Source organism: Mobula hypostoma, chromosome 9 (genome assembly GCF_963921235.1).
Source record: "Mobula hypostoma chromosome 9, sMobHyp1.1, whole genome shotgun sequence".
NCBI lineage: Eukaryota > Metazoa > Chordata > Chondrichthyes > Myliobatiformes > Myliobatidae > Mobula > Mobula hypostoma.
The window spans coordinates 85,145,795-85,434,152 of NC_086105.1; the positions used below are offsets into that span (position 1 = coordinate 85,145,795).

The 288,358-nt window shown below is 42.8% G+C and overlaps 1 protein-coding gene across 11 annotated transcripts; it reads left to right on the forward strand.

Moving 5' to 3' along the window:
* Nucleotides 1-29,080: 29,080 nt before the first annotated feature.
* On the forward strand, nucleotides 29,081-212,929 carry LOC134351828 (rho GTPase-activating protein 17-like). Of its 11 annotated transcripts, XM_063058578.1 has the most exons (23): nucleotides 29,082-29,321; nucleotides 96,478-96,517; nucleotides 118,927-119,031; nucleotides 124,432-124,508; nucleotides 126,461-126,572; nucleotides 131,893-131,969; nucleotides 143,144-143,261; nucleotides 149,331-149,399; nucleotides 149,569-149,650; nucleotides 151,482-151,609; nucleotides 160,943-161,054; nucleotides 161,776-161,857; nucleotides 161,994-162,074; nucleotides 177,442-177,555; nucleotides 178,748-178,839; nucleotides 179,023-179,179; nucleotides 181,832-182,062; nucleotides 198,294-198,463; nucleotides 199,718-199,845; nucleotides 200,535-200,631; nucleotides 202,305-202,949; nucleotides 211,433-211,474; nucleotides 212,057-212,194. In XM_063058578.1, the coding sequence occupies exons 1-22, from the start codon at nucleotides 29,269-29,271 to the stop codon at nucleotides 211,438-211,440; spliced, it is 2,778 nt and encodes a 925-aa protein (XP_062914648.1). In that variant the 5' UTR covers nucleotides 29,082-29,268; the 3' UTR covers nucleotides 211,441-211,474; nucleotides 212,057-212,194. The 11 variants fall into 11 exon arrangements, with proteins under 11 accessions (XP_062914653.1, XP_062914648.1, XP_062914650.1 ...); XM_063058580.1 differs by lacking the exons at nucleotides 124,432-124,508; nucleotides 211,433-211,474 and adding an exon at nucleotides 40,295-40,367 and having other exon boundaries at nucleotides 212,057-212,929; XM_063058573.1 differs by lacking the exon at nucleotides 211,433-211,474 and having other exon boundaries at nucleotides 29,085-29,321; nucleotides 212,057-212,929.
* Nucleotides 212,930-288,358: the final 75,429 nt, after the last annotated feature.

Sequence of the window (288,358 nt, forward strand, 5' to 3'; positions counted from 1 at the left end):
TCCGGATATATCTTAGCCTCAACACAAAGAAACAATCACGAAGAGTTGCACTGCTGCCTTAGGAGTTTGAGCGTATTCGGTATGTCACCAAAAATAGTTCCAAATTTCGAAAGATGAACTCCATCACAGGTTGGGCCTGGTACAAAGGCTCCAATGCACAGGATCGAGAGACAATAGACAATAGGTGCAGGAGTAGGCCCTTCGAGCCAGCACCACCATTCACTGTGATCATGGCTGATCTTCCACAATCAGTATCCAGTTCCTGCCTTATCCCCATAACCTTTGATTCCGCTATCTTTAAGAGCTCTATCCATCTCTTTCTTGAAAGCATCCAGAGACTTGGCCTCCACTGCCTTCTGGGCAGAGCATTCCACATATCCACCACTCTCTGAGTGAAAAAGATTTTTCCTCAACTCCGTTCTAAATGACCTACCCCTTATTCTTAAACTGTGGCCTCTGTTTCTGGACTCACCCATCAGCGAGAACATGCTTCCTGCCTCCAGTGCGTCCAATCCCCTAATAATCTTATATGTTTCAATCAGATCCCCTCTCATCCTTCTAAATTCCAGTGTATACAAGCCCAGTTGCTCCAATCTTTCAACATATGACAGTCCCGCCATCCCGGGAATTAACCTTGTGAACCTGCGCTGCACTCCCTCAATAGCAAGAATGTCCTTCCTCAAATTTGGAGACCAAAACTGCACACAGTACTCCAGGTGTGGTCTCAGCAGGGCCCTGTACAGCTGCAGAGGGACCTCTTTGCTCCTATACTCAATTCCCCTTGTTATGAAGGCCAGTATGCCATTAGCTTTCTTCACTGCCTGCTGTACCTGCATGCTTGCTTTCAGTGACTGATGTACAAGAACACCTAGATCTCGTTGTACTTCCCCTTTTCCTAACTTGACTCCAGTCAGATAATAATCTGCCTTCCTGTTCTTACCACCAAAGTGGATAACCTCACATTTATCCACATTAAAGGGCATCTGCCACTGCATCCGCCCACTCACCCAGCCTGTCCAAGTCACACTGCATCTCAAAACATCCTCCTCACATTTCACACCGTCACCCAGCTTTGTGTCATCTGCAAATTTGCTGATGTTACTTTTAATCCCTTCATCTAAATCGGTAATATATATTGTAAACAGCTGCGGTTCCAGCACTGAACCCTGCGGTACCCCACTGGTCACCACCTGCCATTCCGAAAGGGACCCGTTAATCGCTACTCTTTGTTTCCTGTCAGCCAGTCAATTTTCAATCCATGTCAGTACTCTGCCCCCAGTACCATGTGCCCTAATTTTGCCCACTAATCTTCTATGTGGGACCTTATCAAAGGCTTTCCGAAAGTCCAGGTACACTACATCCACTGGCTCTCCCTTGTCCATTTTCATAGTTACATACTCAAAAAATTCCAGAAGATTAGTCAAGCACAATTTCCCCTTCGTAAGTCTATGCTGACTCAGACCTATCCTGTTACTGCTATCAAAATGTGTCGTAATTTCATCTTTTATAATTGACTCCAGCATCTTTCCCACCACTGACGTCAGGCTAACTGGTCTATAATTCCCTGTTTTCTCTCTCCCTCCTTTCTTGAAAAGTGGGACAACATTAGCCATCTCCCTCCTTTCTTGAAAAGTGGGACAACATTAGCCATCTCCCTCCTTTCTTGAAAAGTGGGACAACATTAGCCATCACAGGCCCAACCCTCCCTACCATAGCAGACCACTTCCAGAAGGTGGCATCTATCATTCAAGAACCCTCACAATCTGGAACATGCTGTTTTCTCATTACATACTACTGTTATGGCTGAGGGACTCCCACAACATTTCAGTATCAATACAAGCTTTAGAATACCAAGGAGTAGTATGGTGTAGACCAAGTGTTGGTAAAGGGCATGTCAGCAAATGCACTCAAAAACGTCTATAGTTGTACTGTGGAGAACATTCTGACAGGCTGCATCACTGTCTGGTATAGGGGTGGGGGGGTGCTACTACACAGGACCGAAAGAAGCCGCAGAAGGTTGTAAATCTAGTCGGCTCCATCTTGGGTACTAGCCTACAAAGTACCCAGGACACCTTCAGGGAGTGGTGTCTCGGAAAGGCTTAGTCGGGACCTCCAGCACGCAGGGCATGCCCTTTTCTCACGGTTAACATCAGGTAGGAGATACAGAAGCCTGAAGGCACACACTCAGCAATTCAGGAACAGTAGCTTCCCGTCTGCCATCCGATTCCTAAAAGGACATTGAATCTTTGGACACTATCTCACTTTTTTTTAATGTACAGTATTTTTTGCATGTTTTTTTAATCTATTTAATATACATAATTGCCGGCTGGTGGCGTAGTGGTATCAGTGCCGGACTTCGGAGCAAAGAGTCCCGAGTTCGAATCCAGCCGGCTCCCTTGCACGCTTCCGTCCATGCTGGGTTGAGTATCGAGCTAGCAACTCGGGTCTGCTAAAAAAAACGCCGTCATTACGGCATCCCGTTGACTCCACTCAGAGTTAAGGGCTTTCTTCTTTCTTCAATATACATAATTGATTTACTTGTTTATATATTATTGTTTTCTTATTTCTTATTTATTTTTTTTTCTCTCTGCTCGATTATGTATTGTATTGAACTGCTGCTGCTAAGTTAACAAATTTCATGTCACATGCTGGGGATAATAAACCTGATTCTGATTCTAGTATCAATAGATACAATGTGGGTTTAAGGACTCGTTTCCTTGCTGTCTTGCTTGATGACTTATACACTGTAGTGGGTTTACTTTTGTGATGTGAATGAAGGGCCTGTTTCTGTGCTGTGTTATTCCATGAACCTGTCCACTGGGTTGCCCCTTCTTGCATTAAACAGAATGCTGCAGTAGATTAGTTTTTGTGACTCACTCACTCCATTATGGAAGAGAGGGGAAAGATTTAAAGGAGGCCCAGGAGCAAGTTTTTCACACAGGTGATGGGAATACGGAATGAGCTGTCAGAGGAAGTAGTAGAGGCAGGCACCTTTACAATGTTTAAAAGGCATTCAGTCGGGCACATAGATAGGAATAGTTTAGCAAGATGTGGGCCATTCCAGGCAAATGGGACTAACTCAGGTTGACAACACAGATATGTTGGGCCTCAGCCTGTTTCCACGACATCTATAAGAGTCCACATATCCAAAGGATTTCATTCTCGTTAAAGAATTAATGATATATATCAAAGTAATATACCCCTTTCTTTCTACAAGTGCAGTCTTATTCAACCCAGAGACAGGTAAATATATGCAGGTGTTAGAAATGTGCAGAGAGAAACATATAACTTTTAAGATGGCTGATTTTCATTATACTATTCTCACCGACCTGAAACGTCAACTGGTTTCTCTCCCAAACAACAGGAATTCTGCAGATGCTGGAAATTCAAACAACACACATCAAAGTTGCTGGTAAACACAGCAGGCCAGGCAGCATCTCTAGGAAGAGGTACAGTCGACGTTTCAGGCCGAGACCCTTCGTCAGGACTAACTGAAGTAAGAGTTAGTAAGAGATTTGAAAGTGGGAGGGGGAGGGGGAGATCCAAAATGATAGGAGAAGACAGGAGGGGGAGGGATGGAGCCAAGAGCTGGACAGGTGATTGGCAAAGGGGATATGAGAGGATCATTGGACAAGAGGTCCGGGGAGAAAGACAAGTGGGGGGGGACCCAGAGGATGGGCAAGGGGTATAGTCAGAGGGACAGAGGGAGAAAAAGGAGAGTGAGAGAAAGAATGTGTGTATAAAAATAAATAACGGATGGGGTACGAGGTGGAGGTGGGGCATTAATGGAAGTTAGAGAAGTCAATGTTCATGCCATCAGGTTGGAGGCTACCCAGACGGAATATAAGCTGCTGTTCCTCCAACCTGAGTGTGGCTTCATCTTTACAGTAGAGGAGGCCGTGGATAGACATGTCAGAATGGGAATGGGGTCTGGAATTAAAATGTGTGGCCACTGGGAGATCCTGCTTTCTCTGGCGGACAGAGCGTAGGTGTTCAATAAAGCGGTCTCCCAGTCTGCGTCAGGTCTCACCAATATATAGAAGGCCACATCGGGAGCACCGGACGCTTCACCAGCCGACTCACAGGTGAAGTGTCGCCTCACCTGGAAGGACTGTCTGGGGCCCTGAATGGTGGTAAGGGAGGAAGTGTAAGGGCATGTGTAGCACTTGTTCCGCTTACAAGGATAAGTGCCAGGAGGGAGATCAGTGGGGAGGGATGGGGGGGATGAATGGACCAGGGAGTCGCGTAGGGAGCGATCCCTGCGGAAAGCCGGGGGGGGGGGAAGATGTGCTTAGTGGTGGGATCCCGTTGGAGGTGGCAGAAGTTACGGAGAATAATATATTGGACCCGGAGGCTGGTGGGGTGGCGGGAGGATGGAGTGAGAGCAGATGTGAGTGAAATGGGGGAGATGCGTTCCGACTAGGAATAGGGTTCCCCTGGTCCTCACCTACTACCCCACCAGCCTCCGGGTCCAACATATTATTCTCCGTAACTTCCGCCACCTCCAACGGGATCCCACCACTAAGCACATCAACACATCTTTCCCTCCCCCCGCAACCCCGCTTTCCGCAGGGATCGCTCCCTACGCGACTCCCTGGTCCATTCATCCCCCCCATCCTTCCCCACTGATCTCCCTCCTGGCACTTATCCTTGTAAGCGGAACAAGTGCTACACATGCCCTTACACTTCCTCCCTTACCAGCATTCAGGGCCCCAGACGGTCCTTCCAGGTGAGGCGACACTTCACCTGTGAGTCAGCTGGGGTGATATACTGCATCCGGTGCTCCCAATGTGGCCATCTATATATTGGCAAGACCCGACGCAGACTGGGAGACCGCTTTGCTGAACACCTACGCTCTGTCCGCCAGAGAAAGCAGGATCTCCCAGTGGCCACACATTTTAATTCCAGATCCCATTCCCATTCTGACATGTCTATCCATGGCCTCCTCTACTGTAAAGACGAAGCCACACTCAGGTTGGAGGAACAGCACCTTATATTCCGTCTGGGTAGCCTCCAACCTGATGGCATGAACATTGACTTCTCTAACTTCCGCTAATGCCCCACATCCCCCTCGTACTCCATCCGTTATTTATTTTTATACACACATTCTTTCTCTCACTCTCCTTTTTCTCCCTCTGTCCCTCTGACTATACCCCTTGCCCCTCCTCTGGGTTCCCCCCGCTTGTCTTTCTCCCCGGACCTCTTGTCCAATGATCCTCTCATATCCCCTTTGCCAATCACCTGTCCAACTCTTGGCTCCATCCCTCCCCCTCCTGTCTTCTCCTATTATTTTGGATCTCCCCCTCCCCCTCCCACTTTCAAATCTCTTACTAACTCTTCCTTCAGTTAGTCCTGACGAAGGGTCTTGACCTGAAACGTCGACTGTACCTCTTCCTAAAGATGCTGCCTGCCTTCTGCGTTCACCAGCAACTTTGATGTGTATGGTTTCTCTCCCCGCAGGTCTACCTGACCTGAAATATCAACCTAGGTCTTCCTCCACAGTACCATCTGACCTGAAACATCAGCTTGATTCTCCCCCTGCAGTTCTTTCTGACCTGAAACATCAGTTTGTTTCTCCCTCCATAGTACAATCTGACCTGAATCATCAGCTTGCTTCTCTCCCCACAGAACTCTCCGACCTGAAACATCAGCTTGATTCTCCCCCTGCAGTTCTATCTGACCTGAAACATCAGTTTGTTTCTCCCTCCATAGTACAATCTGACCTTAATCATCAGCTTGCTTCTCTCCCCACAGAACTCTCCGACCTGAAACATCAGCTTGTTTCACTCCTGGCAGTACTACCTCATCTGAGACATCAGCTTGTATCTTCCCCCACAGTACTACCTGACCTGAAAGTTGAGCTTGTTTCTCTGCTTGCAGGTCTATTGGATCTGAAACACCAGCTTGCTTCTCTCTCCCCACAGTAATATCCAATCTGAAACATAAGTTTGTTTCTCTCCCTACTGTAGTACCTGACCCAAAACATCAGCTTGCATCTCTCCCCACAGTATTGCCTGATATAGAACATAGAAATCTACAGCACATTACAGGCCCTTCAGCCCACAATGTTGTGCCAACCATGTAACCTACTCTAGAAACTGCCTAGAATTTCCCTAATGCATAGCCCTCTATTTTTCTAAGCTCTATGTACCTATCTAAGAGGCTCTTTAAACACCCTATTGTATCCACCTCTACCACCCTTGTTGGCAGTGCATTCCACATACCCACTTCTCTCTGTGTGAAAAACTTACCTCTGACATCCCCCTTGTACCTCCTTCCAAGCACCTTAAAATTATGTCCCTTCATGTTAGCCATTTCAGCCCCAAGAAAAAGCCTCTGGCTATCTACATGATCAATGCCTCTCATCATCTTATACACCTCTATCAGGTCACCTCTCATCTTCCGTTGCTCCAAAGAGAAAAGGCCAAGATCACTCAACTTATTCTCATAAGGCACATGTTCCAATTCAGGCAACGTCCTTGTAAATCTCCTCTATACTCTCTCTATTGCATTTACATCCTTCCTGTAGTGAGGTGACCAAAATTGAACACAGTACTCCAACTGGGTTCTAACTAAGGTCTTCTGTTGCTGTAACATTACCTCGTGGCTCTTGAACTCAATCCCAAGGTTGAAGGCCAACACACCATACACCAGAATCTGCCTCCCTATCCTCGATGTCTGTTACTATTGGGGGGGGGTCTATAAAAAACGCCCAGTAGAGTTATTGCCCCATCCTGTTTCTGACTTCCACTCACAATGACTTGGTAGACAATCCCTCCATGACTTCCTCTTCTGCGGCTGTGATACTAGCCCTGATTAGCAATGCCACGTTCCCACCTCTTTTGCCTCCCTCCCTGTTCTTTTTGAAACATCTAGAGCCCGGCACACTCAGCAACTATTCCTACTCCAAGACACCTGTGTATCCTCCCTCACAAACACACTACAAGCTGTCTCTACCACCCCAAACTCTGCCTCTTCACTTTGATTCCCACTCCCCTGCAAATCTAGTTTAAACCCTCCCCAATAGCATTAGCAAACCTTCCTCCCAGGATGTTGGTTCCCCTCCAGTCCAGGTGCAACCCGTCCCACTTGAACTGATCACCCTGTTCCAATGATCCAAGAACTGGAAACCCTGCTCCCTGCACCATCTTCTCAGCCACTCATTCATCTGTGCTATCTTCCCATTAAGACCTACCCTTGCTTGTTACACCTGAAACCTGAAACTTCAGCTTGTTTCTATCCGTATTGCACAACCTGGCCTGGAACTTCATTCTGTTTCTTCCCTTGCAGATCCATCTAAGATGAAATTTCAGCTGGTTTCTCTCACTTCAGTGCTACCTGATCTGAAACATCAAATTGTTTCTCTCCCCGCTTCTCTATCTGAGCTGAAACAGCAGCTTGTTCCTCTCCCCACAGTACAATCTGACCATAAATGTCAGTTTGTTTCTCTCCCTACAGTCACACCTGACCTGAAAGTTTAGCTTGTTTGTTTCTCCACAGGTCTACCTGACCTGAAACTTCAGCATGAGCCTCTCCCCACAGTACTACCTAACATGAAAAATCAGCTTATTTCTCTCCCCACAGTCTTATCCGAACTGTAACAGCAGCTTGCTTTTGTCCCCACTGGTCTAATTGACCTGAACCTTCATCTTGTTTCTCTTCCCACAGGTCTACCTCACCTGAAACATCAGCTTGTTTGTCCCCCAACAATACCATCTGACCTGAAATATCAGCTTGTTCCTCTCCCCACTGTACTATCTGACCTGGAATATCAGCTTGTTTCTCTCCCCACAATACCATCTGACCTGAAACATCAGCTTGATTCTTCCCCTGCTGTTCAATCGGACCTGAAATATCAGCTTATTTCTCTCCCCACAATACATTATGAACTGAGACAACAGCTATTTTCTCTCCCCGCGGTACTACCTGACCTGAAACATCAGCTTGTTTCACACCCATATGTCTCTCTGAGCTGAAACATTAAGCTTTTTCTCTCCCCATAGAACAATCTGACCTGAAATATCTGCTTGCTTCTCTCACCCCAGGTATACCCAACCTGAAACATCAACTTGCTTCTCTCTCCACCATAGTATTTGACCTGAAAATTAGCCTGTTTCTCTCCTTGCAAAAAACCTGTCCTGAAACATCAGCTTGTTTCTCTTGACCTTCTTTTGTATCTCCTTTAGAAATATCGTATGTAGCCCATCTGATCTGTGTGACTTATCCACCTTTAGAACTTCCAGATTCCCAAGCACCTTCTCCTTAGTAATAGCGACAACACTTACTTCTGCCCCCCCCCACACCCCATCCCTGATTCTTCTGAATTTCTGGCATGTTACTGGTGTGTCGCACAGTGAAGACAGAGACAAAATTCTTCACCAGTTTTTCTACTTTTTTTTCGTTCTGGCTTCTCTAGTATTGTTTTCAGCAATCCAGTCTCCACCCTTGCTTCTCTTTTACTCTATGTATCTGAAAACAGCCTTTGGTATTTACTTCATTTGATTTATTTTTTTATCAACAGCCACCCCACCCCTCTGTCCACCTGCCTTTCTTATCAATAGGATGTGTATCCATGGATAGTTAGCTTTTACTGGCTACAACACTGTGCTGCCCACAATGTCATTGTAGTGTTCTCGTGCAGTGTTGAAACTCTGACTAAACACCAAGTTAAACCGGAGCCAATGAAGACAGAGTCGTAGTAAGGTTTACTGTTCACTCTTCCACATTAACATTGTATGGTGAAAACTGTTGATAAAAAGATACAAACATATACAGCGTCTTTCATTCTGGAGACCACGCGCGCTCTCTTCTTTTAGCAAGTGTCTCCAGCCGTCCCGAGTAGTGAGCGAGGAGGGTCCCGTCAAACCGCTGCCGGGCCTGAGCCCACCCCGTGTTTCAAATTGAAAAGTCGACATGCGCATCACCCGAACCGCTGCTTCCTTAACAGAAACTGTGTGAATATTTTTACTTCAAATACATTCATAGGAACTTACGGCGTTGCTTCTATAATGTTTCTTTGTGGGTAGACACGGAGCTCTTCACGATCATACTGCACACATGGCACCCGCCTTTACACCTTCCCAAACCGGAGGTTACACACAAGATGCGGCGAAACTGGAGGTGACGTCATCACATACCGCGATATACCATAGATAATGAATTTACCTTTGTTATACTGTAACTTAATTATCAACCTTTAACTTTAACTAGAAAATAGTTACAAACAAATCATTTAAAGCATAGACCAAATAAATGCCTGAAGGGCAACACAGTCATACCTACCAATTTGTAAATGTGCTGTTAGCTCATCTACCTTGTTTTGTACACTGCTTGCATTCAAATATAACACCTTCACTTCTCTATTCATTGCTCCTCTTCTCAAAATTGTCCCTATGTTGAATAAATTTAAATTTTTATCCCTTTCTAAATGTTCTGTCTTATTTTTTATTCTGGAAACTTCAGTAACTTCAGCTCTTCCCACTGCCCAACAGCCTGAACAGCTCTTCCAGTTGACTAACTAGTTCAGTGACACTATTTCCAATTTAATGTACTGCATTTAGCGTTTATAATGCATTCTTCTCTACATCGGAAGGAGCACAGTTGGGTGACCACATTGTAGTGCACCTCTCTTCAGCCTGCCTGAATAATCGTTGTTTCCAGTTGCCATTTAATTCCACATCCATTTTGACGTTTCTATTTTTGTCTTTCCAAACTTTTCAAATTAATCACAAAGTCAGCTTAAGGGAGAGTACCTCATTTTGCAAACGCCAGCACATAGTATTGTGTTCAGGACTGGTGTAACCTCCACTCTAGGACCTGATGTTTCAATCTTCCTCCATAGTAAGGACTGAGTTGGATTAACTCCCCAGACCGATCTCCCTCTGCAGTAGCGACTAGTCTTCTATGAACTCCAGAGACACAGAAGACTGTATGGAAATGCATGGAGCAAAGTAGGCAGGGGTCAAAAGACTCCACCCTGAACTAACAGGTCCAATCTCCCCTCTCCACTGATGGTTGGTCTTCTATAAACTCCGCAATGCCACCTCATGTTCCACCTGGATAGTGTACAAGTGAATGATGTGAACACTGAATATTTCAATACTAGGTAGCTCCCTGTGTTCCTTTCTCTCTCTGTAGCCAGGTTCTCTTGCCACCCAACTCCAATATCAGGTGTGTATATATGTGTGTGTGTATGTGTATATATATTCTCATTCTGTCTCTCTACCCCCCCCACCCCCACCCCCCCAACTCCAATACCAGGTAGCTCCCTGTGTTCCTTTCTCTCTCTCTAGCCAGGTTCTCTTGCCACCCAACTCCAATACACCCCCATTTCCCAGTTTCGTTCTGCACCCCTACCTGCTGCATCTGCAACCCATCCACGCATTTTCTCTATTGTGTCTATCCCTACCCTCAAGTCATTCCATCTGCCCATCAGATTCAAATTAGTCTAATGCCATATGCACTAGGTTGCATCGAAATACCTTGCTCAAATGAAGCTGACAGATTATAGATTAGCTTTATTTGTTAAATGTACATCGAAACATACAGTGAATTGAATTGCTTGTGTCAACAACCAACACTGTCCGAGGATATGCTGGGGAAGGCCCAAAAGTGTTGCTATGCTTTCACGCCAACATAACATGCTCACAACTTAGCAACCCCAACCAATATGTCATTTGGAATGTGGGAGGAAAGCGGAGCACCCAAGCAAACATGGACATGGGGGGAAAGTACACACTGTGGGAATTAAACCCTGATCTTCAGATTGCTGGCACTGTAAAGTGTTACGCTAACTACTGGACTACTGTGCTGGCCTTGCACTGTTGGGCTGCCAGTATACATACTCATCTTATCCCTTCCCACCATCTAACAGTATAAACAGTCCTTCCAATTGAAGCACACACACAAAATGCTGGATGAACTCTGTAGGCCAGGCAGCACCTATGGAAAAAAGTACAGTCGATGTTTCGGGCCAAAACCCTTCGGCAGGGCTGGAAAATTTAAACTTCTTCAGGGTAGGCATCCATGGAAGAGACTTCACAGAATAGTAATCAAATCACAAACAAGAGAAAATCTACAGATATTCTCTTGTTTGCCTCCCAATTGAAGCACTGGTTCAATCACACTTCTTCCAACTTAATGTGCCCCATTTAGTGTTTGCAATGTGTTCTTTTCTCTATCGAAAACAGCAAACACAGTTGGGCGACCACATTGCAGAGTACCTCTCTTCAGTCTGCATGAGTGGCCTTCATTTCCATTTGCCTGTCACTTTAATTCCAGTTCAATGTTGACTTCTTTACAGTATTTGTCTTTCCAAACTTTTCCAATTAAGCCCAATGTAAGGCTGAGGAATAGCACCTCATTGAGCAACTGGCTGCACTTAGCATTGTGTTCAGGAATGGTGTAAACTCCACTCTGGGACTTAATTTAAAATTTTCCCTCCACAGTGGGGTCTGAGCCGGATTAACCAGTGGTACTGATCTCCCTCCCCAGTATACAGTAAACAGTATATCTGGTAATAATAAATACAGTGATGAGTGCAAATCAACAAAATAGTGCACAAATTATCATACAGTCTGAAGTAAATGCAAAGAAAAATGCTAAAGTGACAATACTAAAGCTGCACTGTTGAGAGTCCTGACTAGCTCCGCCATGGCCCAGTGAGGCAATTCCAACAACAAGCTGCAGAGTAGTAGACACAGCCATTACAGACAGAGCCCCTTACCACCATCGACAGCATCGATAAGATGCACTGCCTCAAAAAGACAGCATTTATCAGCAAGGATCCCCACCAGTCAGACCATGTCCTCTTCTCTTGCTTCTGTCTGGCAGGAGGTTCAGAAGCCTGAAATCCTATGAAGCTAATTTCAGGAACAGCTACTCAGCAAGGAAACATGCTGACCACCTCTTGCACTATTGTGCACCTGCTCTGCTTGTTTTTGTCAGACTTTTTCTCTCTCTCTTTTCACAGGCTTTCCAATTCCTGTTTCTTCTCTCAGGAGGCAGAGGAGGGGTAGAATGGCCTGTGACAGACATCCTGAATGATATTATGAGCTCTTCTGAAGCAATGCCTTGTGAAAATTTACTAAATGGTATGAAGTAATGCGTCAGTGATTGACTGGAAAAATAACACCACATCAGTTTCGAAGTTAAGGTTGCCAATGATATGTGTGCCTCAGAACTTGAAGCTGTTGACAAACTCTACAGCAGCTCCGAAGCTGAGGAAAAGGTTGTGTTCTTCCCCCTGCCCCATCACACCCCACTTCTTAGCCCAATAACCAGCCATTGATGTCTAGCTGATGTTAAAGACTAGTTGTTCTGACACCATGGCACAGGTTCATGTACTCTTTCCTTCATTGTTGTTGATCTGTGGTAAACTTAAAGATCAAGTTGACATTGTACCTGGCCACACAGTAGTGACGTACAGGGAGTAGACCTTGGGACTGAGGATGCAAGTGTCCAGGTGGAGATAAGATTATTACCAATTCTAACCAGATGCCATCTGCTTGTCAGGAAGTGTAGAAGCCAGTTGTGGATGGGGGCTCCAAGTCCAAGGGTTTAGAGATGAGCTTATTGTGCATTATGGTATTGAAAACTGACATTAAATTGATGAATAACATCCTGTTATATGTATTCATATTGTCAAGGAGACCAAGAGCTGAACGTAGTGCAAGAAAGATGGTGTTTTCACTTATCAACTTCCTTACTTATTAGTTTCTAGTATCTGCAACCTCTTTTGTCTCTACCTCCACACTCTCCTCTCCTCAGCTAGCTTTATTTTCCTTATTTGTAGCTGCCTATCCCCTAGCTGCCCATCTTCCAATTCCACCCTTCCCCTACCCCCACCAGGCTCCATCCACTCATCATCACCCCTCTTCACCTGATTCCATGTATCACTTGCCAGTTCCTGCTTCATTAATCCCTCTCACCTCTTTCTCCTCTATCTCCTTTCTGCATTCTCAGTCCTGATGCATTGTCTTTACCATTCCCCTGCCTCCGTGGATGCTGATTCACCTGCTGAGTTCATCCAGCAGGTTTTCACTCCATGTTTAGGATCTGAAGTCTCTTGTGACTCTATTATGCTTTGTAGGTTCTGTGTAGCTTGTTCTAAGCAATAACATTAGTTGCCATTAGATGGCAGGAAAGGCAGAGAACTGTTCAATAAGTGTTCAAACTAGTTTCATGTAGATTTCTCTAATTTACAATCAGATCTTCAGTATAAAAATCAAATTTCTGATATTTATCTGAATATATATTTGAAATTCCATTCTTCTGCTAATAATCAAAATCAAAAATCTGTAGATCATTTTTAATAAACATGCCATGGCATACACCATCTCGCTGGCCCGCCACTCATCTGTGGAACATCTGGACAGTAAAGGCACCCACAATAGACCAGTGTTTATTGATGACAGCTTTGCCTTCAATACTATGTCCAAGCAAACTTATCTTTAAACTCAAACACGAGGAAATCTGCAGATGCTGGAAATTCAAGCAACACACACAAAATGCTAGTGGAACGCAGCAGATGTTTCGGGCCGAGACCCTTCGTCAGGACTAACTGAAAGAAGAGATAGTAAGAGATTTGAAAGTGGGAGCGGGAGGGGGAGATCCAAAATGATAGGAGAAGACAGGAGGGGGAGGGATTGACCTAAGAGCTGGAAAGTTGATTGGCAAAAGGGATACAAGGCTGGAGAAGGGAGAGGATCATGGGATGGGAGGCCTAGGGAGAAAGAAAGGGGGAGGGGAGCACCACAGGAAGATGGAGAGCAGGCAAGGAGTAATTGTGAGAGGGACAGAGAGAGAAAAAAAAGGTCCCTCTCACAATAACTCCTTGCCTGCTCTCCATCTTCCTCTGGTGCTCCCCTCCCCCTTTCTTTCTCCCTAGGTCTTTATTCTTTGGAGCGAAGAAGGTTGAGGGGGGATTTGATAGAGGTGCTGTGTGGAATGAACTTCCAGCAGAAGTGGTTGAGGCAGGTTCTATGTTGTTGTTTAAAGTTAAATTGGATAGATATATGGAAAGGAAAGGAATGGAGGGTTATGGGCTGAGTGCAGGTTGGTGGGACTAGGATAGGGTAAGAGTTTGGCACGGACTAGAAGGGCCAAGATGGCCTGTCTGCATGCTGTAATTGTTATATGGTTATAGGCCTCCCGTCCCAGGATCCTCTCCCTTCTTCAGCCTTGTATCCCTTTTGCCAATCAACTTTTCAGCTCTTAGCTCTATCCCTGCCCCTCCTGTCTTCTCCTATCATTTTGGATCTCCCCCTCCCCCTCCCATTTTCAAATCTCTTACTAACTCTTCTTTCAGTTAGTCCTGACGAAGGGTCTCGGCCAGAAACGTCGACTGTGCTTCTTCCTATGGATGCTGTCTGGCCTGCTGCGTTCCACCAGTACTTTGTGTGTGTTGCTCATCTCCAAACTCCTAGGCTTGGGACTCAATACCTCCCTTTGCAACTGGAACCTTGATTTCCTGATTGAGCTGATAGTAAACTTTAGGAAGGAAGAGGAGGGTGAACATTCACCAATGTACATTGTGGAGAGAGTCAGCAACTTTAAGTTCATGGTGATAACATATTAGCTGACCTCTCCTGTGCTCAGCATATAGATGCAATCATTAGGAAAGCGCACCAGTGTCTTTACTTTCTTAGGAAGTTAAGGAGGTTCAGCTTGTCATCCAACATGAACAAACTTCTACAGACGGACTGTTGAAAGTATCCTGACTGGTTGCATTATGGTATGGTACAGCAATTCGGATGTGGAGAAATGTAAGAATTGCAGGGAGTAGTGTACTCTGCGTAATGCATCGTGGATACCACTCTTGGTAATGTCTACAAGAGGCACTGCCTGAAGAAAGCAACATCTCTCATCAACAATTCCCATCATCTGGACCATGCCATCTTTTTGCAGCTGCCATTGGGCAGGAGGTACAGAAGTCTGAGGCCCATGGCACCAGGTTCAAGAATAGCTATTTCCCTTTAATCATTTGGTTCTTGAACCAAGGATAAAACCTTAATTACTGCAGTTTAGAAACACCATGACAAATTTGTACTACAATGGACTTTGGTTTTATTTGTTCTAATTGTGCTTACTCGAAAAAATCGTGTGAATGCGGCTTATATGATGCATTGTGCCTGTCATGATGCTGCAGGTAAGCATTTCATTGTACCTATGCACTTGTGCATATGACAGTAAACTCAAGTTTGACTTTGAACAGACCGCAATCTGTAAAAATCGGCAGTCATAACCCTGCCACGAATATCTGCCACATCCTTAGCACCATATTCTACACCCAATATACTTGAGGGTTGAAAGCTTCAAATTCCTAGAAATGAACACCATCAACAGTCTGTCCTGGTCCAACCATGTAGACGCCACAGCCAAGAAAGTGCACTAGAGCCTCGACTTCCTCAGGAGGCTAAAGAACTCCCCCATTTTTTATTCAATACACCAGAGGAAGGATCCTATCATGGCTTGGTATGGTAACTGCTCTGGCTGAAACAGCAAACTGCAGAATCCAGCCTCTCTTCAAACAGACAGTGTCTATAAAAGGTATTCACCTCCCTTGAAAGTTTTCATGTTTTATTATTTTACAACATTGAATCACAGTGGATTGGGTTTAGCTTTTTCCACACTGATCAACAGAAAAAGACTCATGTCAAATTGAAAACAGATCCCTACAAAGTAATCTAAATTAATTACAAATCCCATTTCCGGAAAAGTTGGGATATTTTCCAAAATGCAATAAAAACAAAAATCTGTGATATGTTAATTCACGTGAACCCTTATTTAACTGACAAAAGTACAAAGAAAAGATTTTGAATAGTTTTACTGACCAACTTAATTGTATTTTGTAAGTATACACAAATTTAGAATTTGATGGCTGCAACACACTCAACAAAAGTTGGGACGGAGTTAAAATAAGATTGAAAAGTGCACAGAATAATCAAGTAACACCGGTTTGGAAGACTCCACATTAAGCAGGCTAATTGGTAGCAGGTGAGGTATCACGACTGGGTATAAAAATAGCGTCCATCAAAGGCTCAGTCTTTGCAAGCAAGGATGGGTCGTGGCTCACCCCTTTGTGCCAAAATTCGTGAGAGAATTGTTAGTCAGTTCAAAAGGAACATTTCTCAACGCAAGATTGCAGAGAATTTAGGTCTTTCAACATCTACAGTACATAATATTGTGAAAAGATTCAGAGAATTCAGAGACATCTCAGTGCGTAAAGGGCAAGGTCGGAAACCACTGTTGAATGCGTGTGATCTTCGAGCCCTCAGGCAGCACTGCCTAACAAACCATCATGCTACTGTGACAATTATGGCCACCTGGGCTCGGGAGTACTTCGGAAAACCATTGTCACTCAACACAGTCCGTCGCTGCATCCAGAAATGCAACTTGAATCTGTATTACGCAAGGAGGAAGCCATACATCAACTCTATGCAGAAACGCCGGCAAGTTCTCTGGACCCGAGCTCATCTCAGATGGACGGAAAGACTGTGGAACCGTGTGCTGTGGTCAGATGAGTCCACATTTCAGCTAGTTTTCGGAAAAAACGAGCGTCGAGATCTCCGTGCCAAAGATGAAAACGACCATCCAGATTGTTATCAGCGAAAGGTGCAAAAGCCAGCATCTGTGATGGTATGGGGGTGCATCAGTGCCCACGGCATGGGTGAGTTGCATGTATGTGAAGGTACCACTGACTCTGAGGCGTATATTAGGATTTTAGAGAGACATATGTTGCCATCAAGGTGACGTCTCTTCCCAGGATGTCCATGCTTATTTCAGCAGGACAATGCCAGACCACATTCTGCACAGGCTACAACAGCGTGGCTTTGTAGACACAGAGTGCGTGTGCTTGACTGGCCTGCTGCCAGTCCAGATCTATCTCCTATTGAAAATGTATGGCACATCATGAAGAGGAGAATCAGGCAACGGAGACCACGGACTGTTGAGCAGCTGAAGTCTTATATCAAGCAAGAATGGACAAAATTTCCAATTGCAAATCTACTACAATTAGTATCTTCAGGTCTAAAACGATTAAAAAGTGTTATTAAAAGGAAAGGTGATATAACACAATGGTAAACATGCCTCTGTCCCAACTTTTGTTCAGTGTGTTGCAGCCATCAAATTATAAATTTGTGTATGTTTACAAAATACAATTAAGTTGGTCAGTAAAACTATTCAAAATCTTTTCTTTGTACTTCTGACAGTTAAGTAAAGGTTCACGTGAATTAGCATATCACAGATTTTTGTTTTTATTGCATTTTGGAAAATATCCCAACTTTTCTGGAAATGGGGTTTGTACAAATATAAAACACAAAATAATTGATTGCATAAGTATTCACTCCAGCCCCCAACTTTAATATGATATACTAAATCATCACTGGTGCAGTCAATTGGTTTTAGAAATCACATAATTAGTGAAATAGAGAGTTGTTTTTGGAGACCTGTGTGCATTCAAAATGTTTCAATGGATTGTAGTATCTGGAAGGTCCAACTGCTGGTGAATCAGTATCCTGGCAAAAACTACACCATGAGGACAAAAGAACATTCCAAGCAACTCTGCATAAAGGTTATTGAAAAACACAAGTCAGGAGATAGATACAAGAAAATTTCCAGGTCACTGAATATCCTTTGGGGTACAGTTAAGTCCATAAAACCCAAGATATAGGAGCAGAATTAGGCCATTCAGCCCAACAAGTCTGCTCTGCCATTCCATCGTGGCTGATCCTGGATCCCACTCAACCCCATACATCTGCCTTCTTCCATATCCTTTCATGCCCTGACAAATCAGGAGACAATCAATTTTCACCTTAAATATAGCCACGGACTTGGCCTCCACCACAGTCTGTGGCAAAGCATTCTACAGATTCACTACTCTCTGGCTAAAACAAAAAATCCTCCTTAATTCTGTTCTAAAAGGTCACCCCTCAATTTTAAGGCTGTGCCCTCTCGTTCTGGATACCCCTATCATCTCCACATCAACCCTCTCTAGTCTTTTCAATATTCAGTAAGTTTCAATGAGATTCCACTCGCATTCTTCTAAATTCCAGTGAGTACAGTCCCAAAGCTGCCAAACGCTCCTCATATGTTAACCCTTTCGTTCCTGGAATCATCCTTATGAACCTCCTCTGGACTCTCTCCAATGACAACACATCCCTTCTCAGATATGGGGCCCAAAACAGTTGGCAATACTCCCAAGTGCGGACTGACTAGTGTCTTATAAAGGCTCAGCATTATCTCTTTGCTTTCACGGTATATTCTATTCCCCTTGAACTAAGTGCCAACATTGCATTTGCCTTCTTTACCACAGACTTAACCTGTAAACTAACCTTCTGGGCGTCTTGCATTAGGACTCCTAAGAGTCTCTGCACCTCTGACGTTTGAACCTTCTCCCCATTGACATAACAGTCTGCATCATTGTTCCTTTTACCAAAATGCATTGTTATACATTACCAAACACTGTATTCCATCTGCCACTTTTTTGTCCCTTTTTCCAATATGTTTAAGTCCTGCTGCAAATGCTCAGCACTACTTACCCCTTCACCTGTCTTCGTACCATCTGCAAACTTTGGCACAAAGTCATCAATTTTAAATCATTGACAAACAATATGAAAAGTAGCGGTCCCAATATTGTTCCCTGATGAACGCCACTAGTCACTGGCAGCCAACCAGAAAAGACCCTTTTCACTCCCACTCGCTGCCTCCAGCCTGTCAGCTATCCATGCGGTACCTTTCCTGTAACGCCATTGGATTTTATCCTGTTAATCAGCCTTGTGTGGTACCTTATCAAATACCTTCTGAAAATTCAAGTAAATGACATCTACTGCCTCTCCTTTACCACCCTGCTTGTTACCTTCATGAAGAACTCTACCAGATTTGTCAGGTCAGATTTCCCTTGACAGAAACCATGCTGACTTTGACTTATTTTATCATTAGCCTCCAAGTACCCCGAAACCTCAACCTTAATAACAGACTCCAACACTTTCCCAACCACTGAGGTTATGGAACTGGCCCATAATTTTCTTTCTCTTTGCCTTCCTCTGAAATAGTGGAGTGACATTTGCAATCTTCCAGCCCTCTGGACCACGCCAGATTCAAGTGATTCTTGAAATATCATAACCAATGCATCTGTTATCTCTTCAGCAACCTCTCTCAGGACTGGGATGTAGTCCAACTGTTCCAGGTGACTTAAGTCAATCATCAAGAAATGGAAAGAAAATGGCACAGCTGTAAATTTGTCTAGAACAGGCTGTCCTCAAAAACTGAGTGACCGTGCAAGGGGACTAGTGAGGGAGGCCACCAAGAAACTGATGACAACTCTGGAGGAGTTACAAGCTTCGGTGGCTGAGATGGGAGACTGCGCATACAACAACTGTTGCTCAGGTGCTTCACCAGTCACAGCTTTGTGGGAGAGTGGCAAAGAGAATACTACTGTTTAAAAAAAACTCACATGAAATCTCAGCTAGAGTTTGCCAGAAGGAATGTGGGAGACTGAAGTCAGCCGGAAGACGGTTCTATTGTCTGCTGAAAAACTTTGTTTAGCAATGCCATCCTTACAGATGATATCATTACAATAAAACATAAAACCTTTAAAAGGGAAAATACCTTTTGTAGGTACTGTACTCTCTTCTCCCCACCTCCCATCAGGCAGAAGATACAAAAGTCTGCAACAGCACACCACAGGCTCAAGACAGCTTGTATCCTGCTGTCATGAGACTATTGAATGGTTCCTAGTACAATAAGATAGATTAATGATTTTTCAATCTACCTTGTTTTAGCGTTGTTCCTGATTGCCTGCTGTGCTGTGTCAGAATCGTTTATTATCAGTGACAGAACTCATGAAATTTGTTATTTTGCATGAGCAGTCAAGTGCAATACACAAAATAACATACAAATTGCAATAAGAAATATATATGTATAATAAATAAATAGTGCAAAAAGAGAGCAAAGAAGAGTGAGGTACATAGGTTCATTGTCTCTCCAGAAATCTGATGGTGGATGGGAAGAAATTGTTCCTAAAACATTGAGCATATGTTGAGTGCCTGCACTTTCTCTGTAACACGTTATTCTGCATTCTGTTATTGTTTTCCTTTGTATAATTTCAATACACTATTGTAATGAAATCATCTGTAAGGATGGCATTGCAAAACAAGGTTTTTCACTGTATCATAGTACATGTACCAAAAATAAACCAATTTCAATTTACTATTTTAAATAACAAACTTAACTTTGTGGCCATGCTAACATCCTTCTCTTATATTTTCAAGAAATCCAACAAGACGATTGTGAATAATTTTTAAACTTGTCATTTATTGATTTTTATTTTGCTGCTCATGGATTATCTCAATCTCCAGTTATGTGAGGACAGTTCAGTGTGTGTACGTCCATTGCGAGTGATGAGGGCCACTGACATCCACGGGTGGATGAGCTTGTTATTTGTGTGTGACTGCTGAGTCCAATCCAGGCTAGGAAGTACCTCCCACACGTGGGGCAAGCGTGTGAAGGCTCTGTAGTTGAAGTGCCTGCTGCTCGTTCTTCTGCTGTTGTTTCCTTTATGCTTGAGCATTGCGATTCTTTTCGGCTTTGGTGGCACCTTTATTGAGAAGGCTGCGCCAGGATGAGCGAGTCAAGGATGCATGTTCCCCAGAAGTGTGATGATCTCAAGAGCCGTGAGTGCAGTCTTGAATGTGTCCTTGAATTGTTTTTGCTTACCACGACAGCGCTTCACTGTGGACAGTTCCCCAAAGAACAACTGCTTGGGGATGTGATCGTCTGACATCGTGACAACATGGCCTGCCCATCTGATTTGATGTTTCATCAGCAACGTGTGGATGATGGGCACGTCTGCTGCAGATGGCACTTCCATGTCAGGAATTCTGTCTTGCCAATTGATTTCCATGATCTTCCGTCGGCATTATAAGTGGAAGTGGTTCAGTCTACACGCATGTCTCATGTACACTGTCTACGTTTGACACGCGTAGAGGAGGGTGGGTAGGATGACAGCGTGATAGACTTTCAGCTTGGTTTTGCGGAGTAATTCCCCTTCACCCCCTATACAGTGTCACATAGTCTCCCAAAATTGGCTCTAGCCTTGGCGATCCTGCAGCTGACCTCATTGTCAATGTGAGCTGCTCTTGAGAGGGTGCTGCCAAGATACGTGAACTTGTCAACTGCTGAACTTGCTGGATGTTCACAGAGGTGGATGGCTCCACAGAGGGTTGATCTGGGGCTGCTTGGTGCATAACTTCTATCTTCTTGGTGCTGATGGTGAGACCGAAGTTCTCACATGCAGTGGAAAATTTGTCAATGATGTATGTCCTGCACGTCAGATTCATTGCACCGAGAGCACATTTGTCAGCAAATAGGTAGTCTCTCAGCGTCGTCTCTTTGACATTAGTAATGAATTGAAGCCTGCGCAGGTGGAACAGCTTGCCATCCATCCTGTATTTGATGTGGAATCCAGGATTGATACCCCGGAATGCATAAGTCAACATCACACTGAACATCATGCTGAAGAGGGTTGGCGCCAGCAGGCATCCCTGCTTGACCCCATTTGTGACTGAGAAAGCAACAGAACAGTCACCATTGTCGAGCACACGGGCTGACATCCCATCATGAAACCGCTTGACCATGGTGATGAATCAGCCAAGGCAACCAAACTTTGTCATGATCTTCCATAATCCAAACACAAGGAAATCTGCAGATGCTGGAAATTCAAGCAACACACACAAAATGCTGGTGGAACGCAGCAGGCCAAGCAGCATCTATAGGAAAAAGTACAGTTGACGTTTCAGGCCAAGATCCTGTGAATCTTCCTATAGATGCTGCCTGGCCTGCTGTGTTCCACCAGCATTTTGTGTGTGTTGCTTCCATGATCCATCTTCACTCACAGTGTCGAAGATCTTGGTAAGATTGACAAAGATGGTGTAGAGCTGTCTGTTCTGCTCCTGGCATTTCTCTTGGGGTTGTCTTCAGGACAACAGTCCAGTACAGCACATTTGCAACCACCGTCATGGTTCCTGGTTTTCTCCAGTTTAATTTGTTTTTCAAGTAACTGCAAATATTTGCATGCATTGATACTTTTGTAGGTGGAAGTGGGGGGAAAGTGGTGCGTAATTTGGCGAGTGTGTGAGGATGATATGTTGTCTTCAATCCCTTAATGGTCTTTCGGATATTTGTTTTGTGGGTTTCTTGTGGGATCTTGTGCAGCTTTGGGAGAATGCAGTGTCATGCTGGCATCACTGGGCGAGTTTGACTATTGAGGGTAGGTTACTGGACATGCAGAGTGAGTACATAAAGCTGACACATTTGATATAGACTTTTCAGGTATGGCTTCCTGTTAAACATTGTTACCATGTCCAGGTATTGCAGAATACTGTAAAGGATACTTGCAAGCTTTGTTCAGCAGATCGAGGGAAGACAGAATTTGCGACAGTGACATTTTCCTCATGTTCACAGACTATTCCAAAATACAATCACAAACAATAAGTGATATTCATTTATGTAATTTCTTTACTTTTAGACCGAGATGTGCCTAAGAAAAGAAACGTCAATGACTAATCTAACTTTGGTGATTGATTTGTATAGACCAGTGGTTTCCAAACATTTTGGGTGTCTGCCCCCTTGACTTCGAGACCACATCCCTAGCGCCCTTCTCTTGCTTTCTGGCCATTAGATAAAAACTATAAAGAATTTTGATTTGCAATACACAGTGGAAGAAAATAGGGACTGCAAAATCAAAAATGTGACAAATAATTGCAAAAGTTGTTTTACTCTATTTAAAGCTACACATAAAATTATTTATTTAATTGCAGTAAAATAATTTTCATCAACAATTTTAGAGCATGCATTAGTAGTCCAACTATTCACTACTTCACTGCATTTTCACTTTTTAATGAAATGGATGGGTTTGGTGCAGTGACCGTTTTTAACACAAAATACTCTGCAGATGCTGGGGTCAAGGCAACACTCACAACATGCTGGAAGAACTCAGCAGGTCGGGCAGCATCCGTGGAAACGATCAGTCAATGTTTCGGGCTGGAACCCTTCGTCAGGACTGAAGAGGGAAGGGCCAATAAAGAAGGTGGGGGGAGGGTGGGAAGGAGAAGGCTGGGAGGTTCCAGGTGAAAAACCAGTAAGGGGAGATAAAGGGGTGGGGGAGGGGAAGCGACAGGCAGGAAAGGTGAAGAAGGAATAGGGGAAAACACAATGGGTAGTAGAAGGAGGCGGAACCATGAGGGAGGTGATAGGCAGCTGGGGGAGGGGGCAGAGTGAAATAGGGATAGGGGAAGGGAATTACCAGAAGTTGGAGAATTTTATGTTCATACCAAGGGGCTGGAGACTACCCAGATGGTATATGAGGTGTTGCTCCTCCAACCTGAGTTTAACCTCATCATGGCAGTAGGGGAGGCCATGTATGGACATATCCGAATGGGAATGTGAAGCAGAGTTGAAGTGGGTGGCAAGTAGGAGATCCTGTCTGTTGTGGTGGATGGAGTGGAGGTCTCGACGAAGCGGTCCCCCAATCTGCGTCGGGTTTCACCGATGTGGAGGAGGCCGCACCGGGAGCACTGGATGCAATAGATGACCCCAACAGACTCTCAAGTGAAGTGTTGCCTCACCTGGAAGGACTGCTTGGGGCCCTGAATGGTGGCAAGAGAGGAGGTGTAGGGACAGGTGTAGCACTTGCGCTTACAGGGATAAGTGCCGGGTGGGAGATCCGTGGGGAGGGACGTGTGGATCAGGGAGTTGTGGAGGGACTGATCCCTGCGGAAAGCAGAGAAGGGTGGAGAGGGAAAGATGTGCTTAGTGGTGGGGTCCTGTTGAAGGTGGCCATTCCCCATCAAGAAGGCCTCAAAGCCCTCCGCTACTTTCTGGACAATAGACCTCACCAGTTCCCCACCACCATAACCCTACTCCGGTTGGCAGAACTGGTACTCACACTTAATAACTTCTCTCTTGGCTCAGGGATCAGTTCAGGAATGGATTTATTACTCAACCTAGATTGAGAGAAGATCTTGAAATCTCTCTGACATCTCTGTATGCAGTTCACCCAGGTGGGCAGAGTATACTTGAAGATCATCATTTCATATCCTTTCTCTTCCAACTCAGAGAGGCTCAGAAATTGGAAAAGGTTGTGTTGGCCAATTATTACACTTCAATAGGATTAACTTGGACAGAAATGTGGAGACTATTGATTTGACTGATACAATTCACATTGTTTCCTTGCAACTGAAGATCGATTTAATTAAACTTTCAAATACTGTAATTCTGAAAAATAGGCAATATTCTTTATAATCTTGAGTTGATTACTGAATGAAGCATTCGAGTCTTTGAAGAATTTTATCAGTTTCAAGAAGTGTGTAAAAGCATCTCAGGCAGTTTAGTCAGAGAAAAGTACAGCATGAAACAGGTCCTTCAGCTCATCTAGTCCATGCCAAACCATTTAAATCACATACTCCCATTGACTTGCAACAGGAACACAACCCCCCACACCCCTACCATCCATGTACCTATCCAAACTCTAGGCAACCTCTAGTTATAGTCCCACTCAACTTCAGTGGAAAAAGCCTATCATTTACCCTATCTATACACCTCATTATTTTGTATAACTATCAAATCTCCCCTCAATTTTCTACATTCCAAGGAATAAAGTCGTAACCTGTTCAATCTTTCCTTATAACTCAGATCCTCCAGTCCCAGCAACATCCTTGTAAATTTTTTCTGTACTCTTTCAACCTTATCCTGAAATGGGAGGGTAAGCAGACAGAGGTTGTGGTACATATTGGTACCAACGACATAGGTAACAAAAAGGGTGGAGGTCCTGCAAGCAGAATACAGGGAGTAGGAAGGAAGCTGAGAAACAGGACCTCAAAAGTAGTAATCTTGGGATTTCTGCCTGTGCCACGTGACAGTGAGTATAAGAATAGAATGAGGTGGAGGATAAATGTGTGGCTGAAGGATTGGAGCAAGGGTCAGGGATTCAGAGTTTTGGATCATTGGGACTTCTTCTGGGGCAGGTGTGACCTGTACAAAAAGGACGGGTTGCACTTGAATCTGAGAGAGACCAATATCCTGGCAGGGAGGTTTGCTAATGCTATTGGGGAGGGTTTAGACTAGATTTGCAGGGGGCTAGGAACCAGAGTGAAGATGCAGAGAATGGGGCTGTTGATGCACTAGTAGAGACAGCTTGTAGGGAGTTTGTGAAGGAGGATAGACAGATGTTAGAGCGAAGATGTACTCAGCCTGATGGCTTGAAATGTGTCTATTTTAATGCAATGAGTATCATAAACAAGGCGAATGAACAGAGCATGGATCAATACATGGAACTGTGACGTTAGGCCATTACAGAGACTTGGATATCCCAGGCTTTAAATGTTTCAAAAAGAACAGAGAGGGAGGCAAAAGAGGTGGGGGCGTGGCATTGCTAATTATGGATAGTGTCATGGCTGCTGAAAAGGAGGAAGTCAAGGAGGGATAGCCTACTGAGTCAGTGTGGGTGGAAGTCAGAAACAGGAAAGGGGCAATAACTCTACTGGGTGTTTTCTTACAGATCCCCCAAAAGTACCAGGGATATTGAGAAGCAGAAAGGGAGGCAGATTCTAGAATGGTGCAATAATAATAGGGTGGTTGTGATAGGAGATTTTAACTTAATTAATATTGATTGGCATCTCCTTAGCGCAAGGGGTTTAGATGGGGTGGAGTTTGTTAGATGTGTTCAGGAAGGTCTCCTGACACAATATGTAGACAAGCCAACTAGAGGAGAGGCTGTACTTGATCTGGTGTTGGGAAATGAACCTGGTCAGGTGTCAGATCTCTCAGTGGGAGAGCATTTTGGAGGTAGTGACCACAACTCTATCTTCTCCACCATAGCGCTGGAGAGGGATAGGAGCAGACAATTTGGGAAAACATTTAATTGGGGTGGGGAAATGTGATGCTTTTAGGCAGGAACTTGGGAGCAGATATTCTCAGGCAAATGCATGGCAGAAATGTAGCAAATGTTCAGGGAACATGTGCATGGCGTTCTGCATTGGTATGTTCCATTGAGGCAGGGAAATGATGGTAGAACTAAAGAACCATGGTGTACAAAGGATGTAGAAAATCTAGCTAAGAAGAAAAGCTTACGAAAGGTTCAAGAAACTAAGTACTATTGGAGCTCCAGAAAATTACAAGTTTGCTAGGAAGGATTTTAAGATTGGAATTAGGGGAGTGAGAAGGGGCCATGAGAAGGCCTTGGTAGGCAAGATTAAGGGAAACTCCAAGGCATTCTACAGATATGTGAAGAGCAAGAGGATGAGGTGTGTGACAATAGGACCAATCAGGTGCGATAGTGGAAATGAGTGCATGGAGTCCGATGAATGAATACTTAATTAATACTTTGCTTCAGTATTCATCAGGGAAAAAGACCTTGGGTATGACTTACAGCAAGGGAGGAGATTGCTGAGCCTCTGGTGATGATATTTGCATCAGCAACAGGGACAGGAGAAATACCGCAGAATTGGAGGGTTGCAATTGTTGTTCCTTGTTCAAGAAATGGAGTAGAGATAACCCAGGAAATTATAGACCAGTGAGTCTGACTTCAGTGGTGGGCAAGTTGCTGAAGAAGATCCTGAGAGGCATGATATATAAGCATTTGGAGAGACATAATCTGATTAGGGGTAGTCAGCATGGCTTTGTCAAGGGCAGGTCATGCCTTACGAGCCTGATTGAATTCTTTGAGGATGTAACAATACACATTGATGAAGGTAGAGCAGTGGATGCAGTGTTTATGGATTTCAGTAAGACAGATGAGGCTCCCCACTCAAGGCTTATTGAGAAAGTAAGGAGGTATGGGATCCAAGCAGACCTTGCTTTATGGATCCAGAACTGGCTTGCCCACAGAAGGCAAAGGGTGGTTGTAGATGGGTCATATTCTGCATGGAGGTCGGTGACCAGGGTGTGACTCAAGGATCTGTTCTGGGACCCCTTCTCTTTGTTATTTTTATAAGTGATCTGGATGAAGAAGTATAAGGGTAGTTTAGTAAGTTTGCTGATGACACAAAGGTTGGGGGTGTTGTGGATAGTCTGGAGGGTTGTTAGAGGTTACAGCAGGACATTGATAGGATGCAGAACTGGGCTGAAAAGTGGCAGATGGAGTTCAATCCAGATAAGTGTGAAGTGGTTCATTTTGGTAGGTCAAATATGATGGCAGAATATAGTATTAATGGTAAAACTATTGTCAGTGTGGAGGATCTGAGAGATCTTGGGGTCCGTGTCGATAGGACACTCAAAGCTGCTGCGCAGGTTAACAGTGTTGTCAAGAAGGCGTATGGCGTGTTGTCATTCATCAGCCGTGGGACTGAGTTCAAGAGCTGTGAGGTGATGTTACAGCTATATAGGACCTTGGTCAGACACCACTTGGGAGTACTGTGTTCAGTTCTGGTCTCCTCACTACAGGAAGGACGTGGAAACCATAGAAAGGGTGCAGAGGAGATTTACAAGGATGTTGCCTGGATTGGAGGGCATACTTTATGAGAATAGGTTGAGTGAACTTGGCCTTTTCTCCTTGGAGCGACGGAGGATGAGAGGTGACCTGATAGAGGTGTGTAAGATGCTGAGAGGCAACGATCGTGTGGATAGCTGGAGGCTTTTTCCTGAGGCTGACATGGCTAACACGAGGGGGCACAGTTTTAAGGTGCTTGGAAATAGATACCAAGTGGATATCAGGGGTAATATGGGTGTGTGGAATGCACTGCTGGCGATCGTGGTGGAAGCAGATACAGTAGGATTTTTTTTAAGAGCCTCTTAGATAGGTACATGGAGCTTAGAAAAATAGAGGGCTATGCGTTAGGGAAATTCTAGGTAGGCTCTAGAGTAGGTTACATTGTCGGCACAATATTGTGGGCTGAAGGGCCTATAATGTAATGTAAATTTCTATGTTCTTGTTTACATCTTTCCTGCAGGTAGATGACCAAAACTGCACACACTTCTCCAAATTAGGCCTCACCAACATCTTATACAACTTCAACATAACATCGCATCTCCTGAACTCAATACTTTTATTTATGAAGGCCAGTGTTCCAAAAGCTTGCTTTACAACCCTAACTGCGCCACCACTTTCAATGAATTATGAACCTGCAATACCAGATCCCTTTGTTGTATCACACTCCTCAGTGCCCTACTGTTCACTGTATAAGACCTACCCGGTTGGCACTACTGTAATGCCACACCTTGCACTTGCCTGAATTTCATCTGCAATTTTTCAGTCCATTTTTCAAGCTGACCCAGATCCTGCTGCAAGCTTTGATAGTCTTCCTTGCTATCCACTACATTCCCAACCTTGGTGTCATCTGCAAATTTGCTGATCCAGTCCACATTATCATCCAGATCATTGACAAAGACGACAAACAACATACCCAGCACTAATCCATGCAGCAATCCAGTAGCCACAGGCATGACAACAGGTCTACTTCATTAGGGGACTGAGATTTGGTATGTCAGCAAACACTCTGCAAACTTGTACTGCAGCCAGCATTTTGACTGGTTGAATCACAGGCTGGTAAAAAAGACTCCAAAAGCACAGGATTGCTCAAAGCTGCAGTGTTTAAAACACAACCAGTTTCAACCCCGGCGCAACATGCCATCGAAGGCTTCTTTAAGAGGCGGTGCCTCAAGAAGGCGAATTCATCATTAAAGACCCTCACCATTTGGTGCTTTACCCCTTTTGCATTACACCATGGGGGAAGGTCCAAGAACCTGTAGGTCCACACCTAGTGATTCAGGACCAGCTTCTTCCCGCTCCGCAATCAAATTTCTGAATGGTTCATAAACTCATGAACACTATTTGAACTACTTGTTTCTTTTGTAACTGAGTTTTTTAAATCTCTTTGCTGTACACGGATGCTGCAAAACAAATCTCACCACATACGTCAGTGATAACAAACCCGATTCACTACTGGGAAGTGATCATCTTATGGCAGAGCGGAATTGGGGATACCAGCCCCCGTGATTTCTCCTCGCAGCGGCGGGAGAAGGCCGAGATCAGGGTCAGGCGCCGACTTCTCTCATCTACGCCCACGGCTTACCAGGGGCGGAAGTGCAGCGCGGAACTACTTCCGCCGAGCGATGCGCGGCCGATCCCTGTGAGTGCAGGCCCGGTTGGGAGCGGTCGATCTGTGCGCCAAGCGGGGACGGGGGTCCCTGGGCCATGGTGTGTACAGCAGCCCGGGGCCTGAGCGCGGCCACTCTCTGAGCTCGGCTTTGGCGCCGCCACAAGCAGAAAGCATTATGAAGAAGCAGTTCAATCGGATGCGGCAGCTGGCAAACCAGACCGTGGGCAGGTGGGTGTTGGGATTCGGTGGTGCTCAGTGGGTAGCCCCGGAAATTCCTCCACTCCCCGTATTCTCTCCCCAGTGTTCCCCCTCCGCTCCCCGGTGTTCTCCCTCCCCTTCCCTTCCCTTCCCTTCCCTCCCCTCCCCTCCCCTTGCCTTCCCTCTGCCCTCCGGCGTTCCTCCTTCCCTCCCCTCCGTTCCTCCTCCCCTCCGCTCTCCGGTGTTCCCCCTCCCGCTCCCGTTCCCCCCTCCCCCTCCCGTTCCCCCCTCCCCCTCCCCCCTCCCCCTCCCCCTCCCCCCCCTCCCCCTCCCGTTCCCCCCTCCCCCTCCCCCCCTCCCCCTCCCCCCTCCCCCTCCCCCCCCTCCCCCCTGCCCCCTCCCCCTCCCGTTCCCCCTCCCGTTCCCCCTCCCCTTCGCTCCCAGGTGTTCTCTCCATCTCCCCTCGCCCTCCTCTACCCTTGCCTTCCCTGGTGTTCACCATCCTGCCCATCTTTCCCTTGGTGGCGCCCTCTGTCTCAACCATCCTCTCCCCTCCCGTTCTTTCCCCGGTGTTCTTCCCTCCTAACTCCCCTCCCCCTCCTACCCTCCCATCTGTGTTCTGCCCGACTTTATTTTCCTGTCTTCCTGTGACAGCATGGAGAGCTTGTCCAGTTAGGGTATATGTGTAGAAATGAATTGTGGAACTGTATTCTAAGATCCCTCTGTTTACCGCCCTCCTCAATGCCCTGTCGCTGATTGTTTACGACCAACCCTGGTGGATCCTCCCAATGTGCAATACCTCACACTTGTCTACATTAAATTCCATCTGCCATTTTTCCAACTCTGATTCTCTTCCTTGCTGTTCGCTACACCCACAATCTGGTGTTCATTCACCAATTTTCTGATCCACTTTTCCACATTATCATTCAGATCGTTGATACTTTGTACTCTATACTTTATTGTCGCCAAACAAGTGATACTAGAAGGTACAATCATCACAGCGATATTTGATTCTGTGCTTTCCGCTCCCTGGATTACAAATATTAAATATTAAAAATAGTACAATTTAGTAAATATTAAGTTAAATTATAAATCATAAATAGAAAATAGAAAAATGGAAAGTAAGATAGTGCAAAAAAACCGAGGGGCAGGTCTGGATATTTGGAGGGTACGGCCCAGATCCGAGTTAGGATCCATTCAGCAGTCTTATCACAGTTGGAAAGAAGCTGTTCCCAAATCTGGCCGTACGAGTCTTCAAGCTCCTGAGCCTTCTCCCGGAGGGAAGAGGGATGAAAAGTGTGTTGGCTGGGTGGGTTGTGTCCTTGATTATCCTGGCAGCAATGGACTGAGCACCGATACCTTTGGCACACCACTAGTATCGGAGTTGCAGCCATCTACAACAACTCTTGTTTCTTCTGCAAAGCTAATGTTTATGCCAGTTTGCTACCTCATCTTGAATTGCAGCTTTGAGCAATTCAAGATGAGTTAGTTTGAGTCTGATAGTTTTTCGAGGAAGTTACTAGGAAAGTTGATGAAGGAAAGGCAGTGGATCTTGTCTACATGGACTTTAGCAAGGCTTTTGACAGGGTTCAGTCACTTGGCATTCAGGATGAGGTAGTAAATTGGGCTCAACATTGGCTTTGCTCAGTGGTTGTAGATGGTTGCCTCTGACTGGAAGCCTGTGACTAGTGGAGTGCTGCAGGGATCAGTGCTAGGTCCATTGTTGTTTGTCATCTATGTCACTAATTTGGATAATAATGTGGTAAACTGGATCAACGTATTTGCAGATAACACCATGATTGGGGGTGTAGTGGACAGCAAGGAAGGCTATTACGGCTTGCTGTGGGATGTGGGAAAATGGCAGATGGAATTTAATGCAGACAAGTGCAAGGTGTTGCATTTGGCAGAATAAATCAGTGTCGGCCTTGCACAGTGAGGTACTGAGCAGTGCAGTAGAACAAATAGATCTGGGAATACAGATCCAGAATTCCTTGAAGGATAGCTAGGGTTGTAAAGAAAGTTTTGAGACATTGCCCTTCATAAATCAAAGTATTGGGTACAGGAGTTGGGATGTTTTGTTGAAGTTGTATAAGACATTGGTGAAGTTAATTTGGAGTATTGTGTGCAGGTTTGATCACCTATGTACCTATAGGAAATATGTCAATAAGATTGAGAGTATAGAGAAAATTTATAAGGATGTCTCAAGTCTCAGGGGCATGCGTTTTAGAGGAAGGTTCAATAGGTTCGGACTTTATTCCTAGGAGCATGAAGTTGTCAGGGGAGATTTGATAGAGATACAGAACATTATAATGCCTTAGTGATTTCCTTAGCCCTACTCACTGAGGGCTTCTCATGTTATTTTTGCATTTCTCCAAAATCTGCCTCCTGATCTGTTCCTTGGTGTCTGCTGTTGGGGGTTATATAGAATACTATATAGAATTTTAGAATGATTTCTCCCTCCTTGTTTCTAATTTCCACCTACATTGACTCAATAGCCAATCCATCCCTCCATGACATCCTCCATTTTTGCAGCTGTGATAATATCCACTGTTAGCAATACAACTCCTCCACCTCTTTTACCTCCCTCTATGTTCTTTTTGAAGCATCTAAACCATGGAACATCCAGCAGCCATTCATGCCCTTGTGACAGCTGTAATGGCCACAACTTCATATTTGCATGTCCTGACCCATGCTCTAGGTTTATCACCCTTCTTCCTGATATTTTGTGTATTAAAATAGACACACTACCATTGACTGCAGCTTTGCCTTATCAACTGCCTATCCTTTCTCACAGTGTCCTAACATTGCATCTAACCAACTACAGCATCCTCTGACCCATCACTCTGGTTTTCATCCCCAAAATTTAAACCCTCCCCAACAGCTCTAGCATATCTGCCCGCAAGGATATTGAGCCCCCTCACGTTCATGTGTAACCTGTCCTTTAAGGTCATGCCTTCCCCAGATGAGATCCCAATGTGAAATCCCAAGAGACTAATTTGAAATCCTGCCCCACACCAATTCATCCATTTATATGCCACATCATCCTATTCTTGCCCTCACTGGCTTGCAGCACAGGCTGTAATGCAGTACCCTTGAGGTACTGCCTGTGAGCTTCCTACGTATCTCTCTTCTTGACTTCATTCCTTTTCTTACCCACGTCATTGCTACAAGTATGTACCACAACTTCAGGTTGCTCACTGTCCCCCTTTAGAATGCTGTGCACCCAATTGGCGATGTATCTGACTCTGGCATCTGGGAGACAACACACCATTTGGGTATCTCTTTCACATCCACAGAATCTCTTGTCTACTCCCCAACAAACTGTACTCCTCTTCCCCACCCCCCCACCTTCCCCCCCTTCCCTTTTGAGCCACAGAGCCAGAGACCTGATCACACTGCTCAGCCCTGCCCAGTAGTATTGAGAGTGATGAACCTGTCACTGAGGGGATGGTCACAGCTGGATGCTCTTGACACAGATGTAGTTTTCAGGGAGACTGATACATCCCACATCTGACATGAAAAAGACACAACTGACCCTGGATCAAATATTTGCTAATCTCAATTAGGCACTAAAGAAGGAAATTTACCAACAGCTTACTTTAGCTTCCAACTCTTATTGCCAAAGCCTCATGCTCTCCACTCCAACACTGGCCTACTCACACTATGGCTGCTCCACTTTTATAGGCTGATAAAATAGTGATATCTCTAACCTTGTGAAATGCTCCAAAATACCCCACTTATGATTTAAATCTCATGCTCACTCACCCCCAAACAGGCAACGGCTTGTTGAAAGGTGGAAGTGGAACCTCAGGGAGAGCTTCTTCACTGGGGGTAGTGAGAGTGTGGAATGAGCTTGCCAGCAGAAGTGGTGAGTGCAGGTTCGATTGCAACATTTGAGAAGTTTGGATAAGTACTTGGCATGGACTAGAAGGTCCCAAAGCCCTATTCTAAAGTGTTGTGCTCTCTGACTCGACTTGGTAAAATTTTAAAATCTTTTCCCCACTTTTTTTCCCATGTCATCATGTAATTCTCAAAAAGGGATGACTAAAAGTGTGCCCAGTTTTCTAAGTGCACTCTTACCAATGACTTACACAACTGCAACATAATGTCCCAACTCTTACACGCAATGCTTTAACTGAAGGCCAGTGTGCTTAGTGCTCTTTTCATCTCCATGTCTACCTGTGGCGTGACTTTCAATGAACTATCCACTTGTACTCCCCAGTAGCTCTGTTCCATGGCACTCCCCAGTGTCCAACCATTCAATTTATCAGTCCTGCGCAGGTTTGACTTACCAAAATGCATCATCTCGCACTTGTCTGTATTGAAATCCATTTGCTATTCCTTGGCTCACTTTCCTAACTGATCAAGATCGCCAGTAATCTCTGAAAACTTTTTTCACTGGCAACCACATCTCTTAATTTTATGTCATCCACAATCTGATTAAGCTTTGTGCATTTGCGTGGAGGTAACTTAAAGAAATAATCGTAAGACCATAAGACATAGAAGCAAAATTAGGTCATTCAGTCCACTGAGTCTTCATCATGGCTGATCCCAGATCCCACTCAATTCCATACATCTGCCTTTTCGCCATAACCTTTGGTGCCCTGACTGATCAGAAAACTATCAATTTCCATTTTAAATATACCCACAGTCTTGCCCTCCACAGCTTCTGTGGCAGAGCATTCCACAGATTCACTCCTCTGGCTAAAAAAAAGTTCCTCCTTACCTCTGTTCTAAAGGGTCACCCCTTAATTTTGAGGCTGTGCCCTCTAGTTCTGGACACCTCCACCATAGGAAACATCCTCTCCACATCAACTTTATCTAGTCTTTTCAACATTCGGTAGTTTTCAATGCGATCCCCACACAATCTTCTAAATTCCGGTGAGTACAGGCTGCCAAACGCTCCTCATATGTTAACCCTTTCATTCCTGAAAGCATCCTCGTGAAAACTTCTTTAGACTCTCTCCGATTCTTTCTGAGATCTGGGGCCCAAAACTGTTGACAGTACTCCAATTTCAGCCTGACAAGTGTCTTATAAAGCCTCAGCATTATCTCTGTGCTTTTATATTCTATTTCCCTTGAAATGAATGCCAACATTGCATTTGCCTGCTTGACCACAGACTGCACCAGTAAATTAACCTTCTGGGAGTCTTCCATGAGGACTCCTAATTCCCTCTGCACCTCTGATGTTTGACTTTAGATAATCATCTGCTCTTTCATTCTTTTTACCAAAATGCATTATCATACGTTTCCCAACTCTGTATTCCATCTGTCACTCTTTTGCCCATTCTTACAGTTTGTCTAAGTCGTTCTGCAATCACATTGCTTCCTTAGCACCCCTCCACCTACCTTTGTATCATCTGCAAACTTTGCCACAAAGCCATCAATTCTGTTATCTAATTATTGACAAACAATATGAAAAATAGCGGTCCCAATGCTGACCCCTGAGGAACACCACTAGTCACTGGCAGCCAACTGGAAAAGGCCTCCTTTATTCCCACTTACTGCCTCCTGCCTGTCAGCCATTTCTCTATCCATGCCAGTATCTCTCCTGTAATGCCATAGGATTTTATCTTGTTAAGCAGCCTCGTGTGGCACCTTAGCAAATGCCTTCTGAAAATTCAAGTAAATGACATCCACTGCCTCTCCTTTGTCCACCCTGCTTGTTACTTCCTTGAAAATCTCTTAACAGATTTGTCAGACAGGATTTCCCTTTGACTGACTTTGACTTAAATCATTAGTCTCCAAGTACCCAGAAAGCTCATCCCTAATAAAACACTCCAACACTTTCCCAAACACAGGGGTTAGGCTAACTGGCCTATAATTTCCTTCCTTTTGTCTTCCTCCCTTAAAGAGTGGAGTGACATTTGCAATTTTCCAGTCCTCTGGACCATGCAAGAATCAAGTGAATCTTGAAAGATCATGACCAATGATTCTGCTATCCCTTCAGCAACCTCTTTTAGCACTAGGAGGTAGTCCATCTGGTCCAGGTGACTTATCCACCTTAAGACCTTTCAGTTTGCCTGGCACTTTTTCCTTTATAATAGCAATGGCACTCACTCCTGCTCCCTGACACTCATGGACCTCTGACATACTGCTAATGTCTTCCACAATGAAGACTGGTAGAAAGTACTTATTAAGTTCATCTGCCATTTTTTTTGTTCCCCATTACTACCTCACCAGCATCATTTTCCAGTGGTCCAGTATCAACTCTGACCTTCCTTTTACTCTTCATTTAACTGAAAAATCTTTTAGTATCCTGTTTTATATTATTGGCTAGTTTGCCCTCATATTTCATCTTTTCTCTCCTTATGGCTTTTTAGTTGCCTTTTGTTGGAGTTAAAAATTTCCCGATCATCCAACTTCCCAGTCACTTTTGCTACATTGTATGCCCTTTCTTTTGCTTTTATGCAGTCATTAACTTCCCTTGTCAGCCACGGTTGCCTACCCCTGCCATTTGAGAACTTCCTCTGTGGGACATATCTATCCTGAGCCACGTGAACTATTCCCAGAAACTTAAGCTATATCTGCTCTACCATCATCTCCACCAGCATCCCCCTCCAATCCACCTGGGCAAGCTCCTCTCTCATGCTTCTGTAATTCCCTTTATTCCATTGTGACACTAATACATCTGACTCATTCTTCTCCCTCTCAAATTGCAGTATGATCTTTCAGTTTTAATAGATTGGTAGAATAGCTGTGTACACAAAAAACACTGATTTTTTTTTGGATGACAACTTTCTGTGTGGCAAATCAAATTTTAGAATGATCTGGAAGAATCAGAACACGTCACAGATATAAGCTACCAAGACTGTTTTAATGATTACGAGGACACCTCCTGCCCAGTGTGATTTTAGGAGACTGCTTCTGAGTAAATGATAAAGGGTATGTCTTATGGAAGCCCCGAATCATTAATTGATAGGTTTGATTTATATAGCTATTTATATACAATTGTGCAATGTTTGGAAGATAACAAATTGTGTCAGCTGAAAGATGTGGCGAGAAATTTTATGCACTTCTGAAGCCACAGACAGCTTCAGTTTTTCTTATGGTATGACAGATGCTCGAGATTCACAAAGATTTGGGGTTAATAGACAATAGGTGCAGGAGTAGGCCATTCGGCCCTTTGAGCCAGCACTGCCATTTACTGTGATCATGGCTGATCATCCACAATCAGTACCCCGTTCCTGCCTTCTCCCCATATCCCTTGACTTCGCTATCATTAAGAGCTCTATCTAACTCTTTCTTGAAAGCATCCAGAGAATTGGCCTCCACTGCCTTCTGAGGCAGAGCATTCCACAGATCCACAACTCTCTGGGTGAAAAAGTTTTTCCTCAACTCCGTTCTAAATGGCCTACCCCTTATTCTCAAATTGGGGCCTCTGGTTCTGGACTCCCCCAACATCGGGAACATGTTTCCTGCCTCTAGCATGTCCAATCCCTTAATAATCTTATATGTTTTAATCAGATCCCCTCTCATCCTTCTAAATTCCAGTGTATACAAGCCCAGTTGCTCCAATCTTTCAACATATGACAGTCCCGCCATCCCGGGAATTAACCTCGTGAACCTCCGCTGCACTCCCTCAATAGCAAGAATGTCCTTCCTCAAATTTGGAGACCAAAACTGTACACAGTACTCCAGGTGTGGTCTCACCAGGGCCCTGTACAACTGCAGAAGGATCTCTTTGCTCCTATACTCAACTCCCCCTTGTTATGAAGGCCAACATGCCATTAGCTTCATTGCCTGCTGTACCTGCATGCTTACTTTCAGTGACTGATGAGCAAGGACACCCAGATCTCGTTGTACTTCCCCTTTTCCTAACTTGACACCATTCAAATAGTAATCTGCCTTCCTGTTCCTGCCACCAAAGTGGATAACCTCACATTTATCCACATTAAACTGCATCTGCCCACTCACCCAACCTGTCCAGGTCATCCTGCATTATCTCAACATACTCCGGACATTTCACACTGCCACCCAGCTTTGTGTCATCTGCAAATTTGCTAATGTTACTTTTAATCCCTTCATCTAAATCATTAATGTATATTGTAAGTAGCTGCGGTCCCAGCACCGAGCCTTGCGGTACCCCACTAGTCACCGCCTGCCATTCTGAAAGGGACCCGCTAATCCCTACTCTTTGTTTCCTGTCTGCCAACCAATTTTCTATCCATGTCAGTACCCTGCCCCCAATACTATGTGCTCTAATTTTGCCTACTAATGGCATTCTGGTATTATTTCATCAGTGAGCATTTGAAATGGGGAAAAACAGAATTTGCTCCATCAGTGACAAGAGCATTAATAGGATTCTGGTTACTTGGGGACACATCCGGACCAGTACATTTTGGTCCAATTAAGCAGCTGCCCCATTTAGCCCAAGCTTCATGGAAATACTTAAAAAGGTATAAAAAAAGATGAACTGTGTCGCAAGTTATGTATTTCAATGAAATGCAGAATAAATTTGAGCACTACCAAAATCACTAATGCACTATAAAACTGTGTATTCATTCCTAATAGTTATCAACAGAAGAATTCATTCTTTTGATTGACCGTAGATGAACAGTGTAGACACCTAGTGCAGATGGTGGACTGCCTTCTGACAGTGTTTTGGATGATAGCATCCTTCAGATCTGCATTTTATGCGTAACATTGAAGATGACTATTGATACCTTCAAATTCTTTGTGGTGTTCAATTTGTTGAAGTAGTGAAATTGTTTCATTTTCACTCCCAGCCGTTTCTGGCATCTCCAAGCCTGAATGTTTGAAACCGCAGTGAGCAAAACTATTCTGAATTGTTTTACTGTTTATTACTTGCCAACTATCAGTAACAAAAATCACTGCTTTTTAAACACAAGCACGCAAGTGATGCATTTTAAAACCTGCCTGCTCCAAGCATGGTGTACTGTCTAGTGGCTACATGGCGTGCACGCAACTGACGCTAGTAGAAAATATTCAGCAACAGTCGCCTTCCCCAATTAAGCGGCATAGTGTCCCAAATAAACTAAGGGAATTCCGGCTATTTTCTCGGTTTGTTTTTAAACATAGAAACATAGAAAATAGGTGCAGGAGTAGGCCATTCGGCCCTTCGAGCCTGCACCGCCATTTATTATGATCATGGCTGATCATCCAACTCAGAACCCCGCCCCAGCCTTCCCTCCATACCCCCTGACCCCCGTAGCCACAAGGGCCATATCTAACTCCCTCTTAAATATAGCCAATGAACTGGCCTCAACTGTTTCCTGTGGCAGAGAATTCCACAGATTCACCACTCTCTGTGTGAAGAAGTTTTTCCTAATCTCGGTCCTAAAAGGCTTCCCCTTTATCCTCAAACTGTGACCCCTCGTTCTGGACTTCCCAACATCGGGAACAATCTTCCTGCATCTAGCCTGTCCAATCCCTTTACGATCTTATACGTTTCAATCAGATCCCCCCTCAATCTTCTAAATTCCAACGAGTACAAGCCCAGTTCATCCAGTCTTTCTTCATATGAAAGTCCTGCCATCCCAGGAATCAATCTGGTGAACCTTCTTTGTACTCCCTCTAAGGCAAGGATGTCTTTCCTCAGATTAGGGGACCAAAACTGCACACAATACTCCAGGTGTGGTCTCACCAAGGCCTTGTACAACTGCAGTAGTACCTCCCTGCTCCTGTACTCGAATCCTCTCGCTATAAATGCCAGCATACCATTCGCCTTTTTCACCGCCTGCTGTACCTGCATGCCCACTTTCAATGACTGGTGTATAATGACACCCAGGTCTCGTTGCACCTCCCCTTTTCCTAATCGGCCACCATTCAGATAATAATCTGTTTTCCTATTTTTGCCACCAAAGTGGATAACTTCACATTTATCCACATTAAATTGCATCTGGCATGAATTTGCCCACTCACCCAACCTATCCAAGTCACCCTGCATCCTCTTAGCATCCTCCTCACAGCTAACACTGCCACCCAGCTTCGTGTCATCCGCAAACTTGGAGGTGCTGCATTTCATTCCCTCATCCAAGTCATTAATATATATTGTAAACAACTGGGGTCCCAGCACTGAGCCTTGCGGTACCCCACTAGTCACCGCCTGCCATTCTGAAAAGGTCCCGTTTATTCCCACTCTTTGCTTCCTGTCTGCTAACCAATTCTCCACCCACACCAATACCTTACCCCCAATACCGTGTGCTTTAAGTTTGCACACTAATCTGTGTGGGACCTTGTCAAAAGCCTTTTGAAAATCCAAATATACCATATCCACTGGTTCTCCCCTATCCACTCTACTAGTTACATCCTCAAAAAATTCTATGAGATTCGTCAGACATGATTTTCCTTTCACAAATCCATGCTGACTTTGTCCGATCATTTCACCGCTTTCCAAATGTGCTGTTATCACATCCTTGATAACTGACTCCAGCAGTTTCCCCACCACTGACGTTAGGCTAACCGGCCTATAATTCCCCGGTTTCTCTCTCCCTCCTTTCACTGTTCCAAATAAGCAGCTGCCCCTGATTAATCAATGGCACATTAACTGATGACCCATTAACCAGAATCTACTGTAAGATCGTGACCAAGAGGAACAACTTATAACTGGTTGGCAAAGGAGCTAGTTCTTCACATGTGAATGTCATTGTCTCCATTGTCAATTTCAAATATGTGTAGAAGAAAAGTATATTGAGTGAGTTTTGTAAAGGGTCAAACAGAAGTGCTCAATCAGTTGCTTCTGGAGACAAAAGTCTTTTCCTGCTAATCTTGTTTTTTCGTAATGTGTATCTGAATGTCAGAATATTTGAATTGACGGAAAGGGAAATATTTGACCTTGTCAGCTGAATCATGACTTTTTACATGACATTGAAACTGTTCTTTTCCCAGCTGCAGCAAGATCTTTTGCCTTTCTACCTGCCAACAGGTGTTTACTGATCACTTGTGTCTCGGGCCTTTGTACTGAATTTGATATTATTTGAGCAGAACTTCTCAGACTTTAGTGGAAATGTAAAAAAAAAACTTGATAATTCTCTGACCAGTTTTCAGCTGACCCAGATGTGAAATTCAGTTTTCAATGTGAACTCATCAACTAGCAAAATTCTGCAGCAAAAGGTATGGAGATCTTTCAGCCTCAAATCTTCAGGAAAGTTTGCAGAGAGCCATGATGTTTACTTTGTGGCAGCATATTTATTTGCAAGCATGCCTTTTCTCCATTGAGTCTCAACAAATCAAAATATTACTAATGCCTGCATTGTTTTTGAGAAAATAAATAGCTCTACAGGTGTGCCTGATCTTTTGCACATCACCCACCCTCAGTATCAACTGCTTATATTTCACATGATGAGGAGGAAATTGTTGTTCCATTGGCACGTTACAATTTCTCAGATACTGGTCGCCTTCCAGCAATCATATAGTTCCGCATACTTCCAAGTATGAATGCAAATGGCAAGCATTCATATCGCTCTTTGATCAGGGAATCCTCAGAGCCAAATCTGGTCTGATACCCGTGAGCATTTGCTGGTAGGACTTAATTGGGCACTGCAAGGTTATAGTGAAAGCCTTCAAAAGATAGCTGGATAAGTATTCCAAATTAATTGTTGGCTGTATGGTGAAGGCAAGAGATGAGGACTAGCTGGATTGTTCTTCTATGGAACTAGTGCAGACCAAATTTAAGATGGGCAATCTGTGATCAGGAGTGAGTGTAAGATTACTTTGTATTTTTTTCCCCAGATCATTCTTCATTTGTGCAGTGAATATTGTACCTGCAACATGGTTTCTGATGTTATACCTATATTCATTTTTTCAGTGCAAAAAAGAGCACTGCTCCAAATCTTTTGATGCTTGGAAACTTTTGGCCAATGCCTCTACAACTTAGCTTCTTCAGTAACCCATCCTATTCAGGCCATGGGATTTACAGTTATAAGAAGTTGTTCGTGAACTCTTTCCAATTATGTGGTTTGCTGCATTAATTGCTAATAAAATGTAGTCTGATCTTCACCTATGTCACAATAATAGACAAACACAATTAGCCTGAACTAATAACATACAAACATTTGTACTTCTTGTCATCAATACCGAGTACGCCATCACAGTCTAGGTTCAAAAAAGTATGTAACCCTCTGGGGTAAAGCCTTCTACAAAAGCTATTTGGAGTCAGGTGTTCCAATCATTAAGATGAGATTGGAGGAGTGAGTTGTTGAGGTGCCCTGCCCTATATATAAAAAAAAAGACGCACAAAGTCAGGTTACTGACAGCCTGCTCTTATCAAGAAAGATCTGTTTATGTGCACCATGCCTCGATTAACTTTCAGAAGACCTTAGAAGAAGAATTGTAGAGATGTATGACTGGACAAGGCTACAAAAGCATTTCTAAAGATTTCAATGTCCATTAGTCCACAGTAAGAGAAATTGTCTACAAATGGAGGGAATTCAGTACTGTTGCTACTCTCCCTGGGAGTGGGCATCTTGCAAAGATCATGCCAAGAGCATAATGTGCAATGCCGAAGGAGGTGAAAAAGAATCCAAGGGTAACAGCAAAAGAGATGCAGAAATCTCTAGAACTTGCTAAAGTCTCTGTTCATGTGTCCACTATAAGAAAAACATTGAACAAGAATGGTGTTCATGGAAGAAGAACACAGAGGAAACCACTGCTTTTCAACAAGACATTGCTGCACGTCTCAAGTTTGCAAAAGACCACCTGGATGTTCCACACCACTTCTGAGACAATGTTCTGTGGACAGATGAGACCAAACTTTTTGGCAGAAATGCATACCTTTTAACTGTCGTTCATTCTTTGGGGCACTTTTCTGTTTTCATGAATGTTTGCAAAGAAAAAGTATTTCAGGGTGTATATTGTATACATTTCGCTGACATTAAATTTGACTTTTGAATGTTTGGAGGGAAAAGGGCACTGTACACCAACACCAAAACCTCATCTCAACTGAGAAGCATGGTGGAAGGAGCATCATGGTTTGGGGCTGATTTGCTGTGATAGCTTGCAATTGTTGGGAATAATGAAATCAGTATTGTATTAAGACATTTTACAGGTGAATGTCAGGGTAGCAGTCCGTCACCTGAAGCTTAATGAAAGTTGGATGATGCGACAATTCAGTGATCAGAAACACGAGTAGATCAACAGCAGAATGGTTTAAGGAGTAAATTCATGTTTTGGAATGGCCAAGCCCGAGTCAAGACCTTTACTCAATTGAGATGCTGTGGCATAACCTGAAGATGGCTATTCATGCAGAGTGCCCCAGAAATACTTATGAACTGAAACAATTTTGTATGGAGGAATGGTCTAAAATTCTCCCTTGCCTTTGTGCACGTCTGATCAGCAGCGACAGTAAACGTTTGGTGGAGGTTATTGCTGCTCAAGGAGGTTCAACAGTTATTAAATACGAGGGTTGGCATACTTTTTTCTAGCCTGGACTGTGAATGATTAAACAATATGTTCAATAAATACATGAAACATACAATTGTTTGTTATTAGTTTCGGCAGATTGTGTTTGTCTGTTGTTGTGACTTAGATGAAGATCAGACCACATTTTATGAATAATTAATGCAGTAAACCAGGTAATTGCAAAGGGTTCACAAACTTTTTCTTGCATCGATCCTTAAGCATCTTGCATCAATTTTTAAGCCATAAAAATTGCTGCACCTGCCTTTGCTGAGGTCACAACAATATTCACAACTCCGCAGGGGTTGGTGTTGGGACTGATTTTTATGCTGTATGTCAGTGATTTAGATGATGGAATAAATGGCTTTATTTCCAAGTTTACAGATGGTTAGAAGATTGGTGGAGGGGCAGGCAGAGTCGATGAAACAGGTAGGCTGCAGAAGGACTTGGACAGATTAGGAGAATGGGCAAGAAAGTGGCAAATGAAATACAGTGTTGGAAAATGCATGGTCATGCACTTCGATAGTAGAAATAAATGTGCAGATTATTTTCTAAACGGGGAGAAAATCCAAAAATCTGAGCTGCAGAGAGACTTGGAAGTCCTTGTGCCGAATACACTAAAGGTTAATTTGCAGGTAGAGTTGTTGGTGAGGAAGGCTAACGCAATGTTGGCATTCATTTCAAGAGGTCTCAAATATAAGAGCAGGGATGTGATGCTAAGGCTTTATAAAGCACTGTTGAGGCCTCACCTTGGGTATTGTGAACAGTTTTGGGCTCCCAATCTAAGAAAAAATGTGTTGATGTTAGAGTTCAGAGGAGGTTCACAAGGATGATTCTGGGAACGAAAGGGTTACCATACAAGGAATGTTGATAGCACTGGGTGAGTACTCGCTGGAATTTAGAAGGGTGAGGGAGAATCTCATTGAAAGCTTTCATATGCTGAAAGACCTAGACAGAGTAGATGTGGAAAGGATGTTTCCAATGGGGGGGGGGTCTAGGACAAGGAGGCATAGCTTCAGGATAGAGGGGTGCCCATTTAAAACAGAGGTGCGGAGAAATTTCTTTTGCCAGCAGGTGGTGAATTTGTGGAATTTATTACCACAGGCACCTGTGGAGGCCGAGTTATGATAGGTTCTTGATTGGACGCTGTATCAAAGGTTACGAGGAGAAGGCGAGGGAGTGGGGCTGAAGGGGGGGAAGATCAGCCATGATTGAATGGTAAAGCAGACTTGATGGACCAAATGGCCTATTTATGCTCTTAAAAATGTCCCCTTTGGGTAAGATTGATGTATAGAATTCATTTAGTGCCTCCAGGCCGTCCCCCTCCCTCCAGGAGTAAATTTCCATTTTGGTCTCTGATCAGCACCATGTCTCCTGTTGTCATGCGTACAGGTTATTTTTGAATTTCCTGTGTGAAGCCAGTCATTTTGTATGTATATTTTACCTAATTTGTTTCTCTTTTTTATTTCCTCTCTGAGTATTGTGATCAGCCTTGTTTTCATTTTGTTCCCAACTTTGCATTTCTGTTCTTTGCTCTTCATTTCTTCCCCATTTTACCCCTTTTTTTTGGTTAATGTGGAACTCGGCTTTAATTTTCCTTTTTTTCTTCCACATTGAAATACGTGTAGTCTGCTGGAGGGGTTCAATTCAAATTTTGCCAACTGAGCTTTGATTCTAGTTGACCTAAGCTAAATCTGTTCTCATCCTATTTGTATTTACCTTTTCCAATTGACAGTATTTAATAGTTATTCAAACCTTATTATGATCACTGTTTCCTCAGTGTTCTCACATGGATTCTGAATCTGTTGACCCTGAATCATGTCACTTTCGCAAGTCCAGCAAAGTACAGATCAGAAAGCTCTCCTAAATGCACATTAATGCTTCTTATGCCTATGTTATTCTATCACAGTCAATATTTAAATAGTTTCTTCACATTGTCACTGTTGTTATGCTCAGTCAAAATCCCTGCGGAGTTCTGGCAAAGAGCAGCCAGCAAGTTTAGGACTTTATGGAATTGCATGCAAGGTGTGGAGTTAGTACATTCTGACTGTGAGCCAGTGCTGTGATTTCATCTCCCGTTGCAAAAATGAGCTGATAGATTAATTAGTTCATTTATTATCGTCTCCATTTATAGAAAAATAACCAATTTTAATTTGAGAAGATATTTTTTGTTCATTCTTTTAACTGTGGGGTTAAACCTACTACTATGTTTTAAAGCCCTTAGCAGTAGTACTATTTCTGTATCCCAGGTTTCTCCATATTGGATTCCATGGGTTACTGTATTTTATTACTGATTAAAAGAGTATATACTGTGGCAATTATGTTATGAAACAAAAGTGTGTATATGAATTTCTACTAAGGAAAGCAGAAGATTTTGTGGTTTACTGCTCAACTTATCAAGTGGTGGTACTCCCTTTTGATTTGTCACCCAGTGGGGTGAATACAATTGATTGCATCACATTAAGATAATATATAGTAGCAATTGAACCCACCAACATGGTTAGGAGAATGCAACATGTTCACAAGCAGAACTTGCAGGTTGTGTGGAGTTAGTACATTCTGACTGTGAGCCAGTGCTGTGATTTCATCTCCCGTTGCAAAAATGAGCTGATAGATTAATTAGTTCGTTTATTATCATCTCCAGACCACGATGCATCCACAAAACATATACACAGTAAACAGCTCACTGTCCTAGTGACAAGACCCCGGCGGTGGCAGGCAATTCATTTGTCTCTCAGCCTGAGGGAAGAAGTTATTCCCCAGTTTGGAAGTTCCAGTTTGATACTCCTGTACTTCCTTCCTGACTGTAGTGAGTTAAAGAAATTGTGTGATGGGTGATAGGGGTCCTCATCCCACGATGCTTCGGGCTATTAGTATACGACGATCCCAGTAACTGTAACAAATTGAGGAAGAGAGACCTTGGTAATCCTGTCGGTGGATTTACTATCCTTTGTGGAGTCCTGCAGTCCGATGCCTTGTGGATTCTGTTCCACACGATGGTGCAGCCATCAGGACACTCAATGGTGCTCCTGAAGAAAGTAATTAGAATGGGAGCTGGAAGCCTTGCACACCTCAATCTCCTCAGAAAGTGTAGACACTGCCTTCATGATGACTGAGGAGCTGTTTGTTCAGGTTAGATCGTCCATTACGTGCTTTGTGTTTTTCATTCTCTTCACAGCAGAGCCATTGATAATCAATTGAGAGTGGGCGACCCCACAATCATCTCTTGTCTTTTCTATGTTGAGACTCAGGTTGTTATTCTCACACCTTTTGACAAACCTCTACCTTCTCTCTGTATGCCGACTCATCATTGCTCATAAGGCCAAACACTGTTGTATCATCAGTGACCTAACAATGCCATTTGAGCTGGATTTGGCAGCGCAGTTGTGAGTCAGCAGCGAGCTGAGGGCACAGCTCTGGGGGAGATCAGTGCTCAGTGTGATGGTGCTGCCAACTGAGACAGGATAAGGTCCTTCAGTCAAGAAGTAGACCCAACAAGGACAGTTTACATACCAGCCTCTGAGGGTTGATAGTGTTAAACGCTGAGCTGAAGTCGAACTGCCATATGAGGCATTATTTTCAAGGTGGGAAAGACGGAGTGAAAGGCCACAGCTGTGGCATCATCAGTGTACAGGTTTGAGCAGTAGGCAAACTGGAAAGAGTCCAAATGCAGCTGGAATGTGGGATTTCATATAATCTCACTGCTGCTGCTGTAAATTTCCTCTTGTGCAGTTAAGGAGCATAGCATAAGGATGAAACAAGTGAGAGAGAATATATTGCAGGGTTACAGGGAAATAAAAGGATGAATGGGATAGAAAAAGATTGCTTTTCTGGGAGACTAAATAGTATGTTCTTGTGCAGCAGTAAGTTACTTTGACCAATGGCTGTTATCTTTGTGTTGTTACATCCAAGTGTATCAAGCAATTTAAGATTTATTTTGAATCTGTGATCAGTAAGAATTGAAAAGATCATGAAGTATATTACAGCAGAAGTCCACTCAGCCCATCACATCCAGGCCAGCCAATAAACCTGATCCATAGCTCTGAGGCTATTCCACTTGGTGTTTGCCTGTATTGTTACTCTGTTAGGCAGAAAGTTAAAGACTTATTACTCTTTGAGTGGAACACAACTTCCTTAATTCGCTAGTAACGGTTCTACCATTTGGCTTCATTTTATGTCACCTTGCCATTGACCACCTCTGAAAGGGAAATGGGTCCTATTTCTCAGTCCTGTTTAGACTTTTCATAAAATTTCCCTTCTTCCACAGAAGACATTCCCAGCCTATGAAGACTCTGCCTATGTTTGATATTCTCCAACCCTGGTGATATTCTTACAAATCTCTACTGCATGCTCTCTTGCACCATCATGTCCTTCCTGTAACACAATAACTGAAGCTGTATTCAGGATTCTGTCTGTGACTTAATTGTTTTTTAAATTCATTTTTTGCCTGACTCCCTGCTGTTTTATTATGTGCCTTTCCCATAGAAGGCAAGTATTGATGATGCTTTCTGACAACTCATGTCTGTCTGCCCTGCCGTTTTGAGGGGATTTCTGAGTCTACTGCTCTCACTGTACAGATGTACAAAGTGAAGCAGTGAGTTAAACACCTTCTCAAAAATCATATGAAACAGAGGTTTACTTTTGGATTTTTAATGAGATCTTACTTGTGAAAAGATATTGAGGTTTCAAGGGTAAAAAAAGAGTGCTTCAAATTGAAGTCCAAATTAACCTGCACAGGAAATGATACAAAAAAAATCTTGTGCAAAGGAAGCGATGTTCCTATGAAACAGACTCACCTCTAGTGGTCAAAACACTCCCTGCTTGGCATCCATAGGATGTCAGACTTCGATATTAGCAAAAGTCAAATGATCTTTTCAATAAGTCTTTTGTGAAAGGAGGATAGTCTCAGAGACTGGTCTTGAAACAGACCTACCTTACAGTCTTTAACCATTCTCAGTTTGAAAATACTGGCCTTGATGTTCCTGGTGGGGATCAGCAGGAAATGCTGGGCTAGTTCACCAAGAGGAGAGGGTGAGCTGACTAGCTTGGAGCCCTCTTGTGGTATAATCAGCCCAGATGAGATCAGCAGGAACATAGTTCGATTGGCTCTTCTGGATTATATATAGTGGAATTGTTGTGTAGGTTCTTGGAATTTTCAGGCCTTTAAGATCCTGAAGGGAAGAACACCACTGCTCAAGTTTCTCATTGGGGAGTGGGACATCCCATCCACATGTCTGAGATCAACTCTCTAAATGTGGAGCAGCAAATCCAAGAGGGTCATATAGGCTGTTGCTAGCCGATATCACGTTACGACATGTAAAGGGTTTTTCGGTACCAGCAATCCGGAAAGTAAGGTTAGTGATAATGAGGTCTCATCCAAGGCCCAGACTGAGCTGCATAGGAGGGAGGTCCTGTCCAAGATCAAGATTTTGTCGACCTTTGGCCAGATCTTTAGATGGGAAGTGTTTGCATGAGCTCACCACTGTCAGATGAGATCTGAGATTAGACTGCACCAACATGTTTTGCACTGCTTGCAGTGTTTCTTCTGCACTAGAAAATGATTTAAGACCATCATTAACATAGGAATGCCTTTCTCTGTACCTCTGTGCTTCAGTACGAAATTCCTCCTCTCCCTCAATAGCTGTCCTCAGATTGACACAGCTGGTGAGGGACAGTTACCAAATATATGAATTCTCATGCAGTACTCCAGAATCTCACTGTCCAGATGGAGGTCACGAAACCACAATAATCTGAGGTAGTCTTGATGATCCTGTTGCACTTGGAAGCTGTAGAACTATTGTTCGATGTCTGCCATCACTGTGATGGATTCAGTTCTGAAGCATGTGAAGATCCCGAGCAGACTGTTATTGAGGTCTGGGCCCCACATGAGCACGTTGTTCAGTGATATACGTTTGAACTTCACACTTAAAGACAATTTGTAGTAAGCAAAAAAGTTGTGCAAATACCAGTTTTCTTTACTGAGATCTGTGGAGTCCCTAACTCAGTACGATTGTTTCTGAAAAGTCTCTGCGAATTCTGCATAATGATCTTTCATTTTGGTTTCTTTCTCAATGTGTGACTCGGGGACATGAGTTGTCAAAGGGTCTGCTCTCTTATCTGGTAGCAGTTGTTGTGGTGAGCGAAAAGAAAGAGGAGCTACCCAACTATTGAACTTGTCTTTACTGAACTCTTGGTTCATGACTTGAAGGAAGGTCTCATCTTCAATGTCGATATCAGTTTATAATCATCTTCCAAGTGACAGAACAACAGCTTGCCTTAACCTGATTGTGCAGAGGCAATCTTCTCTTTCATACAGATTCTACTCTTTCAGTGTCTGGAATGGCTTGGGTGCCCATTCTCCAGTGACCTAACAGGTCCAGTCGTTAGGCATAAGGACTACTGTGCCGATCATTGCACTGTTCACATTATGTGCATTGGTTGTGTTTCTGCCAAGCAATAGGAGAATCTCAGCAGAAGAATCATGTCCTTAAGATGTGAATGACCGCATGCAGCTTTGAATGTTGGGATTTCATCTCGTTATTTGGGAATATAGTCACCCTCAATGAGGATTTATGCAGACAACTTATTGACAACTCTACTGGTTCTTATGGCAACTTCTGATGTTCCAGAACATGCCTTTAGAGTGTGTGGGAAAATAGAACTTTGAATATTAAATGTGTCAAAGAATGTTGATTTTGCCAATAACACGTTGTCCTGATCATCTAATATACCTGCAGTTTTTTTTTTGCTCAGGATGTCCTTTTGGGTAGATGTTGACTAGACATATTTTAAAGCAGGATTTGCCTCAGAAGCCCTTCCTGCATAGGGGAAGTAGCTACATTTGATGGATGCTCAGGTGGCTCTCCACCATGCTCTGCTGGGGGTGTGTTGGAAGCAGTACAAACCCAAGGTGCTGGCCCTGAATGAAGGGCTGATATGTGCTGGTCACTGTTGTACTCAGTGCAGTGTATGATAGCTTTGCAGTCTTTTGTTTGGTGCTCTGCTGAAGCACAACATTTGAAACAAATTGAGTGCCTTCTTTAGAAAGCACCTTTGGCCTGCAAACATTTTTTTCTCTGAATCATCTGCATTTCTGACAGGCTGCATCACTGTCTGGTATGGAGGGGCTACTGCACAGGACCGAAAGAAGCTGCAGAAGGTTGTAAATCTAGTCAGCTCCATCTTGGGCACTAGCCTACGAAGCACCCAGGACATCTTTAGAGAGCAGTGTCTCAGAAAGGCAGCATCCATTATTAATGACCTCCAGCACCCAGGGCATGCTCTTTTCTCACTGTTACCATCAGATAGGAGATACAGAAGCCTGAAGGTACACACTTAGTGATTCAGAAACAGCTTCTTCCCCTCTGCCATCCCATTCCTAAATGGACATCGAAGTTTTGGACACTACCTCACTTTTTTTAATATACTGTACTTCTGTTTTTGCACATTCTTTTAAATCTATTCAATATATGTAATTGATTTAGTTTATTATGTTTTATTTTATTTATTATTTTTTTTTCTCTCTCTGCTAAATTATGTATTGCATTGAACTGATGCTGCTAAATTAACAAATTTCAAGTCACATGCCGGTGATAAACCTGATTCTGATTTCCTTAAGGCAGGGTTTCCCAAGCTGGGGTCCATGGACCTTCCTTAATGGTATTGCTCCACGGCATGAAAAAGGTTGTGAATCCCTGCCTTAAGGGGTGAGGTTTCTTATTGGTAGGGCATTGTTTATCAGGGTTCACGATAGAGTTTTTTACTTCAGTTTTGTTGACCATGATACGGTTTTGGTTTCCCATAATTTCAGTGGAGACTTCTCTTTGAATGAGGTGTTGGTGGAAGTTGAGAGCATAAAACTTAGGTCATTTCGCATTTCTGCCTGGCAGCAGATCAATTCCACAAAGAATGAAAATAGCGGATAGTGGGCATGATGTTTCATTTTATACTGGAAACCACTGGTTATCCACCGTTTTTGTATGTTGCTTGGTAGCTTACTCCTCTCGCTGTAACCAAGAAACTCAGTCCTGGTAAGTAACCCTCATTTTTTGTGGCTTGCTCTTCTGACAACAGATCTACAAGCTCCAGTAGCTTCTGCGCTCTTTGTGTGAGAGTTTTGGAAACTTATTGTGTCTGCTGAAGAGAGATTCTTCGATTGCCTCTGTACAGCATTTGGCTATCCTTTGCCACAGCATTTACAAACACTTAGCTGAATAATAATGTGCACTGCTGTAATGCTGCTTGCATGTTGCAGTGACTCCCCACCAAGCCACTTACAGAGAAGCTCTTTGCTAGGTTTGAGACTTGGTCCTTCCACAGCAGTGTGAAAGCTTGACTTCCAGGACAGGTAACTGGCAGACCAGTTGTTGAACATTTTTAGTCCTACCATGACTAGGTCTGAACAAGCCAGATACCAAGCCAGCTGTGGGCATTGTGGAGACTAGTTTGATATATGTGTCCAGGGATAGATGGAAGCTGTCTGTCCATGTCTTTGCAAATATTGGGTTTGTACAGGTAGCAACGCTTGTCTGAAGTGTTCGCTGTGATGAAACTGCAGAAGGGGGTGTTGTAGTTCTTTGCTGCTATACACCTTGACTTTTAATACATGGACTATGTGAAAGGCATATGGGGTGTGGACAGCTTCTGCTTAGCACATTGTATTTTTAATAGCTAAAATACGTTTGGACATATTCTTTAGTAAACTGCATTGGCTGTGGTGACAGCAGAGCTTGACAGATTCTGATTGTAGACTCACTGTCTAAATCAGCTGCTGCTTCCATAGATCTTTGCCTCTGCCTAGACAGTCTCAGCTTCATGCTCTTCCTTGAGCACACTTAATCTAGCCTCTACCTGTGTTCTCTCCATATCTATGTGAACTTTCTCCATTTGCATCTCAACTTGGCACTTAATACAAGGTGAAGCTTTGGCTGTGTTGCAGACTCATGCTGCAGCTATGTTAGTGTAGATTCTTCAAAGTGTCATGACTTTGTGATCGATGCGCCACATTCTGACCTGGCTTCCAGGTCTTGGTGATTGATGTTATTTAGGTCAGAATCTGACATTGTCATGTACGGCATTCAGACGCATCGCCAATCTGCAGGCAATGCCTTTGAAGATTTACACTCTAGTTATTTTTACACTCTACTGCCCTCGCAATGTGTGTATACAAAACTATGCAGAGTTAAATACCTTCTCAAAAATCACCCGAGATCGAAACTTTCTTCAAGGTTTTTTAACAAAGATGTTAATTATGAAAAGATAATTGGACTCCACCCAATCAGTGAACGGGAGCATGAGGAGAAGTGGTGATTTCTCTTAGGTCTGCAGTTGAAGTTTAAAAAGGCAGTGCTTCATGGCAGTTTTCTGAGTTGGACTGTGCCCAATCAGTGAACAAGATTCATTAGAAAGGGCCAATTTTGGTTCTGTCTGTAATGGGAAATGGAATTTTTGGCGCTTGAGGAAAACTGGTGATCTTGTATGTTTATTTGTCCTAGCCTTTCCTTGAGTGGTAAAAGCTTCCGCATGGATGAACACTATTAAACTCATTGCACCCGAGGCTTGCCATTGCTGAGAGATTTTTCTGTAGGCTGTGGGACTGCAGTGATCTTCATGCTCAGCAAGAATGAACTTGGAAATGAAAGTGGCCTCATTTAAAGTTTCACATTGTCAACTGATTTTCATTGTTAGCACTCTTTTATAATGAGTTTTATTTTTGTGCTGTAATCAGGACACTGATATTACATAGCTATGCTTTTTATTAAGTTTTTTTTGCTCAGCATAACAAAACTTTCAATTTCCAGATACACTTACATTTATATTTCTTCCCCTCATAGATATCAGGTATCAGAACACTTCCATCAAAATATAGACATCACCACAACATCCTATACAAAAGCCCTTATTAGTATAGCAGACAGGTTTACATCTATATACTGCAGAAAAGGTTGCCATGAAAAGTATTTGTTTTTGAGTGTAACATACATGTCAAAAAGTGCAAAGGAATGTATTCCATGATTAATTTACACCAACCAAAAAGTCCAGAGGCCTTAGCGGATATCCAACAAAGTAAAATGTTCTTCCTCGCACAAAAAGTCAGGATGTTAAAAAGTTTTTTTCTGATGTGCATTAATAATACGACTGCTGGGTAAGCCTAAGAGAAAAGACACTGGGTCCAGTTCAAGCTCCATCTTCAGAAATCTTTTCCATTTCACCCAAAATATCACTCCAATATGCCTGAAGTTTTGGACAAGTCCAAAAACAGTGGGTGAAAGTTCCAGTATTTACTTTACATTTAGAACACATTGGAGAAACCCCCATCTTAAATTTCGAGAGATGATCTGGAGTCAGATGGGCTCTATGCAGAATTTTGAGTTGCAATGCTTTATTTCTATTACAAACTGAAATCATCTTTGCATTATCACAGATGTCTTCCCATGTTTCAGCTGTAATTTCTACTCCCAGCTCTTCCTCCCAGACCCTTCCCAGCTGCTCAGCCTCTCCACAAGAACATTCCCTCAGGATGCTGTAAAAAGTACTAATGGAGACTTCACCCTTAGAACGAAACATTCTCTTTTCTATGTCAGAACTATAGAAATCAGTTAACAATGATGTTTTTTTCTGTATATAATCTCTTATCTGAAAGAAATGACAAAGATCCTTGTTGGGTATGTTAAACTTCTGTACTATTTGACTAAAAGACATCATCGTTCCTTCATCAAACAAATCTCCTAGATGGAAAATACCCTTAGAAATCCAAAGTTTAAATTCAGAATCCATTATTCCAGGCTGAAAATCTGGACAGCCGGTTACTGGAGTGAAGGGTGATATTTTTGCTGCGTTGCCCTCAGTTTGTCGTACCGCCCTCCAAGCCCTGACTGTATTAATTGTTATTGGATTGCGACAATATTCCTTAACTAGTTTCATAGCCATGCTTTAACCTGAGTTGTATTGGTCATTATACTGCTCAAAGCTTTAATTTTCCCACTGTTGGGAATCTTTGTCATGACTGCTGAAATCGGAGAAGGTGAACTTTGGATGGCCCAGAGAACCTTGGGTCCATGCAGCGAATGCACAAAAATGCAATAAAAAAAAGCTGGACGGGCCATGATACCATGGAAATTGTTTATCAGTCAGTTCTATTAGGCTCCTCCCTATTCATCAATAGGAGAGTCTTCAGTTCCCACAATGGACTCATCAAAACCCTCAGAACTTTAGTGGAAACAAGTTATCCTTAGTTCCAAAGGGACTACTAAAGCAGGCTATTATGCTCATTAAGCTGATTTCATTTTTTAATTTGGCCCTTCTACACAACAAGCCCACACTGCCCAATTATACCCATGGGACCAATTAACTTACTAATATCATAGCCTCAATTCTAATCAAAAAGCTCCAAACCTTGGCCTTCTGTACTTTTCCTGCAATTGGATCCTTAACTTCCTCATTAGGAGACCACAGTCAGTGTAGAAAGGATATAACATCTCCTCACTGACAATTGGCACAGGCATACCTTAAGAATGCATGTTTAGTCCACTGCTTCGGAGCAAGAAGGCTGCGAGTGAATGGCTGATTTTCGGAGCCAAAACAGTTTTTACCACTCAGGGTAAAAGAGAGTTGGACAACTTGAGTGCGATTGAAGTGTTGGAATTGGTTCTAATGCTGAGTACAGAAACGTTTATGAAATAATATCAGAATTTGTGAAACAGATGGGTTACGTGGCTTGAACTGATTTCAATTCAATTACCCTGAATGTATAACTCCATTTCCAAATTGTGAGAAACACAGTTGATTCAGGTTAATTGGATCATCAGTTAATAAGAGCAGCTACTTATTTGGGACACTATGCTGTTTAATTGGGGCAGAAAACCATTGCCGAATAGTTTCTAACTAGCGTCATTCGTGCACTGGCATGACAGCTCAACAGAACAGTGTGCTTCGAGTGTACATTTTTTAAATAGCATCAGTTGCCTGTGTTTGTGTTTAAGAAGCAGTGATTTTTGTCACTGATAGTTGGCGAGAAATGAGCAGTAAGACAATTCATAACTGTTCTGCTCACCACGGTTTCAAGCATTCAGGCTTGGAGTTGCCAGAAATTGCTAGGAGTGAAAAATGAAACAATTACACTACTTCAACACGTTAGAAGCTATAGAGCATTTGAAGCTATCAACAATCAGGAGACTTCCGGTAGCGCTCATGGAGTGAAGTCGCGTTCTTGACTCGCTCCATTACCTCTGAGTTTTTTTTCTCTATGGTCAGCTATACTTTAATTAACCATTAAGGCATCAATTTTTACAATACTTTGAATTAAACTGAATTCTCTGACAATTGGATGATACTTAGATCTGCTATGTCTAAGAACGGGAAAAACGGCAAGGATGGTAAACCTCCGGTTAAACCGAAAGCTACGGATCTCCCCCTGACTGAATCACCGGTGACTTTGAAAGCGATATCGGAGTTAATTCAGAGGGAAATTTCAACCTCTGTTAGGGAGATGATTCGTACGGAAATTGCAGGCTCTGTTAAAGACCTGATTCATACGGAAATCTCAACTAATTTCCAGAAAATTGCCGATTTAATTGATAAGATGCAAACATGTATTGCGGAACATCAGTCGGCTATATCTGATCTTCAAAAATTCGCGCAACAAAGTGAGCTTAAGATGGGGAAAATCGAAGAAACAATTAATGTAATGAAGAAGAAACTTGACTTTTTGACTTTTAAAAACTCTGACTTGGAATCTAGAATGCGACGGCAGAATTTACGAATGATTGGCGTGAGGGAAGCTGTTGAAGCCAATAACCCCATGAAATATTTCTCTCAACTTTTAAAAGATGCATTCCCTACTGTATTTCCTGACCAACCACCGCTACTGGATCGTGTTCACAGAATCCCATCATACTCGTCTAGGTCAGATAGACCTAGGCATGTTATTTTATGTTTTCATTATTTTCAAGACAAGGAGAGACTGTTTCGATTCGCTCGATCTAAAGGTTTCATTGATTTTTCGGATCTTAAGTTCCGATTCGTGGAAGATTTCAGTAAACCAATCTGGGACCAACGGGTCCGTTACAGATCCGTGATGTCGGAATTCTATAAGATGGATTTAAGACCAGCGCTGCTGTACCCTGCACGTCTAAGGATTCGCATGTTAGATGGAGCCCTTTGTTTTTTTGATTCTCCATCGGATGCCCAGAGTTATCTGGATCAACTTTCATCTTCAACATCTTAATTGCCTTTTTTTTAATTATCTCCGTTGATCGGAGACTGTGAATTAGTTGGTTTTAACTTTTCTGTGCCCTATTTGGGCAGAAAAGTTTACTTTTGATTTCTTAATATGGCTGCTAAACTTTCTTTTTAACTGCGTCATTTCTTTCTTTTCCCAGGGGATTCTGGGTGGTTACTTCCCTTTTGTCATCTTACGTATTTCCTGTGCGGCCTTAAATTTTGTAGTTTTTTTAAATTTTATTCTGTTTTGCTTTTTATAATCACTTTATGTTAATAATCCTATTTTTTTTTGTTGCTGTGTCTATTCATGAGTTTGAGGTTTATTGTGGTTTTTTTTTAATATATATTTTCCGGCTTTTGTTCTGTTCTGTGTGTATTTTAATTGAGCTAACTTTTTTTTACTTATTTTTTTACTGTTTTACAATTAGCTGATCCTTTTTATATTTATACCTTTTTTTTAGGGAGCGTATACCGGAAGTCATGGGGGTAGTTTTAGCGCTTGCTTCTTTCTGGCGGGTCTGCTTTAGATTTTGCCTTGGAGTCTTGGGGTGGGGGGTGGTGGGAGGGGCTTCACGTTTTAGTTTGTTTCTCTTTGGGCTATATACATTATTGAAGTACTGGTTGCGTCCTTTTCCCCGGTATCTTTTGTATGTTCTGTTTCCTCTCCGGGTTTGTGGGTCGCGCCTATTGTCAATCCTCCTTGTTGTGGGTTGACTTTAGGATTTATGGAGTCTATTATTAATTTTGTCTCCTGGAATACTAATGGTCTTAATCATCCTATTAAAAGGAAAAAAGTTTTTAAAGTGTTCCGGAGACTTAAAGCACAAATTTTATTTTTACAAGAGACCCATGTACGGAGGGGGGACAGACTACGTTTTTTCAAATTCTGGAAGGGACAACAATTTCATTCGAACTCCAATGCTAAGATTCGAGGCGTCTCTATTTTTATAGATTCCTCAGTTACTTTTATACAACAGGATATTATCTCTGATCCGAATGGTAGATTTTTATTGGTTAGTGGTTTACTATTTAATAAAAAAGTAGTTTTGGTTAATGTTTATGCTCCTAATATGGATTGTCCGGAATTTTATAAATCATTGTTTGATCAGTTTCCGAATTTGAACGAGTTTTCATTGATTTGGGGCGGAGATCTTAATACCTGTTTATCTCCAGCTTTGGACCGTTCGGCTCCTTTACGGACTTTACCTAATAAATCTGCAAATTTGATTAATTTTTTCCTTTCTGATTCTGGGTCGACGGACATTTGGCGTTTTCTGCATCCTCAGGAAAAAGATTTTTCCTTCTTTTCACATGTTCATCATTCCTATTCAAGAATTGATTATTTTTTCATTGATTCTCGTCTCATTCCTTCAGTGATTAAATGTGATTATGATTCTATAACCATTTCGGATCATGCTCCACTTAAGCTTTCTATTAAAATTATGGCCAATATACCAAACAATAGACAATGGCGTTTTAATTCGCTGTTGCTTCAGGACTCGGACTTTGTTAATTTTATGAATGAACAGATTGAGCTTTTTTTTACAATTAACCATACAGAAGATATTTCGGTTAACACTCTTTGGGACACTTTTAAAGCCTATATTCGGGGTCAGATTATTTCGTATTCCGTTGCTTTGAGGAAGAAACAGAAGCAGGAGGAGATGGCAATTGTGGACAAGATTAAAGAAATTGATAAGAAATATGTTATGGCTCCTTCTGAGGAGCTATACAAACAAAGAACTGAACTTCAAATGGAACACAGTTTACTACTCTCGTCCTCGATTGTAAACCAATTAAAGAAAACAAGAAGTGATTTTTATGTTCACAGTGATAAAATTGGCAAGCTGCTGGCTAATCAATTGAAATCTAATTATGTTAAATCTCAAATCAATCAGATTTATAACCAAAATGATCGATTGATATTGGATCATGTGGGGATTAATCAAACCTTTTGTGATTTTTATTCTTCTTTATATCAATCAGAGTCTCCTCGAGATTCTAAATATATGAATGATTTTTTAGATAAGTTAGACTTCCCTCAGATTTCACAGGATATGTCTTCTTTATTAGATACTTCCATTACAATGGATGAGATTAAGAATGTTATTTTTTCTATGAATCTGGGGAAAGCTCCTGGCCCTGATGGGTTTACCGTTGAATTTTATAAATGTTTTGCTTCTTTATTGATTCCTTGGCTCTATAAGGTTTTTGAGGCTTCTTTGAAACTTGGTAAACTTCCTGAATCTTTTAATAGAGCATCAATTTCTTTAATACTAAAGAAGGATAAAGACCCTGCTCAATGTGCATCTTATAGACCAATATCTTTATTAAATGTTGATTCTAAAGTTTTTTCTAAGTTATTAGCAAATAGACTAGAAAAAGTACTTCCTTCTATTATTTCGGAAGACCAAACGGGTTTTATTAAAGGTCGTTACTCTTTTTATAATATTCGTACATTGTTAAATATCGTTTATACTCCCTCACAAAATGTTCCTGAGTGTGTTATTTCTTTAGATGCCGAGAAAGCTTTTGATAGAGTAGAATGGCCTTATTTATTTAAGGTGCTTGAAATGTTTAATTTTAGCTTGAAATTTATATCCTGGATTAAACTGTTATATCACTCCCCTGTAGCCTCGGTTCGTACTAACTCTTTAAACTCACCTTTTTTTCCTCTCTTTCGTGGTACTCGACAAGGCTGTCCTCTTAGTCCCCTATTATTTGATATTGCATTAGAACCTCTTGCAATTGCTATTCGAGAATCTTCAAATATTACTGGGATAACTCGGGGATTAAAGTCCCATAAATTATCACTCTATGCTGATGATTTACTTTTATATATTTCTAATCCTGAGAGATCCATTCCTGCTGTTTTAGAGTTATTAGCACAATTTGGTCTTTTCTCAGGTTATAAATTAAATCTTAGTAAGAGTGAACTTTTTCCGATTAATAAACATCTTCCCTTATATTATAAATTTCCATTTAAATTGATTAATAATTACTTTTCATATCTTGGGATTAAAATTACTTGTAAACATAAAGATTTATTTAAGACTAACTTTTTACCATTAATAGACCATATTACTCAACTTTCATCTAAATGGTTTCCCTTATATTTAACTTTGATTGGTCGTATTAATGCAGTTAAGATGTTTTTTTTGCCAAAATTTTTATATGTGTTTCAGGCATTACCAATTTTCGTTCCTAAATCTTTTTTTGATAAAGTTGACTCTAAAATTTCTTCATTTATTTGGCAGAATAAGAATCCGAGACTGGGTAAAATACATTTACAGAAAGCTAAGAGAGATGGAGGTTTAGCATTACCTAACTTTAGATTTTATTATTGGGCTATTAATATTCAACATATGAAATTTTGGTTACTTGACCGGGACATACTATCTATTCCTAAATGGGTAGCATTGGAATTACAATCTGTTCAGGGTTATACACTTGGTTCTATTTTAGGTTCCTCTCTTCCTTTTGATTCGAAACGCCTTAAGCAGGTCTCTAACCCGATAGTTAAATATGCTTTGCGCATTTGGTTTCAATTCAGAAAATTTTTTGATCTTAATCAATTCGGGTTAGCGATTCCTATTTTAGGTAACATATTTTTTCCTCCCTCTTTTACGGATCGCGCTTTTCAAACTTGGAAGACTAAGGGTATTTTACGGTTTTTGGATTTATTTTTAGATGGTTCCCTTATGTCTTTTGAACAATTATCTAATAAATATAACTTATCAAGAATACATTTTTTTAGATATTTACAAGTTAGAAATTTCCTAAGTACTATACTTTCTTCCTTTCCAATGCTTCCTCCTATATATATTTTAGATTCGATAATTAACCTTAATCCATGTCAGAAAGGTGCATCGGCTATGATTTATAATATTATTATGAAACTTAGGAAAGCTCCATTTGATAAGATTAGGGTAGATTGGGAACAGGAATTGGGGCTTACCATTTCTGTGGATGATTGGGGGCAGATTTTACAATTAGTTAATACTTCCTCTATTTGTGCTAAACATTCCCTAATTCAATTTAAAGTGGTTCATAGAGCACATATGTCCAAAGATAAGTTAGCGCGTTTTTATTCGCATATTAATCCTTTCTGTGATAGATGTTCGGGGCAGATAGCCTCTTTAACTCATATGTTTTGGTCTTGCCCTACTTTGGAAACTTTTTGGAGAGATATTTTCAATATTATTTCTAAGGTATTAAATATAGATATCTCTCCTCACCCTATTACTGCTATCTTTGGACTACCTAAAATTTCTAGTAATCTTTCCCCTTCAGCCCGTAGAATGATTGCATTTCTTACTTTAATGGCGAAAAGATGTATTTTACAACATTGGAAAGAGCTTAATGCTCCAACTACCTTTTTTTGGTTTTCTCAGACGATTTTATGTTTGAATTTGGAGAAAATTAGAAGTAACCTTTATGATTCTTCATTTAAATTTGAACAGATTTGGGGACCTTTTATTCGATATTTTCATTTAATGTAATATTTACCCTTCTTGTTTTTTTTTCACTGTTATAATGGAGGTCGGGATTGAGGACGTGATTTTAAGTTTAACTCTGTTTGGTTTCAAGTTAGCCCATTGCTTTGCTTTGCTTTTAGTTAGCTGCACGGTGGGGTTTTTTGGGGGGTTTTTTTTTCTTTTTTTTCCATTGATATATATAAAATTTAGTATACTATTATGTTATCTTGGTTTCTTATGCTTAAATTACATTGTTTGTAGTATTTTCTTTTTGGTATTGTTATCTTTTGGAATTTTATTATACTTTAACATTGTATTAATGTTTATATGGCTTACCTTTTTTGTATACTTACTTAATAAAAAGATTTAAAAAGAAAGAAAGAAGCTATCAACAATCATCTTGAATGTTCAAATGAAAGTGAAGATTTGGAGGATGCATCATCAAATGCTTTGCAAAAAGGCAGTCCATTATCTGCACTTGGTGTCTGTACTGATTTTGTTCATTTACAATCAAAAGAAAGTGACGTGGATGAATTCCTCTATCAATAAGGATTAGAAACCAATACACAATTTTATAGTACTGCAGTAGTATTGGTAGTGTTCTAGTTTGTGTATTTCATAATTTGTTACTCAGTTTGTCTTTTTTATACCTTTTTAACTATTTCTCTACTGCCCTTGCAGTACATTGTGTAAAACGCTAGGCAGGGAGTTAAGCACTTTCTCAAAAATCACTCAAGCCAGTAGATTTCTTCAGGGTTTTTAATGAGAAAACTTTGAGAAACTGAGAAAGTTAAGTGAAACACATATTAGAGTCAATACAGAGTTCCCACCCCTCCCCCCAACTTCATTCTTCAAAACTCCAGTAAATACGGGCTCAGAGCCGTAAGGGGTTGAGTGGAATCCAGGATCAGCCATGATGGAATGGCGGAGCAAACTTGATGGTCTGAATGGCCTCATTCTGCTCCTATGTCTTTTATGCTCCTCATATGTTAACCCTTTCATTCCTGGGATCATTCTCATGAACCTTCTCTGGACACTCTTCAATGCCAGCACGTCTTTTCTTTGAACTGCTCACAATACTCCAAGTACGGTCTGACTAGAGCCTTATTAAGCCTTATCATTGCATCCTTGTTTTTGTATTCTTGTCTTCTTAAAATAAATACCAGCATTGCATTTGCCTTCCTTACTACTGGCTTAACCTGCAAGTTAAACTTTAGAGACTCCTTCATGAGGACTCCCAAGACCCTTTGCACCTCTGATTTTTGAATTTTCTTCCCACTTAGAAAATAGTCTGTTTTTATTCTTTCCACCAAATTGCATGCCTGTACACTTCCCTACACTATATTCCATCTGCTAAATCTTTGCTCATTCTCCCAATCTGTCTAAGTCCTGCACTTGCCCTGCTTCCTCAACACTATCAGCCCCTCCAACCATCTTTGAATTGTCTGCAAACTTGGGCGCGAAACCATTAATTCCGTCATACAAATCATTGACTTTAACATGAAAGGAAGCAGTCCCAACAAGGACACCTGTGGCACACCGCTAATCACTGGCAGCTAATCATAAAAGGCCTTCTATACTCTCACACTCTGCCTCTTGCCAGTCTCTCAATCTTCTTTCCATGCTAGTATCTTTCCTGTGATACCATGGGCTTTTATCTTGTTAAGCAGCCTCACGTGTGGCACCATGTCAAAGGCCTCCTGAAAATCCAAATAAACAATATCCACTGACTCTCCTTTTTCTATCCTGCCTATTATTTCCTCAAAGAATTTCCAACAGTTTAGTCAGGCAAGATTTTCCTTTTAGAAATCCATGCTGACTTTGGCCTACTTGATCATATACCTCCGAGTACTCTGAAACCTCATCCTTAATAATAGACTGCAACATCTTTCCAACCATTGAAGTCAGGCTAACTGGGTTATAGTTTCCTTTCTACTGCCTCCCTCCCTTCTTAAAGAATGGAGTGACGTGTAGTTTTCAGTCCTTAGTGTTGTTGAATGATTTCTAACTACAGGTTTCCCCTGCCATCCGAAGGTAGAACATTCTTACGAAACGGTTCGTAAGCCAGAATGTCGTAAAGTGAAGAAGGAATTACCATTTATTTATATGGGAAAAGTTTAAGCGTTTGCAGACCCAAAAAATAACCTACCAAATCATGCCAAATAACACATAAAACCTAAAATAACAGTAACATATAGTAAAAGCAGGAATGATATGATAAATACACAGCCTATATAAAGTAGAAATATTTTTCTACAATCATTGCCTGTTCATCACTGCTCTCCGTAGCGAAAATCTCACGCAAGCACTCTCGGCAGAAACACTCTCTCCAGTAACCCTTAAGCTATGAAGCTGCCAACTCATACCAAATAACACAAAAATACACAGCCTATATGAAGTAGAAATAATGTATGTACAGTGTAGTATCACTTACCGGAATTGGGAAGACAGCGCTGAGCACACTGATGATGATGTGTTAGGCTGAGTCGTTGGAGGCTGGGGTGGTGCAGTGGTCCCTAACCTCCAGGCAGCGAACCGATACCGATCTGCGGAGAATGCAGCGGTAGCCGGGACGTACCCAGCACATCTTTATGAAAAATGCGAAATAAACAAGCTAATTAATTAGGTGCCGCCCGGCACGTAAATGTCGGCCCCGATCAGAGGTGACGCAATCCTGGCAAAACTTCATTTGGAATATTGTACAGTTATGATCTCCATGCCTAAAAAAAGATGTACCTGGAATTCATGAGACATAGTTTCGCTAGAATGACTAGAATGAAGGGTTTGCTCAAATGGGAAAATTGTGCAAGGTTATAATACTGCCTTGAAGTTTAGAAGGATGAGATGGGATCGTAGCACATATAGTGTGCTGAAGAGAATTAAAAGGGCCACAGGACCTTTTTCCAGCTGAAGAGTCTAGAATAAAAGACCTTTACCTGAGGATCAGGGTATTTAGAGTGGTATTCAGTGTTGAGGTTGATGCATTTTGTAACCGTGGGCATTGGAGAAAATGATGATGTGGATTAGCTATGATTTCTAATCAATGGCTGAATTGGCTTAAGGCTATAACCAAACTTTTTTTTAATGTAAATGCTTCCTGACTTTTATATTTCCACCAGTTTTCTCTTTGTACATTGCAATGATGCCATTTAATAGTGTATATTTTAATTGTATATTATTAATGCAGTTTTTGCAATTTTAGTTTTTATTTATTGGTTCTAGCTCGTGTAAAACACAGCTTAACTAGAGAAGCCAATGAGCAGTAAGCCGTGTACAGCCTTCCCTTTCAAAGCAGTACTGTTAGTTTACAATCAAAAGAAAATTTGCAGATGCTGGAAATCCAAGCAACACACACAAAATGCTGGAGGAACTCAGCTGGCCAGGCAGTATCTGTGGAAAAGAAGTATAGTCGACGTTTTGGGCTGAAACCCTTAGGCAATACTGGAGAAAAAAGCTGATAATTTAGACCAGTGCTCTTTTATTGCTTTTAACAGAGCCATTTTTTAATTTTATTTTTAAAATCTGCTTCAGTATCATAAAAAGAAATAAAATGGGAAACAACAAACACGAGAAGGCCTGCAGATCCTGGAAATCCTAAGCAACACACAGAGGAAGAACTCAGCAGATCAAACAGCATCTATGGAAAAGAGTAAACAGTTGATGTTTTGGGTTGAGACCTTGTGTCAGGATTGAGAAGGAAAAGTAAAGATGCCTGAATAAAAAGGTAGGGGGAGGGCAAGGAAGTGAAAGGTGATAGGTGAAGCCAGGTGGGTGGGAAAGGTCATAGGCTGTGGGCTGGAGAAAAAGGAATCTGATAGGACAGGAGAGTAGATCATAGAGAGGGAAGGAGGATGGAACCCAGGGGGAAGTAATAGGCAGGTAAGAAGTAAAGAGGCAGAGTGAAGAATAGAGGTGGTGGTGGGGGGGAACTGTAAACCGGAAGAAAAAATTGGTATTCATGCCATCAGGCGTGGGGGGTACCCAGACACAATATAAGGTGTTGCTCCTCCATCCTGAGGGCGGTTTCATCTTGGCACAAGAGGCGTTCATGGATCAATGCATTGGAATGGGAATTTTCAGTGTTTGGCTGTTGGAAGTCCTACTTGTGATGGATGGTGTGGAGGTGCTCAACATAACGGTCCTCCAATTTATGATAAATCTCAACAATGTAGAGGCCGCATCGGGAGACCAGACTCAGTAGACAACCCCAGTAGATTCACAGGTGAAGTGTTGCCTTAATGGGAAACATTAGCTAATCCCTTCCCTTCTATCTAGGAATTACAACTTTCGAAATGGCGACGAGGGCCTCCTTTAATTTATTACTTTCATTTCGTAATTTAATGACCATTTTTATGTACATCAAGAGAATTGAATCAACTGCAGAGATGTTGAATTTTTTTGTGATTTTTATAAATTGAATTTCGAGTAATCATTTTTGAAGTGTTCTGTTTCTGATGTAAACCTGTAATTAAATTTAAGTTTATATGTTGGGTTAACATGAGTTAAGCATGTTGTGTGTAGGGCAATTTGCATTGAGGTGCATTATGAAACCTAAGATTGTAATGATATAAACAATTCCAACCTCTGATAAGCTCAAAAAAACTGTCAAAATCCTTTTCCATCTACAAATTATTTGAAGAATTTTGCAACACAATGTGCATATTTAATTGGGAGAATTCCTATTCTGGAAGAAGCTCAGAACCACTTTTGAACATCAACTGCGTGCTGTCTGAACATCTGGTTCAAATAATAGGTCTCCAAAATTATTTGTAGCACGGATGAGCGTTATAGTGCAAGTGGAATTACATGCACTTGATGACATAATTTTACCATATCAGTGGTTATAAAGTGGTTAACTCTCTGAGAGTTTCATGACGTTCATTATTTTCTCCTGGGTCCTTCATGAGGCTGATGCACGACAGTAACATTGGGCATTCCTGCCTCTCAGTATGTAAGATTATTTAGTTCATTATGAACTTCAGCTTTTGGCACTGAGAACAGATAGACGTTGTAATGTAAACACTCCCATGTCACAACTCCCTCTCAATTGTAAGTCTGACCCTTCCCCCAGCCCTCCCTTCAAAGACTTGATCTGATTTTTCTGCAACCATTCAACACGGATCTCAGAAATTTCCATTGTGTGTGCAAGGCAACTGTGGCGATAGACATTTGGAACAAAGCATTCATTCACCTCTACACAGTACTGAGTTCATGCACTTTACCATGCACCAAACATTTTTGGAGCCCTGAACTAACAAACTATTGAAATAATGATAATTAGAAGAGATATTGGATATATTTTGCCCAGGAGCAAGTAAGGTGTGAGAGCTTACAAAGTTTGATGACAATATTGCAGAAAGTACTTTAATTATATTTCTCGATAGCAATCATAGTGTGTACAAAATTGGAAGTGAAGACTGTTCAAGGGGAACTAGAGGAAGGAACATGATGGGCAGGTTGTGAGGGTGGAGGAGGGGAAAGAGCAGGGGTAATAGGGCTATATAAGGATAAAGGAATTAGGGGAGGTAAGAGGGAAATTTGAGAAATTGATGTTCATAACGTCAGATTGGAGACTATAGACATTAGGAGGTGTTGCTCCTGCAATCTGCATCTGGTTTAGTATGGCAGTGAAGGACGCTGTGCGTAGATGTTGAGAGATCGCACGCTGATTTGGAGATCACTTTACTGAGCATCTTCATTTGACCACCGCAGCAGTCAGGATCCCTAGAGGCCAACTATTTTATTTCCATTTTCCATTACCACATTGACATTTCTGTTCATGGTGTGTGTTCCTCCACCCCCCCCCCCCAAACTTGGCTTCACCTATCACCTGCTAACTTCTGCCCCCTTCACTTTAAGCCCTGAGGAAGGGTCTAGACCTGAAACATCAACTGTTCATTTTCCTCAATGGATGTTGCCTGACTTACTGAGTTCCTTTTTGTGGGTGTTGATCCAGATTTCTAGCATTTACAGTCTCGTGTATCCCACAGATGGAGTGTGAAATCCCATATGGGTTGCAAACAAGAGTAAATCTGCAGATGCTAGAAATCTGAGCAACACACACACACACACACACACACACACACACACACAATGCTGGAGGAACTCATGGCCAGGCAGCATCTGTGGGAAAAAAGTACAGTTGATGTTTCAGGCCGAAACCCTTTGGTGGAACTGGAGAAAAATGGCTTAGTAGATTTAAAAGGTAGGGGGAGGGGAGAGCGAAACACAAGGTGATAGTGAAATTTGGAGGAGGAGGGATGAAGTAAAGAGCTGGGAAGTTGATTGGTGAAAGAGACAGACCGCCGTGGAAGAAATAAAAAGGGGGAAGGAGCACCAGAAGGAGGGGATGGGAAATGGTGAAGGGGAGGGTGGGGTAGGTGTTACTGGAAGTTTGAGAAATCAATGTTTCTGCCGTCAGGTTGGAGGCTACCCAAATGGAATACAAGATGTTGTTCCTCCAAACTAAGTGTGGCCTTATCATGACAGTAGAGGAGAGCATGTTCCAACCTGGCTGAACTCATATCGGCATACCTCGACACTGTTTTATCCCCCCGAGTTCAGTTCCTTCCTACCTACATCTGTGACACCTCACATGCTCTTATTCTTTTCAAGGATTTCAAATTCCCTAGCCCCCATCATCTCATTTTTACAATGGATGTCCCATCCCTGTGAATTTCCATCCCCTACCAGACAGCCTCAAGGCTCTCTGTTTTTTCCTGGATACCAGAACTAACCAGTTCCCCTCCACCACGACTCTCCTTCACCTAGCCGAATTTGTCCTCACTCTAAATACAGATGGCCCCCGCTTTACAAAAGTTCGCTTTACGCTGCTTCACTTTTATGAAAGACCTGTTTTTGCTAACCGAAAGAAATCCGAAGAGGATTTTCGCTTTTACGAAAAAAGGCGACCGCTTTAAACTTGTGTTTACCCCGAGAAAGACTACCATGACCATGAAGCCTTGCGCGGGCAGGTGTGTGCACATGTGTGTATGTGCCGATTTTTTTTCTGCAAATCGGTTTTGGGTGAATCTTCCCGATCCTGAGAAAGTGAAACTACACTGTATATTCATTATTTATACTTTATATAGGCTGTGTATTTATCATATCATTCCTGCTTTTACTGTATGTTAGTGTTAGGTTTTATGTGCTATTTGGTATGATTTGGTAGGTTATTTTTTGGGTCTGGAAACGCTCAAATTTATTGGTAATTGCTTCTTCACTTTACACTGTTACGGCTTACGAAAGGTTTCATAGGAACGCTCTACTTTCGGATAGCAGGGGAAACCTGTAATTTCTCGATCAGCTCCTCCCACTTCCTTCAAGCAAAAGCTGTAGCCTTGGGCACTCTCATGGGTCCCAGCTATGCCTGCCTGTTTGTTGGCTACGTGGAACAGTTTATGTTACAAGCCTACACCAGTGAGCGTTCCCCACTTTTCCTACACTATATCGACGACTGCATTGGTGCTGCTTCCTGCACCCATGCTGCACTTGTCAACTTCACCCACTTTGCCTCCAACTTCCACCTTGCCCTCCACCAAATTCAAATTCACCATTTCCAGCACCTCCCTTCCCTTTTCTGATCTCACTGTCTCTATCTCCGGAAACAGCTTATCCACCAATGTCCATTATAAATCCACGGACTCTCACAGCTATCTGGACTAAACCTCTTCCTGCCCAGTTGTAAAAATGCCACCCCCTTCTCTTAATTCTTCTGTCTCGACCCCATCTGCTCTCATGATGAGGTTTTTCATTCTAGAACGAAGGAGATGTCCTCCTTTTTCAAAGAACGTAGCTTCCCTTCCTCCACCATCAATGCTGCCCTCACCACATCTCTTCCATTTCACGCACATCTGCTGTCACCCCTGCCCTCCTGCCACCCTACCAGGGATAGGGTTCTTTTTGTCCTCATCTACCATCCCACCAGCCTCTGCGTCCAGCACATAATTCTCCGAAACTTCCGTCACCTCCAACGGCAACCCACCACCTAGCACGTCTGCCCCCACTTTCTGCTTTCCGAAGGGATCACTCCCTATGTGACTCCCTTGTCCATTCGTCCCTCCCCAGTGATCTCCATCCTGGCACTTACCCTTGCAAGCAGTACAAGTGCTACAGCTGCCCCTACACCACCTCCCTCGTTACCATTCAGGGCCCCAAACAGTCCTTCCAGGTGAGGCGACACCATCCGTGCATCCGTTGAGGTCATTTACTGTGGTTTGGTGCTCCTGGTTTAGCCTCAGGTATATTGGTGAGACCCAACATAGATTAGGAGACCGCTTCACTGAATGTCTATGCTCTGTCTGCCAGAACAAGCGGGATCTACCAGCGGCCACCCATTTTAAATTCACTTCCTATTCCCATTCCGAATGGCCTCCTCTGCTGTTGTGATGTGACCGCACTTAGGTTAGAGGAACAACACCTTATATTTCATCTGGGTAGCCTCCAACCTGATGGCATGAACATTGATTTCTCAAACTTCCAGATGATTTCACATCCCCTTTTCCTTTTCTCACCATATCTCTTTGCCTGTACATTGCTTCTCTCTAGTGCTCCTTCCCCCTTTTTCTTTCATGGCCTTCTGTCTCTTTCACCAATCAACTTCCCAGCTCTTTACTTCATTTCTCCCCCTCCAAGTTTCACCTATCACCTTGTGTTTCACTCTCCCCCTCCCCCCACCTTTTAAATCTACATCTCAGTTTTTTTTCCTCCAGTCCTGCCAAAGGGTTTTGGCCTGAATTGGCGACTGTACATATTTTCCACAGATGCTGCCTGGCCTGCGGAGTTCCTGCAGCATTTTGTGGGTGCTGTTCCTATATGGGTTGCGCAGGTGGATAGATTTTGAGATTGCAGTCTCTTTGTTCCTGGTACACTGACATGATTATCAATACCTTCCCGAATCTTCCTTCTCCTTTTTGAGCAGTTGTGGGCCTTGAGTCAGTGGAGACCTTGAATACATTCTTGAATCTTCTCTTCCACCCACCTGGTAATTTTTTTCATGCTGGATCTTGAAATAGAGGGTTTGTTTTGGGAGTTTGTTATTCACAATGCAAGTGACATGGCCTGCCTAATGTGTCCAACTGCATTACAGCAGCATCTTGAATTGTTAAGGCGTAAAGACTGTGTGTGTAAATGGGTGCAGTGGTCAGCATGAGCGGGGTTGTCTGAAGAGTCTGTTCTTGTGTTGTACTCCATGATTGAATGTTCTTGAATGTGGCTGTTGTCCTGACTTTGGTTCGCTCTTCTCTCTTCTTCTTCTTACAGAAACATCTGCATAAGCTAGGGCACATCCTTGCTGTTTCATTGTCACTGCTCTGCTGGTCCTCTCCTCCTCCACAGCTGCCCTTACTTCATCCTGGACCAGCTCTCGTCACTCTTTCCCTTGTATTTTGTCAAAATGGGGGACTTCAAGGCTTCCAAGTCCAACTCTTCCCTTGGCAACTGCCCTCACCAGCACTTTGTGGCACAGTCGCGCCTCAGCTTCTTCCACTGCAGCTTCTGCTCTCCACTTTCTTCCAGTTCTCATTGCCACTCTTGCTCCGGCAACCTTTGGATCTGAAGATTCCTGGAACAGCAGCACCTCTCTTACTCGCAAAACCTTGAACTCCTCCTTGATGGATTTCGGGGGGAGCCTCAGTTTGCAGTTATTCCTGTACAGAGCAGTGCTGCTTATGTTCCTTGGTAAACCCAGCCATCTTCACAGGAACTGGCTGACTACCCTCTCTAATTCAGCAACAGTGGAAATTGAAAACTCATAGAGAAGCAGTGGCCAGAGGATTCTTGGTAGTATACCGTGCTAGTAAATCCATGCCTTAAACCGCCCTGGAAGGCCAGTCCTGTCAACCTCTTGCAACCATTGTTCAAATTCCCCACAGGTGTTTCCTATTGCTGCCTTGTCTCTGAGTGTTGCATCAAACATCTTCCCAATACTTTTAACAGGGTTCTCTGTGATGATAGGAATTGGAATGTCCTCAGTAGAGAAACAAAATTTCTCCTGTACTCTCCCATTCTTCAACACTACAGATCTTGATTTTGCAGGCTTAAAGGACATTCTTGCCCACCTCATCAACCTTTCCAGCCCTTTAAGAATCCACCTAGCACCAGGCACTGACTCCGTAGTGATAGTTAGATCATCCATGAAAGCTTGTATTGGTGGTTGGCAGATCCCAGATCTTGATTTCGGGCCTCAACACTCTGGCTCTGCGGATTTTACCAGCGTGTTCATTGCCAGGGCGAAAAGGATGACTAAGATGGTGCAGCCTGTGATGATACCAATCTGATGTTATTGGCCCTGTTGAGACTCTCAGGTGGAACTCGTTGTAGTAGTCCATAAGGAGGCCTCTGATTCCTTCAGGGACATGGTGCCTCTTCACAGTGTCTTCAACAACCTTGCGGGGGTTGACCCATAGGCATTGGCCAAATCCATCCACAAAACCACTAAGTCACCCTTATTCTCTCTGGCCTCTCTCAGGAGCTGAGTGATGACTCCAGTGTGCTCCAAGCAGCCTGGTACCGTTGGAAGGAGGTGTCAATGTAATTGTTCCTCAGGAAGTACTCTGTTAGGTGCTTTGCCACCACGCTGAAGAAGATCTTCCCTTCAACACTCAGCAAGGATATTATCCTAAACTGGCTGATGTTCTTGGAGTTCTCTTCTTTTGGAATCCATGCTCCGTTTGCATACTTCCATTGCTTGGGCACTTTGCCTTTCTTCCAGATGACCTTGAGGATTCTCCACAGCTTCCTGAGAAGCCGGGGGCAGCGTTTGTAGATGTTGTAGGCGGTGCCACTCGGACCAGGAGCTGAGCCAGCTCTGGCTTTCTTGACTACTTGCTGAACCTCCTTGAAGAGAGGCTGTTGAAGGTTGAAAGCCTCTGTTGGTTCTGCGGGGGCGATGAGGGCATCACAGTCTCTCAGTTCAATTTCTCTGTCCGGGTTACTGAAGGTGCTTCGAAGATGGTGGTTCATCTATTCCTTTGTGCAGGACAGCTTTCTGCTTCTCTTCTGACCCAGCAGCTGTTTGGTAAACTGAAATGGTTACTAATAAATGCAAACCTTTCCTGTGCTCTTTCTGTCCAGCGCCTCTGATGTTGCTCCGCTCTTCTCAGAGTTTTGAGCCTTTTCCTCAGCATCACACGCAGTTCTTCCAGTGGTGCCCTTTCCTCATGGTTTGCCAATTTATGTTGTTGCTTGAGCGCCTTGAGTTCTTTCTAGATGTTGTGGATTTTGGTGGCTCTGTTGTTTTTTAACATATGGCTGTTTGGCCTGCTTCTCTTCCTCAGTACCAAATTTTTCTGCTGCCACAGTTATGATCACTGTTATCATTAACTGCAGTCTCCTCTCCACACCACCTTTGGCCACTGTTTCCAATACTAGATCTCCATCCTCATCAAATCTTTGCCACTCTGCTGTCTGGCAGGCTTTGGGCCATCTGATCCACACGGTCTGAGATGTGATGTTGGGATGCACAGCTTGCACCACGCAGAGGCTCTGGGTACTGCGGGGTGCTTCCTGACCCTGCTCCTCCTCTGTCTCACCAGATTGGCAATCTGCGCATTGTGGTGCTCTCTGTTGCTCTTTACACTTCATCCTTGACAGGTGGATTTTCAAGCCTCTCTGGTTCTTACAAATTTTGCCACAGATGCACTGTATACTTGTTATCGTTTGTCCATTGCACTGGGTTGGCAGCCTTGTGTCCGTCTGGCTGGGAAGCTCTTCCACCCCCCCCCCCCAGGCTTCCCTGGGGGTATCTTTCCATTCTTTGATCCGTAGCTTTCTCGGGTACTCCTTTACAGGAGCTGCGATTAGGGCTGCCAACCCACCCCACCCTGGTTTGCTGTCTTTCCAGTAGTCACCAAACTTGCTTGGTCATCAGCCAGACTCTTCCTGGTAGTCTCTGATGTCCCAGGAGGTAGTTCTTACAGAAACGTCTGCATGATGCTAAGCTAGGGCATGTCATCAGTGATGTTACCTGGGGTCATCAGGTGTTTCGGGTCTTTCAACATCATACACCCTCGCCCAGGCGACCCGACCAGGGTTGATCAGACCCCGGCCTGTGCCCTAGCAGCAACCCACGGATTTGCCCTCTTTATCCAGAGCCATCTTGACACTCATCTTTCTGGTGAATTTAGATGATTTTGTGGAGTAGTTCTGGTGGTATCTTTCCAGTTTTCTATGATAGCTTATGAGAGTGATAAAGCAATAATATTGTTTGGGTAAGATGATGCTTTAAGTGCTTTGCATTGTGAAAGCTATCAAATGTCTGGTCCTTGATACTATTGTTACTTGGCTATTGATGGAATTATTGATTGATGTTGAGTGCAGTGAGAATAGCACAAAACTAATACAATATTCTGCAGGAAAATATGTTAGGTTTATTCAATTCTGAACCACTACAAGAAGCTAAGGGCCTTGAATGCATCCATATTCCCTCAGCCCTCCTGTGGATATGGTCAGAGATCAAGTCTATGTAGCAGGTACTTCCCAGAATCAGAAAGATATAAAAATGCTTTTAAGCCTGATCTGTTTAAATCTATCTTTCCACATGTAGTGTAAGTTGTGTGTGATGTTCTGGACTTTATGTTAAAACAGACTCTCTTCATCCTATGCAATGATTTGGTAGTAAACCATAAACACAAAATCCTGCAGATCCTGGAATTCCTGAGTAACATAAAAACTGCAGGAGGAACTCAGTAGTCAAACAACATCAATGGACAAGAATAAACAGCAGACGTTTCAGGCCAAGACCATTCATCAGGGCATTCATCAACTGTAGTATTTAACTGATACACTGGTACAATTCTTTTACAGTCCACTCTGAAGAAATAGATTAATCCACCAACCATCACATTGGTGGACGTTTTTATTTGTAGAGAAAGCTTTGTCATCAATATAATGAAGGAATTCTGGAATCTGTCCAGTTTGGATATTTTTTCCATTTTGGGTAAATGTTACTCCCCAAAGTTTGTAGATGTGTTTTTCCAGTATGTTGTTGATGGCTGGCAGTAATGCTGTCGGCAAGGACAAGTATAAAATCTGCACAACTGTGTGCCATAGTAATGTAGCGGTTAGTGTGATACTATCACAGCTGGGCACGTCAGAGTTTGGAGTTCAATTCCGGTCAGGTACATTCTCCCTATGACCATGCGACTTTCCCCTGGTAAATAGTACATTTTCTTCATTGTCACTTGTCCTGTGATTAGGCGAGTGTTAAATAGGTGGGTTGCTGAGCTGCACAGCTTGTTGGGCTGGATGGGCCTGTTCTGCACTGTATCTCTAAACAAGAAAACAAAGTATGAAAAGCAACACATAAAAAGTGCTGGAGGAACTTGGCGGGTCAGGCAGTATTTATGGAAATGACTAAACAGTCGACATTTCAACCTGAGAGCCTCCCCCTTTTCAATATGTTTCCAGGTTGATGAACAATAGTGCTCTCTCTGTGGGGCATGCTGAGTCTGACCAATCAGCAACATGTTGCACACAAGATAGCACTATTAAGTGCCTTCATTAATTCCTTAGAATTGGCATGCCCTTTCACAGGTACTTTCTATGTCCTTTCTATCCATCCAGTTACCCATTGTAAAATTTAAAATCTCTCTTTTTTTTAAAGTGCTCAATTCTGCCCCAAAACATAACTGAGGAAAGACTGGACAAACCTGGGTTGTTCTTCCTTGAGCATCTGTAGCTGAGGGAACTCCTGATAGTTTTTTTTAAATTATGAGAGGTATAGATAGGGTAGACAGTGAAATATTTTCCCTAGGGTAGAACTGTCAGACACCAGATGACATGATTTAAGATTGAGTGGGGTGGAATTTTGATTTGACGTGAGAGGCGAGTTTTTTATGGAGTGAGTGCTAGATGTCTTGAATAGGTTAGCAGGTGGGTAGTAGTGGAACCAGGTAATTCAGTGGAGTTTGAGACTTTTAGATAGACAGTCTCTGAGACAGATGTGGGGACATTCTTCAGAAGGATAAGTCCACAGAAGGCACCTGGCCCAGAATAGTGTATTTGGCCAAGTACTGAAGACCTGTGCTAATCAACTCGTTGGAGTGTTCACAGACATCTTCAACTTCTCACTTCAGCAGTCTTGGGTATGCAGTTGCATCAAGTGGACTTCAATTATATTAATGCTCAAGGAGAGCATGGTAACCTGCCTCAATGTCTATCGTCCAGAAGCACTTGCATCCACTGTGAAGTTTTTTAAGAGGTTGGTCATGAAGCACATCAATTCCTGCCTCAGAAGTGACCTGGATCCACTCCAATTTCCCTATCAGAACAGGTCAATAACAGATACCATTTCATTGGCCCTTTAGTCAGCTCTGGAACATCTGGATGATCAAGGATGTTCTATATTGACTACAGCTCAGCAATCAGTACTATCATCCTCTCAAAACTAATCACTAGATCACTAAGCTTCAAAACCTAGGCCTGGATCCATGATGTCCCTACTTGCAAGACCCATTTAGTACAGACTGGCAACAACTTCTTCGCCACAATCACCATCAGCACAGGTACACCATGAGCCTGTGTGCTTGGCCTCCTGCACTACTCATTTTTTACCAATGACTGCGTGGCCAAGTGCAGCTCCCACTACTGTTGGCTGAATCAAAGATGGTGATGAATTGGCATAGAGAAGAGAGATTGAAAATCTAGTTGAGTCGTACCACAACAGCTCCCTCACTCAACATTGACAAAAGCATAGACCTGATTATTGACTACAGGAGGTGGAAACCAGAGGTCCATGAGCCAGTCTTCATTTGGGGATCAGAGGTGGAGATGGTCAGTAACTTTAAATTCCTTGGAGGATCTGTCCTGGAACCAGCGTGTAAGTGTCATCACAAAGAAAACATGACAGCATCTCAACTTTCTTCAAAGTTTGCATATTTGGCATGTTATCTAAAACTTTGCCACACTTCTGTTGATACACAGTAGAGAGTATCCTAACTGGTTGCAAGACAGCTTGGTATGGCAACGGCAATGCCCACGAACATAAAAGTCTACAGAAAGTGGTGTATAGAGCTCAGTCCATCACATGCAAAGCACTGTACACCATTGAGCATATTGACAAGCAGTGCTACCTCTATAAATCATCAAGGACTCCCACTGTCCTGATCATGCTGTCTTCTTACTATGCCATCAGGGTCCTGAACTGGTGTGGATAACTTTACTCACCTCAACTGATTCCACAACCTTATAGGCTCACTGTCATGGACTCTGCAACTCATGTCCTCAGTATTGTTTGTGTTTATTTTATTATTTGCACAATTTATCATCTTCTGCACATTGGTTGCCAGTCTTTGTTTATGTATGGTTTTGCATACATGCTATTATATATTTATTTTCCTGTAAATGCCCACAAGGAAATGAATCTCAAGATCGTATATGGTGATACATACTGTACGTATTTTGATATACTGTAGATTTAATTTGACATGATATGGAGTATATGGGTGAAACACAGGAAAAGGACATTTAATATAAATTGGCATCAAAATTGACACATCATGGGCTGAATGGACTTTCCAGTGCTATACTGTTGCAAGTTCCGTTTCCACAGATGCTGCCTGAACTCCTGAGTGTTTCCAATATTTTTTCTTTTATTTCAGAAGTTGAAAATCTGAAATATATATTTTAAAAACTTAATTTTTGTCTCTTAGTCTCTCTTTCTCTATTATTTCTCATTGTGCTAGAGATGCGACACAACTAAGTGAGTGATCTTTGTCAATGTTCAATCCCACCTCATGCAGTTTCGTTTTACTGGCATACTTTATCTATTGGTGGCAACTCAGAAAATAAAGCTGCTCATGCATCAGCTCTCTTTGAGTCATTTTGTTGAAGGGATCTGGTCTTCAGCAAATCCCTGGATCTTCAGAAACAAAATATATATCACTATACAGGTGACATCTGCAATCAGGCAACTTGACTCCTCTGATCAAAGCTCAGTGACAGAACACACTACTTCTGACTCCTTAATAGTTGGGGAAGAACTACACAAACAGCACTTACGATGGGAATTTATTGGAAGTATATCTCAATCTCTTTCTATACAATGGCTTTAAGTATCTGAATTTTTCAGATGAGATGACCTGTACGGCCTCTTCTTTCTGACCTCAGATGTCCAGCAAAAGCTTTTCAAATTTAAGTTTAATTGTCATTCAACCTTGCACGAATACCCATGAATACAGTCAAATGAAACAATATTACTCTGGGGCCAAGGTGCAAAACACAGTACCAACAGTCACACAGCACAAGGTACGCATAGCACGTCCAAATCAGCAGTAAAACAGAGTTAAAACAGAAAAATATAGTCCAAGTCTGCAGTCAAGCACAGTCATGTCTTCAGCTGAACAAACACTGGAAGGCAGCACCAACTCTAGCACGGATGCCACTTCACACTGTCTCTGGCACTCTGGTTGAGTGCACCGTCTCCGCCTCTCTCCTGGGTGCTGCAAACAGGCAACTTTGCGTTTCAGGTCTAGTCCTTGCTATGACCAAGGCCATGCTGATTTCCTACCGTCTGCTAATAAAACAGTGAATCAGACTAGCAGCCAATGTCGAACAGGGTCTTGCAATACCACAGAAAGATGATGACACTCTGTTAGACTACACACCGGCTTCGCACACAGACTTCTCTCTGTCCTAGGCACCAAGTCCATCCCCTTCAATTACTCAGTTTTATTACAAGATGAGCATTCCATTGTGCTTGATGGAATTGTATTTCATTGGAGCAAAAAGAAACTGCAGGTATTAAAAAAAATTGCAGTGGAACCAAGCAGCATAATTAATTTTGAAGCAGCCCAGTTAACACTTGGAATCTTGTAGTTGGCATGCACGTTTTGAGCAATTCGGACTGTTATCTACCCAAGGCAGAGTGACAAAGCATTCCCCAGTATCTCTGGGCCATTGTTTAGCTAGCATTACTTAAGTGTTTGTGATATTGTCATAACAAACACTGGGGTTAGTTGGAAGCAGTAAGTACACATTGGTACATTATAAATTTTCAGTAGCTGAGAGCAGACTGTATTCCCATTTGGTTTATGCCTTTGGCATGTTGTGATGGAAGTTTAGTAATCTGACTGAGAATCCATGGTTGTACATTATATTTGTGTTGAAAAAGTTTGCGCAATACATAATTTGGCATACCAACAGAGGTGTTGACTGATCTATGCCAGACATTGAAAAGGCTGGGGTCCTGTTATCTATAAATGTAAAAGTTGTGAACTCATTGAGACATCAAATATTTCAATGGAAACATTCCATACCTACCTGTTAACAGGGTAGAATACTTCCCCTAGATAAGGAGACTTGGACTCGGGTCACAGTCTCAAAATGGGGGGGGGGGGGGGTGTGCAATTTAGAACCAAGATAACTAATTCCATTTCTTTGGAGGGCAAGTAATCTTTGGAATTCTCTACAACACACACAAAATGCTGGAGGAATTCAGCAGGCCAGGCAGCATCTATGGAAAAGAATAATGTTGACAGTTAGGGCCGAAACTCTTTGTCAGGAATTCTTTATGCCAGGTAGCTATGGTGCGTTAATTCATTGTATTCAAGCAGAAGTTCATAGATTTTCTCATTGTTACGTTGGCATGTAGCACATAAACAGGCTTTTTGGCTTGCCATGTCTTTTCTGCCCATTGTACTTACCTACATGAATGCCATTTACCCACAGTAGGTCTCCAGTCTTCTATTTCTTAGCAAGTCAGGCATTTGTCTAGATGTTCCTTAAATGTTGGGAGAGGATCAGTTTTTTGCCACCTCTTTTGCAGCATATTCTGGCCTTCAACCAAAGGAAGGGGGAGAATTCATATCCCCTGTAAATCTTCGACCTCTTACTTTAAACCTAAGTTTATACTTCTGTCAAGTAACCCTTTGACCTCTTCTCCAGGGAAAATAAATGTTGATTCTTCTCTGCATTCTCTCCAGCAAATCACATTCATCATGACAGTATAGCAACCTGAACTACAGTCAATACTTCAGGTGCCAGTCTGGAAGCAGAGCGTAGACCTTGCGCAGCGTGGCCTGAGCTTTTCCCACACTTTCCAGATGGCTTCTTCTGGCAGCCTGTATGTGCAAGGTGCAAGGCCAAGGGTGGAGTGAGAGTAATATCGAGCATAGGCACATCAGCAGATTAACTGTCCGTGGAGCTACTGGCCAGACTTGGTTTTCAGCTTCACTCTCAGATCTTGTGAACATTCACAGTACAGCCACGTACTGCCAACAAGCTTGTAAATTTAGAAATGACAAGTTTTAATTAGTCTTTGTGATTGTAATGTCTCAAGTATCAGCCTATCCTATTATGGAAAATATCATGACATGAACTCCAGAAATCTCTCCAAATGAGGTTTTTTAACCTTATGGGGGGGTGGGGTAACATTTTCTGCTGTACTGATGTTCATATACTTATTTGAAGTAATAAAGCTGCTACTGGTGCAATGCTGTCACATATTTTCTAACTCTAGAGATGTATACCTCGCCCAAAATCATTATGAGCATTATTCCCCTCAGATGGTACAGACCAACCCTACTGTCTCACGGACTGTATTATTACCCTCCATGAATCTGAATACAACATTATATGTGCTGGATTCAACAGGAAAGTCCAGAAGTTGCTGTCACTGAATCACAGAATAGTTATACTACGGAAGGAGTCATTTGCCCCATTGAGTCCTTCACAGCTTATGAGCAACTCTCACTTTCCCATTTTTCCTAAAAGCTTGGAAATTTATTTCTTTTCTGCAGATAACATTGATGGGGGGGGGGGTTCACTGAGGGAATAAGCAACAGGCTACTTGCACAGAGATCTAAGATATTTCTCTTGGATTTTAATGGAAAAGAGCAGGATAATATTTTAAAATTACTTTTGTATGGCTCACTAGGTCTAATAGCTTGGTAATATAGTTTTAAGTATTTGTATATTTTAGTATGTTTTTGGTGTTTAAAGTCCAAGCTGTTCTGGCTGTTATCAGACTTAATCTGATTTTTGTGGGTGAGACTAGTCGTGACAAATGGCATGTCGCTTCTGCAGCTATGTGATTCAACCATGTTGAAGGATTCATTATGCAAAAATGACCTTCCTATGTTTTGAGCAGGTTGGTGCTGGATGGACTGCTGAAGGTGCAATTTTTGTTGAAGCCAATGTGACGATCATTTGAGCACTGTAACCTGTGAAATCCTGACCAGTGCCCAAATCTGGAATAACAGCCAAGTAGTGTAGCACTAGCTTAAAATTTTCAACTGTTTCAGGTGTGCTCACAATAGAATAAAGGTTTAGAATTGGTGAACACACCTATCCCATTGTTGCAGCCTACACCAAATGGTGGAGGAACTCGGCAGAACAGTCAGCATCTATGGAGGGGAATAAATGGCTGACATTTTGGCTGAGACCCTTCATCTTGAAATTTCAACTGTTTATTTTCCTCCATAGATCCTGTCTAACCTGCCGAGTTCTTCCAGCAATTTTTGCTTGTTGTTCAAGATTTCTAGCATCTACAGACAATGTTACAGCAGTTGCTTTTGTAAAGGAAAGCTTGAATGAGATGAATTTGTAGTGATCATACTTTTTTAGTTCTTTATTTCCCATTTGCTATTCTTTATCATAAACCTTCAGTTTTTGTTAAAGCATAAAGAAAAATTTCAAAATATATTTACTTATGTGAGTAAAGTTGTTCTTACTTAGCTTTAATGAACGTGACAAGTCAATTATGACACTACCTTATTTCCTCTTTAAACAATGTCATTGTTTGGGTTCTGAATTTTCTCATTAGTCCAGCAGGACATCATAATTATTATTGTAATTTTGGGCATTGTTGATGGAGGAGTATTTGATACCATTCCAAATTATTCTTGAACTGGGCAATTAAATGATCACATATGGTTAGAGCAAGTAAAGGCAAATTTCCTTTCCTTTTGATGTTAATGAACCGGATAGAAATAATGACAAACCATTATTGATACCAGCAATAATGCTTTGAATCTATTTAGTTACTTGAATTTAATTTCCCTTTGGGAATTCAATCTCATCTCTCCAGACTAAAAGGCCAGATGTTAATCTAGTAATTTAACCACTTGCCCCATTGGATCTTGTTGATCTGAGTGATTAACTTGGCCAGTTTGGCTCTGCCCTACTGCCATTGCTGAAGTTGCTGATTTACACTGTGCCACATTCCAAAAGAAACATCGATCATTTTGCTCATGAATTATAAATAAATATTGGCCCATTATTTCTGTTTACATTGAGTGATGGTAAATGAATTGTAGGACTGCGACTGAGCATAAAGACAATTCTGGGGAGGAATTTTTGGTGACAGTGACCACAACTCCCTTAGCTATGGAAAAGGATAAAAACAGACAAAATGGGAAAGTGCTTAACTGGGGAAGGGCTAACTATGAAGGGATGAGGCAGGAACTAACAAGAGTAAATTGAAAACAGATGTTCAAGGGTGAAAGCACAGAAGTAATGTGGAGGAAGTTTAGGGACCACTTGTGCTGGGTTCAGGATAGTTTTGTCCCACTGAGACAAGGAAAAAATGGTGGGAAAAGGGAATCGTGGCTGACGAAACACATGAGGCAACTCGTTAAGAGGAAGAAGGAAATGTGTTAGATATAAGAAACAGGAGGGGCTCATGAGAAATATAGGGTAGCCAGGAAGGAGCTTAAGAAAGGACTTAGGAGAGCTCGAAGGGGGCATGAGAAGGCCTTGGCATGTAGGATTAAGGAGAACCCCAAGGCGTTCTATGCGTATGTGAAGAACAGAAGGGTGAAATAATGGGTAGGACCATTACAGATCTCCCCTTCCCGCTCTCACTTCCAAATCTCTTACTAGCTCTTCCTTCAGTTAGTCCTGATGAAGGGTCTTGGCCCGAAACGTCGACTGTACCTCTTCCTAGAGATGCTGCCTGGCCTGCTGCGTTCACCAGCAACTTTGGGTAGTACGGCACATTACAGGCCCTTCGACCCACAATGTTGTGCTGACTCTCAAGCCCTGCCTCCCATATAACCCCGCACCTTAAATTCCTCCATATACCTGTCTAGTAGTCTCTTAAACTTCACGGGTGTATCTCCCTCCACCACTGACTCAGGCAGTGCATTCCACGCGCCAACCACTCTCTGAGTAAAAAACCTTCCTCTAATATCCCCCTTGCCCTTCCCACCCCTTAGCTTAAAGCCATGACCTCTTGTATTGAGCAGTGGTGCCCTGGGGAAGAGGTGCTGGCTATCCACTCTATCTATTCCTCTTATTATCTTGTACACCTCTATTATGTCTCCTCTCATCCTCCTCTCCAAAGAGTAAAGCCCTAGCTCCCTTCAGCTCTGATCATAATGCATACTCTCTAAACCAGGCAGCATCCTGGTAAATCTCCTCTGTACCCTTTTCAATGCTTCCACATCCTTCCTATAGTGAGGCTAGCAGAACTGGACACAGTACTCCATGTGTGGCCTAACCAGAGTTTTATAGAGCTGCATCATTACATCGCGACCCTTAAACTCTATCCCTCGACTTATGAAAGCTAACACCCCATAAGCTTTCTTAACTACCCTATCTACCTGTGAGGCAACTTTCAGGGATCTGTGGACATGTACCCCCAGATCCCTCTGCTCCTCCACACTACCAAGTATCCTGCCATTTACTTTGTACCCTGCCTTGGAGTTTGTCCTTCCAAAGTGTACCACCTCACACTTCTCCAGGTTGACCTGCATCTGCCACTTCGCAGCCCACTTCTGCATCCTATCAATGTCTCTCTGCAATCTTTGACAATCCTCTACACTATCTACAACACCACCAACCTTTGTGTCGTCTGCAAACTTGCCAACCCACCCTTCCACCCCCACATCCAAGTCGTTAATAAAAATCACGAGAAGTAGAGGTCCCAGAACAGATCCTTGTGGGGCACCACTAGTCACAATCCTCCAGTCTGAATGTACTCCCTCCACCACGACCCTCTGCCTTCTGCAGGCAAGCCAATTCTGAATCCACCTGGCCAAACTTCCCTGGATCCCATGCCTTCTGACTTCCTGAATAAGCCTATCATGTGGAACCTTGTCAAATGCCTTACTAAAATCCATATAGATCACATCCACTGCACGACCCTCATCTATGCTAGGCTTTGTTAATGGGGGGATTGAGTTCAAGAGTAGAGAGGTCATGTTGCAACTCTACAGATCTCTGGTGAAACCACACTTAGAGTGTTGTGTTCAGTTCTGGTCACCTCATTATAGGAAGGATGTGGAAGCTGTAGAGAGGGTGCAGAGGAGATTTACCAGAATGTTGCCTGGATTGGAAAACAAGTCTTATGAGTCTTAGCAGAGCTGGGACTTTTCTCTTCAGAGCGTAGAAGGATGAGAGCAGATTTGATAGAGGTCTATAAGATTATGAGAGGCATAGATAGGGTGGATAGCCAGTACCTGTTTCCCAGGGCAGGAATAGCAAACACCAGAGGGCATATGTACAAAGTTAAGGGAGGAAAGTATTGGGGAGACATCAGGGGTAAGTTTTTTACACAGAGGGTTGTGGGTGCCTGGAATGACTTGCCAGGGATGGTGGTGGAGGCTAAAACAGGGGTATTTAAGAGCCTCTTGGACAGGCACATAGATGAAAGAAAAATAGAGGGTTACGGGGTAGTGTGGGTTTAGTAGGTTTTTTTTTAAGGAATATATAGGTTGGCAGAACATTAAGGGCTGATGGGCCTGTACTGTGCTGTAGTATTCTAGTGTCTAGGATTGAAGCTTTACATTTTAGGATGAGAACCCAACTGTACGCTTGAAAAATTAATCTCACTACCCACAGATTCTCTGGAAAATATCCAGTATGGGAGTCCAGATACTAGAGCATGAATATCAACAGAGTTTCAGTGCCCTTATCTCAGTTATGCACAAATTCACTTTCAAGCAGAGGTTTTGGATAGTGAACAAAAGTAGAAGTTCTGGATTTTCAGAACAAATAAACATCCAAAATATTTCAAAACTTGTTCTATTAACCATCTGTTGAAAGTTGCCTGGTATTTGTGTGCAGTAGAGCATTCTGTTATCATTAGTTGTGATTCAATCTAAAATAACCAGTGCTGTTGCCAGAGTTAGGAAGCCAGGGTTACATACTGAAATAACTGGAATAGAATGCTGAAATGCCTTTGAAAATCTTTTGGAGGGGAGCAAGAAAAACTAAATTTGATATATTTTTCCTGATGAAGAATCGCAGTCTGAACCGTTGACAACTTTTATTCCTTTTCATAGATGCTGCCTGACCTCATGCATTCCTCCAGCATTTTGTGTGTGTTCCTCAAAGTTTGATATTTTGAGTTTTGTAAAGTAATCTTAAAACTATAAGATTTGTGTTTGGGAGCAGAAATATTTTTCACTCTCAAATCTATTTTTTGGGTTATGAGTGAATTTCTTTTTGTTTTGCTGCTTTTTGGAAATATAGATTTTTACAGTAAAAGCCTTTTGACATGAGGTATAGTTGCAAGCATCATGTAATGCAGATGTTTGTGCATTAACTGTGGTTGGTTTGAATTGTTTAAATCCAAATTGAAGTTGTTTTATTTTGAATGTTCACCAGTGTAACCCCCATAAATCATGAACTTCTTTTGTTCTGACACCCTTATCCTGTTTATCATCTTCCAGGACTGTAATGTAAATTCAGTGTGGAAAAATGTGAGGTCATCCATTTTGGCAGTAACAAGTACGGTGGGTTCTGGTTAACTGGGACATTTTTTGGCCCAATTAGCAGATGACCCAAAAGGCTGAAGATTCATGGAAATAATTAAAAAGGTGTAAAAAAAAAGACAAACTATCGATTAACTGTGTTAAATTATGTATTTCAATGCAATACAGAACAAATTAGAACACAACCAATACTACTGCAATACCATACCTGTATTTAATGGTTATCAACAGAGCAATACATTCAGTGTATGCTGTCATGTTCTTTTGATCAGAATCATGTTTATTATCAGCGGCATGTGTCGTGAAATTTGTTAAGTTAGCAGCAGTAGTTCAATGCAATACATAATGTAGAAGAAGAAAATATATAATAAATAATTGACAGTATACTACTACCACTATGTTGCCTCAGGCCTAGAGGCCGGCGTCGGGCAAAATTACAGTATATGTATATTGAATAGATGAAAAATCATGCAAAAACAAATAATATATTTAAAAAGTGAGGTAGTGTTCACATGTTCAATGTCCATAAACCAATAAGATTGCAAAGGGGACGAAGCTGTTCCTGAATTGCTGAGTGTGTGTCTTCAGTCTTCTGTACCACTTACCTGATGGAAACAGTGAGAAAAGGGCATACCCTGGGTGCTGGAGGTCCTTAATAATAGACACTGCCTTTCTGAGACACCGCTCCTTGAAGATGTCCTGGGTATGTTGTAGGCTAGTATCCAAGATGGAGCCGACTAAATTTACGACCCTCTTCAGTTTCTTTTGGTCCTGTGCAGTAGCCCCCCCCCCCCCCATACCAGACAGTGCAGCCTGTCAGAATGCTCGCCATAGAAGTTTTTGAATATTTTTGTTGACATACCAAATCTTTTCAAACTCCTAATGAAGTATAGTCACTGTCTTGCCTTCTTTATACCTGCATCAATATGTTAGGACCAGGTTGAGCTCAGAGATCTTAACACACAGGAGCTTGAAACTGCTCACTCTCCCTTCTTCTGATCCCTCTGTGAGGATCGGTATGTGTTCCTTCGTCTTGCCCTTCCTGACGTCCACAATCAGCTGTTTCATCTTACTGATGTTTAGAGCAAGGTTGTTGCTGCGGCACCATTCCACCAGTTGGTTTATCTTGCTCCAGTACCCCCTCTTGTCTCCATCTGAGATGCTACCAACAATGGTTGTATCTTCAGCAAATTTATAGTTGGTATTCAAGCTATGCCTAGCCACACAGTCATAGGTATAGAGAAAGTAGAGCAGTGGGTTAAGCACATACTCCTGAGGTGTACCAGTGTTGATCGTCAGTGAAGAGGAGATATTATCACCAATCCCGCACTGATTGTGGTCTTCCGGTTAGGATGTCGAGGATCCGATTGCAGAGGGAGGTAGAGACCCAGCTTCTGTAACTTATCAGTCAGGATTGTGGGAATGATGTTAAATACTGAGCTATAGTTGATGAACAGCATCCTGATTTAGGTTAACTGTAAATGAACAACATCAGTACAGGTGTCGAGTGCTTATAATTGATTACCTCAATACAATGTTTTTGAAAATTGCATTCTCCAAATCTTAATTTTCAATGTAACATTCAAGATGATTGTTGAACTACCTTCAAATATTTCATAATTCCTAACTGGAAGTAGTGAAATAGTTTCATTTTCACTCCCAGCAGTTTCTGGCATCTCCAATCCTAAACCGCAGTGAGCAAAACAAATTCTGAATTGTTATACTGTATATTTCTCGCTAACTATCAGTGACAAAGATCACTCTTTTATGAACATAAACACATGCAACTGATACTATTTAAAAACCTCACTCTGATCAGACTGTAGTGTCTGACAGCCACACAAGTACACATGACTGATGATAGAAGCTGTCTGGCAACTGGCTTCTGTCCCAATTAAGTAGTATCATGTCCCAAATAAACTAAAGGAATCCTGGCTATTTTTTCAATTTGTTTTTGGGTTTTACGAGTTGTCCCTGATAAGCGACTGACCTGATTAACTAATGCCCCAATAACTAGAATCGACTGTAAGAGATGGAATATGCTTAAAATAGTGTAAGAATGAAACATTGTTCATCACGGAAAATCGTTGATTGAAACATAGAAAAAATAGGTGCAGGAGTAGGCCATTCGGCCCTTCGAGCCTGCACCGCCATTTATTATGATCATGGCTGATCATCCAACTCAGAACCCCGCCCCAGCCTTCCCTCCATACCCCCTGCCCCCCGTAGCCACAAGGGCCATATCTAACTCCCTCTTAAATATAGCCAATGAACTGGCCTCAACTGTTTCCTGTGGCAGAGAATTCCACAGATTCACCACTCTCTGTGTGAAGAAGTTTTTCCTAATCTCAGTCCTAAAAGGCTTCCCCTTTATCCTCAAACTGTGACCCCTCGTTCTGGACTTCCCCAACATCGGGAACAATCTTCCTGCATCTAGCCTGTCCAATCCCTTTAGGATTTTATACGTTTCAATCAGATCCCCCCTCAATCTTCTAAATTCCAATGAGTACAAGCCCAGTTCATCCAGTCTTTCTTCATATGAAAGTCCTGCCATCCCAGGAATCAATCTGGTGAACCTTCTTTGTACTCCCTCTATGGCAAGGATGTCTTTCCTCAGATTAGGGGACCAAAACTGCACACAATACTCCAGGTGTGGTCTCACCAAGGCCTTGTACAACTGCAGTAGTACCTCCCTGCTCCTGTACTCGAATCCTCTCGCTATAAATGCCAGCATACCATTCGCCTTTTTCACCGCCTGCTGTACCTGCATGCCCACTTTCAATGACTGGTGTATAATGACACCCAGGTCTCGTTGCACCTCCCCTTTTCCTAATCGGCCACCATTCAGATAATAATCTGTTTTCCTATTTTTGCCACCAAAGTGGATAACTTCACATTTATCCACATTAAATTGCATCTGCCATGAATTTGCCCACTTACCCAACCTATCCAAGTCACTCTGCAAGCTCTTAGCATCCTCCTCACAGCTAACACTGCCACCCAGCTTCGTGTCATCCGCAAACTTGGAGATGCTGCATTTAATTCCCTCATCCAAGTCATTAATATATATTGTAAACAACTGGGGTCCCAGCACTGAGCCTTGCGGTACCCCACTAGTCACCGCCTGCCATTCTGAAAAGGTCCTGTTCATTCCCACTCTTTGCTTCCTGTCTGCTAACCAATTCTCCATCCACATCAATACCTTACCCCCAATACCGTGTGCTTTAAGTTTGCACACTAATCTCCTGTGTGGGACCTTGTCAAAAGCCTTTTGAAAATCCAAATATACCACATCCACTGGTTCTCCCCTATATTTATTATAATAACCACCTTGCTTTAGTTACACAGAGCCCTGGTGACACTGCACCCGGGACATTGTGTACAGGTCTGGTGTTAAGAAAGAAGTCACAGACCTGAAATAGATTTCTGTGCGCAGATGCTGCCTCACCTGCTGAGTTTTCCAGCATTTTTTGTTTTCATTAAGGAAGAGTATACTTGACAAAGGGAGTACAAACAAATTCACTGGATCAGTTCCTGGCATTATAGGTTTGTTGTAAAGGGAAGATGAAGTAGAGGCACTCACTATCTTGAGATGATCTCACTGAAATATAGAAAACAAAATTCAAGGATTTTGGCAGGGTACATGCAGCATTGATGTTTCCCTTGGCTTGGGTGTCTGGAAGCAGGAGTTACTGTATCAAATTAAGGGGTTGCTCACAGAGTCATGAGAACTGACCCTTCAGGCTGAGTGACATATTTCTCACTAATCCCTTTTACCCACATTAGGCTTGTATCCCACTACTCCTTGTACTAAAATGCCATAGGACAGCACAGACACAGGCCCTTTGGCCCCCCTTAATGTTCTTGTTAAAGTCGAATCTGAATAAAACTCGGGAGACCAGCTTCTTATAGTTACAAGAGTTTATTGCGCACCCTCCTGCAAGAGTTTGAGATCCAGTTGTCAAAGGGAAGGCACGCAAGTACTGCCACCATCCGACAAGTGGGCCCACTTAGGTTACAGCCACATATTTATACATAGTAAGCTCCATACATTACTGTTGCAAGATGTTATTAGAACTGGTACTCTCACCAAGTCTGTTGGAGCAAAACTTAAATATTTAGATAAGAGAGTCCACTAAATCCACTAAGATGGATGTACTGTCCAGTCCTTATGTTATTCCTTTTGCTTGGCCCTGACTTAATTACAGATGGATATTCATTCCTGTCCTTATCGGTGAGTCCTCCTCCCCCTACTCAAACGAGGGTACTGTACAATGTTATCAAAATCTCAGTGTCTCTCTGCACACCAAGGGAGAACTAGTATAATCCGGTTTTTTAGCTAACTACTGAAGACAGGGTTTACTTCAGTTCAAGGGTTCCTATTCAGTCCCAATTATTCTTTTAGCCAGCGGTTACATAGGTTCAAAATGATTTTTTTGTATCCTCAATTCCTCATTCTGCCATACTTATTAAATGCCCAGCTAAACTAAACCCTACGCAAAACGCTGAAGAACCTCAGCAGGTCAGGTTTTGCACCAAGACCTGTTAAGTTCCTCCAGCATCTTGTGGGTGTTACTCTGGATTTCCAACATCTACAGAATCTCCTTGTGTTTAAACTAATCAATAATGTCCACATTCATATGCCTGTTATAGAGGCTCTCGAACACCTCTAACAAATTTGTCTCCACAACCGGCCCTGGCAGTGCCTTCCAGACATCCACTGCTCTGTGTGTATAAAAAAAACTTACCCCGCACATCGCCTTTGAACTTGGCCCTCTCACTTTCAATGCACATCCTCTGGTATTAGACATTTCATCCCTGGGATAAAGATATTAGCTATTTACTCCGTCTGTGAGGCTCATAATCTTATCAGATCTCAGCACACTATCACAATACCATTCCCTTTATTGGATGACAGGAAGGACTGCAGATGCTGGAATCTGAAGCAAAAAAAACAAGGATCAAAGAGTTCCCTTGTTCTTTACATTTTTACTCTACAAGTTCCAAATCCAGCACATTATCTTTTGTCATTTCTTCCAACAGTTGTGCAGTTGCACTCTTTATCACATCTTTCTCTCCCTGCTACTTTGTTTATAACTAGCAAATAGCAGCACAGAATTTGATAGCTAAATTCTTGTACATCAGCAACTCCAGTCAAGAGCATGCAATAAGTAATGGTCAAAGATTGATAAGATATTGTAAACTATTTTTGAATAAACTTGGCTAGTACAATTTCTCAGCAGTCTTGAACCTGGAAATCAAGATTCATGCTTGCAATCAGAGGCATCGCTGTTGTTCAGAACACTTTGGAATGTGATACTGAAACAAAAACTGCACGCGCTGGCTGCTAGTCCAAAGTAGAAGACACTACATAGTGGTTGGAGGAGGGAGGGTTAGTTCAAATATTTGCGATATGTGTACAATTCTATTTGATGATCTAGGCCAGGTGGAAAAGATATTTTATAAATCTCATGACACCTGTAAGATTATGCAGCTTGTACCGGAAGCCGAACATGAAATGCTTTCCAATTATTTGACTTTTTCAGGGTGAAGTCTAATTGAGAACTTAAGAAATGTGAGTATTGTTGGCTACATGGCATTGAGACTGGTCCACCATTTAACATGATTGTGGTTGCTAGATTTAAATGGCAATCCCTTATCTTGAAATTATGCCTATGTTACATTGACTCCTATTTATTATAAATTACTATGATTGCACATTTAGACAGAGACGTAACATAAATAATTTTACTCCTCATGTATGTGAAGGATGTAAGAAATCAAGTCAATTCAATTCAATGCCAAATTCTGGATTTGCCCTGCCAAGGGAAACATGCTTGCCAAATTTTCTTTACTAGATCCTGCAAAATAAAATGCTTATTCTTTTAAATTCCATATGGCATGGGTCCATTCTGAGTAATTTTTCTTCATGATCCTTATCTCTGGTGCATGTGTATCCTGCCTTAAATAACAAGATTAAAAGAAAGAATTATTTCTGAGATGTACATCAAAACACTAAAGGATGTACTGAGGGGAGGCCATCAGTGTCACCACACATTCCGACGCCGACATAGAATGCCCACAATGTTCAGCAGAGCAACACAAGTAGCAGCAATAACAGCAGCAAAACAAACAAATCATCTGGACCAGATGGACTACACCCCAGAATCTGAAAGAGGTAGCTGAAGAGATTATGGAGGCATTAGTAGTGATTTTCCAGAGACTGAATTCTGAATGGTTCCAGAGGACTGGAAAGTTACAAAAAAAAAATGAGTCAGTCCACTCTTTAGATGGGAGGGAGACAAAAGGCAGGAAATTATAGGCTGGTTGGCCTGACTTGAGTGGTTGGCATGTTGTTAAGAGTTCATTTCAATGAAGGCTTTGGGGTACTTGAAAGAACATGATAAAATAGGCCAAGTCAGCATGGTTTCCTTAAGGGGAAATCTTGCTTGCCAAATTTATTGGAGGTCCTGGAGGAAATAACAGGCTGGATAGACAAAGGAGAGTCAGTGGATGCTGTTTACTTGGGATTTCAGAAGGATTTGACAAGGTGACGCGCATGAGGCTGCTAAACAAGAGTCCATGGTATTAATGGTATTACAGGAAAGATTCTAGCATAGAGAGAGACTGGGACTGGCAGAAGGCAAAAGAGTGAGGATAAAGGGGACCTTTTTTAGTTGACTGCCAGTGACTAGTGATGTTCCACATACAGTGCCTACAAAAGTATTCACCCCCCCCCCCGGGAAGTTTTCATGTTTTATTGTTTTACAACATTGAATCACAGTGGATTTAATTTGACTTTTTCACACTGATCATCAGAAAAGACTCATGTCAAAGTGAAAACAAATTCCTACAAATTGGTCCAAACCTATTACAATTATTAAATGCAAAATAATTGAATGCATAGGTATTCACTCCCTTTAAGTCAGTATTTAGTAGATGCACCTTTGGCAGTAATTACAGTCTTGAGTCTGTGTGGATAGATCTCCATCAGCTTTGCACATCTGGACACTGCAATTTTTCCCCATTCTTTACAAAACTGTTCAAGCTGTGTCAGATTGCATGGAGATTGTGAGTGATCACCCCTTTTCAAATCCAGCCACAAATTCTCGATTGGATCAAGGTCTGTACTCTGACTTGGTCACTCCAGGACATTAACTTTGTTGTTTTTAAGCTATTTCTGTGTAGTTTTGGCTTTAAGCTTGGGGTCATTGTGTTGCTGGAAAACAAATCTTCTCCCAAGTCGCAATTCTCTTGCAGACTGCATCAGGTTTTCCTCCAGGATTTCCCTGTATTTTGCTGCATTAATTTTATCCTCTATATTCACAAGCCTTCCAGGGCCTGCTGCAGTGAAGCATCCCCACAACATGATGCAGCCACCACCATGCTTCATGGTAGGGATGGTGTGTTTTTGATGATGTGCGGTGTTTGGTCTAAAAAGCTCTGTTTTGGTTTCATCAGTCAATAGATCCTTCTTCCACCTGACTTCAGAGTCTCCCACATGCCTTTCTGGCACATTCTAGCTGAGATTTCATGTGAGATTTTTTTCAACAATGGCTTTCTGTTTGCCACTCTCCTATAAAGCTGCGACTGGTGAAGCACCTGGGCATCTGTTGTATGCGCAGTCTCTCCCATCTCAGCCATTGAAGTTTGTGACTCCTTCAGAACTGTCAGGTCTCTTAGTGGCCTTCCTCACTAGTCCCCTTCTTTCAATTTTTGAGGATGGCTTGCTCTAGGTAGATTTACAGCTGTGCCATGTTCTTTCCATTTCTTGATGATTGACTTAACTGTACTCCAAGGGATATTCAGGGACTTAGAAATTTTCTTGTATCCATCTCCTGACGAGTTTTTTTTTGTCTTCATGGTGTAGTTTTTCTTAGCAAATAAATTCTGAGAAACCTAGTATCTAGCAACGGTGGTTTGCTGTTGCCTACCATTGGGCGAACTAAAGAAATCGCCATTTCTCTTCCCAAATGTTCATCCTCCTGTACTATAGCAGTTGACATTTGAGGTCCTTGCTCATCCGCCTTCTCTGTCATAAGTTCAGTTACTGAACCTGCCGGATCTGCTGTTGGCCTTCGCTTGTATCCGGAGCAGGAACCCTTGCAGGTGCTACCGTTCCGGGTCAGAGTGACCCTTGGAGCAATGAATGACTAAGGGGTAACTCCACTTTCCCCAAAGCTCTGAAAATCCCCAATCAGAGCTTCATCACCGGTTGCAGTTTAGAGTCACACCCCGGAATGAAATGTTACGTTTATCCAGTTATGTTATATGGCTCAGAATGTTGGACAATATCTAGTAACATGAGGAAACAAATTGTAGCAGCAGAGATGTGGTTTTTGAAGAGGATGCAAAGAATATCATGGACAAAACGAATATCTAACGAGGATGTCATGAACAGAGCAAACACAAAAAGAGAAATAATGTATGAGATCATGAAAAGGCAACGTAACTTCATTAAACATGTGATTAGGAAAGAGGAGTTAGGATGCATGGTAATTATGGGAAAGATTGAAGGGAAGAAAGCAAGAGGAAGTCAAAGAAAAATGATGATGGAGACAGCAGCCAGAGAACTGGAAATGAATACCAATGAATTGATCAACTTGACCCGAAACAGGAGTGTGTTGGGCCATGGCAGTCAAAGCTCAAACTGGGCATAGCACCTTATGATGATGATGGTGTAGTTTTTGCCAGGATCCTGACGCACCTGCAGTTGGACCACCTCCTTCTTCTGACATTTAACTTAAAGATACATTATCACCACAAAAGCAGTTGGACCTTCCAGATACAGGAGTATTTTTACTACATTCAATTGAAACACCTTGATTGCACACAGGTGATCTCCAACTAATTATGTGACTTCTAAAACCAATTGGCTACATCACTGATGATTTGGTGTGTCATATTAAAGGGAGTGAATACTTATGTGATCAATCATTTTGTGTTTTATATTTGTAATTAATTAAGATCACTGTAGAGATCGGTTTTCATTTTGACACAAAAGAGTCTTTTTCTGGTAATTAGTGTCAAAAAAAAGCCAAATTAAATCCACTGTGATTCAATGTTGTAAAACAATAAAAAATGAAAACGTCCACGGGGGGTGGGGGGTGAATTCTTTTTATAGGCACTGTAGGTCAGTTTTGGGACCAAGTGTTTCATGTTTTAAGTCAGTGGTTTGGATGATGGAATTGATGGCTTTACGACCAAGTTTGGATGATACAATAATAGACGGGGGAAGAGGGGCAGTTAGTGTTGAGCAAGCAGGGAGTCTGTAAATTAGGAGAATAGTCAAACAAATGGCAGATGGAATATAGTGTAAAGAAGTGTATGGTCAAGCACTTTCCGAGAAGGAATCCCTATTTTCTGAATAGGGTTGAGGAACGAATTCAGAAAACAGGTGTTCAAGTGCGGTATCCTCTAAAAGTTAACTTGTAGGCTTGAGCCAGTGGTAAGGAAGGCAAACGGAATGCTAGCATTTATTTCAGGAGGACTAAAATATAAAAGCAAGAATTTGTTGCTGAAGCTTTATAAGGCAATGGTCAGTCTGTACTTTGAGTATTGTGAGCAGTTTTGAGCCCCTTATCTAAGAAAGCATGTGCTCGGAAAAAGAGAAGGCGCAGAGGATGTGCACAAGAATAATGAAGAATGAAAGGGTAAGCATTTGAGGAGTGTTTGATGTCCCTGGGCCTTTACTTACTGGAGTTTAGAAGAATGAGGGGATACCTCAATGTAACTTATCAATTATTAAAATGCCTAAATGGAGTGAAAGTTGAGAGGATGTTCAATTAGTGGACAAGTCTAAGACAAGAATACGCAGCCTCAGACTGGAAGGGCATGCCTTTAGAACATGAGGAATTTCTTTAGCCAGAGGTTGGTGATTTTGTGAATACATTGCCACAGATGGTGTGAAGGCTCAGTCATTAGGAGGTTCTTGATTAGTAGGGGCTTCAAAGGTTACGAGGAGAAGGCAGGAGAATGGAGTTAAGAGAAACTTGATGGACTGAATAGCCTAATTCTGCCTGTCTTATGGTCTGAAGACAGCAGCGAAACAAACCCCTTTCATGTTACCCCTCTCTCTTCCTCTCCATCTATCTCCCCCCTCTCTCCCCTCTTTCGCCCTTCCCCCCACCTCTCTCCCACACCCACACCCACCTCCACCTCCTCCTACCCCAGGACAGGCAACATCCATAATTCTGTTATTGCATTTTAGGTCTGATTAAACTTGCAGATGGGGAGATTGAAATAACTACAAAGAAAAAAAGATATTTAAGCCAATTAGCTAATACTGGAATTCTGAACAGGGAGGTTATCTCTTCTGAATGCAACTTGCAATTGATGCAGACTCAGCCTTCCTAACTTGTGTCTGGTGGTTGCACTATTAATGTGCCAAGGAAGTTGAGCAGAATGTTTCCGGTGAACTATTTCTAATTTCTCATGGTCCTGGTTTTAACCAAGAATTGCTCACTGGGGAATTAGTAAAATACTGTGTAAAGTTAGATGTTGGACACCCGTAGGATTTCCTACTGTAGCGTTCTGCCTACCATGTACCATTATTTACATGATTTTCTATTCCAATGTGTTTGAGGATTAAAGGGTGCCATTGAAGCCGTGTGTAAGACATTTACATTCATCCTTTATTCTTGTCCCTCTGCCATCTTTCTCATGTTTATCTTCAATTGTATGAACAAGAATTTTTCCATGGAGACAGACCTCAGACCACTAGCTACACTTGTCACATCTACAATTCCTAATGTGTGGGGTGTATGCACACCAATTGGAGTTTGTGACCTGAAGGTCCTGAGGATTTGCATGTGTAGGTCCAAATTTGATCAACTGGAGAATTTTCCTCAATGTTCCTGGAACCGTTCCCCCAAAACATTTTCATAATTTCCTGGAGATTCCTTGGATATGTCCATCACTCAACCTCTCTGAACCTGTCCCCAGTAATATTGTTGGTAAGATGGGCAGAGCAGTGACAAGTGGAATTTATTATGTTGAGTGTTATGGCTTTTGGTGTCCTCCAAAGTCTTGCTCTTGGACTCTCCTTTTACTCATCAATGCACTGATCCTTGGCATTGTCAGTTTCCGGTTGAATATCCATGACTTATGAGGGGTGATTGATAAGTTTGTGGCCTAAGGTAGAAGGAGTCAATTTTAGAAAACCTAGCATATTTATTTTTCCTACATTTACACACTTAGTCCAGCGGTCATGGAGCATACGGATCCCTTCTTTGTAGAAGTCGGCGTCTTGGACCTCCAAAAGTAGTCCACAGTAGGGGTGATTGATAAGTTTGTGGCCTAAGGTAGAAGGAGATGAGTTATACAGCTCTCGTTAAATGCACATGCAGTTCCACTCTTTTGAGTGAAAATGCAGAAAGTTTGACGTTAACTAATCTCCTTCTACCTTAGGCCATGAACTTATCAATCACCTCTGCTGTGGACCACCTGGAGGTCCAAGACGTTCTCGTTACATCAGACATCCTACCTCTCCCGGAACTTCCGGGAGTCTCCTGCATATTAATAGTGGCTCCCTGATGCCCGCAAATTATATACAATATCACAGAAATCAATTTTTTTGAGAGCGAGAGAGAGAGAGAGAGAAAGCAAGCAAGCGAGCGAGCGAGCGAGAGCACGCGAGGGAGAGAGAGCGAGCGAGAGAGAAAGTAAGCGAGAGCACTTGAGAGCACGCGAGCGACCACGAGAGAGAGAGAGAGAGAGAGAGCGCCATGACAGAGTGTTCCAAAAAAAATATAAAACGTACATCACCCCAGACTACACTAAAATGTACCCCTGCCTAATAGGGGTCAAAATAATGAGTGTTGCTCGCTGCACTGTTTGCAACAATGACTCTTCTATTGCCCATGGTGGGTTAAGACTGTAAAAGACATGTTGAGGTGAGTTTGACAGGTGTCATTCGTTTATTAGCATAGCTAACGTTATTTAAACTAGCTGGCTGGCATCCCACCTCTCCCAGAAGTCTCCCGCAAATTGATGGTGCTACCTCCCTGAAATGAGTTTTTGCAGGGTGGGATGTCTGTTACATGCACATGCAGTTCAAATCTTTGAGTGATAATGCAGAAAGTTGGAAATTAATAACTAATCTCCTTCTGCCTTAGGCCACAAACTTATCAATCACCCCTCGTACAGGTGTATTCCCTTTGTTAACTCGGAATTGACAGGTTTGTTGTGTTAAATCCAGCACTGAATGAGAGAAAAGTTACTCCAAAATAGGTTGTATAGTATTTTGTGATGGGAATTTAATAGAATTGCTTAATTTAAATGATTACGACTAATGCATGTTGAGAGTTAATTGTTGATGAAAATGTGTTAGAGCTGCGTATGGGTAGACTTTTGGAGGGGGAATTTACTCAGCAAACGTGAAAAGGCTTCACAAGTTGTGGAACACAGAACTATGTTTTCTACTCTTCCCACAATTTCAGATGTGATTCTAATCATTGTTTTATGTTTCAGAGCTGAGAAGACGGAGGTACTTAGCGATGACCTGCTGCAGGTAAAGGCTCTCCTTCTGATTTTGTTATTGTGTGCAACCCCCTACTCACCTAAAATCCATTCACGCACATGCTGTTCCTTTTAGAAAACTGAAAGGAACCATCATCATCCTTTGGGATGGATAGCCAGAGAGGCAGGAGAGAGATTAGCCTTTTGTCACAGACTGTGATCTAGATTCCCGAACTAAAACAAGTTCTGGGTTCTGAACAGACAATTTTCAGATCAGCTACTGAAAATTTTCTTTATGCTAATACCAACTAAAAGTAATGGAAGAGTTGCATTATTTTCCTTGTTTTCAATTCTAACTTATCATTCCACTAAATGAGAACAGTTGAGAAGCATTAAGTGGTGGTGGGGTTGTGTCATTGGTAGTACTGTGAGGCTGTCCTTTGCTAGCTAGATTTCTTGAATATAAGCTCTGCCTTGGCTCGACTTGAATTCCACAGGGAGTTTAATTCCCAGCTGCTTTCTCCACATGTAATGCAGCCCTTGAAGACCTTGGAATTTAGAGGGTAAAAGTAAATACAGGAAGGTTGCTGCCGTTAGCTTTGGCATCTTATCCACAATAACATGGTTCGTGCACACCTCAAACAAAACATTTCTTGGAGCTATGTCCTCTGAAAAGCTAGCACTGGAATGATCTTGAAGCAAATAGTTATTCTAAGATCTTTATATGTTAATAAAAAAATCATGATTAGTATTCATTTAATTAATCCTTTAAAGAGATGTGAATATTAGAAGTAAAAGATTTCTTTTCTGATTTAGGACATCTGCCAGAAAATTGGCCATTTTAACTGAGGGGCTTTTTCCAGTAACTTGGGATTTCTAATAAGCAAGGTGTTTTTTTAAACTAAAGGAAATGGCTGCTCTTGACTTAAGTATTCTTTACTTGAAGTTAATTATTTTCTTCAATTCTTGGAAAATTCACATTTTTATTAAGATTAGAACTATTCCAATAAACTTTCCAAAACCCTGAGTGTAGAAAGACTGCTTTTGGCTGAATCAGTGCCTTTGTAGGCCTGTCAGCTGCTGTTAACTGTTTCTAAGAGGTTGCAGATTTGCTTGGTTTATTATTCAGATGAAGCACATACTTGGGAGTGTTTACCTTCCAGAACCAAACCCATTTCTTCCAAAGAGAGTTGCCTTAAGTTCATTGAATCAAGACTGACAGTAAAATGCTTGTGTTTCAGTTTGTACGCAAATCTTGTTTGTCGTTTGTTTTTTTTCTCCTTGCACTCATTCACATGTGTATTCTCTCTCTCATTGCCCCTATCCTTTATCTCAGTGTATCATCTCTCCCCTCTCTTTGTCATTAATAGTAAAATGTTGACATGCAAACCTGCAGTAAATTAACAAACATCTTACAGGTAAATTGAAGGAATTAAAGGCAGATAAATCTCCAGGGCAAGATGGTCTGCATCCCAGAGTGCTTAAGGAAGTAGCCAAAGAAATAGTGGATGCATTAGTGATAATTTTTCAAAACTTGTTAGATTCTGGACTAGTTCCTGAGGATTGGAGGGTGGCTAATGTAACCCCACTTTTTAAAAAAGGAGGGAGAGAGAAACCAGGGAATTATAGACCCGTTAGCCTAACATCGGTGGTGGGGAAACTGCTAGAGTCAGTTATCAAAGATGTGATAAAAGCACATTTGGAAAGCGGTGAAATCATCGGACAAAGTCAGCATGGATTTGTGAAAGGAAAATCATGTCTGACGAATCTCATAGAATTTTTTGAGGATGTAACTAGTAGAGTGGATAGGGGAGAACCAGTGGATGTGGTATATTTGGATTTTCAAAAGGCTTTTGACAAGGTCCCACACAGGAGATTAGTGTGCAAACTTAAAGCACACGGTATTGGGGGTAAGGTATTGATGTGGATAGAGAATTGGTTAGCAGACAGGAAGCAAAGAGTGGGAATAAACGAGACCGTTTCAGAATGGCGGGCAGTGACTAGTGGGGTACTGCAAGGCTCACTGCTGGGACCCCAGTTGTTTACAATATATATTAATGACTTGGATGAGGGAATTAAATGCAGCATCTCCAAGTTTGCGGATGACACGAAGCTGGGTGGCAGTGTTAGCTGTAAGGGGGATGCTAAGAGGATGCAGAGTGACTTGGATAGGTTAGGTGAATGGGCAAATTCATGGCAGATGCAATTTAATGTGGATAAATGTGAAGTTATCCACTTTGGTGGCAAAAACAGGAAAACGGATTATTATCTGAATGGTGGCTGATTAGGAAAAGGGGAGGTGCAACGAGACCTGGGTGTCATTATACACCAGTCATTGAAAGTGGGCATGCAGGTACAGCAGGCGGTGAAAAAGGCGAATGGTATGCTGGCATTTATAGCAAGAGGATTCGAGTACAGGAGCAGGGAGGTACTACTACAGCTGTACAAGGCCTTGGTGAGACTACACCTGGAATATTGTGTGCAGTTTTGGTCCCCTAATCTGAGGAAAGACATCCTTGCCATAGAGGGAGTACAAAGAAGGTTCACCAGATTGATTCCTGGGATGGCAGGACTTTCATATGATGAAAGACTGGATGAACTAGTCTTATACTCGTTGGAATTTAGAAGATTGAGGGGGAATCTGATTGAAACGTATAAAATCCTAAAGGGATTGGACAGGCTAGATGCAGGAAGATTGTTCCCGATGTTGGGGAAGTCCAGAACGAGGGGTCACAGTTTGAGGATAAAGGGGAAGCCTTTTAGGACCGAGATTAGGAAAAACTTCTTCACACAGAGAGTGGTGAATCTGTGGAATTCTCTGCCACAGGAAACAGTTGAGGCCAGTTCATTGGCTATATTTAAGAGGGAGTTAGATATGGCCCTTGTGGCTAAAGGGATCACGGGGTACGGAGGGAAGGCTGGTACAGGGTTCTGAGTTGGATGATCAGCCATGATCATACTGAATGGCGGTGCAGGCTCGAAGGGCCGAATGGCCTACTCCTGCACCTATTTTCTGTTTTCTATGTTTACATTCATTATTTAGGTTGTGAGGTACTTTTGTCCTTCCTGAGGATATAAATTTCAAATCTAGTTTAAAGCTATATTCCTTCCTGATGGTTTTTCAAACTTTCCTGTTTCATTCATCTAGTACTTTCTTGACTTCCTTGCTGAGCTAACATACCCTTTAATGCAATCTACTGTCCAATGGAAATCATTTCCATTATTTGTCCAAAATTGATACTTGGATTCAAATTCTAAGCTCTTGACATTTGTTACATTGTCACTGAGAACTTCAAATATATTTTGAATTTTTCTAAAGTAATAAATATATCTCCATAAAAATTGAATCATTTTTACTTTTTTGTGGGCTTGAAATATTGTGAGTATTTGCTTGTTTCGGGTAGTATGTGTGAGATTTAAAATGTGAGGGGTGCCCTTTAGAAATATTTGGTGGGCTTGAGATATCGTAGTTTATTAAACACTTGGCAAACGACTAGAAAAAGATGTGAGGTTTAAGTGAAGTGGACATTGTTGGAGTGGAGAGTTTGAGGCCTTGGCTCAAGAGGCCTCAGTGAAGAAAGATGGAGGTTAAGTGAAGTTTCTGGTAAGTTTCTTTCCTTCTTTCTTTCTCCGTCTATTATTACCTGTCTGGAGTAATGAGAATGGAAGCAGGATCAGTGGTGTGTACTTTATGTCAGATGTAGGTGATCTGGAAAACCTAATCTCTTTGATAACTACATCTGCATGAGTGCATCCAGCGGCAGATTTTTATAGACATTGTGTATCTTGTATTTACTCTGAATGCCCACAGGAAAATGAATCTCAAGGTTCTATATGGAGACGTGCAATGCCTTGTCAAAGTATTTAACCTCCAACCCTTTGTTCACATAAATAAGTATTACAACTAGGAATTTTGATCAATTTAACTGAGATTTTTTTTGTGAATCATATGCTCCTTTTTGCCCCAGTACAGCCCAAAAAACAGGGAAAATTGTAAAGCATGAAAATCTAAAAGTTCAAAAACTGCAATGTCATCAGTTCAAAAGTATTCCTCCCCCTTTGCTCAGTACTTTGCTGAACCATTTCTCACAGTTATTACAGCCAGTAGTCCCACAAACATGAGAAAATCTGCAGATAACTGGAAATCCAAAGCAACACCCACAAAATGCTGGAGGAACTCAGCAGGCCAGGCAGGATCTATGGACAAAAGTAAACAGTTGACATTTCAGGCTGAAACCTTTCATCAGAACATTGGTGAGGGGTCTTAGCCCAAAACATCAAATCTTTACAGCCAGTAGTCTTTTTTGGATAAGACTCTTATTTGCTTTACACAATGTGATGGAGCAAGATTTGCCCATTCCTCCTTGCAAAATTGCTCAAGCTGTGCCATGTTAGTTGGGGGAGCAGCCTTATATGGCAATTTTCAGGTCTTATCAGAGATGTTTGATCAGGTTAAGGCAGGACTCTGGTCCACCAAGACATCGATTTTCTTCATTTGAAGCCTCTCCATGGTTGAAAGGTGAGCTTCCTCCCCTTTCTGGTTTTTATCCAGGATCTCGCTGTAATTAGCAGCATTCATCTTCCCATCAGTCCTGACCAGATTTTCAGTATCTGCTGCTGTAAAGCATCCCCATAACATGATCTTCATTCTTTACAGTTGGGATGTTGTTACCTGGTTAATGCATAGTTTTAAATTTACACCACACGTACCACTTAGTGTTGAGGCCAAAAAGTTCCACTTTAGTCTCATCCAATCACAAGACATTCTTCCACATCTTTGCGGTATATTCTAGGTGACACTTTCTGAATATGTTCAGTGCCTTTTGAGATGAGTTTGTACCCTTCCCCAGATTTGTGGTTCTCTGATTTGCTTTGAATGTTCTTTTGTCTTCACTTTGGTTTGGTCTGTTGAAAATCGACTGTACTATTGGACCTTAGAGAGAGAGGGTGTACTGGTCCACAATCCCTTATCTGAAATCCTTGGGGCCAGTTGCATTTCGGAATTCAGAATTTTTAAGATTTCAAAAAATTGATAATTATATTAGTAATTAACCTGTCTCAGTGTGGTGGACTTTAGGACCCGGGGGAGCTCCGGACCTACGCACATCCTGCGGTATACTTTAAATCATTTCTAGATTACTTATAATACCTAATACAAAGTAAATGTTATGTAAATAGTTGTTATACTGTATTGTTTAAGGAATAATGACAAGAAAAAAAATCTGCAAATGCTCAAACAACGAGTGCTGGAGAGAGAACTTGCGGGTTTTCCCGATCCGCGCTCTTTTACAAATACTATTACAGTTTATTTATGGAGTAATATACTGATAAATTAAATAGTGGGATAATTATAGACCATAAATACACTAGTACAGCAAAAACATTAAGTAAAACATAAAAATACACAGCTCCAAACAAACCGAATCAAACAGATGGTAAGTGACTTACTGGAATAAATGTAGAACATAAATACTCTAGGACATATACAAGTTCAAGACATATACGTACAGATAGCTCTAGTTAAGTTGCATTATGTCTGGCAAAACAAAGATAAATACTCTACAGGTACCTGATGGGCCAGGAACAGGATTCTCAAGTTATGAAGCAACAGTATGACAGACAGCATTTTTAAAGACTTCAAGTGTCATCTGTCTCATTTAAACTCTCTTTAACTGAGTAAACTGCCATAATCCCTTGCTCACTGATAAATGCACATTGTTCAAGGCCAGCAATTAACTAATCACAGATTTTCACTGTATCACATGTTTTTCTAGGAACATAGTGTCAGTACAAAGCTGTTTCATCAGCATTGTAAATTTGTTCATCAGCATTGTAAGGTTTTCATCAGATATTATCTTGGCAAATATGTCAATGTAAATTTTCAGCTGCTTCATGATCAGCAGAAGCTTTTTCACCACAAATTTTCAGATATTTTACACCATGACGCTTCTTAAATTTCTGCAGCCAACCCTCAATATTTTCTGCGTTATTGATAATGGTAGATACTTCCTTCATTTTTTCTCATTGTTACCCATAGGGGTATCTGCAGCTCTTTTTGACATTTTCACAGTGAAATTAAACACAAAGTCAACAGTGAACACAAAATATCAGCGAACAGCAAATGCACATGTAACCAGTACGAGTGCTGATCCACAACTGACGTATGGCGGCCTCTACTAGTGCTGCCACGTCACACCTGAGTGATGTTAGCTGTTGGCGCGCCAAACGAGCCTTGTTACAACACGCTTCACACTCTATGAAAAAAACTTCGGTTTTCGGAGCTTTTCGGATTTCAGAATTTCGGGTAAGGGATTGTGGACCTGTATTTATTCTTAGGAATTCATTGAAAACAAGTCCTCCAATTTTCTATATCAACAAATTGGGTGAGTTGGTAAGGTAATACACAGATTGCAACTGAGGCATAGTAATTACCAAAGAGGTGAACACAAAGAGCCTCGCAGTTTTGGCTCTTAATTTTTAGTGAATTGTTGACAGGAATTTTCTTTTGATTTGATGTTATGCAATGTTTTGTAGATGAGCTCAAAAATCTTACTTCAATTTTTTTTTTTGTTGTTGTTGTTCAGTCGTTTAGTTGAGTCTGACTCTTCGTGATCTCATGGACCATAGGGTCCATTGGGTTTTCGTGGTAAGAGATCGAAGTAGATTGCCAGGCTTTTCCTCTCTGCAGGTACTGCTGCTGCCCAGGTTGGGACCCAGCTGGGTTTGTACTCTGCCTTGAAGTCCAGTGCTGATGACACTACACCGCCAGCCGGCCCACAATGTATTTTAAATTTCAAAAAAATGAAGACAGTAAAATGTGAAAATCGTGGGGAGTGAATACTCTTTCAAGACACTGTATATGTAGTTTGATAATAAATTTACTTTGAACTTTGTTAGAGAACTAGAGCTACAGCTGGGTGACCTTCAGCTCATAAGAGAGAATGTGGAGGTGATAGATATGAGCAGGTTGTTACCCCTAAGCTGCAGGAGGCAGGTAGCTGGGAGACTATCAGGAGAGGGAAAGGGAATAGGCAGACAGTGTAGAGTACCACTATAGCTATTCCCCTCAGTAACATATATAATGATTTGGATACTGTTGAGGAGGATGACCTACCAGGGGAAACCCGCAATGACTGGTTCTTTGCCACTGAGTCTGGTTTGTGGCTCAGAAAGGAGGTGGGGAAAGAGTGCAGTAGTGGTGATCGGAGATTCAATAGTCAGCAGAGCAGACAGGAAATTCTGTGGTTGTGAAAGAGGCTCCCAGATGGTACTATGCCTCCCAGGTACTGGGACATCTTAGCTTAGCAAGACATCTTAGCTTGTGTCCATAGTATTCTACTGGCGGATGGAAAGGGGGAAGCAACCAGAAGTCATGGTACATCTTGGTACCACACATTGGTGGGCAAAACAGTGATGTCCTGAAGAGAGAATATAGGGAGCTAGATAGGAAGCTGAAAAACAGGACCTCAAGGGTAGCAATCTCTGGATTACATCTGTGCCGCACACCAGTGAAAGTAAGAACAGATAGATTTGGCAGAGAAATGTGTGGCTGAGGAAATGGTGCAGGGGGCAAAGTTTCAGATTTGTGGATCCTTGGAATTTCTTATGGGGAATATGCCCTGTACAAAAAGTTTGGGTTACACCTGAAGTTGTGAGGGGTCAATATCTTTGCGGGCAGATTAGCTAGAGCTATTAGGGAGGATTTAAGTGTTTACTGGGGGATAGGAACCAGAGTGATAGGTCAGAAGATGGGGCATGTGGTGTACAGGTAGATGCAGCATGTAGAGTTCCTGTGAGAAAGGATAGGCAGTTGATAGTGCAAAATAGTAGTCAGTGGCATGGGTTAAAGTGTGTCTATTTAGGACAAGGGTGATGAGCTTGGAGCATGGGTCAACACATGGGACTTGAACTACAGTGTTTTGACTTGGCTGTCACAAGTGCAGGAGTAGCTGCTAGAGGTTCTGGTGTTTAGATATTTCAGAAAGAACAGGGAAGGAGGTTAGAGAGATGGGGGAGTGATATTGGTAATTAGGAATACTGTCAGAACTGCAGAATGGGAGAATGTTGTGAAAGGATTGTCCACTGAGTCAGTGTTGGTCGAAATCAGTAAAAGGAAGGGATTACCCTGGGAATTACAGATCAGAGTCTGACTTCAGTGCTGGTCAGATATCACTGGACAATGAAGATTTTGTTTCCTGAATATTTTCGTGTTTATTTTAGGATGCTGGTCACAAATATCACCATGAAATTTCCCTATCATGCACAATTTTTTTTTTAAATTGCCTATATTTGTTCTTTCAATTCATAATACAAGTCAATTAAAGTGTTGCCCACAATGTAAGCTGAAAGATTTTCTGTCTTACAGGTGCTGCTTGGCAGGACAGGTTTTAGAAAGGCTATAAAAGCATTACACACACAACGTTCTATGCATTGCACTTAAATGTATATTGGTTTGAGATCACATTGATGCGGGTGCTCTAAATGCTCAGCGCATATTGTGTGTACTCATTATAATAAAGTATAAGGGGTATCAGGAGTATTTGTGATAGCAAAATGTCTCGCCAATGTTGTAACAGCTGCGATACTTTTTATTATATTTGTGGTGAGTATACATTTAAATCTCGAAGACGGGGCATAGCTCCTCTTATTAAGAAAGCCTATGAGCTCTACTTTTGGTGTAAAATTGGCGACTAAAACAAAGCCTGGACTCCGCACATTTGTTGTGCAACATACACTGTCAATCTTAGAGCTTGACTTAATGCCATTCACTATCATGATGATATGGCAAGAGCAGAAGGATCCAGTGACAGACTGCTTCTTTCTGACCGGTGTGTCTGGTTTCTCTGTTAAAAACAAGAAATCCATTGAATACCCCAGCCTCCCTTCAGCCAGGAGATCTGTGCTGCATGATGATAACTTTTCAATACTAAAGCCATCAGAGACATGGCGTCTAGAGGAGGCAGACGAAGATGTCATAATGCATGAGCCAGGGGTGGAAAACGGCACTAATACCGATACATATTTTGAATCCTTTATGTCAAGTGAGTCTCATCTGATAACTCTGTCTGAGTTAAATGACCTGGTCAGAGACTTGGGTTTGTCAAAGGCAGAAGTAGAATTACTGGTTTCAAGTCTGCAAGGATGGAACCTGCTGTCACCAATCACAAAAATTTCCATGAAGGATTTCGATATTTGGACAGATGTTTCCCAAGATTAAGGAAGGCATTTTTGTTAGTCCATATATCAAACAGGTCATTAATGACAGGCAACTCAAAGAACTTCCAGTGGGACTGGGGAAAATCACGTGGAAAGCATTCAAGGATGTTGTTGAATTTTTCTTGACAACGACAAAGCACCAATTGCATGCAGCTAGTTGACAACATGTTTCAAGCATACAAAACTATGAAGTGCAACATGTCGCTAAAGATTTATTTCCTGCATTATCTTTCTATCATAACCAAAAAAAATTATGAGGAAGCAACACTTTTGAAAAAAATTTGCTATTCAGTGTTATTGGAGAAGATACTTACAGACAGGATTTACGAGCGTTTTGAGAAGCATGGTCTGATTAGAGGTAGTCAGCATGGCTTTATGAGGGGCAGGTCATGTCTCATAAGATTGGTTAAATCTTTGAGGATGTGGCAAACCACATTGATGAAGGAAGGGCAGTTTATATGATGTATCTGAATTTCAGTAAGGTATTTGATAAGGTTTTTCATGATAGGTTGATTTAGGAAGTCAGCAGGTATAGAATCCAAGGAATCTTGGCAGCATAGATACAGAATAGGCCTGCCTATTGTAGGTGAAAAGTATTCTGTCTGGAGTTCGATGGCCAGTGGTGTTCCCCAGGGATCTATTCTAGTACTCCAGCTCATTTTGATTTTTATAAATGACTTGGGCAAGGAAGTGGAAGGGTGGGAGTTTGCAGATTACATGAAATGTGGTGGAGCTGTGTATACTGGAGAAGGTTGTTGGAGACTACAGTGGGACATTGTAAGAATGCAGAGCTGGACTGAAGTGTCTGGTGGAGTTCAACTTGTAAAATTCTGAAGTGATTGTGAAGGGCATGTACCATGCCGTAGAAATATGTATAATTGATGATTAGCAAGCTTCAAGCAGTAACCCCAGTAAATTTTTTTTAAAAAGCGAAGGGGGTACACCTGACATTAATACTTGCTGCCACTCTTGATTGGATTATACAGATTTTCAATGTTAACACATTTTGTATTTTGTTATGTGCTAAGAAGATTCTCTATAAATTTCATGGTAACTTGTAAAGGTAGATTGTTGCAGAATGTAGAGCAACCTGTCAACGGGAGGTTGATCAAAGTTGCTGGTGAACGCAGCAGGCCAGGCAGCATCTCTTGGGAGAGGTACAGTCGACCTTTCAGGCTGAGACCCTTCATCAGGACTAACTGAAGGAAGAGCTAGTAAGAGATTTGAAAGGGGGAGGGGGAGATCCAAAATGATAGGAGAAGACAGGAGGGGGAGGGATGGAGCCGAGAGCTGGACAGGTGATTGGCAAAAGGGATATGAGAGGATCATAGGATAGGAGGCCCAGGGAGAAGGAAAAGGGGAAGGGAGGGAAAACCCAGAGGATGGGCAAGGGGTATAATCAGAGGGCCAGGGGGAGAAAAAGGAGAGAGAAATAGAGAGAGAGAAGGAATGTGTGTATATAAATAAATAACGGATGGGGTACGAGAGGGAGGTGGGGCATTAGCGGAAGTTAGAGAAGTCAATGTTCATGTCATCAGGTTGGAGACTACCCAGATGGAATATAAGGTGTTGTTTCTCCAACCTGAGTGTGGCTTCATCTTTACAGTAGAGGAGGCCGTGAATAGACATATCAGAATGGGAATGGGATGTGGAATTAAAATGTGTGGCCACTGGGAGATCCTGCTTTCTCTGGCGGACAGAGCGTAGCTGTTCAGCAAAACAATCTCCCAATCTGCGTCGGGTCTCGCCAATATATAGAAGGCCACATCGGGAGCACCAGACGCTGTATATCACCCCAGCCGACTCACAGGTGAGGTGCCGCCTCACCTGGAAGGACTGTCTGGAGCCCTGAATGGTGGTAAGGGAGGAAGTATAAGGGCATGTGTAGCACTTGTTCCTCTTACAAGGATAAGTGCCAGGAGGGAGATCAGTGGGGAGGGATGGGGGGGGACGAATGGACAAGGGAGTTGCGTAGGGAGCGATCCCTGCGGAAAGCAGGGAGGGGTGGAGGGAAAGATGTGCTTAGTGGTGGGATCCCGTTGGAGGTGGCGGAAGTTACGGAGAATAATATGTTGAACCCGGAGGCTGGTGGGGTGGTAGGTGAGGACCAAGGGAACCCTATTCCTAGTGGGGTGATGGGAGGATGGAGTGAGAGCAGATGTGTGTGAAATGGGGGAGATGCGTTTGAGAGCAGAGTTGGTGGTAGAGGAAGGGAAGCCCCTTTCTCTAAAAAAGGAGGACATCTCCCTCAACCTGGAATGAAAAGCCTCATCCTGAGAGCAGATGAGGCGGAGGCGGAGGAATTGCAAGAAGGAGATGGCATTTTTGCAAGAGACAGGGTGAGAAGACGAATAGTCCAGATAGCTGTGAGGGTCAGTAGGCTTATAGTAGACATCAGTAGATAAGCTGTCTCCAGAGACAGAGACAGAAAGATCTAGAAAGGGGAGGGAGGTGTCGGAAATGGACCAGGTAAACTTGAGGTCAGGGTGAAAGTAGGAGGCAAAGTTAATGAAGTCAACGAGCTCAGCATGCGTGCAGGAAGCAGCACCAATGCAGTCGTCGATGTAGCGAAGGAAAAGTGGGGGACTCCCTTGTCCATTCGTTTCCCCCCCCCCCCCATCCCTCCCCACTGATCTCCCTCCTGGCACTTATCCTTGTAAGCGGAACAAGTGCTACACATGCCCTTACACTCACCACCATTCAGGGCCCCAGACAGTCCTTCCAGGTGAGGCGACACTTCACCTGTGAGTCAGCTGGGGTGATATACTGCGCCCGGTGCTCCCGATGTGGCCTTCTATATATTAGCGAGACCCAACGCAGACTGGGAGATCGTTTTGCTGAACACCTACGTTCTGTCCACCAGAGAAAGCAGGATCTCCCAGTGGCCACACATTTTAGTTCCAGATCCCATTCCCATTCTGACATGTCTATCCACAGCCTCCTCTACTGTAAAGATGAAGCCACACTCGGGTTGGAGGAACAACACCTTATATTCCGTCTGGGTAGCCTCCAACCTGATGGCATGAACATTGACTTCTCTAACTTCCGCTAATGCTCCACCTCCCCCTCGTACTCCATCCGTTATTTATTTATATACCCACATTCTTTCTCTCTCTCTCTCCTTTTTCTCCCTCTGTCCCTCTGACTATACCCCTTGCCCATCCTCTGGGTTTCCCCCCCCTTCCCCTTTTCCTTCTCCCTGGGCCTCCTGTCCCATGATCCTCTCATATCCCTTGATCCTCTCATATCCCTTTTGCCAATCACCTGTCCAGCTCTTGGCTCCATCCCTCCCCTCCTGTCTTCTCCTATCATTTTGGATCTCCCCCCCCCCCTTCAAATATCTTACTAGCTCTTCCTTCAGTTAGTCCTGACGAAGGGTCTCGGCTCGAAACATCGACTGTACCTCTTCTAGAGATGCTGCCTGGCCTGCTGCGTTCACCAGCAACTTTGATGTGTGTTGCTTGAATTTTCAGCATCTGCAGAATTCCTCGTGTTAGTGGGAGATTGATCATAGGTTTATATTCCATCTTCCTTTCCAAGTATGCTATTGCAGAACATTCCAAGTAAGTCATTAACACAGTTGTATCAGGGCCAAAAACAATCACGCCACTTGACTTTTGCTGCAAACCAAGTCCTTGATAGAAATTTTCCTACAATCAATGCCCATTAAGAATTACTGTGTGGGAAAAGTATTCTGTAATCTGTTTCCAAGCAAAGTTCTTTTACAACTTTCTGAAAATTCATTCACAATTATAATCATAATTCGTGAGCCTACTACCCCCCCTCCCAAAACACAGATTGTGCTTCACACTAACTGCACATATTGAAATGCAATATCCGACTATTGTTCTGTAGTTTCCATTGAAGTATGTTCCTGGGTCCTTGCTTGGAGATGCTTCTATGATCAAGATGCAGTTGTCACCTTGCATGCTCTCTTCTAGAAATGGGCTGAGCACTTGCCTGAGTCAACCTTGTGCCTGTTGTAATTTGCTCCTTTTTAGTGCATGTGGTGATGTCCATCATGCAGTGCTCCTTTTGTGAGTTGCAAGTGAATTTGGAGCTCTTGGAACGTGTGTTGGGCACCGTGGGACAATGGTCAGCCCAGCAGGGCATTGGACCAGGATGGTCTGGATAAGTAAACCTTTCAACTCTGTAGCGCTACATGAGCTCATCACCCTCCAAATCTACAACTCTGTAGTTCATTCCTGTCAATGGTATCAGTTTCCTGATTCTCTCTTATCATGGCATCTTGAATGTCACCCAAACATCTGTTTACTTCTTGTCTCTCAAATTCCCTCTTTAAAACTCCAATTCATTCCAGTGTCTATCCACCCCAGCTTCCACCCTGCCCTCCCTATTGTTCTGATGCACCATGGCCTGATTGTGCCTGTGGCTATAGAACATTACAGCACAGCACAGTACCGGCCCTTTGCCTACGATGTGCGCACATTCTAAACCACTCTAAGATCAATCTAACTCTTCTCTAATACATAGGCCCCCATTTTTCTGATATCTATGTACCTATCTAAGAGTTTTTTAGATTTTCAAAGTTTCTGAAATGCCCTTAATGTATCTGCTTCTACCACCACGCTGGCAGGGTGTTCCACATACCCACCATGCTCTGTGTAAAGAAACTTACCTCTGATATTGCTCTCCCCTCATGTTGGCCATTTCTGCCCTAGGAAAATATCCCTGGCTATCCTCTCAATCTATGGCTGTCCTCATAAAATATGCTTCCTAACACAGCATATCCTGGTAAATCTCTTCTGCATTCTCACTAAAACTTCCATATCCTTCGTATAATGAGGCGAGCAGAACTAAGCACAATATTCTAAGTGTAGTCTAACCAGGCTTTCATACAGCTGCAATATTACCTCACATATCTTGAACTCAATCTTCTGACTAATGAAGGCCAACATTCATACATGGCAACTTTGATGTGGACCTCAAGACCCCTCTGTTCCTCCACACTGCCAAAAATCCTGCCGTTAACCCTGTAGAACCTCCAGGGTAGTAGGCTGTGGATTGCTGCCCAAGCAATGCACCAGTGAAGGGAAGAATAGGATGATTTGGCATACGAATGCATGGCTGAGGAACTAATGTAAGGGCAGGGGTTCAGATTTATGGATCACTGGGACCTCTTCCAGGGAAGATATGACCTGTACAAAAGGGACGGATTACACTTGAACCCCAGGGGGTCCAATATCCTTGCGGCATGCTGGCTGAAGTTGTTTGGGTGGGGTAAACTAATTTGGCAGGGGGTGGGAACTGGAGTGATAATGCAGAAGATGAGGTAGTTGAGGCAATGTGTAGTGCGACAGTGAGCAAGGAGAGTCTGATGATGGGGCCAAATTGCAGTCAACAGGATGAATTGCAATGTAAAAGGCGAACAAAATGAAAAGGGTGAACACAGGACTGAAGGTGTTATATTTGAATGCATGCAGTATATGGAATAACGGAGATGAATTTGTAGCATAGTTACAGATTGGTATGTATGATGTTGTTGACATCACTGAATCATGGCTGAAAGAAGATTATAGCTGGGAGTTTAATGTCCAAGCATAGACATTGTATTGAAAGGACAGGCAGGATGTCGTTTTGCTCTGTTGATAAAAAGTAAAATCAAATAATTAGAAAGAGGTGACAGGGTCGAAAGGTGTTGAATTGTTGTGGATAGAACTAAGGAACTACAAGGGTAAAAAGACCCTGATAGGAGTTGTATACCGACCCCCAAACAGTAATAAGGACGTGGTCTGCAAATTGCGAAGGGAGATAGAAAATGCATGCCAAAAGGGCAGCGTTACAATAGTCTTGGGGGATTTCAATATGCAGATAGATTGGGAAAATCAGGTTGGTACTGGATTACAGGAGGGGGAATTTCTTGAGTGCCTATGAGATGGCTTTTTAGAGCAGCTCATGGTTGAGCCCACGAGGGGATCAGCTATTCTGGATTGGGTGTTGTGCCATGAACCAGAATTGATTAGAGAGCTTGAGGTAAAAGAACCCTAAGGGGAAAGTGATCATAATATGATCAAATTCATCCTGAAATTTGAGAAGGAGAAGATAAAATCAGATGCATCAGTATTAATGGAATAAAGAGAATTACAGAGGCATGAGAGAGGAGTTCCCAGAATTGATTGGAAAAGAACACTGGTAGGGATGACTGCAGAGCAGCAACGGCTGAAATTCCTGGAAGCAGAAGGCACAGGATATATACATCCCAAAGAGGAATAAGTATTGTAAAGGAAAGATGACATAACTGTGGCTAACAAGAGAAGTTAAAGCCAACATAAAAACCAAAGAGAGAGCAGAAAATGGAGCAAAATTAGTGGGAAGTTAAAAGATTGGGAAACTTTTAAATACCAACAGAAGACAACTAAAAAAGTATTGGAAATGAAGATGGAATACGAAAGTAAGCTAGCCAATAATATTAAAGAGGATACCAAAAGTTTCTTCAGATACATAAAGTGTAAATGAGAGGCAAGAGTGGATATTGGTCTGCTGGAGAACAATGATGGAGAGGTAGTAATTGAGGACAACAAAATGGCCGACAAACTGAATCAGTATTTTGCATCATTCTTCACTGTGGAAGTTCTAGGTGTCGGGGGCATGATGTGTGTGAAGCTACCATAACTAGAGTGAAGATTCTTGGGAACCTGAAAGGTCTGAAAGTAAATAAGTCACCTGGGCCAGATGGTGCACACCCCAGAGCAGCGGTCCCCAACCACCACTGTGTGTTTAATATCCAAATGTTACTTAAAATGTTATTGACTATTGACTTATATAACCATATAACAATTACAGCACGGAAACAGGCCATCTCTGCCCTGCTAGTCCGTGCCGAATGCTACTCTCACCCAGTCCCACCAACCTGCACTCAACCCAAAACCCTCCATTCCTTTCCTGTCCATATACTGTTACGTACCCCGTAACTGGGTTGCCAACCCAGCAGAAATGGATCACTCAGTTGGAGTCTGGAGTACTAGAACTAAGAAAGTTTTATTAAAGAAACAAGCAACACAGTAATCGAAAGGATAATAAATGCAACAATTCAACAATGATAACCACACATGTGCACAGAATTAAGATAACAGCATCAATCAAGCTCTATCGTTGTCTAGGGGGTAAATGACCAAATTTCAAAATGACTCAAAGTTCAGTCCAGTTCAGTTCGCAGTAATCGTTGCCATGGCGAGGGACAACGTGGGGGGAGAGAGAGATAGAATAGGAACAACTGATCATTCAGAACACTGCTTCACTCACAGACCAGCGAGATGGCTCACAAACAGCTTTTGGGCGGGTCCTTGGTGATGTCACCTGAGGTCACCGACTGTGACCCCTCCTCCAGATGCGGTCGATCCTCTGCAGTGAACCCGGCACCCAGGCAAGGGCGGACACACACCGGGTTCCCGCTGATCGTACCTTTCCACCCTTGTCGTTGTCTGGTGCTTCTCACCCACTCGTGAGAGGCGCACCGCTTCCAGGGTCTCGTTACCTCGGGTGGCGTGTGTCCCTGTCTTAGCGAACCTGTCCCTTTTTATCCCCCTGCTGGGGTATCGCCTGTCCATCACTTCAAACAGTTCAGGGTTCAAAGGGGGGAGCCGCTCCAGACAGCTCTCTCTCCCACATCCCTTCATTACACATCTCCAGACGCTGCTCCATTGTTCCTTATCTCTCCTTCCCCTGAGGGCAGGTGGCAGACCAACTGCTGATGCCACTGATGCTAGCCCAGGCCAGCAAACATCTTAATTTTATGTGTATTCTCGTAACAATACCTATCCAATTTTTCTTTAAATGATAATATCGAAACTGCCTCTACCACTTCTACTGGAAGTTCGTTCAACACTTACTTCAAGCTCCCCTGTCCTCCCCTGATAATTGACTTATCACTATATTCATGCGAGGAAAATGTGTGCTGTGCATTTAATATTAAATTTGTTAGATAAGCCCTTTTAGAAATGAAATTGAGTGTATTAGCCACTTATCACCTATATTCCAGTTGTGATTAACCCCCCCCTGCCCCCCCGTGAACAGAATCGCCAAAAATGATTTGTAGAAAAAAATCAGCACGTACACGAATGCGCACTGGTGCCCGTGCAAGGCTTCATGGTCATGGTCTTTCTCGGAGTAAACACAACGTATTTGAATGCTACTCTTGTCCGTTGGCAACCCTACCCCTCCCCCCCCCCTCCCCCCACCGGGTCAGCCGGTCGGCAAGAATATTGTCAATAATAAACTGGTCCGCGGTGCAAAAAAGGTTGGGGACCCCTGCCCTAAAGTTCTGAAAGAGGTGGCTAAAGAGATTTTGGGGGCCTTAGTAATGGTCTTTCAAGAATCACTAGATTCTGTAATGGTTTCAGATGACTGGGAAATTGTAAATGTCGCTTCACTCTTCAAGAAGGAAGAGGGACAGAAGAAAGGAAGCTCCAGGCTAGTTAGTTTGACCTCAGTGGTTAGGAAGATGTTGGAGTTGATTGTTATGGATGTGGTTTCAGGGGATTTGGAGTCATGTGATAAAATAGGCTGTAGTCAGCATGGTTTCCTCAAGGAAAATTCTTGCCTGACAGATCTGTTGGAAATCTCTGTACTAACAGGCAGAATAGACAAAGGAGAATCACTGATGTTTGTGTACTTGGATTTTCAGAAGGCCTTTGACAAGCTGCCACTCATGAGGCTGCTTAACAAACTACAAGCCCATGGTATCACAGGAAAGATACTATCATGGATAAAGCAGTGGCTGATTGGCAGGAGGCAAAGAGTGGGAATAAAGGCAGTCTTTTCTGGCTAGTGGTGTTCCACAGGGGTCTTTGTTGGAACCGATTCTTTTTATGTTATATGTCAATGATTTAGATGATGGAAATGATGACTTTGTTGCAAAGTTTGTAGATGATACAAAGATAGAAAGGCTACAGATTGACTTAGATTAGGAGAATGGGCAAAGACGTGGCAGATGGAATACAGTGTCAGGAAGTGTCTGGTCATGCACATTGGTAGAAGAAATGAAAGGTTTGACTATTTTCTAAATGGAGAGAAAATTCAGAAATCTGAGGCGCAAAGGATTCCTTAAAGGTTAATTTGCAGGTTGAGTCTGTGGTGAGGAAGGCAAATGTGATATTAGCATTTATATCAAGAGGACTAGAATATAAACGCAAGGATGTAATGTTGGTACTTTATAAAGCACCAGTATAGCCTCAGTTGGTGTCTTGTGAGCAGTTTTCGGCTTTTTATCGTAGAAAGGATATGCTGAAAATGGAGAGGTTTGAAAGGAGGTTCATGAAAATGATTCCAGGATTGATCAGTTGAAGAGTGTTTGACAACCCTGGCCTGTATTCACTGGAATTCAGAAGGGTGACCTAATTGAAACTTATCGAATGGTGAAAGGCAAACAAGAGAAAACCTGCAGATGCTGGAAATCCGAGCAACACACACAAAATGCTGGAGGAACTCAGCAGGTCAGGCAGCATCTATGGACAAAAAATAGTCAACTTTTCGGGCTGAAACCCTTCAGGCACACACAGTAGGAAAAAAAGTTGAGTAGATTTGAAAAGTGGGGTTAGGGGAGAGAGAAACACCAGGTGATAGATGAAACGGAGGGCAAGGTATGAAGCACAGAGCTAGGAAGTTGATTAGTAAAAGAGGCAGAAGGCCATGGAAGAAAGAAAAAAGGGCGGGGGGGGGTAAACACCAGAGGGAGGTGATGAAATGAGAGAGGGAAAGGGGATGGGAAATGGTATAATAGAGGATACAAAAAGCTTTCATCAGATATATATCAGACCACTGGAAAATGCAGCTGGAGAGATAGTAAAAGGGGACAAAGAAACAGCGGACAAACACAGTAAGTATTTTCCATCAGTCTTCACTATGGAAGACACCAGCAGTGCGCCAGAAGTTTGAGAGTCAGGTGGCAGAAGTAAGTATTGTTGCTATTATTAAGCAGAAGGTTCTTGAGAAGTTGAAAAGCTTGTTACCTTGTAGGTTTCAATAAAATACCTCAAACTCCAGCAGCAGCCTTTTCTCATATCAGCCCCTTCATTTTAGGAATCAATCCAGTGAATCCCCTCTGATCTGCATTAAATGCAATTATATCCCTCAAACAAGGAGACCAAATTCTACACGATACTTTAGATGTGTTACTGTGTGCATTCTTGCAGATAGTCTCCATCTCTGTCACGGATATAGGACTTGCATGGTTGGGTGTTGGACTATCAGAAAGTAGACATCACAACTCCCCATCCCAGGTTGGCGAGCTTTCAGTGGGTTCCAGAGCAGGAGTTCCTTGCGACAGTAGGAATGAGTTTCGATGACCCTATGAGCTCGCAAATTGGCGAGATGGGAGTTGAAGGACCAGTGAAGTGACAGGTCCCATCATCAATCATCAGCAAGTCTGGAATTTGAGACCTCATGTTGAGTGATCAGCATGTTCTAAGATTGATGCTGAGGATTGTGGCGGCGGGGGGTTCAAATTAGATATTTGGAAGTTGGGGCCTATTGGCTGAAGCTGAGTCTGCTATCTCTGCAAGTCTTCTGGGGAGATCAAAGCCTAGTGCCTAAAAGCCCAAATCCGAGTCTGCTGGAGGTTAAAGGACTGAGCATGTATGTGTGTGAGAGGGAGGAAAAGGGCTTTTATTATTTGGCTTGTATTCTGTGTTGTTCTGTCAAGCATTGTGAACATGTTATGTTGGCTCCAGAATGTCTGGCAACATTTGCGGGCTTCCCTCACCACACCCTCAGGCGTGTTGGTTGTTAATGCAAACAACATAATTCACTGAATGTTTTGATGTATGTGTGATAAATAAACTTGCATCTTGAAAAAGTCTTGAATCTCCTTTGTACTGAAAACTAACTTTCTACTTTCCTTCCGAACAACTTGTGTGTACGTGTCACTTTTGTACTTCAGATTCCTGTGAACAGAACTTGTACAGTCTCTTTCCGTTCAAATAATTTGCTTTTCCATTCACTCTAGCAAAATGAATAATCTCACATTTCTTCATGTTGCCAAATTTGTGTCCATTTGCTTTATGTGTTTATTGTCCTGCGGACACTGTCTTAACAGTTGTGTCGTCAGAGTGTGGCAACACACCCAGTCTCTTTATCTCACAAAGTCTGAAGAGCTTTGGTAGTGTGGCATCTCACTAGTTAGAGCTTGCCAAGCTGCAAATGTCCCTTTTATCTACAATGCTATGAGCTTAGTTTGTGGAATAACTTTTCATGTGACAGCTTGTCAAGTATCTTTCTCTACATTTAAATTTCTCTATAGTTTTAAAAAAAGAGCTGTGGAGATTTGACTTGTGATTGTTTATCACTCAATGGAGCAGTATCTCTGATAGAACATCTTCCAAAATAGCTGAGAGGAGCTGAAACCAATTGTGTGTGAATTGGTAGATGGTGGAGTTGTCAGGTGGGGGTTAGTTAATGATTGATCCTGACATTTGATTAATAACAGTTTTATTTGTAAACACTCAGCTTATACAAACATACTCAAGTAATAGTTAACAGCATTAAAAAAAGGATTTAATTCATATTTCCTAATTCTAAGTTTGAGGAAAAGTACATAGGCCATTGATAATTATTGTGGTTAAGGCCAAGGGATCCAAAAACGTTGTTCCTTGAAAGTGGCAATGGAAGTCAATGGAATGGTGGTGAAGAAGGCATCTGGTGTGCTTGCCTTTATAGATTGGGACACAGAATATGAGTGGCCCTTGGAGTATTATGTGCAGTTCTGGGAACCATACTTTCAGAAGGGTATGATTGCACTGGAGAGGATACAGAGGGGATCCAGAAGCCTGTTGCCTGATTGGAGGACTTTCGATATGGGAAGAGATTTATAGGCTGAGCTTTTTCCCTTGAAGTGAAGGAGGCTGGGGTAGGGGTGTGATCGGACAGATGTGTATAAGATCATGCGAGGTATTGACTGGGTAGATCATGAACACCTTTCTTCTCCACAGTAGAGATATCAAAAACAAGAAGGCATAGGTTTAAGGTCAGTAGAAGGAATTTTAAGAGATACCTGAGAAACATTTTTTTTTTAACTGGGTGGTTGATATCTCGAATGGTCTGCCAATGGAAGTGATGAAATCAGATATAATTACTATGTTTAAGAGTACTTAGATGAATACTGGTTGGCATGACATATAAGTAATGTGGGCAGATGGGCTTAGTGGAGATAGACTGAAGGGTCAGTATGGATCTGATGAACCAAAAGTTCTGTTTCCTTGCTGTATGGTTGAATTCTGCAAATCTGATCAAAACTCAGCTCTTTCTCGTAAGCCTGAAAATCATTGTAGACAGCAACCGCCATGCTCCTGTCCATGAATTCATCAACTGGAGAGGACACCAGGCCAATGAAACCTCAGTTACAAAGCAGTGTTTCTTTTGTGCAGTAATACTAAAATTTCATACTGAAATAATATAATCAGTTTTTCTTCCTTGGACCATTCATGAGTCTGAGCATATCTTTCTTTTTGATTGTTTTGTTCTTACTCATTCTGTAAGGTTTCAGGCCCAGAATTCTAGATGCACTCTACAGCTTGCAGGTGAGGAAAAGGCAATATCATTGGGTGTTAAAGAAGTGGACAATATGGTGATGGCAGACTGACATGTAGTTTATAAATTAACACTGTTTCCATGAGTGAAAATAGTTTCCAAGTGCCTTTCACACTATCAGATGTACCCAACACTTGACAATGAATCTTTTTTCTAAGTGCAGTCGCTGTTAGAATTTGCAAACAGCATGCTCCTACAGATAACAATATGATAACCTCCCTATTCTTGATCTAGCACCCAGGAATCACTGTATACGGGGCCTCCGTTTAATACTATATCTGAAATGCAGCAGCTCTGGTATATGACAGAGCCTTCTAGAATGAACTGATTTAGCATTGGGAGTGGAGCCAGAATCCATCAACAAACCATTCATGCTTGTTTACAAATCTTTCAAATTGCACTCTCCAAGATGGCTCTTGGAGCAGATTTGAATATTTTGAGGGAAACTCTGTCTATTTTATTTTGAAAAGCTAAGTGCACTTGATGTTTCATTTGCAAGAGATGGTGAGCTGATGCTACCAATCAGATTCTGTCCTATATGATTCTCTTTATATTCTCATCCTGCATTCTATAGTTTTATAATTCATGGATTTATTAATGAAAACATACCAATCAACCATTTATGTATGTTAAGCTAAATTACAAAATGGAAAAGAATAAGGGAGATTAAATTGTAATTCATCATTCTTGTTTCTGGTGTAGATTGAGAAGCGCATGGATACCATCAGGATTATTTCCCATAATATTCATAAAAGACTGTCTGCATGTTTGCAAGTTCAGCAGGGCACCGATGTGGACAAACGATGTGTAAGTAATGCTATCACATATAACAACAAAGGGAAGTTCCTATTGGTATATTCACCCAATTAAATTTTCTGACTGTTGTTGAAGATGACATCAAATGAATTCGTGTAAATCTTCTGTTCACTCTAGTAAATAGGAAACTTGAGTGAAACCTTGGCTTACTGAATAAGTGGAGATTGAAGGTAATGTATTTGGTCATTTTGGTTTTAGACTAAAGAAAATTGGATTTCATCCAAAGTTGGAAGCCAAACAACCAGTCTGACAACATGGTAGCAGTGGAAAGAGCTGAAAAACGGGAGAGATAGACCCAATATCATTGGCATACTTGCCCAGTGTGTTTTATGATTTACTGAGGAGCATGGTGTCAATAAAAAGTAGAGGTAGCCAGATCTTTCAGAAATTAAATGAATATGATGCAGAATGAGGAAAGATATTTGAAATGCCTTTCTGACTATGGTGATGCTGTTCTTGCCCAGCCAGACAATAGAGAAAAGCATTACAAGATGGGGACCAATATCCTTGCAGGCAGGTTTACTAGATCTGTTGGGAGTGGTTTAAACTAATACGGCAGGGCTATGGAAACCAGTATGACAGCTGAGAATGAGCCAGCAGTTTTATAAGTAGATGATGGGAGTAATATGAATGTAAAGCCAATGACTAGATACAAATTCAGACATAGCAAAGAATTAAATTGTACCACAGAGGCAAAACTCAAAAGGGCGAAGAATGCAAGACTGAAGATGTTGTATTTAAATACATGTAGCATTCAGAATAAGGCGAACAAACTCGTGGCACAATTAGAGACTGGTCAGTCTGACGTTGTGGGCATCATTGAGTTGTGGCTAAAATCATATGTAGGCCTCCAAATAGTAGCCAAGATGTGCGGTTGGGATTGCAAAGGGAGCTGGAACAGCCATGTGACAAGGGTAATGTCACAATTGTAATGGGGGACTTGAATATGCAAGGGGTTTGGGAAGATCAGGGTGGTGTTAGATCGCAAGAGAGGGAATTCGTTGAATGCCTCCAAGATGAATATTTAGAGCAGCTTGTGCTTGAGCCTACTCGGGGAAAAGCCATCTTAGATTGGGTGTTGTGTAATAATCCAGATTTTATTAGTCAGCTTAATGTAAAGTAACCCATAGGAGGCAATGATCAATATATGTTTGAATCCATACTGCAATTTGAAAAGGAGAAGCACAGGTCGGATGTATCAGTATCGCTTTGGAATAAAGGGGATTACAGAGGCACAAGAGAGGAGCTTGCCCAGGTGGATTGGAGGGGGATACTGACGGAGATGACAGCAGAGCAGAGATGGCTGAAGTTTTTGGGAATGGTTAACAAGACACAGGGTAGAAATGTCCTGCAGAATCTAGTATATAAAGAGTAAAAGGGAGGTGAGAGTTGTTATTGGACCTCTGGAAAATGATTCTGGTGAGGTAGTAATGGGGCCAAAGAAATGGCAGATGGACTTAATCGGTACTTTGCATCAGTCTTCACTGTGGAAGACACTAACAGTGTGCCAGAGGTCTGTGAGTGTCAGGAAGCAGGAGTGAGTGTCATTGCTGTCGCAAAGGATAAAGTACTAGCCAACTGAAAGATGGTTAAGTCACCTGGACCAGATGAACTACATCCCAGAGTCCTGAGAAAGGTCGCTGAAGAGATAATGGATGCATTGGTCATGATCTTTCAAGAATCACTTGATTCTGGCATGATCCCGGAGGACTGGAAGATTGCAAATGTCACTCCACTCTTTAAGAAGGGAGGAAGGCAAAAGAAGGAAAATTATAGACTAGTTAGCCTGATCTCAGTGGTTGGGAAAGTGTTGGAGTCCATTATTAAGGGTGAGATTTCGGAGTACTTGGAGACTAATGATAAAATAAGTCAAAGTCAGCATGGTTTCCGTCAATGAAATCTCGCCTGACAAATCTGTTAGAGGAAGTGACAAGCAGAGTGGACAAAGAAGAGGCCGTGGATGTCCTTTACTTGGATTTTCAGAAGACATTTTGATAAGATGCCACACATGCAGCTGCTTAACAAGATAAAATCCTATGGAGTTACAGGAAAGATACTGGGACAGATAGAAGAATTGCTGAGAGGCAGGAGGCAGCGAGTGGGAATAAAGGGACCTTTTCTGGTTGGCTACCAGTAACTAGTGGTGTTCCTTAGGAGTCAGTATTAGGACCGCTACTTTTCACATTGTTTGTCAATGATTTGAATAATGGAATTGATGGCTTTGTATCAAACTCTGCGGATGATATAAAGATATTTGGAGGGGTGGGTAGTGCTGGCGAAGCAATGCGATTACAGCAGGACTTAGACAAATTGAAAGAATGGGCAAAAAAGTGGCAGATGGAATACAGTGTTGGAAATGTATGATAATTCATTTTGGGAAAAGGAACACAACAGTGCAGACTATTAGCTAAATAGGGAGAAAATGCAAACATCAGAGGTGCAAAGGGACTTAGGAGTCCTCGTGCAAGACTTCCAGAAGGTTAATTTACAGGTTGAATCTGTGGTAAAGAAGGGAAATGCAATGTTGGCATTTATATCAAGGGGAATAGAATATAAAAACAAGGAGATAATGCTGAGCCTTTATAAGACACTAGTCAGGCCGCACTTGGAGCATTGTCAACCGGTTTGGGCCCCATATTTCAAAAATACTGTGCTGTCATTGGTGAAAGTTCGGTGAAGTTTCATGAGGTTGCTTTTGAGAATGAAGTGGTTAACATATAAGGAGTGTTTGGCAACTTTGGGCCTGTACTCACTGGAATTTAGAAGAATGCGAGGGGATCTCATTGAAAACAACTGAATTTTGAAAGGACTAGAGAGGATATTTTCTCTGGCGGAGGTATCCAGAAGTAGAGGGCACAGCCTCAAAATTGAGGGGCCACCTTTTAGAACAGAGGCAAGGAGGAATTATTTTAGCCAGAGAGTGGCGAATCTATGGAATGCTCTGCCACAGACTGCAGTTGAGGCCAAGTCCGTGGGTTTATTTAGATTGGATTAGATTAGATTCAACTTTATTGTCATTGTGCCGAGTACAGATACAAAGCCAATGAAATGCAATTAGCATCTGACCAGAAGTGCAAAAGAATAATATTATTTACAAAATAACTGCAAATAAAAAGTAAGTGCTACAGCATACAAATATAAAAGAACTGAGTCAGTACAGTACGGATGCAATACTGCTTAGCGCTGTGATGAGAGATTCAGCAAGGTCACAGCCTCAGGGAAGGAGCTCTTCCTGTGCCTACTGGTGCAGGAGCGGAGGCTCCTGTAGCACCTACCAGATGGGAGGAGAGTAAAAAGTCTATGGTTAGGGTGAGATGCATCCTTGATAATGCTTTTCGCCTTGCCCAGGCAGCGTTTATGGTAGATGTTCTTAATGGTGGGCAATTAGGTGCCGATAATCCACTGGGCAGTTTTCACCACCCGCTGGAGTGCTTTGCAGTCTGATACGGGACAATTGCCATACCACACTGAGATGCAGTTGGTGAGTATGCTCTCAATGGTATAGCGGTAAAAGTCTGTCAGTATTCTGGGACAGAGGTGAGCTTTCTTGATGCTGCGCAGGAAATAAAGGTGCTGTTGCTCCTTTTTGATCAGGATGGAGCAGTTCAGGGACCAGGTGAGATCCTCAGAAATGTGGACACTGAGGAATTTGAAGCAGAAGTTGATAGATTCCTGCATAGAGCATTGGTTGATTGGCAGGAGGCAAAGAGTGAGAATAAAGGGAGCCTTTTCTGATCGGCTGCCAGTGACTTCTTTTTACCTTGTATTTCAATGGTTTGCATGGCAGGAATTGATAGCTTTGTGGCAAAGTTTGTGCATGATATGAAGGTATGTAAAGAGGCAGGTAGTGTTGAGGAAGTAGGGAGGCTACAAAAGGATTTGGACATATCAGGAGAATAGGCAAAGAAGTGGCCAATGGAATACATTTGCCATACGTGGGAAGTGTATGGTCATGCTCGTTTGTAGAAGGAATAAAAGTGTAGACTATTTTCTAAATGGGGAGAAATTTCAAAAATTCGAGGTGCAAAGGGATTTGGGAGTTTTTGTGCAGGATTCCCTAAAGGTTAGTTTGCAAGTTGAGTTGGTGGTGAGCAAGGCAAATGCAGTGTTAGCATTCATTTCAAGAGGTCTAGAATACAAGAGCAGGGATGTGATGCTGAGACTTTATAAGGCATTGTTGAGGCCTCACTTAGAGTATTGTGAGCAGTTTTTAGCCCCTAATTTAAGAAAAAATGTGCTGACATTGGAGAGGGTTCACAGCAGTTTCACGAGAATGATTCCAACATTGAAAGGGTTTATTATATGAAGAGTGTTTGTTGGTTCTGGGCCTGTACTCGCTGGAATTTAGAAGAATGAGGGGGGATCTCATTGAAACCTATCGAATGTTGGGCCGGCTGGTGGCGCAATGACATCAGCGCCGGACTCTGGAGTGGGGGTTCCCGGGATCGAACCCAGTCGGGTCCACTCCTGAGTACGCTTTCATCCATGCCGGGTTGAGTGTCGAGATCGCAATTCGACCTCGTAAAATAAAGGGAAAAATACTGCGAAATATCTGTGTGAGGAGTGGCATGCCACACAGTCTCTGTCTCTCTTTCGCTCTGCACCTTGTAAAAGCATGAAAAAAACATTGTCCCGCCAACATCACAGATGCACACGCACAGCCGCACACGCCAAAAAAAAATTAAAAAAGAAACCTGTCGAATGTTGAAAGGCCTAGATAGAGAGGATGTGGAGAGGATGTTTCCTATGGTGTGGACCTAGAACCAGAGGGCAAAACCTCAGAACAGAGGGATATCCATTTAGAACAGAGATGAGGAACTTTTTGAGTCAGAGGGTGGTGAATTTGTGGAATTCTTTGCCAGTTGGCTGTTGTGGCCAAGTCATTGAGTGTACTTAAGGCAGAGATTGATAGATCCTTGCTGAGTTACGGGGATTAAGGTTATGGGGAGAAGGCTGGAGAATGGTGTTGAGAGGGAAAGGATCAACCATGATCAAATGGTGGAGTAGACTAATGGGCCAAATGGCCTAATTCTGCACAAATATCTTATGGACTAACATGAATGACCCTCCCTATGCTGAATAGGTATCTGCAGTTACATGACAGTATAGAATATGTTCATCTCATAATACCTTCCATAGTGACATTGATAAATGTTAATCCCATTTGTTGAATATTTGAAACTGGTATTGGTGAAATGTATAAAGATCCATAAGGTAGTCTTGTGATCTCAAAATTAGATGCAGAATTTTCAATATTCTGGTATGCAGTCCAAAAATCTTGTTTTGTTTCATTGAATGATTATATAGGGTGTGTGATCCAGCAGCTTTTTACTAAAATTGTCACAGTGAACACAATTATTCTTCCTTAAATTATTTTAAAATATTTAACAGAAAAAGTTGCCACTGATGGCTCTCTCCCAAAGCATGCAAGAAGGACTCTCCAGCTTGGGGGATGACTCGCTAATTACGTAAGTGCTATTTGCATGATTGCATTGACTTTCTTACAGTTGTTTATTTTTTGACTCAAGCCTAAATTTTTGACATCAACTATAGAAGAAAATCACAACAACAGGAAATACTAAACAAGGTATGTTGTTGGAAAAACAACATGATACATACTCTCTAAACACGCATATATATTTCAGGGTTTTGATGAAGAACATTTACACAGACTTGGGCCAAAACCTGTTTTACAAATTGTCTTTAACTTTGAAGTAATGCCTGGCCTGTATTATCATTATTTGATGTTCTATGATGTCTCTTGCCTATAGATTTGAAATGATACCAATTATCTTTATTCCCTTTATTGTGGAGCCAGTGGCCTCTGCCATTACATAGGATTTCATACAGTGACTGGACTGATCTCATGGTCTTGGGTAGGTTCTTCTTTCCTTCAAAAAGTGCTGACAGGTGACAGAAAAGCTCCCTACAGGTACCGGCGATTATAATCTGATAACTTGATCAAGCTGGGACTTTCCTTGTGTTCCTGATATTTCCATATCCTTACAACATTGAAGGAGGTTCATTTAAGCTGCTGAAATCTAGACAGACTTCAGAGCTATTAGATTTCCAACTAATTTTGTCAGCATGACAGGCAGAAAGCAAAGGGAGCTGGAATAGGTCTGTTCTGAAAGGATGAGATCAATGTTGTAGAAGTAATCTTGGCTCTGAAGATCAAGTTGTAGAATCAGTTTCGGTGGGGATGAGACATACCAAGAGAAAGACTGGTGGACAGTATAAATCAAAAATTGCCAGGAATTTGCAATTTTTAGTACCTTTCTTCATATAGCTAGATAAATTAAAGTGGAAAAAGTAGCCTTGAGGAGCAGGGTATTTGTGATGGAACAAAACATTGTCCATGATCCTGGGGTTGGCTGATTTAGATTTGGTGATACATAATGACACTAAATTAATAAATAACTCCATGGTGAGGAATCCTTGAGGGAAGAGTGACCTTGCATTAATTGGAGATATATTAAAGCAGAGTTGGCTAAAATAATTGAGAAAGTAGATTATAAGGTACTATAGCAAATGACCAGTGACTAATACTTAAGAAATTTCATAATGCTTGAAGTCTGTTGATTGAGGATGATGAGTCTGTGTTTTAAAGTTTAGAGTTGTATCAAATTGAAAGTAAAAATACTGTATTGAAGATTGTTGACAGATCAGAAGATTGATAACATTTTGGAAATCAGCAAATAATAGGGTTAAAATGAATGAACTAAAAATGTTGGAGATACAAATATTGGTGCACAAGACTGTTACACTTGTGTTACAAGAAGGTGTATTATTGTGAACAACATTATTAAGCTGGAGAATAACAAATATACAAGTGTTCTATTGAAGTGACACTTATGTGCGTCATGTGAGCTAGTATTGCGGAACCCGTGGTCCTTGGTAGCACAGCAAAAAGATCGGGCCTTCCTGTCTCATTCTGTTCCTCCTTTCTTCAATAATTTCTTGCAACACACATAAAAGTTGCTGGTGAACGCAGCAGGCCAGGCAGCATCTCTAGGAAGAGGTGCAGTCGACGTTTCAGGCCGAGACCCTTCGTCAGAACAGAAAAGTTCACCAGCAACTTTTATGTGTGTTGCTTGAATTTCCAGCATCTGCAGAATTCCTGTTGTTTCAATAATTTCTTGTTTGGAAAGTGCAGAATTATGAATGCACACTTTTTTCTTCCCTCATTACCACCCAACCCACATTCCTTTTTCTTTCCAGTACCAGAAAGCTGGAGCTTTCCTACAGAATGGAGAAAAAGTGGGAAGTGAAGATATTTGAGTCTTTTCAAATGAGTTTCCATAGTTACTCTTATACTTTATAGCCGCCAAACAATTGACACTGGAGCATACAATCATCACAGCGATATTTGATTCTACGCTTCGCACTCTTTGTTATCATTTATAACTGTGTGTTTCAGAAAATTACTGGAAACATGTAGTGAAGCAGAGAATAAACTGGCACATGAACTTGCCTCCTATGAGTCACAAATTGAGAAAGATATCCTTGACCCTTTCAGCAACCTGTCAGAGGTGAGTAAGAATATGGCTGTGTGTTAAGCTATTTCTCTCCTTTGCACTGCAAAGTTGCCAAAGTTTAGTTCTAGTTTTGGCTTTGAGCTACTTAGCTTCAGAATATTCCTTTACCTTTTTCAGCAAGAGATACTGAGGCTTTGATCAGGAAGAAGGAATTACACATTGGTTTAGGTGGTCAGGTATGATGAGTCTCTTAATGACTTAAAAAATGAAGAATGTACTTGAGGAAAATCAGGCAGGTGAAGAGAGAATATGAGATGCATCTGGCAGGTAAAGTTAATGAAAATACCAAGAGGGTCTATGGTTATATTAAGAGTAAAAGGGTGACGCAGATCAGAGTAAACCCCTTTAGAGATTGGCAGGGTTGCTTCTGTCTTGAACCATGGGAGATTGGTGGGACTTTTCCTGAATATTTTTGGTGTTTCATGGTTCCAAAAGAGATATCAATGGCGATGTTTTGGAAAACATTTATATTACCAGGGAGGAGATATTTTCAGCCTTCCTGTGCCTTAAGGATAAATTCCCAAGGCCTGATCAAGTGCATTGTGGGAAGCAAGAGAAGACATTGCCAGGGCTTTTGTGGAGATATTTTCTTCATTGTTAGCCACTGAAGACTGGAAGGTGGCTAATGTCATTTGGTTGTTTTGCAATGGCAAGCCAGCGAACAGCAGGCCAGTTAAACTGGTATCAGGAATGTGGATGTTACTGGGCAAAATTCTGACCGATAGTATCTACCAGCATTTGGAAGGACAGAATCTAATTAAGAGGAGTTAGCATGGCTTTTTACTTGAGAAATCGTGCTTGATGATTTCGAGTTTTTTGAAGACGAAACCAGAAGGATAGATGAGGGTAGGGCAGTGAATGTTGTCTGCTTGGACTTTAATGAGGCTTGTGACAAGTCCCCACATGGTAGGAACTGGAAGGTTAGGTCCCATAGAATCCAAAGAGAGCTAGTTAAGTGGTTTCAAAATTAGTCCAAAGGTGAGAAATGGTGTGGTAGTTAAAGGTTATTTCTTAGAATGGAAGCTGGTGACTTGTGGAGTGTTGCAGGAATCAGTATTGGGACCCTTGTTAGTTGTTATTTATATAAATGATTTGGATGCAAATGCACAATGTTTGATCAATAAATTCGTGGATGACATGAAACGGAGATGGTGATTATGAAGAAGGTTATTGTGGATTACAGGGGGATCTTGATCAGTTAGGGAAGTGGGCCAAGGAGTGGTAGTTGTGGTAGACAAGAGGGAGATGATGTCTTCTAGGAAACCAAACTATTCTATTATTCTATAGCAATTCTATTATGAACAGTAAGGCACGAGGGAACAGAGGAACTTAAGGAGTACAATGTAAAATTCATTGAAATTGTGGTCACAGGTGGATTGTGGTGAAAAAGGCTTTTATCACACTGGCCTTCATCGGTCAGGACATTCGGTATAGGAGCTAGCATATGATGTTGCAGTTGTATAAATCATAGGTGAATCTAACTGTACAGTATACAATTTTTGTCGCCCTATTATAGAAGACCATGAGTAGAATTAGGCGATTTACCCCATCATAGCTGAACCTCTTTTTCCCTCCTTAGCCCACTCCTCGGCCTTCTCCCTGTAACCTTTGATGCCGTATCCAGTCAAGAAATGATCAAGCTCTGCCTTAAATACACCCAATGACCTGGCCGCCACAGCTGACTGTGGTAATAAATTCCACAAATTCACCACCCTCTGGTTAAAAGAATTTCTTCACATCTCTGTTTTAAATGGATGTCCCTCTACCCTAAGGCTGTGCCCTCTTGTCCTAGACTCCCCCACCATGGGAAACAACATTTCCACATCTACTCTGTCTAGGCCTTTCAGAAGTCAAAAGATTTCAATGAGATCCCCCCGCCCCCCATCCTTCTAAATTTCAGCGAGTACAAACCCAGAGCTATCAAACGTTCCTTATATGATAACCTTTTCATTCCGGGAATCATCCTTGTGAACCGCCTCTGAACCCTCTCCGATGCCAGCACATTTCTTAGATGAGGAACTCAGAACTGTTCACAATACTCAATGTGAGGCCTCACCAGTGCCTTATAAAGCCTGAGCATCATGTCCCTGCTCTTGTATTCTAGACCTCTTGAAATGAATGATAACACTGTATTTGCCTTCCTCACCTCTGACTCTATTTGCAAGTTAACCTTTAGGGTGTTCTGCTCAAGGACTCCCAAGTCCATTTACATTTCTGATTTTTGGGTTTTCTCCCCGTGTAGAAAATAGTCTGTGTATTTATTTCTACTACCAAAGTGCATGACCATGCATTTTCCAACATTGTATTTCATTTGCCACTTTCTTGTCCATTCTCCTAATCTGTCTAAGTCCTTCTGCAGCCTACCTGTTTCCTCAACAAGACCTGCCCCTCCACCACTCTTCGTATCATCTACAAACTTGGCAATAAAGCCATCCATTCCATCATCTAAATCATTGATATACATCCAAAAAAGAAGCAGTTCCAACACCGACTCCTGCAGAAAAAAACTAGTCACTGGCAGCCAGCCAGAAAAGGATCCTTTTATTCCCAATCGCTACCTCCTACCAATCAGCCAATGCTGTAACCATGCCAGTAACTTTCCTGGGCTCTTAACTTGGTAAGCAGCCTCGTGTGGCACCTTGTCAAAGGCCTTCTGAAAGTCCAAATATACAGCATCCACTGCATCTCCTTTATCTATCCTACTTGTAATCTCCTCAAAGAATTCCAACAGGTTCGTCAGGCAAGATTTTCCCTTAAGGAAACCATGCTGACTTTGTCTTGTCTTGCCCTGTGTCACCAAGTACTTCATAACCTTGTCCTTAACTATTGACTCTAACATCTTCCCAATCACTGAGGTCAGGCTAATTGGTCTATAATTTCCTTTCTACTGCCTTTCTCCTTTCTTAAAGAGTGGAGTGACATTTGCAATTTTCCAGTCCTCTGGCACCATGCCAGAGTCCAATGGTTTTTGAAAGATCATTACTAGTGCCTCCACAAAATCTCCTGCTACCCCTTTCAGAATCCTCGGATGCATTTCATCTGGTCAGGGTGACTTATACACCCTCAGATCTTTCAGCTTTTTGAGCACCTTCTCTCTTGTAATAGTAACTGCAACCACTTCTCTTTCAGCACACATTACAACATCTGGTACACGGCTAGTGTCTTCCACAGTGAAAACTGATACAAAATTCTCATTTAGTTGATATGCCATCTCCTTGCCCCTGTTATTATTTCTCTGGCCTCATTTTCTAGTGGTCCTATATCCACTCTCATATCTCTTTTATTTTTTTACATACTTTAAAGCCCTTTCTATCCACTTTGATATTGTTTGCTAGCTTGCATCTTTTCCCTTCTAACGATTCTTTGAATTGCTCTCTGTAGGGTTTTAAAGCTTCCCGATCCTCTTGTCTTCCCACTAATTTTTGCTTTGTTGTTTGCTCTCTCTTTTGCTTTTGCATTAGATTTGACTTCCCATGTCAGCCACAGTTACACTATTTTGCCATTTGAGTAATTCTTTGTTTTTGGAATATATCTATTCTGCACCACCTTCATTTTCCCCAGAAACTCACATCGTTGCTGCTCGGCTGTAATCCCTGCCAGCAGCTCCTTCCAGTTTACTTTGGCCAACTCCTCTCTCATACCAGTGTAATTTCCTTTATTCCACTGAACTACTGCTACATCAGACTTTATTTTCTCTCCCCTTTGTACCCCATCCGTTACACCTCTCTCTCTCTCTCTCTCTCTCTCTCTCTCTCTCTCTCTCTCTCGCTCTCGCTCTCGCTCTCGCTCTCGCTCTCGCTCTCTCTCTCTCTCTCTCTCTCTCTCTCTCTCTCTCTCTCTCTCTCTCTCTCTCTCTCTCTCTCTCTCTTTCTCTTTCTCTCTCCCCCTCCTTTTCCCCCTCCTTGCCCATCCTCTGGGCTCGCCTCTCCCTAGGCCTCCCGTCCCATGATCCTCTCCCTTCTCCAGCCTTGTGTCCCTTTTGCCAATTGACTTTCCAGCTCTTGGCTCCATTCCTCCCCCTCCGGTCTTCTGCTATTATTTCGGATCTCCCCCTCACCCTCCCACTTTCAAATCTCTTACTACCTCTTCTTTCAGTTAGTCCTGACGAAGGGTCTCGGCCGGAAACGTCGACTGTACCTCTTCCTATAGATGCTGCCTGGCCTGCTGTGTTCACCAGCACTTTTTGTGTGTGTTGCTCGAATTTCCAGCATCTGCAGATTTCTTCGTGTTTGCGTTTTTATTTTCTCTCTGTCGACTTTCAAGTTGAACTCAATCATATTATGATCTCTGCTTCCTAAGGGCTCTTTTACCTTAAGCTCCCTAATCACCTCCGGTTCATTACGTAACACCCAATACAGTATAGCCTATCCCCTAGTAGGCGCAACGATAAACTGCTCTAAAAAGCCATCTCATAGGCATTTAGCAAACTCACTCTCGAGATCCATTACCAAGCTGATTTTCCCAATCAACCTGCATGTTGAAATCTCCCATGACGATCATCACATTTTCCGTTGAAAAGACGTTGTTAAACTGGAAAAGGTGCAGAAAAGAACTACAATGATGTTACCAGGACTAGAGGGCCTAAATTATAGGGAGAATTTGGCCAGGCTTGGTCTTTATTTACTTGAATGTACTGAGGACATAAACGCAGGAGATGCTGGAAATCTTGAGAAGTGCACACAAATGCTGAAGGGACTCAGCAGGGCAGCATCTATGGAGGGAACATTTTGGGCCAAGTCTTTTCATCAGCTGCCTGACATACTGAGTTCTCAACATTCCCAGCATCTACAGAATCTCTTGTATTTTTGTGTGTGTTTCTCAGCCATACAGAGGCGTTTAAAATTATGAGAGACAGATAAAATTTTGGTAACAGTCTTTTGTAAAAGGGAGCATTAATTTAGCGTCAGAGGGGAAAGATTTAAAAGGGATCTGAAAGGCAGTGTGTTCATGTTCATGCCGGGGTGAAGGGTGGTGAGTGCACGGGCTAAATGGATGATGTCGTTGAGGCAATTCTAACAATGTCATTGGATTGGCACCTGGACAACTGGGACTTGAAGGGATATGGGATGAATGCAGTAAATTGTAACTTGTTGGGTGAGCACTGAGGTTTCCATGGACTGGTTGGGCTGAAACGTGTGTGTCCATACTGTATTCACTGTGATGCTCTAGCTGCCTTGACACCTGAACCCAAAACTTCCAGATCAAGACCTACCTATATTCTTCTGTGGTTATAGGAGTTCATAGCCAAATAAAATCTGGAATTGTATCAGATGCCTGACTTACTGTTTTTGATACTAATGAAATCTTTTTAAAGATGGAGATTCCCAACATTCAAAAGCAGAGGAAACAGTTGGCTAAACTAGTACTAGACTGGGACTCGGCAAAAATGCGGTAAGAGTTTTAAACATTTTGTTTTGACTGACCAGTGCAATTATGTCTTCCAAACCCATGATAAATGGAAGTAAAATTCTTGGTGAAATGTCATTCTGAAGTATGCAATTAGTTTGTTATCCATATGCAGCATGTTTTCATCTTTAACAATAAGGTCATAAAATGTAGCAGCACAATCAGGCCATTCAGCTCAACAAGTCTGTTCTGTCATTCAATCACAGCTTGATTAATTTATGTCTTGCCTTCTCACTGCAACCTTGATGCCCTTGCTAATCAAGAACCTATTAACCACTTCTTTAAAAATTCAAAATTCAAGTTTATTTATTGTGTGTACAATGAAACATATAGTGAAATGTTGGTATAAACAACTAATGCACCAATTCTGTGCTGGGAGCAGCCCACAAGTGTCGCCGCACATTCCGGTAGCAACATGGCACGCCCACGGTCAGGGCTGGATTTAGTGGGGCCATGGCCCCTGGGCTGGAGGCCCTGATGGGCCCCTGCCGATACTGTAAAATGCTGCTGTACCAAGCAAAAAAAGGCAAGAATAAGAGCAAAGGTCATACTGGTCTAAATATCAAAGCTGTGGACCAAGACATTGGTTTAGTACAATATGTAGGCTATAAACTTACAGTCCTTAAGAAGGAGAACAGAAAGTAATGCAGATTCTTAGTTTGAAGGACAGCATCTAAAGCACTCAAAAATTGACCTAGGCTTAGTTGGCTTAGTAAAGTTATGAAGGAGACGAAGTATGATGTACCCAATCTTAAATCTTTATTTAGCTATTGCTGCACATACCATAGGCTTTATTTCTCAAACAATGTCAAAGCATTTTTATCTAGGCGTTTTACTCAACCATGTGTTCTGAGAAAGTAAAATGGAAATGAGAGACAAGAAGGCCAAGAGAGATGGCACTATGGCAAACCAGGAAACTTCACAATACTCCAACAATCTTTTTGAAAAATGAAATCTAGCACATACTAACTTATTGCTGTGCTGTGTGGCTTGCAGAGTAAAGACCACTTATTACTTACTGGGTTTGTAACCAGTCAACTATTAGCCTATTGCCACAAAAACAGGAACAGCACTGACACACAAGTCTAGATATTTACAAAGTCAGATGCTTGTTTTTCAAAATTAAAACCCAGTTCTTCTGGATTTCTTCGCAGCAAAGTCCTTGATCAGATCACTAAAATGCAGTTTCCAAACAAGATCACTTTCAAGTGACATCAGAGTAAGATGATTCAGCCTGTCCTGTCTCATTGTGGATCTGAGCCTATTCCTCACTAGCTTGAGCTTGGAGAAAGATTGCTCACCACTTGCATTTGTAACAGGGAGAGTCAGGTAAAGCCTCAAAGCAATGCTTACATTTGGGAAGATGACCTGCAAGTTTTTTTTCTCTGAGGAAGCATAAGATCTCTGTTGTGGATGAAATATCTTTGCCACTTACAAATTCCCTGAAATGGACAATCTCCTCCACAAAGTCTAACTCCAGGTCAGCTGAATATCTGCTTTGAAGATCAGATGCTGTCCTGCGCAGAATATGTACAGAGAGAGAAGGGATATTGTTTAGGTAGGATGCCAAATGTGTTGTTAAGGTCATTATATAATGCAAATCTGTAGTCAATTTTTGCAAGTAATCTATCCATCACGACCAAAAAAAACAGTAGCTGAGAATTTTTCTCTGGCTGACAAGCCAACATCAGGTGTTGTGGGTTCACCCAGAAAGGCTTTATGTTTTTTTTGTCGTTGGGTGTCTTCTTTGTACACTTGTGAGACTGTTGGAGACATAGTTTTAGCTTGGGTCTCAAAGGTATCAAATTGATCACACAAGCTTGCTATGTATCCCCATAGTGATTTCACTAAATCCATAGCATTACACTAGATTTACAACTTGCAATGCAACACTTGCACTTTCAAAGCGCTGAAGAATGCAATGCCACAATTTGCTCAGAAAAGCTATCTCAAGCTTGTCCATTTTTTTGTATAGTGACCTTGCTTCATTTCTAGTTGCCACATTCTGATTAATGTTATCTGCAATGCTCTTTAACAAATCTTCAATATTGGCACAATTTCCACACAATGCCCGTGTGGCTTCTGCATGTGCAGCCCATCTAGTATTAGAGAGAGACTTCAGAGTTTCAATGCGCTTGTTGGCATTAGGCTGAAGTCCTGTGGTCACCACTTTCTACCTACAAGTTGACTTGGAGCAGAAGTTGAACACATTCTGCACGAAGCTGAAAATATCAGCTGTTTCAACACAAAAGTTGACGCTGTTGATTCCAACGAGATTCAATGTGTGTGCTGCACATGGAACCCACTGTTCCAAGAAACAAAACACACAGTTTGAAGTGAAATTTGGAGAAAAAACGTCTCTGCTGTTTGTATACTTGTTCCGAAGCTTTGATAACCACATCCTTATTCTGGCAGGACTCCAGCCCTTTCTTAGCCCAGTATGCTCGGACTGAATCATCTAATGTTTCCTTTCCCCAGCGAGCAGGATCAGTGCTGTAAGGATCCTCAGTAGCGGTAACGTTAATATTAATGGCGACTCAACTTGGTTGTTCGGAGGCCTCTGTGGTTGGGAATCCCAAAGTCATGCTTTCTGCCTCTTCAATGTTAGCTGCTGACTGTGGCAAGGACGGTGGTCCTGTGCTAACGCTGGTGCTAGTGCTAGCTGTTGAATAAGTATCCATTTGACAACCGGTGACAAGAGCGATGGTACTGCTGCATCATCGAGAACAGGTTTAAACAATTCTGTCAATTTCAATGTCTTTTTTAATGCTTCTTTCTCACGGTCTTTTTCTTGTTTATTTTTTCTTTTCTGTGCTCCACTCTCGTATTTTTTTTTGTCCACCATGATGATAGCTACCTATTTTGGGCCCCTCTGCGGCTCTGGCCCCTGGACTGCAGCCCAGCCTAGCCCTGCCTAAAGTCCGGCCCTGCCCACAGTGTTTGGCAGAACAACAAAATCAAAGCAATCAACAATACAGACCAGTGCAGCGCAGGACACCGAACACCACAACACCACAGAAATGTAAACAACACGCCAATCAACAAAACGCCCAACACTGCAACTCAGGAATGAACAAAACAGCACTGAACACAACAGGACAGAACAAACCAATCAACAAAAGAGAACAGAAATGAACAGATCAAACAACGGAACAGAACACAGCAATCAACAGCACAGATCACAGCAACGCAGAACGCCGCAACACAGAAATCAGCAGAAAAGAACACAGCAATGCGCAACACACCAATCAATAAAACAGAGCGCAACACAGATCACAACAAACAGAGCACAGAATACTGACCACAGCAGCACACCACACAGCAGAGCAGAGCAGGACACAGGACACAAAACAAGAGAGAAGACACCGATCAACAAAACAAAACTCAGTAACACAGAACACACCGATCAACAAAATAGAACACTGTAACACACAACATGCAATGTGCAACACTGAAAACACCAATCAGTAGAGCAGAACACAGCAACACTGAACACAACAACACACCACACACCAGAACACACCAATCAACGTAACAGAACAGGACGGAACACAATAAAACAGGACATAGGACACTGCAATCAACAACTCAGGACACCATAGAACACAAGACACAAAACAAAACGAGAAGCAACATGAGAGAAGACACTAATCAACACAGAACACAGCAATCAACAGAACAGAACACAACAGCCTCATGTGTGGCACCTTGTCAAAGGCCTTCTGAAGTCCAAGTAAACAACATCCAGCTCTCCTTTGTATTTCCTGCCTTTTATGCCCTCAAAAAATTCCAACAGATTTCTTAGGCAAGATTTATCCTTACACAACTTCAGCCTAGTTCCCAAATACCCTGAAACCTCATCCTTAATAATGGAGTCTAACATCTTACCAACCACTGAAGTCAGGTTAACTGACCTGTAATTTCCTTTGTTCTTGCTTCCTTCCCTTCTGACAGGGCAGTGACATTTGCAATTTTCCAGTCCTCCAGAACCACTTCAGAAGCTAGTGATTCTTGAAAGATTATTACTAATTCCTCCACAATTTCTTCAGCTCCCTCTTTCTGAACTCTTGGGTGTAGTCTATCTGGTATAGATGACTTGTCTATCTTCAGACCTTTCTCCTTCCCAAGCATCTTTTCCTTAGTAATAGCAACTGAAACGCTGGAATTTCAGGTAAACTTCTGGTATCTTCCACAGTGAATGATGCAAAATACTCATTGAGTTCTTCCATTGCTGTCCGCCATTACTACTACTACTACAGCATCATTTTCCAGTGGTCTGATATCCACTCTTTTATATATCTCAAAAATGTAGATGGAGCTCGTCAGCCGGGAAGGCAGTCCATCTAAGAGAGGGAAAACTCTGATTTCAAACCTTCGCTGCCTTGCGGCCATACCCACTCATGGGAAAGGCTTCGGGAGTAAACCCTGAGGACAAATTCGGAGCTGGAGTCCCTAAGGCTGTCCAACGTTGCCTTCAACCTCGTTCTGGCAACTCCTGTGACGGCACTGGTGCCAAGCTGTATCGGCCCTTGCCCTTCCCTTGGACAACATCGGGGTTGGGGAGAGGGGAGACTTGCTGCATGGGCAGCTGCCGGTCTTCCATACAACCTTGCCCAGGCCTGTGCCCTGGAGAGGACACAGACTTTCCAGGCACAGTTCCATGGTCTCGTGAGACTGACAGATGCCACCATATCTAAAAAAAGACTTTTATCCTCTTATATTATTGCCTAGCTTACCTTTATGTATCAGCTTTTCTTTCTTTATTGCCTTTTCTCGTTATCTTCTATTGCTTTTCAAAAGCTTCCCAAACCTCTAGCTTCCCACGAACTTTTCCCATATTGAATGCCCTCACAAACAACAGGAATTCTGCAGATGCTGGAAATTCAAGCAACACACATCAAAGTTGCTGGTGAACGCAGCAGGCCAGGCAGCATCTCTAGGAAGAGATGCAGTCAACGTTTCAGGCCGAGACCCTGAAACGTCGACTGCACCTCTTCCTAGAGATGCTGCCTGGCCTGCTGCGTTCACCAGCAACTTTGATGTGTGTTGAATGCCCTCTCTTTGACTTTCCTTGTTCAAATTCAGCCATACATATCTATACAGCTAAACCAAGCAGTGGTTCTGTGGGGCCAAGCTGCAAAGCACGCCACTTTTCAGCCTAGGTTGCCACATCCTTCCTTTGGAATACTGCTCCTACCTTGGGATGAACCAATCCTGCGCATTCCAAATTACTTGCAGAAATTCTAGCCATTTCTACTCTGTCATCATCCCTTCTTGTCTCCCCTTCCAAGTAATGCTCCTATCATACCTCTCTAGTTCCCTTTACTCTACTGTACAGCCACTACATCTGATTTTAGTCTCAAACTGCAGAGTGAATTCTGTCATTTTATGATCACTGCACGTCTGGTTCATTACATATCGTCCAATCCTCAGAAGGCAGTGGATGCTTTCAAGAAAGTTAAATAGAGCTCTTAATGATAGCGGAGTCAAGGGATATGGGGAGAAGGCAGGAACGGGGTACTGATTGTGGATGATCAGCCAAGATCACAGTGAATGGCGGTGCTGACTCGAAAGGCCAAATGGCCTACTCCTGCACCTATTGTCTGTTGTAATCCCGAACTGCCTTTACTGTAGTGATCATAAGCTGTTCTAAAATGCAGTGTAGAAAGGCATTCTACAAATTTCTTCTCTTGTGTTCTGGCACCAGTTTGATTTTCCAAATCTACTTGCATATTGAAATCCTCTGTGACCATCGTTGACTGCTCCTTTTACATGCCTTTTATATCTCCAGTTGCAATTCGTACCCTACATCCTGGCTGCTGTTTGGAGGCTGGCTAATAAGGCAAGCATGCCACATACCTTAACCACCCCATCAAACTCCATAGCCCCTTTCAGGGACATATGAATTTGGACCCCAAGATCCTTCTGCTCATCAACACTGTTAAGAATCTTGCCCTTAACAGTGTACTGAATTGAATTGACTTTATTACTTACATCCTTCATATACATGAGGAGTAAAAATCTTCATGTTTTCATTTAAATGTGCAATGTGCAATTTATAGTAATTTATAATAAATAGTATGTACAACAGGACAGTCAATATAATATAGAAATACAATTGTATCAGCATGAATCAATCAGTCTGATGTCCTGGTGGAAGAAGCTGTCCCGGAGTCTGTTGGTCCTGGCTTTTATGCTGTGGTACCATTTCCAGGATGATAGCAGCTGGAACAGTTTGTGGTTGGGGTGACTTGAGTTCCCAATGATCCTTCGGGCCCTTTTATCACACCTGCCTCTGTAAGTGTCCTGAATAGTGGGAAGTTCACATCTACAGATGTGCTGGGCTGTCCGCACCACTCTCTGCAGAGTCCTGCAATTGTGGGAGGTACAGTTACCATACCAGGCAGAGATGCAGCCAGTCAGGATGCTCTCAATTGTACCCCTGTAGAAAGTACTTAGGATTTGGGGTCCTATACCAAACTTCTTCAATAGTCTGAGGTGAAAGAGGCACTGTTGTGACTTTTTCACCACACAGCCAGTATGTACAGACCACGTGAGATCCTAGGTGACGTGTATGCCGAGGAACTTAAAGCTGTTCACCCTCTCAACCTCAGATCCATTGATGTCTATAGGGGTTAGCCTGTCTCCATTCCTCCTGTAGTCCACAACCAGCTACTTTGTATTTGCGACATTGAGGGCGAGGTGGTTTTCTTGACACCACTGTGTCGGGGTGATGACTACTTCTCTGTAGGATTATTATTATTATTTGAGACTGGGCCAATCAATGTAGTATCGTCAGCAAATTCAGTTAGCAGTTTGGAGCTGTGGGTGATGACATAGTCATGGGTATACAGAGAGTAAAGGAGGGGCTTAGGTCACAGCCCTGAGGGGCACCTGTGTTGAGGGGCAGAAGTGAGGGAGCCCACTCTTACCACCTGCAGGCGATTTGACAGGAAGTCCAGGATCCAGCTACGCAAGACTGAGGTCTCCGAGCTTCTTGTCAAGTCTAGAGGGAATTATGGTGTTGAGTGCTGAACTGTAGTCCAAGAACAGCATTCTCACATAAACGTCCTTCTTCTCCAGATGTATAAGGCCAGTGTGTAGAGCTGTCTCTCTACATTTGATCTACCAAGGTGCCACACTTCACATTTGGCTGGATTAAACTCCATCTGCCAATTCTCTGCCTGTATCTGCAACTAATCTATTTCCTACTGCAGGGATCCCCAACCTTTTTGGCACCGCGGACCGGTTTATTATTGACAATATTCTAGCCGACCAGGTGGGGAGAACGGGTGGTAGGGTTGCCAATGGACAACAGTAGCTGTCAAACTGAGAAGACTACCATGACCATGAAGTCTTGCGCGGGCACCTGTGTGCGCATGTGTGTATTCGCTGATTTTTTTTCCTACAAATTGTTTTTGGCGATTCTGTATGGGGGTTGGATGTTAATCACGACCGGAATATAGGTGATAAGTCAACTATAACTAATACACTCAATTTCGATTCTAAAAGGATTTATCTAACGAATTTAATTTTAAACACAGTGCATATTTTCCTCGCATGACTATAGTGATAAGTCAGTTATAAGTCACTTATAAGTCAAAAGCATCATAACATTTTAAGTAAAGTTTGGATATTAAACACACAGCACAAATTTTCCCCGTATGAACATATAAAATCATTGCAACACACCAATATCGCTGAATCAGTGGGAGTCCTGGGCTTGTTTCCCTGCAATGAGACGGTGCCATCGAGGGGTGATGGGAGACAGCGATACTCGAAGGGGGTTCCTTATGTCCAGTCTATTCCGCAATTTAGTTTTCGTTGCATTCATTGCAGAGATATGTTGGAAATGGAAGCAACGTTTTCAGTGCTTTCGTGGCTATCTCAGGATATTCAGCCTTGCCTTTGATCCAGAATGCCGGCAGAGATGTTATGTAAAACATACTTTTCAGCCCACCGTCATTTGCAAGCTCGAGGAGTTGATCTTCTTCCCGTGCTGACATGGATGATGCGTGCGTAATGACCTCGCGTGCGTTCAAGCTCAACAGTGGGCGTGACAGGGAATGAGGAAAGATGCAGCTGACTCATATCACCAAATCATGTTGTTTCCTCGCGGCCCAGTTGCACATGCTTTGCAGCCCGGTGGTTGGGGACCGTTGTCCTACTGTATTCTGTGCCAGTCTTCTACACAATCCATAACACTACCTTTTATCTGCAGCCCTACTGACCCACCCATCTACACTTATATCCAAGTCATTTACTGTATATACTTCACAAACAGCAGAGGTCCCAGTACAGATCCCTGCAGAACACCACTAAGCACAGACCTCCAACTAGAATAAGTTCCTTTGGCCACTACCCTCTGTCTTCTATGGGCAAGCCATTTCTGAATCCAAATAGCTAATTCTCCATGCATCTGAATCTTCTGGATGAGCCTTCCATGAGGGACCTGTCAAACACCATATTTTGGTGTCCACGTTAGCAGCATCTACAGCTCTACCTTTATCAATCACCACATCACCTCATCAAAAAACTCAATCAAGTTAGTAAGACATGACTTGCCTCACACAAAGTCATGCTGTCTCTCCCTAATTCGAAACAAGAGAAAATCTGCAGATGCTGGAAATCCAAGCAACACACTCAAAATGCTAGAGGAACTCAGCAGACCAGGCAGCATCTATGGGAAAAAGTACAGTCGACGTTTTGGGTCGAAAGCCTTAATTAGACCATGGTTTTCGAAACGCATTCTTGGATGTTAAGCTCCGAACTGTGATCTGCTTTTAGCCGTGATTTAAGTGGTGCCCACAAGGTCATACTTGCTAATTTTTAACTATGCTCCAAGATTATCTACAAACCTCATTTCCAGAAAAGTTGGGATATTTTCCAAAATGCAATAAAAACAAAAATCTGTGATATGTTAATTTACGTGAATCTTTATTTAACTGACAAAAGTACAAAGAAAAGATTTTCAATAGTTTTACTGACCAACTTAGTTGTATTTTGTAAATATACACAAATTTAGAATTTGATGGCTGCAACACACTCAACAAAAGTTGGGACAGAGTTAAAATAAGATTGAAAAGTGCACAGAATATTCAAGTAACACCGGTTTGGAAGACTCCACATTAAGCAGGCTAATTGGTAGCAGGTGAGGTATCACGACTGGGTATAAAAGTAGCGTCCATCAAAGGCTCAGTCTTTGCAAGCAAGGATGGGTCGTGGCTCACCCATTTGTGCCAAAATTCGTGAGAGAATTGTTAGTTCAAAAGGAACATTTCTCAATAAAGATTGCAGAGAATTTAGGTCTTTCAACATCTACACTCCATAATATTGTGAAAAGATTCAGAGAATTCAGAGACATCTCAGTGCATAAAGGGCAAGGTCGGAAACCACTGTTGAATGCGTGTGATCTTTGAGCCCTCAGGCGGCACTGCCTAAGAAACCGTCATGCTACTGTGACAATTATAGCCACCTGGGCTCGGGAGTACTTCGGAAAACCATTGTCACTCAACACAGTCCGTCGCTGCATCCAGAAATGCAACTTGAAACTGTATTACGCAAGGAGGAAGCCATACATCAACTCCATGCAGAAACGCTGGCGAGTTCTCTGGGCCTGAGCTCATCTCAGATGGACCGAAAGACTGTGGAACCATGTGCTGTGGTCAGATGAGTCCACATTTCAGTTAGTTTTCTGAAAAAAACGAGCGTCGAGTTCTCCGTGCCAAAGATGAAAACGACCATCCAGATTATTATCAGCGAAAGGTGCAAAAGCCAGCATCTGTGATGGTATGGGGGTGCATCAGTGCCCACGGCATGGGTGAGTTGTATGTATGTGAAGGTACCATTGACTCTGAGGCGTATATTAGGATTTTAGAGAGACATATGTTGCCATCAAGGCGACGACTCTTCCAGGGACGTCCATGCTTATTTCAGCAGGACAATGCCAGACCACATTCTGCACGGGCTACAACAGCATGGCTTTGTAGACACAGAGTGCGTGTGCTTGACTGGCCTGCTGCCAGTCCAGATCTATCTCCTATTGAAAGTGTATGCCGCATCATGAAGAGGAGAATCAGGCAACGGAGACCACGGACTGTTGAGCAGCTGAAGTCTTATATCAAGCAAGAATGGACAAAATTTCCGATTGCAAATCTACTACAATTAGTATCCTCAGTTCCAAAACGATTAAAAAGTGTTATTAAAAGGAAAGGTGATGTAACACAGTGGTAATCATGCCTCTGTCCCAACTTTTGTTTAGTGTGTTGCAGCCATCAAATTATAAATTTGTGTATGTTTACAAAATACAATTAAGTTGGTCAGTAAAACTATTGAAAATCTTTTCTTTGTACTTTTGTCAGTTAAATAAAGGTTCACGTGAATTAACATATCACAGATTTTTGTTTTTATTGCGTTTTGCAAAATATCCCAACTTTTCTGGAAATGGGGTTTGTACTTTATTTCATACACTCTTCTATAGTCAAATATAACACCTTCAATCCTGCTTGCTTCACCCTTTTCCATTTGCCTCTATGTTACTGGAAGTTAAATGATCTCTTTTTTAATATCTTTTTATCATTTTTAACCTCTCCTGTACTCTCCTTCTATTTTACTTTATCCTTACTTTTCCAAAGTGTTGAACCCACCTCCAAGTATTTAGTTTAAAGCTCGATCCACAGCCGTAGTTATGTTATTCTTTAGGTCTCTGGTACTGGCGTGGTTCTGTTGAGTTCATTCCTTCAGAACAGCTCCTTCCTTCTCCAGTGTTGTTGCGAATGTCTCGTGAATTGAAACCCACTTCTCCTACACCAGTCTTTATTGCATGCATTTGTTCTCTGATTTTGTTCATATGAGTGAATATGCCCATCAGTAACTGAAGTTCAATATCACTGTTACAATATTATGATTATCAAACCAAATGGAGGCTTATCTCTATGAAACGTTATCTTTGAGGAAATTTGTAAATGGTGAAAAACATTGTATTTCATTTGGGCTTTAGGGATCTGGTTATATGTTTGCATCAGGGGATGAAGCAGGGCATATAGTTGATTGAATTTAGCCAAAGGATTGTTGTGACTTGCTCAATATGGAGCCTGGTTTGTGTTTGGAACTTGAAGTGAGTAATTTAGAATTTAAATGCATTGCGTGGTTTATTTCAGGTATAATCAAGCACACAAGACCGCTTTTTCAGGAGCTAATTTCCAGGCAATAGCAGCAAAGGTTGATTCCCTCCGGGAAGAAATGGATGAAGCTGGAAATAAAGTGGAATTGTGCAAGGTAGGTTTCAATTGCAGTCTAAATTTGGAAGCCAAAGTGTGCATTTTGATGATCACTGCCTGCTGTGAGTCCAGTTTGGCATTAGATACAACTGCTTATGTTTGATTGGCGTCTGTGCCCAGTCTATTTAGTTCCTTCTGATTTAACAGGCTTACATCAATTCTCAGGTTTTAAATTACTTTCATTACAGAAAATTCTGGGTTTTTGCATGATCTTTTCATTCTTTCATATTCTTAGATTGTCGGTGGTGATTATTTAAGAATTGAGGGCATTTTGTTTTGAGCCTTAATGATCAGCATTTGGAGCCTTTTGCTTTGAGAAGATAATGGTGATCAACCACTTTAAGCTGGAGTACCTTTGCCTTCTATCATGGGCACTCGCACAGTATTGTCAGATAGCGACACAATAACTGGAGAGCACGCTGCGTGCAGCTTGCGAATCCAAAGGAACAGCAGAGACCAATACAGTTTGGTACCGATGGAATTGCAGGAGTTGCCAGTCAGCATTGAACTCAAAGTAAGACTGCCTTAAGGACTCCAGCTCCAGATTTTTCCTCTGAGTTTTTTCCCGAAGCCTTCATCATGAGTGGGTATAGCTACAAGGCAGGTTTGAGATCAGAGTTCTCCTTCTCCTCGAGGAGCTGCCAACCATGGCTGACCAAAGCAACTAGTTTTAAGGCGCCAGTAACCTGTCCTTACCCCTTCTTCTGTCAGTAGAGACATTCCACTGGGCTTAGTAGGTAAACCACACATGAAGGCCAGGAGCTGGACTTAGTTGTCAGAGGCTATTTGAGACGCATGCCATTGGGCACATATAATAGGTAGTGGAAGCTTATCCCCACTACCTCCCTTGGCTCTGACAAACTTGAGTGATATATATCTCGGGGTTACAAATCTGAATAATAAAATAATTGCATTGCTTTCCCCCCATTTTCTCATCTGTCTTCTAAATTGTGGTCCCTGTGATTTTCAATGCCAGGTTTCAATACCAGTTTGGTTAGGACAAGTTACAAGTTTACCTTGAACCTGAGTCCAGAGTCCAAAAATATCAGAAAAGAGATGATGCCTCTTAAAAGTGCTATCAGCTGTGGAGCCTGATCACACCTTGCAATGAACGTAGGGATTTTGGCTACAGGTGTAAACTGAATAGCAAATTGTGGGTTAGGTCGAACTTAAAGGTCAAATATAGAGGTGTGACATCTGCTACCAGTTGCATTGGAGCAATAAGGGATGTGTCATTGGGATTGAAGCTGATGTGGAGTGAGACCCTGAGTAATTTAGTGTCATTACTCAGCACTTGGCCTGTAGTCTTCAGTGCCAAGGTAATTCAAGTGCTTATCTTGACACCTCTTGTTTATGTTAGTGACAATGGTGTTAGTGACTCTGCTTCTACCATTCTCTCTCCAGCAAAAGAAAGGACTGGATTTTAGGTTAAACATGAGAACGTAAGAGTTGCCCATCCATTCCTTTGAACTTGCCTGTCAGTTCTTTTCACCTGGGTCCATTTTATTGCAGTTTCTATTCGTTTGTTCCTCTAATATCCCAAACTCTCAGTCTGGAATGCAGTCAGTGACTAATCATTCATAGCCTTCCTGAATAGAGAATTCAAAATATTCACCAAAGGTATCTCCTTGAGGCCCACAAACTAAATAACCTTACATTACTTCAGCAGCTGCAGTGTGCCAACTTGAGAGCACCAAAATTAGATTTAATATCACCAGCGTATATTGCAAAATTTGTTAATTTTACAGCAGCACCACAATGAAATACATGATAAATAAATATGGAGGGAAAACTAAGTTACGTTAAGTATCTGTATCTCTATTAAATAGTTAATTTAAAATAAGTAGTGCAAAATAACAGAAATAAAATAAGTAGGTAGTGTTCATGGGTTCAATTACCATTTAGGAATCAAATGACAGAGGCGGGGAGAAGCTGTTTCTGAATCGCCAAGTGTGTGCCTTCAGGCTTCTGTACCTCCTTCCAGACGGTAACAATATAAAGAGGGCATGTCCTGGGTGCTGGGGGTCCTTAATGATGGACCCCACCCACAAGGCATCGCTTCTTGAAGATGTCTTGGATACTGTGGCGGCTGGTACCCATGATGGAGCTGACTAATTTTATAAGTTTTTGCAACTTATTTCAATCTTGTGCAGTGGCTCCCCCCATACCAGACGGTGATGTAACCAGTCAGAATGCTCTCCGTGGTACATTGTAGAAGTTTCTGAGTGTTTTTGTTGGCAAACCAAGTCTCCTCAAACTCCTGCTGTCTTGCCTTCTTTATAGCCTTCTTCAATACGTTGTGTCCAGGTTAGGTCCTCAGAGATCTTGACACACAGGAACTTGAAACTGCTGACTCTCTCCACTTCTGATCCCTCTATGAGGATTAGTTTATTCCTTACAGGCAGTTTATTCATACATTTGTTTATTTCCTACATGTGTTTATTCCTGCATTTTGCTTTCTGTCTATATATTAAATGTGCTCAAATCTTGTTGACCGGGGGTCCCCAACCTTTTTCGCACCGCGGACCGGTTTAATATTGACAATATTCTTGCGGACTGGAATATAGGTGATAAGTCAACTAAGTCACTTATAAGTGGCTAATACACTCAATTTCGTTTCTAAAAGGGTTTATCTATCGAATTTAATATTAAACACAGTGCATATTTTCCCCATATGAACATATAAAATCATTGCAACATACCAATATCGCGGAATCAGTGGGAGCCCTGGGCTTGTTTCCTTGCAACAAGACGGTCCCATCGAGGGGTGATGGAAGACAGCGATACTCGAAGGGGGTTCCTTGTGTCCGGTCTATTCCGCAATTTAGTTCTCGTTGCATTCATTGTAGAAAAGCCCACTTTGCAGAGTTATGATGTTGGAAATGGAAGCAACGTTTTCAGTGCTTTCGTGGCCATCTCAGGATATTCAGCCTTGACTTTGATCGAGAATGCCGGCAGAGGTGTTATGTCAGACATACTTTTCAGCCTATCGTCGTTTGCAAGCTCGAGGAGTTGATCTTCTTCCCGCGCTGACATGGATGACGCGTGGGTAATGACCTCGTGTGTGTTCAGGTTCCAACAGTGGGCGTGACAGGGAACGAGGAAAGGTGCAGCTGACTCGTATCATTTCATATCGCTAAATCATATCATTTCCTCACGGCCCGGTAGCACATGCTTTTGCGGCCCGGTACTGGTCCGCGGCCTGGTGGTTGGGGACCACTGTTGTTGACCATCTTCCTGTGTGGCACCTTATTGAAAGCCTTTAGAAAATTTAAATGCATCCACTGGTTCCCTTATTGGTTTTCATTTTCACCAATTTAGAGGTGTGGAGCACAGAAAGAGGCCCTTCGGCCCACCAAAACAGTGTTGTCTCACTAATAACCATTATCTTCCTTTCACAACCTCTTCAACTCTCAACAGTTCTCCTGCCATCAACCTACATAAGGGGTAGTTTAAAGTAGTGAATTAGTTAATCGACTGGCAGGTTGGAAGAAACTGGAGACCCTGTGGGAGACCCACATGATCAGGTAAAGAATGTGCAATCTCCTACACAGATAGCATCCAAAGTTGGGATCAAATCCAAGTCACTGAGGCTGTGACCAGTTGCTGTGCTACTATCCTGACTACTTGTACTTTTATTAGTAGTAATTCCTTCAGTTCTTCATTCCTGCTGTACCCTTAGTTCTCTTGTGGACATACAGTATTTTAATTTTTGCCATATCCCTTATTTTATATGCTAAATTCTAATGTCTCTGCCTGTAAGGAGTCTACATTTACCTGTGCTTTTGACAGCTATAAAACTTATATTTTGTCTTTATTTCTTGCCAGTCTACTCTTTCAACTGGAATAACACACACAAGATGCTGATAGGACTCAGCAAGTCAGGCAGCATCTATGAAAATGAATAAACAGTTGAAGTTTCAGGCCAAAACCCTTCATCAGGTCTGGAAAGGAAGGAAGGAGATGCCAGAATAAAAAGGTGGGGAGAGGGGAAGGTGGTTAACTAGAAGGTGATAGGTGAAACCAGGTGGGTATGAAAGGTAAAGTGCTGGAGAAGAAGAAATCTGATAGGAAAGGACCATAGAAGAAGGTAAGAGGCCGGAGTGGGGAATAGAAGAAGAGCAGAGGGCAGGATGGAATTTCTTTTTTACTGGAAGGAGAAATTGATATACATACCATCAGGTTGGAGGCTACCCAGCCAGAATGTAAGGTGTTCCTCCTCCATCCTGAGGGTGGCCTTTTCTTGGCACAACAGGAGGTCATGGACCGATATGTCAGAATAGGAATGGGAAATGGAATTGAAGTGTTTGGCCACTGGGAAGTTCTGCTTTTAGCAGATGGAGCAGTGTGCTCAATTTTCAACAGGTTTCACCAATATAGAGCAGGCTACATCAGGAGCACTGAACACAATAGACGACCCCAGCAGATTGGTGAATGAAGTGTGGCCTCATCTGAAAAGATTGTTTGGGGCCCTGAATGGAGGTGAAGCACTTTAGCTGCTTGCAGGGATGTGCTGGGAGGGACGAATGGACAAGTGAATCACAGAAGAAGCATTCCTGCAGAAATCAGAGTGGTGGCGGGGGTGCGGTAAGATATGCTTGGTGGTGGATCCCTTTGGAAGTAATAGAAGTTATGGAGAATGGTATGTTATTCTACCTTCCTTCTCTTTATCAGTTTCTTAATTTTCCTTTACTGAGCTTGCAGTCCTCAGACCACTGCAATCTCTCACAATTTGCTTGATTTAATAGTTGGACCAATGAATCATTTCTCTTCGGTTTCTGTTCTTCAGGGTTTTTTTTGCAAGTAGTTTCTTTACATGTTAGCAATTGTCTGTCCAATATTGATACACTTTTAATACAATTCCCCAACCTGCCAGCTCACCCTGAATGTTGCTTTCATGTCGGAGCCAGCTTCCCTTTAACTATTTTTGGGAGTGAATGGATACCGCCTGAGCTTGAGAAATCTTTATCCTGATACAAGTATTGGGGGGAAATGTCCAAGAATTACTGAGGTGTGCTTTCCCAGCAGAGGTTGTTTAGATGTGTGTGTGGATGGTGGGCCTTCTGGTTGTGACATTAGGAAAATTAGAACAGTTTTGACTCCAGTAAAACCAGTGGGCAGGTTGTCTCTGTATAGGATGCCACACAGGTGCAAGCCTGATTTGACGGGTTCTCCGACAGTAAATGTTGCCACAGAGAGAGCTGGTAAAGTTCATAATGGGTGGCTTGTAGAGCTGTGAGTGTTGCAGAGAGACTGTAGACTTAGAGGTAAGTGTGGTCATATAGGGTATGGATGAGGGTGGTAATAATGGAGTGTGTACAGACTCAGTCAGTGCAAGTGCTCAAACATCCTATTCACGCTGCTGGAAAGTACACTAACTTTTGCCTGTGCCAGTTGTCATTGCAAGGTTAAACATCCAGAAAACCCAGCAACCTGAGAAAAAATCTGAAATGTTGATAAAATGAGGCACCAAAATAGCTCACCTGCTGAGAGCAGCTTGTCTACCTCAAGCAGAACTGGGTGGGCTCAGCAATCACCTTCATCTATACTGATTGTTGTTTTTGTGAACATTTCAGATAGTTGTTCTCAAAAATAAAGCAACAGTCAGGCTAAACTGAATATCCTATCTTTCTATTTTATCAACACGTAATTTAGTGATTTCATCATTGGCATCTGTTAATCTCATGAGACCATGGATTTGCGCCTTGGAAAGTTTCCAGGGCGCAGGCCTGGGCAAGGTTGTATGGAAGACCAGCAGTTGCCCATGCTGTAAGTCTCCCCTCTCCACGCCACCGATGTTGTTTAAGGGAAGGGCATTAGGACCCATACAGCTTGGCACCGGTGTCGTCGCAGAGCAGTGTGTGGTTAAGTGCCTTGCTCAAGGACACACACGCTGCCTCAGCCAAGGCTCGAACTAGCAACCTTCAGATCAGTAGATGAACGCCTTAACTACTTGGCCACACGCCAACACTGGTAGTTTAGTATTGCTAGTCTATTTTCCTTTCTTTTATTCTGTTGTCTTGGAAGCTGTGATTTGAATGCAGTAAAGAAATCTCTCTGTCCACAGGATCAACTTGCAGCTGATATGTACAACTTTATTTCGAAAGAAGGTGATTATGCAAGGTATTTGGTAATGGTAAGTGATGACACTGACTCTTCATAAGTATTTAGTTCTTTGCCTCATTCATTTAAATTGACATTTTTGTTACAATATGATGGAGTTGCATTTGATCGACTTGAGATTAATACTTCTGTAGGCATGAAGCTAATGGAATTTTTGTTGACAATGTGGTCTTTGTTCTCAGTTATTAGAAGCACAAGCAGATTACCATAGAAAATCACTAGCAGTCTTAGAGCGAGTCCTTCCTACGATCCAGACCCAGCAAGGTGCAGTACAGCAGCATTTCATCAGCTTCTTCATTTCTTATTAACCTTTGGATAAGTCCCTATTCTATAGTTTTCTTAATTTTTTTTGTTTTCCAGCTAGGCATTTTTTCTGCTGATGTATGTATTTTCTGAATTGATGAATGAAATGTATGAATGTATGAATCAAACCACCATTTGATTTAATGGTGGATTATCTGAAACACTCATGTATGTTGATAGATTTAATAACTATAAATAGACTTTAAACTGTCATTGGAAATACTTTGTATTTTCCCTTGTTTAAAAAAGGCTCAAAAAGTAATCCGGGAAATTATAGGCCGGTAAGTTTGACATCAGTAGTGGGTAAATTATTGAAAGGAGTACTAAGAGATAGGATCTACAAGTATTTGGATAGACAGGGACTTATTAGGGAGAGTCACCGTGGCTTTGTGCGTGGTAGGTCACGTTTAACAAATCTATTAGAGTTTTTCGAGGAGGTTACCAGGAAAGTGGATGGAGGGAAGGAAGTGGATGTTGTCTATATGGACTTCAGTAAGGCCATTGACAAGGTCCCGCATGGGAGGTTAGTTAGGAAGATTCAGTCGCTAGGTATACATGGTGAGATAGTAAATTGGATTAGACATTGGCTCAACGGAAGAAGCCAGAGAGTGGTAGTGGAGGATTGCTTCTCTGAGTGGAGGCCTGTGACTAGTGGTGTGCCACAGGGATCAGTACTGGGTCCATTGTTATTTGTCATCTGTATCAATGATCTGGATGATAATGTGGTAAATTGGATCAGCAAATTTGCTGATGATACAAAGATTGGAGGAGTAGTGGACAGTGAGGAAGGTTTTCAAAGCTTGCAGAAGGATTTGGACCGGCTGGAAAAATGGGCTGAAAAATGGCAGATGGAGTTTAATACAGACAAGTGTGAGGTATTGTACTTTAGAAGGACAAACCAAGGTAGAACATACAAGATAAAGGGTAGGACACTGAGGAGTGCGGTAGAACAGAGGGATCTGGGAATACAGATACAAAATTCCCTAAAAGTGGCGTCACAGGTAGATAGGGTCGTAAAGAGAGCTTTTGGTACATTGGCCTTTACTAATCAAAGTATTGAGTATAAGAGCTGGAATGTTATGTTGAAGTCGTATAAGGTATTGGTGAGGCCGAATCTGGAGTATTGTGTTCAGTTTTGGTCACCAAATTACGGGAAGGATATTAATAAGGTTGAAAGAGTGCAGAGAAGGTTTACAAGGATGTTGCCAGGACTTGAGAAACTGAGTTACAGAGAAAGGTGGAATAGGTTAGGACTTTATTCCCTGGAGCATAGAAGAGTGAGGGGAGATTTGATAGAGGTATATAAAATTATGATGGGTATAGATAGAGTGAATGCAAACAGGCTTTTTCCACTGAGGGAAGGGGAGAAAAAAACCAGAGGACGTGGGTTAAGGGTGAAGGGGAAAAAGTTTAAAGGGAATATTAGGGGGGGCTTCTTCACACAGAGAGTGGTGGGAGTGTGGAATGAGCTGCCAGATAAAGTGGTAAATGCAGGCTCATTTTTAACATTTAAGGAAAACTTGAACAGGTACATGGATGAGAGATGTATGGAGAGATATGGTCCAGGTGCAGGTCAGTGGGACCAGGCAGAAAAATAGTTCGGCACAGCCAAGAAGGGCCAAAAGGCCTGTTTCTGTGCTGTAATGTTTTTATGGTTTCTAAGTTATTTATTCAAGCAATGTACATACTGAACAAATATTTTAAAGATTAACATCAGTGAACCATTACAGCAAAAAGTTATTTGTGGAGATGAATGCATTAGTTTGTTGATTAGTTAATTGATTTCTGCCAGATACGTGGACTGAGAAGCCTGCATTTGGAACTGCTCTGGAAGAACACCTCAAGCGTAGTGGTCGTGAGATAGCTCTCCCAATTGAGGCTTGTGTAATGATGCTGCTGGAAACTGGTATGAAAGAGGAGGTGAGTGCTGGTTGCTACAAATTATACACACATGTATCATTATCAGAGTTCTCATTTTCATGCTCAGAAATTTGCCATCTCTAGCTCCATCTTTCTTATCATCCATCTTTGTTCTTCTGAACAGTTCACTAGCCTTCCTGTATCCAATGCAGGTGAGAAGAATTACTTTGAAAGGTTTCAGCCTTGGCACAGGTACCTTCTCCCTTTTCTGGTGTACTGGGAACAGAATGTATCCAGATTGAGCAACACACATCAAAGTTGCTGGTGAACGCAGCAGGCCAGGCAGCATCTCTAGGAAGAGGTACAGTCGACGTTTCAGGCTGAGACCCTTCGTCAGGACTAACTGAAGAAAGAGCTAGTAAGAAATTTAACATCTCTTTCTTCATTTAGTCCTGACGAAGGGTCTCGGCCTGAAACGTCGACTGTACCTCTTCCTAGAGATGCTGCCTGGCCTGCTGCGTTCACCAGAAACTTTGATGTGTGTTGCTTGAATTTCCAGCATCTGCAGAATTACTCGTGTTTGCGTATCCAGATTAAGTCATTTTGTATTCACAACTGACTTTCCCAACCTTTCTTAATTTTTCTGTATATTATGTTTAACTTCAAATCTAATCATTTGTAAATGACTTTTCCAAAATCATATAGTCGACAGATTTTCTGTAATGATCTTTGTGACAGTGGAGCTGAATGAGTCTGTTTGAAGGAGTGCTCCACTACTTATTCAGGAGGAATATTGGTGGAACTGAAGAATAAGAAAGTGATGAACATTTTAATGGGGATGTCTTATAGACCACCCAATAGTCAGCAGGATTTAGAGGAGCAAATTAGTAGAGAGATTGCTGACTGGTGCAAAAAACACAAGGTTGGGAGAGGAGGTAATTTTAACTTTACACATACTTACTAGGAACCCCATACTGTGAAAGGGCTAAATGTCTTCAGGAATGGTTCCTGAATCAATATATAGGGGTCCCAGCTAGGGAGAGTGCAATACTGGATCTTTTATGAGGGAACAAGATGGAAGTGACAGTGTGTGTGCAGGGGACCTCTTTGGAATGAGTGATCATAATTCCATTAGTTTCAAAATAACTATGGAGAAGGGTAGGTCTGTTTTCGAGTTGAGATTCTAAAATTGAGAAAAGCCATTTTGATGATATCAAAGGATCTGGCAAGTGTGGATTGGGATAGATTTTTTTCTGGCAAAGGTGTGCTTGGTGAGTGGGAAACTTTCAAAAGTGAAATCTTGAATATGCAGAGTTTTCATGTTCCTCTCAGAATAAATGGTAAGGCTAACATATAACCATATAACAATTACAGCATGGAAACAGGCCATCTTGGCCCTCCTAGTCCGTGCTGAACGCTTACTCTCACCTAGTCCCACCGACCTGCACTCAGCTCATAACCCTCTATTCCTTTCCTGTCCATATAGCTATCCAATTTAACTTTAAATGACAACATCAAACCTGCCTCAACCACTTCTGCTGGAAGCTTGTTCCACACAGCTACCACTCTCTGAGTAAAGAAGTTCCCCCTTATGTTACCCCTAAACTTTTGCCCTTTAACTCTCAACTCATGTCCTCTTGTTTGAATTTCCCCCACTTTGAATGGAAAAAGCCTATCCACATTAACTCTATCTATCCTCCTCATAATTTTAAATACCTCTATCAAGGCCCTCCTCAACCGTCTATGCTCCAAAGAATAAAGACCCAACTTGTCCAACCTTTCTCTGTAACTTAGGTGATGAAACCCAGGCAACATTCTGGTAAATCTCTGTACTCTTCCAATTTTATTTACATCTTTCCTATAATTCGGTGACCAGAACTGTACACAATACTCCAAATTTGGCCTTACCAATGCCTTGTACAATTTCAACATTACATCGCAACTCCTATACTCAATGCTCTGATTTATAAAGGCCAGCATATCAAAAGCTTTCTTCACCATCCTATCCACATGAGATTCCATCTTCAGGGAACTATGCACCATTATTCCTAGATCCCTCTGTTCTACAGCATTCTTCAATGCCCTACCATTTACCATGTATGTCCTATTTTGATTAGTCCTACCAAAATGTATCACCTCACATTCATCAGTATTAAATTCCATCTGCCATCTTTCAGCCCACTCTTCTAACTGGCCTAAATCTCTGTGCAGGCTGTTGAAAACCTACTTCATTATCCACAACTCCACCTATCTTAGTATCATCTGCATACTTATTAATCCAGTTTACCACCCCATCATCCAGATCATTAATATATATGACAAACAACATTAGACCCAGTTCAGATCCCTGAGGCACACCACTAGACACTGGCCTCCAATCTGACAAACAGTTATCCACCACTGCTCTCTGGCGTCTCCCATCCAGCCACTGCTGAATCCATTTTACTACTTTAATATTAAGACCTAACGATTGAACCTTCCTAACTAACCTTCCATGTGGAACCTTGTTAAAGGCCTTACTGCAGTTCATATAGACAACATCCACTGCTTTACCCTCGTCAACCTTCCTAGTAACCTCTTCAAAAAATTCAATAAGACTTGTCAAACATGACCTTCCATGCACAAATCTATGTTGACTGTTCCTAATCAGACCCTGTCTATCCAGATAATTATATATACCATCTCTAAGAATACTTTCCATTAATTTACCCACCACTGACGTCAAACTCACAGGACGATAATTGCTAGGTTTACTCTTCGAACCCTTTTTAAACAATGGAACAACATGAGCAATACGCCAATCCTGTGGCACCATCCCCGTTTCTAATGACATTTTAACAGGTTTAGGGTTTTGAAGCAGCAGTACATTGCAAGGCATAATAATAAAATCTAGAAATTATAATAAGCATATATAAAGAAATAAGTAGAGAGGAAAACAAAGTAGTTATGTGGTGTTTGTGAGTTTATTGTCCATTCAGAAATCTGTTGGTGGAGAGGTAGAAACTTCCTGAATCATTGAGTGTGTGTCTTCAGGCTCCTTTACCTCCTCGTTGATGGTAGCAATAAGAAGAGGGCAAGTCCTGGGTGATGCGGGTCCTTAATAATGGATGCATAACCTTTTGAAGATGCCTTGGACGCAGGGGGATGGTAGTTCCATGATGGAGCTGGCAGAGTTTACAACTTGCTGCAGTTTTTTCTAATCCTGTGAAGTGGCCCCTTCTTACTAGATGGTGATGCAAAGGGTTAGAATGCTCTCAATGGTACATTTCTACAAATTTGTGCGTCTTTGGTGACACACTAATTCTCCTCAAACTCCTGATGAAATATAGCCACTGTCTTGCCTTCTTTGCAATTGTCTCAATGTGTGGGCCCAGGATAGATCCTCAAAGATGTTAATACCCAGGAAATTGAATCTGCTCACCCTTTCCACTTCTGACTCCACAATGACTGGTGTGTGTTCTCTCAACTTCCCATTCCCGAAGTCCACAATCCATTTCTTGGTCTTACTGACTGATGTTGAGTACAAGGTTGTTGCTGCGACACCACTCAACCAGCTGATCTATCTTGCTGCTGTACACCTCTTCATCATCATCTGAAAAACAGTTGAGTTGGCATTTGAGCTGTGCCTAGTTGCTTAGCCACATAATCATGGGTGTAGAGGGAGTAGAGCATTGGGCTAAGCATGCATATTTGAGGTCCATCAGTGTTGATTGTCAGCGAAGAGGAGATGTTATTTCTGAGCCACACAGACTGTGATCCAGATACGGTGGCCCAGGTTTTGGAGCTTGTTGATTGGAACTGAAAACATGAAGGTGTTGAAAACTGAGTTGTAGTCAATAAACAGCAGCCTGATGCAGGTGATCCAAGGCTGAGAAGCCAGCCAGTGTGACTGCACTTACTATGGTCCTATAGTGGCGATGGCCAAATTGCAGACGGGCAAGTCCTTCCTTAGGCAGGTGTTGATTCTAGCCATGACCAACCACTCAAGATACTTCATCAAGTAGATGCAAGTGCCACTGGGTGATAGTTGTTAAGGCAGTTCTCCCTGCTCTTCTTGGGCACTGGTGTGATTGTCACCCTTTTGAAGGAGTTGAGGATCACCGACTACAGCAGTGAGAGATTGAAGAAGTTCTTGAGTACTCCTGTTAGTTAGTTGATACAGGTTTTCAGATCCCTGCCAGGTACACCATCAGGGCATGATACCTTGTGAAAGTTCATCCTCTTGAAAAATGTTCTTTCGAGCCTTGAAAAATATTGGAAAGATGTATTCCAAACTTTTTCTGTACTTTAAATTAACTTTAAGCCCAATCCTTTGACTGCCTTATTTGGTATTGTTGAGGAAAGAGCTATAATTTTGGAGCCTTCTCATTTACGGGTACTGGCTTCTATTTCTCTTATGGCTAGGAGGGCGATCTTGTTTAAATGCAGGGAGGTTGCCCCCCTACACATGCTCAATGGTTAAGCGATGTTATGTCATGTTTAAATTTAGAGATTTGTTGTTCAATTTCTGATTCTAATCAAGATTTTCAGACGCTATGGGGACCTTTTCTGAACTATTTTGAAAATCTTTGAATTGTTATTGTTATTGAAATATATATCTGGGCTATTAGTACATGGTAAAGTACTCTTTTTTTTCTTTTGTTTTTTTACCAACCAGCTTTGTCTTGGTAGTGGGTGTAGATTTTTTTAATAATATAATTAACTATATTATTGTATTTCATAATTCAATTTATTTTATTTGATTGATCATGAATATGGGATACCGTGATTGTATCAGTGTGATTTATATATAGTACATTTTGTGCTACCTTATTTTGATTTATAATAAGAATCCTTATGAATTCTGTATTTGTGTATATGAAGTTTAATAAAAATGTTGGAAAGATAAAGAAAGAGAAATGGTTTGACGTTGGCCTCTGAGACAGAGTTCACAGCGTCACTAGATACTGCAGGGATTCACACTGATGTAGTTTTATTCTCCCTTTCAAAGTGTACATAAAAAGTGTTAAGCACATCTGGGAGTGAAACATCACAGCCATTTGTGATGTTAGGTTTTGCTTTGTAGAAAGTAATAACCTGCAGACACTGCCAGAACTGATGTGCATCCATTTCCGAGAGGTTGTGAGGCCTGTTTAAGAAGAAGAAGGAGGAGATGTGTAGCAGATATAGCCTGCTAGGACCAAATGAGGTACTTCAGGAGTATAAAAAATGCAAGAGAGCACTTAAGTGGGAAATCAGGAAGGCTAAAAGAAGGCATGAATTTGCTCTAACAGATTAGGTAAAAGAGAATCCCAAGGGCTTCTACAGATCTATTAAGAACAAAAGGATAGCAAGGGACACAAATGGTCATCTTGGAGATTGAGAGGAGAAAGATCTTCAGTGGATTTTTTTGCACCTGTATTTACTTGGGTACTCAGACACCGAGTGTGTAGAAGGGAGGTATTGGACTGTACATGAATTACAGAGGAGGAGGAGTTTATTGTCTTGAGACACATTAGGGTATGTTCTCTTAGATCTGGTGGGAGACAAGTGCAGAAATTTCAGGGCCCCAGCAGAGACATTTAAAACATTATTAGCCAAGATTGAAGTGCTGGAGGGTTGGAGGATAGCTGATGTTGTTCTGTTGTTCAAGAAAGTCTCTAAGAATGAGGTAGGAGTTTATAGGCTGGTGAGGCTGACATCAGTGGTGGGTATGTTATTGAAAGGGATTATAAGTATTTGGATCAACAGGGACTGATTAGGGATAGTCAATATGGCTTTGTACATGATAGCTCTTATCTACCCAGGAAAGTTGTTGAAGGAAAGGCAGTGGATGCAAGTCTTTTAGCAAGTCCTTTGACAAGGTCTCTCATGGAAGGTTGGTCAAGAAGATTGGCATTCAGAGTGAGGTAGAAATTGGCCATGAGAGAAGCCAGAGAGTGGTAGTAGATGGTTGCCTCTGACTGGAGGCTTGTGTCTAGTGGTCTGCCACAGAGATCGGTGGTGGGTAGTTTTTGTTTGTCATCTATGTCAGTGACAGGATGACAATATGATTAACTGGATCAGCAAATTTGTGAACAACACCAAGATTGGGAGCATTGGTGGACAGCGAGGAAGTCTATTAGAGCTTGCAATGGGATTTGGACTGGATGAAAAATGGGCTGAAAGATAACAGGGGAATTTAATGTAAATTTAATTAATGGAATTTCATGGAATTTAATTAAATGGCAAATAGACAAGTGTGAGAGCTTGCACTTTGGAAGAACAAACCAAGGTAGGACTTGCACAGTGAACAGTAAGCACTGAGGAGTGAGGTAGATCAGAAGGATCTGGGAATACAGGTCCTTAATTCCTTGAAATTGGCATCACAGGTAGATAGGGTCATAAAATTTATAAAGAAATTGGCAGGACTTGAGTTATAGAGAAAGGTTTAGTACTTTAGGACTTGATTCCCCGGAGCATAGGAGAATGAGATTTGATAGAGGTATGCAAAATTATGAGAGGTATACAATAGGGTAAATGCAAGCAAGCGTTTTTCCACAGAGGTTGGGTAAGACTAGAACTAGAGGTCATGGCTGTTAAGGATGAAAGGTGAAATGTTTAAGGGAAACCTGTGGGGGTACTTCTTCACTCAGAGGGTGGTGAGAGTGTGGAAGGAGCTGCTAACTGAAGTGATGGATGTGGGTTCAATTTCAACAATTAAGAGAAGTTCGGATGTGTACGTGGAAGAGGGGATATGGAGAGCTGTGGTCCAGGTGCAGGCCAAAGGGACTCAGCAAAATAATAGTTCAGCATAGACTAGGTGGGCCAAAGGACCTTCTTCCACCTCCCAATGGCAGACACCTTTTAGCCATGAACTAGCAGTTGAAATAAAGCCCTTTGTTCCTCATGTCCTCCTACCAATAATCTTTACCGAGTAGACCATAAGATATAGGACCAGAATTAGCTAATTTGGCCCATCGAGTCAGCTCTACCATTACACTTTGCTGATCCAGTTTTCCTCTCGGCCCCAATCTCCTGCCTTCTCCCTGATCCCTTCAGGCCCTGACCATTCAAGAATCTTATCAACCTCTGCCTTAAATATACATAAAGGCTTGGCCTCCACAGCTGCCTCTGGCAATGAATTCCACAGATTCACCACTCTCTGGCTAAAGAAATACCTCCTCATGTCCGTCTTAAAAGGACAACCCTCTATTCTGAGGCTGTGTCCTCTGGTCTTAGTCTCTTCTTCTTCTTGTTTTACGGCGGTTGGCATCCAGCTTAATGGTGCATTACCGCTGATCTTAGTCTCTCCCATCATATGAAGCATCCTTTCCATATCCACTCTATCAAGGCCTTTTGCCATTCATTAGGCTTCCTGACACTGTATTCCATCTGCTATTTCTTCGCTCATTCTCTTAATCTGTCTAAGTCCTGCTGCAGCCTCTCTATCTACTCAAAACTACCTGCCCCTCTGCCTATCTTTGTATTTTCTAAACTTTGCAACACAGCCGTCAATTCCGTCATCCAAATCATTGACACATAATGTAAAGAGAATCGATCCCAGCACAGTCCCCTGTTGAACACCACTGGTCACCGGCAGCCAACCAAAAAGGCTCACTTTATTCCCACTCTTTGCTATCCACCAGTCAAACTCTGCTTTATCTATGCTAGAATCTTTCCTGTAATAACGTGGGCTCATAGCTTGTTAAGCAACCTCATGTTTGGCACCTTGTCAAAGGCCTTCTGAAAACCCAAGAACACAACATCAACCGATTCTCTATCTTGCTTGTCATTTCTTCAAAGAATTCCAACAGATTTGTCAGGCAAGATTTTTCCTTGAGGAAGCTTTGCTGACTATGGCCTGTTTTATCATGTGCCTCCAAATGCCCTGAAACCACATCTGTAACAATCAACTCCAACTACTGAGGTCAGACTAACTGGCCTACAATTTTCTTTCTTCTGCTGCCTCTTTCCCTACTCAAATAGTGGAGTGACACCTGCAATTTTCTGGTCTTCCAGAACCATTCCAAAATCTAGTGATTCTTGAAAAATCATTACCAATGTCTTCGCAATCTCTTCAGCCACCTCTTTCAGAACCCTGAGGTGTACACCACCTGGTCCAGATAACTTATCTACATTCAGACCTTTCAGTTCCCAAGAACCTTCTCTCTAGTTATGGTAACTTCACACACTTCATACCCCCTGACACACGGAACTTCCACCACACTGCTAAGTGTCTTCCACAGTGAAGACTGATGCAAAATACTTAGTCAGTTTGCCCGCTATTTCACTTTACTCCTTTGCTACTTCTTCAGCATCGCTTTCCAGCAGTCTGATATCCACTCTCACCTCCTTTTTACACATATGTATCTGAAGAAACTCTTGGTATCCTCTCTAATATTATTGGGTAGTTTACTTTCATATTCCATCTTTACCTTCTTAATAACTGTTTTAGTTGCCTGCTGTTGATAGTTAAAAGCTTCCCAATCCTTCATCTTCCCAGTAATTTTTGCTCTATTTTATGCCCTCTCTTGTTTTTTTTTGTTGGCTTTGACTTCTCTTGTTAGCCGCAGTTGTGTCATCATGCCTTGAGGATGATTCTTTCTCTTTGGGATGTATTGCTTCCAGAAATTCCAGCCATTGCTGCTCTGCCGTCATTCCTGCCAGTTTTCTTGTCCAACCAATTCTGACCACCTCCTCTCTCATGCCTTTACTTTGTTGTAATGCTGATACATCCAACTCTAGCTTCTCCTTCTGAAATTTCAGGGTGAATTTGATCATATTATGATCACTTGCCCCGAAGAGTTCTTGCGCTCTCTAATCATTTCCTGTTCATTGCACAACACCTAATCCAGAATAGCCTTTCCCTAAGTGGGTTCAACCTCAAGCTGCTCTAAACAGCCATCTTGTAGGCACTCTAGGAATTCCTGTCTTGAAATCCAGCACCAGCCTGATTTTCCCAATCTACTGCATATTGAAATCCCCCATGACTATTATAACATTGCCCTTTTGGCATGCATTTTCTGTCTCCCATTGTGACTTGTTTGGGAGACTTTATATAACTCCCACCAAGGTCTTTTTACCCTTGTAATTCCTTAGAGTAAGAGGAAAGGAGGGTCACCTGATGTCTGCAGCATTTTGTTTATCTTTATGATAGCTACTTATTTGTGATCACACTTTGGTGCAGTCCATAAAAATCTTGTTGTTTTGTATGTGTAATCCCCCTCCAAGTCACTCACCAATCCTGACTTGGAAACATATTGCCGTTCCTTCATGTTACTGGGTCAAGATCATGGAATTCCCTCTCTAACAGCACTGTGGGTGTACCACCTTCTCAAGGGCAACTAAGGGTGGGTAATAAATGCTGGCTTAGCTGGTGACACCAGTAGCCTGTAAATGACTGAATAAAAAAATTACGTTTTCTTGTTGTAGGGCCTTTTCCGAATTGCTGCTGGAGCATCCAAGCTGAAAAAGCTAAAGGCTGCATTGGATTGCTCTACTTCCCAACTTGAGGAATTCTATTCTGACCCACATGCTGTTGCAGGTAAGTACCACACATAAGGGCCACAGCAGTTTGGAAGTAAATTGAATTGCTTATGCACCTAAAAAAAAAGCTGTGACTCACAAAGATGTTTTTGTGGGGGTGAAATGAATGAATAGTTTAAACTCAGCAGCCTGAAACTTCCACCTGATACATAAGCTGTTTCTCTCTCCACAGTTGCTACCTTATCTATTGAGTGTTTCTAGTATTTTCTACTTTTATTTCTTACTTCCAGCAGATGCAGTTATTTAATTTTCATTGTATTTTATATGTTCACACAATTCAGCTGTGTTAGACTCTGGATGGACACTCATAATGAGAATAATGTAGAAGAGTTAACGTTGCTGTGAGTGTTCCTTTAGATTTGAACAACTGCCATTAAATGGGAAGTTAATCCAAGTGACAGATTAAAACATGGAACGTTTGGAATGATGTACCATCAATGGTCTGCTGTGAAAGTTTTCTGACAATATTCACTTCATATTTACATGAGAGGTATACCAACTGGTATTTGTTGTGATCATGAATCAAGTTCTAGGTATCGGGTAGCATTGCAAAAGTAACAATTTCATTTACAATTTATCACGTGAGCTACTTTATGTTGAGTTCTATTGTTAATTATTATATGCATTGTTTACATGAAGAAGCAACTACTAACAAGAAAAGATGCTCGTTTAGGTGATGCTGTTAGATACTAATGTTATTGGTGTCTCTTTGCATTCAGGTGCCTTAAAGTCATATCTGAGAGAACTTCCAGAGCCTTTAATGACATTCCAGCTTTACGATGAGTGGGTTCAGGCTGCAAGGTGAGGGTGACCGACTCATTCTGCACTTGTTTTGTACAATATTGATTTTGGTCTATGAAGTGTGTACATGTTAAAAGAATGCACCCCTACAGATTCCTAAACTGTATTCACTGTCTTCCATTCTATTCTGTCACAGTGTGCCAGAACCAGACAAGAAACTGCAAGCCCTCTGGTTAACCTGCAGCAAGATGCCAAAGTCCCACAGTTCCAACTTCAGGTATATTTTTTAAATCACAAAATAAGATTAGTGAAGCTGCTACCAGATTTGAGATGAATGTTGGCAACAATGTGAGAAACTAGACATTCCTACAAAAAAAAATTACTACTTCAATTCTGGTGCTCTCAAATACCTTCTGTAGAACTGACATTACATACTGCTGCAGCCTCCCCTCTCCATCACAATCTACAGCCCTTGCAAATTAATTTGGTGGAGGAAAATTGGAAAATATTGATTGTAGAATAGTTTAGACCAGGTGGAGCTAGTGGTTTGCCATATACTGACTTGTACATATCAGGATTACACAGTTAACAACTGGCGGAAAATGTACTTATCTTTGTTCAAACTCTAAATTTACAAAGATAACATTCAAAGTTTGCGTGGTACTCTACCTGTCTGGATGTAAGGCGATTGGTCTAGATCAGACTTGTGGCTTTCCTTTGTTCTCAGTCTCTCATTCCAAGTCTCTCTATAATCCCAGGTTCTCTTTCTGTATCAGGGTTTGGAAAGGAGTTGAATCCTGTTTCTACAACCTATCTTCCTCCTGCTGTTTCTGTTCTTCAGTGATACAGTACCACGTCAATAGTCCTGCCCATTGCAACTACAGTATCTGTGTTCCATCAGACAGATGTATCAGTATTGAAGTGGAGTAATGGGAATTACAGAGGCATGAGAGAGGAGCTGGCCAAAGTTGATTGGAAGGGGGTACGAGCAGGGATGACGGTAGAAGTTTCCGGGAAGAATTCAGGCACACAGGATAAATGCATTCCAAAGATGAAGAAGTAATCAAAAGGGAAAATGATGGATGATAAGGGAAGTTAAAGACAGCAAAGAGCAAAAGAGAGGGCATATAATATTGCAATTAGTGGGGAGTTGAAGGATTGCAGGACGCTTTTGATAACCAACAGAAGGCAACTAAAAAAGCCAAAAGGAGAAAAAAGATGAAATTATGAAGGCAAGCTAGCCAATAATATAAGAGAGGATACCAAAAGTATTTTCAGATACTAAAGAGTAAAAATGTGAGAGTGGATATCAGACCGCTGGAAAATGATGCTTGAGAAGTAATAAAGGGGAGAAAGAAATGGCACTCACAGAGTGATAAGCTGTGGATAAGCTGCCAGCAAAAGTGGTGCATCTGAGTTCGATTTCAATATTTAGGAGATGTTTAGTAGGTGCATGGATGGTAATGGAATGGAGGGCTACCGTCTTGCTGCAAGTCAATGAGAGTAAGCAACTTAAATGGCTTGATGGGCTATATGAGCTGAAGGGCCTGTTTTTATACTGTATTTTCCTGTGACTCTATGAACTAAATAAGTTTCTTGCATCAGTCTTTTATTGTGGAAGACACCAGCAGTATACCGGTAATTCAGAGAAGGAAGTCTGAGATTTGGAGCGGGAGTGCAGAGGAAGCCATTTTTGAATTTTTTGGGTTTTGTTTCCATTGGCGTTCAGAGAGGCGGGACTGCGTAGGCGTGTGACGTCGGGGAGTGAAGCGCGGAAGATTTAAAAGGAGCACAGCCTTATACAGCGGACAGCGTAGTTTGCGGGCTGCGGAGTGAGCCGGGAGCAGAGTGAAGGCTTAAGGGCTTCGGCTCAACGGGCTTAGGCAGAAGCAGGCAAAGCGAAGAGGGTTTGGTATTCATTTTTTGCTGTTATTTGAGGAGAGGGGAAACATGAGTGTGAGGGCAGCTTGTTGTTCTCGGTGCTGGAGGTCCTGCAGTCTCCAAGCCTCCCGGACGTCCACATCTGCGCCAGGTGCGCTGAGATGCAGCTCCTAAGGGACCGCATTAGGGAACTGAAGTTGCAGCTCGATGACCTTCATATGGTCAGGGAGAATGAGGAGTTGATAGAGAGGAGTTACAGGCAGGTGGTCACACCGGGGCCACGGGAGGCAGACAACTGGGTCACGGCTAGGAGGGGGAAGAGGAAGAGTTAGGTAATAGAGAGTACCCCTGTGGCTGTGCCCCTTGACAATCAGTACTCCTGTTTGAGTATTGTTGGGGGGGACAACTTACCTGGGGGAAGCAACAGTGGCCGTGCCTCCAGCACAGAGTCCGGCCCTGTAGCTCAGAAGTGTAGGGAAAGGAAGAGGAGGGCAGTAGTAATAAGGGACTCGATAGTAAGGGGGTCTTTTAGGCGATTCTGTGGATGCAGTCTGGAGACCCGGTTGGTAGTTTGCCTCCCTGGTGCCAGGGTCCGGGATTTTTCTGATCGCGTCCAAGATATCCTGAAGTGGGAGGGAGAGGAGCCAGAGGTCGTGGTACATATAGGTACCAATGACATAGGTAGGAAAAGGGGAGACGTCCTGAAAGGAGAGTATAGGGAGTTAGGAAGGGAGTTGAGAAAAAGGACCGGAAAGGTAGTAATCTCAGGATTACTGCCTGTGCTACGCGATAGTGAGAGTAGGAATGCAATGAGGTGGAGGATAAATGCATTCCTGAGGAATTGGAGCAGGGGGCAGGGATTCAAGTTTTTGGATCATTGGGACCTCTTTTGGCACAGGTGTGACCTGTACAAAAAGGACAGGTTACACTTGAATCCAAGGGGGACCAATATCCTGGTGGGGAGATTTGCGAGGGCTACTGAGGTGACTTCAAACTAGAATGGTTGGGGGGTGAGAATCAAATTAAAGAGACTAGGAGAGAGGAGGTTAGTTCACAAATAGAGAAAGCTAGTAGACAATGTGTGAGGGAGGATAGGCAGGGGACAGAGATCAGGAGCACTCAGACCAAAGATGTAGGGGACAAGGAAGAAAACGATAACAAAGTTGTTTGCTCCATTAAGGATAAAAAGAGAGTAAGAAGTGGAGAATTTCTTAAATGCATCTATTTTAATGCTAGGAGCATTGTAAGAAAGGTGGATGAGTTTAGAGCATAGATTGATACCTGGAAATATGATGTTGTAGCTATTAGTGAAACGTGGTTACAGGAGGGGTGTGATTGGCAACTAAATATTCCAGGATCTCATTGCTTCAGGTGTGATAGAATAGGAGGGGCAAGAGGGGGAGGTGTTGCATTGCTTATTTGAGAAAATATAACAGCGGTGCTCTGTCAGGATAGATTAGTGGACTCGTCCAGGGAGGCTATTTGGGTGGAATTGAGGAATAGGAAAGGTGTAGTGACACTTATAGGGGTGTATTATAGACCACTTAATGGGGACCGAGAACTGGACGAGCAAATTTGTAAGGAGATAGCAGATATTTGTAGTAAGCACAAGGTTGTGATTGTGGGAGATTTTAATTTTGTATTAAAAGGGCTGGATGGTTTGGAGTTTGTCAAATGTATGCAAGATAGTTTTTTGCAGCAATACATAGAGGTACCAACTAGAGAAGGGGCGGTGTTGGATCTCCTGTTCCGGAAAGAGGTGGAGCAGGTGACGGAGGTATGTATTGGAGAGCACTTCGGGTTCAGTGATCACACTGCCATTAGTTTCAATAAAATTATGGAGAAGGATAGGACTGGACCCAGGGTTGAGATTTTTGATTGGAGAAAGGCTAACTTTGAGGAGATGCGAAGGGATTTAGAAAGAGTGGATTGGGACAATTTATTTTATGGGAAGGATGTAATAGAGAAATGGAGGTCATTTATAGATGAAGTTTTGAGGGTACAGGATCTTTATGTTCCTGTTAGGTTGAAAGGAAAGGTTAAAAGTTTGAGAGAGCCATGGTTTTCAAGGGATATAGGAAACTTGGTTCGGAAAGAGAGAGGGATTTACAATAAATGTAGGCAGCTTGGAGTTAATGAGGTGCTGGAGGAATATAAAGAATGTAAAAAGAATCTTAAGAAAGAAACTAGAAAAGCTAAAAGAAGATACAAGGCAGCTTTAGCAAGTAAGGTGAAAATAAATCCGAAGGGTTTCTACAGTTATATAAATAGCAAAAGGATAGTGAGGGATAAAATTGATCCCTTAGAGAATCAGAGTGGACAGCTATGTGTGGAGCCAAAAGAGATGGGGGAGATTTTGAACAATTTCTTTTCTTCGGTATTCACTAAGGAGAAGGATATTGAATTGTGTAAGGTAAAGGAAACAAGAAGGATAGTTATGGAAAGTATGACGATTAAAGAAGAGGAAGTACTGGCGCTTTTAAGGATATAAAGTGGATAAGTCTCTGGGTCCGGACAAAATATTCCCTAGGATCTTGAGGGAAGTTAGTGTGGAAATAGCAGGGGCTCTGACAGAAATATTTCAAATGTCATTAGAAACGGGGATGGTGCCAGAGGATTGGCGTATTGCTCATGTGGTTCCATTGTTTAAAAAGGGTTCTAAGAGTAAACCTAGCAATTATCGGCCTGTGAGTTTGACATCAGTGGTGGGTAAATTGATGGAAAGTATTCTTAGAGATAGTATATATAATTATCTGGATAGACAGGGTCTGATTAGGAACAGTCAACATGGATTTGTGCGTGGAAGGTCATGTTTGACAAATCTTATTGAATTTTTTCATGAGGTTACTAGGAAAGTTGACGAGGGTAAAGTGGTGGATGTTGTCTATATGGACTTCAGTAAGGCCTTTGACAGGATTCCACATGGAAGGTTAGTTAGGAAGGTTCAATCATTGGACATTAATATCGAAGTAGTAAAAAAATGGATTCAGCAGTGGCTGGATGGGAGACGCCAGAGAGTAGTGGTGGATAACTGTGTGTCAGATTGGAGGACGGTGTGTAGCAGTGTGCCTCAGGGATCTGTACTGGGTCCAATGTTATTTATCATATATATTAACGATCTGGATGATGGGGTAGTAAGTTGGATTAGTAAGTATGCAGATGATACTAAGATAGGTGGCGTTGTGGATAATGAAGTAGGTTTTCAAAGCCTGCAGAGAGATTTAGGCCAGTTAGAAGAGTGGGCTGAAAGATGGCAGATGGAGTTTAATGCTGAGAAATGTGAGGTGCTACATTTTGGTAGGACTAATCAAAATAGGACATACATAGTAAATGGCAGGGCATTGAAGAATGCTGTAGAACAGAGGGATCTAGGAATAATGGTGCATAGTTCCCTGAAGATGGAATCTCACGTGGATAGGGTGGTGAAGAAAGCATTTGGTATGCTGGCCTTTATTAATCAAAGCATTGAGTTTAGGAGTTGGGATGTAATGTTGAAATTGTACAAGGCATTGGTAAGGCCAAATTTGGAGTATTGTGTACAGTTCTGGTCACCGAATTATAGGAAAGATGTCAATAAAATTGAGAGAGTACAGAGGAGGTTTACTAATATGTTACCTGGGTTTCATTTCCTAAGTTACAGAGAAAGGTTGAACAAGTTGGGTCTTTATTCTTTGGAGCGTAGAAGGTTGAGAGGGGACTTGATAGAGGTGTTTAAAATTATGAGAGGAATTGATAGAATTGACGTGGATAGGCTTTTTCCATTGAGAGTAGGGGAGATTCAAACAAGAGGACATGAGTTGAGAGTTAAAGGGGAAAAGTTTAGGGGTAACATGAGGGGGATCTTTTTTACTCAGAGTGGTAGCTGTGTGGAACGTGCTTCCAGCAGAAGTGGTTGAGACAGGTTCGATGTTGACGTTTAAAGTTAAATTGGATAGATATATGGACAGTAAGGGAATGGAGGGTTATGGACCGAGTGCAGGTCGGTGGGACTAGGTGAGAGTAGGAGTTTGGCACAGACTTGAAGGGCCGAGATGGCCTGTTTCCGTGCTCTAATTGTTATAAGGTTATTATATGGTTAATTTGAGAGTCAGAAGGCAGAAGTGCGTGAAGTTGCCATCACTAGGAACAAGGTGCTTGAGAAGCTGAAGGGTCTGAAGGTAGATGAGTCACCTGGATCAGATAGACTACACCCCAAGGTTCTGCAAGAGGTCACTGAAGAGATTGTAAAAGCATTAGTATTAGTCTTTCAAGAATCAGTGAATTCTGGAATGGCTCTAGAGGAATGAAGAATTGCAAATGTCATTCTACTCTTTAGGAAGGGAGGGAGGCAGAAGAAAGGAAATTATATGCCAGTTAGCCTGACCTCAGTGGCTGGGAAGATGTCAGAGTCCTTTATTATGGATGAGGTTTCTGGGTACTTCGAGACACATGATAAATAGACCAAGGTCTATTTGATGAGTGTGGCTTCATCTTGACAGTAGAGGAGGCATGGATGGACATATCAGAATAGGAATGGGACGTGGGCTGAAGACGTGTGGCCACTGGGAGAGCCATGCACATCTGCTCATCTCTCCCATTTCATGCACATCTGCTCTCACCCCATCCTCCCGCCACCCCACTAGGGATAGGGTGTTCCCCTTGTCCTCACCTACCACCCCACCAGCCTCCGGGTCCAACATATAATTCTCCGTAACTTCGGCCACCTCCAACGGGATCGCATCACCAAGCACATCTTCCCCTTCCCCCCTCTTTCTGCGATTCCCTTGTCCATTGGCCCCTGCCCTCCCATCTCTTCCCACCAATCTCCCTCCCGGTACTTATCATTGTAAGCGGAACAAGTGCTACACATCCCTTACACTTCCTCCCTCACCACCATTCAGGGCCCCAGACAGTCCTTCCAGGTGAGATGACACTTTACCTGTGAGTCAGCTGGTGTGATATACTGCATCCGGTGTGGCCTTCTATATATTGGCAAGACCCAACGCAGACTGGGAGACTATTTCGCTGAACACCTACGCTCTGTCCACCAGAGAAAGCAGGATCTCCCAGTGGCCACCCATTTTAATTCCACGTCCCACTTCCATTCTGATATGTCCATCCATGGCCTCCTCTACTCTCAAGATGAAGCCACACTCAGGTTGGAGGAACAACACCTTATATTCCATCTGGGTAGCCTCCAACCTGATGGCATGAACATTGACTTCTCTAACTTCTGTTCATGCCCCATCCCTTATTTGTTTATTTATTTATCTCCCCCCTGCCTTCTCTCTCTTTTTTCTCCCTCTGTCCCCCTCACTATATCTTCCTCTGATGCTCCCCTCCGCCTTTCTTTCTCCCTAGGCCTCCCGTCCCATGATCCTCCCCCTTCTCCAGCCTTGTGTCCCTTTTGCCAATCAACTTTCCAGCTCATAGCTCTATCCCTCCCCCTCCTGTCTTCTCCTATCATTTTTGATCTTCCCCTCCCCCTCCCACTTTCAAATCTCTTACTATCTCTTCTTTCAGTTAGTCCTGACAAAGGATCTCGGCCCGAAACATCGACTGTACCTCTTCCTATAGATGCTGCCTGGCCTGCTGCGTTCCACCAGCATTTTGTGTGTGTTGTCAGTGGATATTGTTTACTTATCTTTTCAAAAGGCTTTTGACAAGGTGCTGCACATGAGCCTGCTTAACAACATGAGCCCATGGTATTACAGGAAAGATACTAGCATGGATAGAAGATTGGCTGACTGGTAGGAGTCAGTGTGGGAATAAAGGAGGCCTTTTCTGGTTGCTTGCAAGTGACTAGTGATGTTGGGATCTCTTTTCATGGTATATGTCTCAGATGTCAAGAGAGGGAATTTGTTGAATGCCTACGAGGTGGCTTTTTAGAGCAGCTTAAATGCCTACGAGATGACTTTTTAGAGCAGCTACTCAGGGAAAGGCTGTCTTAGATTGGGTGATGTGAAATAACCCATATCTTTTTAGGGAGCTTAACGTAAAGGAACCCCGAGCAGGCAGTGATTATAATATGATTGATTTCATACTGCAATTTGAGAGAGAGAAACATAAGTCACACGTAACAGTATTACAGTGGAATAAAGGGAATTACAGAGGCATGAGAGAGGTGCTTGCCCAGGTGGATTGGGGGTGGATGCTGGTGGGTATGATGGTAGAGCAAAGATTGCTGAAGTTTCTGGGAATAGCTCATAAGGCGCAGAATAGATATATCCCACAGAGAAAGAAGATCTCAAATGGTGGGGTAGGTAACTGTGCCTGACATGGGAAACTAAGGACTGCATAAAAGCCAAGGAAAGGGCTTTTAAAGGTAGCAAAAGTGAGTGGGAAGTTGGATGATTTGGAAGCTTTTAAAATTCAACAAAAGGAACTAAAAAAGCTATAAGGCAAAAGATAAAATATAAGGGCAAACTAGCTAATAACATTTAGCAGGATACTAGAAGTTTTTTCAGTTATATAAAGAGTAAAAGGGAGGTGAGAGTTGATATTAGACCACTGGAAAATGATGCTGGTGAGGTAGTAACGGAGGACAAAGAAATGGCAGATGAACTTAATGGGTACTTTGCATCAGTCTTCACTGTGGAAGACACTAGCAGTGTGCCAAATGTTTGGGCGTGTCAGGGAGCAAGAGTGAGTGCCATTGATATTACAAAGGAAGAAGTGCTGGGCAAACTCAAAGGTCTTAAGGTGGGTAAATCACCTTGACCAGATGGACTACATCCCAGAGTCCTGAGAGCGGTTGCTGAAGAGCTAATGGATCATGATCTTTTAAGAATCACTTGATTCTGACATGGTCCCGAAGGAAGATTTCAAATGTCACTCCACTCTTTAAGAAGGGAGGAAGACAAAAGAAATGAAATTAGCCTAACCTCAGTAATTGGGAAAATGTTGGAATCTATTATTAAGGATGAGGATTCGGGGTAGTTGAGGACTAATGATAAGACAAAGTCACCTTGGTTTCTGTAAAGGAAAATCTTACCCGACAAATCTAGTAGAGTTCTTTGAGGAAGTAACAAGCAGGGTGGTAAAAGGAAAGGCAGTGGATGTCATGTACTTGAATTTTCAGGAGGCATTTGATAAGGTACCACATATGAAGCTACTTAACAAGATAAAATTCTGTGGTGTTACAGGAAAGGTACTGGTATGGATAGATGAATGGCTGACAGGCAGGAGGCAGCAAGTGGTAATAAAAGGGCCTTTCCTAGTTGGCTGCCAGTGACTAGTGGTTGTCCTCAGGGGTCAGTATTGGGACCGCTACTTTTCACAATGCTTGTCATGAAGATAGGTAGAGGGGTAGGTAATGCCGAGGAAGCAATGCGATTGCAACAGGACTTAGACAAATTGGAAGAATGGGCAAAAAAGTGGCAGCTGGAATACAGTATTGGGAAATGTATGATAATGCATTTTGATAAAAGGAACAATAGTGCGGACTATTATCTAAATGGAGAGAAGGTTCGAACATCAGAGATGCAGAGAGACTTAGGAGTTCTCATGCAAGACTCCCAGAAGATTAATTTAAAGGTTGAGTCTGTAGTAAAGAAGGCAAATGCAATGTTGGCATTTATTTCAAGGGGAATAGAATATAAAAGCAAGGAGTTAATGCTGAGCTTTATAAGACACTAGTCAGGCTGCATTTAGAGTACTGTTAACAGTTTTGGGCCCCATATCTCAGAAAGGATGTGTTTTCATTGAAGCGAATCAAAGGGAGGTTGACGGGGATGATTCCAGACATGAAAGGGTTAATATATGAAGAGTTTTTTGCAGTTTTGGGCCTGTACTCCCTGGAATTTAGAAAAATGCAGGGGAATCTCATTGAAACCTACCAAGTGTTGAAAGGTCTAGATGGGGTGAATGTGGAGAGGATGTTTCCTATGGTGGGGGTGTTCAGGACTAGAGGGCACAGCCTCAAAATTGATGGGCGACCTTGTAGAACAGATTTAAGGAGTTAATTTTTTTGGCTAGAGAGTAGTGAATATGTGGAATGCGCTGCCACAGACTGCAGTGAAAGCAAAGTCCATGGTTATAGTTAAGGCGAATATTGATAGTTTCCTGATTAGATTAGATTCAACTTTATTGTAATTGTGCCGAGTACAGATACAAACCCAATGAAATGCAGTTAGCATCTAACCAGAAATGCAAAGAATAGTGTTATTTACAAAATAACTGCGAATAAAAAGTAAGTGCTACAGCACACATATAAAATTGCTGAGAGAGTACAATATGGGTGCAATTCTGCTTAGTGCTGTGATGTGAGGTTCAGCAGGGTCACAGCCTGAGTGAAGAAGTGCCTGTGCCTGCTGGTGTAGGAGCGGAGGCTCCTGTAGCACCTACCTGATGGGAGGAGAGTAAAAAGTCCATGGTTAGGGTGAGATGCATCCTTGATAATGCTTTTCGCCCTGCCCAGGTAGCGTTTATGGTAGATATTCTCAATGGTGGGCAATTGGGTGCCGATAATCCGCTGGGCAGTTTTCACCACATGCTGGAGTGCTTTGCGGTCCGATACAGGACAATTTCCATACCACACTGAGATGCAGTTGATGAGTATGCTCTCAATGGTATAGCGGTAAAAGTCCGTCAGTATCCTGGGAAAGAGGTGAGCTTTCTTGATGCTCCGCAGGAAATAAAGGTGCTGTTGTGCCTTTTTGATCAGGATGGAGGAGTTCAGGGACCAGGTGAGATCCTCAGAATTGTGGACACCAAGGAACTTGAAGCTTGATACACGCTCCACTACAGCTCCGTTGATGTAGATGGGGACGTGAGTGTGACACCTAGCATGCCTGAAGTCCACAATGATCTCCTTGGTCTTCTGGGTGTTAAAGACCAGATGGTTGTCGGCACACCACGCAGCCAGGTGCTGGACCTCATCCCTGTAGGCCATCATCCCCTTTGATCAGGCCAACCACCATGGTGTTGTCTGTGAACTTGATCATGAAGTTAGAACCAGGTACAAGAATGCAGTCATAGGTGAAAAGGGAGTACAGAAGAGGGCTCAGCACACAGCCTTAAGGCACGCTAGTGTTCAGGGTGAGAATGGAGGAGGAGAGGTTGTCTAATTAACACACATAAAAGTTGCTGCTGAACGCAGCAGGCCAGGCAGCATCTCTAGGAAGAGGTGCAGTCGACGTTTTAGGCTGAGACCTTCGAAGGGTCTCGGCCTGAAATGTCGACTGCACCTCTTCCTAGAGATGCTGCCTGGCCTGCTGCGTTCACCAGCAACTTTTATGTGTGTTGCTTGAAATTCCAGCATCTGCAGAATTCCCGTTGTTTGAGGTTGACTAACTTAACTGATTGGGGTCTGTTAGTCAGAAAGTCCAAGGTCCAATTGCAGAGGGATGAGCTGATACGAAGTTTGGCGATCAGCTTGGAGGGGATCACTGTATTGAATGCTGAACTAAAGTCAATGAACAGCATTCTGACGTAAGAGTTGGGGATGTTCAGGTGGGTCATGGCAGAGTGAAGTGCCGTGGAGATGGCATCCTCTGCTGACCTGTTGGTGCGATAGGCATATTGATGGGTTCCAGGGTAGTGGGTAGACAGGATTTCAGATGTGATAGAACCAGTCTCTCAAAGCACTTTGCAATGATGGGGGTGAGTGCAACTGGGCAGAAGTCATTCAGGCCTGTGGCAGTGCATGAAGGAATATGGTGAGAAGGCAGGTGTGTGGGGTTGAATGGGATCTGGAATCAGCCATGGTGGAGGAGTAGGTTCAATGGGCTGAATAGCTGAATTCTGCTGCTACGTCTTATGGTCCAGTGATTTGGATGATGGAATGATTGGCTTTGTGGCCAAGATAGCGGATGATATGAAGATAGTTGGAGGGGTAGGTGGTGTTCAGGAAGCAGGGGAATCTCCAGAGGACTTGGACAGATTGGGAGAATGGGCAGAGAAGTGGCTGATGGAATATACTGTTGGGAAGTGTATGGCCATGCACTTTGGTAGAAGGAATAAAGGTGCAGACGGTTTCAAAACAGGAAGAAAATCCAAAAATCAGAGGTGCAAAGACAATTGAGAGTCCTTGTGCAGGAATCCCGAAAGGTTAACTTGCAGGTTGAGTTGGTGGCAAATGCAATGTTAGCATTCATTTCAAGAGGTCTAGAGCATAAGGGCAAGGATGTAATGCTGTGACTTTGTAAGGCATTGGTCAGACCACACGGAGTATTTTGAGCGGTTTTGGGCCCGTTGTCTGAGAAAAGTAGTGCAGGCATATAGAGGATCCAGAGGAGGTTCACAAGAATGATTTTTGGAATGATGGAGTTAACCTATGAGGAGCATTTGATGGCTCTGGGCCTGCATTCACTGGAGTTTATAAGAATGGGGGAGAATTTACTGAAACCTATCAAATAGATAGAGTGGGTGTGGAGAGGTCTAGAGGATGTCAATTTAGAACAGATGAGGAGGAATTCTTTAGTCACAGGATGGTGAATCTGTAGAATTAATTTTCATAGCTGCGGAGGCCAAGCCATTTGGCATATTTAAAGCAGAGGTCGATAGGTTCTTGCTGAGTCAGTGCATCAAAGATTATGGTGAGAAGCCTGGTGAATGGGATGAAGAGGGATAATAAATCAACCGTGGTTGAATGGTGAAGCAGACTCGATGGGACAAATAGGCTAATTCTGCTCTAATAATAATTAGACACAATCACTTCCACTTCCCACTTCAGTTGTGTAGCATCCTAGCACTGAACCAGTCCAATAGAGAGAGTATGGGACTGTTTGTGTAACCTCACTCCTCATGAGGGTCTCAAGACCACACCTCACCACTTGAATATTTTTACTTCTTAAGCAGGGCTTCTAGTTATTGCTTATTACCATGGGAAAGCCAGCTCACCTGGCTACTGAAGGACATTGCAGAAGTCCTGGAGTAGATCCATTTTTTTTCTTTCTTTCCTCTAAGAGGTCTAGAGGGTGAGTCTAGGTCTAGAGGATGTCAAATTAACTAAGCCTCTGGCCTTTTGACATAGTAAAGCAAGTGAACTTGCCAATCTTGGATGCTACATTGTGAAGGTGAAACAGTGTTACAGACCATTACTATCCCTTATCGTGTGCTGGTTCATTCCTATAATTATGTTTTCTTAACGTTCTCAGAGAAGGTCATGTACCATTAACAATCCTAGAATGTGGCAGGTTCCATCTGTTGGTTCAAGTTGACAATGCTTCCCACTCTTGTGGCATAGTTATTTTTAACTCTAGATTGGTTTGTGCCTGGGTTTGAGAGCAAAAGGGGTCAGGAAAGATCAGTGACAAACAACAGGAATTCTGCAGATGCTGAAAATTCAAGCAACACACATAAAAGTTGCTGGTGAACGCAGCAGGCCAGGCAGCATCTCTAGGAAGAGGTGCAGTCGACGTTTCAGGCCGAGACCCTTCATCAGGACTAACTGAAGGAAGAGTGAGTAAGGGATTTGAAAGTTGGAGGGGGAGGGGGAGACCCAAAATGATAGGAGAAGATAGGAGGGGGAGGGATGGAGCCAAGAGCTGGACAGGTGATAGGCAAAAGGGGATACGAGAGGATCATGGGACAGGAGGTCTGGGAAGAAAGACAAGGGGGGGGGGAGACCCAGAGGATGGGCAAGGGGTATATTCAGAGGGACAGAGGGAGAAAAAGGAGAGTGAGAGAAAGAATGTGTGTATAAAAATAAGTAACAGATGAGGTACGAGGGGGAGGTGGGGAAGTTGGAGAAGTCAATGTTCATGCCATCAGGTTGGAGGCTGCCCAGACAGAATATAAGGAGTTGTTCCTCCAACCTGAGTGTGGCTTCATCTTTACAGTAAAGGAGGCCATGGATAGACATGTCAGAATGGGAATGGGATGTGGAATTAAAATGTGTGGCCACTGGGAGATCCTGCTTTCTCTGGCGGACAGAGCGTAGGTGTTCAGTAAAGCGGTCTCCCAGTCTGCGTCAGGTCTCGCCAATATATAAAAGGCCACACTGGGAGCACCGGACGCAGTATATCACCCCAGCCGACTCACAGGTGAAGTGTTGCCTCACCTGGGAGGACTGTTTGGGGCCCTGAATGGTGGTAAGGGAGGAAGTGTAAGGGCATGTGTAGCACTTGTTCCGCTTACACAGATACTACTCCTCTACTGTAAAGGTGAAGCCACACTCAGGTTGGAGGAACAACACCTTATATTCCGTCTGGGTAGCCTCCAACCTGATGGCATGAACATCGACTTCTCTCACTTCCGCTAATGCCCCACCTCCCCCTCGTACCCCATCTGTTACTTATTTTTATACACACATTCTTTCTCTCACTCTCTTTTTTCTCCCTCTGTCCCTCTGAATATACCCCTTGCCCATCCTCTGGTTCCCCCCCCCTTGTCTTTCTTCCCAGACCTCCTGTCCCATGATCCTCTCGTATCCCTTTTGCCAATCACCTGTCCAGCTCTTGGCTCCATCCCTCCCCCTCCTGTCTTCTCCTATCATTTTGGATCTCCCCCTCCCCCTCCAACTTTCAAATCCCTTACTCACTCTTCCTTCAGTTAGTCCTGACGAAGGGTCTCGGCCTGAAACGTCGACTGCACCTCTTCCTAGAGATGCTGCCTGGCCTGCTGCGTTCACCAGCAACTTTTATGTGTATCACAGGTGAAGTGTTGCCTCACCTGGAAGGACTGTTTGGGGCCCTGAATGGTGGTAAGGGAGGAAGTGTAAGGGCATGTGTAGCACTTGTTCCGCTTACACGGATAAGTGCCAGGAGGGAGATCAGTGGGGAGGGATGGGGGGGACGAATGGACAAGGGAGTCACGTCCCTGAATGGTGGTAAGGGAGGAAGTGTAAGGGCATGTGTAGCACTTGTTCTGCTTACACTGATCAGTGACAAATGTGATTGGGGCTGGGAGCCTTGACTGTCTGACTTGGTGGGGTGGTGGTCGCGTGTCTTCAGCCCACATATTTAAAATTCAGATTCACTTAAACTGAGTTGAAGAGGTGAATGAACTTGTCCTCATGTCTATAGGTTAATGATCACTGTAAGTTGCCCCTAATGTCCCGGTGAGTGGTAGAATGCAGAGGGAGCTGATGGGAATGTGAGAAGAATAAACTGGGATTAGTTTTGACAGGTGCTTGGTGTGGACTTGGTGGGCCAAAGGACCTATTTCTGTGCTGTTTCCATTGAACTAAATAGTAGCATTAAGGTTAGTTATACAGTGCAATTCCTGTTGAAATATGAGTAAAATGATCACTACAGGAGCGTCTGGACATCAATCCCATATTCTTTTGTTCAGTAAAATAAATAGCATGAAATTTAGTTATATTGCCAAAGTTGTTCTATTATACTCATCCAGGAGAAAGAGCTAGTTATTTTATTTTCCTTCTACTTGATTTTCTCTTGAAGTTCCTGGACAGTTTTATAGAGGGTATTGTATTGCATCTGAAATTATCCTGATGATATTGTATCCTCTGTATGTATATGAATTGCTTGCATGCTCTGTGCAGTTCTGGAAAGGGCCTTGTATGGATACAGGGTCTGAGATGCTCTGATTCCCTCCAGAAACTGCCCATCTTGCAGCAAGTAGCTTAGAAGATGTGGACTCTCTTTTGGATCCTGTAGCAGCTGCTGGTTGAATGCTGTCAATTTTAGGAGACTCAATTTGATTACTTTGGCTGCGATCAATAAATGCCAGGAAATGAAAGAGGAACCAGAGCCTTCCTTTGTAAAATGTAAAACTTGTTGTGATATATCTAAGTTGAAGAGAATGTCTGAGTTAGCAAACTGTAACATTCAGTGCAAAATGTTTCCAGAATTATAATTAGAGTTGTTATCTTTGAACAGGTATCTTATAAAGTTTCTCTCGAAACTTGCGCAATATAGTGAAATGAACAAAATGACTCCCAGCAACATCGCGATTGTGCTGGGACCTAACCTACTATGGGCTAAGAACGAAGGGTAAGTACGTTGCTGCTTTTATAGTGAGGTGCTAACTGCTTCTCTATGTTGGGCTAATGCAACCAAAAACAAAACCAGTTTCCTTGGAAAACTTGAGAGCAAAACTTGTGGAATCCTGGAAAACAAAATTACAGACATTCATGGCTATGTTGATGAAGCTCACTTTGTTCAACAGAGAATGCTAGAAATGCTCAGTAGATTAGGCAGCATCTATTAAAAAAAAGGTTAATGTTTGAGCTCCAGGCCCCTTCATCAGTTCCTTCCATGGGCATTGGTGGCTGATTTTGCCCAATAGTCTTCTTCGTATGTAAGCCTAGAGAGTGTTCAGTTGTGGCCAGATCTCATCTGCACATATACACCACTATAAAGAACACTCAGAAGTAGGAAGAATTAACTCTTTTTCTTAAAGGGAATGAAATTGAAGTTTAGACTTATTCTTCTCACTTCAACTGAGATAACCACAAGTTGGGTCTGACGTGTGAATTTTTGGATCCATATGCTTAGCGGCATTTTGCCTTGACCATGTGATCAGGGGAGTATCTGCCCTGTTTTTCATCACTTGCATTTAAGGCAAGAGCGGTACGATCTTCAAGTCATCTGTACAGACTTAATATCACCATGGTGTGGAGCTTCCTGCTGGTATATCAGAAATACGAGTAGGTACGAGACAAACACGGTGCTTACCTAGTCATCTGTACAGACTTAATACCACCTTGCTATGGAGCTTCCTGTTGTTACATCAGAAATATTGCTTAAACACAGTGCTTACATGGGCATAGGTAGAAACTCGTACAGCTGAGGTCGAGCATGGATAGACATGCAGCAATCCTGCCTTTTCATGTAATTTACTTTGCTTCAATTGGAAATGCTGCATTGACATATTCAATATTGATAGCACAGCTCCTTCAGTAAGATACAACTTGTCAAAACTGGTTGATGTTTTAATGCTTAAGCTTTGAAGCTGCAGAAAAAAAGTAAATATAGTAACTTACTTTTTTTGTGGAAATTACAAATCCCACTCAATTTATGTTCTGTATATTTCTGAATTTCTGGTTTGCACCCCACAAAAGAATTTCACATTTGAAATTTGCTATGAAAGTATTTGTGGCACTGCCCAGTTTTGGGTAAGCACTGTGAATGAAGTGTATGATTAAGAGCATCTGTCAAATGTTATGTTTTCTCACCTTTTAAGGATGCTTGCGGACCTAGCTGCTGCAACTTCAGTCCACATGGTTACGATCATTGAGCCAATTATCCAGCATGCTGACTGGTTCTTCCCAGATGGTAAGTACAGCTTGGTGTTATCTTTCAGATTGGTTAGTTTATCATTCGATGTATCAATTATGTAACTTGTGGCTTAGCTCTCTTTGCTATCACATTAATTCTTGACACCATTGCATTGCTTTACATTTGGAAGTTTTTGCCAAATTCCATGGAAAATAATCATATTTTTCTTGTTTGTAATAGATTTGGACTTCAATGTATCAGGCATGTTTACACCAATGACTCCTTACAATCACCTTAATAATGTGCCTGTGTTTGTTAGTGACTGTGATAGTTCCACACTGGAGAGAAAGAGACCTGTCAGTGTGACAGCTGTTGAAGATGTATCAAAAAGAGACAGGTACGTTCATGTAAAGGAATACAAGTTTATGTAGCAACATATAACAGCATCATAATCCTTTTCATTGAAGCGGCAATCATTTCCAGTCAGCAGTCTGTTCGCATATATGTCCACAAAAATCAAATGAATAAAGATACCTTGGTGCACAGAGGGCATCTCCAGCTTTTCTCAGAATAGTGCAATGGCATTTTTCAGTTCCCTTCTGCAGGCTACAAGTCTTGATTTAAAGTTCTGATTGAATGATTCAATGTTTTTTTGTGCACATATTCCAGTCCGTTACTGACTGTCTCCATTAGTGCAGTCAGTCATGAACTGGATTTGGTGCTAAAATCTCAGTTGAGTTTGACAAATGCAACTGTCATTTGATGCATATTTATATACTTTGATATATGCAGAATCTAAGGAAGCAGGCAATAAAATGTTTACTGTCCACACACTGCAATTCAGTTCAGCTAAAACTGACCACAATAAAAAAAACCTGCTGATTCTCAGAACAGCTTGCATATGTTTGTTTCAAATACACAGTATGCTAAGTTCATAGAATCCTGTGGATATTGAACAGAACCAGAATAACATTTATTTTAGTGCATTTTTTGTGAAAATTTTAAATTATTTAACTCAGGATTTTTGTAAGGTCTGTTTACAGGAATGGCGTAGGTTTTTTCAAAATAATTTTTCACCACTTTCCAATGGATTTGTATTTTAATATTTTTATAAAGCATTATCACAGAAATTATAGGGAAGGTGCATATGTTTACGTGAAGTGTTTTTCTGTTGTTTATACAGAAAACTAAGCAATGAATCAGGAAGTCTTGATTTCTATAAATATTTTTCAGTATGATGTGAATGCTTAAATTATACTGTATGGTGATGAGTGGCTTTCTTTGTGTCACAGCCTTCACTGAGTTGTGAGAAATGCAGGCACTGCTATTGAGTATTGACAAGGAAATAAATGCTCTTCTGCAACTTGCAAAGGGTTTGTGAAAACTTTGCCACCATCACTGTTGTATTTGCAGAAAGTATTCATTAAGATACCACTGCAAGTGCTCTGTGCATAGTCTAGTGACTCCCATCAGATAAAACTGGAGAATTGTTTCAACTGTAATCAACTTTGAGTAATTTCGCCAACAAATGATTGAATAAAGTTGTTTTAAAGCAGATAATAATTGTTCTCTATGTGCTCCTCACCGACCCAAAACAACTCGCCTCTTTGCAGTATAAAGAAGGTATCAAGGTATTAAAATTTGAGTTGTCCCTACTTTTAACTGTTTTGCAGAATATCTCCCAGCTCTGTAGCTAATAGCAAATACAATTTGTTTTGAAATTTGTAGGCCACCAGACCTTAAACATGCAGCCAGCAGGCCAAAGTGCATGCTTTTGAGTCCCCAGTAATACTATATGAATGACCATAGTTATCTTGAAAGTACAGAAGATATGTACAATGCTTCCCAGGGAATCAAACCTTGCAGTAGTTAATATACAGTGTAACTTGTTTCCTTCTCATGCTATATTAGATCCATATAAAATGCTGGAGGAACTCAGTAGGCAGGCAGTTAGAGTACACAGTGGATGTTTTGGGCCGAGGCCCTTCATCAGGACTGGAAATAAAGATAAGAAGGTGGGGGAGGGGAGGAAGAAGTACAAAGTGGTAGGTGATAGGTGAAACAGGAAGAGGGGTGGTGAAGTAAGGAGCTGGGAAGCTAATAAGTGGAAGAGACAAAGGGCTGGAGAAGGGGGAATCTGATAAGAGAGGGAAATAGGAATGCTGAAGAGGGAGTAATTATGAGAAGTTGGAGAAATCAATGTTCATGCCATCAGGTTGGAGGCTACCCAGACGACCTGAGTAAGCAACACCTTATATTCCGTCAATCTCTCAAACTACTGGGAATCATTCCCTCCACCACCCCACATCCCTCACCACCTCACCATTTCCCACTCCTATTTCTCTCTCTTACCTCCTTACCTGCCCATCACCTTCCTCTGGTGCTTCTCCTCCTTCCCTTTCTTCCATGGTCTTCTGTCCTCTCCTGTCAGATCCCCCTTTCCCCAGCCCTGTATCTCTTTCACCGATCAATTTCCCAGCTCTTTACTTTACCCTTCCGCCTTTCCTGGTTTTACCTATCACCTACCACCTTGTACTTCTTCTTCCCCTCTCCCAAACTTCTTGCTCTAACTTCACATCTTTATTTCCAGTCCTGATGAAGGGTCTCAGCCCAAAACGTCTATACTCTTTTTCATAGATGCTGCCTGGCCTGCTGAGTTCCTCCAACATTTTGTGTGTGTTGCTTGGATTTCCACCATCTGCAGATTTTCTCGTCTCTATTGAATCCATCCTGGTTAGGAAGGACAGTCTGCAAATTTTACTTATTTGAAACCCTGGTGATTTTCCACACGCTTTTTGTGCCTGTGCTATGTTTGAGGTCGTCATGCTCGAGTCAAAGCATCCAGTTTGTGGACTGCATGGATTAACTTGTGCACCTTTTGGTCATGACTAAGAACTGTCTTACATTTATGCATCTGTGTGAGCTCCAGCTTTCATTTTGTTGTGCATTCTTCCCCACTTGATGTTTTGCTTATTGTTACAGTTTACCTGTGATCTGTATGTTACCTGTGATCTGCATGGACTCTGTTCATTTTTTCTTCCCTCTGTAGCTTTGGTGTAAAGATTATTGAGAGTCAGTTGAATCCTCGCAGATCTGGCACTCTGACTAGGAAGCACACGTCCCCAACTGTACAGCCACCTCCACCTCCCCCTCCCACTGAGGCTGTACTTATGAGTGAGCAGCAGCAGTCAGGTGTGAGCCCTGGCCCCTGTCCAGCTACTGTGTTGCCTCTTGCTGCTAGGGTGACAGAGCCTCACTTCCAGGAAACTGATGAAACCAGGTAAGAAACTGTAACTTGCAAAGAATTATTCAAATCTGGAACCTTCAACTCACCCGCTTTAAAAGACAATTCTCATTAAATAATCAGATAGATACTTAGGCGAAATTGAGAACCTATCAGAAGCAGTAAAATAAACACTATTTCTGAAAGAGCATACAAAATACTTCAAAGTAGATTTATTATCAAAATACATGCATGTAATTGATTTTCTTGTGGGCATTCACAGTAAATACAAAGGCATACAATAGAATAAATGGAAAAAATTGCACACGAGAGAATCAAACAACCAATGTGCAAAAGGCAACAATTGTGCAAATACAAAAATAATTAATAAATAAATAAACAAACAAACAAACAAGCAAGCAAGCAATAAATATTGAGAACATGAGATGAAGAGTCCTTGAAAGTGAGTCAATGGGTTGTGGGAACAGTTCAGAATTGGAGTGAGTGAAGTTATCCCCTCTGGTTCAAGAGCCTGATGTTTAGGGGATAAAACTGTTCCTGAACTTGGTGTGGGTCCTGGGGGTCCTTGATGATGGATGCTGCTTTCCTGTGACAGTGCTTCTTGTAGATGTGCTCAATGGTGGGGAGAATTTCGCCTGTGGTGGACTGAGCAGTGTCCACTACCTTTTGTAGGCTGTTCTGTTCAAGGGCATTGGTGTTTCTGTAGGATGTTATGATGCAACCAGTAGTATACTCTGCACTGTGCATTTATGGAAGTTTGTCAAAGTTTTAGATGACATTCTGAATCTCCACAAACTTTTAAGCAAGTAGAGGCAATGCTGTGCTTTCTTTATAATGGCACTTGCGTACTGGGCCTAGGATAGATCCTCTGAAATGATAACACCAAGGTATTTAAAGTTGCTGACCTTCTCCACCTCTGATCCCCTGATGAGGACTGGCTCATAGACTTCCAATTTCCTCCTCCTCTAGTCAATAATCAGCTCTTTGGTCTTGCTGACATTGAGGGAGAGGTTGTTGTTCTGGCACCATTCAATCAGATTTTCAATCTCCCTCCTATATGTTGCTTTGTCACCACCTTTAATTTGGCCAGCAAAAGTGATGTCTCTTAAATATGGCATTGGAGCTGTGTTTAGCCTCACACACTTTAGTATAAAGCGAGTAGATTAGGGGGCTAAGCACACAGTCTTGTGTTGCACTTGTGCTGATGGTGATTGTGGAGGAGATGTTGTCAAACTGAGCTGACTGGGGAATTGAGGAAGTTGAGGATCCAGATGCACCTAGAAAAGGAGGACACTGATGTCAGAATACTGTTTCTGGATTTCAGTTCAGCATTCAGCACTTATCTCACAGACCTTGGTGAACAAACCCTTTCTCCTCAGTCTAAGTACCCCACCGTGCAGCTGGGTGTTGGACTTCCTAACCAACAGACCTCAGGTAAAAAGGATAGACACCCATTCCCCCCTCACCATCATCCACAACATGGGTGCCCCCCCCCCCCACATTGTGGCAGTGAAAAAGGCCAACGGCAAAAAAGTTGATGTGGGAATTGGATGGGGAGTTGAAATGACCTGCTCATGATAAGCTCAACATGGTCATTCAGACAGCGTCCAGGTGCTCTGACAAATGGTCACCTTGTTTGTGCTTGGTCTCACTAATGTAGGGCCCACCACACTGAGGAGGCAATGTTGGAGGGTGTGCAGGTAAATGCCTGCCTCATATAACTGGTTGTGAGGGGTGGGTGTTACACCTCTTCTGACTGCAAGAGAAGTGCTAGGAACAGGGTGTGGTGAGTGGGAAAGGATACTGAACCAAGGAGTCACAGAGTAGTTGCTGCTGAAGGGAAGGGTGAGAGGACATCATGTCTAACAGAAATGTCAAAGGATGATACACCAGTGAGGTGAAAGGTGAAGACCAGAGGAACTTTTCTTTCTTTTCTGTCTGAATGGGTGCGAGGGTTGAAATTTGTCACTGCCGTAGGAGAAATGGAAGAGATTAGTATGAGAGCTCCCATCAACTACAGCAGAAAAGAAACCATATTTTTGGGAAAAGAGCCACACTTCAGATGTGCTAACATATACAATGTACCCCTTCATTATGGTAATCTTGGGAATGGAAATTCACATTCATGGAATTCACAAATAGTTGCTTTAAAAAAAATAAAGCTACACAATAAAAATAGTTCTTTCAAATCTGAAGAAAAAAATTAACTAAAACAAAATGAAAAAGAAATTTTTGTCAAGACTTTGCATTCTGGAAAATTGCAATATGGACAGTTTTCTAGGAATTCAGCTCCTCTATAAAATGGATGTATTGTACTGGCCATCTTTCGTCTTCTCTCCCCAGTCCTGACATAGGGTTTTAACCTCCAAAATAGCGTATCACTTGTGCCTCCACAGACGCTGCTGAACCCGCTGAGTTTCATGATCAGCTGATCATTTGCTTTCAGTTCCAACATCTGCAGTCTCTTGTTTCTCTCTGCTTCTTGTCTGATCTGTTTTAAATGTACTTCACTAAATTTAGTTTCAATTCCCAAGTCTTAATTTTAGATAAAGTATTTGTCTCTGTTTTTGTCGCGTCTAACATCTTAACATTTAATTACCTTTTTTCTTGATCTATTTTGTACATTTTGTTCAAATCATAACAATAATTGGCTCCTTGATCACCAAGTTTGCTCCGATTTTGTTTATGTAGTAGTATATACCTTTACGTAAAAATCTACGAACAAAACAGGGTTTTGAACTTTAGGTTTAATCTGACTTATTATGCGATTGTTAAAATCAGACTTGACACCTGACAAGTATATGAGGTGAAATAAGGTGAACCAGCCTCTCGGGTGATGAAAGCTCTGGGGTTTCAATAGAGTGTGATGTCGAATCCAATGGAATTGATTTTGACATTTCCTAGATTACAGTTTTTCTTGTTTGCAGCTATGCACTAAATCTTAACTTGAATTGGAACCTTTCAGCAGATGAGCTGCAAAATAGGACAGTGACAATAGTTAACTGACTTGTAGTGAGAGATGTTAAGCCTAGCAGTGGGGAAATCAAAAATGAGGGTATTTTTTAAATAGTATTTCAATTCCATTGGCAGCTTCTCACAAAATGAAGCAGGTATTGTCAGCATGCAGCAAGATCTGGAGAACATTCAGGTGATGTTCTTGGCACAGAAAATGCCAGAGAAATTACTATCTCTCACCAGACAGAGTCTAATCATCATTGAATGTTGTTGTCTCCAAAGAGTCATCCACCATCAATATCCTGGGGTCACCATTAACCAGAAACTGAGTTGAAACATTCATATAAATACAGCAGCTGCAAGAGTTAGGTCAGAGTCTGGTTACCAAGCTGTAATGACCCATCCCCAGTACCCCAGACCTCTGCCATCTGCAAGGCAGAAGTGTAATAGAACACTCCCCACTTTCCTGGATGAATACAGCTTCAACAGCACTCAAGAAGCTCAACACCAATCTTGATTTCCTTATTCGGTAATCTGTAAACGAACGGTCACACGGAGCTTCCAAACATGGCCATGGCAGAGAATCCCAATGGTTCACCACCCACTGAATTAAGATAACCGTAACCTACATGTACGTTAAGCAATGAAACTTACTGTAATAAGGAAGATGAATTCAGTGAGTATGTTCAAGATAATTTTCTAAAATCAATATACTGTCTGACTGCAGAGAAAACTATTTTGGATCTAATTTTGTGCAATGAGAAGGGGTTGATTGATGAGCTTTGGGAGATTCTGACCATAAGAGGATTTTGCATTTGGCTGGAAAGTGACGTCATTCTGTGTGAAACCATGAAGATATAACAGAGAGTTGTCTATGGCTGACAGGGAGAATACGTTGAAAGGTGTTACTAGGCACCAATGGTTAGCATCCAAAAGAAATATTGCACTAGTTTCAAGACAATATGTTTTTTAGGTACAAAAAGAAAAGTTGTTCATTTGAAAGTGACTTGAAAAATTAAAGATTGTATGAAATCAATAAGGTTCTAAAGCTGCCAGAAATAGCAGAACTTCATCTCGATCTTGCATGTACATCTTATTCTTAAAATGTGACTCTTGTACTTGACGGGGCAAACATCATCTCTGTCTCCAGCCTGTCAAGGCTCTGTTTTGATTCCCCTCATTCTTTGAACTTTACAGAATACCCTGGAGCATTGGAGGATGACAGGTTACTTTATAAAGGTTCATAAAATTGACAGGCGTAGATAGTTTTTTTCCAAGAGTAGGGAAGTCATCAACTTGGAAGCAGATGTTTAAGATGAGAGAGGAAAGATTTAAAGGGGCAGGTCCATCCACACAAAGGGTCGCAGGTATATGGAAGAAGCTGCCAGGTGAAGTGCCAGAGATGGATTCAATTACAGCATTCAAAAGACAAGAACAGTTTTTTCTTCAGCGGTTTGATCGAGGCATGACTGTGCAAGCGCGTGGACATCAGCGAGTTAGACCAGCGGGAAGGATGTAAAAGAAGTCAGCTTTATAGAGCAGGCGACAGAGTAAGAGGGCTTTGGTTCAATGGGGCTTTGGCGATAACTGTTCGAGGTGAGGTAAGCTACTAGTGAGGAATAAGAACAGTGAGGACAGCGCGGAGAGTTTAAAAAGGAAGGTTGCTACCAATGGCTTTCTTTTGGATCGGAACTGCAGAGCGGCGTGGGAGCTGAATTCTGAAGGAAGGCAGTTTTTTTTTAAATCTTCTTCGAGTGCAAGAAGGATGAGACTGCACAGGCGCGTGACGTAACAGGACAGCGCGGAGAGTTTTAAAAAGAAGGTTGCTACCAATGGCTTTCTTTTGGATCGGGACTACAGAGCGGCGTGGGAGCTGAATTCTGAAAGAAAGCAGTTTTTTAAAAAAACTTCTTTAAGTGCAAGAAGGATGAGACTGCGCAGGCGCGTGACGTAACAGGACAGCGCGGAGTTTAAAAAGGAGACCACCCTATACAGCGGGCAGCAGAGTGAACGGTAGCAGAGTGCGAAGTACCAACTCTTTTTTTCTCCCCCCCCCCCCCGCCTTTCGCGAATTGGCACGGAGAGACAGGAACAGCAGGAATCATACAGCTAATGGTACGAGCTAACGGTTTAAAAAGTTCATCTGTTTGGCGAGGTAAGTGGGTGAGTAGACTTATTTTTCCTGTTTTATTCCTGTAGAATTAGATCGCATGCCTGCAGGGTTAGTGCTTTGTTCAGGGTGTCAGATGTGGGAATCCTGGGAGATCTCCAGCCTCCTTGATGGCCACATCTGCGCCAGGTGCACCGAGATGCACCTCCTCAGAGACCATGTTAGGGATCTGGAGCTGCAGCTTGATGACCTACTGCTTATCAGGGAAAGTGAAGAGGTGATAGACAGGAGCTACAGGGAGGTAGTCATCCCTAGGCTACAGGGGTCAGAAAACTGGTTCACTATCAAGAGAGGGAAGGGAAATGCCCGGACAGTGGAGAGCACACCTGTGGCTGTCCCCTTCAGCAACAAATATCTTGTTCTAGATGCTGTTGAGGGGGATGACCTGACAAGGGATGCCCACGGTGACCGGGTCTCTGGCACTGACCCTGGCGCTGTTGTGCAGGAGGGAAGGAGGGAGAAGAGGAATGCGGTAGTCATAGGGGATTCCATAGTCAGGGGAACAGACAGGAGATTCTGTGAGTCTGATAGAGATACCCGCATGGTGTGTTGCCTCCCAGGTGCCAGGGTACGGGATGTCTCGGATCAGGTCCAGAATATTCTGAAGGGGGAGGGTGAGCAGCCTCATGTTGGTACCAATGACATAGATAGGACAAAGGAGGAGGTCCTGAAGAGAGATTTCCAGGAGTTAGGAAGGAAGCTGAGAAGCAGGACCTCCAGGGTAGTAATCTCGGGATTGCTACCCGTGCCACGTGCTAGTGAGGGCAAGAATAGTAGAATCAGGCAGATGAATGCATGGCTGAAAGACTGGTGCAGGGAGCAGGGCTTCAGATTCTTGGGTAATTCTGGGGGAAGTATGACCTGTTCAAAATGGACATGTTATACCTGAACCCGAAGGGGACCAATATCCTGGCGGGAAAGTTTAATAGAGCTGTTGGGGAGGGTTTAAACTAATTTGGCAGGGGGATGGGAACCGGAATGACAGAGCGGAGGAAGGGGAAAACAGAAATAAATCTAAGATAGTGAGCAGTAAAGATGTCAGGAAAGACAGGCGGGTGATGGGGCAAATTTGTAGCCATTGGGATGAGTTGCAGTGAAATCAAAGCGAAAAGTACCAAATACTGGTCTTAAGGTGTTACACTTAAATGCACGCAGCATAAGGAATAAGGTGGATGATCTTGTCGTACAGCTGCAGATTGGCAGTTATGATATTGTTGCCATCACTGAGATGTGGCTAAAGGATGCATGTCTCTGGGAGCTGAACGTCCAAGGATACACGGTGTATCGGAAGTATAGGAAGGTAGGCAGAGGGGGAGGCATGGCTTTATTGGTGAGAAATGATATTAAATCATTAGAAAGAGGTGATATAGGATCGGAAGGTGCAGAATCTTTATGGGTTGAGCTAAGAAATCGCAGGGCTAAAAGGACCCTGATGACAGTTATTTATAGGCCTCCAAACAGCTGCAGGGATGTGGACTACAAATTACAAAAGGTTGGATAAGTCACCGGGACTGGACGAGATATACCCCAGCTTACTGTGGGAGGCGAGGGAGTAGATTGCTGATCCTCTGCCGATGATATTTGCATCATCAATGGGGGCAGGAGAGGTTCAGGAGGATTGGAGGGTTGCAGATGTTGTTGCCTTATTCAAGAAAGGGAGTAGAGGTAGTCCAGGAAATTATAGACCAGTGAGTCTTACTTTAGTCATTGGTAAGTTGATGGAGAAGAACCTGAGAGGCAGGATTTATGAACATTTGGAGAGGCATAATATGATTAGGAATAGTCAGCATGGCTTTGTCAAAGGCAGGTCGTGCCTCACAAGCCTGATTGAATTGTTTGAGGATGTGACTAAACACATCATGAAGGTAGAGCAGTAGATGTAGTGTACATGGATTTCAGTAAGGCAGATGAGGCTCCCCATGCAAGGCTTATTGAGAAAGTAAGGAGGCATGGGATCCAAGGGGATCCAGAATTGGTTTGCTCACAGAAGACAAAGAATGGTTGTCAATGGATCATATTCTGCATGGAGGTCAGTAACACATGGTATGCCTCAGGGATCTTCTGGGACCCCATCTCTTCGTGATTTTTATAAATGACCTGGATGAGTAAGTGATGGGAAGGGCTAGTAAATTTGATGATGACACAGAGGTTGGGGGTGTTGTGGACAGTGTGGAGGTCTGTCAGAGGTTACAACGGGACATCGATGGGATGCAAAACTGGGCTGAGAAGTGGCAGATGGAGTTCAACCCAGATAAGTGTGAGGTGGTTCATTTTGGTTGGTCAAATATGATAACAGAATATCGTATTAATGGTAAGACTCTTGGCAGTGTGGAGGATCAGAGGGATCTTGCGGTCCGAGTCCATAGGACACACAAAGCTGCTACGCAGGTTGACTCTGTGGTGAAGAAGGCATATGGTGCATTGGCCTTCATCAACCGTGGGATTGAGTTTAAGCGCTGAGAGGTAATGTTACAGCTATACAGGACCCTGGTCAGACCCCACTTGGAGTACTGTGCTCAGTTCTTGTCATTTCACCACAGGAAGGATGTGGAAACGATAGAAAGGGTGCAGAGGAGATTTACAAGGATGTTGCCTGGATTGGGGAGCATGCCTTATGAAAATAGGTTGAGTGAACTTGGCCTTTTCTCCTTGGAGCGATGGAGGATGAGAGGTGACCTGATACAGGTGTATAAGATGATAGGCTTTGATTGTGTGGATAGTCAGAAGCTTTTTCCTGGGGCTGAAATGGCTAATACGAGAGAACACATTTTTAAGGTACAGAGGAGATGTCTGGGGTAAGTTTTTTAAGCAGAGAGTGGTGAGTATGTGGAATGGGCTGCCGGCAACAGTGGTGGAGGCGGATACGATAGGGTCTTTTAAGGGACTCCTGGATAGGTCCATGGAGCTTAGAAAAATAGAGGGCTATGGGTAACCCTAGGTAATTTCTAAAGTAAGCGCAGCATTGTGGGCCAAAATGCCTGTATTGTACTGTAGGTTTTTCATGTTTCTAACACAAGTGATTCTGTAGAGGCTGGAAATTTAGCAGGTCAGGCACCATCTATGAAGAGAAATAAAGAGCTGATGTTTCAGACCAAGACCCTTCATTTGGGCTGTTCATCAGGTCCTGGAGTGTTGATTTTTTTCCTCTCTATAGATCCAGCATTTTGAGGGTATTCAAAAAACATGGCAGCTTGGTAGAAAAAATGTAGGCCATTGGTACTTCTCTGAATTTCAATTCTCCTCATGGCAAAGCTGCCATTTCTCAGCTCATTCTGTTGAATTATTTCCTCTGTGACAGGTGCTTCTTTTCAGCGATATGTTGGATTGTCCAGATTATTGTTTTTAATTGTGGTTTTCCTTGTAGTTTTAAGTCTCTTTACACTTGCGTATATGTTTGAAAAGTCATCTGTTTGGCTGTAGATGTTTAGTAATGTATATTTGGTACTATACTGTAGTTTTTATTTACAAACTTGAAGTATAATTCAGTCAGTATCTGCTAAACTGCTTTCCTATCACAAACTAGCCCAAATCAATTTTCACTATAGAAACAAGCCCTGTGTGCTCACATTCATTTGTTGCAGCCACAGTTTTAGCCTGACAACAGTTCTAGCTGGTCTCACGGTTTACAACCAGTCAGTTACTGGCAGGTACAGCTAGTTACGGATCCTTTGTTGCTTCTTTGCTTTATATGCTGGTTCAGGCTGACTCTGTCTGACCTGTACTATGATAAAAATCTAATAAAATAGCTCTAGACATAGGTTTGCATCTCATTCTTGACTTTTGAAGAACCTTTTGGTTTACATCATCTCCAGATCCAATAGGTAAGGAGATCAAACCTATGCACAGTACTCATTCTCTCACCAAGGCTTTATGCAATTTCAGTTCCTTCCTCCTGTAATTAAACCCTCTAGTAATAACATACCACTTGTCCTTCTAATTGCTTGTTGCACCTACATGTTGGTCTTCAATGACTTTTATACAAACAGACCCTGGTCCCTTCGGCCACCACCTCTCACCATTTAACAATATGCAGCATTTCAAACACTGTTCTGCATTGTGCGGTAGGATTGTCCTATTCTCACCTACTGACTTAGCTTGTTCATCTTCCCCTGAAGCTTCTATATCTTCCATATTTCATCCTCTATTTTAGTGTTGACAGCATGCTTGGAAATATTTTCATCCCCTCAGCCAAATTGTTGATAAAGAGAATGAATGATTGAGCCACGGGCACTGATCATAATAGTACCCTACTAATTATAGGCTGGAAGAGAGCCATCTGTTCAGTCACATTCTTTTCTGTTTAATAATGATTCTCAATCCATGTCGGTACATTATCCCCAATCCATATTAACCTTTTGACCAACCTTCTGTTTTAGGGGCCTTTTCAAAACCCTTCTGCTATGATTCCTCCTTATTCTACTAGTCACACCCTCAAAGAAGTTCAGTGCATCAACCATACAGGATTTATTTGAACATTATATTAAAATTCCAAAACCCGGAAATTTCTTTAAAAGTATTCTGTTATTGTTTTAGCTTCCAGCATTTTCCCTATCACTGATTTAAGCAGGTTGGTAGTTCTGTTTTTTGTTTCCCTCCTTTTTAAATGATGGGGTCACATATGCAACCACCGAATCCACAGGAATAATTCAGGTATTTATATAATTCAGGAAGATAACTAGAGCTTTCACAAAGTCTGGAGCAACATCTACCAATAATCTGGGATGTACCGTAGAACATCAAATTCATAGGATTTATCAGCCTTCAAATACACCAACTTTTCTTGATCGATTTATTTACAATACTCTTTGAGTTCCACATTCTCAATGAATCCTTGATTGTCAAAATTATCCAGCTATTTTTATGTGCCTTTTATTATATTTCTAAGTAATTGTTAAATTTTCTGCCATTCTTTTATTTCCCATTATAAATTTTCCTGTCACTAACTGTGAGGAGCGCACATTTGGTTTTGTCAGTTCTAATTCTCTTTACTTGCATCTAAAAGATCTTGCATTGTGCTGTTCTTAAATTTACTTTTGTTCCATCCTTTCTTTTGCCTTTGTTGAATTCAACGTAAATGTAGTTTCAAAGTACCATATACTACCTTGAAATTCATTTTCTTGCTGGCATTTACAGATAAAAGATAAAGAAATACAATAGAATTTTGCAAAAACTATACATAAAGACTGACAAATACCAATGTGCAAATGGAGACAAACTGTAAATAAAAATAATATTGAGAACATGAATTATAAAGAGCCCTTGAAAGTGAATCTGTAGATTGTGGGATCAGTTCAGAGTAGCTGTGAATAAAGTTATCCATCCTGAAGGTTTCCTGAACTTGGTGGTGTGGGGCCTAAGGCTTCTGTATCTTCTGCCCAGTGGTAGTGGTGAGAAGAGTTGTAATGTTCTCCCAATCTTAAGGCCCACTGCTGATATTGGCAGCTTTATAAACTTCCTGATTTTATGCTACCTTTAATTTCTTTTGTCATTCACAGATGACTGACTTCCTTTTGGGTTTTGGCACCTTAAACAAATATACTTTTATTGAAACTTGTGCATTCTTGCTGTTAGATACAAAGCATTGGTGTCTACTCAAAGTTCAAAGTAAAATTTATTATCAAAGAAAGTATATGTCACCATATACTACTTTGAGATTTCTTTTTTTACAGGCATTCACAGTAGAACAGAGAAATACAATAGAAATAATGAAAGCTACGCACAAAGACTGATAATCAGTGTGCAAAAGAAAACAAACTATGCAAATAGCTAAATAAATAATACTGAAGAGTCCTTGACAGTGAGTCCATAGGTTGTAGAATCAGTTCAGAGATGAGGGTGAGTGAAGTTATGTACTATTTCAGGAGCCTGATGGTTGTAGAGTAATAACTACTTCTGAACCTGGTGGTGTGGGACCTAAGGTTTCTGTACCTCCTTCCCAATAGCAGCAGCGAAAAGAAAGTGTGGCCTGGATGATGGGAGTCCTTGATGATGGATGTTGCTTTCCGGCAACAGTGCTCCTTGTAGGTGTGCTCGGTGGTGGAGAGGGCTTTACCTATGATGGACTGGGCTGTGCCCACCACTTTTCCATTAATGGCATTGGTATTTCTATACCAGGCCGTGATGTAACCAGTCGGGATTCTCTTTACTCTGCATCTATAGAAGTTTGTCAACATTTCGGATGACATAGCATGACTCGGTGCTTTCCTTGTGATGGCACTTAGGTGCTGGTCCTCTGATATGATAACACCAAAAAATCCTGTCCACCTCCAATCTCCTAATGATAACTGGCTCATGGATCTTCGTTTTTTTCCTCCCGTAGTCAATAATCTGCTCGTTGATTTTGCTGATGTTGATTGAGATGTTGTTGTGGCAGCATCTATCAACATATTCTCCCTATTAGTTACAAGCAACTCACCTGTGAAACCTTCATAGTTTTGCACTAAATGATGTCACTTTCAAGCCTAATATATAATCTTATGATGGACAGGATCTCCCAAAGCTTGAAAATCAATCCTTCTCATTGCACAAAATTATATACAAAATACCCTTACATCAATGTTACTCAACATTTTGATCTTGAAAAGTATGCTCCATGAATTAATCATCCTTATTACAGTAAATCTGATTGTCTAGTATATATATATAGGTTAAAGTCTTAGATGATCACTGCATTACACTGTGAAACACAAGCACCTTTGCGTTATTTATGATTCTCCCAATATAAAAACTACTGATTGGATCCCTGTAAATAGCACCTACCAATTTTTTCTGCCCTTTGCTATTTCTTGGTCCAATCCAAACCGATTCCTGTTCCATATCATGATCTGTCAAGCCATGATCCTTTCTCAACACTGACTGACTTTCCACATTTAATTGCATTTTATTTCTTGCCCGTCCTTCCTAAATGTTGCTACCCTGGAGTATTAGGTGCCCAGCTTGATAGCCTCCAGCAGTATTTCTGTAATCGCATTGAGATCCCAACCATTAACTGCTGTGATTATTCAGATAAGCTAACTTGAATGTTGTCTTTTTAACCTATTTATTTCAGTAGCTACTTTTATAATTTTCTCTTCCTGCTTTCCTGCTCTTAATCGCTCTTCCTCCTTCCTTTTTTCTTTGAGGTTCCCATCCTTAAGATTTACAGTTTTGAGGTCCTGCTTTTTAGCTCCCTAACGTTGCCCTGCTTTTTCTACCCATGTGGGTGGTATGAATATGGAGCAGAACCTTCTGGAATTTCCAAAGCCATTCAGTGGCTGTACTATCTTCCTGTCAGTGTCAGGTAGTCACACTCGCCCCTTCTGTTTGCTTTGCCCCAGAAGGACCGCAATAGCTGTAGCCGCTGCTCCAACTTGAGTTGCTGCAATAGGTGACACTTCCTGTATGTATATTTGCCAAGCACTGCCATTATTCAGGATCCCTGTGGTCAATATCTCTCAACTATATTTCTGATCTTTCACTGTTGCTGGGTGTAGGAATTCTTTCCCAACAAAACCATAGGAGCACCTACACCAGAATGACTGTGGTGGTTCAAGCATGTGACTCACCACCACAGTTTCAAGGACACTAAGAGATGGGCAGTAAATGCTAGCCATGTCAGCAGGACCAAGATCCCAAAATGTATAAGAAATAAGATGTCAGAATCTCTGAGGGAAATTCCTTTGCAGTACTTCCTGTGGCCAGGCAGATTTATCCTTTCATCTCAAAGCTTAGGAGTAACACTGCCCCACGACTTCAGTCCATACATGATTCCTATTCACTGTCATGAACTTCAGATATCTGAAGCAAGCTACGAAGTTGCCTTAGGAAGCCCCATTTAAGGGAGCTCAGCCTCAATTGCACAGAACTGATCTCTGAGCCATCAGATAACAAGAATTGTGGGGTCCCTGAAAGGCCCCCTTGCTGAAGATTTCAGTCATGTCAAGGCTCACTACTAAACATTAGGTACACTTTTGTACTTTGCAAGATATGCTATCTGAATAACACATACAAAATGCTGAAGGAACCCCACAGGTCAGGGAACATCTATGGAGAGGAATAAACAGCTGATATTTTGGGCTGAGACTCTTCATTGGGATTGGAAAAGGAAGTAGGAAGAAACCGGAATAAGAAGGTGGGAGATATTTTGTGTATATTGCTCTGGATTTCCAGCATCTGCAGAATTTCTTCTGTTTGTGCTATCTCAGGTTGGGTAAGCAAAGAAGGTGGCACTTGAGAGCATTAGTGGGGCATGGTAAGTGACCAGGTGTACTTAGCGTTGTCTCAACAGACCAAGAAGAGTGGAGGAGTGATAAAACTTAAGATCAGCTGGGGGGTAGCCATATTGTCTGGGTAAAATCGGTTTTTAGTTAAGCAATATGTTATAATTTCTAGACCTATTTTTGGGTACAATCAAGTATTTGTGTTCATCACTAAGTTCTGCTCCAACCATTGAAGTTATTATTCAGTGTTCTTAGAAACCAATCCTTGAAACTGCTGCTTGTGAATTCTTGTTACTTGCAAGAATCATGAATGGAGTGAAATGACCATGAAGATCCCAATCTACCTCGACCAGTAATACATTTTGATCAGATTCTTTATGAAGCTGTTATCTGAAATCTAATCAAGGGCCTTGAAGTTAATGATCAGTCTAAAGAATTCTGTAGGTAATTTGCTAGTTATTATAGGAAGTTATTTTGTTGAATTGTTGCAACTTGCCTGTGCAGCAAATGAATGTGAGTAATATAATTGTGTTGTACATTCAAGAGTGAAACCTGGTGTGTTCTGCTGCTGTAGCCCATCCACTCCAAGGTTCAATATGTGTGTTCTTCTGCACACCACTGTTCTAACATGACTTACTGTCACCTTGCTGTCAGCTTGAACCAGTTTGGCCATTCTCCTTTTGATCTCTCTATTAAGGCGTTTTCGCTCACAGAACTGCCACTCACTGGATGTTTTTCTTGTTTTTTGTACCATTCTCTGTAAACTCTAAAGACTGTTGTCGGTGAAAAATCCAGGAGCTCATCAGTTTCTGAGATACTCAGACCACACTGTCTGGCACCAATAATCAATCCACGGTCAAAGTCACTTAGATCACATTTCTTCCCCATTCAGATGTTTGGTCTGGATGATTGACCGTGATTTTATGCATTGAGTTGTTGCCACAGACTGGTTGATGAGATATTTTCATTAACAAGCAGGTGTAAGAGTGGCCACTGAGTGTATATAGAAAGCAGCTCCTTATATAAGAAAAAAATGCTTTCTGATTTTAAAAACCATATTTGTTGTAACCTTTGTTCATTCTCAGTCTACTGGGAGAGAACAAGAACCTGGAATTTGTATTTTTTTTATTAATGAGCCATAAACAGGTACCACCCCCTTTTAAAATGCTAGTTAACTGTTGTACCCCTGCTGCTGCTGACCAATTGAAGGCCATCGTGGTTGGCATTTACACCAGTATTGGCATGTAGATCTGGCCTCATCTGCACAGCATGTATGAAATTCACTCGAGGACTGATTTCATTTCAGCCTGGCCTTTTAATTAGCCTGAAACGTCGACTGCGCCTCTTCCTATACATGCTGCTTGGCCTGCTGCGTTCACCAGCAACTTTGATGTATGTTGCTTCAGTCTGGAGCATCGCTGTTGGCCTCACTGTAGCCCATTGCCTTAGGTGTCTGTCTGCCATTACAATGTAACACATTAGGCCATCTGACCCATCGAGTCTGCTCCGCCACTCAGTAATGGCTGATCCTTTGTGGAGGGTACAGTGAGCCCAACAGATGCCACCACACATTACTCCTTTAGACTAAGGAAATGTTAAACTCCAATTCCAATTGGAATTGTTGGAGCTATGTCTTTGAAGCAGAGTCTGACACAGAAAGACCTACTGCCATTTCCTGATATCCTTCCACCATTGCTGAATAAAAGCCCATAGCAAATTCAGGGCCTGTGCCTTTAAAAGCATTTATGATAGCATTCCAGAACTTTTGATTTGTGTTACACTTACAAACGTTTGGCTGATGCACAATTACCCCACACTCAACCAGTGTTGAGCAACAGGATTACTGAGGGAGTGTTTCAGTTTAAAGTCCTATGTTCCTGTGTTAGGGCGTGTTTTCTGATGAATTGTTGGTTACTGGAGACCTGGTTTATACAGTTACAGGATTTCTGTTTTGTGTGCTGCATACAAGAAATTTATAAGAACTTTTTAAGCAGTTAAAAGTCACCTGAATGTGAGTTTTTGAGGAATGTTTAATAGGAGCCACAGGATTGATTTCTCCTGTTTTAAACTTTAAATGTTTTGGTGCATGTGTGTTTGGTGTGATATGTGTTTCCCTGAAGGGTCCAGGCTGAATACAGGAAATTGGGTCTAGATCAGTAGGCAGTGTGCTTGGCACTTTGTTGAAGAGCCTGTGTCCACGCATTCTACACAGTTCTTGCTGACTTCTGCATTATACGCTCGGTTCCAGTTCTTGCTGAATTCTGCATTCTACACTGTCCCAGTTCTTGCTGAATTCTGCATTCTACACTGTCCCAGTTCTTGCTGAATTCTGCATTCTACACTGTTCCAGTTCTTGCTGAATTCTGCATTCTACACTTTCAATTTCCTGCTGAATACTGCATTCTACACTGTTCTAGTTCTTGCTGAATTCTGCATTCTGCATTTTTCCAGTTCTTGCTGAATTCTGTATTCTACATTCTGTTCCAGTTCTTGCTGAAGAAAATGGAATAGACTTGGATGCTTAATAGTCAGCATGGAATCCTTAATGCTATTTTTTTCTCCTGTTCCACTCAATGTTGCCCCATACATTGTCACAAGGATCTTCTACTGTAGAGCTTGTTGACGTAGGAGATGTTGGTGATAAGCAGGAAAGGATTTGAAGGTATCATTTTACCTTGTAGAGTGGATTTCATTTGTTACTGGCACACAATATAATAAATATTTCCAAGATGCTTCAACTCACTGTTTTTGATACGAAGTTTATTTAAATCTTTTTCCACCTTCGCAAAACACCAAGATTATTTTTGGCCAAAACTGTTCTGAGAGCCACCATGTCTCCATCATCCTGACCAGTTTGTAGAGATGTAAATGGTATAACTGGATGAAATGTTCCCTTGGTGAAATTTATTCATGCTATCTCACGAATAACTTATACATTTTTCAGTCTTTCAAAGTCCAAAGACCCTGCTGCCACTATTCCACTTTCAAGAAATGGTGCTGGCGGAGCCAGTGTTGTACAGAGTCCACCGCAACCCTCTGGCACAGGAGTCAGTCAACTCACTGCTGTGCCAGGGCCAGTTACAACTGGTCCCAGCCCACATATAACCAGAAGAGGTGAGTTCTGTCTACAAACTTCAGTTTCGATAGTTGAATTGTATCTAGAATTAGAGTCAGAGCATAATGTAGCTTTGAATTGGGGAAATATGAAAGTTGTTTTTAAAGGAAATCCCTGTTGTAGAGTGGACTATTTTCTGCAGCATCCCCGGTTGCTGAAAGTGATCAACTCTAGATAAAAGTACAACGAAGAACTGATAGTATTTCTTTTTTTTTGTAATTTATTTTTTTTATTGAAGTTCATCATCAAACATTTCCATGAGATGTGTTTCAGATATTGTACATATATATCATACAATCATATTTGCTACAAATCTCCAAATAATATTTATCTATAGAAAAGAGAGGAAAGAAAGAACAAGCAAAAGGAGAAAACTATGTACAAGAAGGGAGTGATCTTTTTTTTTACAACATATTCATTGATTTGTGAGAATAAAATCAGGCCTATGAGGTGTTATGTAGTTGAACCATTTTTCCCAGTATGAATCAAATTGTTCCAACTTATGATTAACAGATGCTGTTATCTTCTCCATTTTGTAAATGTCCATTGTAATTTCCATCCATGCATTTAAAGTTGGGCTTTCCTGTGGTAACCATTTCCTGGTAAGGGTCTTTTTTCCAGCCACCATCAGTATATTAATTAAATGTTTATCTCTTTTCAGCCATTCTTGAGGTACATACCCAAAATATATGGTCTTACTTTCAAAGGGTATTTCACATTTAAAAATGTCTTGTAGGGCATCATGTATCCCACTCCAATAGTCTTTGATAACGGGGCAATCCCAGAAAATACGATAATGGTTGGCATTTTGATTTCCACAATTTCTTCAGCAAACAGGGAGGTTATTACTATCATAATGGGATTTCTGAGAGGGTGTAGTAAAATATCTTATCAAGTTTTTCCATCCAAACTCCCTCCTTTTCTGTGAACTGGTACACTTCCATTGATACCTCCATATTATTGTCCATTCTTCCTCAGATATAATTATCCCTCCTTCCTTCTCCCATTTTGTTTTAATGTATGAAGTCGAATGTATTTTAAGATATGACAAACTCTAAAACATGCTTGAAATGATTCTACTACCATTATCTGAATTATATGCTTTTCTAAATAGCTCTATCAAACATGTACTTGCCTTGGTTACATTTTTGAACTGATAGTATTTCAAAGGAGATGTCACCCACTCTGAAATAACTGGGAACTAAGAGTAGAGATTGAGGAACTACTGACCACAGTCTTCCAATCTTCCATAGATATATGGTGGTCTCAGAGGACTTACAGATTGGTAAAAATGCTCAATTTATTGGCCAATCAGTTTCATATCTACCCAAAGGTAATATATTACAGATGCTGGAAATCTGAAATAGGAGCAGCAAATGCTGTAAGTAATCTGCAGTTTGGGTTTATTTCTTGAAGTTCTGAATAATGAGAGGTGTCCTTATTCAAACATACCAGATCCTAAGGGGACTAGACAGGATAGATGTTGATGTTTTCCCAACTGGGAGGGTCTCTTATGAGGGGACATATTGTAAGATGAGCTGGGTCTATTCTTACTGGAATGTAGGAGGCCCGGGAATGAAATTGTCGATGTTTATAAAATTTGAGGGCCATTGGTAGGATATTGCGGTGGCTGAGTCTTGAACTTGAGCCTAATACTTATTTTTAAGATTGATTCCCTGTGCTCGATATTCTGTTCCATGGAAATGGTTTTGCTTTGTTTTATTTACTGTTTGTTCCCCTTAATTTTTTGAAAAGATTAATCAAATGAATTATAAAACTTCTGAATTTCAGAAGACGCAGCCCAAGTTCCAGTAATCTCTCCTTGTAATTTAATTTTGAAGTTACAGTACCAGTGTAGTACGTTCATGCTGCACTCCCCTCAGTGTGTATATAGCCTCAGTAAGTGTAGTTGGTTCCTCATGTGTGACCTAGCCAGGGACTGCAGTGTAATTTTCATCATCTTGTACTCTAGTGTTGTAAGTATAAAGACCAACATTCTATTAGCTGCTTATGATTATATTTGTATCTGTGTATGACAGTTTATTAATCTATTTCCCAAATCTTTTTCAGGCAGGTCATTCACTAGATCAGAAGTACCCTTGCAGCATTTTTAGTCAAATAGGATGTGCTTGGTTGAACTTCTTTTGCCACACTTTTGTTGATTCAGGTACTCTGTCTCTGCAATGTAGAACAGTAAAGCAGGGGAATAGGACCTTTGACCCATGATCTTATGCTAAGCTAAGTCAGCTAATGATAGCCAATTCCTTCTGTCTGTACATGGTCCATATTCCTTAATTCTCATTCTCTGTATCTATCTTGGAACCTCTTAAACACCTCTGTTGTATCTGCCTCCACTATGACCACTGGCAGTATATTCCAAGCAACCACAATTCTGTTTAAGAAAATAAAACTTGCTCTACCTATCCTTTGAACTTCTCCCTTCTTAACTTAAATACATGCCTTTTTGTTTAGACAATTCAACCTACCTTGGAAAAAAGGATACTAGCCGTCTATCACATAACATATAACAATATAACAATTACAGCACGGAAAAAGGCTATCTCGGCCCTTCTAGTCCGTGCTGAACCCTTACTCTCACGTAATCCCACTGACCTGCACTCAGCCTATAACCCTTCATTCCTTTCCTGTCCATATATCAATCCAATTTAACTTTAAATGACAAAATTGAACCTGCCTCAACCACTTCTGCTGGAAGCTCGTTCCACATAGTTACCACCCTCTGAGTAAAGAAGTTTCCTCTCATGTTACCCCTAAACTTTTGCCCTTTAACTCTCAACTCAAGTTGCCTATCTCTGCCTCTCATAGACTTATAAGCTTCTGCCAGGTCTCCCCTCAGCCTCCAGAGAAAGCAGCCCAAGCTGGCGCAACTCTAAACCAGACAGCATCCTGGTGAACCTCTTCTGTATCCTCTCCACATCCTTGATGCAATAGGGTGACTGCTCACAGTAGTAGCCAGCTATCTCATTGGAAATATTAAAGGGAGGGTCTGAAATTTGCAGTTTCAAGTAAGTTATAAATACAGTAGATATTTGAAACCCATTGCAAGATGCTACCAGTCACCTGTTAATTGGTGTGAGACCCTGTGTTAAGATTGGTCAGCATCTGCAGAGTGAGAACAATTAAAATTTCATGTTGATGATCTTTCATCAGATTTTATTTTTTGAATACTGCCACTCTACCATTTTCTTGGTTGGATCAATTGTCATAAAGCACAAATTAGGCTTGTTAGAAAAACAGTGCTTTGGGATGAAAAGAGCCAGTGGTACAACAGAATCAGAGTGATACAGCACAGAAGCATGCCCTCTGGCTCAACTTGTCCATGTCAACCAAGTTCCCTATCTGAGTATGTCCCAAACTCCAGACCTAATCATCTACCTGTCCAATGTCTTTTAACACACAATTATGTTAAAACATTTTAACAGATAGGTGAATAGTGGTGAGTATATGCTTTGCAGACTGCAGAGGTTTTCTCTAGGATTCTGTAAGTGAAGCACTACAGTTTTGCAATTAATACAGAACGGGGAACAAACTGAGATGTGAGATAACTGACACATAGTGAACAGTGATGAGAATAGCAATGGAACATTGAGGCCAAGAACCACAAGACTGGGTGAGCATGCAACAGCTAATTTTAAACACAAAAGAATGACTTTTGATCAAAATAATGAAGTGACTACAAATTGAATGGGGAAGTATTAAAGGTGGTGCAAGACTGAGAAACCTAAAGGTGATTTTAAGGAATTGCCTTCTGAATATGAATTGCATTATTAATGATCTGGTGACACTCAAACTAACCCACTTTGTTTTCCTTCTTTTAAGCAACAAAAAAGCCTGCTCCTGCTCCTCCAAAGCCTTCGAATCCACCTCCTGGACAGCCTGTGGATCATGGAGCAAGCACACCTGTTAACCAAACAACAACACATTCACCAAAACAGCCTAGCCAAGTTGCCAGTACATCTCCAGGTCAATCTGGAAACCAGAGTTCTGTGCAATCCCATGGCCAGTCCTCTTCTCAACTCACAATGCAGTCTCGTAAACATTCTAGTAATCAAATGGTTATTCAGGCTCCAAATCATCCCCCTCCTCAACCTCCAGTGCAGCCTATCAATCCTTATCCTTGTAAGGCTTCTTCTGAGCAAGCAGCAGAACAGCCCTCCAGTACTCCCCCAGACACACCAACTCCCCCGAGCACACCTCCATTAGGGACACATGGTGCAGGCTTACAGCTAACTCAGCATTTTACACATGCCCAGAGCTTCCCAGCAAACCAGGACCTGCAGTCCCAAACCCCTCTGACACAGTTTGCCACTGTGCCGAGGGCACGGCCAGTACCAAAACCAAGAAATCGTCCCAGTGTTCCACCACCACCACAGCCACCAGTGACAGCCGGTGCAACAAGTTCTTCCACTCCTACAGAGCCGGCATTTTCTAACACCACTGCTACAGCTTCCAAAATAGTTACTGGTGAGTGTTCGTAAATGGCCCGCATGTATGATTCATACACAGAAGTGGGAAGGAATTAGAATTCAAGACAAGGGGCTGGTATAAAGGGTTTGGGGATCCCTGTGGATGTGACTTGAAATGATGTTTTCAATCTCTGGTGGATGTGAAGGATATAATTGGTAATATCCTTTTAGAGGAATCAGAAGGATGGATAGAACATAGATGGATAGAACAGGCCCTTTGGCCCACAATGTTGTGCTGAGCATGTAACTTACTCTAGAAGCTGCCTAGAATTTCCCTGCTGCATAGCCTCCTATTTTTCTAAGCTCCATGTACCTATCCAAGAGTCTTTTAAAAGACCCTATTATATCAGCCTCTACCACTCTCGCTGGCAGTGTGTGAAAAAGTTACCCCTGACATCCCCGTTGTACCTACTTCCAAGCACTTTAAAACTATGCCCTCTCATGTAAACCATTTCAGCCCTGGGAAAAAGCCTCTGACTATCCACATGATCAATGCCTCTCATCATCTTATACACCTCTGTCAGGTCACCTCTCATCCTCCACGACTCCAAGGAGAAAAGGCCAAATTCACTCAATCTATTCTCATAAGGCATGCTCCCTAATCCAGGCAATATCCTTGTAAATCTCCTCTGCACCCTTTCTATGGTTTCCACATTCTTCCTGTAATGAGGTGACCAGAACTGAGCACAGTACTCCCAAGTGGGGTCTAACTAAGGTCTTGTATAGCTGTAACATTACCTCATGGCTCTTGAACTCAATCCCACGGTTGATGAATGCCAACACACCATATGCCTTCTTAACAACACTGTCAACCTGCGCAGCAGCTTTGAGTGTCCTATTGACTCGGACCTCAAGATCTCTCTGATCCTTCACACTGCCAAGAGTCTTACCATTAATACTATATTCTGTCTGTGATGGATGTAAGTAACTAGAAAAAATTATTCCAGTAACATGTACACTGACCCTGAAATAAATTTTCCAGCAATTTGATAGTTTTACATTCAGAAATAAAAATGAGTATTCAAATTATTTTATATGTTCTCCCCCGTGAGGGTTTCCTCCTGGTGCTCTGGTTTTCTCCCACAATCCAAAGACGTATGGATTTGGGTTATTAAGTTATTTTCACTGACAAATACCTCCACAGGTTTAGAAGACTGCATTTGGTGAATTTCAAGCATTTTTATACGAGCAGTTAATCTTGCTGCTGCTTACTCAGCATTGTCTGTTAAAGTGGTGACTGCTTTCGATATCATGCTAAGATTAGCACCTGCCGTTTTGCTGCATCTGTAATGCTCAACATTTGAAGAAGAGGTTCTCTTGAGATAATTTTGTACTCTCACTTCTGTTTAGATTAACCTCTCATGAGATGAGCGGTGAATTTAGTGCTTTAGTGATTTTTGGCAACAATGACTGATTTATCAAAGTTCAAAGTAAATTTTATTATCAGAGTACTTGTCACCAAATACAACCCTGAGATTCTTTTTCCTGCAGGCATACTAAGCAAATCTATAGAACAGTAACTGTAAACAGGACCAGATGACAACAAATTGTGCAAATGCAGATAAAAATAAATAGCAATAAATAGCGAGCATGAAATAACAAGAGTCCTTAAATGGGCATAGTTACCCCCTTTTGTTCAAGAGCCTGTGCTACGAAAGCAATACTAAGAAAGGATAATACTTTGAAATAGAACAAACCATTCAGAGTAAAAGGAAAGTGGGCCCAAGAAGTTTTGGGTAGTGTACATTCTGAAAATTTGCTGACAGACATGTGCAATGGCATGCAGTATTCCCCAAAACTTTTACATTTTAATTTGACACCCTGAAGACATCTAATCTCTTTTGAGCATCAGTAAGTAGAAGGTTAAATGAAAGGTAAATGATTCATGATTCCTAGAATTCTATAATGGAGTGATTGTTAATTGTCTTGTGTTATCATAACTCACACAGATCTTCTTCTCCAACCCTTACCAAATTTCAAACTGCCAATCAACTCGATTAAGTACACAAGCCTGGAAAATTTCATTTATTACCAGTCCATAGTTTGTAAGGCTTTTTCCTCTTGAGAATGTAATATTTCCATATAATATCAAGAGACCTTTCAGCCCTTGGCCTCTATAGTAGCTGTCAGGGCATCCCCCAACATTCTCACTCCCCTATCAACTCCCAGTGCTCCAGCCACACATACACACTAGGACCAATTAACAGTGTCTTCGTAACCTGAAAGCATATCTCTAGGACGTAGGAAACCAGAGCACCTGGGGAGAACGTGCAAGGTCCAGGCAGATGGCACCCAAAGTCAGGATTGAACTGGGGTCACTGGCACTGTGAGGCAGTGGCTTTACAAAGAACCCCAGCTGTACACACTAGCTCTAACTGCTGCAGCACTGTTTCAACCTGCAGGTTGTGTTGCGTAAGAAGGTGTAGTCATTAAAATTCCATAACTGAAAAGTAGCCGCATACTGACAGGGAATGCTCCTTTAGCACTGCATACAGCTCAGAGAAAAGAATCTGCTTCCACTTGGATTGTGATTTTAGTAGAGAATGTTCCAAAACATGAGGAATAACACTGCGATGTGAAGAGAAAAATAGAAGGGATGACAGTTGTTTTCTGGGAGGAAAGGGATTTGACATAAGAAAATAAGATCAGGAGAAGGCCTTCAAGCCTGCCCTATCTGCCCTAATATGATCATGATTGATCTATGCTGACCTGAACTTCTCTTCTGTGCCAGTTCCGCATCCCCTTGAGATATCGGATATTTATCCATCTGCACTTTGAATATTCAAATAATCCAGCTTTCACTAGGTACGGAGGCAGAGAACTTCTGAGACTCTACCCTTTGTGAGAAGCGATTTTTCTGCACTACTTTTAAATGTCTGGCCTCTTAACTTGTCGTTATGAGTTCTTACATAGCAGTCTCTTATGTGGCTCCTTGACAAATGTCTTTTGGAAATCTAAATCCACTACTTCTACAGGTTCCCTTTATCAATTAGAAAAAAATCAGTGTTGATATCCTAAAAGTTATCATGGAGTATTTAATCTTCAGCCTTTATTACTTTGTAACCATGACTCCATACCAGCAATTACATAATAAAGTGCACCAGTTTATTTCTTGTACCATGGATTAATCTTGAAATGCTAGGTGTACTGTGGTTAAAAGAAAAAACTTCAGTTTTCTTTTTTGACCATTCTGTTCTCACTATAATTGTGAGTAAACACATGTTTGAATGCACGCTCTCTTACTCTTTCTTTCTTTCTTCCTGACCTACTTTTATTATCATTATAGTTCCTCCCCAGTTTCCAAAACACCCAGTTTATGTACAGTCCACACATATGACTGAGTGTTTGGGAGACCAGTGGGGTGGATTTGCTGAACACTAAGGGGCTGCAGGTATCTCCTGCCATGTGGGACCAAGGATCTCGGCCCGAAACGTCAACTGTACCTTTTCCTATAGATGCTGCCTGGCCTGCTGTGTTCACCAGCAACTTTTATGTGTGTTGTTTCATTTTGCAGCAACACTTTCTTCTTTCTAATTTCCTATCACCAATGTTCTTCCCTTCCTTCAATCTATTGGCCTCCTCTTGTTCTCTCCACATGCAACACTGAACTTCTGCCTTTTCTCACCCGAGTCCCTTACTCATACTACACTTAGTGAGCACTGTCCACTGCCTGAAGTGTAAAGTCAAGGCCACATACTTGTATTTCCAAGTACTACAAATTCTGACTTAATTGACGGTAACTTTGGTTAGCCTGTTCTAACTGGTTATCTAACTATGCTAGATAGAAAGGTGGCTGTTTTCACCACTACAAATGAAAGCCACAAGGAAATAAACAGCGAGGCTATATTGATGAAATAGTAACACAAAATCTCTCATTACTTATCTTTAATATCCACACATTAAGCATGGCACATTACTCTAAAGTGCATTATAGCTGAAGAAGTTCTTTAGAAAGTCCCTTGTTGTAGAGTGGTATCATGGTGGTGAATTCTAATTAAAAGTGAATGTGAAACTTAGCTGCTTCTACAGGAATTCAAATGCTTAGCATCTTTGTTCATGCATTAAATTCTTCTAGGTGCATTTCCTTCTCTGCCTCAGCCAAAAGAATGCTTGTCTGAATGGACAGTAATACTGGCTTCGTGTTAGTCTGCATGTAGATGCAGTGCACTGTATCCTGTTCAATATTTACACTTTGCATGAAGATTTTAGAGCATGTTCTAATGTTAACTGATACCCCATGCCCCACTTCCTGACCTAGAATAATTGAGCATTTCCTTTGCTTTCTCAGTTATGTGACCTTGCACATATGCTGTGTGAGTTTTGGCTTTAGTCGCAACTGAATAGTTTGCTAGTGCTTCATACCTAGATTCATACCTTCATACATAAGAGTTAGGTGTACTGTTTGGCTTTAGAAGTAGTTATGTTATATATAGAGAAAAAAATCCAACTATTTGGTTAGATTAATTACCAACTGAGAGAAGATAACAGATCAAAGAATTGCAAATGTTTCAAAACCAGCATTGTCTCATAACTAAGAGAGTTTAAGAATAATTTGTTCATTAGATTCCCAATGACATGCCTCTTTAATGCAACAGTTCTGAAAATTACAAACAAGAGAAAATCTTGCAGGTCCAAGCAACACACACCACATGCTGGAGGAACTCGGTAAGTCAGGCAGCATCTATGGAAAAAAGTACAGTTGACGTTTCAGATCAAAACCCTTCGGCAGAACTGGGGGAAAAAGCTGAGGAGTAGATTTAAAAGGTGGGGGGAGGGGAGAAAGAAACACAAGGTGATAGGTGAAACCTGGAGGGGGAGGAATGAAGTAAAGAGCTGGGAAGTTGATAGGTGAAAGAGACAGAAGGCCATGGAAGAAAGAAAAGGAGGGAGGAGCACCAAGGAGATGAGGTGAGAGAACGAAAAGGGGGTGGGAAGTGGTGAAGGAGGTGGGGGTATGACCAGAAGTTTGAGAAATCGATGTTCATGCCATCAGCTTGGAGGCTACCCAAACAGAATATAGGTGTTGTTCCTCCAACCTGAGTGTTCCCAACTTACGTCAGGTCTCACTGATACACAGGAGGCCACACCGGGAACACCAAACACAGTATATGACTCCAACAGACTCACAGATGAAGTGTTGCCTTACCTGGAAGGACTGTTTGGGGTCCTGAATGGTAGTGAGAGAGGAGGTGCAGAGGCAGGTGTAGCATTTGTTCCACTTGCAAGGATAAGTGCCAGGGTGGAGATCAGTGGGGAGGGCCGAGTAGACAAGGGAGTTGTGTAGGGAGAGTGATGCCTGCCGAAAATAGAAAGTGGGGGGGAGGGAAAGATGTGCTTGGTGGTGGGATCCTGTGGGAGGTAGCAGAAGTTTTGGAGAATTATGTGCTGGATGCAGAGACTGGTGGGGTGGTAGGTGAAGACAAGAGGAACCCTATCCCTGGGAGAGTGGCAGGAGGATAGAGTAAGAGCAGACGTACGTAAATAGAAGAGATATGGTTAAGGGCAGCGTTGATAGTGGAAGAAGGGAAGCTCCTTACTTTGAAAAAGAGGACATCTCCTTCATTTTAGAATGAAAAGCTTCATCCTGAGAGCCGATGCAGCGAAGACAGAGGAATTGAGAGAAGGGGTGGCATTCTTACAAGTAACAGGGTGGGACGAGGTAGCTGTGAGAGTCCATGTGTTTATAATAGACTATGCTCAGTTCTGGTCACCTCACCACAGGAAGGATGTGGAAACAATAGAAAGGGTGCTGAGGAGACTTACAAGGATGTTGCCTGGATTGGGGAGCATGCCTTATGAGAATAGCTTGAGTGAATTTAGCCTTTTCTCCGAGGAGTGGTGAAGGATGAGAGGTGACCTGATAGAGAGATGATGAGAGGCATTGATCGTGTGGATAGTCAGAAGCTTTTTCCCAGGGCTGAGACAGCTAATATGAGACGACACAGTTTTAAGGTGCTTGGAAATAAGTACAGAGGAGGTGTCAGGGGTAAGTTTTTTTTATGCAGAGAGTGGTGAGCATGTGGAATGGGCTGCCTGTGACGGTGGTGGAGGTGAATACGATAGGGTCTTTTAAGAAACCCTTGGATGGGTACATGGAGCTTAGAAAAATAGAGGGCTATGGGTAACCCTAGGTAATTTCTAAAGTATGTACATGTCCGGCACAACGTTGTGGGCTGAAGGGTCTGTATTGTGCTGTAGGTTTTCTATGTTTCTACATCAGTGGATAAGCTGTCTCCGGAGATAGAGACACTGATATTGAGAAAGCGGCGGGAGGTGTCAGAAATACACCAGGTAAATTTGAGGGCAGGGTGGAAGTTGAAAGCAAAGTGGATGAAATCGACAAGTTCAGCATAGGTACAGGAAGCAGCACCAATGTAGTTGTCGATGCAGCAGAGGAAAAGTGCGGGACGGTCACCAGTGTTGGCTTGGAACATAGATGGTTCCACATAGCTGACATATAGGCAGGCATAGCTGGGGCCCATGCAAGTGCCCACGGCTACCCCTTTTGTTTGAAGGAAGTGGGAGGAGCCAAAGGAGAAATTATTTAGAGTGAGTGAAGACGAGTTCCACTAGGCGGAAGAGAGTGGTGGTGAAGGGGAACTGGTTAGGTCTGGCGTTCAGAAAAAAACGGAAAGCTTTGAGACCTTCCTGAAAATTAGTTCTGTAATAGCAGTCTGTTCTGCTTTTAGCTAAAGATAAGGGGCTATGTTGTTCAACTTAGAATGCTGTGTCAACCAATCAGGATGGTGGAATTGGGAGAAGGTTCTAGGGAATGCTGGGTGGAGAGGTTTTTGTGAGGGACACTGTGGGTCAAGGTCTTTTTGCCAGGAACTGGAAGAAGGTAGGAGGGAAGATAAGTGAAGATTCTGTCCCTGTTGCATAAGGTGTGTTGTGCAGATGAATGGAGGAAGGACCAATACTCCCATGGGGAGCCCATTTGTTTGAGGTAGATTTTGAGTGACATTCAGAAGGTGGCGTGTACTTTCACGCAGACCGAGGGTCCAACGTGTGAGTTAAAGACAGCTTCAAGATGAGCTCCAAGTTATGTGCGCATTTGGACTGGGATAACTGTAATGGGTCCTTTTCATTTTTTGTTTTCTTTTCCTACTAACTGTTTGACAAAGCTGACATTTGTAAATATAAATATATTGTATGCAGTGTACGATCTGTATTTTTCTTGCCAACGACTAATTGCATGGGGCCAGTATTTGCACAGATCAGGGTTTGGGTGGGCAAGACATCCCAACCTCCCGAGTTTGGTGGGACCCAAGTTATACTGACCCTAAACATACAGAGTTCAAAAAAGGTCACTGCACAGTCCAGTGGCTGTTAGTGAGGGGAAAATTTCTGCATCAAGTACAATAAATTTTACATGATCCAAATGTATCAGGTAAATTTATCCTGCGGTAATGAGCTTATTTAGAAACTTAGCTGGAATAGGAGCCAGACTGCTTCTGTGGCTAATATATAATGCTATGATTCAGGAAAACATGGGCTCAAGCAAAGTGTTCAAGTGTTGCTGCATATGAATGAATGAGGAAGAAAAGTGTTTTAGTTAAAACTGAAACCAGTTTCTTCAATGGTGCAGACACAGGAGCCAAAAGGCCTGTTCCATGCTCGGTTTTAGTTGTCATCTTCTGCTTGTTTCCTGAATTTGAATCAGCCAATTAAACAAAATGGTTACTTAACAAACATATCCCCAAAATAAAATGTTTGCAGTTTTCCACAAAAGGTAAGTTTTTTCTCAAAGATATAATAAACGAGATCCTCGAAGTTTGATCCACAAATTAAACTCTGAATAGTCATTGTTCTGATAGAGTGAGGGATCACATTGTGCATTGAACAGGAATGGAATGCTATGAGAATAAGCTGGCTTCACTTTGGCACTTACTTAGCATTCAATTTCAGAAGGTATTTGTCAATTTTAAATTACCTTAATTGAGTAATCAATATGGTGGTAGAGTCACAAACGAGAGAAAATCTGCGGATGATGGAAATCCAAGCAACAGACACAAAATGCTGGAGGAACTCGGCAGGCCAAACAACATCTATGGAGAAAATGCTGTCTGACTGCTGAGTTCCTCCAGCATTTTGTGTGTTTTGCTTGGATTTCCAGCATCTACATCAGGACCTGATGAAGGGGCTCAGCTGAAATGTCGGCTTTTTACTCACTTTCCATAGATGTTGTCTAGTCTTGGTGGTAAAGGGTCATATTTAATGTAGAGGGTGGGATAACAATTCAAAGTGATTAAAAAGTTAAACCTGCATATCGTTATACATAAACTGGTGAGCTGTTCCAGCCCTTCAACAGCAAAATGCAGTCTTGCATGCTAGCAGGTGGAGCGGCTCTGTAGCTGGCCTTTAAGCATTCCATGCTTATGGTGGGAATGATATGCACTGGTGTGCATGTTTGCCACCAATGTGAAAAAACCTTGCGAACATATGGTTTCTAATTGTAAACTGTTCTATTAAAAAATGCAGATGTCTGACCAGCAAAGTATGAGCAGAATTGGGAAAGTTATGGTAAGATTTAGGCAACTGATTGGCCAATTAATCCTGCTAATCTGCAGTGATGATTTAGTGCATGTTTTCCAGCCAATACTAACTCTGCTTGCCTGCACAACTAATGCATTGGTATAAACATTTCCCTGAACGTCATCATGTATTTCTAAATGTCTTTTGAAGTCATTTCATTTTAAGTCATTACAGGTAATCTTGCTGCTCATCTGCTTTGGTTTTGTACTGTTAATACTGCAGTAATCTTGTATGGTGCACCTCACTTTTCTGAAGTTCTGTTAGAGTCATGAGCTGTACAATAGGAAAGTGCAGAGTTACCTCACTGAAGAGTAAGAGATACTGCAGAACAAGTAGTTTCTATAGGCAGTAAGCTGGAACTTTAGTGAAATTCTAGAACTGATTCACGACAATCTTCAAAAACTGCACTCTTCTATAAATCCCTTGTTGATGCCTGTTTTTACAGCCTTCACCTTTGCTGTACTGGTGGAGGCATCAGGTGATTAGAACTTAGAAGAAATTATCCTCAAATGTCACCTTGTATAAGTAGTGTTCTGTAAAAACTCACTAATGTTTTGTATTTACTGCTAGATTCCGATTCAACTGTGAAAGAGCAGGACTGGAAGCACTCTAAACCATCTGTGGAGTCAACGTCTGTGTCAGGAAGCATGGAAATGAAGAAGTGTGAGCAGCAGGACGTTGATAATGACTCAGAGAGCACTGCTTTGTGAAAGGTTGCTGCACAGCACCATTTACACCACTGAACTATATTCTTCAAGGCTTGATTCTGCTGCTGTTCTACGTTGCTGCACCTCCAAAATGCAAAGTAAACTCGGTTATTTTCAACTAGATATACTCGTGTTGTATGGAATCAGACTCAAAGGGCTCATCAATACCACTGCTATGGTTCCTCTACTGCTGCAATAGTTGGTATTCAGGAGACCATTCTGACAGACATTCTCTCCTTGTGGGAAACCGAGGTTGCATGATAAGCAATGGCCCTGCAGGAATTTGACTGGATTAGTAGCCACTCATAGGTTGCAGTCCTATTAACAGTGCCTTGTGCAATTTTCTTCAGGCTTCTTGATGGAAGCTTGTTGTGGTCTTATTTTTTTAATTGTACTTAAAACAGTGTCCAGATTTTGTACAAGATTATTACATGAGATTGGTACTGTGCTGAGATTTAGTCCACTCAATCTGTACATTTGTATTTATCCTTAGTGCGAATTAATGCTTAAACCAACTGTACTAGGTTTTTTCCTACTGTTTAACAGAAGTGCACTTCCTGCCATAAAAGTCCTGTTTTGCAAACGAGGCAATTTTATAACTGATTAAAAATGAACAAATAATTAAGTTTAAGATTGAGTTCATCAGTTTGAACATTTGTTTTGAATTATAAACATAAATGCAATGTGGAAAATGCACGCAAGTTGCATTCATGTATTAAAAAATATAAAATCAACAGCTAAGCAAGTTACTTGTGGATATGGATTGCATGTCATTGCATCTGCTCAGTGGCCACTTTATTAGGCACACTTGTAAACACAAATATTTCATCAGCCAATCATGTAGCAGTAACAGTGCATAAAAGCATTCAAACATGGTCAAGAGGTTCAGCTGTTTAAACCAAGCATCATAATGGTAAGAAATATGATTTAAGTGACTTTGACCTTCCAGTGATTGTTAGTGCCAGTCGGATGATTTATCTCAGAAACTGCTGATCTTCTGGGACTTTGACACACACAATCTCTTTGACACACGAGTTTACAGACAATGGTGTGAAAAACATAGTGCACAGCAGTTGTATAGGTGAAAACCTGAGTTTTTCTCATTTGCTAATGCAACATGATTCCCCAACAGGTTATGGGTCAGGTCTGGCAACCTTCCAGCCTGATGTTAGACAATCATTTCTTCTGGTCCTTGGTGTCAGATTCCTGATGTGAGACAAAATGTCCCTTCAAGGTTTTTGTTGTCATCCTGTGTGACCCAGTCTGTCATCTGTAGTGCCAGTTACGTTCCTGATTCAGGTCCAGTCCCAGCATTTGCAACAATATCAACCTACTCCTCTTGTGTTTCTGTTTTATGTCCTGCCCTGGAGTCTCAATGATATCACAGTACAACCATGTAACTAGAAGTAGATGAAGGACCTTCATCCCCAGCACTGTTCCACCATTACACAAGGATCTTCACCCCCAGAACTGTTCCAGCATTGAACAAGGTCCTTCATCGCCAGCACTATTCCACCATTGAACAAAGGTGGGTTTCTCAGACAGATAATACTGGCAGTGTGGGTTCCTCAGAGAGATGATACTGACAATGTGGGTTTCTAAGATAGATGATACTGACAGTGTGGCGTTTCTCATATAGCTGATACTGATAGTGTGTTCCTCAGAGAGATGATACTGACAGTGTGGGTTTCTCAGATGATAATGACAGTGTTTGTTCCTCAGAGAGATGATACTGATAGTGTGGGTTCCTGGGATAGATGATACTGACAATGTGGGTTTCTCAAATAGATGATACTGATGGAGTGGGTTCCTCAGATGATACTGAAAATGTGGGTTTCTCAGATAGATGATACTGGTAGAGTGGGTTTCTCAGATAGATGATGCTGACAGTGTAGGTTCCTGGGATACATGATACTGACAATGTGGGTTTCTCAGATAGTTGATACTGGTAGTGTGTTTGTCAGATGATACTGATAGAGTGTGTTCATCGGATAGATGATACTGATGGAGTGGGTTTCTCAGAGATGATACTGACAGTGTGAGTTCCTCAGAGAATTGATATTGACATTGTGGGTTTCTCAGAGAATTGATATTGATAGTGTGGGTTTCTCAGGGAGATGATACTGACAGTGTGTGTTCGTTAAATAAATGGTACTAAAAGATTCCTCCGAGAGGTGATACTGACTGTGTGGGTTTCTCAGATGATACTGACAGTGTTTGTTCCTCAGAGAGATGTTACTGATAGTGTGGGTTCCTGGGATAGATGATACCATATAACAATTACAGTACAGAAACAGGCCATCTCGGCCCTTCTAGTCCCTGCCGAACACTTACTCTCACCTATTCCCATCTACCTGCACTTGGCCCATAAACCTCCATTCCTTTCCTGTCCATACACCTGTCCAATTTTTTTTTAATGACAAAATCGAACCTGCCTCTTCCACTTATACTGGAAGCTCGTTCCACACAGCTACCACTCTGAGTAAAGAAGTTCCCCCTCGTGTTACCCCTAAACTTTTGCCCTTTAACTCTCAACTCATGTCCTCTTGTTTCAATCTCCCCCACTTTGAATGGAAAAAGCCTATCCACATCAACTCTATCTATCCCCTTCATAATTTTAAATACCTCTATCAAGGTATACCTCAACCTTCTATGCTCCAAAGAATAAAGACCCAACTTGTCCAACCTTTCTCTGTAACTTAGGTGCTGAAACCCAGTTAACATTCTAATAAATCTCCTCTGTACTCTCCCTATTTTGTTGACCTCTTTCCTATAATTCGGTGACCAAAACTGTACACAATACTCCAAATTTGGCCTCACCAATGCCTTGTATAATTTTAACATTGCATCCCAAATCCTATAATCAATGCTCTGATTTATAAAGGCCAGCATACCAAAAGCTTTCTTCACCACCCTATCCACATGAGATTCCACCTTCAGGGAACTATGCACCATTATTCCTAGATCACTCTGTTCTACTGCATTCCTCAATGCCCTACCGTTTACCATGTATGTCCTATTTTGCTTAGTCCTACCAAAATGTAGCACCTCACACTTATCAGCATTAAATTCCATCTACCATCTTTCAGCCCACTCTTCTAACTGGCCTAAATCTCTCTGCAAGCTTTGAAAACCTACTTCATTATCCACAATGCCACCTGTCTTAGTATCATCTGCATAATTACTTATCGAATTTACCACCCCATCATCCAGATCATTAATATATATGACAAACAACACTGGACCCAGTACAGATCCCTGAGGCACACCACTAATCACCGGCCTCCAACCTGACAAACAGTTGTCCACCACTACTCTCTGGCGTCTCCCATCCAGCCACTGTTGAATCCATTTTACTACTTCAATATTAACACCTAACGATTGAACCTTCCTAAATAAGCTTCCATGTGGAATCTTGTCAAAGGCCTTACTGAAGTCCATATAGACAACATCCACTGCTTTACCCTCGTCAACTTTCCTAGTAACCTCTTCAAAAAGTTCAATAAGATTTGTTAAATATGACCTTCCATGTACAAATCCACGTTGATTGTTCCTAATCAGACCCTGTCTATCCAGACAATTATATATACTATCTCTAAGAATACTTTCCAGTAATTTTCCCACCACTGACGTCAAACTTAATCGCTAGGTTTCCTCTTAGAACCCTTTTTAAACAATGGAACCGCATGAGCAATACGCCAATCCTCTGGCACCATCCCCGTTTCTAATGACATTTGAAATATTTCTGTCGGAGCGTCTGCTATTTCTACACTAACTTCCCTTAAGGTCGTTGGGAATATCCTGTCAGGACCCAGAGACTAACCCACTTTTATATTCCTTAAAAGCGCCAGTACTTCCTCTTCTTTAATCATCATAGTTTCCATAACTACCCTACTTGTTTCCCTTACCTTACACAATTCAATATCCTTCTCCTTAGTGAATACCGAAGAAAAGAAATTGTTCAAAATCTTCCCCATCTCTTTCGGCTTGGCACATAGCTGTCCACTCTGATTCTCTAAGGGACCAATTTTATCCCTCACTATCCTTTTGTTATTAATACAACTGTAGAAACCGTTTGGATTTATTTTCAGCTTACTTGCCAAAGCAACCTCGTATCTTCTTTTAGCCTTTATAATCTCTTCAGATTCTTTTTGCATTCTTTATATTCCTCGAGCACCTCATTTACTCCATGCTTCCTATATTTATTGTAGATCACTCTCTTTTTATGAACCAAGTTTTCAATATGGGATGATAGAGTGTGTTCGTCAGATAGATGATACTGACAGTGCGGGTTTCTCAGATAGATAATGCTGATACAGTGTGTTCGTCAGATAGAAGATACTGATAGAGTGGGTTCGTCAGATAGATGATAATGATAGAGTGGGTTTCTCAGATGATACTGATAGCGTGGGTTTCTTGGATAGTTAATACCGATACAGTGGGTTTCTCAGATAATACTGATAGAGTGGGTTTCTCGTATAGATAATACTGATAATGTGGGTTCCTGGGATAGATGATACTGACAGTGTGGGTTTCTCAGAATTGATAATGATAGTGTGGGTTTCTCAGATAGATGATACTGACTGTGGGTTTCTCAGATGGATGATACTGATTGAGTGTGTTTCTGAGAGAGATGATATGGACAGAGCGAGTTCCTCATATCCATGGTACTGATAGAGTGTGTTCATCAGATAGATGATACTGATACAGTCTGTTTCTCAGATAGATGATACTGAGAGTGTGGGTTCCTGGGATAGAATATACACAGTGTGAGTTTCTCAGAGAGTTCTCTGTACTCTCTCTATGTTGTTGACATCTTTCCTATAATTCGGAGACCAGAACTGTACACAATACTCCAAATTTGGCCTTACAAATGCCTTGTACAATTTCAACATTACATCCAACTCCTATACTCAATGCTCTGATTTATAAAGGCCAGCATATCAAAAGCTTTCTTCACCACCCTATCCACATGAGATTCCACCTTCAGGGAACTATGCATCAGTATTCCTAGATCCTTCTGTTCTACTGCATTCCTCAATGCCCTACCATTTACTATGTATGTCCTATTTTGATTAGTCCTACCAAAATGTAGCACCTCACACTTATCAGTACCTTCTTAACTAACCTTCCGTGTGGAACCTTGTCAAAGGCCTTACTGAAGTCCATATAGACGACATCCACTGCTTTACCCTCGTCAACTTTCCTAGTAAGCTCTTCAAAAAATTCAATAAGATTTGTCAAACATGACCTTCCACGCGCAATTCATGTTGACTGTTTCTAATCAGACCCTGTCTATCCAGATAATTATATATACCATCTCTAAGAATACTTTCCATCAATTTACCCACCACTGACATTAAACTCACAGGTTGATAATTGCTAGGTTTATTCTTCGAACTCTTTTTAAACAATGGAACCACATGAGCAATACGCCAGTCCTCCGGCACCATCCCTGTTTATAATGATATTTGAAATATTTCTGTCAGAGCCCCTGCTATTTCAAAACTAACTTCCCTCAAGGTCCTAGGGAATATCATGTCAGGACCTGGAGACTTATCCACTTTTATATTCCTTAAAAGTGCCAGAACTTCCCCTTTTTTAATCATCATAGTTTCCATAACTGCTTTACTTGTTTCCCTTACCTTACACAATTCAACATCCTTCTCCTTAGTGAATACCGAAGAAAAGAAATTGTTCAGAATCTCCCCATCTCTTTTGATTCCACACATAGCTGTCCACTCTGATTCCCTAAGGGACCAATTTTATCCCTCACTATACCTTTGCCATTAATATAACTGTAGAAACCCTTTGGATTTATTTTCACCTTAATTGCCAAAGTAACCTCATATCTTTTAGCTTTTCTAATTTCTTTCCTCAGATTCTTTTTACATTCTTAATATTCCTTGAGCACCTTATTTACTCCAAGCTGCCTATATTTATTGTAGATCTCTCTCTTTCTCTGAACCAAGTTTCCAATATCTCTTAAAAGCCATGGCTCACTCAAACTTTTAACCTTCCCTTTCAACCTAACAGTAACATAAAGTTTCTGTATCCTCAAAATTTCACTTTTAAATGACCTCCATTTCTCTATTACATCCGTCCCATAAAACAAATTGTTCCAAATACACTCCTTCTAAATCCTTTCGCATCTCCTCAAAGTTAGCCTTTCTCCAATCATAAATCTCAACCCTAGGTCCAATCCTATCCTTCTCCATAATTATATTGAAACTAATGGCATTGTGATCACTGGACCCGAAGTGCTTTCCAACACATACCTCTGTCACCCGACCTATCTCATTCCCTAACAGGAGATCCAACACTGCCCCTTCTCTGGTTGGTACCTCTATGTATTACTGCAAAAAACTATCCTGCACACATTTTACAAACTCCAAACCATCCAGCCCTTTTACAGAAAGGGCTTCCCTGTCTATGTGTGGAAAATTAAAATCTCCCGCAATGACAACCTTGTGCTTACTACAAATATCTGCTATCTCCTTACAAATTTGTTCCTCCAATTCTCGCTCCCCATTAGGTGGTATATAATACACCCCATAAGCATTACTATACCTTTCCCATTCCACAATTCCACCCAAATAGCTTCCTAGACGAGTCGCTAATCTATCCTGCTAAAGCACCGCTGTAATATTTTCTCTGACAAGCAATGCAACACCTCCCCCTCTTGCCCCTCTGATTCTATCACACCTGAAGCAACGAAATCCTGGAATATTTAGTTGCCAATCACACTCCTCCTCAACCACGTTTCACTAATAGCTGCAGCATCATACTTCCAGGTATCAATCCATACTCTAAGCTCATCAACCTTTCTTAAAATGCTCCTAGCATTAAAATAGATGCATTTAAGAAACTCTCCTCCTCTTACTCTCTGTTTATTCCTGATGGTGCAAACAACTTTGTTACCTTTTTCTTCCTTCTCCTCTATATCTTTGGTCTGAGTGCACCTGATCTCTGTCCCCTGCCTATCCTCCCTCACACACTGTCTACCAGCTTTCTCTATTTATGAACTAACCACCTCTCCCCTAGTCTCTTCAATTTGATTCCCACCCCCCAACCATTCTAGTTTGAAGTCTCCCCAGTAGCCTTCGTAAATCTCCCTGCCAGGATATTGGTCCCCCTAGGATTCAAGTGCAACCCATCCTTTTTGTACAAGTCACATCTGTGCCAAAAGAGGTCCCAATGATCCAGAAACTTGAATCCCTTCCCCCTGCTCCAATCCCGCAGTCACGCATTTATCCTCCACCTCATTCCATTCCTACTCTCACTGTCGCGTGGCACAGGCAGTAATCCCGAGATTACTACCTTTCCGGCCCTTCTTCTCAACTTCCTTCCTAACTCCGTACAATTTCCTTTCAGGACCTCTTCCCTTTTCTTACCTATGTCATTGGTACCTATATGTACCACAAGTACCTATATGTACCACAACCTCTGGCTCCTCACCATCCCACTTGGACGCGATCAGAAACATCTCGGACCCTGGCACCAGGGAGGCAAACTACCATCCGGGTCTCCTGACTGCATCCACAGAATCGCCTATCTGACCCCCTTACTCTCGAGTCCCCTATTACTACTGCCCTCATCTTCCTTTCCCTACCCTTCTGAGCTATAGGGACAGACTCTGTGCTGGAGGCACGGCCACCGTTGCTTCTCCCAGGTAAGATGTCCCCCCCAACAGTACTCAAACAAGAGCACTTATTGTCAAGGGGCACAGCCACTGGGGTACTCTCTAGTACCTGACACTTCCCCTTCCCCCTCCTAAACGTGACCCACTTGCCTGCCTCCCGTAGCCCTGGTGTGACCACCTGCCTGTAGCTCCTCTCTGTCAACTCCTCACTCTCCCTGACCAGATGAAGGTCATCGAGCTGCAGCTCCAGTTCCCTAACACGGTCCCTTAGGAGCTGCATCTCAGTGCACCTGGCGCAGATGTGGACATCCGGGAGGCTAGGAGACTCCAGGACCTCCCACATCTGACACCGAGAACAGCAAGCTACCCTCACACTCATACTTCCTCCTTTCCTCAAAGAAGAGGAAAACTTGAAAACCAAACCTACTTTGCCTCGCCTGTTGAGCCAAAGCCCTTAAGCCTTCACACTGCTCCCGGCTCACTCCGCTGCCTGCTGTATAAGGCTGTGTTCCTTTTAAATCTTCCGTGCTTCACTGCCCGATGTCACATGCCTGTGCAGTCCCGCCTCTCTTAACTCAGATGATAAGAAGAAAAAATCAAAATGTCTCCCACCGCACACCCGCTCCGATTCTCAGACATCCTTCACCCAATTAAACCCGAATCAGGACTTCTGTCCTTTTAAATCTTCTGTGCTTCACTGCCCGATGTCACACGCCTGTGCAGTCAGATGATACTGGTATAGTGTGTTTCTCAGGTAGATGATACTGACAGTATGGCTTCCTCAGAGAATTGACACTGACAATGTGGGTTTCTCAAATAGATGATACAGATACAGTGTGTTAGTCAGATAAATGATTCTGATACAGTGTGTTTGTCAGATAAATGATTCTGATAGCGTGGGATCATCAGGTAGATGATACTGACAGGGTGGGTTTCTCAGAGAGTTGATACTGACATTGTGGGTTCCTGGGATAGATTATACTGATAGTGTGGATTCCTGGAATAGGTGATACTGACAGTGTGGGTTTCTCAGAGAGATGATACTGATAGATTGTGTTCATCAGATAGATGATACTGATAGAGTGTGTTCGTCAGATAGATGATACTGATAGAGTGGGTTTCCCGGAGAGTTGATACTGACAGTGTGGGTTCCTGGGACAGATTATACTGCCAGTGTGGATTCCTCAGAGAGATGATGATGATCGAGTGGATTCCTCAGAGAGATGATACTGATGTGTGGGTTTCTCAGATGATACTGATAGAGTGGGTTTCTCGGATAGATGATACTGATAGTGTGGCTTTCTCAGATAGATGATACTGACAGTGTGGGTTCCAGGAATAGATGATACTGACTGCGTAGGTTTCTCAGAGAAATGATACTGATAGAGTGTGTTCATCAGAGAGATGATAATGATAGAGTGGGTTTCTCAGATGAACTGATAGAGTGGGTTTCTCGGATAGATGATACTGATAGTGTGGCTTTCTCAGATAGATGATACTGACAGTGTGGGTTCCAGGAATAGATGATACTGACTGTGTAGGTTTCTCAGAGAAATGATACTGATGGAGTGTGTTCGTCAGATAGATGATACTGATAGAGTGTGTTCCACAGAGAGATGATACTGACAGTGTGGGTTTCACAGTTAGATGATACCGATAGTGTATTCCTCAGATAGATGATCCTGTGGCGACCCACTTTCTGGCACCCACGAACCGGCTCACGAAACAACGTGCGCAGGCAGAGGGCCAGCAGCAAAAAGGGCGCCAAGCCATCAGGGGGAAAATCCCGCGCGCAGAAAGGGTCTGGGAATATGCATTCCCCACAGTAGTCCTGCCCAGGGAGGGCGGGAACGGGAAGGCTTTAAAGCGGGCCGCTAAGTTTGAATAAATCTCTTTCATCGCAACTCTGACTCACCGACTCCGTGTGGTTATTCTAGCGCTGTGTGCAGCACATCGCTACAATTGGTGACCCCGACGGCCCAAACGATATTTGGACCAGAGATGACCGACGCTGCATCTGTTCACGCAGTTTCGTTAAAACTGCCAAGCTTCTGGACGCGGCGACCCCATTTATGGTTCGAACAAGCAGAAGCACAATTCCACATTCGGCAGATAACCTCGGAGTCCACTCGCTACTACTACGTGCTGAGCTCCCTCGACCAGGAGACTGCTGCACAAGTTGAGGAGTTTATACAGTCGCCCCCGGAGGACGGCAAATACACAGCACTCAAAGCCCTGCTCATAAGGACTTTCGGACTCTCACGGCGCGAACGAGCACGCCGCTTAATGCACCTGGATGGTTTGGGAGACAGGCCGCCGTCAGCATTAATGAACGAGATGCTGGCCCTGGCTGAAGGACACAAACCCTGCCTCATGTTTGAGCAGGCGTTCCTAGAGCAACTGCCCGAGGATATATGCCTGCTGCTGTCCGACGCAGATTTCAGCAACCCCCGGGAGGTGGCGGCCCGAGCAGATGTGCTGTGGAATGCCAGGAAAGAGAGAGGGGCGCCCGTCGCACAGATCACCAAGCCGCGTGCCCAACGACAGACCAGACCGGGCCCAGCAGCAGAGCCTACAAAACCCGGCGACGGGAGTGAGGAGCCCAACGAACAATGGTGTTTCTACCACCAGCGGTGGGGCACGGAGGCCCACCGCTGCAGACCGCCCTGCAAATTCCCGGGAAACGCCAGGGCCAGCCGCCGCTGATGGCTACGGCGGCTGGCCATCAGGACAGCCTCCTGTACGTCTGGGACAAGCAGTCGGGACGCCGCTTTTTGGTCGACACCGGAGCGGAGATCAGCGTCTTACCTCCAACGAGTTACGACACCCGCAACAGAGAACCGGGACCCACCCTGAGGGCCGCTAATGGCAACACAATACGAACCTACGGCACCCGCACGGTGCGGCTACAGTTCAGCTCCAGCCGGTTCACGTGGGACTTCACACTGGCCGCCGTGGCCCAACCACTGCTGGGGGCAGATTTTCTACGAGCCCACAGCCTGCTGGTCGACTTGCAAGGGAAGCGATTAGTCCACGCCAAGACTTTTCAAACGTTCTCCCTGGGTGAAGCACAGTTGCCAGCCCCACACCTGGACTCCATCACGCTGTCCGACGATGAATTCACCAGGGTCCTGGCGGATTTCCCATCAGTACTGACACCGCAGTTCACGGCAGCCATGCCCAGACACGGAGTACAGCACCACATCCCGACCCAGGGACCACCCCTCCACGCCCGTGCTCGAAGGCTTCCCCCGGACAAGCTCCGACTGGCGAAGGAGGAGTTCAAGAAGATGGAGGAATTAGGGATCATACGACGGTCCGACAGCCCATGGGCCTCCCCCCTTCACATGGTGCCCAAGGCAACGGGGGGCTGGAGACCATGCGGTGACTACCGCAGACTGAACGATGCTACAACGCCAGACCGCTACCCTGTGCCGCACATTCAAGACTTCGCAGCAAACCTACACAGCGCAAGGATCTTTTCCAAGGTAGACCTCGTCCGGGGATACCATCAAATCCCTGTACATCCGGACGACATCCCCAAAACAGCACTTATCACCCCGTTCGGACTTTTCGAATTCCTCCGAATGCCGTTTGGTCTAAAGAATGCCGCACAGACTTTCCAGCGGCTAATGGACGCGGTGGGACGCGACCTGGACTTTGCATGCATCTATTTGGACGACATCCTCATAGCCAGCAGTAGTCGGCAGGAGCATCTGTCCCACCTCCGCCAGCTCTACTCCCGCCTGAGTGAATTCGGCCTTACCATCAATCCAGCCAAATGCCAGTTCGGACTCGACACCATCGACTTCCTGGGCCACAGGATTACTAAAGACGGGGCAACCCCGCTGCCCGCCAAGGTAGACGTGGTCCGCCACTTCCCCCGACCCAACACAATCAAAGGTTTGCAGGAATTCGTGTGTATGGTGAATTTCTACCACCGTTTCCTCCCCTCAGCAGCCCGAACCATGCGCCCCTTGTTCACTCTAATGTCGGGTAAGGGCAAGGACATTACCTGGAACGAAGAGGCCGCAACCGCTTTCGTTAAAACCAAAGAAGCCTTGGCAAACGCCGCGATGCTAGTGCACCCCAGAACGGACATTCCTACTGCCCTTACGGTGGACGCAGTCGGTGGAGTGCTGGAACGACTCATCGAGGGTCGCTGGCAACCCCTGGCGTTCTTCAGCAAACACCTACGACCACCCGAACTCAAATACAGTGCTTTCGACCGGGAGCTATTGGCACTATACCTGGCAATCCGGCATTTCAGGTACTTCTTAGAAGGTAGGCCCTTCACCGCGTTTACAGACCACAAACCGCTTACCCTTGCGTTCACGAAGGTGTCCAACCCCTGGTCGTCCCGCCAGCAGCGACATCTGTCCTACATCTCCGAGTACACGACGGACATCCGGCATGCCTCCGGAAAGAACAATGTCGTGGCAGACGCACTTTCCAGACCTACCATACAGGCCCTGTCCCAGGGGGTGGACTGTGCAGCGCTGGCAGAGGCACAGCAGGCAGACGCTGAGATCCCCAGTTACAGGACTGCAGTCTCCGGTTTGCAGCTCCAAGACCTCCCCGTAGGCCCAGGTGAGAGGACCCTACTATGTGACGTAGCTACTGGCCAACCCCGCCCTGTCGTCCCAGCAGCCTGGCGCCGGCGGGTGTTCGTATCCATTCACAACTTAGCGCACCCCTCCATCAGGACAACTGTCCGGCTGGTCTCCAACAGGTTCGTGTGGCATGGGCTTCGTAAACAGGTCAGTGAATGGGCCAAAACATGCATGCAGTGTCAAACAGCCAAGGTGCAGCGGCACACCAAGACTCCGATGCAGCAGTTCGACCACATTCATGTGGATATCGTAGGGCCCCTGCCAGTGTCATGAGGAGCGCGGTACCTCCTAACTGTCGTAGACCGGTTCACCAGATGGCCAGAGGCAGTCCCACTCACCAACACCACCTCCGAATCCTGCGCCCGAGCACTGATCGCAACCTGGGTAGCCCGCTTCGGGGTACCGGCCCACATTACCTCCGACAGGGGCGCCCAGTTCACCTCCAGAAAAGCTATGGCCAGACTTTTAGGAACACAGCTACACCACACAACTGCCTACCACCCACAGTCGAACGGACTAGTGGAGCGCTTCCACCGTCACCTGAAATCGGCTCTCATGGCCCGCCTGGAGGGGCCTAACTGGGTGGACGAACTTCCCTGGTCCTGCTCGGAATCCGCACGGCGCCCAAAGAGGATCTACACACCTCGTCGGCTGAGTTGGTGTACGGCGCGCCCCTGGTCGTCCCAGGAGAGTTCATACCAGCCCCAAGGGGGCAAGAATACCCACTTCACAGCACGTACAGAGCCCGACCTGCCTACCCAAAGACCTGCAGAACTGTAAGTTTCTTTTTGTACGACGGGGCGGACACCGGGCACCGCTACAGCGACCCTCCGAGGGGCCGTTTAAGGTGATCAGGAACAACGGGTCCACGTTCGTGCTGGACATTGGGGGGAGAGAGGAGGTTTTCACGGTGGACCGACTCAAACCGGCCCATGTGGACTTGGCGCAACCGGTCCAGGCTCAGGCACCGCGGCGCAGGGGCAGACCTCCCAAACAGAGGCCGATCCAGACTGTGGACATTGGGGGAGGTATCGCCGGTTCTGGGGCGGGGTTATGTGGCGACCCACTTTCTGGCACCCACGAACCGGCTCACGAAACAGCGTGCGCAGGCAGAGGGCCGGCAGCAAAAAGGGCGCCAGGCCATCTTCACCAGCAGGGGGAAAATCTCGCACGCAGAAAGGGTCTGGGAATATGCATTCCCCACAGCAGTCCTGCCCAGGGAGGGTGGGAACGGGAAGGCTTTAAAGCGGGCCGCGAAGTTTGAATAAATCTCTTTCATCGCAACTCTAACTCACTGACTCCGTGTGGTTATTCTAGCGCTGTGCGTAGCACATCGCTACAATCCTGATAGAGTGTGTTCTTCAGATAAATAATACTGTTAGAGTGAGTTCGTCAGAGAGATGATACTGACAGTGTGGGTTTCTCAGATAGATGATACTGACAGTGTGGGTTCCTCAGAGAGATGATACTAATAGAATGTCACACACAAAAAGTGCTGGTGAATGCTTCAGGCAAGGAAGCATCTATAGGAAGAGGTACAGTTGATGTTTCGGGCTGAGACATTTCGTCAGGGGTGAGTTTCTCAGAGAGATTATGCTGACAGTGTGGGTTCCTGGGATAGATGATACTGACAGTGTGGAATTCTCAGATGATACTGATAATGTGGGTTCCTCAGCCAGATGGTACTGAGAGAGAGTGTTTCTCCCATAGATGACATCGATAGAGTGGTTTGGTTAGATAGATGATGCTAACAATGTGGGTTCCTCAGAGAGGTAATGCTCACAGTGTGGGTTTCTCAGATAGTTGATACTGATAGAGTTTGTTCGTCAGAGAGATGATACTGATAGAGTGTGTTTCTCAGATGATACTGATAGAGTGTGTTTCTCGGATGGATGATAGTGATAGTGTAGGTTTCTCAGACGGATAATGCTGATAGTGTGGATTTCTCAGATAGATGATACCGACAATGTGGGTTTCTCAGATAGATGATACCGACAGTGTGGGTTTCTCAGATAGATGATACTGATAGAGTGTGTTCGTCAGATAGATAATATTGATAGAGTGTGTTGGTCCGATAGATGATACTGACAGTGTGTTTTCGTCAGATAGACGGTACTTAGAGTGGGTTTCTCAGAGAATTGATGCTGATAGATTGGGATCGTCAGGTAGATAATACTGATAGGGTGGGTTTCTCAGAGAGTTGATACTGACATCGTGGGTTCTTGGGATAGGTGATACTGATAGTGTGGATTCCTGGAATAGATGATACTGACAGTGTAGGTTTCTCAGAGAGATGATACTCATAGTGTGTGTTCCAGGAATAGATGATACTGACAGTGTGGTTTCCTCAGATATATGATACAGATAGTGTGGGTTTTTCAGATACAGTGTATGATACTGACAGTGTCGGTTACTCAGATAGATGATACTGTCAGGGTGGGTTTCTCAGCTAGTTGATACTGACAGAGTGTGTTCATCAGACAGATGATACTGATAGAGTGTGTTTCTCAGAGAGATGATATTGATATGATTATGAAGACATGTATTCCTCTTTTATTGTCATTGAGTAATGCATGCATTAAGAAATGATACATTATTTCCTCCGGTGTGATATCACAAAACACAGGACAAACCAAAACTGAAAAAACTGACAAAACCACATAATTATAACATATAGTTACAAACAGTGTAACAATACCATAACTTGATGAAGAAGTCCATGAGTACAGTAAAGTTCAAAGTTTCTCAAATGTCCCACATCTCACGCAGACGGGAGAAGGAAGAAAAACTCTCCCTGCCATGCCGACCGCAATCCGACTCTGAGTCATCCGAAAACTTCGAGCTCTGATCAGCTCTCCGACACCGAGTACTGAGCGCCATCTCGGTCCGAAAGATTCTACCTCCTCCTCGGTCACCAAAAGTAGGCAAGGCCGGGGATTTTGAGGCCTACCCTCCGAAAGATTCACGATCACACAGTAACGACAGCAGCGAACAGGCGTTTCAGAAATTTCTCCAGATGTTCCTCTGTGCTTTCATGTCCATTCTCCATCGAAACAGAATTAACCACGGTGCCTATTTAACGGATACGATATCATTTTCACCGGAGAGCTGCACACGCGTGGTGCACTGCCATCTTCTCCTCCTGCCGAGTGGGTTTCTGAGATTAATTAGAGATAGATGATACTGACAGTGTGGGTTTCTCAGCTAGTTGATACTGATAGAGTGTGTTTCTCAGATAGATGATATTGACAGTGTGGGTTTCTCAAATAGATGATACTGATAGAGTGGGTTCATCAGACAGATGATACTGACAGAGTGTGTTCGTCAGAGAGATGACACTGATGGAGTGGGTTTCTCAGATAGATTATACTGACAGTGTGGTTTACTCGGATAGATGATGTTGAAAATATGGGTTTCTCAGATAGATGATGCTGATAGTGTTGGTTTCTCAAACATATCATACTGACAGTGTGGGTTCCTGGAACAGATGATGCTAACAATGTGGGTTTCCCAGACAGATGATACTGACAGTGTTGGTTTCTCAAACAGATGATATGACAGTGTGGGTTTCTGAACTAGATGATACTGATAGTGTGGGTTTCTCAGACAGATGATACTGACAGTGTGTCTTCCTGAAATAGATGATACTGATAGAGTGTGTTCATCAGATAGATGATACTAATACAGTTTGTTTCTGAGATAGATGATACTGATAGAGTGTGTTTCTCAGCGAGATAATACTGATAGAATGGGTTTCTGAGATTGAATAGAGATAGATGATACTGATACATTGGGTTTCTCAGATAGATGATACTGACACTGTGGGTTCCTGGGATAGATGATACTGACAGTGTGGGTTCCTCAGAGATGATACTGACAGTGTGGGTTTCTCAGAGAGATGATACTGAAAGTGTGGGTTCCTGGGATAGATGAAACTGACAGTGTGGATTTCTTGGATCGATGATACTGACACTGTGGGTTCCTCAGAGATGTGATACTAACACAGTTCATTCCTCAGATGATATTGACAATTTGGGTTTCTGGGATAGATGATACTGACAGTGTGGGTTTCTCAGATAGATGATACTGGCAGTTCGGATTCCTCAGAGAGATGACACTGACAGTGTTGGTTTATCAGATAGATAATACAGATAAAGTGTGCTCAGAGAGATGATACTGATAGAGTGTGTTCATCAGAATGATGATACTGATAGAGTGTGTTCGTTAGATAGATTCTACTGACAGTATGTGTTTCTCAGTTAGATGATACTGATAAAGTGTGTTCATCAGATAGAGTGTTCATCAGAGTTCAGCAGAGGAGGACAAAGGGCTTAATTAGGAAGGGGAAAAAAGATTATGAAAGAAAACTGGCAGGGAACATAAAAACTGACTGTAAAAGCTTTTATAGATATGTAAAAAGGAAAAGACTGGTAAAGACAAATGTAGGTCCCCTACAGACAGAAACAGGTGAATTGATTATGGGGAGCAAGGACATGGCAGACCAATTGAATAATTACTTTGGTTCTGTCTTCACTAAGGAGGACATAAATAATCTTCCAGAAATAGTAGGGGACAGAGGGTCCAGTGAGATGGAGGAACTGAGTGAAATACATGTTAGTAGGGAAATGGTGTTAGGTAAATTGAAAGGATTAAAGGCAGATAAATCCCCAGGGCCAGATGGTCTGCATCCCAGAGTGCTTAAGGAAGTAGCCCAAGAAATAGTGGATGCATTAGTGATAATTTTTCAAAACTCGTTAGATTCTGGACTAGTTCCTGAGGATTGAAGGGTGGCTAATGTAACCCCACTTTTTAAAAAAGGAGGGAGAGAGAAACCGGGGAATTATAGACCGGTTAGCCTAACGTCGGTGGTGGGGAAACTGCTGGAGTCAGTTATCAAAGATGTGATAACAGCACATTTGGAAAGCGGTGAAATCATCGGACAAAGTCAGCATGGATTTGTGAAAGGAAAATCATGTCTGACGAATCTCATAGAATTTTTTGAGGATGTAACGAGTAGAGTTACATCCAGTGGATGTGGTATATTTGGATTTTCAAAAGGCTTTTGACAAGGTCCAACACAGGAGATTAGTGTGCAAACTTAAAGCACACGGTATTGGGGGTAAGGTATTGATGTGGATAGAGAATTGGTTAGCAGACAGGAAGCAAAGAGTAGGAATAAACGGGACCTTTTCAGAATGGCAGGCAGTGACTAGTGGGGTACCGCAAGGCTCAGTGCTGGGACCCCAGTTGTTTACAATATAAATGACTTGGATGAGGGAATTAAATGCAGCATCTCCAAGTTTGCGGATGACACGAAGCTGGGCGGCAGTGTTAGCTGTGAGGAGGATGCTAAGAGGATGCAGAGTGACTTGGATAGGTTGGGTGAGTGGGCAAATTCATGGCAGATGCAATTTAATGTGGATAAATGTGAAGTTATCCACTTTGGTGGCAAAAATAGGAAAACAGATTATTATCTGAATGGTGGCCGATTGGGAAAAGGGGAGGTGCAACGAGACCTGGGTGTCATTATACACCAGTCATTGAAAGTGGGCATGCAGGTACAGCAGGCGGTGAAAAAGGCGAATGGTATGCTGGCATTTATAGCGAGAGGATTCGAGTACAGGAGCAGGGAGGTAGTACTGCAGTTGTACAAGGCCTTGGTGAGACCACACCTGGAGTATTGTGTGCAGTTTTGGTCCCCTAATCTGAGGAAAGACATCCTTGCCATAGAGGGAGTACAAAGAAGGTTCACCAGATTGATTCCTGGGATGGCAGGACTTTCATATGAAGAAAGACTGGATGAACTAGGTTTGTACTCGTTGGAATTTAGAAGATTGAGGGGGGATCTGATTGAAACGTATAAAATCCTAAAGGGATTGGACAGGCTAGATGCAGGAAGATTGTTCCCGATGTTGGGGAAGTCCAGAACGAGGGGTCATGGTTTGAGGATAAAGGCGAAGCCTTTTAGGACTGAGATTAGGAAAAACTTCTTCACACAGAGAGTGGTGAATCTGTGGAATTCTCTGCCACAGGAAACAGTTGAGGCCAGTTCATTGGCTATATTTAAGAGGGAGTTAGATCCCCCTTGTGGCTAGGGGGATCAGAGGGTATGGAGGGAAGGCTGGTGCAGGGTTCTGAGTTGGATGATCAGCCATGATCATAATAAATGGTGGTGCAGGCTCAAAGGGCCGAATAGTCTACTCCTGCACCTATTTTCTATGTTTCTATGTTTTCTATGATACTGATGGAGTATTTTTCTCAGATAGATTATACTGGTAGATTGGGTTTCTCAGAGAGATAATACTGACAGTGTGGGTTTCTCAGATGATACTGACAGTGTGGGTTACTCTGAGTGACGATACTGACAGTGTGGGTTCCTTAAAGAGATGATACTGACAGTGTGGGTTCCTGGAAAGATGATACTGACAGTGTCGCTTTCTCAGAGAGATGATACTGACAGTGTGGGTTCCTCAGAGACATGATACTGATAAGAGTGTATTCGTCAGATAGATGATACTGATCGAGTGTGTTCGTCAGATAGATGATACCGACAGTGTGGGTTTCTCAGATATATGATACTGATAGAATGGGTTTCTCAGAGAGATGATACTGACAATGTGGATTCCTGCGATAGATGATACTGACAGTGTGGATTTCTCAGATTGATGATACTGACACTGTGGGTTCCTCAGATGATACTGACAGCGTGATTTCTTCAAAGTGATGATACTGACAGTGTGGGTTCCTCAGAGAGATGAGACTGACAATGTGGGTTTCTCAAATAGATGATGCTGATAGTGTGGGATTCTCAGATAGATGATACTGACACTGTGGGTTCCAGGAATAGATGATACTGACTGTGTGGGTTTCTCAGGGAGATGATGCTGACAATGTGGGTTCCTGGGATAGATGATACTGATACAGTGTGTTCCTCAGATATATGATACTGATAGTGTAGGTTTCTTTGATTGATGATACTGACAGTGTGGGTTGCTCAGAGAGATGATACTGATAGAAAGGTAGAATGTGTTCATTGGAGAGATCATACTGACAGATTGTATTCGTCAGATGGCTGATACTGATAGTGTGGGTTTCTCAGATACAGTCGATGTTACTGACAGTGTGCATTCCTCAAGGATATGATGCTGACATTGTGGGTTCCTTGGACAGATGATACTGACAATGTGGGTTTCTTAGATAGATAATACTGAGAGTGTGGGTTTCTCCGATAGATGATACTGACAGTGTGGGTTTCTCAGAGAGATGATACTGATAGAGTGTGTTTGTCAGTAGATTACACTGATAGAGTGTGTTCGTCAGATAGATGATACTAATAGAAATGTTTCTCAGACAGATGATACTGATAGAGTACGTTTCTGAGATAGATGATGTTGATAGAGGGTGTTCCTCAGAGAGGTGATACTAATAGAGTGTGTTCGTGAGATAGATGATGTTGATAGAGTGTGTTCATCAGATAGATGATACCGACAGTGTGGCTTTCTCAGAGAGATGATACTGATAGAGTGTGTTCAACAGATAGATTTTACTGACAGAGTGGGTTCCTCAGAGAGGTGGTACTGATAATGCGTGTTCATCAGATAAACGATACTGATAGTGTGGGTTCCTGGAATAGATGATACTGACAGTGTGGGTTTCTCAGAGAGATGACACTGACAGTGTGCGTTCCTCAGACAGATGATACTGACTGTGTGTTCTTCAGATAGATGATACTGACAGTGTGGGTTTCTCAGATACAGTAGATGATACAGACAATGTGGGTTTCTCAGAGAGATGATACTGATAGAGTGTGTTTTTCAGAGTGAAGATACTGAGAGAGTGGGCTTCTGAGATAGGATACAGATAGATGGTACTGATAGAGTGTATTTCTCAGATAGATGATACAGATAGAGTGTGTTCGTCAGATAGATGGTACTGATGGTGTGTGTTCAGCAGAGAGATGATACTGACAGTGTGGGTTTCTTAGAGAGATAAACTGATAGAGAGTGTTTCTCCGATAAACGATACCGATAGAGTTGGTTCGTCAGAGCGATGATACTGATAGTGTGGGTTCCTGGAATAGATGATATTGACAGTGTGGGTTTCTCAGATAGATGATACTGATCGTGTGGGTTTCTCAGATAGATGATGCTGATAGAGTGTGTTTTCTGAGATAGATGATACTGGCAGTGTGGGTTTCTCAGATAGATGACACTGACAGTGTGTGTTCCTCAGATAGATGATACTGACGGTGTGAGTTCCTCATAGAGATGATTCTGATCGTGTATGTTTCTCAGATAGATGATGTTGATAGAGAGGGTTCCTCAGAGAGATGATACTGATAGAGTGTGTTCGTCAGATGGATGATACAGATAGAGTGGGTTTCTCAGAGAGATGATACTGACAGAGTGGGTTCCAGGGATAGATGATCCAGGAACAGTTTCTTCCCCTCTGACATCCGGACCCTAAATGAACATTATATCTTTGGACACTACCTCACTTTTTTTAAATATACAGTATTTCTGTTTTTGCACGTTTTTAAAATTTTTTCATTATACTTAATTGATTTACTTGTTTATTTATTGTTATTTTTATTATATATTTTTTCTCTCCGCTGGATTATGTATCGCATTGGACTGCTGCTGCTAAGTCAACAAATTTGACAACACCTGCTGATGATAATAAACCTGATTCTGATTCTGATTTTGACACGGACAGAGCATGTTCCTCACATTTATGGTGCTGCTCGAATGGGCCATCTGATAGGATTCTGTTTTACTGCTAGTCTCCAAGCTTACATGGTGGATGGCCAATTTTGAGGTGCTGGATTAGCCTGAATCTTTCGAGGGTATCTTTGGTATGGGCTTTGTTTCTCCTGGGTATATGAAATGATTGCTACTGTTAACGCTGAGTTAGTCTGATAAGCTCTAGGAGGCACATTAGTGATGACAGTGCTCTAGTTTTCCCTTGTATTTTTTGTTTTAACAACAAGATGAGAATGTTTTGGACTTCAGTCTGTGACACTGATAATTAGCCACAGATAACAGTGTGCCTCACTGGCAATATGTTCTTTGCCCTTCTAGCATGCCAGAGAACGTACTTATAGCCCTGTTACATTCAGTTTCTTGGACCTGTGTTCTACCCTCGGTTGGGACTGAGGATGGCTGTTTTCCCTGAACTTTTGACAAGCCATGCTTACAGGAGAGGACACTAATACTGTGAGCCTTTTGATCCATGTATATGTGAGAGGATGAGCAATTCTTGAAAATATGATAAAATTTGCACCAGAACAACATGCATTTTAAAATGCCATATGTACTGCGGGGGTCAGTTTCATCTCTGTGACTATAGCAGTGCTGGTTGCAAGGCATATGGAACACTCCCTTCAGGATGGTGACCTATACAGAATAACGCAGCACCAATATGTACCGTAAAAGCACCCAGTACACCAAGTGTAGTCCCACATATGTTTTATATAGGAACAGTACGACACTGTTGTACTAAGTACAATGTCTAATGAATCAAGCATATCATATGCCTTCCTCACCATCCCATCTACTTGCAGACACTTCCAGTAAATACAGAAAGATCCACAGATTGTAAAGCAAAAATATTAAGAGGCTTTGACAGAGCTAACGCTTAGAATTTGCTTTCCGCCTTGTGAACCCAGAACAGAGGAAGGAGGGTTTCATACAAGCAGTGAATCTTTGTAATCCTCTGTGTGGCTGGATTGCAGATGCTTATGGAAGATTCAAGGAAAAGACTGATAAATTTTGGGAAGAGAGTCATTGGCTGTGGCACGAGGGTCGTAACATGATGCAGCTAGTAGAGCTCCTGTCTTGCAGCTGCAGGACCCAGGTTCAGTCTCTGGTGCTGTCTGTGTGGAGTTTACATGTTCTCACTTTGATCACAAGGGTTTCTTTCCACATCCCAAAGACATGCAGACAGATGGGTTAATTAAATGCTGTAAATTGTCCCAATTGTGTAGATTTATAGCAGAACCTGGGGAAGTTGATGGGAATGTTGGGAGATTAAAATGGATTAGAGTAGGATTTCTGTAAAGTTGACAGTCAGCATGGATTTGGTGGGCTGAAGGGCCTGTTTGCATGATGTATCTTTCTATGACTCTGGTTTAGCCAGGAATAATGAGCCAGCTGCAAAGTACTGAATAGAAAATACTTATTGTTCTTAGGTGCCAAAGTGAAATAAACGATTTCCCTTCCAATAGTGTAGTAGATGTGGATAATTCAACTCTTTTCAATTCAAATCAATTCACTTAGATCACTTAAACTTTTATTTTTTAATAATCTGAGAAATTTAAGAAAAAAATCAAGTAGTACTTCATGGTTTCATTTCACGTGATGCAGTGAGACTGGCATTGTTTACTGAAGTAGAGAGCAAAAAGGAATTTCTTAACTGCTAAGAAACAGATGGCGAGGAGTTGGCCAAAGAAATTCTGCAAATTAAAAAAAACAATTAGCAAAGCTGACATTGTCAATCAAATCTATTGCAGCAGAATGTCGGGAGATCTGCACAGCTGCATATGTTTACTTTCTCAAGACCATAAGACATAGGAGCAGAATTAGGCCATTCAGCCCATTAAGTCCGCTCTGTTATTTCATCATGGCTGATCCTGGATCCCATTCAACCCCATACACCTGCCCTCTCTCCATCCCTTGATGCCGTGACCACTTGATCAACTTCGACTTTGAATATACTCACAGACTTGGCCTCCATCACAGTCTGTGGCAGACCACTCCACAGACTCACCACTCTCTGGCTAAAAAAATTCCTCCTTACCTCTGTCCAAAAGGTCGCCCCTCAATTTTGAGGCTGTTCCCTCTAGCTCTAGATACCCCCACCAAAGGAAACATCGTCTCCACATCCACCTTATCTAGTCCTTTCGACATGTGGTAGGTTTCAATGAGATAAGAGGCATAGATCGTGTGGATGGCCAGGGCGGAAATGGCTAATACCAGGCAGCATCATTTTAAGATGATTGGAGAAGAATATAGGGGGGTATCAGAGGTAGGTTTTTCACACAGCGAGTGGTGAGTGTGTGGAACACCCTGCCAGGGGTGGTGGTAGAGGTAGGTATAAGAAGCTCTTAGATAGGAACATGGAAAACCAATTTCCCCCTGGGATCAATAAAGTATGACTATAACTATGACTATGACTATGGATGATAGAAAAGTCGAGGGCAGTGTAGCAGGAAAGGTTAGATTGTTCTTACGGTAGGTTAAAAGGTCAGCACAATATCGTAGGCCAAAGGATCTGTACTGTGCTGTAGTGTTCTGTGAAAGGTTAGAATGAGAAGCAGAACCTCCAACGTAATAATATCCTTGTGCCACATACAAGCCAAGTTAGTAACAGAAAGATGTAAGAGGTGAACATGTAGCTGAGGAACTGGTGCAGAAGGCACAGAGTTTCAGGTTCTGGGCTCAAGGGAACCTCCTCTGGGGCAGCGATGACCTGTACAAGAAGGACAGGTTGCACGTCAACTGGAGGGGAACCAATACCTTGGATGGAATGTTCGCTTGTGCTAGTTGGGGTGGTGGTGGGGGGTGGGGGGTGGGAAATCAGAGAACCAGGTTAGAAAGCAGAGGGATTAAAAGCAAGATAAATGCCACATCTAGTAAGAACAAGAAGTTAAAAAGTAATAGACATAATGGGACAGACATTTTGAAGTTAGTGTATTTAGTGCTAGAAATATTGTGGGTAAGGATGACCTTGTGGGTATTACAGACACTTGATTGAGGGAGGGAAAGGAACAATGTTTAAAGTTCCTTAGAACCATAGAACCATAGAACATTACAGCACAGAAACAGGCCTTTTGGCCCTTCTTGGCTGTGCTGAATCATTTTTCTGCCTAGTCCCACCGACCTGCACCTGGACAATATCCCTCCATACACCTCTCATCCATGTACCTGTCCAAGTTTTTCTTAAATGTTAAAAGTGAGCCTGCATTTACCACTTCATCTGGCAGCTCATTCCACACTCCCACCACTCTCTGTGTGAAGAAGCGCCTCCCCAATGTTCCCTTTAAACTTTTCCCCCTTCACCCTTAACCCATGTCCTCTTTTTTTTCTCCCCTAGCCTCAGTGGAAAAAGCCTGCTTGCATTCACTCTATCTATACCCATCATAATTTTACATACCTCTATCAAATCTCCCCTCATTCTTCTACACTCCAAGGAATAAAGTCCTAACCTATTCATCCTTTCTCTGTAACTCAGTTTCTCAAGTCCCGGCAACATCCTTGTAAACCTTCTCTGCACTCTTTCAACCTTATTAATATCCTTCCTGTAACTTGGTGACCAAAACTGCACACGAGACTCCAAATTCGGCCTCACCAATGCCTTATACAACCTCACCATAACATTCCAACTCCTATACTCAATACTTTGATTTATAAAGGCCAATGTACCAAAAGCTCTCTTTACGACCCTATCTACCTGTGACGCCACTTTTAGGGAATTTTGTATCTGTATTCCCAGATCCCTCTGTTCTACTGCACTCCTCAGTGCCCTACCATTTACCTTGTATGTTCTACCTTGGTTTGTCCTTCCAAAGTACAATATCTCACACTTATCTGTATTAAACTCCATCTGCCATTTTTCAGCCCATTTTTCCAGCCAGTCCAAATCCCTCTGCAAGCTTTGAAAACCTTCCTCACTGTCCACTACATCTCCAATCTTTGTATCATCAGCAAATTTGCTGATCCAATTTATCACATTAAATTTTCCATATTTACAATATTTAGGAAAGGAGAAGGAGGTAAATTAGGGGGGGGGGAGTTGTGCTATTAAACAGGGACAAAATCACAGGTGCATTCAGAGAGGGCATACTGAAGGGCTCATTCACTGAGACTATATGGGAAAACTCAAAAATAGGAAAGGTACAATCACTCTGATGGGATTATACAACAGACCACGCAAGAACCACCAGCACATTGAGGTATAGCTACACAGGTAGAAAAGGCCATAAGACCATAAGACATAGGAGCAGAATTAGGCCATTCAGCCCTAATTGCTCTACCATTCCATCATGGCTGATCCCAGATGCCACTCAACCCCCCGCCTTCTCACCATATGCTTTGATGCGTTGACCAATCAGGAAATGATCAACTTCTGCCCTAAATATACCCATGGACTTGGCCTCCATGCCAGTCTGTGGCAGAGCATTCCACAGATTCACCAATCTCTGGCTAAAAAAATTCCTCCTTACTTCTGTTCTCAAAGGTCACACCCTCAATTTTAAGGCTGTGCCCTCTAGTTCTGGATACCCCCATCATAAGGAACATCCTCTCCACATCCTCCTTACCTAGTCCTTTCAACATTCGGTAGGTTTCAATGAGATCTTCCTGCATTCTTCTAAATTCCAGTGAGTACAGGCCCAAAGTTGTCAAATGCTCCTCATTTGTTAATCCCTTCATTCCCGGAATCATCCTCTTGAATGTCCTCTCCAATGACAACACATTCTTTCTGAGATATGGGGCCCAAAACTGTTGACAATTCTCCAAGTGTGGCCTGACTAGTGTCTTATAAAGCTTCAGCATTATCTCCTAGCATTTAGATTCTATTTCCCTTAAAATGAATGCCAACATTGCATTTGCCTTCTTTGCTACAGACTCAACCTGTAAATTAATCTTCTGGGACAATTACACGAGAACTCCTAAGTCTCTCTGCATCTCTGATGTTTGAACCTTCTCCCCATTTAGATAATAGTCAGTACTGTTGTTCCTTTTACCAAAATGCATTATCATACAGTTCTCAACACTGTATTCCATCTGCCACTTTTTTGCCCATTCTTCCAATTTGTCTAAGTCCTGCTGCAATTGCATTGCTTCCTCAGCACTATCTACCCCTCCAGCTACCTTCATATCATTTGCAAACTTTGCCACAAAGCCATCAATTCCATTATCTGAATCATCAATGAACAGTGTGAAAAGTAGCAGTCCCTATACTGACCCCTGAGGAACAACACTAGTCACTGGCAGCCAACCAGAAAAGGCCCCTTTTATTCCCACTCTCTGCCTCCTGCCTGTCAGCCATTTCTTTATCTATGCCAGTATCTTTTCTGTAACACCATAGGATTTTATCTTGTTAAGCAACCTCATGTCTGGCACCTTATCAAATGCCTTCTGAAAATCCAAGTAAATGACATCGACTGCCTCTCCTTTATCCACCCTGCTTGTTACTTCCTTGAAGAACTCTAACAGAGTTGTCAGGCAAAATTTCTCTTAACAGAAATTATGCTGATTTTGACCTATGGGAAGTCAAAACTGATGTAAAAGCAAAAGAGAGGGTATACAACAAAGCAAAAATTAGTGGGAAGACAGAGGATTGGGAAGCTTTTAAAAACCTATAGAAAGCAACTCAAAGAATCATTAGGAGGGAAAAGTTGAAATATGAAAACAAGCTAACAAACAATATCAAAGTTGATAGTAAAGGCTTTTTCAAGTATGTAAAAAATAAAAGAGAGATGAGAGTAGATATAGGACCACTAGAAAATGAGACCAGAGAAATAATAATGGGGGACAAGGAGATGGCAAATGAACAAAATGAGTATTTTGCGTCAGTCTTCACTGTGGAAGACACTAGCAGTGTGCCAGATGTTGAAGGGTGTGAGGGAAGAGAAGTGAGTACATTTACTTTTACAAGGGAGAAGGTGCTCAAAAAGCTGAAAGACCCAAGGGTACGTAAATCACCCGGGCCAGATGAACAGCACCTTAGGGTTCTGAAAGAGGTAGTGGTAGAGAAGATGTTGGAGTCAATTGTTAAGGATGAGGTGATGGAGTACTTGGTGATACAGGACGGGATAGGACAAAGTCAGCATAGTTTCCTTCAGGGGAAATCTTGCATGACAAACCTGTTGGAATTCTTTGAGGAGATTACATGTAGGATAGATAAAGGGGATGCAGCAGATGCTGTATATCTGGAATCTTAGAAGGCCTTTGACTAGGTGCCACACATGAGATTGCTTACCAAGATAAAAGCCTATGGTATGACAGGAAAGTTACTAACAAAGTTAGGGCATTGGCTGATTGGTAGGAGACAGCAAGTGGGAATAAAAGGATCCTTTGTCTGGTTGGCTGCCAGTGACTGTGGTGTTCCACAGGGTTTGGTGTTGAGACCACTTCTTTTCATACTGTATAACAATGATTTAGATGATGGAATAGATGGCTTTGTTGCTAAGTTTGCAGATGATATGAAGATTGGTGGATGAGCAGGTAGAGTTGAGGAAACAGGTAGGCTGCAGAAGGACTTAGACAGATTAGGAGAATGGGCAAGAGAGTGGCAAATGAAATACAATGTTGGAAAATGCATGGTCAAGCACTCTGGTAGCAGAAATAAATACACAGACTATTTTTTAAACGGGGAGAAATTCCAAAAATCTGAGATAAGGCACTGGTGAGGCCGCACCTTGAGTATTGTGAAGAGCTTTGCACTGTTCCTAAGAATAAATGTGCTGGCATTGGGGAGGGTTCAGAGGAGGTTCACAATGTTGATTCCAGGATTGAAAGGATTATCATACAAGGAATTTTTGGTAGCTCTGGGTCTGTACTCACTGGAATTTAGAAGAATGGCGGGTGGGGGGGATCTCATTGAAACCTTTTGAATGTTGAAAGGTCTAGATAGAATACATGTGGAAAGGATGTTTCTCATGGTGGGGGGGGGTTCTATTTCAAGAAGGCACAGCCTCAGCATAGTGATGTGTCCATTTAAAACAGAGATGTGGAGAGATTTCTTTAGCCAGAGGGTGGTGAATTTGTGGAATTTATTACCACAGGCAGCTGTGGAGGCCAGGTTGTTGGGTGTATTTAAGGCAGAGTTTGATCATTTTTTGATTGGATACAGCATCAAAGGTTACGAGGAGAAGGCTGGGGAGTGGGAGCGAGGAGGGGAAAAAAGAATCAGCCATGATTGAATGGCGGAGCAGACTCTTACAGTCTTATTTTATCGTTAGTCTCCAAGCACCCCGTACTCTTGTCCTTAATAATAGACTGCAACACTTTCCCAACTACTGAGGTCTATAATTTTCCTTTCTTTTGCCTTCCACCCTTCTTAAAGAGTGGAGTGACATTTGCAATGTTCAAATCCTCCGGGACCATGCCAGAATCAAGTGATTCTTGAAAGATCATTATCAATGCAACTGTTATCACTTCAGCAACCTCTCTCAGGACTCTGGGATGTAGTCCATCTGGTCCAGGTGACTTATCCACCTTAAGACCTTTCAGTTTGCCTAGCACTTTTTCCTTTGTAATAGCAATGACATTCACCGCTGCTCCCTGACACTCACAAACCTCTGGCACACTGCTAGTGTCTTCCACAGTGAAGGCTGATGAAAAGTACTCAGTAAGTTCATCTGCCATCTTTGTCCCCCATTACTACCTCACCAGAGTAATTTTCCAGTCGTCCAATATCATCTCTCACCTCCCTTTAACTCTTAGGGAAGATGTAAAAACAATAGAGTTTGCTGTAGTGTATGACTTCAACTTCCCTAATATAGACTGGGACTTCCTTAGCCCAAGAGATTTAGATGGGGCAGAATTTTTTAAGTTCACCCAGTAGGGTTTCTTACATCATTATAGAGACTTTCCAACAAGTGGAAGGGCCATCCTGGACCTGGTGTTGGATAATGAGCCTGGACAGGTGACTGACCTTTCATTGGGAGAATAGTGACCACTACGTCAAGTTTTAAGGTAACTATAAATAAGGATAAATATGGTCTTTGCAGGAGAATATTAAATTAGTGCAGTGCAGATTATGAGTGCATTAGGCAGGAAATAAAGGAAAATTAACCGGGAACTGCTGCTTTCGTAAGTCCACATCTGACATTTGGAGGGCAGGGTGCAGGACAGGTATGTTTCAGTAAGAAGAAAGGACAAAGATGGCAAGGTAAAGGAACATTAGATGTGAGGAGAGGTGGTGCATTTAGCCAAGAAGGAAAAGGAAACCTATGCAAGGTTTAGAAAATTAAGATTAGACATGTCCCTTGAGGGTTATAAAGAAGGCAGGAAAGAACTCAAGAATGAATTAGGAAAGTGAGAAGGGCCCATGAAAAGCCTGTGGCCAGCAGGATTACAGAGAATTCGAAGGCATTCTATACAACAAGCCCAAAAGGATAGGTAGGGAGTGGGTAGGGTTAGGAGGCATAATATGTGGTTGAGGTCCTAAGTATTTTGTGTCAATATTTACCAAGGAGAAAAACATGGAGGATAAGAAGATGAGTGTAGAGCATACTAATAGTATATTTTGAGATAAAGAAGGATGTAGCATAGGGTTTCATAGAACATAGAACATAGAATAGTACAGCACAGTACAGGCCCTTCAGCCCACAATGTTGTGCCGACCCTCAAACCCTGCCTCCCATATAAGCCCCCACCTTAGATTCCTCCATATACCTGCCTAGTAGTCTCTTAAACTTCACTAGTGTATCTGCCTCCACCACTGACTCAGGCAGTGCATTCCACGCACCAACCACTCTCTGAGTAAAAAAACCTTCCCCTAATATCCCCCTTGAACTTCCCACCCCTTACCTTAAAGCCATGTCCTCTCGTATTGAGCAGTGGTGCCCTGGGGAAGAGGTGCTGGCTATCCACTCTATCTATTCCTCTTATTATCTTGTACACCTCTATCATGTCTCCTCTCATCCTCCTTCTCTCCAAAGAGTAAAGCCCTAGCTCCCTTAATCTCTGATCATAACGCATACTTTCTAAACTAGGCAGCATCCTGGTAAATCTCCTCTGTACCCTTTCCAATGCTTCCACATCCTTCCTATAGTGAGGTGACCAGAACTGGACACAGTACTCCAAGTGTGGCCTAACCAGAGTTTTATAGAGCTGCATCATTGCATCGCGACTCTTAATCTCTATCCCTCGACTTATGAAAGCTAACACCCTTTCTTCATTACCCCATCCACCTGTGAGGCAACTTTCAGGGATCTGTGGACATGTACCCCGAGATCCCTCTGCTCCTCCACACTACCAAGTATCCTGTCATTTACTTTGTACTCTGCCTTGGAGTTTGTCCTTCCAAAGTGTACCACCTCACTTCTCCAGGTTGAACTCCATCTGCCACTTCTCAGCCCACTTCTGCATCCTATCAATGTCTCTCTGCAATCTTTGACAATTCTCTACACTATCTACAACACCACCAACCTTTGTGTCATCTGCAAACTTGCAAACCCACCCTTCTACCCCAACATCCAGGTCGTTAATAAAAATCACGAAAAGTAGAGGTCCCAGAACAGATCCTTGTGCGACACCACAAGTCACAATCCTCCAATCTGAATGTACTCTCTCCACCACCACCCTCTGCCTTCTGCAGGCAAGCCAATTCTGAATCCACCTGGCCAAACTTCCCTGGGTCCCATGCCTTCTAACTTTCTGAATAAGCCTACCGTGTGAAACCTTGTCAAATGCCTTACTAAACTCCATATAGATCACATCCACTGAACTACCCTCATCTATATGCCTGGTCACCTCCTCAAAGAACTCTATCAGGCTTGTTAGACATGATCTGCCCTTCATAAAGCCATGCTGTTTGTCCCTGATCAGACCATGATTCTCTAAATGCCTATAGATCCTATCTCTAAGAATCTTTTCCAACAGCTTTCCCACCACAGACGTAAGGCTCACTGGTCTATAATTACCCGGACTATCCCTACTACCTTTTTTGAACAAGGGAACAACATTCGCCTCCCTCCAATCCTCCGGTGCCATTCCCGTGGACAACGAGGACATAAAGATCCTAGCCAGAGGCTCAGCAATCTCTTCTCTCGCCTCGTGGAACAGCCTGGGGAATATTCCGTCAGGCCCCGGGGACTTCTCTGTCCTAATGTATTTTAACAACTCTAAAACCTCCTCTCCCTTACTATCAACATGCTCCAGAGCATCAACCTCACTCATATTGTCCTCACCATATTCTTAGAGAATATTAGGGTGGGTAAGTCCCAGGGGATGATAGAATTGAAAGAGAAAGGGGATTAGATTGATAGAGCCATGACCAATATCTTCATGTCCTCTCTAGCACAGGTGCAAGAAGCTAATTCAAGAAGGGAAACAAGGATAATCCTGGAAACTATAGACTGTTGAGTCTTACATCAGTGATAGGAAAGTTATTGGAGAGAATTCTTAGGGATTGGATTGGATTGGATTCATGAGCTTTTAGAAAGCCATGGCCTAATTAGGGAGAGTCAGCTTGGTTTTGTACAGAGCATAGTGTGTCTTATTAATCTGATTGAGGCTTCAAATGTTATTGATGAAGGTAGGGCTGTGGATTTTAGTGAGGTATTTGGCACCTTCCCTCATGGGATGCTCATCCAAAAAACTAAAATACATGGGAGCCACAGTGAATTGGCAGCTTAAATTCAGAATTAACTTGCCTAAAAGAGATAGAGGGTAGTGGTTGATGGGACTTATAGGACTTATTATAGATGGAGGTCAGTGACTAGTGGTGTTCCATAGGATCCATAGGTGTTCCATAGGGATCCATATCGGTTCCCCTGCTACTTATGATGTCTATAAATGATATGGATAAAACATAAGTGTTTGGATTAGTAAATGATACAAAGATTCGTGCTGTTGTGGATAGCATAGAAGCCAGGCAAAGGATACTGTGTGATACAGATCAGTTGCAGATATGGGCAGGGAAATACGAGATGGAGTAAGCCCAGACATATGTGAAATGTTGCACATAGGGAGATGAAATGTAAATATATAGTACACCATCAGTGGCAAAACCCTTAACTGTGTTGTTGAACAGAGGGGGCTTGGGTTCCAAGCCCATAGTTCCCTGGTAGGATTGTAAGGAAAGCATATGGCTGGCTTTTCTTTGTTAGTCAAGGAACTGCGTTGAAGAGTTGGGGTGTTATGTTGCAGCTTTATAAAATCTCAGTTAGAGCATGTCAGTAGTATTGCTTTCAGCTCTGGTCACCTGATTACAGGAGAGGGTGCAGAAGAAGTTTAACAGGATTCTATCTAGGTTAGATGGCATGTGCTATAAAGAGAGGCTGGACAAGCTTGTGTTGTTTTCTCTGGAGGCTGAGGAGAAATCTGATAGAGGTTTATAAAATGATAAGATGCATAGATAATGTAGACAGCCAGAGTTGAAATGTCTAATACCAGAGGGCATGCACTTAAGATGAGAGGAGGTAAATTGAAAGGAGATGTGCTGGATAATTTTGCTATGAAGAGAGTGGTGGGTGCGTGGAATGTGCTGCTTGGACGGTGGTACAGCCAAGCACATAAAGGTGTTCTAGAGACTCGAAGATGGGCTCACGAACATGAAGGATATGCACATCATGCGGGCAGAAGGGATAGTTTAGTTGGGTATTTGAGTACTAATATAATTAGTTCACAACATGTAGGCCAAAGGGTCTTTTCCTGTGCATTACTATTCTATAGTTGTTAACATATAAGCTCCAAAGTTGGCTGCAGCAAACCCATCCTCAGCCCTTGCATTAATTTGCAGATTAATAAAATCCAAGCTCTAATGCATGGTTCATTAATGCATGCAGCCCTTGTTTGTGAAATGAACAGAAACAATAAAGGTTTGTTTCCTTTGTACCTCATAATAATCTGTGTTCTTGAACAATATTACATCTTGCCCCATTCATTTATCATCCGAACTGAATACAACAGAGAACAAGCCATTCAGCCCAAATGTGTCAGCAGTTCAGATCTATCTGCAGCATATCTCCAGCAAGAGGTGCCATAACTTGAAGGTTCATCATAACAACTATTTAACTTGCCAAGATTATTCGTACTTTTCAGGAATTTTGTTCGTAATGAAGATTACAATATGCAAAGGGATTGAGCAAATCAGGTTGGAGTCAGATCGCAAGAGAGGGAATTTGTTGAATGCCTACAAGATGGCTTTTTAGAACAGCTTGTTCTTGAGCCTTGTCAGGGAAAACTATCTTAGATTGGGTGTTATGTAGTAACCCAGATCTTATTAGGGAGCTTAAAGTAAAGGAACCTTTAGGAGGCAGTTATCATAATATGATTAAATTCATACTGCAGTTTGAGAGGGAGAAGCATAAGTCACATTTATCAGTTTTGCAATGGACTAAAGGGAATTACAGAGGCATGAGAGAGGAGCTTGCCCAGGTGGATTGGAGGAGGATACTGGCAAAGATGAAGGCAGAGCAGAGGTGGTTGAAATTTCTGCAAATACTTCACAAGATGCAGGACAGATATTTCCCACAGAAGAAGTTCTCAAATGGCAAGGGTAGGCAACTATGGCTGACAAGGGAAGTTAAGGACTGCATAAGAGCCAAAGAAAGGGCATATAATGCGTCTAAAGTGAGTGGGAAGTTGGATGATTGGGAAGTCTTTAAAATCCAACAAAAGGCAAGTAAAAAAGCTATCAGAAAATCTAGTCAAGAAGAAAAGAAGAGCTTACGAAAGGTTCAAAAAACTAGGTAATGATAGAGATCTAGAAGATTATAGGGCTAGTAGGAAGGAGTTTAAGAATGAAATTAGGAGAGCCAGAAGGGGCCAAGAGAAGGCCCTGGAGAGCAGGATTAAGGAAAACCCCAAAGCATTCTACAAGTATGTGAAGAACAAGAGGATGAGCCTTGTGAGAATAGGACCAATCAGGACTGAGGGTCGAAACATATGTATGGAGTCGGAGGCGGTAGCAGAGGTGCTTAATGAATACTTCAATTCAGTATTCACCAGGAAAAAGGAGCTTGTAAAAGTTGGGGGTGTTGTGGATAGTCTGGAGGATTGTCAAAGGTTACAACAGGACATTGATAGGATGCAGAACTGGGCTGAGAAGTGGCAGATGGAGTTCAACCCAGATAAGTGAGGTGGTACATTTTGGTAGGTCAAACTTGAAGACAGAATATAATATAAATGGTAAGACTCTAGGCAGTGTGGAGGATCAGAGAGATCTTGGGGTCACTGTCCATAGGACACTCAAAGCTGCTGCGCAGGTTGACAATGTTGTTAAGAAGGTGTATTGTGTGTTGGCATTCATCAACAGTGGGATTGAGTTCAAGTGCTGTGAGGTAGTGTTACAGTTATATAAGACCTTGGTCAGACCCACTTGGAGAACTGTGTTTAGTTCTAGTCTCCTCACTACAGGAAGGATGTGGATACTGTAGAGAGAGCGCAGAGGAGATTTACAAGGATTGGGGAGAATAGATTGAATGAACTTGGCCTTTTCTCCTTGGAGCGACAGAGGATGAGAGTTGACCTGATAGAGGTGTATAAGATGATGAGAGGCATTGACTTGGATGAGGGAATTAAATGCAGCATCTCCAAGTTTGAGGATGACACGAAGCTGGGCGGCAGTGTTAGCTGTGAGGAGGATGCTAAGAGGATGCAGGGTGACTTGGATAGGTTGGGTGAGTGGGCAAATTCATGGCAGATGCAATTTAATGTGGATAAATGTGAAGTTATCCACTTTGGTGGCAAAAATAGGAAAACAGATTATTACCTGAATGGTGGCCGATTAGGAAAAGGGGAGGTGCAACGAGACCTGGGTGTCATTATATACCAGTCATTGAAAGTGGGCATGCAGGTACAGCAGGCGGTGAAAAAGGCGAATGGTATGCTGGCATTTATAGCAAGAGGATTCAAGTACAGGAGCAGGGAGGTAGTACTGCAGTTGTACAAGTCCTTGGTGAGACCACACCTGGAGTACTGTGTGCAGTTTTGGTCCCCTAATCTGAGGAAAGACATCCTTGCCATAGAGGGAGTACAAAGAAGGTTCACCAGATTGATTCCTAGGTTGGCAGGACTTTCATATGAAGAAAGACTGGATGAACTAGGCTTGTACTCGTTGGAATTTAGAAGATTGAAGGGGGATCTGATTGAAACGTATAAAATCCTAAAGGGATTGGACAGGCTAGATGCAGGAAGATTGTTCCCGATGTTGGGGAAGTCCAGAACGAGGGGTCACAGTTTGAGGATAAGGGGGAAGCCTTTTAGGACTGAGATTAGGAAAAACTTCTTCACACAGGGAGTGGTGAATCTGTGGAATTCTCTGCCACAGGAAACAGTTGAGGCCAGTTCATTGGCTATATTTAAGAGGGAGTTAGATATGGCCCTTGTGGCTAGGGGGATCAGGGGGTATGGAGGGAAGGCTGGTGCAGGGTTCTGAGTTGGATGATCAGCCATGATCATAATAAATGGCAGTGCAGGCGCGAAGGGCCGAATGGCCTACTCCTGCACCTATTTTCTATGTTTCTATGACCGTGTGGATAGCCAGAGGCTTTTTCCCGGGGCTGAAATGGCTAACATGATGAGGCATAGTTTTAAGGTACTTGGAATAAGTACTGAATGGATGTCAGGGGTAAGTTTTTCACACATTGAGTGGTGGGTGTGTGGAATGCACTGCTGGTGATGGTGGTGGAAGCAGATACAATAGGGTCTTTTAAGAGACTCTTAGATAAGTACATGGAGCTTGGAAAAATAGAGCGCTATTTTTCGGCAGGGAAATTCTAGGCAGTTTCTAGAGTAGGTTATATGGTCAGCACAACATTGTGGGCTGAAGGGCCATGAATGTGCTGTAGATTTCTATGTTCAATGTTCTATGGTCTTTGAGGAAATAGCAAGCAGGGTAGTAAACAGTGGATAGCAAGCAGTGGGTGTTATTTACTTGGATTTTCAGAAAGCATTTGATAAGGTGCCAGACATGAGGCTTTTTAACAAGATAAAATCCTATGGCGTTACAGGAAAGGTACTGGGATTGATAGAGGAATGGCAGAGAGGCAGGAGGCAGTGACTGGGAATAAAGGGGGTCTTTTCTGGTTGGCTGCCAGTGACTAGTGGTGTTTTTCAGTGGTCAATATTGGGACTGCAACTTTTTACATTGTTTGTCAATGATTTAGAAAGTGGAATTGATGGCTTTGTGGCAAAGGTTGTGGATGATACGAAGATAAGTGGAGGGGTAGGTAGTGATGAGGAGGCAATGTGATTGCAGAAAGACTTAGACAAATTAGAAGAATGGGCAAAAAAGTGCCGGATGGAATGCAGTGTTGGGAAATGTATGATAGTGCATTTTGGTAAAAGGAACAATAGTGTGGACTATTATTTAAATGGGGAGAATTTTCAAACATCAGAGGTGCAGAGGGACTTAAGAGTCCTCGTGCAAGACTCCCAGAAGGAAAATTCACAGGTTGACTCTGTGGTAAAGAAGGCAAAAGCAATGTTAGCATTTATTTCAAGGGGAATAGAATATAAAAGCAAGGAGATAATGCTGTGGCTTTATAACACACTAGTCAGGCCACACTTGGAATATTGGCAACAGTTTTGCACCCTTTATCTCAGAAAGGATGTGTTATCATTGGAGAGAGTCCAGAGGAGGTTCACAAAACCAATTCTGGTAATGAAGGGGTTAACATACAAGGAGCGTTTGGCAGCTTTGGGCCTATACTCACTGGAATTTAGAAGAATGTGGGGGTACCTCATTGAAACCTACCGAATGTTGAAAGGACCAGATAGGGTGGATGTGGAGAGGATGTTTCCTCTAGTGGGGGTATCCAGAACTAGAGAGCAGAGCCTCAAAATTGAGGGGCGACTGTTTAGAATGAAAGTAAGGAAGAATTTTTTTGCCAGCAAGTGATGAATCTGTGGAATGCTCTTCCACAGACTGTGATTGAGGCCAAGTCCATGGGTAAACACATTGGTGAAGCTAGTAGATGTAGTGTATATGGATTTCAGCAGGGCATTTGATAAGGTACCCCAAGTAAGGAGGCATGGGATACAAGGGGACCTTGCTTTGTGGATCCAGAATTGGCTTGCTCACAGAAGGCAAAGAGTGGTTGTAGACGGGTCGTATTCTGCATGAAGGTCTGCACCGGTGGTGTGCCTCAGGGATCTGTTCTAGGACCCATTCTCTTCGTGAGTTTTATAAATGACCTGGATGAGGAAGTGGAGGGATGGGTTAGTAACTTTGCTGATGACACAAAGGTTGGGGGTGTTGTGTATAGTGTGGAGGGCTGTCAGAGGTTACAGCGGGACATCAATAGGATGCAAAACTGGGCTGAGAAGTTTAAGAACCGAGAGGAAATGTTAGAGCTATATAGGAGCCTGGCCAGACCCCACTTGGAGTACTGTGCTCAATTCTGGTCAACTCACTACAGGAAGGATGTGGAAACTATAGAAAGGGTGCAGAGGAGATTTACCTGGATTGGAGAGCATGCCTCATGAGAATAGATTAAGTGAACTTGGCCTTTTCTCCTTGGAATGGCAGAGGATGAGAGATGACCTGATAGAGGTGTATAAGATGATGAGAGGCATTGATTGTGTAGATAGTTAGAGGCTTTTTCCCAGGGCTGAAATGGCTAACATGAGAGGGCACAGTTTTAAGGTGCTTGGAAGTAGGTACAGAGGAGATGTCAGAGGTATATTTTTTATGCAGAGAGTGGTGAGTGCGTGGAATGGGCTGCCAGCAAAGGTGCTGGAGGCAGATACGATAGGATTTTTTAAGAGACTCCTGGATAGGTACATGGAGCTTAGAAAAATAGAGGGTTATGGGTAACCCTCAGTAATTTCTAAAGTAAGTACATGTTCAGCACAGCATTGTGGGCTGAATGGCCTGTTTTGTGCTGTAGGTTTTCTATGTTTCTATATTTAAAGTGGAAATGGATTGTTTTCTGATTGTTCAGGGCATCAAAGGATACGGCAAGAAGGCAGGTGGGATTCGGGATCAGACATAATGAAATGGCAGAGTGGACTCGATGGGCTGAATAGCCTAATTCTGCTCCTATATCTTATGGTCTTTGATGTTACTGCAGGAGGAGTATTCAGTGTGGGATTTGGAAATGCCATGTAACAAACACACAGAAGGCCCATGCCAGCAGCACACCACCTCTCTTACTGTTCATGCCCATCAGCATGCACTTGCTTCTAATGTGGGCATCTGTGATTCCCACATTGAGCACATCAAACACCTCAGATCTCACAGACCTGAGAGGAAGAAGGTCAACATTGATCTTGGGGCTCTGGCTAACAAGGACACTTCATTCAATACTGCATTGTGTGTCTATTCATTTGAACATGACTTCTAATATGGCTTTGCTGTCTTGATCCTTTATCTTTTTTGTACTGGTAACTTTTGATCAAATAATCCTCTCCCCTCCTTCCCCAATTCTAAATGTACCTTCCTACAATGCCTTTCATTCCTTGCATTGATTGATAGCGGAGCTGTATCGTTCATAGTTCACAGCTACGGCCAATGTCAACTCTACCTGAGTCTAGGACAACATGTATAAATTTGTCATAATATTCGATGAACCTCTGCGGGGTCATGAGCTTGGAGCTGCTGCACAGATACTTTATGGTGTTCTCCTTGATGATTAGGTGCCGGACTTCATCAGACACAGAGAGGTTTGGTTTGGTCATGGATTTCTGCACAAGGGAGCATAGAACAACCATTGTTAACTTTTTGATGGCTTTTTATATAAACTTTAAGGAACATGACAAGTAAATTGTTATCTGATTTGAAAGGGCATAAATAGAAATGGAAGGGGAAAAGTACTTTCACTCAGACAGTTATGTGCCTTTGGAGCCCTTGTTCCCAGAGGGCTGTGGAGGAGATTCCCTGAATATACCCAGGCAAAGATCATCAGGAAATTGAACAACCAGGGAGTGAAGAGGTTTGGGGAGAGTGTGGGGAGGACAAGACTGGATCAGACATAACCTTATTGAATGGTGGTACAGAGCCAATGAGTCTCCTGCTCAGGTCCTACTCCAATTATCTTCAGGGAAGATCCCATGTGCTGGGCTTTCTTGGCTTCCTTCCCCAACTCCCCTCCTCTACACCCCACAAAACCTTCCCCTAATCCTTTCTGGACCTTGAATGTACCTGGATGTTGGATCTCTGTTTATTTTCCGATCCTGAGGGGTGACCGCTGTCAGTGAATGAGGAATAACAGTGTCTGTTGACAGTGAATGGTGAATGATTCATTGTCAGTGAATGGGGAATGATACTGTCCATTGTTAGTGAATGGGGAATTATAGTGTCTGTTGTCAGTGAAGGGGAATAATATTGTCCATTGTCAGTGAATGGGGAAAGACAGGGTCAGTTTTCTGTAAATGGGGAATGACTGTATCTGCTGTCAGTGAATCGGGAACGACAGTTTACATTTTCTGTAAATAGGGAATGACAGTGTCTGTTGTCAGTGAATGGTGTATGAGTCATTGTCAGTGAATAGGGAATGAAGGTATCTGCTCTCAGTTAATGGGGACTAATAGTGTGCATTTTCAGTGAATGGGGATTGACTGTGTCCATTGTCAGTGAATGGATAATGACAGTGTCCACTGTCAGTGAATAGAGAATGACAGTGTCTGCTGTCAGTGAATGGGAAATAACAGTGACCGCTGTCAATGAATGAGGAATAACAGTGTCTACTGTCAGTGAATGGGAAAAAAGTGTCCATTGTCAGTGAGTGGGGATTGACTGTGTCCGTTGATAGTGAATGGAGAATGACAGTGTCTGCTGTCAGTGAATGGGAAATAACAGTGACCGCTGTCAGTGAATGAGAAATAACAGTGTCTGCTATCAGTGAATGGGGAATGACTGTGTCCATTGTCAGTGAATGGGGAATGACAATGTCTGCTGTTAGTGAATGGGGAATGACAGTGTCTGCTGTCAGTGAAATGGGAATGACCGTGTCCAATGTCAGTGAATGAGGAATGACAGTGTCTGTTGTCAGTGGATGGTGAATCATTTATTGCCAGTGAATGGGGGATGAAGGTGTCCATTATCATTGAATGGCGAATGACAATTTTCTTTGTCAGTGAATGGGGAATGACAGTGTCCACTGTCAGTGAATGGGGAATGACAGTGTCCACTGTCAGTGAATGGGGAATAACAGTGACCGCTGTCAATGAATGAGGAATGACAGTTTCTGTTGCCAGTGAATGGGGAATGACAGTGTCCACTTTCAGCGAAAGGGGAATGACAATGTCTGTTGTCAGTGAATGGGGAATAACAGTGCCCATTGTCAGTCAATGGGGAATGACAATGTCGGCTGTTAGTGAATGGGGAATGACAGTGTCCATTGTCAGTGAATGGGGAATAATAGTGTCCATTGTCAGTGAATGGGAAATTACAGTGTCCATTGTCAGTGAATGGGAAATTTCAGTGTCCATTGTCAGTGAATGGCGAATGATACTGTCCATTGTTAGTGAATGGGGAATTATAGTGTCTGTTGTCAGTGAAGGGGAATGATATTGTCCATTGTCAGTGAATGGGGAAAGACAGGGTCAGTTTTCTGTAAATGGGGAATGACTGTATCTGCTGTCAGTGAATCGGGAACGACAGTTTACATTTTCTGTAAATAGGGAATGACAGTGTCTGTTGTCAGTGAATGGTGTATGAGTCATTGTCAGTGAATAGGGAATGAAGGTATATCTGCTCTCAGTTAATGGGGACTAATAGTGTGCATTTTCAGTGAATGGGGATTGACTGTGTCCATTGTCAGTGAATGGGTAATGACAGTGTCCACTGTCAGTGAATAGAGAATGACAGTGTCTGCTGTCAGTGAATGGGAAATAACAGTGACCGCTGTCAATGAATGAGGAATAACAGCGTCTACTGTCAGTGAATGGGAAAAAAGTGTCCATTGTCAGTGAGTGGGGATTGACTGTGTCCGTTGATAGTGAATGGAGAATGACAGTGTCTGCTGTCAGTGAATGGGAAATAACAGTGACCGCTGTCAGTGAATGAGAAATAACAGTGTCTGCTATCAGTGAATGGGGAATGACTGTGTCCATTGTCAGTGAATGGGGAATGACAATGTCTGCTGTTAGTGAATGGGGAATGACAGTGTCTGCTGTCAGTGAAATGGGAATGACCGTGTCCAATGTCAGTGAATGAGGAATGACAGTGTCTGTTGTCAGTGGATGGTGAATCATTTATTGCCAGTGAATGGGGGATGAAGGTGTCCATTATCATTGAATGGCGAATGACAATTTTCTTTGTCAGTGAATGGGGAATGACAGTGTCCACTGTCAGTGAATGGGGAATGACAGTGTCCACTGTCAGTGAATGGGGAATAACAGTGACCGCTGTCAATGAATGAGGAATGACAGTGTCTGTTGCCAGTGAATGGGGAATGACAGTGTCCACTTTCAGCGAAAGGGGAATGACAATGTCTGTTGTCAGTGAATGGTGAATGACAGTGTCCATTGTCCGTGAATGGATAATGAGCGTGTCTGTTGTCACTGAATGGGGAATAACAGTGCCCATTGTCAGTGAATGGGGAATGACAATGTCGGCTGTTAGTGAATGGGGAATGACAGTGTCCATTGTCAGTGAATGGGGAATAATAGTGTCCATTGTCAGTGAATGGGAAATTACAGTGTCCATTGTCAGTGAATGGGAAATTTCAGTGTCCATTGTCAGTGAATGGCGAATGATACTGTCCATTGTTAGTGAATGGGGAATTATAGTGTCTGTTGTCAGTGAAGGGGAATGATATTGTCCATTGTCAGTGAATGGGGAAAGACAGGGTCAGTTTTCTGTAAATGGGGAATGACTGTATCTGCTGCCAGTGAATGGGGAATGACAGTTTACATTTTCTGTAAATAGGGAATGACAGTGTCTGTTGTCAGTGAATGGTGAATGAGTCATTGTCAGTGAATAGGGAATGAAGGTATCTGCTCTCAGTTAATGGAGACTAATAGTGTGCATTTTCAGTGAATGGGGATTGATTGTGTCCGTTGAAAGTGAATTGGGAATGAAAGTGTCTGCTTTCAGTGAATGGGGAATAACAGTGACCGCTGTCAGTGAATGAGGAATGACAGTGTCTGTTGTCAGTGAATGGGGAATGACAGTTTCTGTTGTCAGTGAATGGTGAATGATTCATTCTCAGTGAATGGGGAATGACAGTGTCCATTGCCAGTGAATGGGGAATGTCAGTGTCTGTTGTCAGTGAATGGGGAATGACAGTGTCTGTTGTCAGTGAATGGGGAATGACAGTGTCCATTGCCAGTGAATGGGGAATGACAGTGTCTGTTGTCAGTGAATGGGGAATGACAGTGTCCATTGCCAGTGAATGGGGAATGTCAGTGTCTGTTGTCAGTGAATGGGGAATGATTCATTCTCAGTGAATGGGGAGTGACAGTTTCTGTTGCCATTGAATGGGGAATGACAGTGTCCACTGTCAGTGAAAGGGGGATGCCAGTTTCTGTTGTCAGTGAATGGTGAATGACACTGTCCATTGTCATTGAATGGGGAATGACAGTGTCTGCTATCAGTGTATGGAGAATGACAATGTCTGCTGTTAGTGAATGGGAAATGACAGTGTCTGTTGTCACCAAATATGGAATGGCAGTGTCCAATGTCAGTGAATAAGGAATGACCATGTCTGCTGTCAGTGAATGAGGAATGACAGTGTCTATTGTCAGTGAATGGTGAATGATTCATTGTCAGTGAATGGGGAGCAACAGTGTCTATCGTCCTTGAATGCAGAATGACAGTGTCCATTGTCGGTGAATGAGGAATGACAGTGTCCGTTGTCAGTGAATGAGGAATGACAGTGTCCGTTGTCAGTGAATGGGGAATGACAGTGTCCGTTGTCAGTGAATGGGGAATGACTGTGTCTGCTTTCAGTTAATGTGGAATAATAGTGTCCATTCTCACTAACTGCGGAATGACATTGTCTGCTGTCAGTGAATGGGCAATGACAGTGTTCATTGTCAGTGAATGGGGAATGACAATATCTGCCGTTATTAAAGTGGAATGATGTGTCTGTTGACAGCGAATGAGGGCTGACAGTGTCTGCTTTCAGTTAATGTGGAATAATAGTGTCCATTCTCACTGACTGCGGAATGACATTGTCTGCTGTCAGTGAATGGGCAATGACAGTGTTCATTGTCAGTGAATGAGGAATGACAGTGTCCATTTTCAGTGAATGGGGAATGATATTGTCTGTTGTCAGTGAATTGTGAATGATTCATTGTCAGTGAATGATGAATGACAGTCTGCATTGTCAGGGAATGGGGAATGACATTGTCCATTGTCAGTGAATGTGTAAAGACAGGGTTAATTTCTGGAAATGGCGAATGGCTGTCTCTGCTCTCTGTGAATCGGGAATGACAGTGCCCATTGTCTTTGAATGGGGAAAGATAGTGTCTATTCTCACTGACTACGGAATGAAATTGTCTGCTGTCAGTGAATGAGGAATGACAGCATCGGCTGTCAGCAAATGTGGAATGTTGTGTCCGTTGTCAGTGAATGAGGAATGACAGTGTCCGTTGTCAGTGAATGGGGAATGACAGTGTCTGCTGTTAGTAAATGTGGAATGATGTGTCTGTTGTCAGTGAATGAGGGCTGACAGTGTCTGCTTTCAGTTAATGTGGAATGATAGTGTCCATTCTCACTGACTGCGGAATGACATTGTCTGCTGTCAGTGAATGGGCAATGACAGTGTTCATTGTCAGTGAATGGGGAATGACAGTGCCAGTCGTCAGTGATTTGGGAATGATAGTGTCCGTGGTCTGTGAATGGTCAATGAAACTGCGTATTTTCAGTGAATGGGGAATGACAGTATCTGCCGTTATTAAAGTGGAATGATGTGTCTGTTGACAGCGAATGAGGGCTGACAGTGTCTGCTTTCAGTTAATGTGGAATAATAGTGTCCATTCTCACTGACTGCGGAATGACATTGTCTGCTGTCAGTGAATGGGCAATGACAGTGTTCATTGTCAGTGAATGGGGAATGACAGTGCCAGTCGTCAGTGATTTGGGAATGATAGTGTCCGTGGTCTGTGAATGGTCAATGAAACTGCGTATTTTCAGTGAATGGGGAATGACAGTATCTGCCGTTATTAAAGTGGAATGATGTGTCTGTTGACAGCGAATGAGGGCTGACAGTGTCTGCTTTCAGTTAATGTGGAATAATAGTGTCCATTCTCACTGACTGCGGAATGACATTGTCTGCTGTCAGTGAATGGGCAATGACAGTGTTGATTGTCAGTGAATGGGGAATGACAGTGTCCATTGTCAGTGACTGGGGAATGACATTGTCTGCTGTCAGTGAATGGGCAATGACAGTGTTCATTGTCAGTGAATGAGGAATGACAGTGTCCATTTTCAGTGAATGGGGAATGATATTGTCTGTTGTCAGTGAATTATGAATGATTCATTGTCAGTGAATGATGAATGACAGTCTGCATTGTCAGGTAATGGGGAATGACATTGTCCATTGTCAGTGAATGTGTAAAGACAGGGTTAATTTCTGGAAATGGCGAATGGCTGTCTCTGCTCTCTGTGAATCGGGAATGACAGTGCCCATTGTCTTTGAATGGGGAAAGATAGTGTCTATTCTCACTGACTACGGAATGAAATTGTCTGCTGTCAGTGAATGAGGAATGATAGCGCCGGCTGTTAGCAAATGTGGAATGTTGTGTCTGTTGTCAGTGAATGAGGAATGACAGTGTCCGTTGTCAGTGAATGGGGAATGACAGTGTCTGCTGTTAGTAAATGTGGAATGATGTGTCTGTTGTCAGTGAATGAGGGCTGACAGTGTCTGGCTTTCAGTTAATGTGGAATGATAGTGTCCATTCTCACTGACTGCGGAATGACATTGTCTGCTGTCAGTGAATGGGCAATGACAGTGTTCATTGTCAGTGAATGGGGAATGACAGTGCCAGTCGTCAGTGATTTGGGAATGATAGTGTCCGTGGTCTGTGAATGGTCAATGAAACTGCGTATTTTCAGTGAATGGGGAATGACAGTATCTGCCGTTATTAAAGTGGAATGATGTGTCTGTTGACAGTGAATGAGGGCTGACAGTGTCTGCTTTCAGTTAATGTGGAATAATAGTGTCCGTTCTCACTGACTGCGGAATGACATTGTCTGCTGTCAGTGAATGGGCAATGACAGTGTTGATTGTCAGTGAATGGGGAATGACAGTGTCCATTGTCAGTGACTGGGAATGACATTGTCTGCTGTCAGTGAATGGGAATGACAGTGTTATTGTCAGTGATGTCATGAATGAGGAATGACAGTGATTGAGGAATGACAGTGTCCATTTTCAGTGAATGGGGAATGATATTGTCTGTTGTCAGTGAATTATGAATGATTCATTGTCAGTGAATGATGAATGACAGTCTGCATTGTCAGGTAATGGGGAATGACATTGTCCATTGTCAGTGAATGTGTAAAGACAGGGTTAATTTCTGGAAATGGCGAATGGCTGTCTCTGCTCTCTGTGAATCGGGAATGACAGTGCCCATTGTCTTTGAATGGGGAAAGATAGTGTCTATTCTCACTGACTACGGAATGAAATTGTCTGCTGTCAGTGAATGAGGAATGATAGCGCCGGCTGTTAGCAAATGTGGAATGTTGTGTCTGTTGTCAGTGAATGAGGAATGACAGTGTCCGTTGTCAGTGAATGGGGAATGACAGTGTCTGCTGTTAGTAAATGTGGAATGATGTGTCTGTTGTCAGTGAATGAGGGCTGACAGTGTCTGGCTTTCAGTTAATGTGGAATGATAGTGTCCATTCTCACTGACTGCGGAATGACATTGTCTGCTGTTAGTAAATGTGGAATGATGTGTCTGTTGTCAGTGAATGAGGGCTGACAGTGTCTGCTTTCAGTTAATGTGGAATGATAGTGTCCATTCTCACTGACTGCGGAATGACATTGTCTGCTGTCAGTGAATGGGCAATGACAGTGTTCATTGTCAGTGAATGGGGAATGACAGTGCCAGTCGTCAGTGATTTGGGAATGATAGTGTCCGTGGTCTGTGAATGGTCAATGAAACTGCGTATTTTCAGTGAATGGGGAATGACAGTATCTGCCGTTATTAAAGTGGAATGATGTGTCTGTTGACAGTGAATGAGGGCTGACAGTGTCTGCTTTCAGTTAATGTGGAATAATAGTGTCCGTTCTCACTGACTGCGGAATGACATTGTCTGCCGTCAGTGAATGGGCAATGACAGTGTTCATTGTCAGTGAATGAGGAATGACAGTGTCGGCTGTTAGCAAATGTGGAATGTTGTGTCTGTTGTCAGTGAATGAGGAATGACAGTGTCCGTTGTCAGTGAATGGGCAATGGCAGTGTTCATTGTCAGTGAATGGGGAATGACAGTGTCCGTTGTCAGTGAATGGGGAATGACAGTGCCGGTCGTCTGTGATTGGGGAATGATAGTGTCCGTCGTCAGTGAATGGTTGATGAAAGTGCGTATTTTCAGTGAATGGGTAATGACAGTGTTCATTACCATTGAATGGGGAATGACTGTGTCCATTGTCAGTGAATGGGGAATGACAGTGGCTGCTGTCAGTGAATGGAGAATAACAGTGTCCATTGTCAGTGAATGGGGAATGATAGTGTCTGTTGCTGGTGAATAGGGAATGACATTGTCGATTGTCAGTGAATGGGTAAAGACAGGGTCAATTCCTGTAAGTGGGGAATGACTGTCTCTGCTGTTAGTGAATTGGGAATGACAGTGCCCATATTCTGTAAGTGGGGTATGACAGTATCTGCTCTCAGTGAATGGGAATGACAGTGTCCATTGTCTTTGAACGGGGAAAGATAGTGTCCATTCTCACTGACTGGGGAGTGACATTGTCTGCTGTCAGTGAATGAGGAATAACAGTTTCAGTTGACAGTGAATATGGAATGACAGTGCCCATTGTCAGAGAATGGGGAATGATAGTGTCCGTCGTCAGTGAATGGTCAATGAAAGTGTCTATTGTCAATGAAAGGGGAATGACAGTGTCTGCTCTGATTGAATGGGGAATGACAGTGTCCATTGTCAGTGAATGGGGAATGACTGGGTCTGCCGACAGTGAATGGGGAATGATAGTGTCTGTTGTCAGTGAATAGGGAATGACATTGTCCATTGTCAGTGAATGTGTAAAGACAGGGTCAATTTCTGTAAATGGGGAATGACTGTCTCTGCTGTCAGTGAATCAGGAATGACAGTGTCCATATTCTGTAAGTGGGGAATGACAGTGTCTGCTCTCAGTGAATCGGGAATGACAGTGCCCATTGCCTTTGAATGGGGAAAGATAGTGTCCATTCTCAGTGGCTGGGGAATGACATTGTCTGCTGTCAGTGAATGAGGAATGACAGTGTCCATTTTCAGTGAATGGGGAATGACAGTGTCTGCTGTCAGTGAATGGGGAATGACAGTGTCCGTTGTCAGTGAATGGGGAATGACAGTGTCTGCTTTCAGTTAATGTGGAATAATAGTGTCCATTCTCACTGACTGCGGAATGACATTGTCTGCTGTCAGTGAATGGGCAATGACAGTGTTCATTGTCAGTGAATGGGGAATGACAGTGCCAGTCGTCAGTGATTTGGGAATGATAGTGTCCGTGGTCTGTGAATGGTCAATGAAACTGCGTATTTTCAGTGAATGGGGAATGACAGTATCTGCCGTTATTAAAGTGGCATGATGTATCTGTTGACAGTGAATGAGGGCTGACAGTGTCTGCTTTCAGTTAATGTGGAATGATAGTGTCCATTCTCACTGACTGGGGAATGACATTGTCTGCTGTTATTGAATGAGGAATGACAGTATTCGTTGTGAGTGAACGTAGAATGACTCTGTCAATTGTCAGTGAATGGAGAATGACAATGTCTGCTGTGTGTGAATGAGGAATGACAGTGTCTGTTGTCAGTGAATTGTCAATGATTCATTGTAAGTGCATGGTGAATGACAGTCTGCGTTATCAGTGAAAGGGGAATAACAGTGTCTATTTTCATTGAATGATAGTGTCCATTGTCAGTGACTGGGGAATGACAGTGTCTGCTGTCAGTGAATGGGCAATGACAGTGTTGATTGTCAGTGAATGGTGAATGACAGTGTCTGCTGTCAGTGAATGGGCAATGACAGTGTTCATTGTCAGTGAATGGTGAATGACTGTGTCCATTGTCATTGAATGTGAACTGACAGTGTCCACTGTCAGTGAATGGAGAATAACAGGGTCTACTGTCAGTGAATGAGAAATGACATGTCTGCTGTCAGTGAATAGGTAAAGACAGGGTCAATTTCTGTAAATGGGCAATGACTGTCTCTGCTGTCAGTGAATCGGGAATGACAGTGTCCATATTCTGTAACTGGGGAATGACAGTGTCTGCTCTCAGTGAATAGGGAATGAGAGTGCCCGTTGTCTTTGAATGGGGAAAGATAGTGTCTATTCTCACTGACTGGGGAATGACTTGTCTGCTGTCAGTGAATGAGGAATGACAGTATCCATTTTCAGTGAATGGGGAATGACAGTGTCTATTGTCAGTGAATGGGGAATGACAGTGTCTATTGTCAGTGAATGGGGAATGACAGTGTCCATTTTCAGTGAATGGGGAATGACAGTGTCTGATCTCAGTGAATGGGGAATGACAGTATCCACTGTCATTGAATACGGAATGATAGTGTCCTTCGTCAGTGATTGGGGAATGATAGTGTCTGTCGTCAGTGAATCGTCAATGAAAGTGCCTATTGTCAGTGATTGGGGAATGACAGTGTTGATTGTCAGTGAACGGGGAATGACAGTGTCCATTGTCATTGAATGGAGAATGACAGTTTCCATTGTCATTGAATGCGGAATGTTAGTGTCCATTGTCAGTGAATGGGGAATGACAGTGTCTGCTGTCAGTGATGGGGAATGAGAACGTCTCCTGTCAGTGAATGAGGAATGACATTGTCCATTGTCAGTGAATGGGTAGAGAAAGGGTCAATTTCTGTAAATGGGGAATGACTGTCTCTGCTGTCAGTGAATCGGGAATGACAGTGTCCATATTCTGTAAATGGGGAATGACCGTTCCCGTTGTTATTGAATGGGGAATGATAGTGTCTGCTCTCAGTGAATGGGCAATGACAGTGTCTGCCATCAGTGAATGGAGAGTAACAGTTTCCGTTGTCAGTGAATGGGGAAAGACGTTGTCCGTTGTCAGTGAATGGGGAATGACAGTGCCCGTTGTCAGAGAATGGGGAATGATAGTGTCCGTCGACAGTGAATGGTCAATGAAAGTGCCTACTGTGAATGAAAGGGGAATGACAGTGTCTGCTCTCATTGAATGGGGAATGACAGTGTCCATAGTCAGTGAATGCGGAATAACATTATCCATTGCCATTGAATGCGGAATGACAGTGTCCATTGTCAATGAATGGGGAATGACAGTGTCCGTTGTCAGTGAATGGGGAATGACAGTGTCCATTGTCAATGAATGGGGAATGACTGTCTCTGTTGTCAGTGTATCCGGAATGACAGTGTCAATATTCTGTAAGTGGGGAATGACAGTGTCTGCTCTCAGTGAACGGGGGATGATAGTGTCCATTGTCAGTGAATGGAGAATGATAGTGTCTGTTGTAGTGAATGGTGAATGATTCATTGTCAGTGAATGGGGAACAACAGTGTCTATCGTCCTTGAATGGAGAATGACATCGTCCATTGTCATTGAATGTGGAATGACAGTGACTATTTTTATTGAATGCAGAATGACAGTGTCCATTGTCAGTGAATGAGGAATGACAGTGTCCGTTGTCAGTGAATGAGGGCTGACAGTGTCTGCTTTCAGTTAATGTGGAATGATAGTGTCCATTCTCACTGACTGCGGAATGACATTGTCTGCTGTCAGTGAATGGGCAATGACAGTGTTCATTGTCAGTGAATGGGGAATGACAGTGCCAGTCGTCAGTGATTTGGGAATAATAGTGTCCGTGGTCTGTGAATGGTCAATGAAACTGCTTATTTTCAGTGAATGGGGAATGACAGTGTTGATTGTCATTGATTGGGAATGACTGTGTCCATTGTCAATGAATGGGGAACGACAGTGTCCATTGTCATTGAATGAGGAATGACTGTCTCTGTTGTCAGTGTATCCGGAATGACAGTGTCAATATTCTGTAAGTGGGGAATGACAGTGTCTGCTGTCAGTGAATGGGGGTTGATAGTGTCCATTGTCAGTGAATGGGGAATGATAGTGTCTGTTGTAGTGAATGGTGAATGATTCATTGTCAGTGAATGGGGAACAACAGTGTCTATCGTCCTTGAATGGGGAATGACATTGTCCATTGTCATTGAATGTGGAGTGACAGTGACCATTTTTATTGAATGCAGAATGACAGTGTCCATTGTCAGTGAATGAGGAATGACAGTGTCCGTTGTCAGTGAATGGGGAATGACTGTGTCTGCTTTCAGTTAATGTGGAATGATTGTGTCCATTGTCTGTGAATGGGGAATGACAATGCCTGCTGTCAGTGAATGAGGACTGGCAGTGTCCAATATTATTGAATGGGGAATGACAATGTCCATTGCCAGTGAATGGGGAATGACAATGTCTGCCGTCAGTGAATGAGGAATGATAATGTCTGCTGTCAGTGAATGGTGACTGATTCATTGTCAGTGAATGGGGAATGAAAGGGTCCGTTGTCACTGAATGGGGAATGGCTGTTTCCATTGTCAGTGAATGAGGAACTACTGTGTCTGCTGACAGTGAATGGGGAAAGACAGTGTCTGCTGTCAGTGAATGGGGAATGACAGTGCCTACTCTCAGAGAATGGGGAATGACAGTCTCTACTCTCAGTGAATGCGGAATGACAGTGCCCGTCGTCACTGATTGGGGTATTATAGTGTCCGTCGTCAGTGAATGGTCAATGGAAGTGTCTATTGTCAGTGAATGGGGAATGACATTGTCCTTTTTTATTGAAAGCAGAATGACAGTGTCCATTGTCATTGACTGCAGAATGACAGTGTCCATTGTCAGTGAATGGGGAATGACAATGTCTGCCGTCAGTGAATGAGGAATGATAGTGTCTGCTGTCAGTGAATGCTGACTGATTCATTGTCAGTGAATGGGGAATGAAAGTGTTCGTTGTCACTGAATGGGGAATGGCAGTTTCCATTGTCAGTGAATGAGGAATTACAGTGTCTGTTGACAGTGAATGGGGAAAGACAGTGTCCATTATCAGTGAATGGGGAATGACAGTGTCTGCTGTCAATGAATGGGGAATGACAGTGCTTTCTCTCAGAGAATGGGAAATGACAGTCGCTACTTTCAGTGAATGGAGAATGACAGTGTCCATTGTCAGTGAATGTGGAATGACATAGAAACATAGAAAATAGGTGCAGGAGTAGGCTATTCGGCCCTTCGAGCCTGCACCACCATTTATTATGATCATGGCTGATCATCCAACTCAGAACCCTGCACCATCCTTCCCTCCATACCCCCTGATCCCCGTAGCCACAAGAGCCATATCTAACTCCCTCTTAAATATACCCAATGAACTGGCCTCAACTGTTTCCTGTGGCAGAGAATTCCACAGATTCACCACTCTCTGTGTGAAGAAGTTTTTCCTAATCTCGGTCCTAAAAGGCTTCTCCTCTATCCTCAAACTGTGACCCCTCGTTCTGGACTTCCCCAACATCGGGAACAATCTTCCTGCATCTAGCCTGTCCAATCCCTTTAGGATTTTATATGTTTCAATCAGATCTCCCCTCAATCTTCTAAATTCCAACGAGTACAAGCCCAGTTCATCCAGTCTTTCTTCATATGAAAGTCCTGCCATCCCAGGAATCAATCTGGTGAACCTTCTTTGTACTCCCTCTATGGCAAGGATGTCTTTCCTCAGATTAGGGGACCAAAACTGCACACAATACTCCAGGTGTGGTCTCACCAAGGCCTTGTACAACTGCAGTAGTACCTCCCTGCTCCTGTACTCGAATCCTCTCGCTATAAATGCCAGCATACCATTTGCCTTTTTCTCCGCCTGCTGTACCTGCATGCCCACTTTCAATGACTGGTGTATAATGACACCCAGGTCTCGTTGCACCTCCCCTTTTCCTAATTGGCCACCATTCAGATAATAATCTGTTTTCCTATTTTTGCCACCAAAGTGGATAACTTCACATTTATCCACATTAAATTGCATCTGCCATGAATTTGCCCACTCACCCAACCTATCCAAGTCACCCTGCATCCTCTTAGCATCCTCCTCACAGCTAACACTGCCGCCCAGCTTCGTGACATCCGCAAACTTGGAGATGCTGCATTTAATTCCCTCATCCAAGTCATTAATATATATTGTAAACAACTGGGGTCCCAGCACTGAGCCTTGCCCGTCGTCAGTGATTGGGGCATGATAGTGTCCGTCGTCAGTGAATGGTCAATGAAAGTGCCTATTGTCAGTGAATGGGGAATGACAGTGTCCCTTGTCATTGAATGCGGAATGACAGTCTCCATTGTCAGTGAATGGGGAATGACAGTGTCCCTTGTCATTGAATGCGGAATGACAGTCTCCATTGTCAGTGAATGGGGAATGACAGTGTCAATATTCTGTAAGTGGGAAATGACAGTGTCTGCTGTCAGTGAATGGTGTGTGACGAGAATACACATAAATTAAGATGTTTGCTGGCCTGGGATAGCACCAGTGGCATCAGCAGTTGGTCTGCCACCTGTCCTCAGGGGAGGGAGAGATAAGGAACACAATGAAGCAGCATTTAGAGACGTTAATGAAGGAGCCATCAGTCTGGGTATTGTCAAGATCGGCTCCCCCTTTGAACACTGAACTGCTTGAAGTGATGGACAGGCGATACCCCAGCAGGGGGATAAAAAGGGACAGGTTCGCTAAGGCAAGGACACACGACACCACGAGGTAACGAGACCCTGGAAGCGGTGTCCCCCCGCAAGTCGGCGGGAGTCGTTTGGAAGGCTGGTTGCGGAACGAAGCCATAGGCGCACAGGGTGGAAAGGTACGATCAACGGGAACCCGGTGTGTGTCCACCCTTGCTTGGGTGCCAGGTTCACTGCAGAGGATCGACTGCATCTGGAGGAGGGGTCACAGTCGGTGACCTCAGGTGACATCACAAAGGACTCGCCCGAAAGCTGCTTGTGAGCAATATCGCAGGTGTGTGTGTGGAAGCCGTTTTGAATGATCATTCGTTCTTGTTCTCTCTCTCCTTCCCCCCACATTGTCCATTGCCATGGCAACGATTACTGCGAACTGAACTAAATTGGACTGAACTTTGCGTCACTTTGAAATTGGTCATTTACCCCCAGACAACGATAGAGCTTGATTGATCCTGTTATCTTAATTCTGTGCACATGTGTGTTTATCATTGCTGAACTGTTGCATTTATTATCCTTTCGATTACTGTGTTGCTTGTTTCTTTAATAAAACTTTCTTAGTTCTAGTAATCCAGACTCCAACTGAGTGATCCATTTCTGCTGATTTGGCAACCCAGTTACGGGGTACGTAACAGGTGAATGATTCATTGTCAGTGAAAGGGGAATGACAGTGTTCATTGTCAGTGAAAGGGGAATGACAGTGTTCATTGTCAGTGAATGGGGAATGACAGTGTCAATTGTCAGTGAATGAGGAATGACAGTGTCCATTGTCAGTGAACAGGGAATGACAGTGTCTGTCGACAGTGAATGGGGAATGATAGTCTCCGCTGTCAGTGAATGGAGAATGACAGCGTCCGTCGTCAGTGAATGGTCAATGAAAGTGCCTATTATTAGTGAATAGGGAACGACAGTGTTCATTGTCAGTGAATTGGGAATGACAGTGTCCATTGTCATTGAATGGAGAATGACCGTGTCCATTGTCATTGAATGCGGAATGACAGTGTCCATTGTCAGTGAATGGGGAATGACATTGTCCATTGTCAGTGAACGGGTAAAGACAGGGTCAATTTCTGTAAATGGGGAATGACTGTCTCTGCTGTCAGTGAATCGGGAATGGCAGTGTCCATATTCTGTAAGTGGGGAATGAGAGTGTCTGCTGTCAGTGAATGGTAAATGATAGTGTCCATTGTCAGTGAATAGGGAATGACAGTGTCTGTTGTCAGTGAATGGGGAATGAATGTGTCTGCTTTCAGTTAATGTGGAATGATAGTGTCCATTGTCTGTGAATGGGGAATGACAATGCCTGCTGTCAGTGAATGTGGAATGTCAGTGTCCAATATTATTGAATGGGGAATGATAATGTCCATTGTCAGAGTTTGGGGAATGATAATGTCTGCTGTCAGTGAATGGGGAATGACAGTGTCTATTGTCACTGAATGGGGAATAACAGTGTCTACTCACAGTGAATGGGGAATGACAGTGTCCATTGTCATTGAATGGAGAATGACCGTGTCCATTGTCATTGAATGCGGAATGACAGTGTCCATTGTCAGTGAATGGGGAATGACAGTGTCTGCTCTCAGTGAATGGGGAATGAGAATGTCTGCTGTCAGTGAATGGAGAATGATATTGTCCATTATCAGTGAATGGGTAAAGACAGGGTCAATTTCTGTAAATGGGGAATAACTGTCTCTGCTGACAGTGAATGGGGAATGACAGTGTCTGCTTTCAGTTAATGTGGAATGATAGTGTCCATTGTCTGTGAATGGGGAATGACAATGCCTGCTGTCAGTGAATGTGGAATGGCAGTGTCCAATATTATTGAATGGGGAATGACAATATCCATTGTCAGAGTTTGGGGAATGATAATGTCTGCTGTCAGTGAATGGGGAATGACAGTGTTTTCTCTCAGTGAATGGGGAATGACAGTGTCCATTGTCAGTGAATGCGGAATGACAGTGTCCATTGTCAGTGAATGCGGAATGACAGTTCACGTCATCAGTGATTGGGGAATGATAGTGTCCGTCGACAGTGTCAATGAAAGTGCCTATTGTCAGTGAATGGGTAATGACAATGTCCATTGTCAGTGAGTGGGGAATGACTGTGTCCATTGTCAGTGAGTGGGGAATGACTGTGTCCATTGTCAGTGAATGGGGAATGACATTGTCCATTGTCAGTGAATGGGTAAAGACAGGGTCAATTTCTTTAAATGGGGAATGACTGTCTCTGCTGTTAGTGAATCAGGAATGGCAGTTTCCATACTCTGTAAGTGGGGAATGACAGTATCTGCTCTTAGTGAATGGGAATGATAGTGTCCATTGTCTTTCAATGGGGAGAGATAGTGTCCATTCTCATTGACTAGGGAATGACATTGTCTGCTGTCAGTGAATGAGGAATGATAGTGTCTGTTGTCAGTGAATGGTGAATGATTATTGTCAGTGAATGGGGAATGACAGTGTCCATTGTCATTGAATGGAGAATGACCGTGTCCATTGTCATTGAATGCGGAATGACAGTGTCCATTGTTAGTGAACGAGGAATGACAGTGTCCATTGTCAGTGAATGGGGAATGATAGTGTCTGTTGTCAGTGAATGGGGAATGACAGTGTCCATTGTCGTTGAATGGAGAATGACAGTGTCCATTGTCAGTGAGTGGGGAATGACTGTGTCCATTGTCAGTGAGTGGGGAATAACAGTGTCTGTTGTCAGTGAATGGGGAATGACATTGTCCATTGTCAGTGAATGGGTAGAGAAAGGGTCAATTTCTGTAAATGGGGAATGACTGTCTCTGCTGTCAGTGAATCGGGAATGACAGTGTCCATATTCTGTAAATGGGGAATGACCGTTCCCGTTGTTATTGAATGGGGAATGATAGTGTCTGCTCTCAGTGAATGGGCAATGACAGTGTCTGCCATCAGTGAATGGAGAGTAACAGTTTCCGTTGTCAGTGAATGGGGAAAGACGTTGTCCGTTGTCAGTGAATGGGGAATGACAGTGCCCGTTGTCAGAGAATGGGGAATGATAGTGTCCGTCGACAGTGAATGGTCAATGAAAGTGCCTACTGTGAATGAAAGGGGAATGACAGTGTCTGCTCTCATTGAATGGGGAATGACAGTGTCCATAGTCAGTGAATGCGGAATAACATTATCCATTGCCATTGAATGCGGAATGACAGTGTCCATTGTCAATGAATGGGGAATGACAGTGTCCGTTGTCAGTGAATGGGGAATGACAGTGTCCATTGTCAATGAATGGGGAATGACTGTCTCTGTTGTCAGTGTATCCGGAATGACAGTGTCAATATTCTGTAAGTGGGGAATGACAGTGTCTGCTCTCAGTGAACGGGGGATGATAGTGTCCATTGTCAGTGAATGGAGAATGATAGTGTCTGTTGTAGTGAATGGTGAATGATTCATTGTCAGTGAATGGGGAACAACAGTGTCTATCGTCCTTGAATGGAGAATGACATCGTCCATTGTCATTGAATGTGGAATGACAGTGACTATTTTTATTGAATGCAGAATGACAGTGTCCATTGTCAGTGAATGAGGAATGACAGTGTCCGTTGTCAGTGAATGAGGGCTGACAGTGTCTGCTTTCAGTTAATGTGGAATGATAGTGTCCATTCTCACTGACTGCGGAATGACATTGTCTGCTGTCAGTGAATGGGCAATGACAGTGTTCATTGTCAGTGAATGGGGAATGACAGTGCCAGTCGTCAGTGATTTGGGAATAATAGTGTCTGCTGTCAGTGAATGGGCAATGACAGTGTTCATTGTCAGTGAATGGGGAATGACAGTGCCAGTCGTCAGTGATTTGGGAATAATAGTGTCCGTGGTCTGTGAATGGTCAATGAAACTGCTTATTTTCAGTGAATGGGGAATGACAGTGTTGATTGTCATTGATTGGGAATGACTGTGTCCATTGTCAATGAATGGGGAACGACAGTGTCCATTGTCATTGAATGAGGAATGACTGTCTCTGTTGTCAGTGTATCCGGAATGACAGTGTCAATATTCTGTAAGTGGGGAATGACAGTGTCTGCTGTCAGTGAATGGGGGTTGATAGTGTCCATTGTCAGTGAATGGGGAATGATAGTGTCTGTTGTAGTGAATGGTGAATGATTCATTGTCAGTGAATGGGGAACAACAGTGTCTATCGTCCTTGAATGGGGAATGACATTGTCCATTGTCATTGAATGTGGAGTGACAGTGACCATTTTTATTGAATGCAGAATGACAGTGTCCATTGTCAGTGAATGAGGAATGACAGTGTCCGTTGTCAGTGAATGGGGAATGACTGTGTCTGCTTTCAGTGAATGTGGAATGATTGTGTCCATTGTCTGTGAATGGGGAATGACAATGCCTGCTGTCAGTGAATGAGGACTGGCAGTGTCCAATATTATTGAATGGGGAATGACAATGTCCATTGCCAGTGAATGGGGAATGACAATGTCTGCCGTCAGTGAATGAGGAATGATAATGTCTGCTGTCAGTGAATGGTGACTGATTCATTGTCAGTGAATGGGGAATGAAAGGGTCCGTTGTCACTGAATGGGGAATGGCTGTTTCCATTGTCAGTGAATGAGGAACTACTGTGTCTGCTGACAGTGAATGGGGAAAGACAGTGTCTGCTGTCAGTGAATGGGGAATGACAGTGCCTACTCTCAGAGAATGGGGAATGACAGTCTCTACTCTCAGTGAATGCGGAATGACAGTGCCCGTCGTCACTGATTGGGGTATTATAGTGTCCGTCGTCAGTGAATGGTCAATGGAAGTGTCTATTGTCAGTGAATGGGGAATGACATTGTCCTTTTTTATTGAAAGCAGAATGACAGTGTCCATTGTCATTGACTGCAGAATGACAGTGTCCATTGTCAGTGAATGGGGAATGACAATGTCTGCCGTCAGTGAATGAGGAATGATAGTGTCTGCTGTCAGTGAATGCTGACTGATTCATTGTCAGTGAATGGGGAATGAAAGTGTTCGTTGTCACTGAATGGGGAATGGCAGTTTCCATTGTCAGTGAATGAGGAATTACAGTGTCTGTTGACAGTGAATGGGGAAAGACAGTGTCCATTATCAGTGAATGGGGAATGACAGTGTCTGCTGTCAATGAATGGGGAATGACAGTGCTTTCTCTCAGAGAATGGGAAATGACAGTCGCTACTTTCAGTGAATGGAGAATGACAGTGTCCATTGTCAGTGAATGTGGAATGACATAGAAACATAGAAAATAGGTGCAGGAGTAGGCTATTCGGCCCTTCGAGCCTGCACCACCATTTATTATGATCATGGCTGATCATCCAACTCAGAACCCTGCACCATCCTTCCCTCCATACCCCCTGATCCCCGTAGCCACAAGAGCCATATCTAACTCCCTCTTAAATATACCCAATGAACTGGCCTCAACTGTTTCCTGTGGCAGAGAATTCCACAGATTCACCACTCTCTGTGTGAAGAAGTTTTTCCTAATCTCGGTCCTAAAAGGCTTCTCCTCTATCCTCAAACTGTGACCCCTCGTTCTGGACTTCCCCAACATCGGGAACAATCTTCCTGCATCTAGCCTGTCCAATCCCTTTAGGATTTTATATGTTTCAATCAGATCTCCCCTCAATCTTCTAAATTCCAACGAGTACAAGCCCAGTTCATCCAGTCTTTCTTCATATGAAAGTCCTGCCATCCCAGGAATCAATCTGGTGAACCTTCTTTGTACTCCCTCTATGGCAAGGATGTCTTTCCTCAGATTAGGGGACCAAAACTGCACACAATACTCCAGGTGTGGTCTCACCAAGGCCTTGTACAACTGCAGTAGTACCTCCCTGCTCCTGTACTCGAATCCTCTCGCTATAAATGCCAGCATACCATTTGCCTTTTTCTCCGCCTGCTGTACCTGCATGCCCACTTTCAATGACTGGTGTATAATGACACCCAGGTCTCGTTGCACCTCCCCTTTTCCTAATTGGCCACCATTCAGATAATAATCTGTTTTCCTATTTTTGCCACCAAAGTGGATAACTTCACATTTATCCACATTAAATTGCATCTGCCATGAATTTGCCCACTCACCCAACCTATCCAAGTCACCCTGCATCCTCTTAGCATCCTCCTCACAGCTAACACTGCCGCCCAGCTTCGTGACATCCGCAAACTTGGAGATGCTGCATTTAATTCCCTCATCCAAGTCATTAATATATATTGTAAACAACTGGGGTCCCAGCACTGAGCCTTGCCCGTCGTCAGTGATTGGGGCATGATAGTGTCCGTCGTCAGTGAATGGTCAATGAAAGTGCCTATTGTCAGTGAATGGGGAATGACAGTGTCCCTTGTCATTGAATGCGGAATGACAGTCTCCATTGTCAGTGAATGGGGAATGACAGTGTCCCTTGTCATTGAATGCGGAATGACAGTCTCCATTGTCAGTGAATGGGGAATGACAGTGTCAATATTCTGTAAGTGGGAAATGACAGTGTCTGCTGTCAGTGAATGGTGTGTGACGAGAATACACATAAATTAAGATGTTTGCTGGCCTGGGATAGCACCAGTGGCATCAGCAGTTGGTCTGCCACCTGTCCTCAGGGGAGGGAGAGATAAGGAACACAATGAAGCAGCATTTAGAGACGTTAATGAAGGAGCCATCAGTCTGGGTATTGTCAAGATCGGCTCCCCCTTTGAACACTGAACTGCTTGAAGTGATGGACAGGCGATACCCCAGCAGGGGGATAAAAAGGGACAGGTTCGCTAAGGCAAGGACACACGACACCACGAGGTAACGAGACCCTGGAAGCGGTGTCCCCCCGCAAGTCGGCGGGAGTCGTTTGGAAGGCTGGTTGCGGAACGAAGCCATAGGCGCACAGGGTGGAAAGGTACGATCAACGGGAACCCGGTGTGTGTCCACCCTTGCTTGGGTGCCAGGTTCACTGCAGAGGATCGACTGCATCTGGAGGAGGGGTCACAGTCGGTGACCTCAGGTGACATCACAAAGGACTCGCCCGAAAGCTGCTTGTGAGCAATATCGCAGGTGTGTGTGTGGAAGCCGTTTTGAATGATCATTCGTTCTTGTTCTCTCTCTCCTTCCCCCCACATTGTCCATTGCCATGGCAACGATTACTGCGAACTGAACTAAATTGGACTGAACTTTGCGTCACTTTGAAATTGGTCATTTACCCCCAGACAACGATAGAGCTTGATTGATCCTGTTATCTTAATTCTGTGCACATGTGTGTTTATCATTGCTGAACTGTTGCATTTATTATCCTTTCGATTACTGTGTTGCTTGTTTCTTTAATAAAACTTTCTTAGTTCTAGTAATCCAGACTCCAACTGAGTGATCCATTTCTGCTGATTTGGCAACCCAGTTACGGGGTACGTAACAGGTGAATGATTCATTGTCAGTGAAAGGGGAATGACAGTGTTCATTGTCAGTGAAAGGGGAATGACAGTGTTCATTGTCAGTGAATGGGGAATGACAGTGTCAATTGTCAGTGAATGAGGAATGACAGTGTCCATTGTCAGTGAACAGGGAATGACAGTGTCTGTCGACAGTGAATGGGGAATGATAGTCTCCGCTGTCAGTGAATGGAGAATGACAGCGTCCGTCGTCAGTGAATGGTCAATGAAAGTGCCTATTATTAGTGAATAGGGAACGACAGTGTTCATTGTCAGTGAATTGGGAATGACAGTGTCCATTGTCATTGAATGGAGAATGACCGTGTCCATTGTCATTGAATGCGGAATGACAGTGTCCATTGTCAGTGAATGGGGAATGACATTGTCCATTGTCAGTGAACGGGTAAAGACAGGGTCAATTTCTGTAAATGGGGAATGACTGTCTCTGCTGTCAGTGAATCGGGAATGGCAGTGTCCATATTCTGTAAGTGGGGAATGAGAGTGTCTGCTGTCAGTGAATGGTAAATGATAGTGTCCATTGTCAGTGAATAGGGAATGACAGTGTCTGTTGTCAGTGAATGGGGAATGAATGTGTCTGCTTTCAGTTAATGTGGAATGATAGTGTCCATTGTCTGTGAATGGGGAATGACAATGCCTGCTGTCAGTGAATGTGGAATGGCAGTGTCCAATATTATTGAATGGGGAATGATAATGTCCATTGTCAGAGTTTGGGGAATGATAATGTCTGCTGTCAGTGAATGGGGAATGACAGTGTCTATTGTCACTGAATGGGGAATAACAGTGTCTACTCACAGTGAATGGGGAATGACAGTGTCCATTGTCATTGAATGGAGAATGACCGTGTCCATTGTCATTGAATGCGGAATGACAGTGTCCATTGTCAGTGAATGGGGAATGACAGTGTCTGCTCTCAGTGAATGGGGAATGAGAATGTCTGCTGTCAGTGAATGGAGAATGATATTGTCCATTATCAGTGAATGGGTAAAGACAGGGTCAATTTCTGTAAATGGGGAATAACTGTCTCTGCTGACAGTGAATGGGGAATGACAGTGTCTGCTTTCAGTTAATGTGGAATGATAGTGTCCATTGTCTGTGAATGGGGAATGACAATGCCTGCTGTCAGTGAATGTGGAATGGCAGTGTCCAATATTATTGAATGGGGAATGACAATATCCATTGTCAGAGTTTGGGGAATGATAATGTCTGCTGTCAGTGAATGGGGAATGACAGTGTTTTCTCTCAGTGAATGGGGAATGACAGTGTCCATTGTCAGTGAATGCGGAATGACAGTGTCCATTGTCAGTGAATGCGGAATGACAGTTCACGTCATCAGTGATTGGGGAATGATAGTGTCCGTCGACAGTGTCAATGAAAGTGCCTATTGTCAGTGAATGGGTAATGACAATGTCCATTGTCAGTGAGTGGGGAATGACTGTGTCCATTGTCAGTGAGTGGGGAATGACTGTGTCCATTGTCAGTGAATGGGGAATGACATTGTCCATTGTCAGTGAATGGGTAAAGACAGGGTCAATTTCTTTAAATGGGGAATGACTGTCTCTGCTGTTAGTGAATCAGGAATGGCAGTTTCCATACTCTGTAAGTGGGGAATGACAGTATCTGCTCTTAGTGAATGGGAATGACAGTGTCCATTGTCTTTCAATGGGGAGAGATAGTGTCCATTCTCATTGACTAGGGAATGACATTGTCTGCTGTCAGTGAATGAGGAATGATAGTGTCTGTTGTCAGTGAATGGTGAATGATTATTGTCAGTGAATGGGGAATGACAGTGTCCATTGTCATTGAATGGAGAATGACCGTGTCCATTGTCATTGAATGCGGAATGACAGTGTCCATTGTTAGTGAACGAGGAATGACAGTGTCCATTGTCAGTGAATGGGGAATGATAGTGTCTGTTGTCAGTGAATGGGGAATGACAGTGTCCATTGTCGTTGAATGGAGAATGACAGTGTCCATTGTCAGTGAGTGGGGAATGACTGTGTCCATTGTCAGTGAGTGGGGAATAACAGTGTCTGTTGTCAGTGAATGGGGAATGACATTGTCCATTGTCAGTGAATGGGTAGAGAAAGGGTCAATTTCTGTAAATGGGGAATGACTGTCTCTGCTGTCAGTGAATCGGGAATGACAGTGTCCATATTCTGTAAATGGGGAATGACCGTTCCCGTTGTTATTGAATGGGGAATGATAGTGTCTGCTCTCAGTGAATGGGCAATGACAGTGTCTGCCATCAGTGAATGGAGAGTAACAGTTTCCGTTGTCAGTGAATGGGGAAAGACGTTGTCCGTTGTCAGTGAATGGGGAATGACAGTGCCCGTTGTCAGAGAATGGGGAATGATAGTGTCCGTCGACAGTGAATGGTCAATGAAAGTGCCTACTGTGAATGAAAGGGGAATGACAGTGTCTGCTCTCATTGAATGGGGAATGACAGTGTCCATAGTCAGTGAATGCGGAATAACATTATCCATTGCCATTGAATGCGGAATGACAGTGTCCATTGTCAATGAATGGGGAATGACAGTGTCCGTTGTCAGTGAATGGGGAATGACAGTGTCCATTGTCAATGAATGGGGAATGACTGTCTCTGTTGTCAGTGTATCCGGAATGACAGTGTCAATATTCTGTAAGTGGGGAATGACAGTGTCTGCTCTCAGTGAACGGGGGATGATAGTGTCCATTGTCAGTGAATGGAGAATGATAGTGTCTGTTGTAGTGAATGGTGAATGATTCATTGTCAGTGAATGGGGAACAACAGTGTCTATCGTCCTTGAATGGAGAATGACATCGTCCATTGTCATTGAATGTGGAATGACAGTGACTATTTTTATTGAATGCAGAATGACAGTGTCCATTGTCAGTGAATGAGGAATGACAGTGTCCGTTGTCAGTGAATGAGGGCTGACAGTGTCTGCTTTCAGTTAATGTGGAATGATAGTGTCCATTCTCACTGACTGCGGAATGACATTGTCTGCTGTCAGTGAATGGGCAATGACAGTGTTCATTGTCAGTGAATGGGGAATGACAGTGCCAGTCGTCAGTGATTTGGGAATAATAGTGTCCGTGGTCTGTGAATGGTCAATGAAACTGCTTATTTTCAGTGAATGGGGAATGACAGTGTTGATTGTCATTGATTGGGAATGACTGTGTCCATTGTCAATGAATGGGGAACGACAGTGTCCATTGTCATTGAATGAGGAATGACTGTCTCTGTTGTCAGTGTATCCGGAATGACAGTGTCAATATTCTGTAAGTGGGGAATGACAGTGTCTGCTGTCAGTGAATGGGGGTTGATAGTGTCCATTGTCAGTGAATGGGGAATGATAGTGTCTGTTGTAGTGAATGGTGAATGATTCATTGTCAGTGAATGGGGAACAACAGTGTCTATCGTCCTTGAATGGGGAATGACATTGTCCATTGTCATTGAATGTGGAGTGACAGTGACCATTTTTATTGAATGCAGAATGACAGTGTCCATTGTCAGTGAATGAGGAATGACAGTGTCCGTTGTCAGTGAATGGGGAATGACTGTGTCTGCTTTCAGTGAATGTGGAATGATTGTGTCCATTGTCTGTGAATGGGGAATGACAATGCCTGCTGTCAGTGAATGAGGACTGGCAGTGTCCAATATTATTGAATGGGGAATGACAATGTCCATTGCCAGTGAATGGGGAATGACAATGTCTGCCGTCAGTGAATGAGGAATGATAATGTCTGCTGTCAGTGAATGGTGACTGATTCATTGTCAGTGAATGGGGAATGAAAGGGTCCGTTGTCACTGAATGGGGAATGGCTGTTTCCATTGTCAGTGAATGAGGAACTACTGTGTCTGCTGACAGTGAATGGGGAAAGACAGTGTCTGCTGTCAGTGAATGGGGAATGACAGTGCCTACTCTCAGAGAATGGGGAATGACAGTCTCTACTCTCAGTGAATGCGGAATGACAGTGCCCGTCGTCACTGATTGGGGTATTATAGTGTCCGTCGTCAGTGAATGGTCAATGGAAGTGTCTATTGTCAGTGAATGGGGAATGACATTGTCCTTTTTTATTGAAAGCAGAATGACAGTGTCCATTGTCATTGACTGCAGAATGACAGTGTCCATTGTCAGTGAATGGGGAATGACAATGTCTGCCGTCAGTGAATGAGGAATGATAGTGTCTGCTGTCAGTGAATGCTGACTGATTCATTGTCAGTGAATGGGGAATGAAAGTGTTCGTTGTCACTGAATGGGGAATGGCAGTTTCCATTGTCAGTGAATGAGGAATTACAGTGTCTGTTGACAGTGAATGGGGAAAGACAGTGTCCATTATCAGTGAATGGGGAATGACAGTGTCTGCTGTCAATGAATGGGGAATGACAGTGCTTTCTCTCAGAGAATGGGAAATGACAGTCGCTACTTTCAGTGAATGGAGAATGACAGTGTCCATTGTCAGTGAATGTGGAATGACATAGAAACATAGAAAATAGGTGCAGGAGTAGGCTATTCGGCCCTTCGAGCCTGCACCACCATTTATTATGATCATGGCTGATCATCCAACTCAGAACCCTGCACCATCCTTCCCTCCATACCCCCTGATCCCCGTAGCCACAAGAGCCATATCTAACTCCCTCTTAAATATACCCAATGAACTGGCCTCAACTGTTTCCTGTGGCAGAGAATTCCACAGATTCACCACTCTCTGTGTGAAGAAGTTTTTCCTAATCTCGGTCCTAAAAGGCTTCTCCTCTATCCTCAAACTGTGACCCCTCGTTCTGGACTTCCCCAACATCGGGAACAATCTTCCTGCATCTAGCCTGTCCAATCCCTTTAGGATTTTATATGTTTCAATCAGATCTCCCCTCAATCTTCTAAATTCCAACGAGTACAAGCCCAGTTCATCCAGTCTTTCTTCATATGAAAGTCCTGCCATCCCAGGAATCAATCTGGTGAACCTTCTTTGTACTCCCTCTATGGCAAGGATGTCTTTCCTCAGATTAGGGGACCAAAACTGCACACAATACTCCAGGTGTGGTCTCACCAAGGCCTTGTACAACTGCAGTAGTACCTCCCTGCTCCTGTACTCGAATCCTCTCGCTATAAATGCCAGCATACCATTTGCCTTTTTCTCCGCCTGCTGTACCTGCATGCCCACTTTCAATGACTGGTGTATAATGACACCCAGGTCTCGTTGCACCTCCCCTTTTCCTAATTGGCCACCATTCAGATAATAATCTGTTTTCCTATTTTTGCCACCAAAGTGGATAACTTCACATTTATCCACATTAAATTGCATCTGCCATGAATTTGCCCACTCACCCAACCTATCCAAGTCACCCTGCATCCTCTTAGCATCCTCCTCACAGCTAACACTGCCGCCCAGCTTCGTGACATCCGCAAACTTGGAGATGCTGCATTTAATTCCCTCATCCAAGTCATTAATATATATTGTAAACAACTGGGGTCCCAGCACTGAGCCTTGCCCGTCGTCAGTGATTGGGGCATGATAGCGTCCGTCGTCAGTGAATGGTCAATGAAAGTGCCTATTGTCAGTGAATGGGGAATGACAGTGTCCCTTGTCATTGAATGCGGAATGACAGTCTCCATTGTCAGTGAATGGGGAATGACAGTGTCCCTTGTCATTGAATGCGGAATGACAGTCTCCATTGTCAGTGAATGGGGAATGACAGTGTCAATATTCTGTAAGTGGGAAATGACAGTGTCTGCTGTCAGTGAATGGTGTGTGACGAGAATACACATAAATTAAGATGTTTGCTGGCCTGGGATAGCACCAGTGGCATCAGCAGTTGGTCTGCCACCTGTCCTCAGGGGAGGGAGAGATAAGGAACACAATGAAGCAGCATTTAGAGACGTTAATGAAGGAGCCATCAGTCTGGGTATTGTCAAGATCGGCTCCCCCTTTGAACACTGAACTGCTTGAAGTGATGGACAGGCGATACCCCAGCAGGGGGATAAAAAGGGACAGGTTCGCTAAGGCAAGGACACACGACACCACGAGGTAACGAGACCCTGGAAGCGGTGTCCCCCCGCAAGTCGGCGGGAGTCGTTTGGAAGGCTGGTTGCGGAACGAAGCCATAGGCGCACAGGGTGGAAAGGTACGATCAACGGGAACCCGGTGTGTGTCCACCCTTGCTTGGGTGCCAGGTTCACTGCAGAGGATCGACTGCATCTGGAGGAGGGGTCACAGTCGGTGACCTCAGGTGACATCACAAAGGACTCGCCCGAAAGCTGCTTGTGAGCAATATCGCAGGTGTGTGTGTGGAAGCCGTTTTGAATGATCATTCGTTCTTGTTCTCTCTCTCCTTCCCCCCACATTGTCCATTGCCATGGCAACGATTACTGCGAACTGAACTAAATTGGACTGAACTTTGCGTCACTTTGAAATTGGTCATTTACCCCCAGACAACGATAGAGCTTGATTGATCCTGTTATCTTAATTCTGTGCACATGTGTGTTTATCATTGCTGAACTGTTGCATTTATTATCCTTTCGATTACTGTGTTGCTTGTTTCTTTAATAAAACTTTCTTAGTTCTAGTAATCCAGACTCCAACTGAGTGATCCATTTCTGCTGATTTGGCAACCCAGTTACGGGGTACGTAACAGGTGAATGATTCATTGTCAGTGAAAGGGGAATGACAGTGTTCATTGTCAGTGAAAGGGGAATGACAGTGTTCATTGTCAGTGAATGGGGAATGACAGTGTCAATTGTCAGTGAATGAGGAATGACAGTGTCCATTGTCAGTGAACAGGGAATGACAGTGTCTGTCGACAGTGAATGGGGAATGATAGTCTCCGCTGTCAGTGAATGGAGAATGACAGCGTCCGTCGTCAGTGAATGGTCAATGAAAGTGCCTATTATTAGTGAATAGGGAACGACAGTGTTCATTGTCAGTGAATTGGGAATGACAGTGTCCATTGTCATTGAATGGAGAATGACCGTGTCCATTGTCATTGAATGCGGAATGACAGTGTCCATTGTCAGTGAATGGGGAATGACATTGTCCATTGTCAGTGAACGGGTAAAGACAGGGTCAATTTCTGTAAATGGGGAATGACTGTCTCTGCTGTCAGTGAATCGGGAATGGCAGTGTCCATATTCTGTAAGTGGGGAATGAGAGTGTCTGCTGTCAGTGAATGGTAAATGATAGTGTCCATTGTCAGTGAATAGGGAATGACAGTGTCTGTTGTCAGTGAATGGGGAATGAATGTGTCTGCTTTCAGTTAATGTGGAATGATAGTGTCCATTGTCTGTGAATGGGGAATGACAATGCCTGCTGTCAGTGAATGTGGAATGGCAGTGTCCAATATTATTGAATGGGGAATGATAATGTCCATTGTCAGAGTTTGGGGAATGATAATGTCTGCTGTCAGTGAATGGGGAATGACAGTGTCTATTGTCACTGAATGGGGAATAACAGTGTCTACTCACAGTGAATGGGGAATGACAGTGTCCATTGTCATTGAATGGAGAATGACCGTGTCCATTGTCATTGAATGCGGAATGACAGTGTCCATTGTCAGTGAATGGGGAATGACAGTGTCTGCTCTCAGTGAATGGGGAATGAGAATGTCTGCTGTCAGTGAATGGAGAATGATATTGTCCATTATCAGTGAATGGGTAAAGACAGGGTCAATTTCTGTAAATGGGGAATAACTGTCTCTGCTGACAGTGAATGGGGAATGACAGTGTCTGCTTTCAGTTAATGTGGAATGATAGTGTCCATTGTCTGTGAATGGGGAATGACAATGCCTGCTGTCAGTGAATGTGGAATGGCAGTGTCCAATATTATTGAATGGGGAATGACAATATCCATTGTCAGAGTTTGGGGAATGATAATGTCTGCTGTCAGTGAATGGGGAATGACAGTGTTTTCTCTCAGTGAATGGGGAATGACAGTGTCCATTGTCAGTGAATGCGGAATGACAGTGTCCATTGTCAGTGAATGCGGAATGACAGTTCACGTCATCAGTGATTGGGGAATGATAGTGTCCGTCGACAGTGTCAATGAAAGTGCCTATTGTCAGTGAATGGGTAATGACAATGTCCATTGTCAGTGAGTGGGGAATGACTGTGTCCATTGTCAGTGAGTGGGGAATGACTGTGTCCATTGTCAGTGAATGGGGAATGACATTGTCCATTGTCAGTGAATGGGTAAAGACAGGGTCAATTTCTTTAAATGGGGAATGACTGTCTCTGCTGTTAGTGAATCAGGAATGGCAGTTTCCATACTCTGTAAGTGGGGAATGACAGTATCTGCTCTTAGTGAATGGGAATGACAGTGTCCATTGTCTTTCAATGGGGAGAGATAGTGTCCATTCTCATTGACTAGGGAATGACATTGTCTGCTGTCAGTGAATGAGGAATGATAGTGTCTGTTGTCAGTGAATGGTGAATGATTATTGTCAGTGAATGGGGAATGACAGTGTCCATTGTCATTGAATGGAGAATGACCGTGTCCATTGTCATTGAATGCGGAATGACAGTGTCCATTGTTAGTGAACGAGGAATGACAGTGTCCATTGTCAGTGAATGGGGAATGATAGTGTCTGTTGTCAGTGAATGGGGAATGACAGTGTCCATTGTCGTTGAATGGAGAATGACAGTGTCCATTGTCAGTGAGTGGGGAATGACTGTGTCCATTGTCAGTGAGTGGGGAATAACAGTGTCTGTTGTCAGTGAATGGGGAATGACATTGTCTATTGTCAGTGAATGGGTAAAGACAGGGTCAATTTCTTTAAATGGGGAATGACTGTCTCTGCTGTTAGTGAATCAGGAATGGCAGTTTCCATATTCTGTAAGTGGGGAATGACAGTATCTGCTCTTAGTGAATGGGAATGACAGTGTCCATTGTCTTTCAATGGGGAGAGATAGTGTCCATTCTCATTGACTAGGGAATGACATTGTCTGCTGTCAGTGAATGAGGAATGATAGTGTCTGTTGTCAGCGAATGGGGAATGACAGTGTCCATTGTCAGTGAATGGCGAATGACAGTGTCTTCTCTCAGTGAATGGGGAATGACAGTGTCCATTGTCATTGAATGCGGAATGACAGTGTCCATTGTCAGTGAATGGGGAATGACAGTGTCTGCTCTCAGTGAATGGGGATTGAGAATGTCTGCTGTCAGTCAATGGGGAATGACATTGTGCATTGTCAGTGAATGGGTAAAGATAGGGTCAATTTCTGTAAATGGAAAGAGAATAACTGTCTCTGCTGTCAGTGAATCGGGAATTACAGTGTCCATATTCTGTAAGTGGGGAATGACAGTGTCTGCTGTCAGTGAATGGGAATGAGAGTGCCCATTGTCAGTGAATGGGGAATGACAATGTCTTCTGTCAGTGAACGAGGAATGATAATGTCTGTTGTCAGTGAATGGTAAATCATTCATTGTTAGTGAATGGGGAATGGCAGTGTCCATTGTCAGTGAATGGGGAATGACACTGTCTATTGTCAGTGAATGATTCATTGTCCGCGAATGGAGAATGACTGTGTCTATTGTCAGTGAATGCGGAATGACTGTGTCTACTCTCAGTGAATGGGGAATGATAGTGTCTGCTTTCAGTGAATTGGGAATAACAGCGTCTGCTGTCAGTGAATGGGGAATGACAGTGTCTTTTGTCAGTGAATGGGGAATGAAGGTGTCTATTGTCACTGAATGGGGAATGACAGTGTCCATTGTCAGTGAATGGGGAATGACTGTGTCCATTGTCAGTGAATGGAGAATGACTGTGTCCTTTGTCAGTGAATGGTGAATGACTGTGTGTGCTGTCAGGGAATTGATAATAGCTGTGTCAGCTCTCAGTGAGCTATGAATATAATCCTTCCTTCTTGTGTAGTGAAGGTTTTATTGTGTTCTTACAGTAGTCCTCCCTGTCGTTTTACATGAATTGGCCCATCGTTTGGATATTGAATCCCATGTTTTGTGAGGAAACTGACCTTTGGATTTTGCAGGATGAAGTTTCCAAGCTTTAGCAGAAGTGCTAGGCACTCAGGGACCAGTTTCTCCACAGGTTCCTGCTCTGAAGTGTCCATAATGAGTGTGACAGGCATGTTTATTGGTCTTTGCAGCCACTGGCGATACAAGCGGTCGGGGATGTTGTGGGAGACTACAAGGATCTTGATGTCTGATTGAGCCAGCCTGCAGGTGGAAGAGTAGGAAGGCACCTCAGATGATCAACAATGATTGATATCTATTTTATGCTTGAAGGCCCAAGTCAACAATGCCCAAATTTAGCCCACAGATCAGGTCATGCATCCACATTCTCAGCTGCTATGATGGAGCTCAGGGCAGGGACAGGGCTAAATCCTTGTACCTATGTGTGAGAGAGAGTGGGGTGCATGTGTTTGACAGGGTTTGTTTGTGATAGAAGGCTGCATGTGCATGGTTGTAGTCCCATCCAAATTAGATCGATGAGAGAATTTGATGAGAATTAATGAGAGAATGTGAAAAAGTCTAACGAGCTGGTGGAGGACCTGAGGAGGGCTAAGGCACCGGTGACCCCTGTTTCCATCCAAGGGGTCAGTGTGGACATGGTGCAGGATTGCAAGTACCTGGGGATATGAATTGACGATAAACTGGACTGGTCAAAGAACACTGAAGTTATCTACAAGAAGGGTCAGAGCTGTCTCTATTTCCTGAGGAGACTGAGGTCCTTTAACATCTGTCCGATGATGCTGAGGCTGTTCTAAGAGTCTGTGGTGGCCAGTGCTATCATGTTTGCTGTTGTGTGCTGGGGCAGCAGGCTGAGGGTAGCAGACACCAACAGAATCAACAAACTCATTCGTAAGGCCAGTGATGTTGTGGGGATGGAACTGGACTCTCTCACGGTGGTGTCTGAAAAGAAGATGCTGTCCAAGTTGCATGCCATCTTGGTCAGTGTCTCCCATCCACTACATAATGTACTGGGTGGGCACAGGAGTACATTCAGCCAGAGACTCATTCCACCGAGATGCAACACTGAGCGTCATAAGAAGTCATTCCTGCCTGTGGCCATCAAACTTTACAACTCCTCCCTTGGAGGGTCAGACACCCTGAGCCAATAGGCTGGTCCTGGGCTTATTTCCTGGCATAATTTACATATTATTATTTAATTATTTATAGTTTCATATTGTTATATCTATACTCTATTCTTGGGTGGTGCAACTGTAACGAAACCGAATTTCCCTCGGGATCAATAAAGTATGACTATGACTATGACTATGACTATCTCCTTCTGCACCATTTTTAAGACTATGAGACCATAAGATATAGGAGCAGATTTTGGCCATTTAGCCCATCAAGTCTAATCTGCCATTTCATCATGACTGATCGAATATTTCTCTCAGCGCCAGTCTCCTGTTTTCTCCTCGTAACCCTTCATGCCCTAATCAATCAAGAATCTATTAACCTCTGGCTTAAATATACTTAAAAGACGTGGCTTCCACAGTTGCCTGTGTCGAAGAATTCTACAGTTTTACCACTCTCTGGCTGAAGAAATTCTTTCTCATCTCCATTCTAAAAGGACACCCCTCTATTCTGAGATTGTGTCCTCTGGCCTTGGGCTCTCCCACCACAGGGAACATTCTCTCCACATCCACTCTATGAAAGTCTTTCTCCATTTGATAGGTTTCAATGAGGTCACCCCCTCATTTTTCTGAATTCTAGTGAATACAGGTCCAGAGCTATCAAACACTCCTTGTATAACAATCGATTCAATCTTGGAATTATTTCCTTAGTCCTGACGAAGGGTCTTAGCCTGAAATGTCGACTGTACCTCTTCCTAGAGATGCTGCCTGGCCTGCTGCGTTCACCAGCAACTTTGATGTGTGTTGTTATCATTTCCGTGAGCCTCCTTTAATCCTTCTCCAGTTTCAGAATGTTCTTTCTAAGATAAGGGGCCCAAAAGTATGTGAGGAGCAAGAGGATAAGACATGAGAGAATAGGACCAATCAAGTGTGACAGTGGAAAAGTGTATATGGAACCGGAGGAGATAGCAAAGGTACTTAATGAATACTTTGCTTCAGTATTCACTACAGAAAAGGACCTTGACAATTGTAGGGATGACTTACAGTGGACTGAAAAGCTTGAGCATGTAGATATTAAGGAAGAGGATGTGCTGGACTTTTGGAAAGCATCAAGTTGGATAAGTCACTGGGACTGGATGAAATGTACCCCAGGCTACTGTGGGAGGTGAGGGAGGAGATTGCTGAGCCTCTGGCAATGATTTTTGCATCACAATGGGGGCAGGTGAGGTTCCAGAGGATTGGAGGTTTGTGGATGTTGTTCCCTTATTCAAGACAGGGAGTAGAGATAGCCCAGGAAATTATAGTCCAGTGAGTCTTACTTCAGTGTGTCATGGTCTGGTCCGTGAAGTCCGTATTCCAGTTCACAGTCTGGTCCATCGACCCTTGCTCCAGGTTTTCCTGTCTACCCTGTTTCTGTTCTTGTTGAGCTCTAATTGAGGCAGCTGATTCTCATTGGGGCTGGCTGCATAAATACCTTCAGAGACCAGGGCATGGTGCTGGATTGTTCTTGTCCTTAGTCCTTGTATCCCTTCCTCTGCCTTCTGTTTCCTCGCCTGATGCCTTGCCTTGTCTTGCCGGTAACTCTCGCCTCGCCTGAAGTTCTCGTTTCACCTTGCATTGCCTGAAGCCTTGCCTGGTCTTGTTGGTAACTCTCGCCTCGTCTCGCCGTCAGTCTTGTCCTGGAGCCACCCCGTACCTAGCTCCATTCCTGTCCCTTGCCTCCGCCGGGTAAGTCAGGCTGTCTTGCCATTACCCTGCGGCTGGTTCTGTCCCTTCTTGTCCCTAGCCTTCGTTGGGTAAGTCAGGCCGTATTGCCGTTACCTACGGTTGGTTCTGTTCCTTCCTAACCCTTGCCTCCGTCGGGTAAGCCAGGCCGTCTTGCCATTACCTGCAGTTGGTTCTATCCCTTCCTGTCCCTTGCCTCTGTCGGGTGGTGATCCGTGCCCTGCCCAGGAGTACCGCGCCCTGCCCAGGAGAAGACTCCAGCCTCCTGCCTCCTGCCAAGCCTCGCCTCAAGTCTCTAGCCTCTAGCCTGAAGACTCCAGCCTCCTGCCTCCTGCCAAACCTCACCTCAAGTCTCTAGCCTCTAGCCTCAAGCCTGAAGACTCCAGCCTCCTGCCTCCTGCCAAGCCTCGCCTCTACTCTCTAGCCTCAAGCCTAAAGACTCCAGCCACGTCCTGCCTGCCAGCTAAGCCTCGTCCTTGCCTAGTTCTGGGGTCCGAGCCAGAGGCAAGACCCAGGTACTTGGTCCTTGTCCAGTCTCTGGCTCGGAGTCCAAGCCTGGGCTCCTAGCTCTCTTGTCCAGTCCTGTTCCGGGTTCCCGGTTTTCGTGTCCATGTCGTTGCCCTCACCCTGTAACCTAGTCCTGTCCCTAGTACTTCAGTGTCTGTGTCTTGCACTTGGGTCCGTTCCTAGCCACTGCCTTATGACACAGTGGTTGGTAAGTTGATGGAAAAGATCCTGAGAGGCAGAATTTATGAACATTTGGAGAGGCATAATATGATTAGGAATAGTCAGCATAGCTTTGTGAAAGGCAGGTCATGCCTTACGAGCCTGATTGAATTTTTTTGAGGATATGACTAAACACAGAGCTGTAGATGTAGTGTATATAGATTTCAGCATGGCATTTGATAAGGTACCCCATGCAAGGCTTATTGAGAAAGTAAGGAGACATGGGATCCAAGAGGACCTTGCTTTGTGGATCCAGAACTGGCTTGCCCACAGAAGGCAAAGAGTAGTTGTAGACAGGTCATATTCTGCATGGAGGCCAGTGACCAGTGGTGTGCCTCAGGGATCTGTTCTGAGACCCCTACTCTTCGTGATATTTATAAATGACCTGGATGAGAAAGTGGAGGGATGGGTTAGTAAATTTGCTGATGACACAAAGGTTTAGGGTGTTGTGGATAGTGTGGAGGATCTGTCAGAGGTTACAGCGGGACATTCATAAGATGCAAAACTCAGCTGAGAAGTGGCAGATGGAGCTCAACCCAGATAAGTGTGAAGTGGTTCATTTTGGTAAGTCAAATATGATGACAGAATATAGTATTAATGGTAAAACTCTTGGCAGTGTGGAGGATCAGAGGGATCTTGGGGTCCGAGTCCATAGGACACTCAAAGTTGCTGCACAGGTTGACTCTGTGGTTAAGGCATAAATTAAGAGGTAATGTTGCAGCTATGTAGGATCCTGGTCAGACCCCACTTGGAGTACTGTGCTCAGTTCTGGTCACTTCACTACAGGAAGGGTGTGGAAACCATAGAAAGGGTGCAGAGGAGATTTACAAGGATATTGCCTGGATTGGGGAGCACGCCTTATGAGAATAGGTTGAGTGAACTTGGCCTTTTCTCCATGGAGTGGAAGAGGAAGAGAGGTAACCTGATAGAGGTGTATAAGAGGGGTGATTGATAAGTTCATGGCCTAAGGTAGAATGAGTCAATTTTAGAAAACCTGGCACATATATTTTTCAACATAGTCCCCTCCTACATGTACACACTTAGTCCAGCGGTCGTGGAGCATACAGATCCCTTCTTTGTAGAAGTGGTCCACAGCAGGGGTGATTGATAAGTTTGTTGCCTAAGGTAGAAAGAGATGAGTTATACAGCTCTCGTTACATGCATGTGCAGTTCAACTCTTTGAGTGAAAATTCAGAAAGTTTGAAGTTAATAACTCATCTCCTTCTACCTTAGGCCACAATCTTATCAGTCACCCCTGCTGTGGACAACTTCTGAAGGTCCAAGACGCTGACTTCTGCAACAAAGGGATCCGTATGCTCCACGACCGCTGGACTAAGTGTGTCAATGTAGGAAAAATAAGTGTGCTAGGTTTTCTAAAATTGACTCCTTCTACCTTAGGCCACGAACTTATCAATCACTGCTCGTAAGATAATGAGAAGCATTGATCGTGTGGATAGTCAGAGGCTTTTTCTCAGGGCTGAAGTGGCTAGCACGGGTAGGCACAATTTTAAGGTGCTTGGAAGTAGGCACAGAGGATATGTCAGAGGTAAGTTTTTTTGCAGAGAGTGGTGAGTACGTGTAATGGGCTGCCGGCGATGGTGGTGGAGACGGAAACGATAAGGTCTTTTAAGAGACTCCTGGATAGGTACATGGAGCTTAGAAAAATAGAGGTCTACGGGTAACCCTAGGTAATTTCTAAGGTAAGGACATGTTCGGCACAGCTTTGTGGGCCGAAGGGTCTGTATTGTGCTGTAGGTTTTCTATGTTCTACGTTCTAAAACTGCTCACAATACTCCAAGTGCTTTATAAAATTTCAATGTTTTATATACTCTTATAGAAACATAGAAACATAGAAAATAGGTGCAGGAGTAGGCCATTCGGCCCTTCGAGCCTGCACCGCCATTTATTATGATCATGGCTGATCATCCAACTCAGAACCCAGCCTTCCCTCCATACCCCCTGACCCCTGTAGCCACAAGGGCCATATCTAACTTCCTTTTAAACATAGCTAATGAACTGGCCTCAACAGTTTGCTGTGGCAGAGAATTCCACAGATTCACCACTCTCTGTGTGAAGAAGTTTTTCCTAACCTCGGTCCTAAAAGGCTTCCCCTCTATCCTCAAACTGTGACCCCTCGTTCTAGACCTCCCCAACATCGGGACTTCCCTACTAACATGTATTTCGCTCAGTTCCTCCATCTCACTGGCATAATCAATTCACCTGTTTCTGTTTGCAGGGGACCTACATTTGTCTTTATCAGTCTTTTCCTTTTTACATATCTATAAAAGCTTTTACAGTCCGTTTTTATGTTCTCTGCCAGTTTTCTCTCATAATCTTTTTTCCCCTTCCTAATTAAGCCCTTTGTCCTCCTCTGCTGAACTCTGAATTTCTCCCAGTCCTCAGGTGAGCCACTTTCTCTGGCTAATTTGTATGCTACTTCTTTGGAATTGATACTATACTCTAGTCCTCTTGAAACGAATGCTAACATTGTATT

Bases quoted from the DNA above. Each gene is read 5' to 3' on its own strand.
- LOC134351828 (XM_063058573.1), top strand. From the start codon at position 29,269: ATGAAGAAGCAGTTCAATCGGATGCGGCAGCTGGCAAACCAGACCGTG. The intron at 162,075-177,441 runs GTATATTTTTTA...ATCTTTGAACAG, and splicing joins TCCCACAGTTCCAACTTCAG to GTATCTTATAAAGTTTCTCT. The intron at 178,840-179,022 runs GTAAGTACAGCT...TGTTTGTAATAG, and splicing joins TGACTGGTTCTTCCCAGATG to ATTTGGACTTCAATGTATCA.